General features: G+C 42.6%; 1 protein-coding gene and 1 long non-coding RNA gene across 2 annotated transcripts; one reads left to right on the forward strand and one right to left on the reverse strand.

The window, feature by feature from the left end:
* Positions 1–71184: 71184 nt before the first annotated feature.
* On the reverse strand, positions 71185–230463 carry EPAS1 (endothelial PAS domain protein 1). Its single transcript, XM_006125477.5, has 16 exons — positions 230021–230463; positions 146120–146310; positions 124190–124341; positions 122452–122536; positions 121610–121728; positions 121315–121517; positions 101144–101250; positions 87272–87419; positions 86332–86540; positions 85758–85948; positions 84372–84482; positions 79034–79521; positions 77630–77753; positions 77410–77527; positions 75802–75978; positions 71185–73915 (listed from the first exon to the last, which is right to left on the reverse strand). The coding sequence occupies exons 1-16, from the start codon at positions 230044–230046 to the stop codon at positions 73764–73766; spliced, it is 2601 nt and encodes an 866-aa protein (XP_006125539.1). The 5' UTR covers positions 230047–230463; the 3' UTR covers positions 71185–73763.
* Positions 96826–114918, forward strand: LOC142828041 (uncharacterized). Its single transcript, XR_012902963.2, has 2 exons — positions 96826–96961; positions 114047–114918. It is a non-coding gene; the product is annotated as an uncharacterized LOC142828041 (long non-coding RNA).
* Positions 230464–288035: the final 57572 nt, after the last annotated feature.

Genomic DNA, 288035 nt, shown 5'->3' on the forward strand with positions numbered 1-288035 from the left:
ACGAGTCTTAACAGTTGATTTTTCTACTAAAAAGTGATGTGACTGAATAAAAGCTGTCTGGAGTAGCCAGCTTCTACCGTGTAGTCACCACATGCTTCTCCATGGTCAAGGCATCTCTCACTCGTGTGTCCTTGTGCCACAGGGTGGATGCAAGAGCATCCCACCATGACTTTCTTCATCCAAAAGTTCTGCAGCCACTGCTTGTCATCCTGTGCTTGCATGACAATGTGATCCCATTGCTCAGTGCTTGTTTTCTGAATCCAAAAACAGTGTACCACTGTGGTCAGCATGGATGCCACAAGAAATCTAGTGTTGTACATATGCTTCATGGACTCCTTATTGTCACTTTGCTGATTCAGGAATAGCTCTACTGCCATTCGTGACGTATTAGTGAGACCTATCATCATCTTCTTCAACGGCTGGGGATCAATTCCTGCAGACCGGGGAGGCAGAGAGTGCAGCGCCAAAGCTGTTTAAACATGGAGCCAAATGCAGATGGAAGCACTGGGGTTCATAGTATCACAGAATCATCAGGTTGGAAGAGATATCAGGAGGTCATCGAGTCCAACCCCCTTCTAAAAGCAGGGCCAATCCCAATTAAAATCATCCCAGCCAGGACTTATTCAAACTGGGATTTAAAAACATCCAGGGATGGCAATTCTACCACCTCCCTAGATAATCTATTCCAATGCTTCATCACTCTCCTAGTGAAATAGCTTTTCCTAATATCCAACCTAGACCTACCCCATAGTAACCTGAGACCATTGCTCCTCGTTCTGTCACCTGTCACCACTGAGAGCAGCCTCTCTCCATCCTCTTTGGAACCCTCCTTCTGGTAGTTGAAAGCTGCTATCAAATCCCCCCTCACTGTTCTCTTCTGTAGATTAAATAAGCCCAAATCCCTCAACCTCTCCTAAGTCAAGTGCTTCAGCTCCCTAATCATTTTTGGTGCCCTCCACTGGACTTCCTTCAATGTCCACATCCTTTCTGTAATGAGGATCCCAGAATCAGATGCAATACTCCAGATGTGGCCTTACCAATGTCAAATAAAGGGGAATAATCACTTCCCTAGTTCTGCTGGCAATGCTTCTATTAATGCACCCCAATATGCTATTAGCCTTCTTGGCTACAAGGGCACACTGTTGACTTATATCCAGCTTTTTGTCCATTGTAAACCCCAGGTCCTTTTTTGATGAATTGCTGCGTAGCCAGTCAGGCCCCAGCCTGTTACAGTGCTTGGGATTCTTTTGTCCAAAGTTCAGGACTCTGCACTTGTCCTTGTTGAAACTCATCAGATTTCTTTTGGCCCAATCCTCCAATTTGTCTAGGTCACTCTGGGCCCTATCCCTACCCTCCAACGTATCTATCTCTCCCCCAGCTTAGTGTCTTCCGTGAACTTGCTGAGGGGCAATCCATCCCTTCATCCAGATCATTAATAAAGATGTTGAACAAAACCAGCCCCAGACCTGACCCCTTGGACACTCGGCTTGATACTGACCACCAATCAGACATTGAATCATTGATCACTACCCGTTGAGCCCCACAATCTAGCCAGCTTTCTATCCACCTTACACTTCATTTATCCAATTCATACTTCTTTTAACTTGCTTGCAAGAATACTGTGAGGGACCGTATCAAAAGCTTTGCTAAACTCAAGGTATATCACATCCACTGACTTCTCTATATCAACAGAGCCAGTTAGCTCGTCATAGAAGCTAATCAGGTTGGTGAGGCATAACTTGCCCTTGGTGAATCCATGTAGACTATTTGGCTACGTCTATACTGGTCCCTTTTCCGAAAGGGGCATGTTAATTTCACAGGTCGTAATAGGGAAATCCGCGGGGGATTTAAATATCCCCCGCGGCATTTAAATAAAAATGTCCGCCGCTTTTTTCCGGCTTTTAGAAAAGCCGGAAAAGAGCGTCTACACTGGCCCCGATCCTCTGGAAAAAAAGCCCTTTTCCGGAGGATCTTATTCAAAGTAGGAATAAGATCCTCCGGAAAAGGGCTTTTTTTCCGGAGGATCGGGGCCAGTGTAGACGCTCTTTTCCGGCTTTTCTAAAAGCCGGAAAAAAGCGGCGGACATTTTTATTTAAATGCCGCGGGGGATATTTAAATCCCCCGCGGATTTCCCTATTACGACCTGTGAAATTAACATGCCCCTTTCGGAAAAGGGGCCAGTGTAGACGAGCCCTTTCTGATCACATTCTCCTCTTCCAAGTGCTTCAAAATGGATTCCTTGAGGATCCCCTCCATGATTTTTCCGGGGACTGAGGTAAGGCTGACTGGTCTGTAGTTCCTTGGACTGTCCTTCTTCCCTTTTTTAAAAATGGGGACTACATTTACCTTTTTCCAATTATCCGGGATCTCTCCCTATCTCCCTATCTCCATGAGTTTTCAAAGATAATGGCCAAAGGATTTCATCCTTAACAACCAAATAAATTAAGAGAATGAGACACTGAAACAAAGTTTTAAAATCCTTTAGTAGGAAAGGCAACTTGTTCTAAAAAAAAACCCACACTGGAGATACGAAGATAGGTTTGTGCCATATATTGTTTTAATTAGTGAAATGCACATATTGTTACCAGCTGGAAGCAAAACCTTAGATCTGAACAATCCTCTCAATTTGGGAAGCTTGGATCTGGTGGCTGTCCCCTACTTCTACACTGTACTAAAATTCCAGACTAAGCTTCAGCTGAAATGCTAGGAAAATTTTGATTCTGATATAAATCTAAATTTTGAAGCTCAGGGGTGAGACTATGGGTATGTTTACACAGCAGTGGTTTGGAATAATGTCCGTTATTCCGAAATAACTATGCGAGCATCTACACAGCTAGTCTGTTTATTTCAAAATCATTTTTAAATAACAGGCGGTTTATTTCAGCATTTGTAAACCTCATTCCACGAGGAATAATGACTCTTCGGAAATAGTTATCTCGGAATAGCAGTACTGTGGATGCTCCACTGCTGCTATTTCAAAATAGCTCCTCCCCCAGGCCATTCAAAGTAATAACTCCCCAGTGACTCCTGGGGCTCTAAATGGAGGTAGAACATCCGCATTAGAGAAGCCTGACTCAGACTAATTTCCAGGCTTCTCTGTAGTGCAGATGCACTATTTAGAAATGAGCTATTTCAGAGAATTTCTTCCAGAATAGCTTATTCCAAAATAATCATGCAGTGTAGACCGAGCCTATATGTGCTATTTTTAAAATCTGTAGTAGGAATCTAGGCAGAAGGGAAATAGGGTAGGTTGTTGTTATTATTTACAATTTAGTTATTATTCAAGGCAGAAGTTTCATAGTAAACCAGAGCACAAATTAAGTGTCTAGCCTATTTGTGGATTAAAACGTGAGGGTGACTGCATGTGTGGATGTGAGGGATCTTATGTCTTCCTGGCTTTCTGCTGCAGAATGAATCCCAGCTGCTTGATCTCTTCAACCCTGGCAATCTGTTTACATAAGGTTTAATTCTGAAGTCACTCTATGCAAGGGAATGGTCTGGAAAGTTTTTTTTAATTATTACTAATTAAAGCTGAGCTGTTTCAAGCTCAAATTTACAAGGAGTTTGCCTGAGCTCTCTCCACTGGCACAGAGCATCCCATCCCCCTAAGCTACATGTTGAATTTAAGATGAACTGTTGTGCCTACAAGGTTTTCTGCAAAGCCCAGTCAATGTGATCCCATGTTGCAATCTTAATTCCAGTGGAATAAATTTTTTTCGGGGAGTGCCAGGATAAGTAAGTGAAAGGCAGGCTAAGAACAAAAGTGAAACCTCTCCATTATGTTTGTCCCAGTTGGGTGAAATAAAAAAGGCAAACAATGAGCATTAACAGTGGAAAGGAAGAAGATTTTTAAAAAAATCTTCTTTAGATAATGTAAATTTATTATACAAGAATTTTAAAAAACCACATAGGATGTTAATCTGACAGTATCTTCTCAAGTAGTTTCACTTTCTTGCTAGTCAGTTCCATGGGCTTGAAAAGCCATCAGGCTTCTGCCAGACTTAGCTATACCTCAGCAAGATCATGTGTAATCCTCTGACCCAGTGAATATCTCACAGGTCTGCATCATTTGATAATAGCATCATATATCTGACAAAGAGCTCCACCCCTTACCAGTGAGCAGCAGCAGCTTTTAGGGGAAGATAGAAGAGAGGCAACTGGGCATGTAAACTGGATGTAGAATAACAGCTGAAAGGAGGTTGCTGCCTGTCTTTGTTAGGGGAAAGAAGGGGAGACTTGCTACTACCTCTGTCTTGGGAGGCTTCAACAAGCTGATGAGGTAGGTAGTCTGATCCCCTATGCATGGGAGGGCAAGGGGAGAAAGAGGGAAAGCACTTAGCTTAGTAGCCTGGCGCATATTTATTGAATATATCACCCTTTATCCTAACTGTAGGTGCAGCTTCTGTTTGCTCTAGGGTGTTGTATATTTTAGCATCACCCTTACCTCCTATACCCCTTAGATTAAATGATCTGCAGGAGTAATAGGGCGTGGGGAACTATTTGCCTGCCTTTATTTGTGGGGTGTGTGTGACACTTGATTGTCTTTAATTTTAGGCTGAGTAATAGCATCTGGGCTGCTGATCTCTTTGTGTGCACAACAGATGTGAAGGGCTGGTGAGAGAGCAACAAAATAAAGATACAAATATTCTGCTCTTCTTGTTCTTACTTGCTATTTTAGCAAGCAGCCTGTGCTTTCAGACATATAGCAGGGAATAATCACTTGCAATTTTTCTGCTTAAATGCAGGGAGTACTAAAGCTATTGCTCTTATTAGTCCCGTGCACTGCAGTGTCTCAGTTGGATGTTTTCTTTCTGTCACCTGTTTAATAGTTCAAATGTCAGTACTGATGTCCTTAGCACATGTATGTGGATGTAATATTGTTGGTTGACTGTACAGGAACTTTACCATGCTCCAAGTGTACTGAATGGAAGAAGAGTTTTTAAACTATTTGGATTTATAAAAAATCATTAAATATAGTTGTGTTGCAGAATAATGGTTCTAGATCCCACCTTCTAGCCTAAATATCTGATTCCATTATGACTTGTGGTTCACATAATGTAACTGAAGCTACAGGAGTTTCTCTTGATTTACATCCATATAACTGAGAATAGAATTTGCCTGGTAGGGAGTCTCTCAGGGTACATCTACACAGCAACATTATTTCAAAACAACTAGCATTATTTTGAAATAACTTAGTCCTTGTCTACACAGTGGGCAGTTATTTTGAAATAATGTTGAAATAATGTCAAGCTGGAAGACTTCTTACTCTGACTCCTGTAACCCTCATTGTATGAGAAGTAAGGGAAATCGGAGGAAGAGTGCTCTTCCCAATTTCCAATAAGCTATTTCAAAATAAGCTATGCGGTTGACGTAGATCAATTTGCATAGCTTATTTCAAGTTAAGCTCTGCTGTGTAGACACACCTTCACTGTCTTTAAATGGACATTCAGGGCCTTGCTACTAGAAACATTAGGGCCTGGGGCTGCAAACACTTACACATGTGAGTGGTGAGCCTACCAGCAGACTTAGCCTCACAGTGAAGATGTCCCTCCATTTAAAGCCAGAGATATCCAAGTCTTTTCTCCAGTTAGAGTGAGTGTGTGTGTGCGTGTGCGCGTTAATCATAAATAATTTGTAAATGAATTGAAGTTCATAGAAAAGTTCTTGAATTATCATTTTCATGGTGCTGGTTGTCTATCTCATAAAGTTTTTGACCCAGACTGAGTGTTTAACAATCCTCTTCCTCCTGCACACTGCCAATAAATAAATCCATTTGGTAACAACTTTACAAAGGCAATTGCTGTATCCATGGCTTTTCTTTAAAAATCAACCCCTCACACACTGATTAGGTCAGGGGTGGCCAACCTGGAGCTACCTGTGGCTCTTCCGAAGTTAATATGCCGCTCCTTGCTCAGGCACCAACTCCGGGACTGCAGCTACAGGTGCCAACTTTCCAGTGCTCAACTCCTGGCTCCACCTCCTCCTCCAAGCGCATTGCACTCTTGCTCCTTCCTCCTCCCCCCAACCCGAGCCTCCTGAGTGCCATGAAGCAGCTGATTGCAGTGGGCAGGAGGCATGGGGAAGGAAGGAGAGGCATTGATCGGTGGGGCTGCTGGTGGACAAAAGATACTGGAGATGGGAGAGGAGGCACCTGATGGGGCCTGCTGATAAATTACTGTAGCTTTTTGGCTATGTACATTGGTAAACTGTGGCTCCTTCTCAGGCTCAGGTTGGCCACACCTGGATTAGGTAAAAATGGGCAGTGTCCCAGTTAGGATCATCCACCTGCCAGAAATATTTTTTTGTAATGGGCAGTTCCTTCATTCCTATTCTCTTCACACCTGAAGATTGCTGATTTCTCAGCATCTCTGTGCACCTAGTGATACACCGTGTCGGTTTAGTTTCTCAAGCCCTACATTTTCTGAGAAGGTACCAATGTGCTTTTCAGTGACAGGGATTTGGCTCCTTCTCCTAATGTACATAAGGCTTCTAGCACCTCTCTCTGGGCCTGATCCAACTCACACTATAGTCAGTGGGAATCTTTCTACTGACCTCAGCCCGTCTGAATCATGCTTGTTTCAATACTATAACAACATAAACAGAAACAAACTTCACTTCTACATCAACTGCCCTGCAGCCATATGCCTCCCAGACATTCTAGTGCAGTATTCCACTAGGCAAAGCTGCAATTAGAAAAGCACTTTGACCCAAGTTGTACAGCATAGTTTCAGAGTCCTCTCAGCAGCAGGGCATGAGGAGGGACAGAAGATGACGTTGTTATTGCCGTTATAAAAATCACAAAACAAGTAAGATTATTTTAGATTAAGGTGAGTCTGTTTTAAATGGGGGTGGGAGAAGGGGAGAGGTCCTATCTTTGCCTGGGGCACCCGCTGATGACGTCACCCCATTGACGGCCGTGCAGGTGGGGGCGCCGATCGCATGTTCCGCCTGGGGCGCCAGCTGCCACAGCCGGCCTCGGGCTGCTCCTGCCTGAGCCTTAACTCTGAGTGCCACTGAACTCAATGGAACTATACACCATCCCCCTGGCATCCCATGTGTAAGGATTAGATGGTCTCTAATTAGTAGCAGTCAGTGTGCTTCTGTGGGGCCCATCCATGTAGTCTATTTAAATCACTGAAATAACCCATGGGAGTAATTTCACTCACGTTCCTAATATTTACAAGAGAAAGCACTGGGTCTTCTGCCCAGTTTGACCAGGAGTTGTGGTTGGCAGCTGCAGAATCAAGACAATGATCTTCCCCTATATGCTACCCAGCATATTTGGAACTAGGACTAACTTTTCTATGGATTCTTTTGCTGGCTAGTCCAGATGGGCTGGTTGTGAGGGGATGACTTTGTTTTGGCACTCATTGATTCCTTTATGAACATAACAGTTCTTCTCTCTGCTTTATATCAACAGTAAATGCATGTGCTAGCTCCTTCAAATATGGGAACTATATAATCTATTACATTAATAAATAGAGATAATTTCATGGTATGATGCAGAAATTAGCATGCTCCTTTTAACTGATAGTAAAACATATTCTCAGGCTAATATTTTCACCCTTTTTAAAATAATTGATGTTTTTAAAAAATTAAATGAAAATGATGAAGTTGGTGGGGAAGGCGGTACCTGTTTGCCTTGGGCTTGGAGAGTGTTAAATACTCTGGGGCTTTAGGTTTATGTATGCTTGAAATGTAGCATGGGGACTTATAAATTTAAAAGGGAGCGAGAGGACTGGACTTGTAGAGGACACCACAGAAGAAAAGAGGGCCCCCCTCTAAGAGAGGGGTAATACGATGCAGGAGGACCACACTTCGCAGCAGAGAGGCACATTCCAGAATGAGGTGGAGGGATATGGGATGCTAGGGGGATGGTATATAGCACAGAGAGAAAAGAAAAGGCCATTCTTAGAAGTGGAGAAGGGAGAAGAAAAAGGAAGAGGTGCCTCCTACAGATGCTGGAAGAATAGCCCCTGATAGGGGAGTGGGATTACTATACATCCTACTCACACCACATGTGAATCAGGCTTCCCCAAACAAGAAGACATCAAGGTGGAGAAGGAATCAAGTCTTGCAGTGGTTAAGACATGCTTGTGGGCTGTTGGATCAAGGCACCTAGAGAGATGCCTATATCATATGTGCGGATAAGTATCCAATTGCTCAGATGCTAGGGTTGCCAGGTGTCTGGTATTGACCCAGACAGTCCAGTATTTTCGCCTCCTGTCCGGTAAAAAAAATCAGAAAATACCGGACACCTAAAATGTCCGATATTTTCTGATTTTTTTCCCTGCTAGGAGGCGAAAATACCAGACACCAGGCAACCCTACACACACTCAGCAACTGGGATCAGCCCCCGGATCCCTCCCGGATCCTTCCCCAGCCCCCTCGAGTTCTCCCTTCCCCCCACTAAAGGGGCTATGCTCAGTTTTTTGTTTTTTGTTTTTTGGCCCAACAACTTTGGTCTCCCCCTTTTTTTCACAACAGTGGGTTTTCTGGGGGGGGGGAGGTGTTCAGTTTTTTTGGTTAAACCATCTGGCAAGCTTTTCAGATGCTGTCTGAAATAATCTCATGTACCAACACCTTGGTTTTTGCATATATTGATTGATTGCTCATGAATGGCAGCATGCTTTCTTTTAATGCATTTTTGTCAGATTCCAACTCTGTAATGAAGCCTCACTGCCTCTGAACCCCTGCTGCACTGAGAGTCAAGTTCAGCTTTCACATTCTCATATTAAAGAGCCTACACACGTCACTCTAGCCCAGGGGTGTCCAAACTTTTTTCAAAGAGGGCCAGATTTGAAGAAGTGAACATGCGTGAGGGCCGTCCCCGCACTCTCAGCCCCAAGGCGGAGGGCCCGCGGGGTCAGAGGCGGGCGGAGAGTGCAGGGCACGCCGGCCTCATGGCGGCCTGGGGGCAGGGCAAACCCACAGCCGAGCGGGGGAGCGGGGCTGCGGACGTGCCCTACAGGGCAGGCTCTAGGACCGCGGAGGCCATGGGCGGCGGCGGCGCGGCCAGAAGCGGTGCGCTGAGCACACCAGTTCAAAAAAAGCGCCGGGGAGCCAGGAGAGGGGGAGGAAGCGGGGGCCGTATTAAACTGGAACACGGGCCGCAATTGGCCCGCGGGCCGGACTTTGGACATGCCTGCTCTAGCCCCTACTCTGCCTTGCTCACCTGTCAAAACAGACTGACCAATACTGCTTAGCTTGAAGATATCCTGACCAAATTCTCACCACTGCTTATCAGTAAGGACTCCCATTCAGACAGATACCATGCCAGATGCTGATTAGTCTGCAGACTTGCTATCTAAATATGACCTTCGGGTGCACAAGGTGTGAGTTAGTGGAAGCTGTTACTGCTTTCTAGCATTCTCCCCATTCACTGGTTAGAGCAAAGAATAGCTTGGGCTGAGCTTGAGCCCAAAGTTTAGCTATAATCTCTGTTAATATCAGGAACCTTAAGGAGAGATTTGAATCGGGGTGAGGAAGGACTTGTGATGACCAAGACAAGGGGTGTGGTTTTATCCATCCTGTGATTTATAGGGAAGAGTGTCTGCTTGGATGGAAATGAAAAAGGAGGGTTGTAAGGCCTAAGTGGCTTAATATTAGAAACCTTTTTAGAGTCTTGAAAAATATAACAAAGGTAATGATTCTCTTTAGTAGGAATCTGGTGTCTGGTCACACAGGACCAGAGCAGTTGCCTATGTCTCTAATTCTGCAAAAGACATAAGCAAGTGCTTAACTTTAAGACTAAGAGAAATCCCTTGGACTTCAGTAGGACTATTTGCATACTTAAACCTGTGCTCAAGTGCTCAAGGCTGGATCAAAGCCCCATGGCCTGGTGTGATGAACTCTGTCCTCGTGTTTCCTCATGTGAAAATTGGAGCTAATGCCTCCCTACCTCACAAGCATGACAAAGGTTAATTCATTAATGTTGATAAGCGATGCTGGGATACTCTTGCAAAGTCCTAGTCTAGTGTGAAGATGTACACAAATGTACAAAGTGGACTGGGGTGGGGCGGGGAACAATTGAAAGGCAGAGAGAATTACTAACCTTAGAATTGTCTCAGAGAGCCATCTTTTGGTGCTTCTAAATCACTGCAGTGGGTCCAGATTTATCTTCAAATCTTCTTCTCTTTTGCTAACAACATCTGCTCTCTGTAATTGAGGGCTTTAGTTTTAGATAATTTTTTTAAATGTGAGGGATATTTTTATTGTAATTAAATGTTAAATCAAAAGTGTAATCTGACATTGAGTATTTAGTGCAGCATTCACCTTAGTCCTTAATCCTGTGCTGCTTCTTGTGAGATTTCAACTAAGAGTGATATTTGACTGCTACACATAATTAGCTGTCAGCCTGATGTGGCAAAAGAAGCTCTATTTTGATATAAACAAGCACTTTGATTGTGATTTTGAGAGGATCCAAAGGAAGGTAGTAAGAACTAGGGGTCACCAAATGAAATTAATGGGTAGCAGGTTTAAAACAAACAAAAGGAAGTATTTCTTCTCACAATGCACAACTTGTAGAACTCCTTGACAAGAGGATGCTGTGAAGACCAGGACTTTAATGGGGTTCAAAAAAGAACTAGATGAATTCATGGAGGATTCATGGATTCATCAATGCTTATTAGCCAGGATGGGTAGGAATTAGAGATGTAAATGACTAGTTGACTAGTCCCTCAAATAGTCGCTTCCCCCACCTCATGCTTGCTGCCTCTGTCAGAGCAAGCAAGTGTGGAGAGCAGAAGTTGGTGATGGGAGGAGCTGCCTAAAAAGCCAGTTCCCCCCAGCACTGTCTCCACAGGGAGAAGGGGAGGCAGCGGGGTAACGGGGGCCAGGCATGAACTGGGAATCAGCTGATTCTCGGCTCGTGCCTAGTCCTAGATGCACCTTTGGTTTTAAAATGTATTAAGAGCCGATAGGTTCCCCCCCTTCTGTGCTTTAGCCTTTTAAATTGATTAAGAGCTCACAGGCTAGTCGATTAGTTGATTAAACTAAATTTAACATCCCTAGTAGGAATGGTGTCCCTAGCTGCTGTATGTCAAAAGCTGGGATGGGTACAGGTGAGGGCTCACTTGATGATTACCTGTTCTGTTAATGCCCTCTGTTGCACCTGGCATGGCCAATGTAAAAAGACAGGATACTGGTCTGAATGGACCTTTGGTCTGACCCAGTATGGCCATTTTCATGCGCCCAAATTTCATTACCATTTCAGTAAGATATGGGCATCTCACTTCCTTTTACACTTTGTCAGAAAAGGGCAAACTTTGACTCCTGCTTGGCTTTCAAACCAAAGGTCTCTAAAAATAAGATGGTTCATTGTCTAAGACAGATCATTTAGAAGATGGTTCCAGATGGTATGTTATCTAATAGGAGAGCAAGATGAGGTCTAGACAACAATTTGTCATGGCTTAAACCAAAGCTTCAAAAATTGTTATGGATATTTACCAGATGAAACATTTATCCTTCAAAATACATAATTTATCCTAGACACGAGGGTGAAGAGAAATTTGTGAGGTTGATTTACCCAATGGCTCCAGTCATACAAGGTTAAACATTTTTTGTCTGGCCTCTCATTAGCTTGAAATCTGTCTTGAAAGGATTAAGGGACAGTCCATTGTCTGTTGGAGAGAAAGAAGGATAGTTAAATATTTCTACCAACTCAGAGAAATTGTTCCATCTAATTTATATTGTGCAGAGTCCTTTCTTTTATATCCAACAGTGTTCTCCTGTATCCTCACTCTGGTTGATTCCATGCAACATTCTGGATTTGGAACTGAAGGCGACTGCCAAACACCTTCATTTCTGGAATCAGCTAACTTTTGAAGCAGGGATTATACGATGTGTATGGAATGCACCTAGCGGATGAAGAGAACCAAAGACAATACCAGGGCATCCAAAACAATGGGAGGAGAAGAGTCACTTCTGTTTATAATTACATGTCTATTCTGTTTGATCTTTGTTGGCCCATTGGATCTTTCTTTCTACTGCCTACCTGCTCATTCGCTTGCCCCAAACATGAACATGGCCCAGATCTAGTGGGAGTCCTTTCTCCTACTTTAACAGAAGTTTGATCAAGGGCTTCTATTTTCTAGTCTTACGCAGTGGAGGTATCATGAGGCTCCCCTCCTCCCATGATAGTAAAAGGCATAGCAATCAGAACAGAGACACACTGGCTCATCAAGGCCATAATAAACCAAATTTCATGGTTATGTTGTCCAGAATGAGACTGCCAGGCCACAATGAGAATTTGGGATCAGTTGAATCTGAAGATGATATTGCCCCGTGTAAGATTATGTTGTGGGCTCTTTCTGATTCTGTTCACATTAAAAGGGCAGCAGGGCCTCTTGTTATCCCAGCTTGGTTTTACTGTGGCAGCAGTAGTCTGTGGGACATATGATGATTAAAGAACTCTTTACCAGCCAGTGTTCCAAAGGCATTGCTCAGCTCAGTCAGCTGGTATGCATTGTCTCCTGTAGTTCCTTCAGAGGGATTAGAATGGCCATACTGGGTCAGACCAATGGTCCATCTAGCCCAGTACCCTGTCTTCCGACCGTGGCCAATGCCAAGTACTTCAGAGGGAATGAACAGAATAGGTAATCATCAAATGATCCATCCCCTATCACCCATTCCCAGCTTCTGGCAAACAGAGACTAGTGACACTTCAGAACATGGTTTGTTTGTTTTTCCCTGCCCATCCTGGCTAATATCCACCATATGTATAACTACGAAGTACCACAAAAATTTTAGACTATAACAAGGATATGGATATTCAGATTAACTAAATAAGTCAGTTATGCATCTTTATGTGCACAAAACTAACAAAGCATAAACTTTTCTTTTTTGAATCATGTTCAATCTTGACCTTCCCAACATCCTCTATCAAAGAATTCCACAGGTTGACTGTATGTTGACTGTATTCCTTCTTGCAGGAGGAATAACGGTAGTTCGAATTAGGATCCTTAATTCGTACTACCTAGTCTGTGCCGCATGTAGCCGCAGGCAGGTAGTTCGAACTACGGGGCATTTAAAAATGGCGGCACCCGGGAACATGCAAATGAAGCCCGGGATATTTAAATCCCGGGCTTCATTTGCAAGTTCAAATGCCTACATTAGCCACCCTAGTTGAAACTAGGGTGGCAGTGTAGACATACCCAAAGTGTTTCACGAATAATTTCCTTGCACAGATTTGATAGCACTTGCATCACATCAAAATCAAGAAAAAACATTCCCAGTACCCAGCTATTAAGAGTGAATGGAAAAAAGGAAATTCCTCTTCCTATCATAAACAGACAACATCATTAAGCCTGTCACCAGTTCCAACCAAGCAAGAATCATGCATAATAGCTAAAACCCCAATGTATGGAAATTCCGTGTTAATACAATTAATTTCAGACAAGAAAGCTAAGTGATTAACTTACTGAAGAAGAGTCCACACTTAAGAAAATGTTAATTGAAAATGTTAAAGAAAATTCCTGGGCAACATATAAATGCAGTGAAGAAGCTCATTAACTAGTGAACTCCCTGAGGGCCCTGACAATGCTGTAAGGACAATATCCAGACAAAGAAAGAAGACAAAGGAGATGCAGAGCTTCTGTATCAATTGAGGGGTGAAAAGTTATTTTCTATATTTTGCCTGGATGGCAAACACTTAGTCTTGATGGGTGTCCGAATAGCAGAAATGGAGACTGAGTTGGGGCTGGAAGTGACAAGCCTTTGTCCTCTTTGCTTACCAGCTCAAGACTTTGCAACATTGCATGTTATATAGTAAGTGTAAATTCTGCTGGCAGTGTGGAGGGGACATCATATAACACATTGTTTACATGCTATTAGATGGCCCATCTCTGCAACAGTGGCTATGAAAAGTGGTGTACAGGCTTCAGTTAGATGAAGATTGATGGTTAGAGTTAGTGTTTTGAATTGGTCCTGAAGAGCACAAAATTCCCATAAGACTCTGTCATAGTTTTAAACCCAAAATGGAAGAAATCTAGCTAGGTTAGTTATTCTCTGGATGTTTATTAAATTGAAACTGCAACACTGTCTTCTTTGATCTGGGTTCAGCATAGAACTAAAACTAAAAGAAAAGGTGTTGGGCTGGGTCTGAATCAAAACCTCACTCTCTTGACATTCTGAGGAGGCTGGAGTTGAAGTTCCACTTATGTGCATGTCATCAGCTGATCAGTGGTCCCATGGTTTGTAAAGATTAATAACTTCCTGTCAGTCACTGGACACAAAATATGAGGCAGAGAGATCTACTGGAAACCTTTGTGTATCCTTGCTATTCTCAAACACCAGGGCTACGTCTACACTGGCCCCTTTTCCAGAAGGGGCATGTTAATTTCAGAGATCGCAATAGGGAAATCCGTGGGGGATTTAAATATCCCCCGCGGCATTTAAATAAAAATGTCCGCCGCTTTTTTACGGCTTTTAGAAAAGCCGGAAAAGAGCGTCTACACTGGCCCCGATCCTTCGTAAAAAGCGCCCTTTTCCGGAGGATCTTATTCCTTCTTCGAAGGAGGAATAAGATCCTCCGGAAAAGGGCGCTTTTTACGAAGGATCGGGGCCAGTGTAGACGCTCTTTTCCGGCTTTTCTAAAAGCCAGAAAAAAAGCAGCGGACATTTTTATTTAAATGCCGCGGGGGATATTTAAATCCCCCGCGGATTTCCCTATTGCGATCTCTGAAATTAACATGCCCCTTCCGGAAAAGGGGCCAGTGTAGACGTAGCCCCCCAGGAGGGAGACTGGGAACTAGGATTTTCAATTGCAGAAGAATACCTCTCTCCCTTGACGATGGGAATAGCATCTAGAAGAAGATGACTACTCAGTCATTTTCTGTGGATGCAGAAGTGTCCTTAGAATTCACCTACAGGCTTTGTTAAAGAAGACTGTGAAGAATCATAGAATCATAGAACACTAGAACTGGAAGGGACCTCGAAAGATCATCGAGTCCAGCATCTAAACCATCCTTGATAGATATCTGTCTAACCTGCTCTTAAATATCTCCAGAAATAGAGATTCCACAACCTCTCTAGGCAACTTATTCCAGTGTTTAACCACCCTGACAGTTTGGAAAAACTTCCTATGTCCAACCTAAACCTCCCTTGCTGCAATTTAAGCCCATTGCTTCTTGTCCTATCCTCAGAGGCCAAGAAGAACAATTTTTCTCCCTCCTCCTTGTGACACCCTTTTAGATACCTGAAAACCACCATCATGTCTCCTCTCAGTCTTCTCATTGCTAAACTAAAAAGACCCAGTTCTTTCAGTCTTCCTTCATAGGTCATGTGGCAGGGAGTTGCCCTGTACTGACCCTTTAAGGGACTGAGACCTGGAGTCAGGAGGAAGCTCAGCTGAGGCAGTTAACAGGGCCCAGCTGGAGGCCATATAGAGCAGCTCCTGGGAGGAGGAGCGAAACCTGCCTGCAATGAGAGAGGCTTTGGCCTAGCAAACCCAGGCTACCCAGCCTGAGGCTCTGGGCTGCAAGGAGGCAGTCATAGAGGGCAGGGCTCGCATGGAGGCAGCTCTAAAAGGCTGGGCTGCAAGGAGGCAGCTGCGGTAGGCTGAGGGAGTTTGAGCCAGGGAAGCCCCAGGCCATAAATCCGCAAGGCAGGGTTGCAGGAGGCAACTGGACAGGCAGAGTGGGAGAAGAACTGGGGGATCCTAGGGAGGACTCTGGAGGAGGAGCGGAGGAAAAACAATGACTCTGCCCCCGCTTCTCCTGGAAGGGGGCGTGGACCAAGACTGGAGTGGACACTGACAGAGGGCAGTGCCCTGAAGAGTAACACCTCACCAAAAGGAGGTGTGTTGGCGTCGGAGCGGCCAGTTACTCCCCCAAAGCCACCCTGAGGGAAGAAGCTGTGTGGAAAGTGAGTGAACCCACTACAGTCATGTTCTCTAGACCCTTAATCATTCTTGTTCTCCTCTCTGAACCTTCTCCAATTTCTCCACATCTTTCTTGAAATGTGGTGCCCAGAACTGGACACAATACACCAATTTAGGCCTAACCAGCTCAGAGTAGAGTGGAAGAATGACTTCTCGTGTCTTGCTTACAACACACCTGTTAATGCATCCCAGAATCATGTTTGCTTTTTTTTTGCAGCAGCGCCACACTGACTCATATTTAGCTTGGGGTCTACTATGACCCCTAGATCTCTTTCTGCAATAATCCTTCCTAGACAATTGCTTCCCATTCTGTATGTGTGAGACTGATTGTTTCCTCCTATGTGGAGTACTTTGCATTTGTCCTTATTAAACTTCATCCTATTTATCTCAGAACATTTCTCCAGTTTATCCAGATCATTTTGAATTATGACCCTATCCTCCAAAGCAGTTGCAACCCCTCTCAGCTCCGTATCATCAGCAAACTTAATAAGCGTATTTTCTATGCCATCATCTGCATTGTTGAAGATATTGAAGAAAACTGGTTCCAAAACACCTCTGCGGAACCCCACTTTTTATGCCCTTTCAGCAGGATTGTGAACCATTAATAACTACTCTCTAAGAACGGTTATCCAACCAATTATGCACCCATCTGATAGTAGCCCCATCTAAGTTGTATTTGCCTAGTTTATTGATAAGAATATCATGCAAGACTGTATCAAATGCCTTACTAAAGTCTAGGTATATGACATCCACTGCTTTTCCCTTATCCACAAGACTCATTATCTTAGCTTTCTTTGATATCAGATTGGTTTGACATAATTTGTTCTTTACAAATCCATGCTGGCTGTTACCTATCAGCTTATTATCTTCCAGGTGTTTGCAGATTAATTCCTTAATTACCTGCTCCATTCTCTTTCCTGGCACTGAAGTTAAACTGACTGGTCTGTGGTTTCCTGGGTTATTCTTATTTCTCTTTTTATAGATGAGCACTATATTTGCCCCTTTCCAGTCTTCTGGAATCTCTCCTGTCTTCCATGATTTTTCGAAGATGATAGCTAAAGGCTCAGATATTTCCTCTATCTGCTCCTTGAGTATTCTAGGATGCATTTCATCAGACCCTGGTGACTTGCAGACATCTAACTTTTCTAAGTGATTTTTATTCTTTTTTTATTTTATCTTCTAAACCTACCCCATTCCCACTAGCATTCACTATGTTAGGCATTCCTTCATCATCAGACTTCTTGCTGAAGACTGAAACAAAAAAGTTATTAAGCACCTCTGCCATTTCCAAGTTTCCTGTTATTGTTTCTCCCTTCTCACTGAGCAATGGGCCTACCCTGTCCTTGGTCTTCCTCTTGCTTCTGATATATTTATAGAAAGTCTTCTTGTTTCCCTTTATGTCTGTAGCTAGTTTGAGCTTTTTGCCTTTCTAATCTTGCCCCTGCATAACTGTATTGTTTGCTTATATTCATCCTTTGTAATTTGACCTGGTTTCCACTTCTTCTGATGACTCTCTTTTGATTTTTAGATCATGCAAGATCTCCTGGTTAAGCCAAGGCAGTCTTTTGCCATACTTTCTATCTGTGCTATGCAATGGAATAGTTTGCTTTTGGACCCTTAATGTCCCTTTGAAAAACTGCCAGCTCTCTTCAGTTGTTTTTCCCCTTTGTCTTTCTTCCTGTGGGACCTTACCTACCAGCTCTCTGAGCTTACCAAATGTGCCTTCCTGAAATCCATTCCTGAGTCTGCCTGTCTGTCAGGTTTGAAAAAGAGTTTGGCTGACACATGACATCCCAGGCCCCTGTGAAGAGGTGGATCTTAAAGTAGTTTCTCTGGGCAGTCATGTAAGAGGCTTCTCTCATGGATGGGGGCCAAACTGTTCATTGATTGTCATAGGAGAAACAGATCAGCCAATAGCAGACCACAAAGGTGATGTAAAGGATGGGTACCTTGGTCTTTTATTGTTTTACCAAGTAAAACAGGAAGAAAGTCTGCTGTCAAAATTAAGACAAAGATCACTGCCACTAATTTCCATTATTGCCTGTTAATCTGAGGGTGAAAGAATAATCCATCTTCCCAGAGTGATGGATGTGGGAAGGAGAAATCACAGGGACAAGGGAAAAAGGAGCAATCACCCCAAGAAAGGAAAGAATGGCCGCATGAGTAAATCACTAAACTAACACTCAGGTGCTGGGGTGCAATTCCTGTCAAATCCTTGTATCCCTGTTTTTCAGAGGGGGAAATTATACATCCCTACTCCCCATGGGCGTTGTGGGGATAAATAATTAATATTAATGGGGTGATTCTACACATTGGTAATAGGGGCTATACAAACAGACAGATCTATAAAGTCACAAAACAACAGTGCTTCACCCTGCCAAAGCTCCTGGGCTACTGCACAGCTGAAGCAAACAAATGCAAACCATAACATGGAGCCCTAAACATACAAATGCATGGCAACAAACAGGGTTGCAATCTATGAAATGAAAGCAATATGAATAAAATTAATGGACGGGGACATCAATACTAGATCAGATTTCCAAGTGCTCAGCACCAGCAATGGGGGACAGATTTTCAAAAGAGCTCATCTCCATTTTAGTCAGCTAAACAAGGTTCAATGTTTTCATAGTGTCCAGCAGCTAACCGTTCTCATTGTGGTGCTTCTGGGCAGGTTTTTCAGAAGAGCTCAGCGCTCAGTATATTGAGCTCTTGTGAAATTTGGCAGTGTATTTACCTTTTTGGAAAATCTGACACACAGGGTATGTCTAGACTACATGGCTCCATCGACGGAGCCATGTAAACTAGTTTACCCGACATAGTCTATGAAGCGGGGATTTAAATAATCCCCGCTTCATTAAAATAAAAAAGGCCGCCGCGCTGTGTCGACAATCAGCTGATCTGGCACAGCGCGGCAGTCTAGACGCGGACCTGTCGACAAGGGAAGCCTTTGTTGACTGCTCCTGTAAACCTCGTTTCATGAGGCATAAGGGAGCAGTCGACAAAGGCTTCCGTTGTCGACCAATCCGCATCTAGACTGCTGCGCTGTGCCGGATCAGCTGATTGTTGGCACAGCGTGTCGGCTGTTTTTATTTTAATGAAGCGGGGATTATTTAAATCCCCGCTTCATTGACTATGTTGAATAACCTACTTTACATGGCTCCGTCGACGAAGCCATGTAGTCTAGACATACCCATACTGCCCTAACCTGATGGGCTCTGACTTACAAAGCTATTTCTAACAAGCTGTTTCCTTTTTCCCCCTCCCCTTATTTCCAGAAATTCATAACATGTTATTTTCTCATTCTCACTGTGGAATACTTGTTCTTGTAACAGTGTGTTTTCCTCTACTGGAAGTAGTAGAATAAAACCGTTCTAAGGTGTCAGCTGATTTGCAAAGCAACTATAAAAACCAAGACTGTAAACTTCCAGGAAAGGTGAAACTGCATCTTTTGTGATGCTCCAGAAGGTGGCAGTCTCAGCAAGTAGGACACTTGTTCTCCCACAGACATGCATTCTTTGTTAGGTTCATACCATTGTGGGGGTTTCCTCATAATCTTTATCTTTCAAAAAAGAGCAGCAGCCTGTGTGTTTGACAAATATTTGTTTAGTATTGTAAAGTCATATAGATTTCAAAATGACCTTTGAGTCAGAACCAGAGCAGATTCCCACACAAAAATGAATTGGGTTTTGTTACTACTTTTGTATACAAAATCTGTATAAACAGACGATACTAAAGTGCTTGCCCTAAATGCTTCACCTCCAAAATTGTGGTTGGAACAGCATAACTGAATGTTTTCTTTATCACAGCTCTTCAAATTTGCTGTCAAGAGCTTCTCCTTAAACAGGCAGAACTGCCACTGACTTCCTAAACCCTATAAACTGTAAATGATCTACAGAGGTGAAGGGGTATCCCTGTGCTTGGAGCAGGCGTTGAAGCCTTGATGTCCCTTCTTTATCAGTATCAGTTATCTTCCCTACATGGGGCTCAATCCTGCAAGACCCAATCCTGAGCAATTCTTGGCTGTATTAAGCATTCAGTGGGAGATGAGGACACTGAGAACTTCAAAGAGCCCCTCAGGCCCATGTAGGCTCAACCCCAGAATATCCATAGAGGCCCAATGGAGACTCATTGTGTGTAGTGCCACCACACCTGACATACCTCCCTGTGGGGCCCAGGAAATGGGATTGGAGTCTAACATCTGGCAACTGGCCATCTAGGAGGGAAAGAGGAGATCTGTGTGTAGTAGGTCAGTTTGAAATGAGGGTCTGTTTCCAAGATAGGACAATGTGTTATTGCTTAGCTAAGCTGACAAAGGAAACCTAAATATCTATTTTATTTATATATATATCTATATATTTGAGTGTCTGTCTGTGAGTCTGTTTGTTCAAGACTTCCTCCTGAACAGTAAGAGCTAGGACCACCAAATCTGGTATACAGTTTCCTCTTACCATAACTTAAAGCAAGGTAGGGGTTTGGGTGTGCTAGGACAATGGGGGTATGTCTAAACTACATGGCTCCGTCGACGGAGCCATGTAGATTTGTTTGTTCAGCAAACGGAAATGAAGCTGCGATTTAAATAATCATGGCTTCATTTAAATTTAAATGGCTGCACCACTCTGCCGAGCAGCTGTTTGTCGGCAGACCGGGCAGTCTGGATGCTCGATCAGCTGTTTGTCGGCAGATCAGGGCAGTCTGGACGCTCCCCTGCCGACATGAAAGGCCTTTATCGACCTCCCTGGTAAACCTCATCCTACGAGGCATAACGGGGAGGTCGATAAAGGGGCTTTCAGGTCGGCGCGGGAGCGTCCAGACTAGCGTGCTGAGCCGACAAACAGCTGATCAGCTGTTTGTCGGCTCAGCGTGGCAGACATTTAAATTTAAATGAAGCCGCGATTATTTAAGCCATCAATGGAGCCATGTAGTTCAGACACACCCTGGGATGTGCCTGGAATATGATTTTCTCATAAAACTTTAAGGAAGGGGTCTGCTAGCAGGCATAGTTGTACTGTATAATGACCACAGGGGCCATCAAGGAGCTAGAGATGGAGACTCCTTTGGGATAGTAGGGGGCAAGGGTGGAGAAAGGGACAACTAGCTACTATATATCTGGGGCTGTGTCTAGACTACATCCCTTTTTTCAAAAAAAGGGATGTAACTTAGACACTACAAAATTACAAATGAAGCTGGGATTTACATTTCCTGCGCTTCATTTGCATAATGGTGGCCGTTTTTTTTTTTCAAAACGGGGCTTTTTGATAGAAAAACAGCAGTTTAGAGGAGTACAGGATCTTTTTTTGAGGAATACAGGATCTTTCGAAAAAGGGTTTTATTTTCAAAAGATCCTCATCTAAATTGCCATTTTTCTATCAAAAAGCCCCATTTTGAAAAAAAAAAAACCGCAGCTGCCATCAAGCAAATGAAGTGTGGGAAATTTAAATCCCAGCTTCATTTGCAATTTTGAAGTGTCTAATTTTTATCCCTTTTTCGAGAAAAGGGATGTAGTCTACACACAGCGTGAGAGAGTTTGTCTGTGTGTTTGTGTGTGTTTCTGTCTGTTCCCCAGCCAAGGGACATGTAGCCCTCCCCTGGCTGTGCCCGCTGCAGCTGCAACAATCATGGACTGGTGTTTCTCACCTAGCCCCAAGCTGCTATGATGACAGAGGACTGGGCTTGTTCTCTCTCCCCAGGGAAGCCTGCATACTGAACTCCTCATCCCCAGTGCTATCCTAGAGCAATGATTTAAATGAAGAAAAACAAACAAATATTTCAGGTAAGGACTAGGTCAATGCTGAGTAAATCCTCCAATATAACAGTATAAATAAAAGGGAAATTATAATAAATACATAGGATCTTTTCTCATTTACATCATGAGGACCCTTGACACTGAAAGGGACTTGCAGCAATTGTAAATGTAATTTATGCCTGCTTTAATTCTCCTTTGTACTATCTGGATGATATAAAAGGACCTTAGTGTGACTGAAACTTAAGATTTATTTGAGGCTATTGGAAATTACTTACAACACGGCAGAAGTGCTTGAGTTGCTATTTTTGTTTCAGGGCTGTACATTTTTTTAAACAAACATATTAATTTCTTAATACATAGTTCCAAAAACTGGGATCTTAAAAGAGACTTTCTATGCTTTTGCTCTTTGAAAGTAACAATTTGCGTCTGACAACTTTTAGTTTTTCAGTGGAGTCCCTAGGAGACGATTTGGATCTCATGCTGATGTCACTCCATTGGTTTTGTTTGTTTATTGGAGTAAGTTTGATTTGACAATTGACACTGCTGTAACTAGGTCAGCATCTTGACTTACATGTGATATGACTCACTGGATCCATGTCTTTGATGCAAAGTTGAAAGCTGGATTTTTGTTTTTTGTTCACTAAGAGCATTAACAGTTGAATCACATGACGGTGGTGTTTCAAACTACCTACAGATCAATCAGGCACTGTGACGGGGTGTCTGCCCTGCACTGGCTCTTTAAGGGGTAAAAACCCAGCCCTGGGTGAGGGCTAGAGGGCTGGAGCTGCTGCAGATAGCAGCCAATTAGGGCCCAGCTGCGGGGAGTATAAATAAAGGCTCATGGAGTGGAAAGACTCATTCTTGCTCTGGCTGGGGAGCAGGAGGGACCTAGCTGTTAGAGGAGCTAGAGGCTTCCTGATTTACAGCAGGGCTTGGGGATGTCAGGTAGAGTTGTGGGAAGCTCTGGCCAGGCAAGCACCTGGGCTTCAGGACCTGAAGTAAGGCCTCAGGGTACTAGGGCTGTGGGGAGGCATCCAGGATAGGCAAAAGCAGCAGGTCCACAACCCCTTGCCAATGATGAGTGGCCATGTCAGACTGCAGTTTGCCCCTGTGGCAGAGGCTACATGTAGCTGGAAGTGGGTCACTGAGACAAGGTGGGCATAGGGGGATTGGGGATTCCCAGAGGGGAAGCACTCCAGAGTGTAGGGGCACTACAGCAGGGTAGTACCCAGGTAGAAAGGCACCAAGGTCTTGAAGAGATGTGGGCCCTGATATAGAGTGATGGAGAATAACAGTAATGGTGGGTGAGACACCAGACAGAAGGGGGTGCTTCAGCACCAAAAATGATAACCCGAGTGACCAGCAGGAGGTGCCCTTGGTGGTGTGGACTGCTATGTTACAGGCACAGTATATTAATCTGCAGATGGAAGGTTAGAAGCTTCAGCTGTTTTAGTTCAGAACTTCAATTTGGAAAAACAGAGCATATTTTCTCCAGAAAGACCACAGTGGTGCTCTGTTCCAGTGTGGTCAACTTGTGGAGGACTTGCATTAGGGGATAAACCACAAAGAAGCCAACAGGAAAGTGCTGGACAAAGGGTATGTTCTGTTTTGAAATGATCTAGTTAAAATAACTGCATTTTGAAGGGACTCCAAAATAGAGGGCTAGTTTGATATGTTACTCAATTGGCATAATTTCCAAGGCCTTTTAAGAGAGGCCTGGTTTGGGAAAGATTTTTTTTTATTTAAATGCAATGGACATAGACAAACATTCATTGGATAAATAATTCTCACTCTCCCCCTACCCTCAAGAGGTTCCTGTGATGTTGAGTTGCCCCACCCTATCAGAAGGCACTAGCAAGGGGAAGCTCAGCTCATCTCATCTACTCTGCAAAGTTTGTTTAAAATTGACATTTAAAAAAACAAACAAATCTACTTTGGAAAATTCCTGTTTTGCTCTTGTCTTGTTTGGGCTAAAAACTGACTTGTGAGTTTCATTTTCTGTGGCGGAAGTATAATGCTTCAGTATTTGGGTTGGAGACTCTAAAGGGGAATCTTTAAATGAGGGCAAATTGTCTGAACTGTCAGTGAAAACCATCACAAACACATTTCTATTCAGTTATGATGCTTCATTTTATTTATTTGTAACTAAATGTCATTATTTGTATTCCGATCAGTGGCACCTGGAGATGCTCCAGCCAGTGGCCAGAATCGCATTGACTCAGGCACTGTACAAACACAGAACAAAAAAATCTGTCCTTGTCCCTCCAAGGCTTCTGGGACTAAAATACCAGACAAAGTCCCTTTTTAGATATACACACACATCCAAATTGTAACTGAGAATTACTAAACAACAGAAACATGTGACATAAAAGAACATAAACATCATAAAATCTAAAACTATCCATTTGGAAATGGACAGAGAAGATAAGCAAGGTAAGCAATGGAATGCTAAATCTTATTCAAACACAGAAGTTTTGAAATAGACCTGGAGTCTTATTTGCTTTGAATCTCTGTCACAAAGATGTTGGATCAAAGCTTGTCCCTCTAATGAGAAATAAATTGTATTAGGTATAATTATGTGCCACTCACAAGGATTCAAAGACAGATCTCATCAGCCATACAAATATCTAGGTACGTGCATTACAGGTTTCTCATATGTTAGGGAAAGAATTAATTCAATTTAATAACTGTGTGTGTGTGTGTTTGGGGGGGGTGGAGGTTATGAAACTCAATTACCATCTGATAAGCAGTCTGATCTAAACCCTATACAAGTCAGTGGAAGTCTTTTTACTGACTACAGTGGACTATAGACCAGGCTCGAAATACACACATAGGAAATATAATAATGCATCTTCCATTTCCCATTCTATATATGGGAAAATCACACCTAATTTTGAGGTAGAGACTCTCTGCCATTATCAGAGGTTCACTAGTAATATGTTAATGAAGCAATGAGACATGATAGGTTGGGGGTTGCGTGCTATGGTCTAATACTATGCCTTGGAGGTTAATGGCACCCAGCCTGTCTCTTCATGTGCAAAGTAACTGTGAACACCTCACTGTCTAGGTATACTACTATTAGATCTAGATCTGCTCTGGCCTGTCTTCTTACAGTGATGGAAAATTCATGTCTCTGGTTAAAAAAGACCATGCAATCCCTTCACTTCTCAGCCTGGGTGCAAGGTCGTGTTTGAGGGGATTGATTACAAAGTGTTTGACTGAGGCAGTGTAAAAGCACACATTATCACATTTCAGAAGAACACTTTGAAAAATAAAAGGGGGTTTTGTTTTGTTTTCCCCTGAAAGAAGCAGATAAACAGCTGTTCTCCTAACTATGGATAAAAGGCCCAGGGAAAATGAGAGTCCTAGCTTTGTCCTATCCTAGGAAGAATGCAGGAAGTATGGCTGAGGAGGAGGCTGGTCACTGCATGCCCTCATCTGTTTTCCATGGCAACCAGCAGAAGTGATTGACTGCAGAAAGAAGCATAGGTTCCTTTCAGCTAAGAGATTATGCAGCGACCATGCAATCTGCCTTCGTAATAGGAGTCTGGGGAGGGTTTATGTAATCTGATAATCTCTGAATAAATTAGGTCTTCCAGATTGTGCTGCTTGCCATCATCAGATTGTGCTTAGTTCTAGCATACCTGAGCTAAGCAAAAACTGGGTGCCTGAAAAAAAGTTGTGTATGTGGTTTCCTTGGGTGACAGTTCAAAACCCCCTCAGAATTCTTGTACTGAAGCAGAGATGAAAAAGCTGAAGTGATCTGTTTCCTGCCACAACATTGGCCCTAACCCTGTTCTACATTAATATGAAATGAAGCTCTGCCTACACGTGTGGCTGCGGATGATTGAAACCCTACCCATGAATGAGGAACTGACCAGTGTTCCAGTCCAGTGAACTACTGAGCTTTATGGGTATTCAGCATCTTGCAGGAAAGGGCTGGGTCCTGTCCTCCTTAACTCATATTAATTCCAGGGAGCTTTACCAGAAAAAGAAGGGCCACTTCCTCCCCACCCCCGCCCCCAAATTGGCTAAAGTGCTTATCTGACTTTAAAAGCTTTAGATTTCTCTTACAATTAAATGTCAAGTGGCTGCTTCAGCAACTGACAAAACCTGGCTGCTTAACTGAGGAGGCCTTCCAATAAGAGAAGGAGTGGTCCGTGCCTAACTGGGATGGTCTCTTGTACAGTATTTTTCACTTAACACAACTGGAACATTGAAAGCCTCTTTCATAGCTGCCACAGTAAAGGACCCTTCCTGCAGAACGGATAATTGCAGCTTGTGTGTGTCTGTTACTTGCAACAGTGATAGCATCACACCGGGAAAGATGCAGTCACTTACATAAGTAGGTTATTTGAGGATTCATAGATCGAAACCAAGATCCTAAAGCCCATCCAGAATGTAATGGACAGTCAATTCACATCACAGAACTCTAGTATTTTGTGATGATGTGGTAGCTCCATAGGCAGCTGCTTTCTGCTCTAGCTTTAGTTCTTGAGTGGGTTAAAGGCACAAGCACTCTGGGCATGTTGAAGTAGGGTAATTTTGAGGTAACAATGACTCTGATGACTGGCACTATGTACATGTCTGATAGAGATGGGATGCAGTTCAGTGTGGTAGGTCAGAGTCAGGAAACTTGGAAAATGTCACTTCTCTTCTCGGGATGTCTGTTTCCTTTCCTTGCATGTAGAATGCAAGCTGTTCAGGCAAAGATTCTCTGGATGTGTGTGTGTGTGTATGGCTCAACAGAGCCCTGATCGTGATTGGGACCTCTAGGCATTATCATATACAAACTAAGGAGATTGGGGCTTTGGAGAGTCCATCTTGATTACTGATGGGACCCCTTCATCTAGAAGGAGTTGGTGAGCTAACTTGATGCACATGAATAGCAGACATGGGTCTGCTATAAAAGTAGTATTTTGCCAGACTCTTCAAGCTGCTTTTGCCAACCAAGTAGTCTTGAATGTAGGTCCAGAGATATATAGGTATAGTTATCACATTATACATATATCCAGAAAGAACACTGAATTATCATTTTAAAAGTGTAGTACTAGGTACAAGATGACATCCACAGAGACATGTACTTATCTATTTGTATATAGTCTCTGAAAATAAAGTACACTTAGTAAGTTACTGGATCAGTTGAATGGCCTGGCATATTGCCAACATTTTGTAGGCAATCAATATTTAATAAAACCAGTCAGGAGCATTTTGCTGCACTACATAATTAGCTGGGAAGTACTGAGTAAGCAGAGAAAATAAGCTCCCGAGGGGATGTTGTCTAATGCAAGAAGTACCAATAGAGTTACCAATACAAAGTAGCAGCTCATTGTACCATTCTTTTTTTAAGTTACTGTTCAAAATCCTAAATAGAAAATGTTAGTAGAAACTTAAGATATATTAAATTCACAAATAATGTGTAAGATCCACCAGGCAATCTAACCACATCCTACTTACTGCTCAGTTATCATTAACAAGAAATCCTGTGGCACCCTAGGATACGTCTAGATAGCAGAGCTGTTTCAGGATACCGGAAGTATCCTGAAATAGTGATTCTTTGTCTTTTACATGCGCCCATTTTTTTTTTAAATAACTAATGGGCGTGCTATTCCGGCATCCCTGTAACGTGTAACCCTCATTCCACAAGGGTTAAGAGATGTCTCGAAATAGCACATTATCTCAAAATTTGGCACTATGCACCAAATTTCAAAATAAGCTATTTCAAAATACATTCAAAATAAACTGCACAATTTGCATAGTGCAAATTGCGTAACTTATTCTGAGATAAGGGTGCAGGCTGGACACACCCTTAGGGTATGTCTACATTAGTCCCCTACATCGATCTAGGGAGGCTAATGAGGGCGACCGAAATTGCAAAGGAAGCGCGGGATTTAAATATCCCGTGCTTGATTTGTATGTTCCCGGCCGGTTGCCATTTTAGAAATTGACTAGCCTGAAGTAACTGCCCGCGTCTACACGCGGCAGTGAAATGGGATTCAAAAATAAAGCCCTAAATCGAATTAGCTGGTATTCCTCCTGGAATGAGGTTTACCAGCTAATTCAATTTAAGGCTTTATTTCGGAATCCCGTTTCTCTGCCGCGTGCAGATGTGGGCAGCTACTTCGGGCTAGTCAATTTCTAAAATGGCGACTGGCTGGGAACATGCAAATCAAGTGCGGGATATTTAAATCCCGTACTTCATTTGCAATTTCGGTCGCCCTCATTAGCCTCCCTAGATCCATCTAGGGGACTAGTGTAGACATACCCATAGATTCTAACAAATATTTACATATAGAAAGAATATCATGAGTACTCACAAGAGCTCATGATACTATATATTTGTTAGTCTCTAAGGTGCCACAGGACTACTTGTTATTTTTAATGTTACAGATTAACACAGCTCCCCCTCAGACTTAGTTATTCTGTAGGCAATAATGATTATTCAGAAACGTATTCTTGGAGTTTCAAAAGGAAGGGCAGATAGAAGTTGATGCTGGTGTTTGTGAAGGTTTTGGCCCCAAGTAAGCCAGGACATTATCCTACAAGACTTTTACAGGTATCAGAGATGTCCTAAATGACAGACTAATGGCTTCAAAAAGATGCCATGTACTGACAGCCTTCCATGCTACTTAATTTATTGGAGGAAGGCAACCTTTAAGCAATGATTGTAGCCTGTGACTTCAAACCAGCAAAAGCACAAAAATTCAGATTTACTGCTGACATCCCCTTAACCTCACATCCACTGTTACAGTTCCCACTAGAGTGCTACAAGATTAGGGCCAGCCTGAATGTCATTGCTTTCTGTGATCTAAACCATGCACATCACATTCTAGAGACTGAAGATAGTAAGGGTTTCTATAAAGCTATCAAAGTACCAAAAAAAAAAAAGTCTGATAACAATACCAATAGGTTAAATTATCTGTGTGACCTATCTCTAACCTGAACACTATGGTTAATAGGTTTCCTGTAGCCATCATGTGATTAGACAGTTCTTGCACCTGTTAACATATTTAAGCATATATTTTTGTGCTAACGGCCACTGCTTCTTTCTAAATAAACCACTGCTTCATCTTAAATTGCTAAAGTCAACTTCCTCAAGCAACCACAAAATGAGAGGTTCTCGTGGGAAAAAAAAGTACCAGGCTTCAGCTTTCAATTTAGACAATCACAGTGACAATTTCAAATTATTTCACTGGGGGGGGGGGAGGAAAAAATCAAACTAATCAAAAGTTCATAGTGAAATTAGATGTAACAACGAATAGTGTGGGTGAAGGGATGGAAAGAGACGCTAAAGACTTGTCTACACTTAAAAGCCTTGCCACTTTAACTATACCATGATTGTAAAAGTGGAAAATCAAAAAATGTGGCTATAGTATAAAAGTATTTATACCAGTATAGCTTAAGATTTCATTTTGTAGAAAAGAAAGAGCTATATTGATATAAAGCACCTTTATAGATATATAAAGTAAATCTCACCCTTTTTCAGCATAGTTACATCTGTAAAACTTTTAAGTTTAGCTAAGCCTTTAGCCTTGTTCCTCTCTTCTCTCCCATATTTCATAATAAAACAAGAATCTTTGTTCAATTTATTCTTCCAAATTATAATTCAGGGTGATATTCTGATATCCTTACTTGTGGTAGGAAGTGACTTACTCCATAAGGTGTTTTACATCTTTCTGTCAGGGAAAAGAGATCTTGAAGTGAGTGTAAATGTCTATTGCATGGAGACTACTCATATGGAGCAAGGCTTGGCCTACACATAATGTATGTCAATAACTATTTTGGGCAAGCAGTCTGATATATTACTGAAATAGTTATAAGCCCTAGTGGGGACGGAGTTGTGCCAATATAAAAGAGGCTGTTCCCAGAGAGTTTATTCCTTGTCCTGCCCAGATTTGCTCTGCTTGAGGAAAGTACCTTTGCACTGATGTGACTGAGTCCACACCAGTGGTTTGCACCCAAATAGTTAAGACAAGGCCTTGAGTATGATGCCATTAGAGTATCAGAATATTCTCCCTACTGAACGGATCTCTCTATGGCCATGATCATACATGAGGTGCATATGGACAGAGGCCTGCCCGCAGTCTCAGCTCAATGCAAAACGACATCATTCATTAGATAAGGCTACGTTATGCTAACTATACACACATCAAAAAGTCACAAAGGCTGTGTCTAGACTGGCAAGTTTTTCCACAAAATCATCTGCTTTTGCGGGAAAAACTTGCCAGCTGTCTACACTGGCCGCTTGAATTTCCGCAAAAGCACTGACGATCTCATGTAAGATTGTCAGTGCTTTTGCGGAAATACTATGCTGCTCCCATTCGGGCAAAAGTCTTTTTCCAAAAAACTTTTGCACAAAAGGGCCAGTGTAGACAGCAGAGATTTGTTTTCCGCAAAAAAGCCCCAATCGCGAAAATGGCGATCGGGGCTTTTTTTCAGAAAAGCGCGTCTAGATTGGCCATGGATGCTTTTCCGCAAAAAGTGCTTTTGCAGAAAAGCGTCCTGCCAATCTAGACGCGCTTTTCCGAAAATGCTTTTAACGGAAAACTTTTCCGTTAAAAGCATTTCCGGAAAATCATGCCAGTGTAGACTTAGCCAAAGTGATCCACTACATGCACCCTGCCCCTCCAACAATAACTTATTTTAAAAAGAAACAACTTTTGCAAATTCCAGAATGTAGGGCAAATACATTTATTTCAAATGAGATGTTCATTCAGGCTGCCGGACAAATTTGGTGGCTTGCAGCAAAATTTGATAGCTAGCAAGTAAAAGAAAGAATGAGACAAGAGAGAGAGAGAAAGTGAGAGAGAGACACCAAGAATCTTTTGCCTTAATAATTTAAATGGTTTAAGTTATTAATCAAGGCATATTCAGTCTGATTTTACACCCATTGTCTTCAGTAGGTGCCTTGGATTTTTGCATTAATTTCACAGTAACCTCTGTTTTCCCAGACAGCAAACAAAATCTCCACCTACTATTTCAGAATGCCAAGAAGGAGGCCAGCCTGACCCAGCAATCCCATAATTCTGATAAAGGGTGTGATTCCAATTTCAATACAGCAACATTGTATTAGTTTGTTAATAGGATCTATCTATCTATCTATCTATCTATCTATCTATCTATCTATCTATCTATCTATCTATCTATCTAACCTGATATAAATGAGGGTGTTCCTGTAGTTCACATAACTGCCTAATACTAGTTTTGAATCTTACTAAACTCTTTGTCTCAGCGGGGAATAATATTCCAGTGCTTATTTTGCTAATCTGAGATTTAAAAGACTGGGATTTTAGTCCTGTTCCATCACATGGTTCTTGCATTAGTTTGCAAGTAATTTAATCTCTTTCTCTCTTTGCTTCTAGTTTCCATCTGTAAAATAGGAATGATTGCACTTCCCTAACTTAGTGGGGTGTAAAGAGGAGAAATACATTAATGATTGTGAAGCTCTCCCATACTATGGTAATGGGGGCCATATAAATGCCACAGATATCACATCACAGCAAGTTCTGTATGTTCTTTTTTAAAATTACAATGCAAAAGTGTGTCCTTGTGGGAGGTTTTTTTTTACATTTTTGTAGCTTTTTGCTTTAACTGAATCCCCTTATCCTCTTATCTTATGAGAGAGTTAAAAAGGAGCAACAAGGTACCTTCTCTCAGTCATCCATTATTTTGTGTGTCTCTACCATGACACAGATTATTTATCTCAACTCTTAACTGATCAGTGTCAGTCTTTTTCAATCTTTGTGAATTTTTTATGCCTCAAAGAATTCTAAGAAATGAAAGTCATGCTCTTTGTCTCTACCTTATTATTGCATTCCTCTTGCATTTTCATAACTGTTTTAACAAACATTTCAATAGTGTATATGGTCTACCGGTCTGAAATACCTAGGATGGCTTCTAATAGCCTTCTTAAAGACAGTCATAACAAGTAAGCCCAAGGGATAAGGCATTTGTCTCCTAAATAATCAATCATCAGCTACAGTCACATCTGTCAGTGACGGAACGACGTTTTACCTCGATCTTATATAAAGAGTGAATGCTTTTCTAAAGGCTCTGCTCTAGAGATTAGTTTGGAAGTTCTATGGCCTATGTTATACAGGATGTCATGCTAAATGTTCACAATGGTCCCTTCTGGTCTTGGAATGTATGAAAAACTGCTACCCTCTAGTTCTCAAGTATACAAGTTGATTCTGATGAACAATTGCATATTTTTCTTAGCAGTACAGCCATTCCATCCTTATGTTCCTTTAAAACTCTTGGATGTACATACTCTGGGCCTAGTGCGGACTTGATGCTCTTAGGTTTTCAATTTATTCTAACACAGCCTTTATCCCTGGCAGGTGTGTTTTGAAAAAAGTAGGTCCAAGGTAGGAATCTCCCCAAAATCCTCTGGTTAAAATGGATGCAAAGTGTTTAGCTCCGTGTCTTTCTTTATATGGAGCTACAAAGTATTTTTTTATTCTCCCCCTCCCCCCCCATTTTTTTTACATGGTTCTAGGAGGGATCAGGATTATAACCTAGAGAGGAACTAACAGTGAGAACATTCTCTCTCTAAAGCACAAATCTTATGATCACATTTGAACCAGTTCAGTGCTTTATTTGAAAATATCATTGAGAAAACACTAGGGCTGTGTCTAGACTGGCAAGTTTTTCCGCAAAATCATCTGCTTTTGCGGAAAAACTTGCCAGCTGTCTACACTGGCCGCTTGAATTTCCGGAAAAGAACTGACGATCTACTGTAAAATCATCAGTGCTTTTCCGGAAAAACTATGCTGCTCCCATTCGGGCAAGAGTCTTTTTCCAAAAGACTTTTGCACGAAAGGGCCAGTGTAGACAGCATAGTTCTGTTTTCCAAAAAAAAGCCATGATCGCAAAAATGGCGATCGGGGCTTTTTTTGCGGAAAACAGCGTCTAGATTGGCCATGGATGCTTTTCTGCAAAAAGTGCTTTTGCAGAAAAGCATCCTGCCAATCTAGACGTGCTTTTCCGAAAATGCTTTTAATGGAAAACTTTTCCGTTAAAAGCATTTTCGGAAATTCATGCCAGTGCAGACGTAGCCTACAGGTTTAAATTGTAGCTAAATGCAGGAAGAAGATGTAATGTCTGGTTCACCTACTCTGAGGATGTCAGGGTTTTCTTGCCCATATTTTGTGTTTCACAAACTCCATTTTGTCAGAGTTCTGAGACTGAAGCAAAGGGGTCAGCAGATTCTGCCATTATTTTAGGCATGAAAATAAAGTGGACTGAAGGAAATAATATGTGGGAAGAATGTAATTTGTGCTCCAGAAGGTGTCCAAGATTTGCTTGCACTCAGTACAACATCAAATAAAGCAAATAGCAGAAACAAAGACATTCTGAAGCCAAAAACTTCAAAAATAAACTCAACATGAAATTGCTGACCTGGAATTCATATGCAAATTTGACACCATCAGAATGGGTTTGAATAGGGACTAGGAATGGCTCTCTCATTATAATTAGAAATTTTCTACTACTGGTATTTTCATCTTATACACATCCACCCTGATTGAATTAGCTCTGATGTAACATTCCCATCTCTGTATCTTTTCATCTGTTTCTTTTTCTTTAATTTCATACATATGACAAAGCAAGTTGCAACCCATGAAAGCTTAGGCCATAATAAAATTGTTAGTCTTTATAGTGCCACCAGACTCCTTGTTGTTTTTGCTTAAACAGACTAACATGGCCACCTCTCTGAAACAGTTGCTCATTTACACCAGGGGGTTTCAAACTCTAGGTCATGTCTTGTAAGGGAAGATGCTAGCTGACTGGAAGACACTTTGTTTATCTGCACCGCCACAGGTATGGGCGATCAGAGCTTCCATTGGCTGCAGATCGCCATTCCCAGCCAATAAGAGCTGCAAGAATTGGTGTCCCGGTCCTCACTGCTTCCTGCAGCTCCCATTGGTCAGGAAAGGCAATTGATGGCCAACAGGAGCTGTGATTGCCTGTACCTGTGGAGGCACAGGTACACAAAGTGTTTTGAAGCCAGCTAGTGGCTTGTCCTTGCAAGTTGCAACCCAAAGTTTGGGAACCCCTGATTTAGACTGTTCTTCTGAAAATTGTCTTACTCTGTGACCGAGGGAGAAAACGGTATGCCCCGATTAAAAAATAATTAAGCACATGCGTCGCTTCAACCATGTGTGGTTCTCTTAACACTGAGTATGTGGTTTGGCACCTTGCTGAATCAGAGCCTAAACGTCTAGAGGCAAGTGGGGGACAGGTGAAAGGTCTAGTTTCCTTGAGAAGACAATATGTGACCTCCTCTAACTAGTACAGTTGAGTGTCTACTCTCTCACAGTGCAACAACGAGGAATACTTCTGTTCCAAAGAAAAGTAATTTTAGTTTTGTTATGACTAAAATATCTGATTTCTATATGAGAGCTATATGCTTGAAATAATTACTAACAGCAATAAGCAGGCAGAGGGGACAGCCTTAAGGGACAGAACATTTTGAAATATTATGCTTATGAACTGGTCACATGGGACTTTTTATGAGTAGAAATGTGGGTGTGACCGTAATCTCAGTTTTACTACTCTGCTGTGTTTCTTTAATATGTGTACCAAAAGGCAGGGGCATTTTTTATGTGTATCAAAAGAAAATGGCCTTTAGAAGGACGACTTCTTCTAGTCTGACAGTTGTATAGCAGGAGCAGGGTTAACAATTGCAGACTTGAAAAGTGCAATGCCTTTACAAGTTATGGAGACTTACTGTGAATAATAAACAAGGTGAAAGCAAGGTTAACTTCAATTATAATACATACATACAAAGCCTTTCATCTGAGAATCTCCAAGCACTCTATACTAATTAATGACCAGGTATAAGTCAATACAGGCAGTCCCCGAGTTACGCGGATCCGACTTATGTCGGATCCGCAGTTACGAACGGGGATTTCTCGCCCCGGAGAACTAGAGCAGCGGGACGCCTGGTCCCGCCGCCCGCCTTCTCCGGGGCGAGAAAAGCTGCTCCCCGTCTCCCTGGTCTGCTGGCGGAGCCAGCAGACCAGGGAGACGGGAGCAAAGCGGCGGAGCACCGGGGGCCGGACCCGCGGCCGCTTCCAGATCAGCTGGAAGCGGCGCGGGTCCTGCCGGGTGCTCCGCCGCTTTGTTCAGCGTCTCCCTGGTCTGCAGAGCAGGGAGATGCTGAACAGAGCGGCGGAGCACCCGGGGCCGGACCCGCGCCGCTTCCAGCTGATCTGGAAGCGGCGCGGGTCCAGCCGGGTGCTCCGCCGCTTTGTTCAGCGTCTCCCTGGTCTGCAGACCAGGGAGACGCTGAGCAGAGCGGTGGAGGACCCGGGCCGGACCCGCAGCGCTTTCAGCTGATCTGGAAGCCGCGGGTCCGCCCGGGTCCTCCGCGGCTTTGTTCAGCGTCTCCCTGGTCTGCAGACCAGGGAGACGCTGAGCAAAGCCGCGGAGGACCCAGGCCGGACCGTGGCGCTGATCTGGAAGCGCCACGGTTCAGCCCGGGTCCTCCGCAGCTTTGCTCCACATCTCCCTGGTCTGCTGGGGAGGGGGGGGGGACGCAGCTAGTGCCCCCCCAGCAGACCAGGGAGACGTGGAGCAAAGCCGGGGGCCTGTGGTAGAGCAGGTGGGGCACTGCCGGTTGGTCCCGCAGCACCGCTCCTTGGCGCTACTGGACCAACCCGGCAGCACCCCAGCTGCTCTGCCCCAGGCGTCCCAAAGTCAGCCGCTGCTGAAACTGACCAGCGGCTGACTACAGGAAGCCCGAGGCAGAGTTGCTCTGCCCTGGGCTTCCTGGAATCAGCTGCTGATCAGTTTCAGCAGCAGCTGACTCGGGGACGCCTGGTGTTCTTACCTTGAATCTGTATGTAAGTGGAACTGGTGTCCAGATTCAGCGGCTGTTGAAACTGATCAGTTTCAGCAGCGGCTGATGCCAGTTCCAACTTACATACAGAGTCAACTTAAGAACAAACCTACAGTCCCTATCTTGTACGTAACCTGGGGACTTCCTGTATTACTTCCATTGTACAACTGGAGAAACTGAGGCATCTGAGGGTGCTGAGAGAGTTGGCTGATATGATTGCAGAGCCATTGGCCTTTCTCTCTGAAAACTCGTGGCGATCGGGGAAGGTCCCAGATAATTGGAAAGAGGCAAATGTAGTGCCCATCTTTAAAAAGGGAAGAAGGACAATCCAGGGAACTACAGACTGGTCAGCCTCATATCAGTCCCTGGAAAATCATGGAGGGGCTGCCCAAGGATTCCATTTTGGAGCACTTGGAAGAGCGGAAAGTGATCAGAAACAGTCAACATGGATTCGCCAAGGTCAAGTCATGGCTGAAGTGATTATTCCCCTTTATTTGACACTGCTGAGGCCACATCTGGAGTTTTACATCCAATTCTGGGCCCCCCATTACAGAAAGGATGTGGACGCATTGGAGAAAGTCTAGCGGAGGGCAACAAAAATGATTAGGGAGCTGGAGCACATGACTTACGAGGAAAGACTAAGGGATTTGGGCTTATTTAGTCCACAGAAAAGAGTGAGGCTACGTCTGGGAAAACAGTCACGAGGAGTAAGGGAAGCCAATGGGAGTGCTTGCTCCCATTAACAACCCACAGTGGGGATGGAGCCAAGCTTGGTTTAAGGTAAGCTGACTCCAGCTACATAGAATACATAGCTGGAGTTGAGTACCTTAAGCCAACCTTCCAGGTCTAATGTAGACCTGGCCTGGAACACTGCCTGTAGAGGAGATAAAAACTGGTAAAAAATATGGGAACTGCATGGCTGGAAAGAATCTGGCATAGCCAGCCATGGAGGAGGAGGAATAATTAAGGGCTGGAAGGTGGTGTATGTTTCTAGTACTTGCAGCTATGAACCAGATTCTATGTTGTTGCAACTCTGCTGAAATCAATGGTGTTTTACCAGTAGAGAGGGTTTGGTTCAACATGTCTAACCCAACCAGAGATTGTGTCCTGTAGGTGAAGGTTCACAGGAGAAACAAAATGAGTGCCTGCTAATAGACTAACTTCAGTGCCTCATGGTGGTTGTATTTGATAGCAAAGAGGTTTCACAGCTGTTACACTTTTGACCTAGTAGAGGATTTGTTTTACTTATAGTCCTGGTTTGCAACTAGGAACACATGTACAGTATGCTAAAAATGAAGGAGCACAGCCGGAGGTGAGACTCATGCCAATGTCCTAAGCCAGAAGCGAAGTGAGGAGGATGCAGGGGGGCAGTTGCCCCCAGCCACCACACTAGGGGGGCACCGGGCTGGGGTGGGAGTGCACAGCCCATCACATAACGGTGAGCCCTGCAGTGATGCCGCCGAGGCAGGGGCCGGTTGGTGGGAACGGGCACCTCAAAGGTAAGGTTACCTTACATCCGGTGCCTGGCTCTGGTGGAGTGGAAGGGGCATTGGGTTAGAGTGGGGAGGGAGGGAGTAACTGGGGGTGTCTGGCTATGGAGGAGGGGTGGGTGCATTGGGGTACTTATAATTTTTTTGAAAAGGGGGTACTTTATTTAAAAAAAGGTTGAGAAACACTGCTCTAAACCATTCCTTTTGGCCTCCCTGTTTCCTTTCTCCTTTGGCGAGTTGGGCAGGCAGCAGTTTTGGTAAAAATGTATCAGCCGTGCACACAGTTCTTGCTCTGCCTCAGCTGGATAATCAGGGCCTCAGTTCTAAAGGAATTGGCATTACTGAGGTGATTGACCCCCCAACATTTTGTTGCGGATTTTCCAAAGAAAAGGCTGGTGTTTTCTATAGGTCACTCACATCTCCAAATCATAGCAGAGACTTTGGATTAACATGGATTTCTCAACTAAAAGTCTTATACATATTTGAAGATTGTGATTGTGAATAACTGGCAAGGCAGTCTGCCAAAGGCAAGGCTGCCCTTGAATCTTGACATCTATGGCTTCAATTGAATGGCTTGTGTGAAATTTGGTAGAGCAGCTCAGACACACCTCTCTCCTTTACTGAAGGATAGAATCTCATGGCAGCCTGAAGGAAAAAGTCCTCATGGCAGACAGAAAGCCATGCTTGCAGTGTAACCTCAGCCGTAGAATCATAGAATCATAGAATAATAGGACTGGAAGGGACCTCGAGAGGTCATTGAGTCCAGCCCCCCGCCCTCAAGGCAGGACCAAGCTCCGTCTACACCATCCCTGACAGATGTCTATCTAACCTGTTCTTAAATATCTCCAGAGAGGGAGATTCCACCACCTCCCTTGGCAATTTATTCCAATATTTGACCACACTGACAGTTAGGAATTTTTTCCTAATGTCCAATCTAAACCTCCCCTGCTGCACTTTAAGCCCATTACTCCTAGTCCTGTCCTCAGTAACCAAGAGGAACAAATTTTCTCCTTCCTCCTTGTGACACCCTTTTAGACATTTGAAAACCGCTATCATGTCCCCCCTTAATCTTCTTTTTTCCAAACTAAACAAGCCCAGTTCATGAAGCCTGGCTTCATAGGTCATGTTCTCTAAACCTTTAATCATTCTTGTCACTCTTCTCTGTACCCTTTCCAATTTCTCCACATCTTTCTTGAAATGTGGCGCCCAGAACTGGACACAGTACTCCAGCTGAGGCCTAACTAGTGCAGAGTAGAGCGGCAGAATGACTTCACGAGTTTTGCTTACAACACACCTGTTGATACAACCTAGAATCATATTTGTTTTTTTTGCAACAGCATCACACTGTTGACTCATATTCAACTTGTGGTCCACTATGACCCCCAGATCCCTTTCCGCCATGCTCCTTCCTAGACAGTCACTTCCCATCTTGTATGTATGGAACTGATTGTTCCTTCCTAAGTGGAGCACTTTGCATTTCTCTTTATTAAACCTCATCCTGTTTACCTCTGACCATTTCTCTAACTTGCTAAGGTCATTTTGAATTATGTCCCTATCCTCCAAAGAAGTTGCAACCCCACCCAGTTTGGTATCATCTGCAAACTTAATAAGCGTACTCTCTATCCCAATATCTACATCATTGATGAAGATATTGAACAGTACGGGTCCCAAAACAGACCCTTGCGGAACTCCATTTGTTATCCCTTTCCTGCAGGATTTAGCACCGTTAACAACAACTCTCTGACTACGGTTATCCAGCCAATTATGCACCCACCTTGTCGTGGCCCTATCTAAGTTATATTTGCCTAGTTTATCAATAAGAATATCATGCGAGACCGTATCAAATGCCTTACTAAAGTCTAGGTATATGACATCCACCGCTTCTCCCTTGTCCACAAGGCTCGTTATCCTATCAAAGAAAGCTATCAGATTACTTTGGCATGACTTGTTCTTCACAAACCCTTGCTGGCTATTCCCTATCACTTTATAACCTTCCAAGTGTTTGCATATGATTTCCTTAATTACCTGTTCCATTATCTTCCCTAGGACAGACGTTAAACTGACCGGTCTGTAGTTTCCTGGGTTGTTCTTATTCCCCTTTTTATAGATGTAGGCCAGTTATTGTTTCAAGTGCCTTCAAGAAAGTGAGGGTGAGTCTCTTGTTGTGTGTTAGTTTTATTTAAAAAAGTTTCTGAGTGTTCTTTTAAAAGGTAAGTCAATCTCTTACATTCATAACTATTATGTAATTTATCGCTGTGCGATAGCATGAAAAACAACTAGGTTAACTAGGTAAGTAACTAGGCAGTTAGGAAGCATTTCAAATTGCTTACAATAAATTTGATATGCTCAATTTACCTTTTATTCATTAAAGCAACAAGTTACTCGTTTGCTATAACAGTGGTTTTAAATGCTTGATTGAAATACAGTGATGAAATTCATATTTAGGTTGTATATTTATTTCCCTTGTGTTTTATAAAACTTACACATTTTAAGCGTTTGACATTTTTTGTGTAAAGGACATGAACCTAATGAGAATGGGATACTAACAAATTAAAGAGAAAAAATTATTTAACAGAATATAAACCACAAAAACTATAATTTATATTTATCTGTAGTTACGATCTACTAACTGATCTATTAACTGATCCCAGTATCAGTGGATATTAGTAGTATTTGTTCTTTTTTTATATACGTTCTTATTTTTTGCTGACTTAGAAATAAATAACAGATACATAGTAACAAATGATTAGGGGGCGCAAATTTTGCCTTTTCCCCCGGGCGCATAACACCCTTGCTACGCCTCTGTCCCAAGCTGTTGTGAGTACTGCCTTTATGAAAGGGGGATAATTGTGTTCTTAGCAATAGTTTGAGGAGATATTCAATATTCTATTGATAGAAGTTGCTTCTATCAATCTGTTGGCAAAGATAGCTATTTTATAGCATTACCCAGTGATTGCTACACCTTTTTTTTTTGTGAGCAGTTAATCATATTCAAATACGATGCATCAGTCATCAAAGAGCAGCACAAGCTTGTCCTTAGAAGTTAAGGTTCTGAAGTGAGTGAAAAAATACCTTCTGGGTAATCCAAAGGGATTAACACTTGGCAGCAAAAGTTATTAAGAATGCTGAATCTGCCTCCAGATAGTTAATGCCCTGTGCAGATACAAAATGGGCCACAGATTTCCGCATCCATATCCGTGGCTACAGATACTCAAGATGCACAGCAGATATCCACAAATTTGCGGGGTTCTAGACACAAAATTCGTATCCACATCTGCAAAAGTAGTTGTGAATATCTGCATCCATATCTGTAGATGTGGATACCTATAGATATAAAATAGATATCCATGGATTTGCAGAACTCTGCAGATAGTCTTGGTCTGGTTCGTAGGAATTTATCCGAGAGAGTTTTCTCTTCCTCGTTGACAATCAGATTATGAGCACATTGGATCTGCTCACTAACGACTTTGGGGCTGAGTGTGCATGGGTGGGAGGAGAGAAGACCTTGTGACATTTTAGGGTGAGTATTTACAACAGGTAGAGGGGTAATGGAGTTGGTGTGGAAATGTAGGACAGAACACAGAAACTCACATGGGTCCATGATTTCTTGAGTCCCACTTCCTTAGAATAATTTTGGGTAAATAGAGATCCGGCCTGGGAAAACACATGAACTAGAGAGTTCAGGGTGCTTTGGCAGTATTGCTTTTGGAAATTTCCCATGAATTTCAATGTATCTCCTTGGGAGCATTTTTCAGAAGGCCTCTAGCCCTGTATTTGGACTGCCCTTGTACCCCAAGCTGGGATGACTTCAGAAGGCATCGTTGAAAAATTGGCTGATTTAAGATAGGAAGAGTTGAGTTGATGGAACTTTTTTCCTGATATGCTTGAAAACCCTCTCTGAAACATGTGTGTGTGTGTGTGTGTGTTTTGGGAGGCAGAGGGTGTGCACTGGATGCAGAAGTTGTGTGGTACAAGGAAAAATGAAATTATAAGTTCATGTTGTAGGGTTCCCCTTCCACCCATGTGATAAATAAAGTGAACACATTTTAGACTCTCATATATCCTTAATTAAAACACACCAAGAGGCAATTTACAATATTTACAAGACACTTCATTTTTCATACATAACACTGTGCATATGCATTTAGAAACCACATCAGGCATACATACACTGTCAGCTGATCACCATAAGAGCGTTGCAAATTCTAGCACCTATGGTTATTCAGTTCATGGTCTCATTTATACCAAGCCTTTATAGTTTCATTTAAATTACCTTCAAATCAGATTCAAAGTCTGTGCCTCGGGCGGGCATGTCCCTATTTGCACATAACTTTTCCTATATAAATAGGCATTTGCATGCCTTATCTCTTTTTCCATACCCAAATGCTTATGAAAACATATGTCCACCCAAATAAACTGACTCCTGGAACTGGTCTATTTCAGTAGTGGTGGGGGATTACGAAGAGCCCATTTGCACCAGGTTTATTGTCCTGCAAATTAATATTTCCAACTGATATCTGAAATGTTGAAGACATGTTACCTGATTCTTATCAGAGGTGACAAATAAAGAAAATTCCTGTCTTAGATTTATCATTTGGTGCTTGTTTTAATAGAGAAATTTATTTAGATGTAGCTAATTTTTTTGGTTTAAATTAAAAGCTTTCTGAGGCAAGGACAATGTTGGTGTTACCTAAATGTAAACAGTTCCTAGCACAATGGGTGCTTGATCACGGATCAAGGCCGCTAGGTATTAACAAACTTTTATAAATACATAATTTCTTTGCTCAAGGACACTTATTTTTTAAAAGTTATAACTACTGCAGAGAGAAATCAGAACTTTTGACCTATGAGAATTACTAATATTTTGACACTTGGGTTTTCTTTGTCCCAAATTGGGGTGAAATGTTAAAATAGTGAAACTTTTTTTCTGGAACAAAATGTTTGTAAACATTTCTGAACTGAATTTTGTTTAAATTTTCACTTGTTGAGTCAGATTATAATGTTCTGTTTCAAGTCAGTCAGAAATTAAACTACATCTGCCAAAGGTGCTGCAGTGCCCCCTATGAGCTGTAATACAGGTCCTTGGTGTCTTCATTCATAGCTATGGATTGAACTGTCTAACATACGATAGTCATACAAATCTCCTGATGCATAATTCAATTTCTTTAAAATGGACACTGCTTTTCACCATGGGAGATGAAGGTCAGCCCAAAGGAGAGAATGGAAACATGAAGCACCTCAAGTATCAGTCTCAAGAGACACCACAGCATCTTAGGCAGAAACAGTTCAATGTTGAACTGACTTAAAATTAAATGAAGGCACCGGTGGGAGGGGGCCAGCCAGAGGGTCCGCTGGCTAGAGGTGGTGCCCCAGTGGGTTGCAAGCAGCCCCTGGGTTGCAGGTTGCCCACAGCTGATCAAAGCTAATGATATAGTGCCTGAAATGTTTTGTTTAAAGAGGGAGGAGCATTTCCATTTCTAGGAGGCTTGAATTAATCTTTTACCTTAACTTACCTTGTTTAAATTCAGAATAGAAGGGGAAATTGAAGGGTCCTGCTTCTCTTAACTTTCAATGGGGATTCACATCTATCTTCTTTTGTGGCTTTTGAAAATCTCCCAACATTGAGTTACTGTTGGTCCCCCCCAAAAAACCCCCACTGAAATTTGAACATGTGAATGTGCATAACTGAAAAGTGCAAAAACTCTCCTTCCGTGAGGTGCTTGAGAATCTCTTGGATAGCGATTCTCTCTGTGGGGTTTTGAAAATTGCTTTAAAAAGAGGAGAGGAGTGGTGTTGTTTTTATTTATCTTTCTGGATAGAAAAGCAGTTGTAGGTCACTTACCTTCCCCAAGGATTCTGGGTTAAGTATTATTACTTCCTGATCTCAGTGCCATAAACATGCAAGGTGCCTTATAATACAACTGAAAATGATGACTATTTAATCTTATATTCAGGTCAGTTCAGTGGGTCCTTATTCCTAAGTGGTCTTATGTGGGGGGCAATTGCTCTGGGACCTGGTGATTTAAAAGGACCCAGGGCTTCGGTTTGCTACTATCACAGCTGTGGCTGGAGCCCCAAGCCCTTTAAATCACTGCCAGAGCCTACACAGCACAGTCCGGGAGGTACTTTTGGGCTGGCTGGGGGAGGCATGGTACAGTCCAGGCAGCACTGAGGGCAAGCTTCTCCTAGTCCCATCTATTTGTTCTGGGACCCCACCCCTTCCAGGGGCCCAGAGCTGAGCTTCCTCACATTGTCCAGGGCCCAGCGATGTATTTCACCAGCTCTGGTCTTCACATGGATTTGAACGCAGGAAGCAAGAATAAATGAAAAGCAGAGCAAACAGGATGCGATGGCAGTGCAGTGTGGGGTAAGCAAGGGGGAAGAACTTGTGAATTAGTTTTTGGTTTAAAACAGCCTTTATTTAAAACAACAATGCCATGGATCTCTTCTCCAGTGCTGCAATTGTGGGGGAGGAATTGTTTCTATATAAAAGATTTTCTCTGCCCAGCACAGCACCCAGGGTCCAATATATATGTTGTTTTTCTCCACTATATTGTGAGGTGAAAGAGCTGCCTCACTCAGTCAGGAGCACACCTACACACCACTACAGGCAACCAAGTAACTGGTTAACCATCTAAACTCAATGTGGGGAGCTGCTGAACTGGTAAATCACATCTCAGCTCATAGATCTTCAAGTGATAACCTGCTGGGAAGTGTTTTGTCAAGATCACTTCAATTAATTCAGAACCATTTTCCATGGAACCTGATGACTCAGGAGCTGGCATCTGGTCACTTGTAGAACACACCCAAATGGGAGCTGCAGCAAAGCCAAGACTGTAATGCAGGGGAAACAAACTAGGGGCTCGATCCTACAAGTCCTGAGAATTCTGGCCCTGATCCAGGAAAGCACTTAATAAGGTGCATTATTCAGAGTTGGTGAGGAGCCCTAAAGATGTCATCATTAAGCACATGCCTAAAGGCTTTGCTGAATCAGAGCCAGAGACTCAGCCTCAGTTAGGATTGAGGCCTAAGAACTGCATGTCGGAGAGCACAAATATACAGCTGGGGCTTCAAAACATTCAAGGCCAGAAGCTCAGATTTATATTGTTTTTCTTTCACTTGGCCCTTTTAATGGTTCCATGATGCTTCAAAATCAGGGAATCTAATTTCTCATCTTCTGAACTGAGTATCTGTTTTTGCTATTGCCACTGAGATTACACCGGGGGGTATGTGTTCACAGGCTTCCTTAACAATGTTTCGGTTTAGCAGCTTCTGTAGAATGTTAGAACTATGAACGCAATGACTGGCCTAGAACACAGTGTGACTACTACAAGAGGGGCATCAGGAAAGGTTCACCAGAGTTGAGACGTTTGCAGATGGAGCTTTGTGTCAGCCAGCCAGCCAAAAACTGTAGACCTATCCACAGTTCCCACTCTGAATATCCTCAGCTGACAGTGCAATGCAGATCCAAGGTTTTGATTCAGGATAACCTCTAGAAACCAACACTATTTCAAAGTTAATGCTTTGGATTTACATCTATTCCTCTGAGGGTTGGTCACGTTGCCAGAAATCAAAGCTGTATGCTATGCAGGGATTGCCAAGTGTCCCCATACATCCTCTCCATGGCTGGATTTCCCCATGCTGCAGAACTTCCTTGTCTCTCTAATCTTTCAGACTTATCAGGAGCTGGAGGATTTTCGCCTTGGGTAAGTAATACTTGTGCAATAGAACAGGAGTTCACCTTCTATGTGAGAAGAGCCTACCATACAAGTAATTTACATTTTAGACAAAAGAATGGGTCCTACTCCATCATCTGGAATTAATCTTAAGAAAATTAACCCCCTCCTGCTGCTAGTGTTTACAGTTGTGGTTTTGGTGACAGCTATTAGGCCCACAAGCAGGATAATGTTTAGAAATTAAACCGAAAGGGTTAGGAAGAGCATCTCTAAATGATTCTGAGTCCAATGACTTAGAACCAGACTGCTACATGTTTTGTATGGCATCTTACTGCACACATTTCCCATTGACTTCCACAATTCAAAGCATTTCATTCACATAATTAAAGCTCAGTTACACACTTGGGGTCAGATTTACAAGTGGCTAGCATCTAAATTTTATGGAGTATGCTTAAGCAAAAAAAAACCCCATAGAACCATAGAACACCAAAACTGGAAGGAACCTTGAGAGGGGAGGTCCAGTCCCCTGCCCTCATGGCAGGACTAAGCACCATCTAGATCATCCCTGACAGATGTCTGTGTAACCTGCTCTTAAATATCTCCAGTGATGGAGATTCCACAACCTCCCTAGGCAATTTATTCCAGTGTTTAACCACCCTGACAGGAAGTTTTTCCTAATGTCCAACCTAAACTTCCCTTGCTTCAATTGAAGCCCATTGCTTCTTGTCCTAGCCTCAGAAATCAAGGAGGATAATTTTTCTACCTCATCCTTGTAACAATCAGATGAGGCATATGCAGCACAGAGTACTATTTAATTTGGAGCACTGTGATGCCCCAAATTTAGTGGTGCCCTATGTAGCTGTGTATTCTGTGTATTCCCCAGGATGGCCCTGCCTCTCAGTTCTCTCTTTTCCAGACTAAATAAACCCCGTTCTATCAGTCTTCCCTCACAGGTCATGTTCCTAGACCTTTACTCATTTTTTATTGCTCTTCTCTGGATCTTCTCCAGGCACGGAGTCCGCACTAGCGGACATTTAAAAATGGCAGCGCCCAGCTTTATGCAAATGAAGCCCGGGAAATTCAAATCCCGGGCTTCATTTGCAACTCCGGTTGCCTACATTACCACCCTAGTTCGAACTAGGGTGGTAGTGTAGACATACCCTTAGTGTCTTACACAAGCACTGCTGAAAGAGAACACATTCCACTTTGTATGTGCAGCAGGTATAATGGGGCTTTGGTAATAATCTAGTTCCATAATTACCTCTCCCTCTATGCCAGAAATAATGTGGCCAAGCACTTTTTACTTCCTCCAGTATGTGGATGGCATTTCAAAATATGAAGCCTTTAGTAAAGTTAGTTGTTGATTTTTAACCACCTGTGTCTTTTTTTTGGGGGGGGGGGGGGAATCTGTTTTCTGGGAGGTACTTTGTGCTTTTATTCAGTCATTAGTCACACATCTCACTTACGCTTACTGACTCTGGCTCTGATTCTAGCACTTCTTGCCAAAGGTTTTAGAATGAAAATTGACTCCTGGATGCAGTTTTGTTTCCTAGGCACATTATCTTGCTTTTCCACTCTCAGTTGAGAAACAACCCTCCTGCCCTCAGATTTAAGTTCCTGATCAAAAATCTAAATAATAATCATAGTCATTTACCACATCCAAACCGGTCTTTCACTCTGGGATTTTTATGGTCTGAGTGGTAGGATGTTCATCCTCATCTCTCAGCATATGTGAAACCCCAGTCGCTCCACTGTACTGGGAGGAACCGTACACCTAATCGTGGCTTTTAGACCACATACATTACCATGGTACCTGCCCTGGCCTTGCATTGGGACATGCTTATAGTCTAGCCTGGGGCTATGTCTACACTCTCCTGTGGCCATAGGTCTGAAAGGGAAGGATTCCCCTGGATCTATTATACAAAACCCATTTATTAAATGCTTTGAATGGGGGCTGGAAAGCCATGTCTCTGTCTTCTGCAATGTGTTGATTCTGAAATCAGCCTGGCTAATGGAGACATTTTCCCACGGGCTCCACATCCATCCAAAGGTGTAGCCAACATATCATAGTAACTGTCAGCTACAGGGACAAGTTTATACGTATACTTTTCGGGAGTTTTAATGGTATCCATGGCAACAAAATGGGAGTGCTGGGGGACTTCCTCAGAACCCTATCATGTGCCTACATTCTGTTCCTCAGTTAACCCGAAAAGTATTTTATGTATATAGCGTGTAAAAAAAAAAAAAAAAAATTTAACAAACCCCTCTTCTAATTATCCTATACTAACTAAGGTTCTGCTTTGTAGCATACTTTACAACAAACATTTATGCAGAGAGAGAGAGCAATTTTAAGGAAAAGGATCTTTTATACTATAGGTGAGTCCAGATGAGCACAAATGGTTTTATATGATTTTAATTCTTTGAGTTCAAGTATATACGTGAGCTGTGGCAGTGTCAACACGATCAGACAGCTAACTTTAATTTATTTGTGTGCATTGCCTTCCCCAGCTGCCTCACCTGGCCCCGCCCATGCTCCACCGGAGTCTCCCAGACCCACTCTCCCAACCTGCTGTTGTGATGCCAGAGGTTCGGGGCTATGCTGCCTGTCCTCTGGGTGATGGGACCAGCGGCTGACTAGTCACCTCCTCCTGCTCCTCCTTCTCCATGTGCCCCTCTGCCACCCCGTTCTCCAGGCTACTGGGCTAGATGGACCTTTGGTCTGACCCAGGACGGCCATTGTAAGCTCAGGGCTCAGGGTTGGGGGTCTCAGTGGACCCCCTTGATTCTCTTGCACACCTGCTCCTGGGTGGCCAGGCTGGCAGCTCTCCTGCCCTAGCCGGCCACTTTCCTGTGCCTAGTGCGGAGATCATGGACGAGGTCCACGATGTCTGCACTAGCCCAGGCGGGTGCCCACCTCTTGCGGTCCCGGGCAAGCTCTCGGGAGCTGCCAGCCTCATCCTGGAAAGAGGGTTGTCGATTAATTGCAATTAACTCACACAAAAATTGTGATTAATCACAATTTTAATTGCACTGATAAACAATAGAATACCAGTTGAAATGATTTAAATATTTTTGGATATTATCCTACATTTTCAAATATTGTTTGATTTCAGTTACAACATAAAATACAAAGTATAGTGCTCACTTTATACTATTATTTTTATTACAAATGTTTGCACTGTAAAATTATAAAAAAACCCAGTATTTTTCAATTCACCTCATATAAGTACTGACATGCAATCTCTTTATCATGAAAGTGCAACTTACAAATGTAGATCTTTTTTGTTACACAACTGCATTCAAATACAAAACAATGTAAAACTTTAGCGCCTACAAGCTTACTCAATTCTACTTCTTCAATCAATTGCTAAGATAAACAAGTTTGTGCACATTTATGGGAGATAATACTGCCCGCTTCTTACTCACATCACTCTGCTGAAAGAGAACACACAGTTTTGTGGCCACATTACTAGGTATTTATATGCGATATATGCTAAACATATGTGTTCTCCTTCATTTGCCCACCATTCCTGAAGATGTGTTTCCAAGCCAATGATGCTTGCTAAAAAAAATTGAGTTCATTACGTTTATGACTGAACTCCTTGGGGGAGAGTTGTATGTCTCTTGCTCTGTTTTACCTACATTCTGCCTTATATTTTAGCAGTCTTGGATGATGATGACCCAGATGTCAGGGTTGTTCCAAGTGCAGAAGGTGGGGGCCCACAAGAGACCTTAAAAATACCTTGCCTCTATTGGCTTCAGCTTTAAAGCTCACCAAGGCCACAGATCCCCTGGCCTTGGGAAGTAGCTGGCACCACCAAGTGAAACAAAAGAAACCCCTTTCTTCTTGAACCTAGGAAGAATGCATTTGGGAAAAAAAGAGAAAATAAACTGCACTCTCTGGTAGCTGACCTCTCAGTCATGCATTCACATACAGACATCCTGTTTCTTTCCAGGACACAAGAATCAAATTGTCCCCTTAAAAAAGGTGATTTTCTTAACAAAACAAAAAGATATACATGATAAAGCATACCTGATTGCTAGATGTTATAGAGCAACTAAGTAGAGAACAGATCACAAACACAAAGAAGCATAGCTCTTTGGGCTGTAGCTTACTTAAATGGTGAGTGGGGGAGGGAAGGCATAGATTCACACAGAGAAGTTTAATCAAGCAACCAAAACAAAGAAAAATACCCTGATTGTGACTAAATACACATTTCCCCTTATCTTGTCATGATCCCTTCATGATTGAGTCCACTTCTGTACCCCTGAATTCCCTGGAAGCATGGTAGTCCTGCCTGGATTTAAATCATTTAGTCTCCCAACTCCTGGCTTAATTCACACACAAAGAAAACAGGCACAGTATCTATATATAATTCAGATTTCAGCACTGTATCCCATTGGTTCTTCTGGCTTTCTGCCAAAACCACCCGCTAGCTACCTGAGTTTAACTTTTTAGTCACCCGGTGCTGGCCAGCACTCCTCTTACCCATCACAATTACATTAATGACTGAACTCCTTGGGGAAGAATTGTATGTCTCCTGCTCTGTTTTACCTACATTCTGCCATATATTTCATTTTATAGCAGTCTCGGATGATGATGACCCAGCATATAATGTTCAGTTTAAGAATACTTTCACTGCAGACTTGACGAAACATAAAGAAGGTACCAATGTGAGAGTTACAGTACTTGACCTGAGATTTACAAATTGGAAGTGCTTTCCAAAATCTCAGAGAGACAAGTTGTGGAGCTTGCTCTCAGAAATTTGATGTGGAAACTATAAAACCAACAAACACCAACAAACTTCTGCTGGTGGCCTCTGACTCATAAATGAGCACTGAACTCTTTGCACCCTGTGTTAGAATTGAAATCCATATATTAAAAAATGTAGAACACATCAAAAAATATGCAAATATATGCCATTGTATTAGGGTACATCTACACTGCAGCACTATTTTGGAATAACTGATGTTATTCCGAAATAACATAGTGTGCGTCTTACACTAGAAGCCTTTATTTTGAAATAATGTCGAGCTGGAGGACTTCTTACTCTGACTCAGTAACTCTCATTTTACAAGGAGTAAGGGAAGTCAAAGGAAGAACACTCTTGGGGTACGTCTAGACTACATGCCTCTGGCGATAGAGGCATGTAGATTAGACTACCCGGCATAGGAAAATGAAGCGGCGATTTAAATAATCGCCGCTTCATTTAAATTTAAATTGCTGCCGCGCTGAGCCGATCTGCTGTTTGTCGGCTCAGCACGGTAGTTTGGATGATCCGCGGTTAACATCAAAGGCATCCTGGGATGAGGCATACCTGGGAGGTCGACAAATGCCTTTGATGTCGACCGCGGAGTGTCCAGACTACCGCGCTGAGCCGACAAACAGCTGATCGGCTCAGCATGGCAGCCATTTAAATTTAACACACTCCTACATCAACATACGATCACAGTGCTTGCAAATCCAATTTAAAACTTGTAATATATGTAGCTTCTTTCTTTAAAGTATAGGATATTATGTTTGTAGCAGTTTTGCTATTACTAGTAAATAAACTGAATAAGCAAGTGAAGACTATTATAAATCTGGTTTCATGGACAGTTTAGCTTGAAACAAAAGGATTTCTTCACACTGAGCCTCATTAGTCTGATTAATGGGTTGGTAAAATGAAGCATGAAAATGAAACATGACATTGACATGAATTGATTGTACTAAATCTCTAAACTGTGTTGCTTTGAAGTGAAAAACTTTGATAGCAGTATTCTCCAACCAATTTGAATTGTTAAGATTTAAGTGTAGCTGAGTTTTATCATCTTTAAACAGACCTGCTCTGATGCAGTATAGGAAGATGCTACAAGAGTCTTGGAGTCCATTGAATTTAATACAAGAGGACAGCATGTAGTTATCATGTGAAGGCAACATTGAATAGGAAAACATGATGGAATAATCGACTAAAATCTGTACTGATTAAACCCAATATAAACACGAGAAAATAGTGTTGTTGTTAAGTCAGGGCATAGAGGAGAACTCTCTTCCATCCTGCCCATTTATGTCTACAGATGTGCTTTATTGTACATTCTTGCTCATTTCAAAAAATACCCTGTTTTTAACTGAGTTTGAGAAGAGCTGAAATGTTCATCTTGATTGGAGGATCTTGATTTTTTACTCTTTGACTGGTAATGGTTCAGGAGATGCATTGCTTTTTTAGACTTTGTAACAGCTTTAAAGTTGCTGTATGCTTTTTTTTTCATGTTTGATTTTCTTGATAAAGTGGTGTCTAATGAAGCTTTATCTCTTTTGGCATGGATCTCCTTGAACTGGTAGCATCCCATACCAAAACTGTGCTTTGCTTGAGTGGTCTTTTGGGCAGGGAAAGAGTGTTTCAAATTCTTTTATTTTGTAGATAATTTTTTAAACTGAATTGAGAATTGAATTTATCTTCTGATGCAGAAACAAAGTCAGTTTCAAAATTGTGGAAGAACAGTATGAAATAAATCAGAACTCAACTGCGACTGTTACAGTTGTTAAATCCACATTAAAAAAAGCAGCTTGAAAATGGTTTCTAAACACCACTGAAAATTCAGAGAAGCCAATTTGTCCATATGAAGCAGGAATCTGAATCAAACATCCTAATAACTTAGAGACAAGGCTAGAGGTTTTAAAGTATTAAAAGATATTTTCATTATTATCCTATGATAATCACACAAGAGAGTAGTTGAAGAATATTTATAAAATACAAAAATGTGACAAACATCTCAGTAACTTTAGTTTAAATGCAATGTAGGATGTGCTGAAAAATACAGCTGTATAAATGTATTTGGATAGTGATAGAATATGGAAGGAAAATGTACTTTCCAGCAGATGGGCAGCTTACAGTAAGAACCTTTCTGCTGTATAAAGTAGATGTGTAATGTACACCTACAAGAATTATTCAGTGATCTGGGAAAGACTGTTTCCTTCCTTCTCCCACCCTACTGTTTTGAGTAGAGTAATATTCACATCACACAGGCAAAGCCTGAATAAATGAACTTCATGTGACCTATATTTGGGACAGAATTTACCTCCGGACTGGACACCCAGGCACTGCGGGGCTGGTAACAACCCTGCTAGTGCACAGCTGCTCCTGCAACCCACGGAGCCCCTGACAGTGGGATCTGTGGCCAGTGAATGAACATATTTAGTTAGCTCCAGTTGCTGCTTGCACACTAGACTCTCAGCTCCCCAGTGCAAGAACAGTCCACAGACTTGGTCCTGCCATGAGGGCAAGGGACTGGACTCGATGCCCTCTCGAGGTCCCTTCCAATTCTAGTATTCTATGATTCTATGACTTTCCATACTGCTGGGGTGAACTGCTGGAGAGCTGGGCACCATAGGCTTGCAGAGCTCCCTTAAATGGTCTCGCCACAGAAGAGGTTTTGTGGCTGCTCTGTATTTGTAGATCCACAGGATTTATTCTCTTGGCAAGAAAGAAGACAAGATTTTGCTCATGGGACTAAAAAATGTTGCTTGACAGAATCACTTCGTATACTTCTCACCGTCCTTCTCCCTGCATCTTCAAAATGCCTTCCCTTCCATTAATCAGGATATGGTGCACTGGAGAGCCATTTCTATGGCCCCAATCCTGCAAGTTGTTCTGTGGGGGCAGACTCCTGTGCATACCTAAGGTATGTCTACACTGCGGGCTAAACTCAAGTTAAGATAAGCAACTTCAGCTACGTTAATTGTGAATCTAAAGTAAAAGTACCTTAACTTGGCTTTTGACACTGTCTATACAGAAGGAAGTGGAAGGAAGAATACTCTCCCTTCGACTTCCCTTACTCCTCGTGAAATGAAGGTTAAGAAGCCTATTATTTTGAAAATAATTTTGAAATAATGGGCTTGCTGTATAGATGCGTACTCTGTTATTTTGAAATAACACAAGTTATTTCAAAATAAGCATTCAGTGTAGACATAGCCTTAGAGCCCAAGGGAATTCAAAGGGGCTCTTTAGCAGCTCTTAGACCCTGAACGTTACAAATTGTCTGCTTTATCATTCACTAGATGGACCTTTATTTTATAGCACCAAAGTATGAAATGTATGCACACAAGAGTCAGACAGAAAATATTTGGGGTGAAAATATCATTTTAATCCATATTTGAACATTTTTTTCAATAAAATCTTTGTACAAAGAAACTTTGCAATGAATAACTTGGTGACATAAAGGTGTATTTAATCTGCAATGAATCTGCATTTTTCAGCTGAAAAATTTCACCTAGCTCTGCCCAGAAGACAGACTCTAGACACCTTGAATGTGACATCCAGTCAGGTTCAAACCATGAATTCAAAGTGTTTCACGTGTCCTGAAATCCCCTGCCAATTACTTGAGATTTTACAGTCAATTTTTCCAATTTTTAAAAAAGTTTACTTCCTTCCTGTTGTGGGAGGAGTCAGTGGGGAGAAGAAAGTGACCCTCAAAATGAGGGAAATTAACTTAGCTGCTTATACAGAGACAACAGTGAAACTGACCCAATGCATGGGGAGGAATTCTGATGACCTTTCTCACACTGAGTGGTCAATCAGGAGGTCAGAATAAAGAGTAAAACAAACAGTTATAATAATAATCTTAGCTGTTACCTGTATAAATAACAGAATTTTCAGGCAGCTGATTGGAGAAAGGAGGGTTGGTTGGTGGATGTTTTATTTTTATTTTGTTTTAATTAAGGCTGCAGTAGATTGTGAGTTTGGTGTCCGTGTGTCTTTTTTTATCTTACCCTGTCTCCTGTAGATTTAAATCATGAATAGTCTGACTCTAAAAGTGCAGACACAACTTTCCCTAAAGCTCTTCAATAAATATTCAAAAGAAAAAATCACACACAACAAACTGCCTTACATAAATGTGCATGTTATTCTAGCTAACAAATGCAATTTAATGTGGTTAAGCAGGAAATGTACTGTACTATGGGTAGGCAGAGAAGGGCTTCATCTTAACACCTGTCATTGCATCTAAAATAGCCAAAGATGTGTGGCCTCTTTTCTGATCAACTCTGTATTTCTTTGTTTTTTGTTGTTTTGTTTCCTGTTGAGACATTAAAAATAGTATCTGACAGAACGCAAAGCTTGCAATCAGTGGCCATCAGCATTAGTAGTAAGGTGATACAATTAGTCTTCTGTGCTCTTCTGGTGGATGACTCATGTGACATATCCCAAAATGAACAGCTACTGCATCGTTTTATGCTTCACTGAATTGAGAATAATGAGTACTGTGTTGATTTTGTTTTGGGTTTGGTTTTTGTGTTTTTATAAAGAATGATGCACCCGCCAGATTGTATGATGCAACTTCATTCACAAATGATATAAACATCTAACTGACAAACAGGTTCCGGCTCAGAATGATGCCAATGAACTGGTGGCTTTCATTTGTGTTTTGGCACTTGCGGTGGTTTGAATTTGCTCTTGGCCAAACTGAATATAACTTGTCCTATAGGAGCATGTACAGAAACCAAGGAGAGACTGCCTTCTGCTCACTGGTATATCCTCCATGAAGTCAACAAGGGCAACTAGGAACAGAATTTGGCCCAGTATGTTTTACCCTACGGCTTTATGCTCTGAAAAGAGATTTCAGAGGATGTCTGTGTTAGTCTGTGTCAGCAAAAACAACAAGGAGTCTAGTGGCACTTTAAAGACTAATAAATTTATTAAGGGATTAGAGTATAAGATTTTGTGAGCAGAGATTGTGGCTTTGTGGGGCTCCCTGTTTAATATGTCTATTTGACGTCAACACAAACTGGGCTTAATTTAAAAGTAAAGTTGGGTTGGTTGTGTTTTTTGCGATGGTATCTGACAGGCTACTAGCTCTCTGATGCTGTCAGACCAACTCAGATTAGAGCAGTGGGGCAATTCACTTGTTTAACTATTAAAGAAATGCCAAATATAGTATGTGTATAAGCTAGTTCTCTCTATAGATCAAAAGGAAATAATAATGTTGTTATATCAACTTATGGTCTGTGACCCTATTGGCTGCTAATGCAATTGTAATATCTGTTTCCTGTGATTGCTATCTTTGTGCTTAATTGACCTCTCAAAACAGAGATGTGAATTTACTTAGTGTACTAAACATCATGAGTACTAATGAATGATATTTGTAATGTTTCCATTTATCCATCCCTATTGTAATGAATGCCTGGCAATTGTATTATGTAAATCATTGTAACTGGATTACTCATGTAGGCATAGGAACTAGAACATAAACTTATGTTTCTCCATGAGAAGTCTATAGACCTATGCTGTGCTGAAAACACTTGCTAGATTGTTTTCAATTAATAGAGGCAGGCCCACATGCAAGAATTTCTGTGGGGGTGTGGGAGCTTTTTTTGTAAATGTGGACTGCATTTTAATATATCTTTAATATAAAGGAAAAAAGAGTTCAAAATAGTCATGAAATGGGTGTGCATAAGAGAGGTTCAAGAAAAATTCGAGTGGAAACAGTGATTGGTAAAATGATTTTATTATAACATACTAAAAATGTATACAGTAATAAGGGTTTTATAGAAATTACCTTCTGGGATCATGGCAGGCAGCATGGCCGCCATGGTCCCCCACTCCCTCGGCCACCTCTGCCTGCTGGTGTTCTACCTGCTCAGCAAGGCCAGTGCTGGATGATTGAGGGTGGAGCTTCTAGCCAGTGGGGCCAGACCTAGGTTACTCTTCATGGGTGGGGTGCACCATTCCCCTGACCCTGTTGCTCTGCCACCAGCCCTGCCTGCCCTTCCTCCTGAAACACAGCACTCTCTCATCCCCCTAACACAGCGGTTCTCAAACTTTTTGTCCCATGGTCCACTTAGCTCAATGCAAACCTTTCTGTGGACTACCAGTTGCTAATGGAAACTCGCCGTTAATTATATAATTATACCCAAGCCATTTTGTGTGTGCTTCAGCCAGGGAGAATGGTTTAATTTGACCAGTAAGAAAGGAAATATTAATTTAATTGATTAAACAGACTGAGTGCTTTCACTTTCTTATGTTAGTTTATCAAACTTCATTTTAAATAAAGTAAAATATTAATTTATGCCCAACACAAAAGGTTCTCATGTTTTGTTTATTTATGGCGGGGGCCACTGACCAACAGAAAAATCAGTTGGGGACCACAGAAGTGAAAAGCAAAAAAAAAAAAAAAAAAGCACCCATCTCCCATACTTCAGCCAGCCCTGAGAGTTGGCAGGAGCATGCCACATGGTGCTTCAGTGGTGATTTAAAGGGCCCAGGGCACTGGTCACTGCTTGTGGCAGTTGCAATGGGGCCCATTTTAGAATCACCGGGCCCTGGGGCAACTGTCCCCTTCCTCCACCCTCCATTGACAGGCCTGGTCTTTGGTGAGATTTGAAGTACACCTTGACCAAGTAAGTGACTTGCTCTTTGAGGCTGGAAGAACTGAATGCCTGGTGAATATTGGCTCTAATAGCCTTTGATTATTAAGTCTAGCTTGTCTGAATGGTAAGTATGGCTGATGTGCCAAAGAGACTGTCTATGGCTCCTGTGGTATGACTAATATAGCAATCCAAGAGTGCTCATTTGTTACTGGCTTGGTGAAATCTAATTACAGAATATGTCACCAGTTGGGAGTTTCTGCCCTGGTTTCTGACAGTCTGACCTGAGCGTGGCCTCTCAGTTGTGAGCCACATACCAGGCACTGAACCACGTTGTATTTATTTTTCTGACTGATAGCTCTTCACAAGTCAGAAAAAGAGATTCTGCAGGTTGTATTTTGCCCTTTTTCACCATAATCTTCACTGGGATTGACTCTGTGGTGTCCAACACATTGGCTGACATACTGCTGAATGAACCAAGTTCCTCCAGAGCTAAGGGCATGAGTTACATAGGCATCTGTTAATAGCTGAAGTTGTAACAGATTTATATCGGGTGTGGATCAGAAACTGTGATGGTCTTGTAACATATACACTCCAGTGGATTACATAGCCATGTGGCTGAAGACTGACTTTGGTCCTGCAGATGGAACTTAGTTCACAATTCTGCTGTTGATGTGGGTGTCAGTAAAGAATTCAGCTACCTCTTTTACTGCTGTGTTGTCTCTGCAGCGTCAACAGGAGCAAAAGTACTCAAGTTATTGTTGCCATTAAGACAAGCAGCTATCATGGAATACACACCGGGAGCAAGGGTGATGAGTAAGACGTTGCCATTTTTACGTAGTCACTTTCATGCCAAAAATGTGTTTTAATGGCTTCTTTACTCACAGTCATCCTGAGAAATTGCACCCGAGTGACTGTCCACAGAATTGGGCATCTGTCACTAAAACACTCCTCCTTAAAAAAACACACCTAACAATCAAGGTTCTGTAGATATTAAACTTCCTATGTGCAAGATACAGTGTGTAGATACGGTACTAAAGATGTGCAAATCTTGTGACTACCAATTAACAGATGAAAAGGACAGATTGCAATGGGGCAGTGTATTAACACCGTTTTTGGTCTTGTTTGTTTCAGAAAAGTTGAGCCCCTCATGGAATGTCACTGAAATCCTCCCAATGTGCATCAGAACAAAATACTCTGCAAGTAAGAACATGTGCACATCATCAGCTTTGCATTTTGTTGATAGATCCATGATGCCAATGATTTGAGATACAAGCTAAAAACAACTCCAGTTTTGTGCAGTCAGAGTATTGAGGATAAAAGGCCAAAGATTTCTCCTTTCTGAGCGCCCCCACAACCTGCAGTAAACTCTACAGCCCACCTGCTCCAGTAAACTAAAAACCAGGGCTGGTATTAGGAGGTAGCAAGCAGGACTATTGCCTATGGTCCCATGAAGCTAAGTTGCTTGGGCTTCAGCATCTGCACAGCAGAGTTTGGGCTTTGGCTTTCTACCCTGGAACTCAGCTAGTGTAACACTGGTTCTGGTTTATTTTGGTGCATCCCTGAAACCTGCCCATGAACTTCCAGTTGAGAACCACTGTAATACTATAAATCCTAGAGTTCGTTGTTAACATGATCAATTGATTAATTCAAGAGTTTTGTCAAATGCTGAGTCATAAAAAAAAGGTTCTGTACGTTTCCGAAAGAAGTATGGTTTCCACATGGAATTAAATGTCACGTGTTTGAACGGATAAAGGACTGTGAGCTACAGAGCCTTAAAAATCTAGATTTCCCCCTGTTTGTATCAGATTGGCAGGTTGAACTCGATGACCTTCCAACCCTTTGATTCTATGTTTCTATCCTATGATTTTATGACTGTAACTAGTTTCCCTCTGATGCTGTGAGTGGCATAGTGGAATTGATGATTCATTCCACCACTTCACCTCTCAAACACTGCCATTAGTCACCGATAATAGATCAAGACAAATTGTTGAAGAGCACTAACCTTGCCACTGAACTTGCCTTTTCATTGTTGGATATGGTCCCTCCCTAGAACTCTTTCTGCCGCACACTGATGGGACAGCGTCCCTGTGTTGCATCTGTTCTGTGGAGAAACAGAGAACTTCAGTCACAAGACTGCCTCTCTGTTACTTTTTCATGCCTGATGTAGCTGATACCAACCATTCACAAATCAACAGTCAAGTCTGAAAAAATCATGTGATTGGTTTAAAAATCGTGAAATTCATGAAATAATAAATTCTCTTTATTTGCCTTCTGCTGGTTCATTTAGGTTCACATTTCTAAACTCTTCTTCACAACCATGAGAGCTAGAAACTCACTTTTACATATGAAAGCTGAGTCTTGAGTACTGACTTGACTCTATGAGCTAGGACTTTATGAAAATACCACCATATATCATGAGACCCATGATATTTGATAAAGCTGCAAATATGCTTTAACATGTTTAAAAATGTGTGTGGTCTCTCCCCGAAGCCCTATGCTATTGCTAAGAGTTATTTTCCTTTTAAAATAAAGCCATTTTGATGTGCTCATGCCATAATGGGTTGTGTGCCATTGGCTAGGGTTTCCTGTGGTGCTTTGTAGCTGTAGCTGAGTAAGAACCCATCCTATTTACAGAAAAGAAGAACAATGCACAAAGCCCAGGGTAACTGAAATACAGGACTGTGTTCCCTTGGAACGAGTAGACCCCTGCTGACATGGGTGATATCACAATGCTAACATACAAACACAGAAGTGAGCAAAAGGCAGCTGTAGTCCAGCATATTGGCTTCTTCAAGAGGAGAATACACTCAGAAGCATGAAATCATGTCATTTTCCCACTTGGAAATAATCTACTTTCCTTTTGGGGTGTTTCAAACAATCTCAAGCTCACAAAAATATTAAGGAAATGGGAATATGTTTATAAAAATGGTAAATAAATCTGCATTTTTATGTCAAATATCTGGGATGTATGAAATTAACATTTTCCCCTTTAAAAAGCTTCTAGAGGAAATAATCTAGATCTGACCTAAGCCACTCTCTAAGCAAGAAGGCTTGGGCATGAGTCTAAAATTCCATGCTTGTTCTTTTGTGTATTTCAAAAAATAAATGTCAAATTACCCACTGATCAGATCTCAGTAGTGGTTAGGAGCTGGATTAAGGATGGAGTTAGTCTTTACCCATGCAACAACGTGAAATTGAAGAAGATAAGGCGATGTTATAGATCTTGGAAGTTCATCTGCCAAGATGGTACCAATTCCGAGAAAATAAGAAATGAAAGGCTAATGCCGCATCTGTGGGATGCAAAAACATCTGGCAACTGAAAAACATTTTGCTCAAGACATAACTAAATGTATACAAAGCAATTGTTATTGCCATCACAATATATAGTAGCTAGACATAGCAATTTACCATGAAAGATACTCAAAAACTGCATATATTTCATCACGTCTGAGAATAATATTAGGAATAACATATAGAGATAAGAAGATTCATGAAGAAGTTAGAAATATTACTGGACAAGGCACCTCTCATAAATAGAAGACATCAGTTGTGGAGAATGGAAAAAGAACTCTATCAAATACCACCCTTGGATGGAAGCCAGAAAAGGCAAGAAGAAAGAGAGGAAGATTGCAAATAACTTGGAAACGGACTATTCTGAATGACAGCAAGCGCCTCAACACGAAATGGGAAGATTTGGAGAGAAGGGCAGCTGACATGCAAGGCTGGAAAATGTGAGTAGCCCCATGTGCCACAAAGCTCGGGATGGACTAATATTTCCATAATCCTTGTAATATCACGTGAGTTGCACTGGGAAGAGCCAACACCCCCTTGAGTGATTTAAAGTGCTTTTCTTCCTGAATAAGTCCATGCTATTACTTCACTATATCTATTTGTAATCACATTGCCTATCCCTCAAATGTAACCTCCTATGGGAAGCAAGACATGAAGGGACCTAAGGCTGGAACATATAACTTCACAGAGCAGTGCTAATTTAATATAGGCAGATCAGAGGAATATAGTATCCTATTGATACTGGAGGGAGGATTTAAGTAGGAGAAAAGAAGCATCCAGGTTAGAATTTGTCCATCCCTTCAAAAGCTGAGTAAAGCACTACGGAGTTTAAAAGCAGCCTGGATAGCTGTTTCCATTTCCTCTAACAGCTGAAGTCAATGGAAAAATTCCCTGGACACGTCTACGCTAGGAGATAAGATTGAATCTAATACAGTACATTTCCTACCACCTGATTTTGTGAAGTCAAAGGTCCATGTTCTCACGGTGGGGAAGAATTGAATGTAGCATGTCCCCAATAGGGAACCTACTGTTGACTCAGAGAGCGAGGCACCATGAGCAGTTTTGCATTCTGGGCTATGCTCATGGTGCCCTTTGAATTAAGTTCAAAACTCTACAGTGGGCGGTTACGGGCTCATGTCAACAGCATCCCATAAGGCACTCGTGCAGTCTCCTCCTCCTTGCATGAGATAAAGGGGAGGCAGTGTTCTCGAACCTTTTGGTGCTACGGTTGCCCATGTAGATGCCATAGCAGTGTGAGCAAGGAGCCCAGGTGCCAGGAAAGCATTGTCATGCTCATGGGTGTTGTGGTGCGCCTCATGGGCACTGTGCTTCGACAGCATACGCATGTTGCTCCACCAGGAAGAGGACGAGGATGAAATTTGGCATGGCATGGAGCCACTGCTCTAGCAAGGCCTGGTGCCCCTGCTAGCACACCTGCCAATCAATCCTCTGGATACAGTGCGATGAGCTCAGACTGGTCCACATTATTCTGCAGCTATGGGATGATCAACAGTGGCTGCAGAACTTCTGCATGTGAAAGGCCACATTCTTCACACTATGCGAATGGCTTTCCCCTGTCCAGATGCACTAGGATACCCACATGAGACCTTCTCTGACTGTGGAGAAGCGCATGGCAATTGCCCTATGGAAGCTTGCCACACCAGACAGCTACTGGTCAGTCAGGAATCAGTTCAGAGTGGGGAAATCTACAGTGTTGTCAGACAAGTAGGCAAGGCTATCAATAACATTCTGCTGTAGTGGACTGTGACTCTGTATTTCCCTTTAATCCCTCACCCCAGCTCTACAGTTCAAGGAGTAAAGAGACCATTGTTCAATGAGCATTAGGGTTTATAAAGGGAAACCTACAGGGAAATGAAAGTACTGGAGACAGGAAGGAGAGAGAGGGGCTCAGGAATGGGAGTAGGACTACCTTCTGCCTCCCTTGAGTTCCTCACCTTCTCAGAGGTGGAAGCCACAGGTTGGTGAAGGAGGGAATGGGGGTATCAATGGAACAGGTGGGGTTCTGAGAGGAGGCCCTCTCTAGACAGGGTGCCACACAGTCCATCACAGCGGTCAGTGAGGTGAACATGGTCTTGTGCTGTCTCGTAAGCTGTTCACTGGTGGCCCTCTGCACCTGCTGCTACAGTATCTGGTCCTGCTGCTCTGCCTAGATCTCTGCCATGAGGAAGTGCATGCAGTGCATTTGTTCTCAAAACATCTCCTCTCTCATGTGTTTTCACCAGCAGATCTGCACCAGGTGGGCAGATGCTTGAAGAGGGGGAGTTTGCACTGAGCTAATTTCTGGTCTAGCTGCAAAGAAAAGTTACAAGGACAGACTTTACAGCGGATATTTTACATTAAGCCTCATCTTAATATGCTGGCCTACACCAAAGGTCTCTGTAAAGACAAAGATGTGTTCTGTGCAAGGCTAAATGGTTGCCTTAAAGTGGGCACTTTACAGCAGGTACAGCAGATTTCTCAGGGGAGCATCGGGATGCATCAGTCTGGAGGCAGTCAAGCAAGGTAAGGGGCCAGCCAGGTCCAGAGCCTGCAGGTGTGGGAGGGAGATAGGAGAAGGCAGCTTCCCTCTGTGTCCGGCACGCACTGGGACCGGCACATGTGGCTTCCTGGGACAGTGCTACTTTCCCAGCCAGGGCAGGAGCCCACAGGTGGGGTGAGGGGAGGTGGCAGATGGCAGCTTGCCACTGTGTCTGGTTCCAGCCCACATGGCCTCCCGTGGATATTGCTTCCTTTCGTGTGTGTGTGTGTGTGTGTGTGTGTGTGTGTGTGTGTGTGTGTGTGTGTGAGAGAGAGAGAGAGAGAGGGTATGTCTACACTACAGCACTAATGGGAACTAACTTAATTCAAATTAGTTAGTTCGAATTAGCTTAGTTCGAATTAGTGCATCTAGACCTAAAAACTAGTTCGAATTAGCATTTTGTATGTCCACATTGAGTGGACCCTGAACCGAGGTTAAGGATGGCCGGAAGCAGTGCTGGCAGGGCATCAGATTAGGACTTAAAGCGTGGAGCTGCTGTCTCAGGCTAGCCGAGGGCTGTGCTTAAAGGGACCCGACCCCCACCCCAGACAGACAGTCCTCAGGGGTTCCCCGCTCGCTTGTCTAACTCAATGAGGGACAGCAAAGCAGTCCTGTCTTGGAGTCCCTGAATGCCCACACTTGGCACTTCATAGCACTCGGCCATCAGCCCAGCTGCACTTGCCGCAGGCTGCCATCCGGAGGGGGGGGTCAATCGGGGGGCTGCAGGAGAGCTTCCACCCCGAGGAGCCCACAGAGCCACCCCAGTCCTCCCCATCGGGGGCTCGTACCCCATTCCTCCCTCACCTCCTTCCACTTGCCCCTCTCTAGCCTCCCTTCCTGATGTACAAAATAAAGGACACGTGTGTTCAAAAATAGAAACTCTCTTTATTGAACAAAACTCGGGGAGACTGGGAAAAGGAGGTGGGAGAGGGGAAGAGAGAAGGTGGGAGAGGGGAGGAGGAAACCTGGGAGGAGGGAGCTGGAAGGGGGAAGCCAGGGGAAGAAGGAGGAGGGAAGTATCAGACTATGGTACACCATATCTTCAGTACTGTGTACAGATGTGATCTCCTCACCCCAGAAAAGATATTTTGGCCTTAGAAAAGGTTCAGAAAAGGGCAACTAAAATGATCAGGGGTTTGGAACAGGTCCCATATGAAGAGAGGCTAAAGAGACTGGGACTTTTCAGCTTAGAAAAGAGGAGACTGAGGGGGGATATGATAGAGGTCTATAAAAGCATGAGTGATGTGGAGAGGGTGCATATAGAAAAGTTCTTCATTAGTTCCCATAATAGAAGGACTAGAGGACACCAAATGAAATGAACGGGTAGCAGGCTTCAAACTAATAACAGAAAGTTCTTCTTCACAAAGCAAATAGTCAAGCTGTGGAACTCCTTGCTGCAGGAGGCTGTGAAGGCTAGAACTAGAACAGAGTTTAAAGAGAAGTTAGATAAAGTCATGGAGGTTGGGTCCATGGAGTGGTATTAGCCAGGGGGTAGAAATGGTGTCCTTGACCTCTGTTTGTAGAAGGCTGGAGATGGATGGCATGAGACAAATGGCTTGGTCATTGTCTTCGGTCCATCCCCTCCAGGGTACCTAGTGTTGGCCGCTGTTGGCAGACAGGCTACTGGGCTAGATGGACCTTTGGTCTGAACCAGTATGGCCATTCTTATGTTTTTATGTTCTAAGCTCAGGGCTCAGGGTCGGGGTCTCACTGGACCACCTTGATTTTCATGTAGACCTGCTCCTGGGTGGCCAGGCTGGCAGCTATCCTGCCCTAGACAGCCACTTTCCTGTGCCTAGTGCGGAGGTCGTGGACGTTGGAGGCTTCCCCCCAAACCTCAATGAGGTCCACGATGTCCGCATTAGACCAGGTGGGTGCCCGCCTCTTGCGGCCCCGGGCAGGCTCCTGGGAGCCACCAGCCTGGTCCCGGGAAGAGGCGGAGGACTGGGTGGCAGCGGGTGGCTGGCTCTTGCCATGCCAGGTGCAGGGTCTGCTGGCTGGGTGCTGGCAGGCTTGCACCTGGCACGGGCACTGTAGCCAGACCGTGCCCCTTTAAGGGCTCTGGGACCGGGAGGGGGGCAGATGAGTTTCCCTGCTGGTGCCCAGAGTGGCCACCAGGGGAAGCTGGGGAGGGCTAGCCTCCCACTAGTTTGAATTAAGTGGCTACACAGCCCTTAATTGGAACTACTTAATTCGAACTAGGCGTTAGTCCTCGTGGAATGAGGTTTACCTAGTTCGAATTAAGCGCTCCTCTAGCTTGCCTGTGTAGCGCCTATCAAAGTTAATTCGAACTAACGTCTGTTAGTTCGAATTAACTTGGTAGTGTAGACATACCCAGAGAGAGATACATGGACTCCCGAGGAGATTGCCCTTCTCCTTCATGTGGGTTGCCACGCAAAATATCAATCTTCTTTGAATCACACCGAGTGATTGGGAGCATATTCGAACTGAATGGGGCCATAAACCTGGGCCTTATGCTGAAATGCTTTGTGGTTCAGTGATGCCAAATCACTTACTGGTGGCTTGGTGTGGAAAGGTGTCCTACCGCAGAGGATGGCATAAGGCTGGCCTCCCCAAAAACCTTGTGAGAAGCATTAAAGCGTTCCTCTGTGAAGGGTTCAAGGAGCTGTATAAACAAGATGCCTGCTCCATCTGCAGACCCATTAACAAACTGTTCCAGGCCTTAGATGCTGTGTAGGCACAGAGCATGCTGTACCTCATATGCCATTGCCTTTACCTGCTTATAGTTAGACAAAGTTGTGAACTCACCAGAAATGCCCTTTCTGGGGTCGGTGCTGTACTGAGAGACATCCTGGAAGGAGGGGACTCGTTCCATTGTCAAGAACAGCTCCTGACTCTCAGGAATCACTGGCTGGCTAGTCGCCTCCTTCTGCCCTTCTGTCAATCCACTATCCTCCAGGCTGACATCAGGCGTGTCTTGGCTGGACTCCACACCATGCTGGGGATGCTGGCCACCCCCCTAAAATGGTGTCCAGCTGGTTGTAGAAGCAGCATGTGTGAAGTGCTGCACCAGACCATCCACTCTTCTCCTTTATTTTATGGTAGGACTGGCGTAGCTCCTTGATTTTCACTCAGCACTGCTCGGTGTCCCTGGAATAGCTTTTGGGCCCCATGCAGCTTGCGATCCTGCTGTTAATTTGGCATTCCTCTTGCTTGTTCAGAGCTCAGGGAGGATGGCTTCATCTCCCCACACTTCGATGAGGTCCAAGATCTCCTGGACACTCCCTGCTGGTGCTCTTCTGTGCCTCTGGGAACTGGAGCCCATGGGAGCAGAAGTCCTTGAAGTCATCGCACTGTTGGTCATTTCCATGTGTGCCATGGTATGCTGCTCACGCACGAATGGACTCTCAACGCTGGCCATACAGGAAAAGCCATTCTACTGTTCCTGTGGCTTTTGAGCTCAGTAGATGTGCAATTTCTGACCAGAGTGGGAAGCTGTAGGTGGCCTCCTGGAGGCCAATGGCATCAGCTTTCTGGCAAATTTGCATCTACACTACTGTAAATTCCACCGTGCAAGGTCCAGAATAGTTTTACTCCTGGTGAAAACAGGCGTACTTAAACTGACTTCCGCGGCCCTTAAGGTCGACATGATAGCCTTGGTAGTGTGGACGCATCACTTAGAAAATCGACAGTATGGGGCTGAAGTTGTTGTGAAGCCCTAGTATAAACTAGGCTCCAGTAATGTCAATGAGCTGTGGCCCAACTGAAGATGGTAAAGTGTATTGCAATAGTTATGCCTTATTGTTCAGTCTATTGACACACTGCACAGAAAATGGGAATTATTTCACATTGAAAATAACTTTCTTGAGGTGTTTGGATGGATTCCTTCATGCCTGATATTTTTTTCCAACATGGTAAATGAGCTTAGTTGATTAGCATTGGGCATACTCTAAGTAGCTTTTGCTATGGAACTTCAAAGTCATAGAAGGACCTACTAGATTCATTGCTATGCAACAATTGGAAAGTTTTAGCTGTTGTGTCAACTTTCTTAAAAATTACCCAAAGTAGAATCAAGAATTGAATTTATATAGAGAAGCCCAATACTGTACATCTATAGGTCAATGCCGATTACTCTTCTTAATCCCACAGACACATAGGCTACGTCTACACTGGCCCCTTTTCCGGAAGGGGCATGTAAATTTCACTAGTCGTCGTAGGGAAATCCGCGGGGGATTTAAATATCCCCCGCGGCATTTAAATAAAAATGTCCGCCGCTTTTTTCCGGCTTCAAAGTAGGAATAAGAGCCTCCGGAAAAGGGCACTTTTTCCGGAGGATCGGGGCCAGTCTAGACGCTCTTTTCCGGCTTTTTTAAAAGCCGGAAAAAAGCGGCGGACATTTTTATTTAAATGCCGCGGGGGATATTTAAATCCCCCGCGGATTTCCCTACGACGACTGCTGAAATTTACATGCCCCTTCCGGAAAAGGGGCCAGTGTAGACGTAGCCATAGTGTGTTCTGAAGCCTTAGAAAGGGATTCTGCTCTCAAATGCAGAATTTGGCCAAATGAACCTTCATATTAAATTTGCTCAGTTTCCAAGTTGACACAGGGACGTTTTAAACAACCAAATCTGCAATTCCTCTTGCTAGCTAAACTCTCTGTGTGCATAAGAGCAAAAGTTAAATCAATGTTAAGGTTTCAAAGATAAGGACTTAAAAGTTAGAAAAAGCCAAGTGCAAATGTATGTGCAAAGTTAAAAAGGGGGAAAACAATCCTTTTTCCTGACTTTCTTAGAAATGGCTGAAGTGTTTTATCTGAAACGTTTTTAGAAGTTCAGGCTGAGGCAGACCTCTTTGGCCAGGGACATTTTCAGCCCAATGGTTTCAGTCCAGCAAAGCTATGAGTAACTGGAAATGGGCTTACCCTGGATGATTTCAGACTATCTAAACTATGGGTATCACTACTAGCTCTATCAAGATTAATATGGATGTAGGCAACCTTAATTCTAGCATATCTGAAATTCTGAATGCTTAACTTTGCAACCTTAGTTTGTTTGTGCATGCACGTGCATGAATGTGCGTGTCTGGAGAGAGTGAGAGTGATGTACAGTGTAATCAACCATAATGGACAATGAAGCCTCTCTAATCAGAATGTAGCTGGTTTTAGTTTAGTCTGGCACAAGCATCAAATACAGTACTGTTTGCACTGGTCTTCTATAGCTTTATTAATTCTGCAATAAACACTTTTTGGCAGAAGACTAGGCAGCTGTGACTTAGCACATACACAAGTGGAATAACAAGGTGCTATGTTTAGTGATTTTTTTCTTCCTCATCCTAAGCACATTTTCATTCATCTAATGAGCTGGTATAATAAAAGTGATAATCATTGATTTTTTTGCAAATGTAGAACTTGAGGTTTTTCCAGTGGCTTTCTGCAGTAGTCCAGTGACTTTCCCCTTCTTGATGTGTTTATCATTTCCCACTGTAAAGATGTTAGCATGCTCAGCCCTGCTCACCCAGCATAATCAAGCTGTTTTTTTGTTGAGTGAGCAGGGCTGAGCATGCTAACAGCATCTTTATAGTGAGAAATGATAGAAATCTTACGTTGTTTTTTATTTTAAATCTCCTTTGTTGATCATTATAAAAGACAGGCGAGTCACTTTGGTGCCCAGACTCATATAGTTCTGTAATAATGTTGCAAGATTGCTTTGCCAGTCCTGTCTGTTTAAAATGAGTGGCCAGAAAAAGAATGAAACTGTATAAACATTAAAAGCATCACCTTTTGTGTAATTCACCCTACATTGCCTCAAGCCAACAAAACACTCAAGCACAAAAGGAGGCCTATTGATTGACAGTGTATTAAAAAGAAATAATTTGTCTAGAAATAAATACATCAGATTAAAAAAAAATCTAAACTCTAGAGCCGCTGAAAAACAGAGCATCGAATAGCCTTCACTACAACTGACCTTGGCTCGTTCCCAAGTGTGAGCCAGTTTTCAACTGGTGATCTAGAAGCAAAAGCTTCCGTCTTCTCCAACCCTGCTACATCCTCACAAATGAAAATCTGTATCCATGAATATCTGTGAATAAAGAGATGCTTTGAGCCAGTTCTTTCAAGTATTCAGGGAAGTGATAGACTGAACAAAATTTGGAGCCCTTGCCTAATACTGGAAAAAGCTAGCATTTTGCCACTGTAATGTGACAGAGCAATGACAAGAATATTTCAATCCAGTGCAATGTATCTTCAAAGGCAGATGTCTACAAACTTAGATGTGCAAGGGTGCTGGTCACTTGTGGCTGTGATGTAATTGTAGAGGCAACTACAGACCTAGGCTGCCACTCTCCTTTTGCCATCTCACCCCCATCCCTGTGCAAGTTCATATAGCAAAGTGAGGGTGTGTATATTGTCATAATGGGCAATTTTTTTAAACGCTAGGGTTGTGGGGATGTGGTCCAGGAACATCGGAACTATGTGACTGGGGATTACTGTCGCCTCATGTATTGGCACCCTTCTGTTTAATGGGTGCCTCAGGCATCTATGGCTCATTGCTGTTGTTGTGTATTGGGTTGTAGATATAGATCTTGTTGTTATAATAACTGAGTTAGGTCACTAGGGGTCAGGCCAGCTGGTTTGGGCAGGTGCTAGTTAGTTTTGTGTTATGAAATAAAATGGACACTTGCAACTACTCAAGCTCTCTGTGTTTCCGGTGATCTCTTCCTAAACTGTGGAACTTCAAATGATATAACAGCTATTCCACTTTGCTTCTAAAAACTCAAGCATTTAGCCCTTCCAAAAACTTATCCTTAGGAGTGACATCAGGTCTAGCACTGATTTGTTATACTGGATATTGCAGGAGTATAGTTTCAATGTTTGCAAAGCCTCAAACAAGATCTTTCAAGAAATAGCTGTTTGTCAGAGGAAGCTTTAAAAGAATACAACTTTAAATTATTTATAATGTGCAAGATCTGCAATGCCTTTGGCTGGGTAACCATATGATGGTAGGTCTTCTTAGGTCTCTCTCACTCACTTGGTTCAATGTATCTGTAATGAGATTGTAAACTCTGCCAAGAAGGAACCATGTCTACATATGGCTTTGTGCAGCTCCAATGAAGCCTCCACCAGGATTGAAAGCTATGGGCATTTCCAGAGTATAAATCATGGTAAAAGAATAGTGAATGGTATTGCTAGTGCTACTGACTCAGGTGCTAGCGTAACAATTGAATGAGTTTTACTGTTGCAGGAGCAGTAGCTGCCTACTTGAAGCAGACACAATTGGCCAAAGAAATAAAAATGGTTGTATGCTGGAGAGATGTAGTGAACTGATTTTGACTTAGGCCAGCTCATTCTAGCAACACTCTGCTGCCATAGCTAACCGCTGGCAAAGCACTCCTAATGTGACACAGTTCATATGGGCAAGCTTGTGTTCACACTGGGGAAATAGAGGGGACCTGTGTTTACATTAGGGCACATTACATCCCTGACTAACATAGCTATGCTGTTAGCAGTTTGTAGTCGAGAGCTGGCCATTAGCGAGACGCAACACAGTATTATTTCCAGAACGTTCATAAGCAAGAAAAGGCAGTGGTGGCCTGGGAGACCTCAGTGCAGTGACACAGTTCGTAAGTCCATTGTTTGGTGGTGTCTTAAACATGGGAGACTGAGCTTTTGTGGTTAGTTTCTTCCACATGTGCACATGCATAACAACAGCCATCAGTGGCTTTGTGGGGAGGACATGCCAAACCTGGCCCTCATTTCAGAAGGCATTTTTTGAAAAGCTTTGTTTGTTCCTGCAGCTTCCCTGTCTAGAGTCAGCATGGGTGGTCCTGGCTGCCTTCTCAAGCTACCAGTTAGGAAAAGCTGGTATCTGGCTTTTGTTTGTTTAGTGAACAAACTAAACAAGGTGGTATCTGGATTTGTTAGTGAACTCCTTGGTTGACTGTACATTTGTAAATACTTCCCCAGTTATTAGATTTATTGATTAAACTCGCTTTTCCACTTTTCCCAGTCTGGGTTTGTGCTGTTGATGTTTGCAGTAAGACCAATTAAATGGAGAAGGAAGCAGTCTCAATACGATGGTCCTTAATGTGCTACTTGATCAGCTAAGCAATCAGTGAGGCAATCCTTACTCATCTATAAACACACACAGTTAATTTGAGAGCAGCCAGTTTCTTTTTTCAAATTAGCCTTAATTAGAAGCCCTTAGCTTCTCTTGTTGTGGCTTGCTTCTGGGTCCATAGGCTGTTGGTGTCATTATTTATATATACACACTATGAATTGCTTTTGGGTGGTGTTTTGAATGCACATTGTGGATTATGGACGCAAAGTCAGATATCTGAGTGACTTTATTTCTCCCAATACAGTAGCAAAGTCCAATCGTTCAGTAAGTGACAGAAGTAGGAAAAGCTGACGGATGCTTTGTTTTAAGAGAAAGTCAGAGCTCTTTAAAGAAGGGGAGAGGTAGAATGAGAAATGGCCTGGGGTCAGAGGAAGGGGATGGCTAGGCAAGAACAGTTTCTAACAGTGATTATGTGAGGGCAAGTCATTGCACCACTCTGGCTGATTCCCCATCCGAAAATGGAGTCAATAATATCTCCCTATCCTAAAGGCTGCTATTATGGTTTGCAGTACAGTTGGCTTGACTACTGTGGCTGCCACAAAACAAAGGTAAAAGTGAATAAAAGCAAATACAGGCAGTTAGTGTCTATGGTATCTATTAAATTAAACACAGTGTGTATATTGCACATACTCTGGCACATTTCTATTGTTTTACGGCTGTTTTTTTAAATTCAGAGGGCCATAATGTACCATAAGTTTTAAAACAAAAGTCCCTATTGAAATAAAAGTCAGATTCAATGGCATGGTATGTTTGAAATGATCGATATACATTAATGGCTGGTCCAGGGTGCATTGAAATGGAAAGGGTGATCATCTACAGCAGTGTTTCTCAACCTTTTTTTTATAAAGTACCCCTTTAAAAAAATTATCAGTGCAGCCAGTACCTACAATTTTCAGACACACAAAAAATGTTTCTACCATTGCAACACATTTGTTTAAACAACTTAATCGTAGCCGGGCAGATGATGAAATTTTTGGGTGTAAAAAGTACAAAAATAATAAAGCGCTGTAAAACTTAAAACAAAAATTCAGTTTTCTCCAAATTTCACTTGTGTTGACGTACCCCCGAGACTTCTCTCGAGTACCCCAAGGGTACCTGTACCACTGATTGAGAAACACTGATCTACAGTGTTGATGTTTCTGTGATATCCAATTTTAGTTTTTAAATATAAGGTTTTTGTTCTTCTTTTACGCTTTTAAAGATCAATGCAAACCTTCATTTTCTACAAATAATTTAATAAATAGTTTGTTTTACAATAATACATCAAGTGACAAATTCATAGCAAACAAGAGACATAAGAAACTTAGGATCAGTATACTTTAATAAGGTATCAATGTCAAAATACATATATTTTTCAAGTTAAAGTTTCCATACAATGGTTATAATGTCAATAAGAATTGAAATATAGATAATAAAATAATGATGCTACATTTGGTTAATATTAAGCATGGAATATTTGAGTGTCTAGTAAACTGTTAGGGTATACCATCTTTAATGCTGAAACTACACAAACAGAAAATAAAAGCCCAACATATGTCATTAACCCTTCAAGCACTCAAGTCATTACCACTGCAGAGCTGTCAAAGCTGTTTTGCTAAGTATCATTAGCCGCTTACACGAGTAGATGTGGGTTTTTCCCACTTAGGTATTTTTGGTAAAAAGTTCTCTAAGATACTGAGGGGCACTAATATTTTTTTAATGCACCAACAACAGAAAAGATTTTCAATTCTTTTTTCAGTGTATAAACCCATAAGGTTCAGTATCACTTAAACACAATAAGCTCTGAAGTGCTCGATGAATGTAATGCTCCTTACCTGCGAATGTAGTGCTTGGAAATCTGAACAGAATGACTTTGAGTTTAGGGGCAACTTTATGGGCCAGATTTTCAGCTGGTGTAACCTGGCACTTGATTTACCTCCGTGGAGGATCTGTTAACTTAGGGGTAAGAGGATATAGTTTGTCTTATGTGATCCTCACATGTCTGCTATGGTTCATTTATTCCTTGCTTTCATTTCTTGGTTTTCCACTGAACATCTAGACTTTACTGAATAATAATATTATACTTATTTTCTAGCAAAGGCAAAGAGGATTACAGGAACCAAACTGAATCGTTGCCCTTTAGATAAATTCATGATAACAGGAGTTGTTTTTATGATGGCTCTGAAGATGTCAGATTGCCTTATAATGACATAATGTAAGATTATGTGCACTTTAAAGGCTATCAACAATACAAGGAAAGCTAAAATAATAAGAAAACCCTCCTAACCCAACACTCTTAACATCTTATTTTCACTAGCATAACTCAGTAATAAGTTTAAAGGGAAATACTGTTTAACTTTTACTTTTAGTCTGTGACTACATTGGCAAAATTTTGCACAAAAGCACTTGCTTTTACGCAAAAACTTGCTGCTTGTCTACACTGGTTGCAAGTTCTTGCACAAGAACACTGATGTTCTAATGTAAGAAATCAGTGCTTCTTGCGCAAGAACTATGACACTTCCGCTCAGGAGTAAGCCCTCTTGCACAAGTGTTCTTGCGCAAGAGGCCAGTGTAGACAGGCAACATGAATTTCTTGTGCAAGAAAGCCCGATGGCTAAAATGGCCATCGGAGCTTTCTTGCGCAAGAGAGCATCTACACTGGCACGGATGCTTTTGCGCAAAAGCACATCTCTTGCGCAAAAGCACATACCAGTGTAGACGCTCTCTTGTGCAAACACTTTAACGCAAAAACTCTTGCATTAAAAGTATTTGCGCAAAATCTTGCCAATGTAGACGTAGCCTTAATGTTTCATTACTGTGATTATGTAGCTATCTAGCATGTAAAATGGAAAACAAAGGCCAACTTAATTGGTAACTAGCAGTGTTATTACTAGCCTTTGGAAAGATTCTTACAGTCCTGCAGTCTTGGCACCACCATAATGCAATCTACCAGCTCTAGCCAAAAACAGTTCTTGAAAACTGAGACTTAGTTCTGGTTCTATGTCTTAGCTAGAATAAAAATACCAATATATAAAAACCCAGACAGAAATTTCAAAATTTCAGTTACATTTTGTGTAAAATAATAAGGAAAGAAAAGAAATATCCCCTCCCAAACAATGAAACCTTATCACAAATGAAAAGATAGGTGCAGAGCTTCTGCTAGCATATATCAACATAGCGCCTGTTCAGCAACAGAGCAACACCAATTTCAGTATCTAAGGATCTAGCCCACAAACATGTTATGAACAAAACTACACTGTGCAACTTTCAGAGACACCCACAAACTTTGCACTTCACCCTTGATGTTTCTTTCAGCAATTAGTATGTGATTTAGGGGGAGAAAGTCAGAAAGTTGTGGTATGAGCTTTTTAATTTTTTCCCTCCAAAAGGTGTTAAATTTACATTATGATTAGTGCTGGGAAACAGACACTACAAATACAATAGGGGCAGAGAGAATTTTAATTTAGAAAGTGAACACAAACTGTGATCAGAGAGCAGATTTCTTTTTTGTTTTAATTTATCTTTGGCAATAAAAACAATCAAACTTAGCAGTACAGGAGCCAAAGTATTAGAGAGACATTTACACCACAGTTTTGTCAGCATGACTACCAAAGAAAATGTCAGAGAATATAAATTACAAGTGAGGCAGGAGGGGAAATCATACACATTTTCTAAAGAACACTTTTATTGAAATAGAGAAAAATACAGTAGATGTATATTTTTAGTAAGAATAATAAAGCAAGTAACTTCAAAAAGGCCACTATTGGTAACATGGACAAGTTCAATATATAAGTAAAATCTTGTAAAGGTGTATTGGGTATTAGAAATTGTCTACTTGAAAAAATAGATTTAAAAACTGAAGCTGTTTTGAACAGTACAGGCCAAGGAATATTGCAGGGCTACTCAGGTCGCCTGGTCAAGAGCTCTGAGCAAATCACTTCCTTGCAGAAGTGTAGAACTGCCCAAAACAGGGACATTCACCTCACAGTCATATCTGGTCAATTCAGGCAACAAATAGGGTTCATAAGATTGCCCAAGCAGACGACTTGTCACACCTGAAATAGAGTGTTAAAGAAAAAGTATAAAATCATGAATGATGCCTATCTAAACACAGGGTGGGGAAATGTTAACCCCACCCCTCTTTTATCGTTGTTATTCTATTACATTTGGATACCTGAAAACAGCATTTCATCGTTCAGTTCAAACCTATATATGCCAAACAACATTTAAAACTGAGTATAATCTCTCATATGAATTTTTAGCTAGAAGTGAAACATGTTTTCTTTTCCTCATCACTTAGATTTTTTAAAGGGGAAATTATTCTAGTTCAAAACAGGAAACTTGTAGTAAACCACATAGTTTTCTGAATTAACACCCATTGCAGTCATGTACCTCTCTTCTAATTATTTTATGGTCCCTTTTAAAAAAGTCAAACCTACATTTGCTAAACTGTGACTCACTTCTGTGATTGTGGTGGTGTTGCAGTGAGCTGTTTGTTCACACTTTCAGTTGAAGGGGAAAATGTATGCACAAGCTGCCAAACATAAAATCACTTTGATGTTACACAGTTGCTACAAAAGAACTGCAATAATCATATTTAACATTATGCTATGTCATTTCAACTTTTATTCACCAAGATTGATGGTAGGCATCAGATTTTGTTGAGATTAATGTTGCAAAGTCCAAGTATATGGTGGAAAGGACAATAAAAATGGAGAGAATTTACATATAATTTAATAACGAGAGGACAACAATAGCACTGAACTGGGTGCTGGGAAAAAGGAATAGCGGACAAGTTTTTTCCACTCACTGTTGAATTTTTTTTAAGTTCTTGTTTTGTTTAGGAAGATTTTCACTACAGTCAGAAAAGTGAACTGTCATGTAATTTGCCTGTTGAACAGTGAAGTATTCATTAACAAGGCATATATATCAGCTAAAATTACAGCCTTGCATTTGCTAAACACTGAGCATACTTATTAATGGAAAAATGGCTCTGATGTTAGTGCGGTAGAATTTTAGGGAAATGAGTGAGAGGCTTACTTACCACCCCCTTTGCCTAAATCTATAAAGGTATCCACTGACATATATGCTTTTGGACACTTATTATGAAGAGTATCCACTTACGGGTTCTCAAGGGTGCAGATGTCAATGCATGGCCATTTATATTTTCAACTCTGGATTTTTTAAATTAATGCTTTTCAAGGGGCAGAGCCTTCTCTTCTGCTTCTCTGGAGCTGGAATCTCTACATTCAGCAAAACCACCATGGATCCACTGCACAAGGGCTTACATAGTAGCCACACAGAAGAGGTATAAGGAAAAGGCTAGCTGGGGAGAGCTAGTGCATGACTAGTGGACCTGCAGCAATGTGCATACACTAACTAAAATCAGGTCTGGTTGATGCATTCCAGACATGGCTATTTTGGCAGCTGCTATGCTACATTTTGATGGGAGGATTCTGAGCTGCCAGTTCATACACAGTTGTCTGGTGAAATCTCCATTTAATGTAAGCTTCACACAGGGAGCAAAGCTGTTGTCTTGAATCACATCTAATTCATTGTCTGGGAGAAAGAATTTAACATTCCACGAGGAATAACAGTTAACTCGAACTAAGAACTTAGATCGAGTTAACTTTTGACAGTCACGTGTAGTCGTGGGCAGTCAGTTCGGGTTAAGGGGGATTTAAAAATGGCGCCCGCATGGGAAGATGCAAATAAAACCCGGGATATTTAAATCCCGGGCTTCATTTGCAAGTTCGAATGCCTACATTAGCCTCCCTCGTTCAGATTAAGGGGCTAATGTAGACATACCCTGAGACTTTTATACAGATTTGCATTGAAGTTTATTATCCTCTATTTCCCCTGTATAAGACATCAGTACCCATATCTGTATTGAAAAAAAAGAACAAAATTATTTTCTCATTTGCCTGTGATAGTCCCTTACCTGACTTTTTATGAATTGGTTGAACATTAAAGTTTTGGTAATGGGAACTGTAAAACTGAGGAGAGAATGCTGCTTTCTGATTTTCACCAGGGCTTCCACAAGAGGGTTGCTGCTGTCGTTGCTGCAGCTGGTTCATTGGTTGGCTCAGACCCCTTTGTGAGTTACGAATAAACTCATCTAAAATAAAATGCAACAACTGGTTTTTAAAATGATCTCTGTGTCACAATCTGCCAACATATCTTCTGTGCGCGCAAGAGTCCTTGATTATAGTAATGAAAGTGTAACTTAACCACACTGCTCCAAATCTATGGCAGGACACCTTCTCTGGGTAGTCAAGTCACTGCCCCCCGAAGCAGAGACTATGTCATTATTTGAAATGAGTGTGATCATTTTCTGTGACAGTTTAAAATCAAGAAGCTAGATTCTATTTTTTTTCACTTAAAGGATTACGGTGCTCATTGAATTATTTATACACATAGGGCAAGTGAGATTGTGTGTCTCTTCCTCAGAATTCTTTCAGAAATCTACAGAAGGCTTAGCTAACCACCTTATTTTGATCACTATCGTTATCAGTACTTGAGGGTTTCTTTCTTCAGAACCATTGATTGTCTAAATATATGCCTAACCTAGTTGTGAACAAATGATGCTGCATATAATGGGATGGGTTACAGAACAAAGGCAACTATTGTACTGAGCAGGAGCAGCCCAAGGCCGGCTGCGGCAGCTGGCACCCTAGGCGGAAGGCGCGATCGGCGCCCCCACCTGCACGGCCGTCAATGGCCGTGACATCATCATCGGGTGCCCAGGCCGGCGGCGCCCTAGGCAACTGTCTAGTTTGCCTAGGCTCACGGGCCACCCCTGGTACTGAGACTGTCCAAAGAGGAGTGGAGAAGAATTGGAATATTTGAACCCAGATTTAAATACTTCAAACTAGGGATATAAAATTCCATTTAATTGATTAACCAGTTAAACATATCATTTAAGCAATTAACTGATTAAAGGGGAGGGTGGACAGGGGGAGGTCACTCCAGCCCAGCTGGAGTCGCCCTTCCACCTGCTGCTGGGTTGGCCCATCCCCCTCATTGCAGGCCATTGCCCAGGCCCCCGACAGGCAGAGGCTGCTCCTGCCTGGCCTGAGCAGCCCATGTCCATGGTGGGAAGCTGCTCCAGTCCCCACCAGTTAACTGGTTAAACATTCACATCCCTTCTTCAACTTAAATTGATGGCTTGCCACAGAAATCACACTTTAGGCTGCCTTCCTGGGGCCTCAGGCCTACTGCAGGGTAGTGAAAATTCTGATGCTGCCGAGATGACTGGAAATATTAAAAGGCCACAGTGACCATAAATCTGAGCTGTAGTGTGGAATTATCACATCAGGCTCCCAGGAGACAGAATCCCAGAACAATGTATAACCTTTCATTTATGGGACAATCCCACTGAAAAACCTGATGAGAGTTGAGTTGGTCTATGTTTGGTTGATGGCAGTTCTGCTTTTGGCATGAATGTGGCAAACATTATGATAATTCCTGCACAGAGTCTTTGTTTCTAGTGAAACTATACTAAAATAATATCTAAAAATGAACACGACACAATTAATGTATGTCTTACCAGTAAGGACACTTGTGCTGAGGGACTTCTTTTCAGTAACCAATGAACAATTTTCACCTTTGAGAATTTTCATCCTTTTCCACATTAAATGAGACGGGTTAATCGTTGACAAATCTGCCTATAGTTGATAAAGGAACCAGAACCAGACATAAGTAATCAAATGAAAAACCTCTGTAACAGTTGTCTTTTGAATTGTCTAAATTTTCTTGTAACAAATTACCCCCGTCCGTTGTTGAAATATTTGTTCCTCATAATCCATCTGTCGCTTCAGTTTCAAACTGTTGGCGAGAGCAGTTCTTGCAGGGTTTATATCTATGCCATGTTGCTCAAAACTGTCCAGTGACCTGACAAGAAAATACCTTTCCTTGAGTTTGCAAATAAATAAGACTATTTGTGTCCGAGTGGAACAGGCTGGACGGCAACTGCAAAATTTTTCTTGTACACTTAACTCAGTTGTCACCACCCTGGTTGTCATAATGTTTAGAAACTTTCAATAACAAGTATTAATAAAAGTCTGTTAATTCAGCACTTCATAGTCTAACATTAATTTGTGAATCAAAATATTGTATAAATTAGTAGGTCAAATTTTTATCAGGGGTTAACCTGCTCTCCATTTTTGCAGGCACAATTATGGGTAAACATGTTAGTTTTGCTGGACAAACATTTAACTCTGTGATCACATAGACAAAAAGGTTGGCAACTGCATACAATTAATCGATCCTGCAGATATAAAACTGTATGTGCACACTCTCCTGAGATAGTTACAATTTTTTAAAAATTAAAACACACCATTTTTGTATATCTATAAAAGTATTAACAACAACCCTGAAGCGCTTGGATGACTCATCATCTGAGTCCCAAAGAGCTTTACAAAGTTCAGCCAGTGTTTTGATTTCCATGTTATGGTAGGGGAATCTGAGGCATGACATGACTGCTCTGGACCACTGTGCTTCTATCCTGGTTCTACCCTATGCTCATCATGGTAGTAATACATGTTCCTAAGCTGTATTTACAATCTGAAATGTAAGGATGATTTCTGTTAAACAGCACGCTTAAGATTATAATGAAGCTATTTATCTACAGTATATATGCAGCTCCCAATCACTGCAGTCTCTGAGTACATCAGTCTTTAATGTATTTGCCCTCCCACCACCTCTATGAGATAAGGAAGTGCTATTATCTCCATTTTACAGATGGGGAATGGAGGCTCAAGAGTCTTGCCCAATGTCTCTACGGCAAAGCAGGGAACTGAATCCAGCCCTCTGGCTACCCTAAAACCACTGGGCCATCCTTCTCCTTGTCCTCCCAAGTCTGTTCCTGACACTGTGTACAGTAATGCATCTATGCAAAACTGTGCTCTGGTTTGGTGATAGACATGTAAGTTTGCACAAAAACACACAAATGCACTGATGATGATGGTGGTGGAAAAGCAGCCCAATCCTACTCCCCTTCAAGTCAATGGAAGAGCAAAACTGTTGACTTCAAAGGACAGCAGAATTGGGTTCCTAATATTCCATTCATTTGTTGAAACAAATTATTCCAGCAGAGCGAGCAAACAGACCTTTTCAGGGTTTGCAGCACGCGCTCTCAACGAGAGGTACAATAATACCTTGCACAGATTTACCTTTTCTTATATAAGGACACGTTGGGAGAGTGAACTGGTGGCCCCGATGAGGAACTTGCTAAGGACCCATAGTATTTATCCATGAGTCTCCACTTAGTAGGAACATACTGTAATGGTGGATCAGGTGGCCACTGGGTGCCTGGTCTTCCAACCATTGAAGCCAGTGGAGTGCTGCCTCGCACATGGTATGGTGGCAGTGATGACTTGCTATTACTACTGTTGAAGAACACAGATGACAGAGGTCCATGATTAGGATTTGTGTTTTTATTTGAAATCTGTTGGCAGTATTTCTCCAAGAGGAACTCATTCTGAGAGATAGGAGCAAGGGGCTGGAAAATGGCACTCATGCTTCTTAAACTCTGCTGGGTGTTCGGCGCATTTTCAGGGAGAGGGCGCTCTTCTTGGCAGATTGGGCTCAGCTGGAAATCTTCACCATCCATGGGAATGTAAGGAGCCAGGGTTTCAAGGTCCAGCTCATTGAAATCAGTCTGTACAAATTAATAATAATAAAAAAGCCCAGAGGTTATTAAGATGCTAATAACATGTCAGTGAATGTGTATATTGAATATAAAATTTCAGTGAATGCAAGAGTGAAGAATCATTATACCTGCTGTATAGCTAAGAGTTACATGAATTTACTTAAATGAAATTCTGAAAGTGGCAGACACCTATTTAAAGATGCATGTCATTCCCATATTGAAATGCCTCTTTCCATGAATTCTACACTTGTTTCCAATACTGTTGGAGATAAGGCTGCAGGGCAGATGAGAAACAGGCAGGAGGACTGAAAATTGTGATATGCACACCAGCAAACACTCCCTTATGCACAGCACTTTCTGAAGGCTGATGTCCAAATGCAACATGAGCAGATGTTCCACTGGACTTTGAATAACTTTGTCACTTTAAGTGCATGGCGTACAATTCAACTTCAAATCACTCCTGACTAATGGAAAATAAGTTATTCTGAATCTAATTGCACAGAAAATGTATATCAAAACCACAAAAGAAAAGACATTAAACTGTTTGCAGGACAATGGCTCTTTCATTTCTGTATTTTTCAGTGGGGGGTGTTTATTGCACTTAAATGCTGCATCTTCCATGTGAAAGAAACTGAACCTAGAAGCAGGAAGCAAGCACACTTCCCATCCACCCAGAGCAGCAAATCACTCTCCTTCTATTTCAATCAAAGCAGCAGTCCCAGATTTAGCCCTTAGAGGCCCCAGGTCCACAGGGAGGATTCAGATGACCAGCAGCTACCGGAACTGCAAGCAAGGCAGAAAGGTTTCATGCACCCTTGAAGTCATCTGAGCAAGCTTACGTTCAATTGATGCTGGTAAAAAAATCTTGCTATGGTGCTTACACAGGCAGCGTCTGCAGTCACAAGTTGCTAACAAAAGCATAGAGAAATTTATTCTGAAGAGGTCTCAGATCTTTTATTTGGAAAGCCATTTTCACTCAGTTTCTATGTCTTTTTTATAGTTATGAACCCAGAAAGGAAGAAGGCAAGTAGAATGAAAACACAAATAATGCCATGGAGGAGGGGAGAAGCGTGTTACACGTGATATGTGCACTTTCCTGTCCCCTCCTTGTTACTTGAGCATGTCACCTTTGTGTATTTCCCTGTTGCTCTGGAAAGCATGTTTCCTGGTTGCCTATCAGGCCAGCTGGAATTGTTTATTATTATTGTTGCTCTATCTAGTCTAAGTCAGTATTCAGTGTTCTGAAAAGCCATTTTTCACTGTTTAATTGAATGGTATAGCCCAGTGTTTCTCAACCAGTGGTATAAGTACCCTTAGGGGTACTCAAGAGACGTCTGGAGGGTATGTCAACACAACTGAAATGTGGAGAAAACGGAATTTTTGTTTTAAGTTTTACAGCGCTATATTATTTTTGTACTTTTTACACCCAAAAATTTAATCGCCCACCTGACTACGATTAAGTTGTTTAAACAAGTGTGTTGCAATGGTAGAAAAAATGCTGTATGTACACTGAAATGTACACTGAAAACTGTAGGTATTGGGGGATACTTATAATTTTTTTTAAAAGGGGTACTTTATAAAAAAAGTTTGAGAAACACTGGTGTAGCCCTAGGCCAAAAGGGCTGCCAAATGGCAAGGGCCAGTTGTCCCAGGGCCTGATGATTGCTCCAGGCCTTTTACATTGCCACTGGAGCCCTGCACAGTGCTGGCTGGATGTGCTGAGGGCTCAGTGGGGGAGGCACGGTACAACCGGCTCGTAGGTTTACCCTTTTGACTGCTCCAACAGCAGGAGTTTGGATCACTTCTGCTGTGCCTATCTCAGTTTGTTTAGCCCTCAAGTGTTAACCTAGATTTTAAGCAGTAGCTGAAAGAGGGTATGTCTACACTACAAAGTTAATTCAAACTAACAGACGTTAGTTCGAATTAACTTTAATAGGCGCTACACATACAAACTGCTAGTTCGAACTTAATTCAAACTAGCAGTGCGCTTAATTCGAACTAGGTAAACCTCATTCCACGAGGACTAACGCCTAGTTCGAATTAGCTAGTTCGAATTAAGGGCTGTATAGCCACTTTATTCGAACTAGTGGGAGGCTAGCCCTCCCCAGCTTGCCCTGGTGGCCACTCTGGGCACCACCAGGGAAACTCTTCTGCCCTCCTCCCAGCCCCGGAGCCCTTAAAGGGGCACGGGCTGGCTACGGTGTCCGTGCCAGGTGCAAGCCTGCCAGCACCCAGCCAGCAGACCCTGCACCTGGCACGGCACGAACCAGCCACCCGCTGCCACCCAGCCCTCCGCCTCTACCCGGGACCAGGCAAGTGGCTCCCAGGAGCCTGCCAAGGGCTGCAAGAGGTGGGCGCCTGCCTGGTCTAGTGCTGAGATCGTGGACCTCATCCACGACCTCCGCACTAGGCACAAGAAAGTGGCCGTCTAGGGCAGGATAGCTGCCAGCCTGGCCACCCAGGAGCAGGTTTGCATGAAAATCAAGATGGTCCACTGAGACCCCCGACTCTGAGCCCTGAGCTTAGAACGGCCGTACTGGGTCAGACCAAAGGTCCATCTAGCCCAGTAGCCTGTCTGCCGACAGCGGCCAACACCAGCTACCCTGGAGGGAATGGACCGAAGACAATGACCAAGCCATTTGTCTCGTGCCATCCATCTCCAGCCTTCCAAAACAGAGGCCAGGGACACCATTTCTACCCCGTGGCTAATAGCACTCGATGGACCCAGCCCCCATGAATTTATCTAACTTATCTTTAAACTCTGTTATAGTTCTAGCCTTCACAGCAAGGAGTTCCATAGGTTTACTATTTGCGTTGCGAAGAAGAACTTTCTTTTATTAGTTTGAAGCCTGCTACCCATTCATTTCATTTGGTGTCCTCTAGTCCTTCTATTATGGGAACTAATGAAGAACTTTTCTTTATGCACCCTCTCCACACCACTCATGCTTTTATAGACCTCTATCATATCCCCCCTCAGTCTCCTCTTTTCTAAGCTGAAAAGTCCCAGTCTCTTTAGCCTCTCTTCATATGGGACCTGTTCCAAGCCCCTTATCATTTTAGTTGCCCTCCCCTATCCCACCCTCTCTCTTCCCCTCTCCCACCTCCTTTTCCCAGTCTCCCTGAGTTTTGTTCAATAAAGAAAGTTTCTATTTTTGAACACGTGTCCTTTATTTTGTACATCAGGAAGGAGGGCTAGGGAGGGGGAAGTGGAAGGGGGTGAGGGAGGAATGGGGTACGAGCCCCTGATGGGGAGGACTGGGGTGGCTCTGCGGGCTCCTCGGGGTGGAAGATCTCCTGCAGCCCTCCGATTGACCCCCCCCCCAGATGGCAGCTTGCGGCAAGTGCAGCCAGGCTGATGGCCGAGTGCTGTGATGTGCCGAGTGTGGGCATTCCAAGCCAGGACTGCTTTGCTGTCCCTCATCGAGTTAGACAAGCGAGCGGGGAACCCTGAGAACGGTCTGTCCGGGGTGGGGGTCGGGTCCCTTTAACCACAGCCCTCAGCGAGCCTGAGACAGCAGCTCCACGCTCTAAGTCCTAATCTGATGCCCTGCCGGCACTGCTTCCGGCCAGCCTTAACCTCAGTTCAGGGTCCACTCAATGTGGGCATGCTAGTTCGAATTAGCAAAACGCTAATTCGAACTAGTTTTTAGGTCTAGATGCACTAGTTCGAATTAGCTTAGTTCGAATTAACTAATTCGAATTAAGTTAGTTCGAATTACTGCTGTAGTGTAGACATACCCAGAATGACAGATTATTATAGCACTTACATTATATAACAGGAGTGGGGTACCTTTTTTGGGTTGGGGGCTGCTGACCCACAGAAACATCAGTCGATGGCTGCACACAAGTGACAAGCAAAGTGAGAAGTCCCTGAGGGTATGTCTACACTACCCCCCTAGTTCGAACTAGGGGGGTAATGTATGCATACCGAACTTGCTAATGAAGCCCGGGATTTTAATTTCCCGGGCTTCATTAGCATAAAGCCGGTGCCGCCATTTTTAAAAGCCGGCTAGTGCGAACCCCGTGCCGCGCGGCTACACGCGGCACGGGCTAGATAGTTCGGACTAGCAAGCCATTCCGAACTATCTGTACGCCTCGTAGCCATTCGTAGTTTGTGGAACAAGGAGTACAGATAGCCATTCGTGGAACGAGGCGTACAGATAGTTCGGAATGGCTTGCTAGTCCGAACTATCTAGCCCGTGCCGTGTGTAGCCGCGCGGCACAGGGTTCGCACTAGCCAGCTTTTAAAAATGGCGGCGCCGGCTTTATGCTAATGAAGCCCGGGAAATTAAAATCCCGGGCTTCATTAGCAAGTTCGGTATGCATACATTACCCCCCTAGTTCGAACTAGGGGGGTAGTGTAGACATACCCCGACTGAGAAGACACTTCCCTCACATTCCCCTTGCACAGCTGGGGGGGGGGGGGCTGGGCCAGTAGATTTTGTGTGCTCTAGCCATGTGGGTGGGTGGCAGAGGGCTGGAATGCCAGTGTGGGCTCCCCAATGTCGGGGAGGGAGAAATCCCTGAGCCTCAGGGGCTGGATCCAGGCAAGCTGGGGTCGGATGCTACCCCTGTTATGTAACTTCCTCTAGCAATGTTGAATTCCAGATGGAGCCCTGCACGCACAGGATCTGAAGGAGATGCAGTAAATCAGCCAGCTTTGCAGCACAGCCCCTTTCCATTCATCTCCATACTCTTTCTGGGCTACACTGGCCCTCTCTGGATCTTCTTGAGGAATGGGGATGGTGAGCAGCACTGAGAACTAAGTGCCATATTACAATAGAATTGTCATCCATAGTAATGGTTATGGTGGAACTGCTTCACAGCTGGTGGGCAAGAAAATACCATTGTTCTCTCACCTGGGAGTTGCACTGGTTCTTTGACTCAGTGTCCATAGCAAAGAGCTTCTCAATCATCTCAATCTTAAGATCTTCATCTAAGGAGCTGTAACAGTCTCCTGGGCTGCTTGGCTGCACAGGAATAAAAAAAGAACTGCTTTAAGAAGCAGCTAGATACTCATAGCACTGGCTTCTGAGCTGATGCTCTCAGTGCATGGTGCTGTACAGTAATGAACATCAGCTATGCAAAACAAACAAAACTGAATCTACAGCATCCCTGCAAAGCAAACATTTTACATGCTAATAAACACATGCTATTCACCCACTGAATACTACTTGCATCACTAAAAATGGTGAAAAGTGTTGCATGCAATAATGACAGAAATCATCTGCCTTATGGATATAGAGTTACTACTTCTGATACATTGCAAAAATAACTTGAGATATCCTCTGTTAACTCTCTCTGAGGAGGAAAGGGGTAAGCATGGGCTCAAGCTTTCCTCTTCCAGGGTATACGAATTAAATGAGGCATCCTCCAGGAATGGCCCGTCGGCTATGCTAAGCCAGCTCTTTCCAATGTCTAGGGCTAATTATGCAAGTTTAATCATGTGTTTCAGTCAGTGCATCATCCTGCTTAGTTCAGAAAAAACCAAGTTTTTGGTTAGTGACTATACAAATGAACAAATAGCAAACAGCAGCAGTTCACTGAGGCCCAGCACAGAAAATCATAGAATCATAGACTCCTAGAGTTCAAAGAGACCTCAGGAGGTCATCAAGTCCAGCCCAAAGCAGGACCAACCCCAACTAAATCCTCCCAGACAGGGCTTTGTCAAGCCAGGACTTAAAAACCTCTATGGATGGAGATTCCACCACCTCCCTAGGTAACCCATTCCAGTGCTTCACCACCCTCCTAGTGAAATTCTGTCATTTTGTTCTGTCATTTGGGAGGGAGAGGAAATCCATGGTATCAGTCTCTGAAGTCTGATGTGCCAGGACCGGTATATGTGCCAGTAATTGGGAACCATTGAAATATGGCCACAGCTTCTACCTAATGAACAAATGAAGATGCTATGCCAGGATTTTGTTAGAGATATAAATAATGGCTGCACTATCTTATGGCAGCCTTTTATTGGCCAATCTACCTAGAAGTAGTGGTGGCTTGATCTAGGTGCTATAAGTAAGGCTTGGTATTGGGAGTAAGCCCCCATTTATTATCCTCATTATGTTATTCAATGTGTATTCAGTACAATGCATGTATAGTTGCCTTGGTCAGTTCATAAATATGAAGATTACACCACTATTACACACATATTGATAGGAGCCACATACAAAACATCACACCCCATTTATTTATCTTGCAGTTTGTAGATTAGATAATTTAACTTTCAATTCAAAGGCCTTTCTTACCGTTGAACAACTGCTGTTACTACTTGCACTTGGAGTGCTGCTGCCTGGTGCAACTTGGGGCATTGTAAATGATGGCATGGTCATCGTTTCACTTTGGGAAGTATGGGACTTCACTTCCCCTGGCCACTGTTTGTTTAGAGTCAAAACAGCAGCTTTGTTGTAGATAGAAGCTTCCTCAAACTTCTGTGTCCCTGAACAGACAAGATTGACAAGTTCTTTCAACCTGACCATTGTGTTGTGCTATGACACAATACAGCTATTTACAGAAAGAAAGAAAGAAAGAAAGAAAGAAAGAAAGAAAAGAGCCCTCCCCCCCCAATCGCCATGGCAATACAACTGTGCATGTTTCACATTTTAAGGTTTTAGTTAAATCGGGGAAAAAACAGGCCTGATTGTCATCTGGCTCACAGAAATTGTACATTGGTGTGAGTTCTGACTTCTGTAGAGTCACACCTGATTTGCTCAAGTGAAAGGGAGGGCAAGATCAGTCCCACAGAGATTCTTTGCATTTGTTAAAGCAAGAAATATCTTGTGGTTATTTTTAGTGCATGCTGCTTGATGCTACAACACTAACCAAAATCCAATGAAATAATGGCATCGCCAGGTGTGGGTGCCAATTGAGCAAGCTCCTCAGGTTCTTCCTTCAGTTTTGTGAACAAGAAGTCACTCTTCTCAGTCACTGGGACCCCATTATCAAAAATAGTGTTCATTGTCAGCAGGTGAGGCTTAAAAAGTGATTCCGTCTGGTCCATTGAGAACACAATGTCATTCTTCTCAATTTCACTAACAAAACAGTAGCTCTGTTAGATATTTTGCACTCTAAAACAAAGTCAGCATATAAACAGTTAACAAACTGTTGCAACTTTAAACACCAAGGCCAGCATTGTCAAAACTCCCACTAATTTTGGGTGCCTACCATCAGACAACTGGGCCTGATTTCCAGAGTTGCTGAGCACCCACAACTTAATGTAAAACAAAGCGAAGCTGCAGTTGCAATTTTGGGGGATAATTAACCACTGTCACACCCATTTTATAAGAGTGTAATTAATACAGTAATGACCCAGCCCTGTTTCACTCAACAGGATTGCAGATTTTGGTGGAAATCTATGACCACAATATTTAATTTTGCCAAAAGAAGATCACTTGCTGGTCTTGCTGAGGAAAACTGGTTCTTCCTGGTGCTATTTATAAGAGATTATACTTAAAATGTTTTTCTCCACCTGGTAACAAGCAATTAAGTCCAAATCTTCCATGCATGTTTTATATCTGGCCCTGTCAACAGATTAGAAAGTCTACTGCATGCAAATAAAAGCCTTCTGCAGGCATAGGTCAATAGGTTTTGTATCAGATAGACATTATTAAAAGAAAATATCCAACAATTGTGTTTGATCTATCTTGCTTGGCAAAGTTGGTTTCAGAATATCAGAGTAAAATACATCTTACAAAAATTCAACAAAGTGCCTTTGTTTATAGCACAGATTTCATAAACACGTCTGGGGTTCTATATAACTTACCTTAGAACATAGTTGACACAGACAATGCACTGAGGTTGTAGGTTCCGTGTATTATAAATGACAGTTCCTTGAGTCTCCAGCCATACATATCCACCATGCTTTGCAAGCATTCGGTACTGGCCAGTTACTATTTGACCTTTGGCACACACTATCAAATGGAACACAATATAAACAATGTAGCAGCATTTATAAGAATGCAAGATATAAATGTAGCACTCTGCTTAAACCTGTAAAACTATGCTTGAATTCTAGTAATGTAAAATGACAGTGCTGTAAATAAAGGCATTTAATGATAAACATCTGATTATCTTATTTTTTAAGTGTAAATGTTAAGGTCAAAATTTTCAACAGTGGCCACTGCTTCCGGGAACTCAACATGCAAGGGCTCAAATTAGGTGCCCAAAATCAGTGGCTACTAATTGCATTGGTATTTATAGACTAGTCCATAGCTAAGAACAGGTGCCTAAACTTAGGCTCCTCTGACCATACTTAAGCATATAAAGAAGTGAACTGATTTTCAAAAGAGCTGAACATCAATCAGGTGTCTATGGGTATGTCTACACTTGCACCCTAGTTCGAACTAGGGATGCAAATGCAGGCATTCAAAATTGCTAATGAAGTGGGGATTAAAATATCCCGCACTTCATTAGCATGATTTCGCTGGCGCGCTAGTTCAAGTCACAACCAAAGCCCTTGGTTCGAACTAACGTTACTCCTCAAAAAATGAACCAAGAGGGTTGGTTCGAACTACCGCCTCCCGGCACACGCTTTCTGGTTCGGGTCAGCTGTGATTAAATCCCCACTTCATTAGCAATTTCAAATGCCTGCATTTGCATCCCTAGTTCGAACTAGGGTAAAAGTGTAGACATACCCTATGAAAGGAACCCAACATTAGGCTACCCTTTTAAAAAACTGTTAGAGAAAAGAAACTGCTCCCTCAGTAAAAAAAGTTTGGCCAGGCCGCTCTTGCTATAGTGGGCTGCAGTACTCCTTGGGAGAAACCGGCCGCACCCTTCCTGCATACCATTGCCTTTGAAAAAGGGAAGGTGTGAAAAGGGGAATATAGCCTCAGACTCTCCCACCCGTCACCTTGGCGTGAGAACTGCGGGGCTTACCTGGTCGCATGAAACCTGCACAGTTTTGACCCAACCCCTGGGACACAGACCCCCCACTTGGTGACCATTGGGCCATATATGGTAATATGCAAGCGCAGGAAAGTGATGTGCAGATTTGGGGATAAATACCCATCGCACAGTTCGCTCTAGGAGGTCTTCGCAACACACGTACCACTGTGCGTGTGCCTTCTCGTATACTTCAAAGTGCTGCCGGTCTGATCAACCGACCAGCCACCTCCCCTGACTCTTGGGCATAACCAAGGCCTTCGCAACCAAACCGATATCTGTGAAATGTTCCGTGTGCTGTGTAAGTTGGTATGTATGATTTGATTTTTTCTTGTTGTATAAGCTTAGTGTTGTAGTTGTTTTGGGTAGTACATAGAGTTTGTAGTTATCACAGTTATTTAATTAGTGTAGCTGGATATTGTTAGAATAGAGACTATTCCCCTTGCCATTCCCATCCTTATATTTCTTACACGTTTAACTAGAAATCGTAAAATAAATATAATAAATACTGTACATTCATTATTAACACAGTCTATTAAAAATCTTAGAATAAATACTATAAATTTGTCCACCTGGTTCTGTCCTTCCCCCCTTGGGTATGCACCATCGGACCTGTGATTCTTGCGACAAAAACCTTAGCCAAACTTTTATATATATTTTCTTTCCTCGTTGCCTGGGAATCTATGATATCAGCTCCAGATATACATTCCTGATCTATGTTCTTACTGCTGCAAACAAGGAGGCATGGTGTTACTATGCTGACACTGATCTTACAGCAAAAATCTGTTCCCTCTAAGCTAAGCAACATCACAGTTTCACAGGTGATTAATGAGCAGCATCCAGTGGGAGCCATGAGCCTCTGACTGTATGGGCCTGATTAATCATCTGTGAAATTTTGCTGCTGCTCAGCTTTAGAGGGAATACTGATGAGTAGTACTGTTGTGTTCAATAGAGAGAATGAAGCATTGAATTGTTCTGCCTTTTTTGGCTGTTTGAGCTGTGTAACTGTTATTATTGGGGGGATAGCTCAGTGGTTTGAGCATTAGCTTGCTAAATCCAGGGTTGTGAGTTCAATCCTTAAAGAGGCATATGAGGCAAAAATCTGTCAGGGATGGTACTTGGTCTTGCTATGAAGGCAGGGGACTAGACTTGATCACTTTTCAAGGTTAGTTCTATGAGATAGGCAGGCTCCATTATTTCTTTGTAATATTTCCTTTTAACCTGCCAGTCTCCAGCTAAGACTTAGTTGAAGGTCAAACAATACTGACTGGACAATGTAATATGTTCATGTAACACTTGGGGTTACACAGAAGCTAGAATCGATCTTTGTGCAGCAGCAATTTGGACAGAAAAAGTACAGTTCAGATTTAAGTTTGATTTGGATATTGTACAGATAAGTTTTAGTTATCTCCTAAATACGATAGATAAATAGCACTCAGAGATAAGCAAGATGTTTCAGTGTAGTATTCTTGGCATTTGAGAATTTAAGGTTTTAGGATGCTTTATTAAATTATCAACTTTCCATTTTCCTCAAAGCAGCTAATATGGACTGTATTTCCCATTCAAGTAATAGCCTTTCTCCCAGCTGACATTAACTTTCTATTTATGTTAATGTTAATTATAATGTAATCCATAGTAGCACATAAGCACTTACAGTGGGAGTAAAGTTTGCACAATCAGGCTCTTTTGGCAAAATTTCCCCTTTTAAGAAGCTTTTAATTTTAAACATTTTTATTGCAATTAAACTAATGTATTAAAGACCAGTTTTAGTTGGACACGATTCTACAGTCTTTGCATAAGAAAGATTCCATGTACATGGCCATTGTAGCACAAGTCTCATTAAGTTTATAAAATAAAACAAGGGTGACATTCAGGTGTATAATCTGTTTGATTTCATTGAATGATAAGCACATAAGTGCCTTTGTGAATCCCACTCTAAGGGTATGTCTACACTACAAAGTTAATTTGAAATAACAGCCATTATTTCAAATTACTTTAATAGCGTCTACACAGGCAAATCACTATTTCGAATTTAATTCGAACTAGTGGAGCCCTTAATTTGAATTTGGTAAACCTCATTCTACGATGAGTAACATCAAATTTGAAATAGCTATTTCGAATTAAGTGCTCTGTAGACACTTAATTCGAAATAGGGGACCTCTAGCCCTTCCCAAGGAGCTCTAGTGGCCACTCTGGGCACAACCAGAAAAACTTATTCTCCTCTCCCCCAGCCCTGGAGCCATTAAAGGGATAGACCCTGGACACAGTGCCTGTGCCACCTCCAAGCCTGCCAGCCCAGAGCCAGCAGTGGCCACCGGGGCCCCTGACCCCGTGGACCAAAACATGAGCCAGCAAGCCACTGACAGCCAGCCCTCCACCACTCCCCAGGAGCAGTCTGTCAGCTCCCAGGAACCTGACAGGGGCTGGAGAAGGCGGGCACCTTCCTGGTCCATGGTGGAGATCATGGACCTTATTCAGGTTTGGGGAGGATGCCCCCAATGTCTATGATCTCCATATGTGAACCCAGGAGCAGGTTAGCATGAAAGTCAAGTTGTTCCAGTAAGACCCCCAACTCTGATCCTTGAGCTTCCCCTCCCTCTTCTTCCCCTTGCTTCCCCCTTCCAGCTCCCTCTTCCCAGGTTTCTCCCTCCCCTCTCTCACCCTCTCTTTTCCCCCCTCCCACCTCCTTTTCCCAGTCTCCCCAGAGGTTCATTCCCCCCCCCCAGTTTTGTTCAATAAACCCAGTTTCTATTTTTGAACATACGTGTATTTTCTTTGACATCAGGAAGGGGGGCTAGGGAGGGGTAAGTGGAAGGACGTGAGGGAGGAATGGGGCACAAGCCCCCAGTGGGGAGGACCGGGGAGGCTCTGAGGGGTCCTCGGGGTAGACACTCTCCTTCAGTGCCTTCTGGATCCTGACAGCCCCCCGATGTACCCTCTGGATGGCAGCCTGCAGCAAGTGCTGCCGAGCTGATGGCAACAACCCCACGAGACGTACCGGTGTGCCCAGGGGCAGCTCTGGCTCCATGTGGCCGAGTGCTGTGGTGTCCCAAGTGCAGGCACTCAGGGCACTCCAAGACAGGACTGCTTTGCTGTCCTTCATCGAGGTAGACAAGCAAGTGGGGAACCCTGAGAACTGTCTGTTTGGGGTGGGGGTAGGGTCCGTTTAAGCGCAGAGTTCAGTTAACCTCAGGCAGCAGCCCCACACACTAAGTCCTAAATTGATGCCCTGCTGGCACTGGTTCCGGCCAGCCTTAACTTCGGTTCAGGGTCCACTCAGTGTGGACGTGCTATTTTGAAATAGCAAAATGCTATTTCAAAATAGTTTTTGTGTATAGATGCGTTATTTTGAATTAGCTCAATTCAAATTAACTATTTTGAATTAAGTTAATTCGAAATAGTACTGTAGTGTAGACATACCCTAAGTGTTTGTAGTGTTTTTCTTGCTGTCGCTAAAGTTTCTTTCCTAGGAATATCTCATCATCCTTCAATTAATTTATTCAGATTTTTTAAAATTTAGATAAAATATTAGATTGGTTTTGATTAAATGTGTGGAACAAAAATCCAAAGGTTTTGACTTTAGTACGTTTTAGTGACTGTTGTGCTCTGCTTGTGAAGCATAATTACATTGGCTTCCTAATCATCAGCTCTTCTAAGTGTGCCTGTTACATTACAGGAAAGCTTTTTATTGCTTTCATCTTCTTCCTCCCCCCTACAAAGAACATCATGTTCTGATGCAAAGAGTGACAGAATGTTTTCTTAGGAGAAATACTGTATATTACTAATGCACTTGAATTTTGTCTTTTAGTTATCTAGCCATATGCTTTCAGTTAGTCTTTCAAGTTCTTAGCACGCTAAAAGTTTTGCATATTTTATTTAAATACATTACTAAAATATCACATCTCTATTTGGGTATGTCTACACTGCAAAGTTAATTCGAAATAACAGCCATTATTTCAAATGAACTTTAATAGCGTCTATACATGCAAACCACTATTTCGAATTTAATTCGAACTAATGGAGCCCTTAATTCGAATTTGGTAAACCTCATTCTACGAGGAGTAACACCAAATTCAAAATAGCTATTTCGAATTAAGTGCTGTGTAGACACTTAATTCGAGAAAGGGGGCCTCCAGCCCTTCCCAGGGAGCCCTGGTGGCCACTCTGGGCACAACCAGAAAAACTTACTCTCCTCTTCTCCAGCCCTGGAGCCATTAAAGGGGTAGACCCTGGACACAGTGCCTGTGCCAGCTCCGAGCCTGCCAGCCCAGAGCCAACAGTGGCCACCAGGGCCCCTGACCCAGTGGCCCCAAAATGTGAGCCAGCAAGCCACTGGCAGACAGCCCACCACCGCTCCCCAGGAGCAGTCTGCTAGCTCCTAGGAGCCTGACAGGGGCTGGAGAAGGCGGGCACCTTCCTGGTCCATGGTGCAGATCATGGACCTTATTCAGGTTTGGGGGGATGCCAATGTCCATGATCTCCGCACTAGACGGAGGAACGCGGCCGTCTATGGTAGGATAGCTGCCAGCCTGGCCACCAAAGGCCACATGCAAACCCAGGAGCAGGTTAGCATGAAAATCAAGTTGTTCCAGTAAGACCCCCAGCCCTGAGCCCTGAGCTTCCCCTCCCTCTTCTTCCCCTTGCTTCCCCCTTCCAGCTCCCTCCTCCCACGTTTCCCCCTTCCCTCTCGCACCCTCTCTCTTCCCCTCTCCTATCTCCTTTTCCCAGTCTCCCCAGATAAATAGTTTGTGTATATAGATGTGTTATTTCAAATTAGCTTAATTCGAATGAACCATTTCAAATTAAGTTAATTTGAAATAGCGCTGTAGACATACCCTTTCATGCTCCATTAATAAGATCATCACACTGAAAAAAAACCCAACCATCTTATCTTCAGTTACTTTTTGTTGCCTTTAATGTTTTCCAAAGCGTTTTTTTATTTGCTGTCATACATTTGAAATAGATGAAAAGTATGATATAGTTGGCTTGGCTTGTCAAACTTCTGTGTACTTCCCATTGACATGTCCCAGATGGCCAGACCCAGTTCCCCAGGGAGGTCAATGGCAAAATTCCCATTGTCTTTAATGGGAACAAGATCTGGCCCTAAATAAAAATAGGTATTGAATACCAATGGCTTGGCTGAAAAATATAGCTCTGTAGAAAATCTTTTATGCAAAGACAAAGATTTTCATCTTTGTTTGTCTGGGCAGGTTGTGAAATCTCCATCTCTGGAGATATTTAAGAGCAGGTTAGATAGACATCTATCAGGGATGGTCTATCTAGATGGTGCTTGGTCCTGCTGTGAGGGCAGGAGACTGGACTCGATGACCTCTCGAGGTCCCTTCCAGTTCTAGTGTTCTATGATTCTATGATCTCTTTCTTACATAACTGGTAAGAGAGTGGGCATGTTAAACCCTACCAAATTAAATTCTAATCTTGCATTTGATGACAACTAATTTTAAGTCTTATACTGGGTATGAAGTCATCTTTGTAGGTAAGTACACAAACAATACTATGGTTTGTTTCAGCACAGGGTTGTTACCTCATCTAAAGACAACATTACTGTATGGAAAACTTATATCTGCAGTGTTGTTCATTGACCAGTAAATCAGGGGAGTAGTTCCATTTCTATCTTAAAGGATCATTTTAGGTTTCCTCATTCAACCTTCTATACCGTAGTAGTGGGTTGCCTTCTTGTAGTGAAAAATAAACCCTGCTCTAGAATTTGATTCTTTTCATTTTTGATAATGTTACATTATTATTGTCACTGATATATGCAAAATCAATGAGTATAAAAAAAGCATAGAGCAGGGACGAACAACCAGGAAGAGTGGGTGGGCCGCATGAGTGGCCCTCCTTCACCTCAGTGGGCTGCAGCAGCCCACAGCCCACTGGGGTTCCACCTGTGGCCCCAAGGCTTCCCTGTCTGTCCCACTCCCCGATGTGTCTCTTGTGCACTGGGGCACCAGAGCCCTGCACTTACCTGCTCTTCCCCCTCCCAGCACTTTCAGAGCATGTGAATCACCTGATTTGCGCTCTGTCCCCGCTCCTCCCATCCTTCTCAGACCTAGAACACTGAAAATAGCTGATTTGCAGTATACCAGCTCTTGGAGGGCGGGGGAAGAGCAGGGACGGAGTGTGAATCAGGCAATTCACGGCTCCTATGAAAGTGCTGGGAGGGCGAGGAGGTATAGAAGTGCGGAGCTTTGGTGCCCCTGAGCATGAGAGATGTGTGGGGGAGAAGGGCAGCCAGGGGGTACATGGGCTGCAGGTCAATGTTCTCTCTAAGTTTTTCTATCCATGAGCAGAGTGAGTTTTGTGATAAGCACTGAGATTGAGGTCATGTGTGCCTGTGTGTAAGTGTGCCACCGCGGTGTCTGCCAGTTACTAACAAAAATCCGAAATATAATCTGTATATTTTTAAAATGCTATGGAAGAAAGAATGTGAAATACGGGATAATTAGCAAGGTGCATGAATTTAAACATTTATTTAATATGAAATCATACAAAAGAAAATGAATACTGCAACATTTTCAGTAGCCACGTGGTATCTTATTAAAAAGGTGTCTGCTCTTGTTTTCTTTGCCAGGAAAGTAGAGTGAAAGTAGAGTTGAATGCATTGGGGCCTGAACTGCCAGAGACTGGGTGGGCTGTTGGGATAGATATTTTAAATAGGGTTGCCAGGTGTCTGGTTTTCTACCAGACAGTCCGGTATCTGTCCGGTAGAAAAATTCAGAAAATACCAGACATGTGGGAGCCGCTCCCCCCGCCCGGCTTCTGCACGTGACCAGAGGCTCCCAGTGCCAATCTCAGCCCCACCTCTCAGCGAACAGCCTCTGGTTGCATGCAGAAACCGGGCGGGGGGAGCGGCTCCCAGCCCTGCCCCTGCCCGGCTTCTGCTCGCACCTAAAGGCGAAGGACTCCGGCTGTGGCCAATGGCTGCGCCCCCCTCCCATGGCCAGGTCTGCTTCCTGTCCCCCTTCCTCTGGGCCCCCCTCTCCTCCCATCCAGCCCTGCAGCCCCCCCCAACTCTGCTTCCCGGCCCCCCCCCTTCCTCCCATCTAGCCCCTCGGCCCCCGACCCTCCTCCCGCCAGGTCTGCTTCCTGCCCCCCTTCCTCCGAGCCCCTTTCTCCTCCCGTTCAGCCCCACTGCCCCTGACCCCCCCCAGCTCTGCTTCCCGGCCCCCCCTCCTCCCGGCCAGCTCCGCGGCCCCTGGACACTCCCCTGCCAGCTCTGCTTCCCGCCCCCCCTCCTCCTGTCCAACGCCGTGGCCTCCGGACCCCCCCTCCACCAGTTCTGCTTCCTGCCCAGCCCACCTCCCAGCCAGCCACACCCCCTTCCAGCCGGGTGCCCTCCGCCCCCGATCAAGTGTGTCCATTTTTTTGGCGAGCTCTAACTGGCAACCCTAATTTTAAATGGTTTAAAATTTAAAATGGTTTTCAACTACTGGCAAAATGTCAATTAGTGGGCTCACTTCTGAACAACTTTTGTGCATGTGTTGCTCCTTGTTACCCAAGAAACAGGATTTTTAAAAATAGTTCGGTTCTGTTTACATATCTCAAGTCTTTCAGACAATTCACTTTGCAGTCACCAAAGCTGGTGGGATTCAGCTCTGGGGAAAGATTGAGGAATGAAATCCTTCTGCATATTTTATTCATTTATTTTTATTTCTGTACCTAAGGAATGGGTGGACAGCAAGCTTCAGCATTTTAGCACCAAGTTAGCAGAGTCTCATTCTCAGATCTGGATTGCTCTCTCTCTTTTATGGGTGCTTCCTCCCTTGGACTCTGATCAACAGCCAAGCAGCTGGAGTTACCTAGGGGAAGGGGAAGGAGTGAAGGGGACAGGGAGGTGGCACTTTTCTCAAAGCAGCCTCGCATCTGGGAGGGCTTCTGGACGGGAGGGTAAAGGGGACAGGGAGCTTCCCCAGCTTTTTCCAAAGCAGCCCAGCACATGGCATTGCCTGGGAGGCAGTGAGCAGGAGCAGATGCTTTTATTCAAAAGCAGCCCAGCATATGGAACTGCTAGAGGGGAGTGGGCAGAGGGGACAGGGAGCTGCACCTGCTCAAAAGGAAAACAGACCATCACCTGGGGCTGCCTGGGAGAGGCAGGAGAGGAGGGGTGCTGCTTCTGTTTGCAGGCTCAGTCATTGACAGCAGCTGGGGCGGGCTGAGAAGGAGGAGGTGCCTTCTACAGGCAGTCAGTAATCACAGCTAGAGCTGCCTGAGAGAGAATTAGATTCCCAGAGTCACTCTCCCTTTGCCTCCTGACCCCCAAGCCCATGTACCCTAATTCCCTCACCAAGCCCACCAGCTTACCTTTTTCCACCTCCTCCATCTCCAGGATCAGGCCTCAGGAGGAGGTGGCTAATTGGTGCAGGCATGCTGCACTGCTCTACTAATGAGGTGGGTGGGCCTGTGCAGTTGCTCAGTCGTGTGCTTTACAGGGGACTATGCTGCAGGTGGATCCCCAGTGGGCCACATGTGGCCCACCACAGGCATAGAATTTTTAGGTTTGTTCTGCATTTTGAATTATTACTTTGCAGCCCTTCCAGGAGAAGGACAACAGGTAGGCATTTCTCCAGAACTAATTGTATCTTGTTTAAGCTTAATTACCTTTCTAAAAAGTACAAATATGTGTAATTTTATAGCTGAGCTAGTAACATTAGATTACTCACTGTGTGTTAAAAGTCACTGAACATAACTCAGGAGTATCTGCCCAGTTTCTCAAAAGGGCTTCCTCCTTCAATGAGGGCTTGCTGGTGCCCAGTTGACTGATCATTCATGGCTTGCTATATTCATATGCTCCCAGCCATAGGGATTTTGTTAGGCTTGTAAGCAGTTCCTGGAGGCGTTTGCATCAATAAGATGCAATCTGCCATATTTTCTGATAATGTAAAATGAAATAGCTATTGTTGAGGTTACTGGAGTTGCACTAACATACATTGCCACAGAATTTGGGCTGATGCCCAACCTTAGAAAGGTTGAATGAATCAGCTATGTTACCGTGGGACTAGATAAAAGCGTGTACATTTCCCCATACACCTTCAGAGGTTGCAGTGCTTTCTGAGTATTTATAGGGCCTGGCCCTACACAGTTGTTACTGGATGCTGTGTGTAACCCTACAGGGCTTGCAGTGGGATTATTTGTGTTAGTAATCCTTTCTGGGTCTTCCCACTAACTTCAACATGCCTCTGGATCAGGCCATAAATTGAGTACTTCAGTGATGCACAAGCATTGTGCTGGATCATCATGTGCATGGAGTTGATTAACTTCCTTAGAGCAAAGAGCAGCCCTCCATTGGCAGCATATTTTATTTCCTCTCTGGGGTGTGATTTCAAAAGTAAGTACACAATTAATATTGTTGAGCTATGGGATTTTAAAACAACTTAAGGTAGCATAGCCACCAGTTGTTCAGGATGCCTCCTAATCAGATATTGCAGCATACATAGCTTGTTTGTGAAGAGACAATATAATTAATTGCTCACCACTGTAAAAGGCTTAATTTGTTTTGAGGAATTCAAAATTTGTAAAAAAGACAAACTGGTCTGACAGCAGCAGGCTAATAAAGAACAAATATAACTGCTTCCTCAAGGCATTCTGATTAAAACTTGCATTGTTCTGCAACACAGATGAGTATCTTTGCTGTCATGCATTCTTATTAATAAACATCTGAGTACTTTACTTATTGGGAATGGCGAGGTCTAGAACCCCTGCTGTAAGGGCCCTTCCTGTTATACAATTGCCTGCTGAGGCCGATTATTATGTTCTTAAAACAAGCTAAAGTCACTCTGAAAGGGAGCTGGGGAAGATGATACTTGTCTAATACTGCATGCCCCGACATGACTGAGCCTTTCATTGCAAATGTATTTGGTAGACACATGTAGAACCTTCATTACATTGCTATGAAAGGTCTGGTCCAATGCACAGTCACAAAAAAATGTAAATCTGTATATTAGCTGAAAGCCTAGTCTCTGGGAGATTAGTATTAACGGTCATCCTGAACAGAGGAAAATAGAGTTAGAAATTTAAAGTAAGTGCACAGAGCTACAGAATCATCAGACTGGAAGGGACTTGGAGAGATCAGCTAGTCCAGTTCCTTGCACTCAAGGAAAGGCTAATCATAGAATCACAGAACACTAGAACTGGAAGGGACCTTGGGAGGTCACTGAGTCCAGTTCTCTGCCCTCACAGCAGGACCCAATACCGTAAACCATCCCAGAGAGATGTCTATCTAACCTGCTCTTAAATATTTCCAGAGTTGGAGATTTCACAACCTCCCTAGGCAATTTATTCCAGTTTTTAACCACCCTGACAGTTAGGAAGTTTTTCCTAATGTCCAACCTAAACCTCCCTTGCGGCAGTTTAAGCCTATTGCTGCTTGTCCTATCCTCAGAGGCCAAGGAGAACAATTTTTCTCCCTCCTCCTTGTGACACCCTTTTAGATATCTGAAAACCGCTATCATGTCTCAGTCTTCTCCTTTCCAAACTAAACAAACCCAATTCTTTCAGTCTTCCTTCATAGTCATGTTCTCTAGACCTTTAATCATTCTTGTATTGAGTGTTATACGAAGTATTATATGAAGAAATTGTCATTAATTTCATGTCCCAAGAGCTTGATTTATATTACAATGGCAGCAATTATGACTTTCAAAAAACAACTGAAAGTTTTATATACTAATTTGATTAAAACTATACATATTTCTGGTTATTAGTATTATTTTCCTTGGGGAAACTATAAACTATGATTGAATGCATTTTGGAACACTAAATTTAATGTGGTTAAATTACAAGACACCCTCCTCAAACAGCTCATGGCATTTTTAATTTTTATATGGAGCCATTAGCAGTAGCATGTTGGATAGTCTTAGTAAAGTTATCTAGTGTTTGTGTCAGATCCTATGAACAGGGTTAGATTGGCGTAGAACTGGATCAAAACTTTGTGAAAATGACAATGATGGGGGGAAAAAAACCAAGCAATTCACCTCACTTACACAGAAGATAACACAACTGAACTGATAAATGGCTCAACTAGTTTGGAATCCTGTTTGTCAGAGAGGCCATATGCAGGAGTCGCTGACCAATTATATCAGCTTAGTAGGGTTTTTTCATGGCTCCCAGATGGTGTAAACTGTTGTATATCCTCAAGCATGAGAGTCTGGCACCTTTATGTTTTTCTAACCTAGCTAATGTAATTATATTATTTTAATTATATTAGCAGCTAGAAGCCATGGTCAGAATTCAGGCACCTTGGAATTAAGCACTGCACAAACAGAGTGAAAAGGAAACAACCCCTGCTCTGAAGATCTTAGCATTGAATTTAAGGCAAAAAGTAATAAAAAATAAGGCAGGTGCAGAGGAAGGAAAATGAGAGAACTGGTACTCAGAACATGCAGATAGTTATTTTTTAATTTTACTAAGCCATGTGTCTTAATAGTATCTTCCATCAGCATGGCCACTGCTTAATTTTGTCATATACAATTGTTTCTTTTTCTCTTGTTTGTTTGTTTTGCTTGTTTCAATGAAAGCTCCCTTGATAGGATAGGACAAACAAAAGTGGAGAACTGCAGTCTTGTTTTACAGATCTCTAGCATTTTTCCATTCACTTCAGTTTCTCATCTATATAATTGTTGTTTTAAAAATTATCTTCCTGTGGAATTCTCTTCTTCCCAATCAGTGCTTCTTCATCTGCTGTGACCTCTAGTGATCATATTAGAAATGAAATCAGGTGATGATAAGCAGGGCTCGACAATTTAGGTAACCTACTTGCCACGGTCCTTTTTGTTTTAGGTAGGGGAAAGAAATAAAATGATGGGGGCAGAAGGAAAAAGAGAAAGAAAAATCTATATGTTATCTTGTTTTCATTGTCTAAGTCCTAATTTCTATATTATTGGACATCAGTATCTAATTCTGATTGCTCTAGTATGCCATTATTTCTTACCATGCTTGAAATTGACCATTTATTATTATCGCTTCCCATCTCTTATCCACTTTTTCAGCCTCTCAGCTGAGTCCAGTATCGAGTTGACTTAGGAAAAAAAAGAAGGGTGTGTCCTAGAATCAATATCCTACACATGGAATTAGTTTCTATAATTTAGAGTGAAACTAATCTAAAATGACAGCTATAGGGCTTCAGGGGCACTTAGCACTTTTAAGTCCCCATGAGACCCTTCTTAATTTTTCTCATAGGGTATGTCTATACTTGCTCCCTAGTTCGAGCTAGGGATGCAAATGTAGCTGACCAAAACTGCTAATGAAGTGGGGATTTAAATAACCCATGCTTCATTAGCATAATCTCGCCCATGTGCTATTCCGCTTGCTAGCTGATTCGAACCAGGAAGCGTGCTCCGGGACACGTTGGTTCTAATCAAACCCCTTGGTTCGAACTAACGTTACTCATTTTTTGAGGAGTAACATTGGTTCGAACCAAGGAGTTTGATTCGAACTAACGTGTCCCGAAGCGCACTTCCTGGTTCGAATCAGCTGTTGAGCGGAATAGCGCGTGGGTGAGATGATGCTAATGAAGCACGGGATATTTAAATCCCCACTTAGCAATTTCGGTTGGCTACATTTGTATCCCTAGCTTGAGCTAGGGAGAAAGTATAGACGTACCCATACAGAATAAACGCGAGATGCATACCCAAGAATGCAACAACACTCCAATGTGCATTTATGTTTGTAGCTTGTTAGTCAGTTGCATGCATACTGTATTTTAGGTACAAACAATGAAGGACATATCAAAATAACTTACAGTTCTGATGGCTTTTAGTCATATTCTCTGAATCTAAGGCATGATAGAATTCATATGCAGAACGGCCCAGTAGCTCTTCTGGGTGGTATCCAATCAATTCAGTAATTCTTGACCAAGAAAAACAAGATTTTATTAGTTTCTCCTACTCTGTAATGTCATGTTACACATGTGTGTACACTCTCTCTCACACACACACACACACACACACTAGATAATATGGTATTCAGAATAATTTGCTATTACCATACGCTGGGGGTGCGTCTAGACTGTCAAGATTTTGTGCAAAAGCAGCTGCTTTTGCGCAAAAACTTGCCAGCTGTCTACACTGGCTGCTTGAATTTGCGCAAGAGCACTGACTTTGTAATGTACAAAATCAGTGCTTCTTGCGCAAATACTTTCACGCTCCCGCTCGGGAAAAAGCCCTCTTGCGCAAGAATGCTTGCTCAAGAGGGCCAGTGTAGACAGGGAAGAACTGTTTTGTGCAAAAAAGCCCCGATGGCTAAAATGGCGATCGGGGCTTTCTTGCGCAAAATCGCGTCTAGACTGGCCACGGATGCTTTTACGCAAAAGCATCCATGCCAATCTAGACGCGCTTTTGTGGAAATACTTTTAACCCAAAAACTTTTCCGTTAAAAGTATTTCCGCAAAATCATGCCAGTCTAGGCGCAGCCACGATGTCTGAACTGTCATAACCCACAGAACAGTCACTATTGGCCCCAATCAACTGACTTAGCTCATGAGTCTCAGGTTAGGGGGATGTAAAACTGCAGTGTAGCTGTTCTGGCTCAGACCTTGCCTCTGAAACCCTCTCCCCTCATGAGGTGTCAGAGCCTTGGCTCTAGTGCCAGGAGCCTAAGTCAGCTGATGAGGGCTCTGAAATGCAATGCCATATTGTTTGGTTTTTTTAAATCACATTGTAATCATACCCTTAGAATACTTTCACCATTCATTTCTATACAGGCAGTCCCCGGGTTACATACAAGATAGGGACTGTAGGTTTGTTCTTAAGTTGAATTTGTATGTAAGTCGGAACTGGTACATATTGTAGGGGAAACTCTAGCCAAACATTTCTCCAGAGCTCAGTTTTATTCTCCCACACCTCACTTCCCTCAGTCCTTTATTATCAAGCTGAGGTGTCTGCTGAGAAAAGCTGCTCCGCGTCTCCCTGGTCTGCTGGGGGGGGGGGGGGGGGCAGCTAGTGCGGGGTTGCCTCACCCCATTTGTAAGTAGGGATCCGATGTAAGTCGGATCCATGTAACCTGGGGACTGCCTGTACTTGAGATTATTAAGGAAGTCATTAAAAACGCTATTTTCTCTCCACTACAGGTTGAACCTCTCTAGTCCATAACTATCTGCTCCAGAAACTTCCATTGTCTGGAATGATTTTAGTTAGTCGGAGGTCCACTTTTCATGGGTGTGACTAAGTTTCCTGTGATCCCATAAAGTTTGTTTACAGCCACCAGTCCCACCTCTCAGTGTTTTTTTTTTTTTTTTCAGCTCTAATTTACCCCTAAATGTCTTCTAACAGGCCAGTAAGCAGTGGAAGTATTGGTAATGCTGCTAGAAAATATTGAGCCCCCTTTGTCCGGAAAATTATCTAGTTCAGAACTGGTCAGGTCCCAAGGGTGACGAACTAGAGAGGTTCAACCTGTAGTTCCATAGCAGTGAAAAAACCAACTACAGGCAAATAATTGCTTACAAGTTGTCAACAGTGTCTATTACTCCTGATGGGCCTGATCCTCCACTCCTTGAGCACCCGAAATTCCCACTGACTTCACCGAGAGCAATGTGTGCAAAGGATAGAAGGTTCTGCCTTCTATCTGCTCTTGCTTATATAATTCTTATGGCTTTGACTTTAAAAACAACTGTAACAGGATTAGTTCATTGCTTTGGGTATTTCATTTATCAAAATAAGGTACAAAGTAAACTAATGCTAGGAGAAATATTAAGTTTTTTTTTTTTTAAAAAAAAAAACAGCTGCTCTGCTTCTGCAGTAAAGTTTCTCAACAAAAATTCCATGAGGACTTTTGGATTGTACTACTTGGATCAGGAATCGGCAAACTAAGCAGGGTTTACACAGGGAGACTGGTCTGATCTCAAAAGCTCAGAAATTTCTTAGAGGACCTAAATAATTATTTAGGACCATGAAGGATTTAGCTAGAGATATCAGGCAAAAACAGGAAAGGAGAGTTCATTTTAATTCAGTGTTTCCTAAATTAAATTTGAAATGCATGTAACTGACCCATGAAAAATGTTTAGAAATTCATCTGTTAAAAACTGGAAAAAAGGAGACCTCAGTTAATGAAAAAACCCTTATGCATCCAACAGCAAAGCCGTCATATCTATTGCACAGATTCTTTAACAAAAAAACATTGGTCTGTATTGTTTCATTCATAATACTCTTGGGTGACTTCTTCTATTCTTTAAACAAACTGCAGTAAAAACTTGGAAATTAACAAAAAACAAAAAACAATTGACTAACTCCTAGGTTGTCATAAACATTACAAAGCCAGGAAATTCAGACTTCAATGAATGCTCTGTCTCCACTCTCTTCTCGCACGTAACTGCCATTAACATTAATGTGATCAAATGCTCAGCCCCATAAACTGCTTTGGGAGGAAGAGATTCTCCTCTGAATTGCTCCTATTAAAGTCCAGTGGATTTACACAGGCCTAGAAGCAGCACAACAGAGTGCAGACTCAAACTCTCGGTTTTGTAAACCTGTGCTTAGGAGGGGTTGCTATTGATCTAGGTGTTTTTTCAACGCTCTAGGGGAAAGTATGGCCCAAGCCATAAACATCTATAAAAAAATAGGTATACATAAATACTACAAAAGCCAAGTCAATGCATGTGGCAGCCACCTCCATGGCCTCTTGCCCTCCCCCAAGCTAGGATTACAAATAAACTGTTTATTAGTACATAGTTTGATAGCTGACACTGCTGAGTCAGGTACTTTATGCTGAAACATGTGGCCCACAATCCCTGGGACCCCAGAAAAATACATGTACCAAAGTTTTATTTCAGTTGAGATCACCCTTGATTTATATTGGATTAATTAGGATCACATCTGGCTCCTTTGTGGGGAGTCTACAGAGCTGTTTATCCACAGTTCTGGGGGATCCATAGTTGGGATAGATAGCTTGCACTCTCCTTGCTGATCATGGAAATGCTGGCAAGTGCATATGGAGGGTGTTCTATCAGAATTTGGCCCTCTAGTTGACAACCCATACACAGGATAGGAATGAATCCTGTTCTGTTAATGCACGAACAGCCATGCATCAATTCTCCTTCCTCTAAATCAGTGTTTCTGAAAGTGTACCGCAGAAACACTTTCAGAAACACTTTAACTGGCCGTCCCGGTTTATGTTCCTTTCGTCCTTTGCAGCCAAAGGGAGCTGGCCCACGCCACTTCCCATGGCTCTCCTTGGCTCCGTGAGGCTCCGGGGCTGTGGGGCCGGTACACAAACAAACTGGGGCGGCCAGTTAAAGTGTTTCTGAAAGTGTTTCTGTGGTACACTTTCAGAAACACTGCTCTAAATCACACTTCCTCAAACATGTCAGAACGATGTGGGTTTAAAACACAATTATTTTCTATTATTTCATTTAGTCAGTGAACAAATACAGCATCACAAACTCCAGCATTAAAAATCAGGGTTCCCCAAGAGTATGAGATCATCTTAAGAATAAGATTACTTTAAAATAAATTTGGGGTTCTTTTTATTTGCCTTCTGGTTTCTTAGTTTTTAAGGTGCGTTTGGGTTGTGTTTTCAAGCTTTCCTCTGCAACCAGGAATGCTGAAATTTTCAAAGGACTCAGGGCTTTAAGTAAAATATGAAATCTCAGGAAATTCACAATATTACCGTGAATGCTGCCAATGGTTACATAAATAAAGACAATAGTCAAAACCTGCTCTCTCTTCTTCAATGGAAATGCGCCGATATAGCTGGCCACAGTAATTTGGGCAATGGAACTAATTTCAACATGTAAATTTTTTGAGCCACCGGCACAGAATCAGCAAATAACGTAAGGGGGATTGCTACCGCACCACCTCAGGCAAGTTTTTACAATTCAGAAAGTTTGGGATCTAATACTAGCCCTCAAATATGGAAGTAGAGACAGGAGGGGAAAGAAATAAAGTTTAACAATAAAGCAAGGAGCAGACACTAATTTCAATAATGCCAGTGTAAATACAAAATTACTCCATCATCTTGAGTTATACCAGTGAAATTGATATGAGAGTCCCTGGTTCTATAGTAATGCACAATTTTGTCTGAAATTCAAAGATGGCATTTTTAGACAGCTGCCTGCTAGTGCTGTGGATTTTAATCCCTTAACTCCTCTTTCAGTCTGTTCCTAGCTAACTTCCTCATTATATACATACCCTTATTATAGTTCCATGTTACAGCATTGCCTCTTGTAGTATGATCCTCAATTGAGTATGACAAATTGAATTAAATCAAATGTAATCTTTAAACTGTTGTGTCTCTAGCAAGGGGCATGTCAAATTTTCTTTTGATAAGATTAGCTAAAATGTACAAACAACATATTTTTAAAAAAAGCTCTCGAGGTTGGGTGTCAGAAAACTGCAGTCATGCCGTAAAAGAATAAATATTGAATAGATAGAAACTCTAAACCCATCCTAAATCACAGTGAAATACTACTTAAGTATGAAAATTTTAAAATAGCTATTTTTAAAAACTAGCTAAATCAACTGAATGCCCTTCTTAACTAATCTGTTAACAGTCCTAGGCTTCATTACATTTCTCTTTTTACATTATCAACTCTAGTGTAACTATGTTTAATTTAAAAAAAATTGAAGAGATTTTTATTTTTTCTCTCCTAAGAAAACTAAAATATGCTAAAGTGCTTCATGGATAGCTCTTTAAGTACAATAATAAGCACTACAGAAAAACTGTACCTTCTAGTTGTTACAGGAGTAAACTTTAAAGTTAGAGACTCATGTAATGCACTTTGGGGGTAGAGGAGAAGAGTTGATGCTGATAATTTTCAAAATTTTAAAAGCTCACAGGCTGCAGTCTTTGCAGAGATGGAAATTAGATTAGCCAATTCCATGCCACATTATGCACCAGATGTGATGCTAAATGTATCATCAGTGCTACATCACAGATAGCACCTAAGTCCATTTTCAGTTTTGTGAAAGAACATTGCATGCAGCAAATAGGTTGAATATGTGTGTCAAAAACACTACTGAATAGCTGCTTTAGTTTTGTTTTTGAGACAAATCCTCCAGTAGCTCTGAGTAGGTTCCACAGGAATCTCCTGATTGTACAGAATCTCAGATGAACATACAGAGCATAATAAATTGTACCATATCTTGATCCAACTAATTGTAAAGGAGGAAAGCATTTTTCTAGGAGTGTGATGTAGGAAGGAGGGAGGGGAGAGAAAAACAGAAGGAGAATCTATACTGTGTATATATGTGTATATATAAGACTAATCAACCTTTATACAATAACTAAGAAGTCCTTATTACTTTGGGTTTGAACATTAGGCAGAAAATTGATTCTCGTACAAGCTACAGGATGACTAAATAACACATTTTATTTTAGTGAAACTTTCATCTTTGAGATGAAAAGCAGAGTGAAGCAAGGATGTGTTCTTGCCCCCAAACTCTGGCTATGTCTAGACTATGGAGGAACACATCTAGGGAACACATCTGCTCTTCTGACATTTTTTTTCAGAAGAGCAGACGTGTTGTTTCAGAAGCCCTGTATTCCTCATTTTATGAGGAATAAGGGCTCTTCTGAAAAACTTTGTTTTTTTGAAAGAGGCTTTTCCAAAATTTGGCCAAATTTTGGAAAAGCCTCTTTCAAAAAACAATCAGAAAAAGGTATGCAAATTGTGGAGCGCAATTTGCGTACCTTTTTCCAAAAAAAAGGGGCAGTCTAGACGTAGCCTCATTGTCATCATCTTTTTGGTACTCGTGAACTTTGCATTTAAGAATGTGAGAGAGGGGGTGCATCTCCACACGAAACTGGATATGAAACTCTTCAACCTGTCATAACTTAAGTCAAAGACCAAAGTAAAAAAGCTGCTAATCTGGGAACTACTATTCACTGATGATCCTGCCCTCAAAGCTCATGATGAAAATCTACTACAATCAACTCACAGATCACCTTTTAGGTGCCTGTCAGACATTTGTGCTCACCATCAGTACACATTGCAGTTGTCTTAGGACAGGGATTCCACAAAATTCTTCAGTCACCTTAAATGCAAACTAACCAGAAATAGTGCAACAGTTCAGCTTCTGAAATTCTACAGTGACCTCTCACCTCTCACTGAGTGAAGACCTAGATGTTCATGTTGGAAAGGCTTCCACTACCTCTAGCAGAGTAACCAACAGAGCATAGAACTAAAAGCTTACCATTAAGACCACGATACTAGTATACCAAGCACTTTCCTCAGCACGCTTATGAATGGTGAGAAAACATAGATAATTTATGCTCATCAGGAAAAAAAGATTGAACAGTTTCCACCTATGCTGTTTATGTTGCATACTTAAAACCAAATGGCAAGATAAAATCACTAATGCAGATGCTCTTCAAAAGGCAAATTTACCAAGTGTGACAAGAGCACTCAAGCAAAGATGATTGCACTTACTGGGCTGGATGAGTAGGTTGGAAGATGGACGCACACCCAAGGATGTGCTATATGGGCAGCTATCAGAGGGAACAAGAACAACAGGATGTCCCACGGTTTCACTATAAAGACACATGCAAGCAAAATATGAAGGAATTTGGAATTGATCCAGACCAATGGAAAATCTTGGCAACAAACTGTATCAAAATGGAGCCATTATCTCCATCAGGGTATCAAAGTCCATGGCGAAAGCTGGTTCCTACAGCTTGAAGAGAAAAGAGCCTGCAGGAAGCGAGCAGCTCCCAAACAAGATACATACACTTGCAATAACAGCCAAAGATCATGTAAATCTCAGACTGGACTAATCAATCGCATGAAACATTGCAAACCAACTATATCATAGGCTACAATTTCCATTGACTCTTGCAGACAAAAGGATGACAATACAAAAAATTTGGACAGAACTGTTGATACGTGCTTTGTGTTCTTAGTTAACATTTTTATTTCAAAGATTATATGGCTGCTAATTAGAGGAAGAGTAGTAACTTTAGTTGAGAAATTTGGAAAGCACTTTGCTATCCCTTCTACCTTTCTTTTTTAATGTCAATACATATGGAATTTTTCTTTTAATGAACTGCCTGTTGTGTTTTATTACATGAAACACAGTTACATGCAGAGGGCCAATTTCTGAACTCAGTTATTCTGGAAATAACATATATTGGAATCCACTAAAACATCAAAAAGACATGCACTGGTCTGCAAGAGCAGAAATCAGGCCCAATTTCTACTTTATCAATGTATTTTTTAGAGCTGTTCTACTCCTTTCTTTGGAGCACTAATTTTTAATTGTAGTCAAAACATTGTGGGATATTAGTGAAGGAAGGATGCTTTTGTGGTTAAGGCACAATGCTAGGAATCAGATGATTTGGAGTCTGCTCCAATGTTCCCTCTAATCTTTTCCATACATGTGTAGAATACATTTTTATGTGCACTGAGGCATATGCAAATATGCGCCACCAACAGAAACAAAAAACCTAGCTGTGGGCACTCTGCTAATCCACTGGGTGGCATCTGAATTTCTCCTCGGTGGTCGCATAAGCACACAGAGAACACTGAACTCTGCTCCTAAATCTGTCGCAGACTTCTGTGACACCTTAGATAAGTCACTTCACCACTTTGCCATTTAGTAAAATGCACGCATGGAAAATTCCCTATATCAAAGGCTGTTGTGTGGCTAAGTTCATTAAAGGTGAACTGTTTTTACTGAATGAGGCTTGCACTCTGTTTTGCTTCTTTGCAATATACCAAGACACAGCTTTTTTGATACTTCCCCCAATTTTATTTTAGAAATATTATGAATTTAAAATATGACTGTTGGAGAAACACTATGCTGGTTATATTTCTTGTGAGATAGAAGTGATATGTTTGTAATACCTTGATTTCAAGGTGACAGCTCACTTTAAATGATCTCGGCCAAAGGAAGCAAAACTGAACAACAATACGTATGTCCCTTTTACAAGGCAGCAATGCAACATCAATTCATAAGGAGGAAATCTCAGGAACTTGGTCCTGAGCTGCTAAATTTGAAAGTCCACACACCAAGTCTCTAGGCCTGGTCCGGATAGTCCCGTGACAGAAAGCACACCCATTGCAGTTTGTATGGCTTCTGATCAACACTTTCCTGCTCAGCTTCCTCCTCCTGTTTAAACAGCCCAGTCCCAGAGCGGGGAAGGGGTTCTCTTTGGATTCAAATCCAGCTGTCTTGGTTGCTGGCTATCTCAAACTCAATTTACTTTAGGGCCAGTTCCAGTGCTCAAATTCTCATAGTGGGCCAGCAGGCACTGCCCTCTAGCAGGGCTCAGGACAAGTGTCATCTCTGCATGTTTCCCTCCTATGCAGCTACCGGCTCACACCCCAAGCCTATGTGGCTCCCCAGTTCCGCCTACCACCCTAGGGTGACTTAACACCCCCCCTCCCCATGCCACCACCGTCAGCACAGCCGGGCTAGAGCAGCTTCCAGCTGCTAGCTTAGTGCCACTGCCAACATGTTCCTGTGGCCCGGAGGAGATGTGTGTGCAGAGCCATCTTGTCCATAGATTGATTTGGCACAGCTGCCCTCGGACCTCATTTTGGGGGCCCTCCAGCAGCTGCCCTAACTGTCCTATGTCCAGGATGGTCCTCCATACTCAGGATAGCCCATGGGCCCTGAGTGGGCTGAGGCTCGTAGCAGGCTTCTCCTTCCCCCCCCCCCCCACTTACTGCAGACACGGGATCTGGAGGGGAAGTGAAGCTATGCAGCAGTCTGCTCCGCTCTGCCACCATCTCCCAAGCCAGCCTACACTGGGGCTGGTGCGATCTACTTTCTGCTGCCATAGTGAAGCAGAGCAACTGGGCTGGTTTGGGGAGATGGCAATGGAGCTGAGAAGGGGCTGCTGCGTCACTCCGTTTCCCTGCAGCTCCTGCCACAATGGTGACTGCAGCTCCTGCCACCATGGTGACCCCTGCTGCACCCTGTGCCAGGCCCACAGGTAATCCCTGAGGCCACATTCCTTGGAGGAGGGAGATTGAGGGAAGGAATGCAATAGAGATGAGGGGAGGCAGAGGAGCAAGGAGAAAGAGGCAGGGCAGGGGTGAAGCAGAGGCTGGACTTGGGGAAAGGTACAGACACCCCACTAGGGCTGCAGTGACTGACATGCCAGCAGCTGTGTGCAGGCCAGATTATGAAAATGTTTGGGCCAGATGGCCTGTGAGTCTGAGACCTCTGTCATAGTGGATCACAAGCTAAATATGAGTCAACAGGCAAACAGGGTGGTAGTAGCAGGAGTGTTGTCAGACACATGAAGTAATTCTTCCAATCTACTCTACACTATTAGGCTTCAACTGGAGTATTGTGTCCAGTTCCAGGAGCCACATTATAGGAAATATGTGGACAAATTAGACAAAGTCCAAGAGTAGAACAACAAAAGATTGGAAACACTAGGTTTATTTAGTCTGGAGAAGACTCAGAGGGGACAATAGTAACAGTTTTCAAATACATATAAAAGGCTGATACAAACAGGAGGGAAACATTCTTCTTATCCTCTAGGATAGAGCAAGAAGCAATGGGTTTAAATTTCAACAAGGACAGTTTAGGTTGGATATTAGGAAAATCTTCCAGCCAGTGTGGCTAAGCAGTGCAATAAATTGTCAGGAGAGGTTGTGTAATCTCCATCATTGGGAGATTTTTTTAAGCGTAGATTAGACAAACACCAGTCAGGAATGGTCTAGATAATCCCTAGTCCTGCTTTAGGTGCAGGGGACTGGACTAGAAGCTCTCTCAAAGTTCCTTCTGGTCCTATGATTCTGTAAAATCTCCCACTGACTTCAACAAGTTTACATTTCATCCTGTAATACAAGTGTGCATTGAACTAGCCTGCCAATGTACATTTTTTTTGTTGTTTTATTCCTGGTTAGTCTTATTACAGAATCATAAGTGTTAAAGATGGAAAAGATTTCCTACATGATTCATTTGGTCATATATCTTGTGTCTTTTCTGACCAGGTGAGGGACTGTGTTTAAGGTTTATTCACCACAGAGGTCAAAACAGAAAATTATATAGGCATATTAAAATAGTTTCAGAAAACATACCAAGACCATGTGCCCTCTCCTACTAGTTTTATATGACAAGACAAATTTGTTGTATTATGAAAAAGAAAACGTGCCATATATGCACCAGTTTCTCATTAAGCTGAGCTAGAATCAATTTGTTTAAATATTATATTATTTATATTTTTAAACTAACAATTGGTCTCAGTCTAAGGGTTGGGTGTGGGGAAGCCACTTTCATTTCTTTATTTGCATTCTTATCTAAAATAAAATTTATACTACAAAATTTGTCAGTCTATGAAAAATAGACTTTAAATCCCCATTTGGTACCCTCTATTGATTGCATACATAAAGTTACACGTCTAATTTACCCAGTGTAAGTGAAAGCAGAATAAACCTCAGGTTTTCTTGTCTTGGGTATCCATCAGGCTATTTCTTAGTTACAGGAGTATATATGCCTCTCCCCTAACTGGTACTAACATTATCCGAAGTTCATGTTTCTTTTAGAACACCAGACTTATAATAATTCAAAATTTATCCTAAAATAGATTATCTACTACATGTTGTCTTCCCAAAGAATCGTTCCTTCCTATCAGCTTCCTCCAGCCCAAGATTATCAACTCAAGTTTACAGTCATTATGAAGTTACAAAAGCTTCAGAGGGGTAGCCGAGTTAGTCTGTAACTGGAAAAACTTAAAAACCAGCGAACAGTCTAGCAGCACCAAAGACTAACAAAACATGCAGACGGTATCATGAGTTTTCGTGGGCACAATCCACTTCTTCAGATGAAGTTATACATTCAAAGACATGCTCTGAGCCTGTTATTTCAGTAGGTCACTGCTTGGAAACCTGTATCTCACCTGACCTTCCAAATCACGCCATGCAGGCCCAATCTGCTCCAAGGGTTTGGAATAAATACCTTTGATAAGTTTTATTCTTGTCACATATGGTGAAAAAACAAGAAAGCGGCTTCTCTTTTATTTTTTTTTCCCCCCCTCCCTCATGCCAGAAGAATGAGGTATCTAAAGATAATGTCAAGTTTGAAATACACTATTCTCTCATGTTTGGAGAGTACTGGTCCAGAGTATGGTTTTCCTTTGTTTAGCATGAAATATACAGGTGCAAGATTGTATATTTTGTTGCCATGGCCAACAAAGAAATTTGGTGGGATTATGAAACTCTAATCACAAATAATTTTCTTATGGTTCTTTCCATCAAGGAACATGTACATCATGATATTTCTGTGTATGCATCTTCCTAATGGCTCCACATCTGAAGAGGCTAATGAGCATCAGTAATTTCACTCAAGTGGAAAAATAAATTATTCCCCAAATTGGCCTTTGTTGGACTAGAGAACTTTCCCAATGCAAAAGCATTATGCAGCTGAAGTAATTCCTTACTTAAATTAATGAAGTGTCTAGCTGATCAGTACTTCTAAATTACAGCTAAAATACTCCTTCCTCTAAACTTCTGTGCTAAGTGACATAATCAGTCATTTAACTGACATAGAATTTGAATTCTGTTTTTTATTTTCATATTTTTTAGGTCAAATGTTTATTTCCAAGTCTATCGCTTCTTTGAAGCTATTACCAAGGTCCCCCCATACACTTCCATAGACATTCATTCATGTACATAAAGATGCACGTGCCTTTCTAAGAGCAATTTACAAACTAGGTATATCATAATTTTTATTGCAAAAGAGATAAGGGCAGGCCTAATCTATTCCAATCTACAGTACATAGGGTTTATACAACATCTACCGCTGTGCCATCAAGAGTAAAACACAAAACAAACAAGACGACTTATATTAAATGAGTTTCTGCACCAGTCTCGCAAGCTATGGATAATAAGCTACCTAATACTCCATTTATCAACAATTTTATACTTAAGTGCTGTTAGTCACCACACTGTTAGGTTGTGTGTTGCTTTGTGAGAAAGCAAGATTGGAAGAGTGAGTTTAGCTGAAAGTTGTGGGATGTCTGGTCATTCATCGTTTCTGTTGGGGTGAATTTCAATCAGTTGCTGAAACAGCCCTGTCTCTTTCCTATATGAACTTCACCCTTCAGGTAAACACTTCCATTCTTCCTAAAGGAGCAGAGTTGCCTAAAGTAGTTGGGCTGGTCCTGTAGGCATCTAACTAATTGAATGATTTGAAATTAAAGTCTTTAAACTTAACCTTTTGTTCAGTGGAGAACTTTTACTGGAGTAACCATCGTATAGCAGGGATGTGCCCTCATGAGTTGTACTTCTGAGGAGGCAAGCTGCTATATTCTGTGCCTCTTAGAAGCTTTTTCGAGGTTTATGCCTTGAAAAAGACATAATTCCAGTCATCCAATCTGAAGATAGTGAGGATATGTGATTGAGACCAGGTCATACTGGTAACAGATAAGATACAGTTTCCTAGCTTGCCACAGATAGTGATTTTCGTGGCTGATGATATGAGAAAGTCTATATAAGTGTAGAAGGACTCCTATACTACAAATTGTTAAAATAATCTGCAGACAAATATGCTCCATTAGATAATAAATGTCCCATTGTAATCTCCATTTTATTTAGAGTTAGCGCCAGTCAACAACTTCTCATCTATGTGCTGATACTGGCCAGATTTTGGGACAGGTGATGGTGGTGGTGTGTGTGATGCAAAAGATAAATAGAATCAATTGCTGTTTGCTCATAACTTCTGTTTATAGCATTAAGTCTCACAATTTATCCCTGCAGGTAAAGGAAGATACTGAATAGTTCACAAGAGAGGAATGATTTTTTTACAGTACTGCAGAGATGTCCTATCAGTACAGGAGTGGCTGTCAATCAGTATCCTACAGGCCTCAAGAAAAATTCAGTCAATTTCAATGGTTTTCTTTGATTCCTACCAAATGGCTTACCCAATTATGGGATGTCTCTCTTCTGCCTATGTCAAAAGCTACCGAGAAGCCTAGGAGCAAGATGACTACAGAGATTTCCCCCTTAGCTACTGATAAGAGGAGACAATCCTTCGCCTGTCAAAACCAGATTTGCAAAGAGTTCTTTAAGTATCATTCATTAAACAGTTTTTTTGTTTTAAATATTTTCACAGCTGCAAGTCAGCCAATCCTGGCATGCTTTTTGAGATATAGTGGTATCTACTGGTTTTTGTATTGCATCTGTACAAAGACTAAAAGAGAAGAGTCAAATTCTCCTATTTCAATAAGAGCATGATCATCTCTGTTAAGACAACAAGAAAAAACTGTTTTAACATGCCTTCATGTTGGATGCCTTCTGATGTTCTGGTATCATCACCCAAAGAAGTGGCAATTCAAGTCATTACAAGCTGATGTTGCATCAACCCCTCATATATTTTATGTTTCGGATGCTTTTAATGACTTATAAGTCATGACTAGCCTTTGAAAAACAGGCTGAATGGCTACATTATTTTTGCCTGAACTAAAACATGAGCAAGAATTTTTGTTTTAAGAACTATCATAATGCATCCAACTCAGATCAAAACGTTCCATTTACAAAAAACTCTGTTCATAATGCGTGTTTATTTTCAGATACTTTTCCTTCCTTGGTTTGTAATTCCAAGAGTCATTAAAAATGCAGTGACCTCTCAAGTCTAGTCTAGGGGCTAATAATAATATGACGTCTCCCCACCACCAATATTTCTAGTAGGTTGAATGTTATTGGTAGGGTACACAAATGCCACTTAAAATCCACATACAATCAGACATAATCATTCATATATGTTAAGGTTAGGGAGAACCCTTGTGATCATCAGATATTCTGTACAGCAGTGGTTCCCAACCACCAGGCCACGGACCAGCACTGAGCTGCAAACTGCTGGCGGCCGGGCCACGGCATATTAGCAGGCCCGGCCATGCTCTGAGGATTGGCTCGGCAGGAATCTAAGTTCCCTGTAAGTTGTGCAACAATGCAGTCGCACAGCTGCTAACTGAGTCCAGCCCAGAGGTCTAGGGCTCCCACACAGAGAGCTTCCTGGCTGGAGAGGCGCACTCCACAAGCAGCAGAAACTCCCTGCTTCAGACAATGAGCATGCTGGTAGGGAAGGAGACATAAGGAGGGAGGAGGGAAAGAGGGAGTAAGTACGTGGCAAGGACAGGAGGGCCAGAGGGGAGGGGAGTTTGGAGTGTGCAGTCAGTACGGGAGAGGAGAGGTTGCTCCTCTAGCTTTCTGGTTTGTGGGGAGAGACAGCGGACTGCATGGGGCAGGTGGGGGAAATGGGAAGGGTGGTGCTGGCATCCTTGCGGTAAGTTAGAGAGAGAGCAGTTTGGGGTGTCTTAACTTGTTTCCCTCTGGGCTACAGGCAGCAAGAATCAAACCATCTGTCTCAGCACAGCAGCTCTACCTGGACTGCAGAGCCAGGACTCTCTTTTCGGCTGGGCTATAGGGGAACAGATTGCATAGGGGAAAAGAGGACATGGGTGGGTGCTGGTGTCTGTGCAGTGAGGTGCGGACAAGGGGGAGTTTGTTTGGGGTGTCTTAACATGCCCCTATCTGGACTGCAGGCAGCAAGAACAAGACTCTGTCTCAGCACAGCAGCCTGGGCTGCTGACATAGGACTCTCTCTTGGGTTGAGGCAGGTTGTATGGGGTGATGCCAAAATTTCAGGTGGGTTAAAAGCTTTTAGACTGCTTTTGAATACTGGAACAAAAAGCCTAGCTCGACATTTGCATGAGTACATTTCAAACAAAGTTTACATAGGTGGGAAGGCTTAAGATAAGAAAGGAAAGGATTCTTTTAACAGATTTTTTTAGTGTTGTAGATATCTGCAAATTCTGATCCATTACAACAACATGTATGGTGTGTGTACAGGTAGGATGTAAAATAATACATGACCTTTAAGGAAGAAGACCTCAATCTTGATTTAAAGACCTCTAAGTAGTGAAGAATACACCACAACACTAGGTAAACTGCTCCTGTGGTTAATTACTCTGACTTAAAACGGGCATCTTATTTCTTAGTGAATTTTTCTACCTTCAACTCCCAACTACGGGCTCTGACTTTCTCTGCTAGATTAACAAGCCTTCTCCTTGTGTATGATCCTACAGACCACAATCAAGTCATCTCTCTCAAATATCAAACATTCTGTGCAACAGAGTCTCAAGAACTCCTTATGCCTGCTTGTCTCTCTTAAGAATGTTTGTAAACTTCAACTATAAGAAAGCACATCAGCAGGACCCTACAATAAGACCACAACCAAATTCAAGAAACACCCATCAAATTGTTCTATCTTGTGAGGTTTCTCACTTCTCCTTTTCTGTGCTGACATTTCACATTTCTAATAGTTTATATTATCACCTCAATACCAGAGGAACACCACAGACAAAATAACCCTCCACTAATATGTGTAGTCTTAAGCCCCAGTCTTCAGGGAAACTAGTATTTCTTGTGAGGTATTCTGAGGAAAAAACAGTGAAGAGGAGACAGCGTACCAGTGCTCTGAGCACCTGCTACTGTGTTACTAAGGCAGTGCAACAAAAATCTGCCCTGAAAAGCAACTCCTATTATATCAGGAAGGGCTGAATTCTATGTTTGTAGGGATGTAAAAGATTAACCGGTTTACCTGGTAAGCATTAGCCTTACTGACATGCTTATACCTGGTAACCGGTTAATCGGAGGAGCAGCTCCTCCCCCTCATAGTGCAGCAGGACCCCGGCCAACCCATTAACCAGTTAAACGCTCAAAATTATATTGTTTAACCAGTTAACTTTTTTAATTGATATTTACATCCCTAATATATAGCTTTGTTTTGAAGACAGTGAAACTATGAAGGGCAAGAATCAACAGTCTCATTATATATATAAAAAATAAAATACAAAATAAAATCTGGGAGAGACTAATGGATGCTATAACATAATGGAGATGATGTATCTGTAATTTTATATTTGCAGCTTTGGGTTGCACCCATTGCTGACACTTCAGGTACAACAATAAAAGAGGCCACAGTGCAGATGGCCCATCAGCAAGAGACCGGGAACTGTAAAAGAGCTTAACCTTCCTGGGGACATGGGGATCAGTCAGTGAAAAATGGCTACACAGACATGTGACTGTGTCACCTGATTCTGCAACCCATCTTCATAGCCGTAATTTTTCATGAGAAGCTGGGAGGGGTCCAACTATGAAACAAAAGACTCCCACCACATGCAAATGTTATTTAAGGGAGGGAAGTGAGGTAATCTTGGTTGTCAGTTCTCTCTGACCACCCCACCCAAGATGATTCCTGGAAACACTAAGACTCAACTGGGGGGAGGAGCTGAGCCCAGGCTAGCAGTGTGTCTTGCCTGTGAAGAAGATTATTAGCACCACATTTAAGATGACAGCTTTGCTTAGCTTGCATGTTTGTTTTTGCCCAGTTACCTACTTTGTCTGCTACCTCTTATGACCACTTGAATCTTATCTTTTTATCCTTCATAAGATCACTTTTGTTTTGTAATAAACCCAGTGGAAGTAATTACTATTTTGAGAAGCAAGGAATCTGTGCATCTCTCTCTCTATTTTGAGAAAGAGCAAATTTCATGAGCATACTGGGAATAGATCTCTCTATAGAGCTTAAAAATGATTTATATAGGATTCAGTTCCCAGAGGGACTGTGTACTTGAGTGCAGTGAACAGATCTCACACCGTACTGCTTTTAATCTGTGTCTACAGCCTTAGCTCAACAAGAGAGGGTTACAGTATGCCCAGGCTGTCAGGGGAAGCAGGCTCAGTGGTGTCTCAGCACATCAGATGACATTCTAAAGAGGGTCCCAAGCTGCCACCATGTGCTTCACATTCAGTCTGATATCCTGCCTCCCTTCAGGGAAGAGCATTAGTCCCAGGTCTTGCATTCATTCTCTGGGAATTCTAATGTATTTTTAAAAAACAAAAGAAAAGGAGGCAGCTACTACCTATTACACTACTGCTTTCTCCTTGTTCAAGCAGAGTAGACTCATGTTGCAATCTTCAGAGTATATTTCTAATAACTATATGTGTGCTACCAAATCTGAAGGAGGCAATGATCTCAGTCACAAGTTGCTTTTATCCAGTCATATGGTATATTTCTAACCTTTCTTCCATTCATAGCTGCCAAAATTACTAACTTCCATGACTGCTCCACAACATTATGCAAAGTAATAAAATTTTTACTTGCAACCATTTAAAAGTCTTCAAAGCACCAAAGAAATTAGCGAACTAAATCCTCAATGCTGCACACACTTATGCACGTGCTTAACATTAAGCCTGGGTAAAGTCCCAGTGACAAATATGCTGACTTCAATGACATGGCTCCTGTGTTGCATGCATACGTACAAGTATTTGCAAAGCTGGGCCCAGCACAGTCAGTAGCTATGTTTAGACTACAGGCTTCTTGCGCAAGAAGCTTTTTGCGGAAGAGATCTTCCGCAGAAACGTCTTGCGCAAGAGAGCATCCATACTTCAAAAGCGCATCAAAAAAGCGATGAACTTTTGTGCAAGAGAGCATCCACACGCTCTCACAAAAGAAAGCACTGATAGCTATCAACAGAATGGCCACCACGGTACCTGTGCTTTTTCCTCCTTCCTGTTTTTGTGCAAAAAATCCCTGTTGCCCGTTCACATACACCTTTTTGCTCAAGAACTCTTGCTCAAAAAGGAGTTATTCATTGTAGAAAGAGGAATAACTATTGAGCAAAAACTCCTCTGTTCTTTTGATTTTTTTGTGCAAAAACACTCTTGAGGTATGGATGCTCCATGAGTTTTTGCGCAAAAACGGATGTTTTTGTGCAAAAACTCTGTAGTGTAGACATAGCCAACTGGAACATAATACCGCACACACAACACTGATATGTACAGGACAATCTGGTATCAGAGTTGGTAAATATTGAACCAAAAGTTGCAAGCTTGAGACAAGACTTTTGGTCCTGAGTCATTGAGTCAGAATCATCAGGAAAGTGATTCTTGAAAAATTAAAAGGGGGGGAATAAACATTTAATTGCCTTTCACCTGGCAAAAGAAATATATTTCTGCTTTGTAGTTGGATCAAACCTACTACAGTACCCTTACAAATTCTCTATTGGCAAATGCCTACTGGGTTAGTTAGCTGATAACATACTGACCAAAAAACAGCACTTAAATTGTATCCACAAAATATGGGAAAACACATGAGTAAGGGATGTAGGAACAAGCCCACATATTAATTCACTTTTTAAAAGCAATAACAATGGATTTATGTTACTATTGGCTCTTAAGAATTAAAGGACTAATGCTTCTACCATTAAGCTTGCAATAGTCTGCTTGCTAAAGAATAATCTATATTTATTCTATAAGTGATAGTAAAAATCTCATTTTTCTGCTTCTCATCAATTATCCTGGTACAGGTCCCGGGAGTAGATTTTGATCCCAATTCAAAGGGCAGCACAAGTCAGCCCAGTAGGGTTGCCAGGCATCCAGTTTTGAACTGGAAAAGGGACCTTAGCAGCTCTGTTCAGCACCAGTGATTGGGCTGTTAAAAATCTCGTTGGTGGTGCAGTAGAGCCAAGGCAGGCTCCCACCCTGCAGCTCCCAGAAGCTGCCAGCATATCCCTGTGGACCAGATGCTCAGAGGCAGCCAGGGAGGCTCACCACAGCAGCAACCACAGCCAGTGGGAACTGTGGGGATGGCATCTGTGGAAGGGGTAAGTGTGTAGAGCTTCCTGGCAGTGCATCTGCTTAGGGGTTCATAGGGAAATGCCAGCCACTTCCAGGAGTCACCTGAAGTAAGCACACTTACTGCTTGGAGACCACATATTGAACTCCCTCCTGTGCCCCCACCTCCTGCCCCAGCCTGCACTCCTCACTTCTTCTGTACCCTGCACCCCTCATTTCTGGAATTTGCATCTCCAGAAGGAGCCCTCACCCTCTCCCACACCCTGCCCCAGCTTGCAGTCCCCTCCCATACTCTAAACCCCTCACTCCAGCATCTCCCCAGAGCCCACATCTCCAGCCAGGGCCCTCACCATTTCCACACCTCAAGGGAGTAAGTTTGGGGGAAAGTGAGGGTACATCTAGACTACAGAGCTTTTCTGGGATACCAGAGGTATCGGGGAAAAGCTCTCCCATGTCCAAGGAACACGTCTGCTTTTCTGAAAAAAATTTCGGAAAAGCAGATGTGTTTTTTCGGCATCCCAGTAAACCTCGTTTAATGAGAAAGAAGGGATGTTTCAAAAGAGGGTTTTCCCACAACATTTGGCCCCGTGTAGCCTGGTGTTCAGGGTGGGTTGAAGAACTATGGCATAGGTTCGCAATTTATGTATCTTTTTCCGACTTTTCTTTGTAGTGTAGACACAGCCTGAGTGACGGAGGGAGGGGGGATATCTAGGGCTGGGCAAGGATGTTCAGTTTTCTGCTAGTAACCCTGGAGCAAAGAGGACATTTATATTTGTATATGTTATGCCTTCCTCCAGTCCTTCCTGATCACATATATAACACCAGTGTACATTCACTCTAGACTCGCCTCCATCATCTCACACACATTAGCCATCACGGATTGAACAATCTCTCCCTTGTGCATCATGTCCTAATTTGACCTTCTCTGCCGAGACTGGTAAATCTGAACGACAGTTTTCCAAGGCTGTTTGGAGACTGCAGTCGCCATAGATCGGAAAAAAAGGGAACAGCCTCAGCCCCAGAGCATTGTCCCCGACTCTGAGAACTTATAGAAACTCCTCTCCTAGCATTCAGGGTGGATTGGAGAACTATGGCATAGGAATCTAGCCACCCACTGACGGAATCACACCCTGCTCAACCTGTGGATTCCAAATTAGACATCCAAATGGCTACTGACATTGGTCAAAACTGTTCCTCTCCAGAACTGCAGGAACAGCCAATGGAAGAATATTACCCTTGTTAGTGTGAAACAATTTAACCTGTTCAAATACAAAGAACACTATGAAGAAAGATTCTGGTTTCCTATTTATTGGGGGTGCGGGGAAGGAGGTTTAAGTAAAGAAAAATCAGAAATCTCCTAGGCAAGGAACAGTCAGTAAATGCTATACCTGTCATCACAGTAGGTAAATTTCATGTCCATGCTATGGCGGCTCAAGAATGTCTTGCTGTCCAGTGGAATATCCATATTTGAAGGGTGCTGAATGGGTTCACACATTATTATAAGGCAGGTGAGGAGAGGCTCCTTATACCCACACAGGCTGTGCGAAGGGCAAGAGTTATACACCTTAACTTGCCCAGTGCAATGCAAGACCTGAAACAAATAATGATTTTATAATAGTAAGTTTAAAAGGTACTTTCATCTGACTTTTATCAATAACACTTAAGATGGCTACAGTGTGATACCTTCCATGTGGCAGATTTGAGGTTTACAGTTCTGCCTCTGTTAGTAACAGTGCATTTCATTCTCATGAAGAAGTCACGGTCTGTGGACATCTCCTTGTTTTTCTTTCCAAATCCTGGACCTAAGATGAGAAAAAAAGAAAATTCTTGGCTAATATTTTGTTCCAGAAAGAGGGGAATGGTTGCATTGCTTTTTAGAACTCGCTTTTGTTTTGTAGAGAACAGATTATTTGATTCTCACATTATTCCCTTCCACATCAACTCTTGTGCCTTGCACCCTCTTGGTTTAAATAATATTTAACACTAGTGTGAAAAATAAATCCCCCCCTCTAAAAAAATACTGGACCTTTCCACCACTTTAGTTCCATTTAAACCCCTTGCTAAATCCCCAATTGCGCAAGCTACATATGGACAGACTCCTGTGCCCACACACAGCTTGAGAGAGTCAAGCAGAGCTCTCTACAAGTGAAATGGTCCACCAATGCATAGCAGTTTGTACAAGTTCGGGGTGTAGAGATATAAATAGTAGAGGAGCCCTGTTCATTTTAACATGTGGTCATTTAACATTTTAGCTTGTGGTCCATAAATCTTTATTAACTATTGCAAGTGAAGATGCTGCACCTTTCTTTAGGTTGAAACAAGAAAGTAACAAAACACATGGTTCTCAGTGTTGTTATATTTAACCAAAAAGCTTTAAAAATAGTGGAAATGTTTTTGACACCAAATACTATTCCCTTTTGCCCAGTATGGTCACTATCTAACTTCTGCTATCTGTTAGTTACTTTATTGGAGTGTTTAAAGGATAAAAAAGAAAAATTCATCAAAGATTTTAACTTTTTTCTTACCAGTTTTCAAACTCAGATTCTCTCGAATTTCCTCATGGTCACATGGGTGAGTGAAATCAAATATGCTGTGTCCAGTTAATTCCACCTGTTCAGAAAACAATACATATATTTAGCCAAGAGTAAGCATAAATAAAATTTAATAAGGGAGAAAACTATTTTGGAACACTGATTCATTCAATGGGACCACAGAAAGCGCAAAAGCAATACAATATGCTTGATCTTTTCTTGATAATTTCAGTTCCTTACATTCTTTACCTGCTTCCCTAAAGGTATAATTTCTCTAGGGAATTCTTGAGGATATTGTGGTTAACAACAAAATCATTCTTAAGCTTAGAAGTATACTCTAGATGTCCTCAACAAACTAATCAGTCAATGAAACTGAGTCCAGTTACACTAACTGAAGATTTGGCCCTTACTAAAAACAGAAATGATAGGCAGCCTATTGGAGGCATAATATGCCATATTCAACTCTGGCATGTACCGCTTTCACAGTGTGCATTATATCAGCAATTATTTTAGCCCATACTCCTTTAACAGCTATTATTTGGATTCTATACCCTGTAGACCCATTTGGGCATTTTGATTTAACCCTTAAACTGATGGATCACTGACTTCACCAATGAAAAGAGACTGATATAAAGTTCATGAAATATCTTCATTGACTTCAATAGCTTTTGGAGCCAACTGACAACAGCCAAATAATCAGACTGAATGTGGGAGAAAAAGGTACCACACATGCCTTCCCACTCAAGCTGCAGGTCCTGAATGTCATGTGCAAAGTATGTCAGGGCCATTGGAATAGAGCAAGATAGAACCTTAGCTTTGTTAGTCCCTTCTCATAGTCTTTGCAGGGCCACTCATCTACCTTGGGGTACATGTGGAGTTGAGCAGCCCCTCCACAGTTTCTCCACCCACTGGCACCCCTGAAAGTCAATGGCTTTCCATGCCACAATTAAATCTTAGCAGAGGCAGTGCCTCAGGCCATCCTCTTCTCTCTGTTTGGCACAGAATAGTTTAGTCTCCTGCAGAGTACAATATTTTGGTCTAATTTCAGCTGCTGGGTTTTGTGTGGGGGTGCTGTTGGTGACCTGTAAAGTACAGAAGGTCAGATTAGATGATCTGGTGATCCTTTCTGGCCTTAAACTTTACAACTCTCTGAAATTAAAAAGACCTCTCTTAACTCCAAACAAGCCAATGTTCCCTCTATTTTTTTTCTATTCATGTATGGAATAAATTTTATGTGCACCATGGAATGTGCAGATGTGCACCACCAGCAGAAACACATGCTGCCAGCTGTGGCCACTCTGCTAATGAGTTGGGCAGCATTTGAATCTCGCCTGGGTGGCCGCTCAAGCGCACAGCTTACAGGAAACACCGAAACAAACCACTTCCTATCAACACATTTTGGAAACGTAGGCCAGTCTTTTGGCCTCCAAATCTGGGGCCTAACAGGCCAAATGGGAAATGGTGTTTCAGAGCTGAAAACCCTTTACGGAGAATATTCTGCAGCCAACACTTCAGTTTTAAACAAAGAGGCTGACAAATCAAGGTACTAATTCAGAGTGCTGCAGTGTGCCACACAGGGGCTTCATTTGCTCATTTTCTCTTTCACAGAATAAGATCACAGCTTTATTGAGTGGAATTTGAATTAGAAGCTCAGTGGAGACAGAGAAACTATGTCAATGTTTTTGGAATCATGTTAAAGACAGCTTTTTGAAAACAGTACGGAACAAGTTACCTGTGTGAGGCCCATGTATTTGTTGATGTTCTCTGACAAAAAGATCATGTCTCCATCCTGTGTCACTACAGCAATAAATCCCTCCAAAGCTTTCAGATACAAGTTGTCTATCTGTTGGTCTATGTCCAAGTCACTCTCATTGTCAACACATACTAAAATGAAAAGAAAGTAGACAAAACTAATCAGTTTTCAGAGCCATCATTTTTCTGCTTGCTTTCTAATCATACCATATAGCAAAATGCTTTTCTGATGCCAGAATTCTGGTTATAGAAAACCTCTCTTTGTACACAGTCTTGAGGAGGACAAGAGATGAGCCATTTGCACGGGGTCTGAAGGGGACAAGCTAATTATTAAGAAGAGAGAAGACATCTTTTTTAAAGGTGAAGAAACACTTACCTTGTCACTTAACTTATAGTTCTTTGAGATGTTTTATCCACAATAAATAGTCCACTGTTGGTGCACATACATCCACTGCCTTCGTATTCAGATTCTTTTAGTTAGCAGTGTCCTTTTGGGGCCATACTTGTTCTCATGCCTCCAACTGAGGACATGAAGGGTGGGACCAGGGCCGGCCTTAGGCCGATTTGACCGATTCAGTTGAATTGGGCCCCGTGCCTAAGGGGACCCCATGCCCCTGAACACGGAAGTGCAGGTCAGCAAGTTACAGAGCCGGGGCACTGGCCTGCTCCACTAATGGAGCTGTATCTCTCACCTGGCATTGGGGGCTGGAGGGGGAGGTGCTGGGAGAAGGCTTGAAAGAAGGAGTGGGTATGAGAAAGGTGGGGATGGAGCAAGGCATGTGTGAGGGCACAGAGGGGCAGGAGGGGAATGGGACAAAGAGTGGTGAGGGGGTGAGCATCAGGAAAAAAGAGGGCAAAAGGGGCAGGGGCAGTAAGGGAAGGGGGAGGCACCAGGAGGGTGCAGGGCTAAGGGAAGGTGCAGGTGCCAGGTGATTTTTGGGGTGAAGCAGAAGGGCAGACACCTGCAGGGGAGGGACCAGCACCAGAGGAGAGAGGCAGGGCAGGTGTGTAGAGTGAGGTGTTAGGAGAGGGGATGAGGAGGGGTAGCTCACTTGATCAGAGTGGGGCTACTGGAGGAGTGGGCACATGTGTGGCAACATGGGCTAGTTGCCTGAGTATAGACCAAAGGAATGGGGTGGGCTTGTACTCAAGGGGCTAACCAACACTGCTGCCAGTGCTGCAACAGCCACTCTATTTTAGTGCCCTAGTTCGGCCAGAGCTAGCACATTTGTTTATCGGGCTGGAAGATGCTCCCAAATGCAGTGCAGACATATCCTCAGAGCACAGGCAGAGTGCCCGATTGATATGGCTGACCAAAGGAATCTGAACTGTAGTGGACTGGGTGCAGGGCAGGCCCACAACATTTTGGCACCTGAGGCGGGGAGCTCAAATGACGCCCCCATGTCTCCTTGCTTGGGCCAAAACTTTGAAAGGTCTCAATTCTGCCTTCTTCCTGTTCTGCTCCTCTCATCGTACTGCTCTGCTACCTACCCCAATAAAGGAAAACTAACAACTTAAAATGCCTTGTTCAAAAATTTTAAGTGACACTTAATTTTCAAATGTCTGAACAGCAAATGTAACTTTTCTTGTCTGCATAGTAAACACTGGCATTTTTATTTGTTTGAATAATCCAAGTGGTGCTTTCCGTGCCTTCTTGGTTGCAAAGATCTGAACTGCTTCCTGAAGGTCCACAGTCTGGGCCAGCTTATGCTCTATTGAGATGGTTGCAAGGCTAACCAGCCTCTCCTGTGTCATTGTGGAGCATAGATGTGTTTTTATTAACTTCAGCTTGGAGAAGCTGCGTTCTCACTGGCAACTGTTACAGGAAGTGTTAGAAGTATGCGCAAGAGCAACAAAAGCATTTGGAAAGTGGGTGGTCATCTTATTTGTGCACATATATTCCAGAACAGCCTTTGGAGTTGATCCTGCTGAAATGTATCTTGAAAGGGCTTTCAGTTCATCACCTAAATCACTCGCATTAATATCGCGCATGTCATCATGTGTCAACCTGCATTGCTGGTATAGGTCTTCTTCAGGTGTAGTGAGAAGTTTTGGAATATCATACAACATCCCAAATATACTGCTGTGTTCCTTGAGGTGCATGAAACGTTCTTCAACTGACTGTATTGCACAATCTAGCTCTTGGTTTAAGAATTCAACTTTGAATTGTTGTTTGGGGTCTCTTATGGGATTATCCCGTGCCTCGTAATTAAAATTCCTTCTTCTTCGATAACTCTTGTATTCTTGAATAGGTGGGAAAATAGCTTTAGTGTGAAGTTCCTTTGCCAACTTCTGTGCACTCTTCAGAACATTTTGAAATCCCTCATTTGATCAGTAAGACTGTAGGTATGACTTTGCTTTGTTCAGTTGTTCCATTGCTCCAGATATATCAAGGTCAACACCTTGGAGTCTCCTGCTTACAACATTTATTCAAACAGTATGCCATGACACAACACTAAGCCACAAAGAAATCTGAAGTTATGTATGTTTCTGGTGATTCCATTTTCCTCTGCCACTGTTCTCCCACAAACAGTTCCTGTCATAGCATTATCCTCCATAATGGCAACTATGGCATCATCTATCTTCCCAATTTGGTGTTTGATAAGCTTTATCACCTCCACTCAACTTTCCCATCGTGTGGCACTCCGTGGTTTCAGTGTCAGAAAGGATGTTCCCAGATTTTGCTTCAAAATTTGCCATCGATGAGTTGATGCAGAGAAAAATACACAGATTATTTGAATTACATTAAAAAATTCAGCAGCCTCACTAGAAGCTGATGCTGCATCACTGACCACCAAGTTCAATGAATGAGAACTGCATGGGACAAAAAAAACTCAAGGGTTTAATTCTCGGATCCATGTCTGTACTCCTCTGTTCTTTCCTCTCATGTTGGCACCATTATCGTAGTTCTGACCTCTCATGTCAGCTATCATAATTCCTGTATCTTCCAACTTTTTAAGAAGCACGTTTGTCATACCAGCTCCTGTAGTATCATCAATGTCAATAAATTCTAGAAAATGCTCACTGGCAGTCACCATTCCAGGGACATTTTCACTAGGTTCTGTTCTTGTTACAAAATGCACCATTAAAGTCATTTGTTCTGTATGGCTGATGTCAGGTATGCAGTCCTGAATAACAGAGTAAACTTGCTGACTTCAGATCTGCCACAATCTTCTGTTTGACTTTTGTTGCCAATAACTGTATGATCTCATTTTAAATTGTTTTTCCACGGTAGTGGTGTGTGTACATTTCTTGGGTGGTGACTCTTAGATGCTCCTGGAGTACAGCATCAAACTCAACCATCAGATCCACAATTTTAAGGAAGTTTCCATTGTTTGGAACATACAGCTAATCTGAAGTGCCACATAGTGCTAGGTTTTGGGTAGCAAGCATTCTCACAAAGGCAATGAGCCTTTTCAGAACATTTTGCCAGTAGAGAGACTCTGACGCAATCATCTCTTGATGTTGATTATCTATGGTGCCTTTAACCTTAGTCTCATCTCAACCTCTTTCTACCTATGGAATGCCCTCTGGTGATTTGTTGCCTTCTCATGGCATGCCATACTTCAAGCCAGATTTTTCCAGTCTTTTGTTCCTGTAGAACCCAATGTGGCTGGAACATTAGACTGGAAGAGTTTGTCGCAAAAACAGTATGCAGCATTCTGGGTTTTTGAGTACCTAAGCCACGACCTCTCCACATTGTCACCATTGGGGATTTCATGCCAGTAATGTATTGGATGGAAACGTCTATTTTCATTGTCTTTGGGGAACATGAAGTTTTTCACATGCTGTGGCCCATGCAGTACAAGGAAGCTCCTCAGGCTACTGCTCAAGTGAGTCCACAGTCCTGGATCATCTACACTTATGGAACTAAACTCAGCAGCAGCTGTTTCTTGTGCCTCCACCACACTCTTCTCTGATCTACACTTTTCTTCAGGAATGTGCATGGTTACATCCATTTGAGATGGAGATATGGACGCTGCAGTAGCTGCCAGGTCACCTGCACTCTGACTAACTGGAAGATCAGGCATCTCCTCACCACTCACATTCTCACTGGGGGCGGAAGGCTCACCATGAACATTTGTGTCTATGTATCTCAGGAGAGCTCCTTCCTGCTTAGATAGAAAAGTTTCCTTTGCTTTCTTTCTTTTTCTGAATGCTGCCCCAGAGGGGCGTTTTCTTCTTTCACTCATGACTGCTGTTCTGTGCCAGCTATAGTGGCTCTCAACACTCAATTGAAGGGGACAAATAAGCAGGCTGGTAGCAGGGCCGGAGTGAGGGAAGATATCAGCATCTTAAGGGCCTAACTGGCTCCTACTACTTCAGTTGATTGCCTGTTCTCTTCAAGTGGGTTCAGGGAAGCAGCAGGAAACGGGAAGCTCCCTAAGGAGGTGGTATTAATCAGTCCAGACTCCTAGGGGTGCTAGAGAGCTACATTAGAGGCTCCTCCTCCTCTCTCTCCCTGCAGCGCCTGCTGCTTTCTGTTATTCCCTCTCACCTTTTCTTCTGCCTGCCTGTTATATCTCTTGTGCCCTCCTTCCTCCAGCACAGCCCTTCACCATCTCTGTGCATCTAGAGCAGAGAGAATATATATACACTGGGGCTACGTCTAGACTGGCATGATTTTCCAAAAGTTTTCCGTTAAAAGCATTTTTGTAACAGAGCGTCTAGATTGGCACGTACGCTTTTCTGCAAAACACTTTTTGCGGAAAAGCGTCCGTGCCAATCCAGACGCGCTTTTCCGCAAAAAAGCCCTGATCGCCATTTTCGTGATCGGGGCTTTTTTGCGGAAAACAAATCTGAGCTGTCTACACTGGCCCGAACGGGAGCAGCATAGTATTTCCGCAAGAATACTGACAATCTTACATGAGATCGTCAGTGCTTTTGCGGAAATTCAAGCGGCCAGTATAGACAGCTGGCAAGTTTTTCCAGAAAAGTGCCTGATTTTCTGGAAAAACTGGCCAGTCTAGACTCAACCTAGGAGCAGACACAACTTTCTACCCTCTAGGACCTAGTGGCACCCCCGCCTTCCCCCCACAGTCTGGCATCTGAGGTACCCAGCCACTTCAGTTCACCTCAAAGTAAGGCCAGTCCTGACTGCATGCACGCCCCACAATAGTGGAATGTACATGAACAAGCACTCAAAAAAGAACGTAATTATTTCCTTTACTGTTGTTTAAAATTACTATTTCAACATACAGGGTCTATTCTCCAGTCAATGAGTCTATGTAATGCATATTCATACTAAGGACATTTAGGGCCTTTATTTGCAGATATCAGATTTACACCTGCAATTATTGAACCTGCACGTAATGGAAGAAAGAAATGTGCCTGAAATGTGCACCCAAGTATTAATTTACACAAGCAGATTAGTGCATGCACAGATTTTGTGAATCTCTCTCCCTACATTCAAATAGTGAAGCCAGTCTTAAGCGACCAGTCAAGAGACAGATAAAAATTATTTCCTTAAAGTAGATATTCATCTAATGAACAAACTTATTCAATATGTTTGTGACTAGTTTACATCAGTGTCTTAAGACGAAAGTTGCAAGGTTACAGAAGCCTCCTGTACGAGTTTCACAGTATTTCAGGAAGATCCCAACTCCTATGCTTTGCTTATCCAGTGCAGAAGAAACACATATTCAAGGAATTTGAATGTATCCTTTTCCCCGCACTCTTGTACTGATGGATTCAGTTAATCTTTTCCCCCAAGAGGAGGCATTAAGATGTAGTAATATAAGTGACCAAAATATTTAGGAAGGTGTGCTAACAGCTGGCCACATCATACCTTCAGAAAGGTAGTTTGTTGGTTACATCAAAGCATTCTTGCTGGAACATTTGACTGTGGTCAAATAACAGATGGTCAACTGACAGGCCAACTGACATTATTTGATGAGTCAATTGACCAGCTAAGCATAAAAAAAAAGGCTTTTTGAAATTTCATTGGGTGAGGCATGGGGATTCACTGAGAAGTGTGGATAGGGGAAATTCAGTAGATAATACACTGAAGCTCCTGCACACTGTAACTGACTATACTTCATAGCCAGCAGACCATATACCTTAAGTACCCAGTACCTAGGAACATAAGAACAGCCAGACTGGGTCAGCCCAAAGGTCCATCTAGCCCAATATCCTGTCTGCTGACAGTGGCCAGTGCCAAGTGCCCCAGAGGGGGTGAACTGAAGACAATGATCAAGCAATTTGTCTCCTGCCATCCTTCTCCAGCCTTTGACAAACAGAGACCAAGGGCACCATTCCTTACCACCTGGCTAATAGCCTTTTATGGACCTAACCTCCATGAATTTATCTAGCTCTTTTTTTAAACTCTGTTATAGTCCTAGCCTTCACAGCCTCCTTTGGCAAGGAGTTCCATAGGTTGACTGTGCGCTGTGTGAAGAACTTTCTTTTATTAGTTTTAAACCTGCTACCCATTAATTTCATTTGGTGTCCTCTAGTTCTTATATTATGGGAACAAGTAAATAACTTTTCTTTATTAACCCTCTCCACACCACTCATGATTTTATAGACCTCTATCATATCCCCCCTCAGTCTCCTCTTTTCTAAACTGAAAAGTCTCAGTCTCTTTAGCCTCTCCTCATATGGGACCCTTTCCAAACCCTTAATCATTTTAATTGCTCTTTTCTGAACCTTTTCTAATGCCAAAATATCTTTTTTGAGGTGAGGAGACCACATCTGTATGCAGTATTCAAGATGTGGGCATACTATAGTTTTATATAGGGGCAGTAAGATATTCTTCATCTTATTTTCTATTCCTTTAAAAATAATTCTTAGCATCCTATTTACTTTTTTGACTGTTGCTGCACACTGCATGGACCTTTTCAGAGAACTATCCACGATAACTCCAAGATATCTTTCCTGATCAATTACAGCTAAATTAGCCCCCATCATATTGAATGTATAGTTAGAGTTATTTTTTCCAGTGTGCATTACTTTACACTTAGCCACATTAAATTTCATTTGCCATTTTATTGCCCAATCACTAAGTTTGGCGAGATCTTTTTGAAGTTCTTCATAGTCTGCTTTGGTGTTGACTATCTTGAACAGTTTAGTATCATCCACAAACTTTGCCACCTCACTGCTTACCCCTTTCTCTAGATCGTTTATGAATCAGTTGAATAGGATTGGTCCTAGGACTGGCCCTTGGGGAACACCATTAATTACACCTCTCCATTCTGAAAATTTACCATTTATTCCTACCCTTTGTTTCCTGTCTTTTAACCAGTTCTCAGTCCATGAAAGGACCTTCCCTCTTATCCCATGACAACCTAATTTACACACAAGCCTTTGGTGATGAACCTTGTCAACGGCTTTCTGGAAATCTAAGTATACTGTATCTATTGGATCCCCCTTGTCCACATATTTGTTAACCCCTTCAAAGATCTCTAAGGGTATGTCTACACTACCCCGCTAGTTCGAACTAGCGGGGTAATGTATGCATACCGCGCTTGCTAATGAAGCCCGGGATTTGAATTTCCCGGGCTTCATTAGCATAAGCGGGGAGCTGCCATTTTTAAATCCCCGCTGCTTCGAACCCCGTGCAGCGCGGCTACACGGGGCTCGAACTAGGTAGTTCGGACTAGGGTGCCTATTCCGAACTACCGGTACACCTCGTTTCACGAGGAGTAACGGTAGTTCGGAATAGGAACCTAGTCCGAACTACCTAGTTCGAGCCCCGTGTAGCCGCGCTGCACGGGGTTCGAAGCAGCGGGGATTAAAAAATGGCGGCTCCCCCGCTTATGCTAATGAAGCCCGGGAAATTCAAATCCCGGGCTTCATTAGCAAGTGCGGTATGCATACATTACCCCGCTAGTTCGAACTAGCGGGGTAGTGTAGACATACCCTAATGGATTAGTAAGGAATGATTTTCCTTAATAGAAACCATGTTGACTTTTGCCCAACAAATTATGTTCTTCTACGTGTTTGTCAATTTTATTCTTTACTATTGTTTCAACTAATTTGCCCGGTACTGACATTACATTTACTGGTCTATAATTGCCAGGGTCGCCTCTAGAGCCCCTTTTAAATATTGGCGTTATGTTAGCTGTCTTCCAGTCCTTGGGTAGAGAAGCTGATTTAAAGGATAGGTTACAAACCACAGTTAATATTTCCGCAATTTCACATTTGAGTTCTTTCAGAACCCTTGGGTGAATGCCATCTGGTCCTGGTGATTTCTTACTGTTAAGAACACACTCAGGCCAAATTCTAGAGCTCCCTGGAGAACTTATTTAGGCATCATGCCCTGATGTTGTATGGGTGTGCCGGGAGGTGAAGGAGTGGAGCCAGTATGCACCACTTCTCAGGAAAGGACAGGCTTGTGCTCTACTGAGTGAAAAGCCTCACAGGAGTAGCTGCTGTATTACTTTGTATCTGGGAAAACAACGAGGAGTCCTGTGGCACCTTAGAGACTAATAGATTAGGTCTTATGCATAAGCCCTAATAAATCTGTTAGTCTAAGGTGCTACAGGACCCCTCAGTGTTTTTGCTCCAGTGCGTGAATGCCGTTTCATTTGTGTATAACAGTTTTGACAAAACAAACGTGTAGAGCCTAATTCCTTCTTTGTGCAACTCCACTGGCTTCAGTAGAATTCAGGGTTGGAATTGATACATAGAAAATATATAATAAATCTGAATAATAGTCACTTTGACCAAATGCCTTGTCAAAATAAGCAGGGAATGTCTACACTGCATGGCTATTTCGGGTATCCCAGAGGTATCCCAAAATAGCTACCCTGCGTCTACACAAGCCTCCTGTTATTTCGAAATATTTTTCAGAATAATGGGTGTACTATTTCAGCATTCCAGTAAACCTCGTTGCACGAGGGATAAGGAATGGCTTGAAATTGCATGGTATATCGAGTTTAGGGCGTTGTGTAGACATACCCCTAATGTAAGTGGACATCTGCCTTCCAAGTGCAATTATGCTGCTTGCAAAATGTCAAGACTACTCTTCTGGCAGCAAACTGTTTAGTCAGCAGGGGCCATGGCTATAACCCAAAACAAACTGCACCACCTGAGTTCACAGCAAACCTCATCTTCTTGACTCCCTGGCTCTAACCGAAGCCTCTCTTTTCTATTTTTTCCATTAGATTTGCATCAGCAAAACATTACCATCCAATTGCAGGAAGACTATTTTGTATTCCAAAGTACTCAGTATGACCAATGGTAAAAGGCAAATGCTTTACTTGAAGTATCAGACGATTACATTACTTTCCCATATGTATTATGTCTCAGTTGCACAATCAAGCTCTAGGGCCTCAATTTAGCAGTTCTCTTAAGTACATGTTTAAATTTAAGCACACGCTTAAACTTTTTGTTGCACTGGACCTGTCCATTTTTTAAAGTTATTTTAATATAGAAAAAATGGCCCAACCCTGCATAAAACTGGCCAGCCATAACATCAGTAGTCAATGGGAACCCTCATCTGTAATCAAATAGCACCCTGTAGGTCCTTCTAGCTCACATCCAAGTCTTGGTCTACACACATTTTTGTACTGTTATAAGCATGATGATTTCTGGCAAATAATGTTTTCTTAGTACAACTTTTAGTATGGATATATTTATGGATAATCCATACCTGTGTAAAAGGGACACTTTATATAAGTACAGCTCATTCCCTTTCCTGTATGGGGCATAGTAAAACTATCCCAGTATAAAGCATCTTTAGACCAGGTTACCAGTCCAGACTAGGGAGGTTGCATGATTTTAACCAGACTGGTATAGCTAATGTGATATAACATTTGTATAAAGTCCTAAAACAAAAACCTTGATTCACTTCAATAGAAACACTATTTGGCAGACAGATGGAAAGATAAACAGAGAGACTTTATAATTCAAGCATGTCTCAAAAATGACTCCTTTCTTTTGTTTTAAATTTTCTTAGGCAATTTACCAGTGGACTGCACTGGCCCATAAGCATGAGCCAATTCAGCCCCAGAGGAAAATGTTTGAGCAAGTTGGGAGGGAATAAAAATACCGACAGAAACAGAATTACTTTTTAAAATGTATTTTACAGTAGCTGTGATGTCACCTACTTTGGCAGAGGTAACCTGGCATCTCCTCTCTAGCTTTTTCAGGGGGTTATGAATGCAATTATTGACTCAAACTATGTTCAAAAATTACTAGTTACATTTTGAAACAAGCATGAAATGTATTTTCCCCTTTGCAGAATCTTACAAACAAATGCTTCATTTTAACAGATCCTTTTTCATTTCCTCTTTAATGACAATTGTGGCATGATTATAGTACCTTGATAAAAAAAGTTTGGGACTGGAACCCAAAAATCCATATTACTCATCGGTCTCCTTAAATTCACATTAATTCTCATACCACTTTACAACGTATGCTTGTACTTAGGCATCCCAACCAACACTGGAGCTGCATGGTGCTAGACACTGTACAACCCACTGCTCCATAGAAGTTAAGAGTCTAAATTAGACGAGGCACAGGGTGGGAAGGGATACAGAAGCACAAAGAAGTGAAGTGATCTCCCCAAAGTTATACACACCGGTTCTATGTTAGACCCCAGGAATAAAACCCAGGTGCCCAAATCCAAATCCAGTGCCTTAGCTATTGGATCAAGCTATCTCCTGAAACAATATTTCCTAGTTGGGGTAAAATCTACATCTCTGACAGCTTTTTAATCAATTGTCCTCTGCCCACAGAAAGGTACAAACAATCAATCACCCAGTAAGTCTGAACTGTTATGGCAAGTCCTTGTTGTAATGTTTATAGTAATCTTCTTTTATGCTAAAAATAGCTCTCATAAACAAGCTCTGATTAATTCCCACTGTCAGGATGTGCGCTGTTCCCGAGATTTAGAACACTTTTTCCATAGATGCTTGCTCATTTCCTTAAGTCCAACGTCTTGGAGCAAATTTAATGCTAAAAGTCAGATTTCTCTTGAACGATACAACTGCTCAGGTGTAAATAATATGCCATCTGAGAAAAGGTCTTTATTCCTTCAGACATCTTTTATGTTGCTCAGATGTGACTTTTTTAAAATTTAAAGATGTATCAAGTGCAGATGTGGTCTATTAGACATTGTCTGCGCTGGCATGATCTAAGAGTCAGTCCTCCCCTGGGCCAGAAGAGACTCAGAAAGTTGTTTGGATGCCATGTTATTAGATGAAATCACATGGTGCCCAACAATAATAATTACTGCTCTGCCATCCCCCAAAAAGCTGACAGGTTTTTATTTGATGTGGATGGGGATAAAGAGTGATGGTTCTTTGTAAGGATACATGTATGCTGTTTCTGTAAAACGGTGGTAGGATGGCAGATAGGAGAAGGGTTAAGGCAAGTTCTAGGAAGAACTCTACAGCACTGATTCACAATTAGGGTACACATAGCTTTGGGGGTACACAGAGGTTTCCCAAGAAGTACATCGACTCATCTAGATTATTTCCCTAGTTTTACAACAAGCTTCATAAAAAGCATGAGTGAGGTTAATACAAACTGAAATTCCATACAGACAATGCCTTGTTTGTGCTTTTCTACACACTATGCACTGAAATGTAAGTACAACATTTACATTGCAGTTGATTTATTTTATAATTACGTGGTAAAGGTAAGAAGTTAAGTATTTTTTCAAACATATTGTGACAATTCTGTATTTTTTGTCTTATTTGTAAGCAAGTTGTTTTTAAGTGAGGCAAAACTTGGGGACATAAAAGACAAATAAGCCTCTGGAGAGGGGCACAATAATCTGGAAAGACTGAGAACCACAGCTCTGCAGTGAATCGCAGAGAAATAAACAATTCCATTTGTAAAGATGTTCTGTCTTATTCTAGTAAAGCTTCTTGTCCAGTACCACAGGAAATTTACTCTTTCTGTGATCCCTTGTCCAGACACAACAATCCTCATGTCTGAGAAGATATTCTCAATTTGTTCAATAAAAGCTGCAATTGAGATGCATCAGCAAAATAACAATAGAAAATTTCCCAGTTTCCTAAAGGGCTCATTTAGGTCATTTCTACATTATGCAGAAGATCGATGATGCCACAGTCAATCTTCCAGGGTTCAAATTAACAGTTCTCGTGAAGACCCACTAATTCTGAGAGGGCGCCAATGTTGGCGCCAGTAGCCCTGCTCATGAGAAGTAAGGGAAATCGATGGGAGCGCTTGCTCCCGTCGACCTCCCACTGTGTGGACAGCCCCAAAACACAATTTAAGATACGTCAACTCCAGCTACGTACTTAACATAGCTGGAGTTGCGTAGTTGATTTTCCACTTTAGTATAGACTAGGCTGTAGAGACCCGCATGTCAACAACTTCTGGAAAATATATGCTTTCTTACTCTTTAGTAACTTTATTACAAAGCATTCAGACTGAGTCAGGGCCAGCCAGCACCATGTAGGATCAGGCCCTTAGCTGGAGTAAGTCAGATATATCAAGAGAGATACCACTGCAGGCAATGGAACATTCAACACACTCTCCCACTCTCACTGATGGGGCTGATATAATCCCTCAAAGTAACCTGGGTTGACACAGGGAATTATTTTTCCAATGAAGCAAAGCAAATAAACAAGCTATTTTTTAAGTAATGTTTTGTCACAATGGTTTCAGATTGTTCATATGTGCTAACCAATAGTCAAACCAAGGCTCTATGGAGTTTATGCTATCCCTTAAAATCATACAGAACAGCTATTTTTTCCCTTCTGCTCCCTGCTGGCTTTCCGGCTTTGTCGTCTCCCTCCCTTGAAACAACTTCACACTGACTTCCTTGCTACCTCCCTTCTCTGAAACAACTTCCTGTCTGCTTCCCCGCTCCCTCTCCATTTCTTCTCTCTTCACAGAAACAATTCCCAACACCCAACTTCCTCTGTGGGATTTCTACATAGAAAAGTGTCCTAGGTGTCTGTACAATTAGAATGAGAGGGAAAGCTGACAAAACAATCTTGGCTTGATTAGCCCCATGAAAGTATCTGGCACAATGTGGACCATATTACATAGTCCTGAAGCACATAACTGAACTGGTATCAAGAGTGTTCAGGTGTGCAAGGCATTGGCCTCAACTATGCTTCCTTTTTCATGAATGTTGTCATAGTTGCCATTTAGTTGCAAAACTTATATTTAAGTAGACTGCCTCAAAGTGACTCTATTCTGCTACTGTCTGTGAACATTGGGAAGATGTTGATCCTTCTTTTTTTCCTTTTATGCCACTTTTCCTGGTGAGGGTCACAGCATCAGCATGCATAGTAGGGAGGACCAGACCCTTCCTTTTCTTTACAACAGGTTCCAGCTCCTCATAGGGGATTCCCAAGTCTTCCCAGGCCAGCTGGGAGACAAATTCCCTCAGTGTGTCCTTGGTCAGCCTCTGGGCCTCTTCCCAGTGGGGCATGCCCAGCAGAGTTCTAAAGGGAGCCTCTCATGGGGTATCTTTATCAGATGCCCGAACCATCCCAGCTGGCTCCTCTTGATCCAGAGGAACAATGACTCTACTCCAAATAGCTGAACCCCTCACCCTGTTTTAGGGTACGTCTACACTTGCACCCTACTTCGAACTAGGGATGCAAATGTAGGCGACCGAAATTGCTAATGAAGCGGGGATTTAAATACTCCATGCTTCATTAGCATAATCTCACCCGCGCGCTATTCCGATCGCCAGGTGATTCGAACCAGGAAGTGCGCTCCAGGCCGCGTTAATTCAATTCAAACCCCTTGGTTCGAACTATCATTACTTTTTTGAGGAGTAATGTTAGTTTGAACCAAGGGGTTTGAATCAAACTAACGTGGCCTGGAGCGCACTTCCTGGTTCGAATCAGCTGGCAATTAGAATAACGCGCGGGCGAGATTATGCTAATGAAGCATGGGATATTTAAATCCCCGCTTCATTAGCAATTTTGGTTGCCTACATTTCCATCCCTAGTTTGAAGTAGGGTACAAGTGTAGATGTACCCTTAGAGAGTAAGCCACAGCACATGGATATATATCCTAGTGTCAATCAATAAAAATTCTAAGGAACCTGATTCTGCAAACTCTTACTCTTCTTTGGACTTCGACTGAGCTACTCAGACTAGTAAAATTTATGCAAGATCAAAATCCCAATTTGGAACAGACAAGATATATTCTAAAACAATCACATTCATTTTCTAATATAAAGATGACAATATTTATCATGTCAATATAATTAGAAGATATCTTGAAAAGTCTGTGATCATATTTAAACAACATTTCTACTAAGTTCCAGTTATATCGTGTACTATTCTGTCTGTGCACAACATAGAAATAATTGTAAAACTATTGTTTCAGTTTGCTTCCTGTGATATTGATCTCAATCATGCTGTCAGACCTACAGCTTGTATTTTTAAATGTTAAAGACTTCCTTTTCAACATTTCCCACACTGAATTGCCTGCTGTGAAAATCAAAGGGAAATGTGTTACTAAGTAAAGAACAACTTTTATAAAAGCAAAACCTGGCATTTCTACCCTTTTGAACTTTGAGATATTCGGCCAGCTATTTCCTATTATGATAGGACACAAAGGGCCAAATTCAGATATGTCAGTGATTTCAATAGAGCTGCAAGATCTTACACAGACACAGGTATTTTCAGAGGCCCTTAATGGAAAAGGTAGTGCGGATAGAGCATTCGTATGGGACTCAGGATCAGTGTTCCTTCTAATTTTTTCCACACTGAACAGAATGAATTTTGTTATGTGCACCAATGTGGAGGTGATGTGTAACACCTCACCTTCATATTGGTGCATATAACAAAATTCATGTGGCAGGAGTGGGGCTGAGGAGTTCCGAGTATGGGAGGAGGCTTAGTCCTGGGACAGAGGATTGGCATACAGGAGTGTGAGGGCTCTGGCTGAGGAGTGTGGGCTCTGGGCTGGGGATGAGGGATTTGAGGTACAGAAGGGGATTCCAGGCTTGGGGGTAGGGCCATGGGATTTAGACATTTAAGGTATGTCTAGACTACAGGGTTTTGTCGACAAAAGTGGACTTTAGTTGACAAAACTATACCTACACTGCCGCTGAGCTCTGTCAACATACCATCGACAGAACTCAGCAGTTTTGTCAACGGCAGTGAACCACATTCTACAAGGAATAACACCTTTTGTCGACAGAGTTCTATTGACAGAAGGCGTTATTGCATCTACACTGTCCTTTGCGTCTACACTGTCATGTAGACAAAACGGTTTGCTTTGTCGACAGAACTGGATGTAGTCTAGATGCTCTTTGTCAACAGAAGCTTTGTCGACAGTATCTGATACTGTCGACAAAACTTCTGTCGACAAATGCCTGTAGTCGAGATGTACCCAGAGGAGGGGGCTGAGGGTTGGTGCAGGAGGGAATGAAGGCTCTGGGGTGAGCCTGGGGATGAGGGATTTGGGATTCAAGAGGGGGCTCCAGCTTTGGGAAGGGGCTCTAGGCTGGGAAGAGGGTGCAGAAAGGGATACAGACTGAGCTGGGGCTGGGGATGAGGGGCTTAGAGTGCAGACGGTGGTTCTGGGTTGAGAGGCTCCGGGTGGGAAGGGGCTTGGGCTTACCTAAGTGGCTCCTGGTCAATGGCTTTAAGACAGGCTGCCTGGTGCCTGCCTGTACTGGGGCACTGTCACGGCCACTCCATGCTAGGGCTCATGGGGCTCATCTCTCTTCCCCAGCCACCGTAGCTCTGTGCTTGAGCCGGCAGGAAGAGGCACTTCCCCACCAGGCATGGTGGTTTTGGATCTTGAAGAAAGGCATTTCCCCCCCTGCAGCCCTGAGCCCTTGTGTGGGTCTTAATGGGAAGCTGTGCAGTTGTATGGCCACGCATCTTAGAGGCAACTTAGTTCAGGAGACCTAAATGTTATTCCTGACTCTCTCACTGATCTGCTGGGTGACAATGGGCAAGTCACCTGAACTCTTTGTGCCTCATTTTACCTATCTGTAAAATGGAGGTGATGATACTTACAGCCAATGTAAAAGCTTTTGAGTTTATTATTAAGCATTTATTATTTTTTATTATTATTGTTAATGATAGTGTTAGACACCCATTGACTTTCAGTAAGAGTTGGTTAGCTAATTTCTTTAGGCCATTGGAAATTCCTGTTACAGCAGGAATGAAGGATTCAGTAGGGTACTCAGAACCCTCAATTCTCACCAATGCGAGTGATAATTAAAGAGGTTTCCCCCTTGCAGAATCAGGGCCACAGAACACATTGCAAATACTTTAATATCGAAATGTTTTTTTCTTAAATGACTAGCTTTTGGTAAAAACAATCAAGGCTTGAATCATGACAAAACCCACTAAGGAAGCAATATTTTGTACTGGATTCCCCTTGAAGCATTTTTTAAAACCTGAACTGGCAACTTGTTTTACTGGATACATAAATGCAACACATATTTTTACAGTTTCAAACAATTATAAAATAATTATCCTCACATCCAGTTTATACAAAATGTCTAGTGTGTTCAAAAACACAAGATAAAAAGAAAAGAAGAAGCCTGGGTTGAGGTGATCGGCTGTATTTCATGAAGTGATCAACTGTATTTCTGTTCAATATCTTCATCAACGACTTAGATATTGGTATGGAAACTACGCTTATTAACATAAGAACATAAGAACGGCCGTACTGGGTCAGACCAAAGGTCATTCTAGCCCCGTATCCTGTCTGCCGACAGTGGCCAACACCAGGTGCCCCAGAGAGGGTGGACCAAAGACAATGATCAAGCGATTTGTCTCCTGCCATCTCTCTCCAGCCTCTGACAAACAGAGGCCAAGGACACCATTTTATCTCCTGGCTAATAGCCTTTTATGGACCTAACCTCCATGAAATTATCTAGCTTCTCTTTAAACTCTATTATAGAGGTTGCGATTAATCTGGAGGATAGGGTCACAATTCAAAATGACCTGGACAAATTGGGGAAATGGTCTGAGGTAAATAGGATGAAGTTTAATAAAGACAAATGCAAAGTGCTCCACTTAGGAAGGAACAATCAGTTTCATACATACAGAATGGGAAGCGGCTGTCTGGGAAGGAGTACAGCAGAAAGGGATCTAGGGGTCATAGTGGACCACAAGCTGAATATGAATCAGCAGTGTGATGCTGTTGCAAAGAAAGCAAACATGATTCTGGAATGCATTAACAGGTGTGTTGTGAGCAAGACACGAGAAGTCATTCTTTCGCTCTACTCTGCACTGGTTAGGCCTCAATTGGAGTATTGTGTTCAGTTCTGGGCACTGCATTTCAAGAAAGATGTGGAGAAATTGGAGAGGGTCCAGAGAAGAGCAACAAGAATGATTAAAGGTCTTGAGAACATGATCTATGAGGGAAGGCTGAAGGAATTGGGTTTGTTTAGTTTCGAAAAGAGAAGATTCAGGGGAGACATGATAGCATTTTTCAGATATCTAAAAGGGTGTCATAAAGAGGAGGGAGAAAACTTGTTCATTTTGGTCTCAAAGAAGCAATGGGCTTAAACTGCAGCAAGAGAGGTTCAGTGCTGATGTGTTCTAAAATAAATAACATTTTAAACTATTTATTTAAAATATTCAGGGCCAAATTCATGTCTACTTGGTGAACTCAAATATGTTTGCATCTGAGATGAACAAGGTTTTGGGCCAAGATTTTCAGAAGTGACCAGTTTCGGACACCTGAGAGGGTTCTGATTTTTGGGGAGCAGTAAGAGAGCAGGTGTAAAGCACTTTCTGAAAATCAGGCTTCTTTAAGGTGTCCAAGGTGGACACCCAAAAGTGCAGAGACCAAAATAACTTCTGAAAGTTTTCTATGTCCAAAAGTGCATTCAGTGTAGTAACAACGTAGATGCTGGTTACACAATAGAACTATACTTGCTGTACAAACAGAGACCAACATCTGCCTTGCTCTGGATTTATGGTTAAATCTATACCCAGCTTGGAAGATAAAATTATTAAAACAAAGTCAGTCACAGTTGTGACCAATGACTTATTTGCAGGTTCATTTAGCTACTGGGTAGTGGCGTATTCCAAGCAAAGTGATTCAGCTGCATTCACCACACTTTCGTTTTAAAACCTGATTTAATATTATACACAAATTGTGCCAGTAAAAGATCTTGAAACTATCAAACAATATAAACTTAAGTTATACATTTTTTAGTCTGGTAAGAAGTATAGATTTCTTTCTTTTTGAGAGTTCACTTTGCTTTAGTAATTGCCAGATGAATCTGGTGTCCTAGGGTAATGATAAGAACAACGAATTGGAAATTACTTAATTTTAACTTTCAAAGACATCCTAGTAATATAATAATGTTGTCAGCTTGTCTTCAGGGGTAAAATTAATTTGTTTTCTCACTCTCTACACCGATCAATAGCACTTAATCTGTACATGTAAAAAAGGTCTGCAATTTTTAAAACTGGTTAAAAAAGTAACTAGATTGCGTGGCATATAGTCTTTTTAATTGGAAGAAAGTTTATTTTATGCAATTTGTTTGAGTATGGCATATTACTGACGAAACCATAAAAGACATGCAAGAGAGTTTTCTGCAGATCCCTTTGTTGTATTTCTCATTACAATAGGCGCAGAGAATAATTGGTTGAAAAAAGGCAGTTACCAGCTTTCTCGTAACTGGTATTCTTCGAGATTTGTTGTTCACCTCCACATCAATCAGGTGTGAGTGCATCGGAGACCTTTTTCCCTAGCAGCTCCCATCCAATTGGCTGTGGAGCCCTCGAGTGGCACCGCTATAGCAGACCTTATATACCACTGCTGACCCGACCCCACGTTTGGTTTCTTCTTGCCGGCTAGTCTGACAGAGGGCAAGGAGAGTGGATACTGGAATGGATGTGAATAACACATCTTAAAGAATGCCTTTCTGGGAGTGATTACATCTCCCAGAAGGGTTCTGAACAAAGAACACTCTCCTTAGAGCCCCCATATACCATTTTTCATAAGGATAAGATGCAGCTTAGACCATATCCAACTTTCCTACCAAAGATTGTTTCTCAGTTCCATCTCAGACAGGATATTTTCCTCCCAGTGTTTTACCCAAAATCACATATGAATGCCAGACAGCAGGCACTATACACGCTAGACTTGCATGTGGCCCTTTCCTTCTATAGTGAGCACGCAAGTCCCTTTAGGAAGCCTACCCATCTATTTGTGGCAATAGTGGATCATATGAAAGTTGTCCAGCTCAACCTAACACATATCCTCATGGATAGTGGACTGCACATGTACCTGCTATGATCTGGTGGGAGTTACGCTGTCTTTAGTGATGGCCTACTCTACCAGAGCCCAGGCTTCTTCCACGGCATTTTTGGCACAAGTTCCCATTAAATCTGTAGGGCAGCAACATAGTCTTCAGTATACAAAGTACACAGCTTGCTATGCCATTGGCAAGCAGTTGAGGGCTGATGCAGCAGTTGGTAGAGCCAAACTCCAATCAGTGATTCCTAACTCCAACCCACCTCCGGGGTGCAGCGGCTTGGGAGTCACCTGATTGGAATCGATGTAAACAAGCACTCAAAGAAGAAAAGACAGTTATAAGAAAGCATCTAAGAAAGACTATCTTTCTCAGAACTGGAGGTGGAAAGGCAGCACAGTAAACATACAGACACCTCATAATCACCTAGGCTACGTCTACTCTGCACAGTTATTTTGGAATAAGCTATTCCAGAATAGTTATTCCAAAATACCATGTCTACGCTGTAGAGAAGCCTCAAAATTAGTCTGAGGCAGGCTTCCCTAATGTAGATGTGCTATCTCAATTTAGAGCCCCAGGAGGAATAACTTAGAATGGCCCTGGTGACGGGCTATTTCGAAATAGCAGAAGTGTAGTGTCTACACACATCTTATATCGAAATAACTATTTTGGAATAGGCATTATTCTTCATAGAATGAGGTTTACAGAAGTCGGAATAAGCTGTCCGTTATTTCAAAATTATTTTGAAATTACGGAATTGTTGTGTAGACGCTCGCATAGTTATTTCAGAATAACTGAAGTCATTCCAAAATAACTTTGCTGTGTAGAAACACCCCTACAAACAGAAGTGGATGAATTTGACTTAATCTGACTAGACCTGTTGAATAGCCACAATTAGCATGTGATTTAGTGATTAGACTCTATTATAAAATAGACCATCAGCAAGTAACAGAAAATATAAGATGCTTTCTAATAGCATTTATTTGATATCCTATTTGTCTGCTTAAAGACTGTGGGTAAGACCTTGACTCTGTTGAAGTCAATGGAAGTCTTTCCATTGGCTTACCTGGGAACAGCATTTCACCTATACAATTTCATTTTTAAGTCAGGCATTGCATACGTTAATGTTAATATAGTAGTTTCAGTGTTTTAAGAAGTCATTGTAAGAAAAATAACCCTAGAAAGACATGACTAGTGAAATGCAAATCTCAAAAAACATGGTTAACTTTCAAGAACTTGCGAAGATTCAGGTCCGTTTTTATTTTATTCAAACAATTTTACCATTAATAGATCTTGCAGTGTTTTGTCCAAAGAACCAACCCCTTTAATTTCAGATGTTGTAATTACTCTTTACACATCCAACTGTAGGTAATGAGTAATGACATGCTTCAAACATCAAGGGATTAACTCTTTAACATTTCACATCCCTGGTTTTTACTATCACAAAACTAAATACAAGTATTATTCCTTGACACAATTCAGAAGAATGGAAATTGTTATTACATTTGCTTTCATTGATCTTACAGGTTGCAGAGGCTACAAATGTCTGCTAAAGTGACTTTTCAGAACAGTGATTAAAACATTTTGAAATATATTTCACAACTTACACATGCTGAGAGATCTCAACCTCCATCTAGCTCTGATATGATAAAAATTGAGTGGTTTCTATTTTAACAGAATCTCTCCCTCCAAGTCAAATATTATAAGGTTGTGTTTCATCGATTTAGCACATTGTGCCTCAGATCCACCAGAATACCATGTATTATCTATCTACTATCACCATATAGTACAATTAATCATTTTAAACCATTTTTTTTGGATATTCAAAATGTAAGATCTGCCTTCTAAATACTTTAGTGTAAATGGCTTTTCCAGGCCAAATAAGGAATTACTTGGCTTAGCATGGAAAAGCAATTTATAATCTAGGTATTTTGATTATTATATTTAGAAAATACAGATTGAACCTCTCTAGTTTGGCACTCTCTGGTCTGGCATGATTTTAATTAGCTGCATGGCCACTTATCATAGGTGTGGCCAAGTTTCCTGTGGTCCAATAAAGTTTGTGTACAAACACCAGTCCTGCTCTCAGTGCTCTGTGCTGTGATTTAGCTCTAATTTATTCCTAAATGTCTTCTAAGAGCCCAGTAAGCAGTGCACGTGTTGGTAATGCTGCTAGACAATACTGACCTCCCATGGTTCAGCAAATTCTCTAGTTCAGCACAGGTCAGGGTGCTAGAGAAGTTCAATCTGTAATAAGCATACCTATGGCATTCTGATATAAACTAACACTGACCTCTTGCCAAAGGTGAAAGTAAGCTGAAATGCAGGGTGCAGCACTAGGAGACTGGCCCGCAACAGGCAGGATTCCAGATGCTACCTGTACCCTGGGTAGCATGGCCACAGTGCACACAGGCTCCAGCCTCTCTGCTCAGGCAGCACAGTCCCCGCTACCCTGGCCAATCCCGGGGCCTCGGCCAAACCTGGTCCCTGCCCTGAGTTCTCCACACAAACCTCCAGTCCCCTGCTCTAAATGACCGCACAACCTCCTTCCCTGACTCCTGCACCCCTCACAGCCCAACCCTCTGTGAAGACTTCTGCACCCCTCTCCATGCCCCCAGTCCTCTGCCTTGAGCCCCCCACATGCCATCCCACACATACATTTCTTACAGATACTGTCATATTCCAACCCCCTTCCCTAGTCCCCCCCAAGGGGAGGTTACAATAAGACAGTACCTATAAGAAATTTAAGTTATTTTCATCCCTGCCCTTCTCTTATATGGGCCTTACCTGAAGACAACAGTTTGTGAGTGCGTAAGAAACTGATTGCCAGACGCATTATGGATGCCTTGTCCAGATGCGAACTAACATTGTGGGGCAAGGGCAGTTCATGGGCTAATTCATAGAATACTTCAGTCTCCTTGCTTCTTCTGCACCTTGCTGCATCTCTGGATTTCTCCTTCCTCCTTTCTGAGCTGCTCCTATAAGTAAGCAAAAAAGACAGCTCCTGAGAAGCAATTCATATCTTGAGAGATATTAATGATCAAAGAATATAATCTTCTCATCGGTGAGTCACCTGAGCCATTTGGCTTAAAATAATAGATATGATTAGCATTTTGATTCTTTATAAAGCCCTTGGAAAATGACAACCACAATAAAAAAAATGTTTACATTTTATTCAGGTTAACATTTGGTCCTAATGAATTTCCACTGACTTCAAATGGAAGCAAAACATGGCCTTTAGTGATCAGACTTAAAAGATACAGAAAATCAGAGGTGCTGCAATCATTCTATTTAAATGTGATTAATTAAAAGACTTTATTTTCTGGAGGGTTTAAAATTGTTTGGATTTTTCAAACAAGTTGAATTCAAGTATTTGCAATGGTTTAGGAGACATAAATATCCTTCATAGCACCTTGTAAAGAAACTGACATTCTGACCCCATTTAAGTCAATGGCAAAACTCCTACCGTTTTCACAAGGGTAAGGATTACAGCCACAAATTCTTAATTTCCATAACTGCATGAAATAAAGTATATAGTGATACTATTATCATGGAAAGCCGTTCAGTTAATTTTGCCTTCAGTGCAAAGAACTTCTACAGTGCTGTCATATGGAATGGATCTTAAAGAAAAAAACACCTTAATAATGTTAATTTTACTACTGACCACAGATGACTCACAAAGGATCCTATCCTGCCAGGAACAAAGCGCAGTGCACAAGGGTGATGGGTGCACAGCACTTGTTTCACAGTTGGAGTTATTTCAGAGAGTGTAGCACTATTCCTAGATAAAGTGAATTGCAAAGGCCATTCCTTGCATTTCAGTGAAAGGAAGCAGCGGTCTACCAAGCTGTGCTGATCTACTTAAAATGTTCCAGTTCTAAATCCGATGGTACACATAAAAAAGAATCCTTTCTTTCCTATGAAAAGAGAGTGACCATGAAATATAGTAAACAGAAAACTATGGTACCATAAAATAAAGCCAAATCTTGACAAAATGGCTGTGTCTACAATGGCATCCCTTTTCCGGAAAAGGGATGCTAATGAGACACTTCAGAATTGCAAATCCGCGGGGGATTTAAATATCCCCCGCGGCATTTGCATTTACATGGCTGCCACTTTTTTCCGGCTCGGGGTTTTTGCCGGAGAAAAGCGCCAGTGTAGACGCGATTCTCCGGAAAATAAGCCCTTTTCCGGAGGATCCCTATTTGCACTTGAAAGTAGGAATAAGGGATCTTCCGGAAAAGGGCTTATTTTCCGGAGAATTGCGTCTACACTGGCGCTTTTCTCCGGCAAAAACCCCGAGCCGGAAAAAAGCGGCAGCCATGTAAATGCAAATGCCGCGGGGGATATTTAAATCCCCCGCGGATTTGCAATTCCGAAGTTTCTCATTAGCATCCCTTTTCCGGAAAGGGATGCCAATGTAGACACAGCCAATATGTTTTAGTAAAAAGTCGTCTTCTCTCTCCTGTTTGTTCCTCCAGTGAAATAAAGACAACCAATAGAACCAGTCTCCTCCACATTCCAAGGAGAACAAAAATAATGACGGTCAAAGATATTTTACAAGGGGGAGTGGACAAAATTAATCGACCGGGAAGCACAATGCTAAATTTAAAGAAGCAATAAACATAAGCACATTTGTTACAAGTTTGGGGTGGGCTAATCTGTTGAGAGAAAACATCATTAATTCCTATGCAGTAATTTATAAATAGTCCGGGAAGGATTAGAGTTTTATTAGTAAATGTTGATACAATTAAACCAAAATTATCCATCAGAATTATTTTTTTAAACCAAATTCTGGCAAGCCTATTTATAAAATGTATTTATACCAAAGAACACAGGGTACATCTACCCCAAAAGGAAATAAAAAATGAAAAGGTGTTTAAAAATCTTCAGTTAATATAAATCAGTGTAGTTCCATTGACTTGAGTAGAATTTCATCAGTTTACAACAGCTAATGGCTTTGCATCCACCCTCTGGATTTTACAGTGTCTAGTGAAATCTATTGCTCCATTTTCCTGGTCAGAAAAGTATAACAGCAGTCATTTTAAAAGGCCTGGCTTGGATGAGCACAGAATGATCAGCCTCTCGGTTTCAGAAGCCGTAATTTTTTAGCATGTAATGTCACCCAAGCAGGCTCTCATTTTGAGGGTAAGAGCTAAGGTGTGTGTGACCTAGAGGCAGATTATAGCATATTTGAGTGGGAGGGGCTGGTGGATGGATAGGCTGGACATGCTTGCCAACAGGGGAAATCACAGATGGCTTTGTCATGTTAGCTACAGTAGGGCAGGCGGGCAGGCTCCATGCCTGGCTCCGCCAGGCTCCTGGAAGCAGCCACCATGTCTGCCTCATAGGCAAAGGGACAGCCAGGGGGGCTCTGTACGCTGCCTCTGCCTGCTGCTGCCCCAAGAACCAGCTCTCATTGCCTCTGGGGCACTCCTCCGCCTCAGAGTCAGAGGGACATACCACTGCTTCCCAGGAGCCAGGCAGACTTCCTCCCACCTGAGGTCAGTGCTGCCCAGAGCCTGCACCCCAAACCTCTTCCCACTCCCCAAACACCTACCTCAGTTCCTTCCTGCACCCCAAACTCCTCATCCCCAGCCTCATCCCAAAGCCCTACACCCCAATCCCCAGTCCCAGCATGGAGCCCCTCCCACAACCAGAATACTTCATTTCTGGCTCCCCACCCCAAAGCCCACGGCCCCTCCCAAACTCCAACCCGTTTGCCCCAGCCTGGAGTCCCCTCCTGCACTTCAAACCTTGCCCCAGCTACATCCCAGAGCCTGCACCCCAACCATAACCCTCACCTCCTCCTGCATCCCAACCTGCTGCTCCTGCCCAGAACTTCCTCTCACACTCCAAATCCCTTCCCCCATCCCAGAGCTTCTTCCTGAACTCCAAAACCCTCTTCCCTGGCCCCACCCCACAGCCCGCACTCCTGACCTGCACTCCCAGGCTAGACTACAAGCTTCTTTCAAAAAAGCTTCTTTCGAAAGCGTCTAGACAGCAACCAGTATTTTCAAAAAAGAGAGCCGCTTTTTTGAAAGAGAGCACCCAGACAGTCTAGATGTTCTCTTTCGAAAAAGCACTGTTTGTGTTCAAAAATGCCTTTTTTTGAAAGAGCACTTTTGAAAAAAGGTGTTATTCCTCGTAAAACGCGGTTTTCCACAGTCAAAAAAACTGCTGCATTCTTTCAATTTAATTTTGAAAGAACACAGCAGCAGTCTAGACACAGGTGAAGTTTTTTTTAATAAAGGCCACTTTTTTCGAAAAAACCTTGCAGTCTAGTGATAGAAATGTAGCCGTGTTAGTCTGGTGTAGCTGAAACAAAATACAGAACGATGTAGCACTTTAAAGGCTAACAAGATGGTTTATTAGATGATGAGCTTTCGTGGGCCAGACCCACTTCCTCAGATCCTTTCTGATCTGGGGTCTGACCCACGAAAGCTCATCATCTAATAAACCATCTTGTTAGTCTTTAAAGTGCTACATAGTCCTGTATTTTGTTTCTTGCACCACTTGTGTCTAGACACACCCCTAGCTGGGGCAGTGCTTTGGAGAAGAGGCAGGAACAGGGACTCAGAGTCTATGTCTACACTATAGCCTCTTGTGCAAAGAATATACAAATGAGGCTGTGTGTGGAATATCGCCACACCTCATTTGCATAATAAATGAGGCTCCTTTTTATGCAAAAGCCCCCTCTTGCACAAGAGCCGTTCTTCCGCATTTTTTTTCAGGAAGAACGGCTCTTGCGCTAAAGCCTGTTGTGAAAAAACAGAGCCTCATTAATTATGCAAATGAGGTATGGCGATATTCCAAGGTTAGCCTCATCTGCATATTTTTTGCACAAAACGGGCGCAGTCTAGACATAGCCAGAGTGTTTGGTTTTCTGCATTTAGAAAGTTGGCAACAGTAGTCTATATGGCTGAGGTTGCAAATGTGTGCTGATGGGTATGTCACCAGAGAAAGAAGTCTTAGAAATGTATCTTTTAATCCTGTAATAAATTCTAAAATGTTGGCAGAGATATATTATGAGAGTTATCTATGAGATGCTCAAACATGGAAATTGTAGTTGCATAGAAATTTGATAGTTCCTTCAAAGAGCCTGCTTAGGTGAGTAAAGGTCACAAGAGGACACTTTTTTTTTTTTTTAACTTTGGTTGTAGTTTATGTTTCATGGGACTATGGTAATTTAGCAAAGACAAAGTTAATTAAAATAGTATCTTGGCTTTAGGCCAGAGTGCACAGTTAAATAAATATAAAAGAAATTTAAAAAAAATCAAAATCAACACAGCTCAATAAAATAACTTTTTAGATGCAAAAGATAACATCAACCTGTCTCCCAAAATCAAATATAGTTTGAAAATCACAACCCATAAACCAAAATTAAAATAAGGGTTGGAAATAAATTTGTTCATTTAGGTCAGTAGGAATCTACCTTTCACATACTTTTTTCTGGTCTTTGTGACTCGCCTGGCAAGTAGGGACAGCCCATGCAACAGAAACATTTTCCGTACACAACAAATATATTAGTTTTTGAGCTGGTATAGCAGAAGGCATATGAGAAAAGAATTAGATTGAAAGAAATGTAATAGTGATCTAATAAATAAGAGTGAGATTATTTGGTCAAATAAAGTCCCTCCACCCAGATTTCTGCACCACTTGTGTGCAGGAGAGTCAGTTTACCTCCTTTGTCCTCCTTCTCTGGGTCACAGGAAAAGCAGAACCATGTGGGTATTTTTACACCAAAGTTTTCCCAGGGAAATTATGTTTTTTAAATGCCACTTCTATCTAAAGCAAACCTATGCTTTGCCTAAAATGACTGATTTATAGGAGCAAGCCCACCAGTCGAATAAAGATTACAAATAGAACAAAAACAAAACAGAAAACCCCTTGCTGCAATATTTATGAGAATTTCCTATTGTGTTTTGGAGAATGTAACTCAAACCACAAATGTTCAATTCTGAATGTAGAGACCACGATTTTCAAATTGGTTTCTAAATTAAACAAAACACCCAACAATGTAGGAAGTAGAGTCCCTACTAAAAAAATCTCCTTTCATTTCAATTCTGAACTAAGCACATACAAAGGACAAGCCATTTGACATTTACAAATTAAAGACTGGTTATCTCTTGATGCCGTTCAAACCACAAAGAAAACTATTTTTGTCAGGCTCAGTAAATGTAATATAGAAATGTGGCTGAAGCAAACTGATTTCATTAACTGTGGTTGCCCAAGATTTTTAATACCTTATGGTGTTTATAGATTGTCATTGGTTCAAACTGTATTACATTATCCTTCTACAATGCTTTTGATCAGTCATTATTTTTGCAACTTACATTTGTTAAAAGTTATTACACACTGCACCCATAGATCTTTATACTCTGAGAATCCTGCAGAAAAGCAACCTCTCTACCTTTCAAAGAATTAATTTGCTCAACCAGTTTTGATTGATAGATAGGTAGACAGAGCTATCTGAATGCAAGCACTTCTGCTTGAAATCCTCCCCCCCCTTCTCTTGCCTGTCACCTCCTGCATAACTGTTTTCTTCTTTCCTCTCTCTAACACAGCACACTGAACCTGCATCATTACTGCAACCAGACCTTCAACACACACAGATGCGGGTGCAACACAAGCCCGTTTTAGTGACACAGAGAATCTCAATAGCAAGACAAAGCTCTGTCTAACCTTTATCTGCCTGCCAAGGACAACTCTTTCAAAGAATGTCAATCAATGCTTGGTCCTCATGACTGTGAGGTTTCAAAAAATTACTTCTGCACATTTGTTGGGGTTCCCTCCCTTCCCAAGAAACATACTGCACAGGCAATGGTATAACAGTCAGGAATAACAGAGACTTCACTAATATGTGGTGTTTTCATTGTTTTCCTTTGCACATTGGAGGCCAAAGCTGGCTGCAGCTACACCTACTGACTTTAGTGAAGGAGCATTTTACCTAGTTCCATGGCTTGATTTGCCCATGTCAGGAGAATGAAAGCATAACCACTCAACAACTAGGTTGTACTGCGCCCTGAATGAGCACTAACATTGAATCGTATTCCTACCTCATTGTGGTAAAAGAATGGATCAGGGAGAAGGCAGAGCTTGACAAATGTCTGAACTACTCCTTGCAGCAAATTTTAGTAAGGCTCACACCCATTTTTGTGGTGAAAAAGAAAGCGTTGTTTGGCCCAAGTGTATGACATTCCCTGGAGAAAGTGACTCAAAAAGCCTGGTTCTAGCTCACCCGGGGGGGCTGACAGAATTACTGAGCCCCTGATCAAGGTGTGTGGGGGAGTGGCCTCACAATCCTGGAAGGAGTGGGGCCTTGGGCAAAAAAGTTGTGGCTACGAGCAGCCAGCCCTCAGCACTACCTGGACCACACCATGCCCCCCCAGCCAGGCCTTAGCACCACCAGGACTGTGCTGCTTGGGGCTCTGGCAGCAAACTGAAGGGCCTGGGCTCCACTTCACTACCACTGCTACTGCGTTGGTGGCCTGGAGCTCCAAATCCTTCTGAATTGCCAGTCCCTGGGGCAGCTGCCCCTTCTCCCCTCCCTCCCCCACCCACAGGCCTGAGCTCACCCAAACCTCTGTAGAACTTTCAAGGGACACACACCTCCAACACACAAACACAGAGCTTACCAGACACTGAGGGCCTGCTGTGAATCACCTCAAAGCTAGGGTTGCCAATTTTCCACTTGCACAGAACTGAATACCTCTGCCCGTCTCCTACCCCATCTATCCTCTGTTACCATGCCCTCTACTGTGCCTCTTCTCTGAGGCCCTACCCCCTGCTCACTTCATTCCCCCCTCCCTCATTTACTCACTCTCCCCACCCTCATTCGTTTGCTCATTTGCATCGGGCTGGGGGTTGGGTACAGGGGTTGTAAGGCTGTGGCTGGAAATGCCTTCTCTGATGTAGGGCTGGAGATAAGGGATTAGATGTGCATGAAGGTGCTCTAGGCTAGGATTGAGGGGTTTGGAAGGCAGGAGTGGAACCATGGGTGAGGCAGAGGGTTGGGGTCTAAGCAGGAGTTAGGAATGCAGGCTCTGGGCATTGCTTATCTCAAGCAGCTCCTGGAAGCAGTGGTGTGTCCTCCCTGCGGCTCCTAGGTGCAGGTGCAGCCAGGTGGTTCTGTGCGCTGCCCCATCTGCAAGCACCGCCCCTGCAGCTATGATTCCCAGCCAATGGAAGCCAGAGAGCTGGCGCTGGGGGTGGCATCAGTGTGCAAAGCCCCCTGGCTGCCCCTATGCCTAGGCTTGCATCCTAGTAAAAAACAGTTAATTCTGCAGAAAGTTATAATTCCGTAATACAATTAGACTGTGTTGTTCTAGAGCTCTAAAGTTTCATGACCTCTGCCATCAGTACCCAAAGAGCTGAGATAAGTTGCTATGGAAGTTAATGCAACATCTACTGTGCTGTGAATTTATGAAATGTTTAGAATTACATAGCTTCACACTGGCTTACATTCGTTTACTTAATTAGTTTTGTATCTCTGGACTTTGTTTGAAATTGCTGTGTAAGTAAACCTCTTGATCTTATCAAATAAACAAGCATATTACTCTATATTGCAAGGCTCATTATTAAGCTCTTGTAGTTCAGACACTATTAAATATCAAGAATCCACAGTTTATAAAACTGTTGCACAAAATATTTACACAGGTTGAAACTCTCTAAACTGGGTCTCTCTGATCCAACAATATCCATGGTCTGGCAGGCTGTTGTGGCAGGGATTGCTGGTCCACCATCTCTGGGTCGGCCATGGCAGGGAACCACTGTGGCAGGACCGTGAGCTGCTGCAGCCAGCTGGTAGGGCCGTCCTAGTACCATAGCAAGCAGCTGGCAGGCAGCACAGGACCGGTGGCAGGGGGGCAGCCAAAGGGGAAACTGTCTGCTAAGCCAGGAGAAGCCAGGCTGGGGGGGAGCCAGAAATGACCTCCCTTGGTCTGGCAAAATCCCTTATCCAGGACCAGTCAGGTCCCAAGGGTCCCGGACCAGGGAGGTCCAACCTGTAGTAATTCACGCTGGCTTCAAAGTTTAGTCAAAGCTTCAGGTAAAGCTTGCAGAAGCTCGAGTCTGTAACTCAATTAAGGTTTGTTTCTTTTATATAAAAGAGAAATGTATTTCCTTTTTAAATGATTGTATTTTTCAAAAATGCAGTGTTATTTTATGCAGTTAATTTTTAATTTCTGATTTATTAAAAATTATTTTTTTCCTTTTTTTAGTAATTTGTTAAAATAGGAATTCCATTAAGTGTATTTTTTCTTCTTCCCTATAAACTCTTATCATTCACTATTATCTTAATAAACAAGAGCTATTGTCAATTTGGTTTTCAATAATATTTTCTTCTAGTTTTCAAACCTTAACCACTGATTTAGCTATGCCAAAACAGAGCTCTACTCCAAATTTCTCCATTTTATCTCATTTCTATAAGGCTTATTGAGAAGCAATTCTATTCTAGGTTCATTCTATGTTTCCACCTATTCTTGGTTCAGTCTCTTTCAACACTTGCTCCATTATGTCAGTTTTAAGGACTGCATTTGCTTTGGCGACTCTCTCTTTTCTATATGGCTTTATGAGAAGCAATCCCAATCCAGACACATCGGCTACGTCTACACTGGCACCCTTTTCCGGAAATGCTTAAAATGGAACAGTTTTCCGTTATAAGTATTTCCGGAAAAAGCGCGTCTACATTGGCAGGATGCTTTTCCGGAAAAGCACTTTTTCCAGAAAAGCGTCCGTGGCCAATGTAGACGCACTTTTCTGGAAAAAAGCCCCGATCGTCATTTTCGCAATCGGGGCTTTTTTGCGGAAAAGACTACTGTGCTGTCTACATTGGCCCTTTTCCGGAACAGTTTTTCCGGAAAAGGACTTTTGCCCGAACGGGAGCAGCATAGTTTTTCCGGAAAAACACTGACAATTTTACAGTAGATTGTCATTGCTTTTCCCGAAAAGCAAGCGGCCAGTGTAGACAGCTGGCAAGTTATTCTGGAAAAGCGCCTGCTTTTCCGGAATAAGTGGCCCAGTGTAGACACAGCCACCCTGTTTTCCTGGCACAATCAAACTCTGATCTTGCTTTAAGTTATGTTAAAAGGAAGATGTTTATTGAATTTGCTCATCCTCGTTCTTATTATATAAGAGGAGTTCTTGATCAGACAAGCTCTCTAAAATATAGAGTAGATTTACTGTACACACAGAATGGCTGACCAAACTGATTAGACCTCATTAAGAATAGTAAGAATTTAAAGGAATATTTTTAGAATAAAAATCATATGAATCTGAAAATACTTAACTATCTAGTTAATATATTTTGCATTTCACTATGTTTAGACAATACATCCCAAATATTCAGCTGCTATAAACTGGCATAGAATCTAGCCCTGAAATAATAAACTAGCCAGTTTCTCTTCTGTTTACAGTCATGTTCACTTTCTGATTCTACAGTAACTCAATGCTGCAGTGTTTGGGTCCAGATCCAGAGACAAATATTTATGTGACTGTCTTTCTCATTTTGTTTTTAAACTTCATTGAAATATGGAGTTTGTAACAACTTTATCCATCTTATGTTCAAAAATAACCTTCATTCTGGACATCACAGTGTTCAGGTGTCCCTTTAAATTAAGAAAATCTGCATGATAAACAGCAGATGACACACTCATCAGGAACAAAGGCAAAAAATATGGATGTTTGAGAATAATTCCTGTAGATAAGATTGTCCCAGGCAAAACCAAGGTAGGACTTTTGCAGAGGTGGCCAAATAGTGGCACATGAGTTGAATGTGGCTCTTTACAGTTAAAGAGTGACTTGCAGTTCCCTCCATTCTTTGCCTACCAGGCTGGCGGTGGGGGAGAACTCGGGGCTTCTGCCCAGTAGGGGAGTGGTGGCGCTAGCAGCTTCTGCCAAAGATGACTGGTGCCTATGAGACGGGCTCAATTTAAAGGTTTGTCTCCCCCAAAAACTTGAGTCATGCCCCCACCAAACATGTCCGTCTCTTACCTTCAGCAGCCCCTCCTAAAAATGTTCAGGTATTAGCTCCCTGTGGGAGAGACAGTGGCAAACAGCTGGGACCTGCAAAGAGGGGCCACTGCTTTAGCTCTGTGGGGAGAGGCAGCAGCAAAAGCAGTGACTCTCTCAGGAGCTGCTGCTTCTCCTTACTTCTGCATCTCCCAGCTTGCCAGCTGCAGCAGCTGCCATGCAGAGAGGGCACCTGGCATCACCATCTGACTGAGTGGAGCCAGCAAACTCTGGCAAACATTGCGGGAGAGAGTCAATGATCCCCTAGAGCGCCCCCCCCCCCTCCCATCACCTCTGGTGTCTGCCCAGCAGGGATAGGGATTTGGGGGCTTCAGCCTCATTTGAGGCACATGCAAGCCCTCATGGCTTCAGTAGGAACAGGACTGAAGCTGAAGCCTCAGCAGATGCCTCCCAGCAGGGCTGGAGCCACAAATTCCTCCCTCCCCACTGGCTGGAGCTCTGGAAGGTGTGCCCTAACTCTTGCACTTCTGAAGATTGTCATATGCAGTGCAGAACCTCGGTAAGTTTGGCCACTCCTATTCTAAAGGCTGAAGCAAACTCAAGTGCCCAAATTCAGCTTAGTCATAAATGACCAAGTTTAAGTTATATGCCAGGTGTTAAATGGTTTGAAATCAAGCGTATGCATAGTAAGTGGTACGGTGGTGTAACTTGAAATGATTTGGCATCCACTGGGTGTGCAAAAAAAGTGCAAGGTCCACACCCACAGGGGGTTAATTAGCATATGGAGAGAGTGGAAGTGTGGGTATAGCAAGAAAAGTCACTAATAGGAGGGTGAAAGAGAAACTGGTATATATTAACTTATGTCTTTTTTTAAGGTTGCTTCTTCCTGCTGTGCCTTGTCACTCTGCCCTTCTAACTGCTACATTAGTTTTGCACACTCAAGAAAAATCAGCCATTTTTCTGATTCATTTGTACGCCCAAAGTTTAATTTAAAACAAGATTTTCAGGGAGATGATCCTGCCTATAGTAGGTCTGGCCTTTGGTCTCTTTATGTAAGTAGGTGTGGGAGTGAATTTGAACTGAATTTGAATTTGAGATACACATGAAGTCTTGGGTAGGAAGCAGAGGTCAAAACATGCTGTTGCTATGCTTTTTTCAGCTAGCTGTAATCATAAGGCTTTCTAAAAGGTGCCTAGCACCCCAGTTTGAGACAATGCAATTTGAACTTGTGGAAAAAGGAGAAGTAAGCCTTCTGGAGAGTATAGTTGGGAACACGCCAAATAAACTTAAGCACTTTTATAATACATTAAGTATAGTCACCATTACAATCTTCATGACCCAGACTAGCACAACATAAAGTAAGTGCACTTCCACGGCTGTGCTGATTTCAAAATGAACAGATCAACTGTGGGGAGTCAGATTTGTAATCTTTTGCACAGTTTTAAATTGCAGAAGGGATAGAACCTCTCTCATGTGTGAAGCACTAATATATTATTACACCTGTAATTTAATGTAATTTTAAATGAAAATACCTGGCAGGTATTTTTGAAAGAAGTTCCCACAAACAAAAAGTCTAACACCACCTACTTTTTAAAAGTTTACAGTCCTGACATCTTATTTTATATGCAGTTATGCAGATACATCTCGTTACATCAAAAACTGAAGAGATCACAAACGATATAAAAAGGATTTAAAAGCACTTTTGATCATGACCTTTAGCTACAGGAGCAGTCAATTACTGTGGGTATGTCTACACTACCCCGCTAGTGCGAACCCTGTTCCACGAGGCGTACAGATAGTTCGGAATAGCTTGCTAGTGTACCCCGTTCCACGAGGCGTACAGATAGTTCGGAATAGCTTGCTAGTCCGAACTATCTAGCCTGTGCCGCGTGTAGCCGCGCGGCACGGGGTTCGAACAAGCCGGCATTTAAAAGTGGCGCCGGCCAGCTTATGCAAATAAAGCCCAGGAAATTCAAATCCCGGGCTTCATTTGCACGTTCGGTATGCATACATTACCCCGCTAGTTCGCACTAGCGGGGTAGTGTAGACATACCCTTTAATATCTATGTTCATAGTATGTTGCCACATTCTGATAATTTGGATATACAGTCTAACAATAACCAAAATAATGTCAATACAAATCTATTTTATTCATGTGGTATAACTTGAAATACAAATAGTTAAAGTTAGAATTTTAGCAACTGCAAATTCAGACCCGAATTCTTTAAGAGACCTTAAAGCCAGTATAGCTGCTCTCAGAAGAATTGCTCCAACACTGGGGCAAACTCCAGTGGTGTAGTCTTGGATCCTATGCCATCTCCACTCACTGTGGCCAGAATATGGGGTATAGCTACTGGTAAATGGGATATGACGAGGGCTTCACAGAATCACAGGGTTGGAAGAAACCTCAGGAGGTCATCGAGTCCAAGTTCTGGCTAAAAGCAGGACCATTCCCAACTAAATCATCCCAGCCAGGGCTCTGTCAAGCCACGACTTAAAAACCTCCAGGGATGGAGATTCCACCACCTCCCTAGGTAACCCATTCCAGTGCTTCACCACCCTTCCAGTGAAATAGTTTTTCCTAATATCCAACCTAGACCTCCCCCACTGGAACTTGAGACCATTGCTCCTCATTCTGTCCTTTGTCACCATTGAAAGCCTCTCTTGATCCTCTTTGGAACCCCCTTTCAGGTAGCTGAAGACTGCTATCAAATCCCTCCTCACTCTTCTCTTCTGAAGACTAAATAAGCCCAAATCCATCAGCCTTTCCTCGTAAGACATGTGCTCCAGCCCCCTAATCATTTTTGTTGCCCTCCGCTGGACCCTCTCCAATTCGTCCACATCCTTCCATCCTAACGGGGAACCCAGAATTAGATGCAATATTCCAAATGTGACTTCACCAATGCCAAATGAAGGGGAATAATCACTTCCCTAGATCTGCTGGCAATACTCCTACTAATGCACTTCAATATGCTGTTAGCCTTCCTGGCTACAAGGGCACATGGTTGACTCATACATAGTTACTTATCTACCGTAATCTCCAGGTCCTTTTCTGCCGAACTGCTGCTTAGCCAGTTGATCCCCAGCCTGTAGCAGCATTTGGGATTCTTCCGTTCCAAGTTTAGGACTCTGCACTTGTCCTTATTGAACCTCATCAGATTTCTTTTGGCACAATCCTCCACTTTGTCTAGGTTACTCTGGGCCTTATCCCTACAGTCCAGTGTATCTACCTCTCCCCCTAGCTTAGTGTCATCTGTGCCGTAATGAACCCTGACTACCGTAATGGCTCTTGAGGCCATTTTCAATCGAGGTACTTTAGAATAGTCCACAAACTGCTCTAATTTCTATGAGTGGCTGGAAGGTAGAATAAGCCTAGCACACAGCCACCCCTGGGTCAGAGAGGTACAAAGCCATCTTTTAAACTCTCTCAGGAAGAGTGATGCTATCAATAACTGTTAAAAAAAATGAGTCTAGCCAGGACAGTTTCAATGCAAGTTGACCTTGAAAACAGGCAATTGCACTACCCACCTTTTAAATATACTTTTCCAAGCAACAAAATGTTTTTCTGTGATATTGTTTTCCTTTACAACCTCTACTTTTAAATCTATGTTAATTGTAATACAATAGGAACTGGAATCATACTATAGAGTGGAGGATAGTGGTTGTACAGCCGCTCCCTGAGTTGCGAACGGTTGCACTTACGACCAAAGCTCCCATGGAGCGGTCGTAAAGACGGTCCCCGAGTTACAAACACGACCCGCGCTTACGAACAGCATGGTCGCGTGTAACTCCAAGTGTTTGGTCCATAACTCATTCGTAAATCGGAGAGAGGCTGTAGTTTGTCAATATACCTTTATTAATTATCTGTATTCAGAAAGATTAAAGATCACAATGTCACAGCAGTCCTTTGTTGTAGCAATCAGTCAATTTTGACAGGTCTGTACACATCAAGCTCAGCTCAACAAGTATTGTGAAGAAGCTCAGAAAGTATTGTTAAGATCTGCTTTCAGATAAATCAACTATTTACCAAAGCAGAAAACACGTACCTAAGATGTGCTTTTTTCTCTGGGGTAGAAGGAAAGGATGGGGAGAACAAAGTGCAGCCCACAGGCCAGTGTGGCCCAAAAATTGTGCTCTGTAGCTCCCAGCCACAATCATTTTTCAGAGGAAGGCACAGTCCATATTCTGGCATGTGATAGGCCTTCTTGAGCCAAGGTCAGCTCAAAATGGAGCATTTCATGTTGGGATCCACAGACCTGCAGGTAAATCAGCATGTCACCTTTTAATTCAGACAACTATTTTAAGGCTAAAGGTTAAATTCTGCCATCAGATTACCTCAGCGTAAGATCTCTGCACAAACAAATCCAAGGGCAAAATTTTGCCCTAAAGACCACCAGATTTTAAATGCCTGGAAAACATTGCTTCAGTCTGCTCGCACATTCTGGATGTACACGTCCTACAGTTGGGCAATACCAGCTGAGGTTTGTGGGATCTGTGGTTAAAATCACTAGTACTCCTCTGTAAGTAGGCCCAACTTACAGCCACAATACCAGCTCTTATCTGATACCACTGGCATACAGTTATGTTTAAAATTTCACTCCGGATGTCTTTGTGGAGAGAAACAATCAGAGAGCTACTTGCAGAATGGGTGTGGACCACCAGGGATTTTTTAAAAAAAAAAAACCATTGAAAGAAACAGGTTTCAAAAACACTTATAAGTCCCCACATCCTGCTGTTTCCACCATAATATCACCACTTCATAAACAATATGGTATCAACAGCCAGTCCTACAAGGTGCTGGTGTCTCTTAAACCCCATTTCACCATGAGTGAAACCATCCCCGTTGAAGTCAATGACAAAACTCTCACTGTCTTCAATGAGCCAGGACCTCACCCTGTGACTAGTCCACGTAATAGGTGGGACTATTCACAGCATAAAAACAGAGAGGCTGTTTTGGTGGCCAGAAATGTCCCCAGAGTAACTTAAAAAGCATACTATATTGTCTGTATTAAAACAGCTTCCCCAGGGTTGCCGGATGGGCTTTAGTATTGTTAAAAATTCCTGCAGTGCTGTCTGCTGTAGCCCAGTCCAACACACCCCAACAGCACCTGTCCCTGTGCCCGGTATGTCCCCTGCTCCAGGCTTGAAAAGGGGGGTCATTCAGAAAAGTCCTTATGGGTATTTTTCTTCCTGAACAGAGCTGCTCTTAAGGCCCTTATATAGCATTCCATCCCCCTTTACTTGGGATAAAGAGACTGGAGCAGGGGTGCAGATCTCATCCACAGTGTATTCAGCTAAGCACATTCTGCAGATGTTTGCAGGATTAGCACCCTGATTTGTAGTGTGTTTTCTCTGCATGTTACAGCAGCAGGTAAAACCCTGAACATAAAAGTGAAATGATTGAAAATGAGATTCTATACTATGAAGCGCTCAAATTCTGGAAATAAGAATTTGATTATTTCTTCAAATGTTTTAGATTTCCATGGATACCGATTTCAAATGAATTGTGAAATGAACCCTTGATGAATAATTGAGGATGAACTCGAAAGAAAATAGGATTCCTTTTTTACACACATCCATTTACTCATATATTCACAAAAGGAAACACAACCATGGTTCTCATTCAGACTCTTTGTTTCAAAGCTCATGTCTGTGTGTGTGTCTGCTGATCTCTCTTTAGATCATGAGATTCCAGTCAGCACAGACCGACGGGTGGTACAGTGGAGCTAAGGCAGGCTCCTTGCCAGCCCTGGCTCCACACAGTTCCTGGAAAGCAGGTAATTTTTGATGGGGGGCCACTCCAAGATTTTGGTGTGGTCAAGGGCCGCACTTTTCTATGGAGGGCATGTGGGGTCTGGGATGGAGGTTGGATGCAGAAGGGAACTCAGGGTAGGGAACGGGGTGCAGAAGGTGTGGGGTCTGAGTTTGGGTGAAGAAGGGGGTTGTGATCTTGGTCAGGAGATTGGGGTGCAGGGTCTGGGAGGGGGTATGGGTGCAGAAGAGGATTCTAGCCTGGGGGAGGGATGTAGGAGTGGGTGCAGGATCTGGGAGAGAATTGTGACCTGTGACATGGGGAGGAAAGTTCAGACGATTTGAGTGGTGACCTGGGATATGGGTTTAGGATGCAGGGTATGGGAGGGTGCATGGGTGCAAGAGAGGATTCTGGCCTGGGGAAGGGTGTCAGAGGGGATGCAGGGTTTGGGAATGAGTGGGGTGCAGGACAAGGTGAAGTGCAAGAGGCAGACTCTGGCTGGATGGTGCTTACCTAAGCAGCTCTTGGCCACCAGCACTCTCAAGCAGGCTTCCCTGTCTGGCAGCAGCCCCCCAGCTGGATGTTTCATGTGACTCTCTGCGCTGCAGTTTCTGGCCAATAAGAGCTGAGAGATTTTGCTGGGAGGAGGAATGCAGCATATGAAGCCTCTCCTCTCACCCCCGCAGTGCAGAAAGCCACATGGAACAGTTAGCCACTTTCAGCTGCAGGGGAAGGCTGCAGCCTGGATTAAAAAGCTTGGCTCCTACACACTCTAGTTCCTAGGCCAGGTCTGGGCAAAATATGGTCTGCAAGTTGGCTGTGGCCCACCAAGCCACTGGGTCCGGCCCACAAGAGCCTCAGCTTGCTCCCTGCCTGCCCCACCCCTGCTCAACACTCAGTAGAGCCAACTGCAGGGCCATGTGTGCATCTCTGAGTGCTGAGAGTTGGGGAGAGGGTGAGAGGCTTTCCATGTTGCTCCCACCCCCAGTAGCTCCCATTGGCTGGCTTCCGGCCAATAGAAGCTGCCTGTTTGCACCACAAGCAGCATGTGAAGTGCCTTCCTCATCCCCCAGGCTCACAGGGTCGACGCAACCGTCGACGGAGCCATGTAAAGTAGGTTATTCAACATAGTCAATGAAGCGGGGATTTAAATAATCCCCGCTTCATTAAAATAAAAATGGCCGTCGCACTGTGCCGACAATCAGCTGATCTGGCACAGCGCAGCAGTCTAGACGCGGATCGGTCAACAAGGGAAGCCTTTGTCGACCACTCCTGTAAGCCTCGTGAACCCTCATTTCCTCTTGCACACTGCCTCCACATCAGCTCCACAGCTCCCATTCACTGTGCTTCCGGGGAGCTGCACAAAGCCATGGAGGCAGGGAGCCAATTGGAAGGTAAGCACAGCCCGGCTATAGCCCACACCCCAACCTCTTGCCCCAGGCTGGAACTTCCTTCTGCACCCAGACTCCCTCCTGAAGCCTGAACCATGCACCCCCTCCTTTGTCCCGGCCTGGAGCACCCACCTGACCCTGAACGTCTTCTCATTTGTGGCCACACTCCAGATCCCTCAGCTGGAACCCTCATTTCCTCCTGCACCCCAACTCCCTGCCCCAGCCTGGTGAAAGTGTATGAGGATGGGGGACAGCAAGTGACAAGGGGGGGTGGCATGAACAGAGATGGAGCCTTGGTTAAGGGGCAAGTCTGGGGCGCAGCCTTGGGGAACCTTTATAGTGTGAAATTCTAATCCAGCAACATCTGAGGTCCAGCATCCCCGAAGATACTCTTGTGCTGGAGCACACCTGGGGAAAAGCTGGGCCCCATCCTCCCAGAGTTTCTGGAATGCTGCAAATAGCTCATTTGTGGCATTCAAGCTCTGGAAAGAGGAGGAGTGGGGACGGGGGCGGGGCAGGAGACAACTGGGGGAAGAGGCAGAGTGGCTGCAGAGCCCCTGCAGCGGGGGGGCAGAAGCGCAGCCCTGTAGCTGGTGGTGGGGACCTGGGTGCAGCTTGACAACCACGGGGCTCGATGCACTCCTGCGGGTCTGCATGCCTGGCCTCCATAACTACTCTGCCTCTCCCCCTGAGCACCCTTCACTCATCCCCGCTTGATCAATGCTGGTCCATCTGCTACCACTATAGCAAAGCCCTGCAGCCAGCCAGATTTCCTGGTTCGGGATTGGGCAGGTCTCAAGGGTGCCAAGGCCAGGGAGGTACAACCTGTAGTAGTGCTTAGCTCATTACACCAGACTGATTTGTTTCTCTATGTTTTTTTCATGAGTTTCTGGAGTGCTGCAAATAGCTCATTTGCAGCAGTCAAGCTCTGGGAGGTAGGAGGAGGAGCGAGGGTGGGGAAACAACTGGGGGAAGAAGCAAAGTGGCTGCAGAACCTTGCAGTCAGGCTCTACAGCCACTAATAAGATTAGATCACGAATATTTTGGGATCACAATTATAGAAATGTACAAAACTTATTCTGTCATTTAGTCTCTCTCCCGGATGCTGGTGAGAGTCACACAGGCCGTCCTCACTGTAAGTCCAATATACAATTAAAAAAACTTGGACTTACAGGAAAACAACTTAAACGGAGAATTATTTTTTCCTCGTGGCTGACTTGCACAAATTGGGATTGGTGGATTTTTTTGCACCACTTAAGAGCGGGGAATGGGAGGACTTATAACACATAAGTTCCTATAAGCATCAGTGACTTTACTGCGGAAAGGAAGTATACCGGGGCGACTTATAATGGGGCCACCCTGTAATTTCTAGAATAATAATGTATCCATTCTAACTTTAAATATCCCAAGTAATGTGGTTTTCTCTACTTCCCTTAAGAATCAGCCTCAGGAAGTATGTCCAGACAACAAACCTAAAATTTCTGTTAATTCCTTCCCATGATTCTTATTTTTTAGGATGAAAGTTTTTCCTGAGCAAAGACTGCTGAACAATGGTGTCTAGGGTCTTTCCATCACACTCTTGTTCCATATGGCTATGGTTTCATATTATATTTCTCTAGTGGTCAGTCCCAGTCTAAATTAAACCATCAGGAAACTGAGGGGAAAGTCATTACTGGTTTACCCTTATCTTAGTAGGTACTGATGTGAGATTGAAACAATACGTCTGCCACTACTTTCTGTTCAGAGAGCAGAAGAAATGCATTCTGTACAGTAGTTTGGGGAGGTATGGAGAAGTAAATGACCACTCAGAGAGGAAAGCTATGCACATAAGAATATTACCTATCTCAGTGTTTCTCATAGTGCCCGTGGTCCCCTCTGAGAAAGCTGTTAATGGGCTGCTCCAGTTTGTTTACTTACCAGCTCCGCAGCCACAGAACCTCACAGCTCCTATTGGCTCCGGTTTGCCATTTTCAGCCAAGAGGAGCTGCGGGAATGGCATGGCCTAAGCCACTGCTTCCCCCAGCTCCCCTTGGCTACAATCTGCGAACTGCAGCCAATGGGAGCTCTGAAGCTCCGTGGCTGCAAAGTTGGTAAGTAAGGGTATGTCTACACTACCACCCTAGTTCGAACTAGGGTGGTAATGTAGGCATACCGCACTTGCAAATGAAGCCCGGGATTTGAATTTCCCAGGCTTCATTTGCATAAGCCGGCCGGCGCCATTTTTAAATGCCGGCTTGTTCGAACCCCGTGCCGCGCGGCTACACGCGGCACGGGCTAGATAGTTCGAACTAGCAAGCCATTCCGAACTATCTGTACGCCTCGTGAGATGGCTTGCTAGTTCGAACTATCTAGCCCGTGCCGCGTGTAGCCGCGCGGCACGGGGTTCGAACAAGCCGGCATTTAAAAATGGCGCCGGCCGGTTTATGCAAATGAAGCCCGGGAAATTCAAATCCCGGGCTTCATTTGCAAGTGCGGTATGCCTACATTACTCCGCTAGTTCGAACTAGCAGGGTAGTGTAGACATACCCTAAGAAACTGGAACGGCCCATTAGCAGCTTTCTCAGAGTGGGGCCAGTGCCCACTTTGTGAAACACTGCCCTAGCTCAATTACGCTGAGACTTAAATACTAGCCCCACCGTGGCTGACTGCTGCCCCGCCACTGGGGCTGGCAGACCGCTGCCCCGCTGGAGCCTGCTGGCACCCTGCTGCCGGCTCAGCCAGACTTTTGCAGCAGGGTTCCTGGCAGCCGGCCCCCCTTCAGCCAGCCCAGCTGGGCTCCCGGCCTCTAGCTCTCTACTGGGACTCCCTGGACCAGCAACTATCATACCATATGAGGGAGTCCCAGTTTAGAGAGTTTCAACTTGTAATTCGATTACATTACCGTGTTACAGAATGACTGACTGTGATACCACATATTCAGCATTGTGATTACTGCAGAATCAAGAAGTAGGAAAAAACTGCTTTCTAAGGCCAGATCTCCACTTATTGGAGGATTGACTGGCTATCCATCTTCTGGGGTTTGATTTAGCAGGGCTAGCAAAGATCTGCTAAATTGAATGCTGAGGCCACCTCTGTCAACAAGGAGTAAGGGAAGTTGACGGGAGCATTTCTCCCATCGACCTTTCGCTATGGAGATGGTTCCAAGCTTAACTAAAGGTACATTATTTACACAGCTGGAGTTGCGTACTTTAAGCTGATCTTCTGGGTGTAGTGTAGACCTGGCCTAAGGGAAAAAAGCTTCACTGGAAATATAAAGAGCCACGCTCATTGCGAGTGTGTGTGGATGCAACTTCACTTACAATACTACAAGTGCCCCTAAGTATATCAGATAGTTTAATAACAAAGTCATCAGTAGAAATTCTGAAAAACATTTTGAATGAAAGAAAATTATGATTCAGTCTGATCTATTTACAAGCTTTACTAATACTTAATTCTCTCTCTCCCTCACTCATTATTTTCTGTTCCACAAGGTTCAATTTTAAAAAACCAAAAACCTAGGACTCTTGTGCAAAATTTGTAACAAGTAACTCTTCCAACCCTTTTCAGTAGATAGCTTAATGCTACTTGCCAGCAGCGGGTCAATGAATGTTTGCAACAGTACATGAAAAAAATTGACTACGGAACTTTTTTTATATATATATTATTCATTCAGACACAAAGTTAGAACTTGTCTCTCTCTCTCTCTGAAGGAATTCTTTTTAGGGGGAAAGCCCCTGAAAAAATTACACAGGTAAGACATATTGTATTATGTAAAAAAAAACCAAGCAAATGTTTCTAATTGCACACTATTAAATTCAGAGGGTCAAATTCTGTCCACACTTACGTCCATGTGTAACTCACACACCTCTGAGTGTGGTTCACTGTTCCATGTAGTGGCACTTAGACCACTTACAGAGAGAGATAAGAATGAGTCTGCTCTACAGCCTTAGCTGAGCGCTATCTTGCTTTATAGCTCAAGCTGTAGAGGCTAATGCACTAAGCTCCAGAGATCCCAGGTTTAGTTCTGCCTCTTGGTGGTACACATGCATACCTACTGAAATCAATCCGTAGTAATGAGTTCAGTATAAACATACAGGTAGAAATAGCTTGGTGCATGTTACACAAGTACATGCAATGGTGATATAGATCAAATAGTGATATCAGAAGCAAAACATTTTAGATCCAACAAAACTGAAATAAGAAGTGGCTATAAGCTCAACATTTGCCAGTTTCCAGGGACAGAACCTATTCGGAGAGTAGGAAAATACAGGGGATGTGTCAGATAACACTGTAAGGTAACTGACAGACTAACTCCATTGACTTCTACTGACATTTCCAGAGGCTCTTCAGTCACCAGAGACTACACTAGGAACTTACATCAGCAGAACGAAGTCTCTCAGGAGCATGAGAAACCCATACCCAAAGAGATAAAGCTAAGTCAACCTATCACCCAGTATAAACAGCACTAGGCAGATGGATGAATTCTTGTGATCACCTCTAAGGGAGCTAGACTACCAACACCCAGTGGGAGAATCCCTCCTGTCTGTGTAGGTCAGTGGTCTCCAACCTTTTTATACCCAAGATCACTTTCTAAATGACAGACCAAGCCAAGATCTACTGCCCTGCCCCTTCCTTGAAGCCCCGCCCTCTCTATTCTCCTCCTCTCCATCACTTGCTATCCCCAATCCTTATACTGCTGCTTGCTTTTTTTATTATTATTATTCTGTAGGAAGAGGTTTTTCCAACATTTGGCCTGTCTACACTGGACCAAATGTCAGAAAAAAAACCTTATTCCTTGTGGAAAGAGGAATATGGGGTGACCAAAAGAGCCTGTTTGCTCTTCCACTAAAAAAGCGGAAGAAAAAACGCAACCCTGGATGCAGAAGAGTTTTTCTGGGATATCTCCAGAATCCTGAAAAACTCCTGCAGTCTAGCTGGACCCTTGCTGTGTTGAGACAGGATGTGTAGGCTCTGGGGTGGGAATGAGGGATTTGGGTGTGGGAAGGGGTGAGAGGTGCAAGCTCTGGGAGGAAATCTGGATGCAGGAGGAGGTGGAGAAGGGGACACTGGCTCGGGGAGGGGGCTCCAGGCTGGGCAGTGTTGGGATACTAAGCAAGCCACAGGCTTGCGGATGTGAGGGTACAGGAATTTGGGTTGGGGTATGTGAGGGGCTGAGGGCATGAGGTTCCAGTGTTTGATAGGCTCAGATCTAGGGTCTGGGGAAGGGGGAGTGCAGGAGTGGTTGTGGCCAGATGGGGGCTTGGCCCCAACTGGGGGTTTGTTGGCCAGGCTTCATTTTTAAATAGAATACTATGTTAAACACAAAAAGTTTCTGCATTGTCTTTATTTATGAGAATGGCAGGGAACCTGCCTTGAGTCAGGGGTCACTGACCCATAGAAAAGTCATTTGGGAGCAGGGGACACAGTACTGGGGAGGAGTGCTAGTGGGTTCTGGAGCAGGGAACAGGGTGCCAGTGGGGGCAGGGGAGAGGGGGCAGGGTGCCATAACAGGTTTCTGTAGCAGGGGACAGGGTGCTGGAGGGGACAGGTTTCTGCAGAGGGGAGCAGGGGACAGGTTTCTGTAGTAGGAGACAGGGTGCCAGAAGGAACTGGTTTCTGCAGGGGGGGCAGGGTGCTGGGGGACAACTTTCTGTGGGGGGGGGCAGGTTTCTGCAGCGGGGTCGGGGGGCAAGGGAGAGGGAACAGGGGGCCAGGAGGGCGGGGGACAAGTTTGGGGCAGAGGAGAGGGAACAAGGTTGGGGGCAGGGAGTTCCCTACACGAGCCACGGAGGGAAGCCTCCGACCCGCGCTCCCTCCGGACTGACTGAAGGGCAGCCGGGCTGGAGCGAAGAAAAGCGGCTGCCCGGCCAGCTGGCCATGGTGCTCAGCCAGGGTGCCACCAAGCTCCACGTGGGCAGGCGCAGAGGGGAAGCCGCCCAATCAGCTGGAGCGCGGTTCAGCCTCCTCTGGGCTGAACACCACAGCCAGCAGGCTAGGCAGCTTCTCTGCGCCAGCCCACGTGCAGCGTGGTGCACCCTGGCTGAGCGCCATGGCCAGCTGGCCAGGCAGCTGCTTCTCTTCCCTCCAGCCCAGCTGCCCTGCGCTCAGCCCAGGGAGGCTGCGCCTAGCTCCAGCTGTGAAAGCCACAGTCAGCTGGCTGGGGTGTTTCAGCCCTCCCGACCTCCCAGCTCCCACCATTTCTCGCAGCTACTCACCTATGTTGTTGCTCAGTGAGTAGCTGCTCCTCAAATGAGGAAATCTAATGTAAATGTACTGCGCAGTTCAGAGAGGGCTCAAGAGCTACTCTTAGAGCCCCTGAGATCTACCGGTAGCTCACGATCTACTGGTTGGTGACCACGGGTATAGGTAGTGCCTACACTGAAGCACTACAGCAGAACCACTGTAGCTGTGTAGGTATAGACATACCCTGAGAACACCACTTTCCCCACTCTCCAGCTCCTGACACCATTGTACCACTTGCCCTTTAGACAGGAGAGACTGCAATCTTCTTTGGAGCTTCTAAAGCCACTCCAATCAACTGGTGGCCAGCAGCAACAGAGACACTTTGCTTTGGCACTTCCTCCTCCTCTCTCTTTCTCTCTCTCCCCTGCAGACCCAGCATGTTGCATAACTTGGGGTACGTCTAAACTACATGGCTCCGTCGACGGAGCAATGTAGATTTGTTTGTTCAGCAAAGGGAAATGAAGCCACAATTTAAATAATCGCAGCTTCATTTAAATTTAAATGGCTGCCACCCAGAGCCGACAAACAGCTGATCAGCTGTGCAGGTTAAATGACTCAGTGCCTCTCCTGCCATGCAGTAACTGGTGTCAGATCTGTACATCTTTTCAACCTGACTTTCTAGTGGAAAACCAGGCACCTGACTGCCCTACCTGCAGAGGAACATAACAATAGAAACATGTACGGACAAAAGACTTTACACACACCATTGGCCTACTTGTAATTTAAATCCAATTTGAGATCTCTTTAAACTTCCACAATGCTGTAAATGGGCCTTAGTGTAAAGAAGAGTCAGGGTCTAAATATGCGCTCTGTGGTTTATTTAGCAATAATAAATGAAAGCTCAAAATGAAATGGTTGCAAATTATTAACCCCTACTCAGTATTGCATGCAACTGAAACAAATGAAATACAACTCTCCCATCTCTGACAAAATGGTATGACAGCCATGCTGCTCTGTAGAAGGATGGCAACCCTATCTGCAAGGGTAGCAGGAGGGAATCTTTATTCAAACCATGTGAAAATACACAATAAATAATTAAACATGAAATTAATTAGTCAAATAATGCTGTTCTAGATCCTGATCCTACAGTGAGTGACAAATTAATTAACATATACATCATGTTTGAGATGCTGTACAAAATTTAGAATCAGAGGATGGTGGGGAGTATAGAAATAATGGCCTAGAAGAGCTTCAGCTGGGGTAATTCTGCATATCCATTCCTTTTTGCACTTGGTGGGCAGCCAGCCCTGGTTTCAGATTATTTCAGTTCTCATCTGCATAACTACCAAGCTTAAAACAGGAAGCCTGAGATCCATACACAGAAAGTTGCACACAATTGCACATCTACACACAGACTCAGAAACACACAGGAGTTATACATCCAGAACAGAAGACTATTCCAAGAAAAGGACCAATATGTGTGTTATTATAGAGACAGTATATGCAGTTTTTCCTCTTGGGCCTACTTTCCTTTGGCAGCCATAGTCTTGATAGGAAATCAATATTTATATTATTTCTCTTGTTCTTTGAGAAATTAAATCATCTGGCCTGAATGGTTGTTCCAAAAACTACTGCTCCTCAAGAGAAGCAGCAAGGAAAAAAGAAAAATAATAATGTTAGAGGAAGTACATTGTTTTATCATGAGGAGTCTGCGCTGAGGATATACTGGGAAATAACTGGGAAATAACAGCACCACAGCTCCTATTCAAAATGGAAGTGCAAAGGAATTTTCAACTTCATGCATATAAAGAACATATTGTGCATATTGTGAGACAAGCTAAATCCAAAAGTAACATTGCTGGGACTGATGTAATCTTATTGAATTATATTCAAATAATGGCGTAGTTAACTATGGTGTACAGAACAGGCTGCAGCTGCACTTACAAAACACTGTATTTTTATAGCTTATAAACAGAAACATAATAAAAATCTCTCTTTAGTTGAAGAAATATTTAAGTCCTTCAACACTGGCACATATACCAATAGAGAAAGAGATGGAATTTTGAGTGATCTGATTTTTAGAAATCTAATTTGCATTATTTAATGTGTTTCAGTAACAATATAAAAAATTATCAAACACGGTTAGTCAATTCTGCTTAATTTATGCACAAACACCACTTTTCTCAAGAAGCTTAAAATGCAACTCTCACTAAATGAATATTTAATTGATAAAACACCTCAGAAAAAATATTAAGAAGTTCCATCCCTGCATTTAATCTATTTTTCATCATTATTACTCTACATGAAAGGCACAAATAATTGTACATTCATCTTTTCTTAAGCATTTTCTCCTTATGTCGAACTTTTATATTGGCTTTTCACACAGAAATTATATAACAATGCATTTTAAGATGATCACCAGAGATTTTAAAGAAATAACAGAAGACTTGATAACAGAACTGGCTCTCTACCTGAGGGGTGGGGAACCTAAGGCCCAGGGGCCGCATTGGGCTTTCCTGCATCCAGCCCTGGAGGTTCACGGCTCCCCCTCCCAGCATTGGGGAGCCCATGCTGACGCTCCAGCCCCTTGCCTTCCTGTGGAGCTGGAGCACACAAAATCTACTAGCCTGAGCCCCACTAGGCTCTGGTGTGTGAGGGGAATGTGGGGAGTGTCTTTCTCCTTCTCAGTCAGGGGTCACAACAGTGAGGTTTGGGGTTTTTTTTGTTTTATGTTTGCTTCTTACTTGTGTGCGGCCCCTGACTGTGTCAGCAGCCCCCGGCCCAAAAAAAGATTCACTATTCCTGATTGATCTAAACATTTTCCCAACAATACCTATTTAAAAGAGGTCAAGTATTTAAAGTCTTTTCTCATTTTAACAGCCTTTTTCAAACATCCATAAGAATTCCTGCCAGAAGTGTAAAAAATATAGCACCTTTTATAGTGCATCTAAACATTGAAGAGACTCACAGATTGCCTCAATAAACTGTTAAATTCATATCCTTAAGGGTGCAAAAAAATGTTTTGGAAAGCACATTGGCTGAACTTCATCCCTTTGCAAAGGGACAACAAAGCTCAATGCTATTACATTTTCAATTAAGACCCCAAAACATCACATACATGTGCACAAGCCTTGTGCTAGGGCTCTGTATAGGAATGAATTTCACTCATTATGACCACAGAATGATTTATTTAAAACAAAAAACGAACAAACAAAACTAGGACACCCTTACTTAGTAACTCTGGGCTAATGACAGCTTTTTTAGAAGAATGAATCACAGAATGTCAGGTCTGCTTAGCAGACTCTTTATTTTTCCTCTTGCTTATCAAACCAGAATTTTTCTTTGCCAAAGTTCCTTAAGATTTAGCATTTTCCTTTATTTTTAATATACTGGTACTTCACCCCTTACCATCTTTTTAATGCTCCCAGAAATTGGAGTGGGGGAGAGGGGAAACACAAAGTTTCTTTAACACAATCAAATATTGCACTGCAATGTATGATGCCCAGTGTCATAAAGTGTCCATATTTGATTCTGGTCAGACTCCTAGTCAGTGGGGATTTCCATTCAAATGCTATCATGTCAATGGGCCAATTTAAAATGATAATTTAAAAGCACGAACTCCAGGTTACATAGAAAAGGACGGCAGGATTACAAACCAGAATGCAATTTGAACTCCAAACAAAGGACAAAAAGAAGATAATACACTTTAAGATAATAAAAGTGACTTAAAATGGTCTAACCCAATGAAAGAAGAAATGTCAATTCATCTTTGAAAATCAGCGTATGTCCACACTGCAAACCAGATGGAGAAGGAAATTCCGTCTCCTTCCTCCACACATGTGGCTGCAACCACCGACTGTTGCTTAAAATTTTGGCACGCTCAGATTTACACCATTCACTCATACTCACTACCATGGTAACTCTGAAGAAAACATTTCTACAGACAAGTTATTCTCAGTAGGAAAGGATAGTAGTGAATCAATCCAGCCCATGTTAGTAGTGACTGAAAAGCCTGTTTTCTGGCATCTTTTTAGTGCTTTGTGTGTCCTCTCACAAAGTAACCACCACCAGCACTCCACTGGCTGTCTGGAGAGGCCAAGGGTTGAAATGTCATGAAATATGCACTAGCAGTCCCCTACAGTTCAGGATGGAAGCACACTGGCAGGGTACATTGGCACTTCCACTGCCCTGGCGGTGCTTTTCCTCTGGACCCCAGTCTCTACAACAGTGGTCCCCAACACGGTGCCCGCGGGCGCTATGGCGCCCGCGCGGGCATTTATGTACGCCCGCCAAGTGGTTGGGACTGGTCTGGCCCCGGGCATGTAGTGCATGCATGGTGCGGGAGCCGGACCGGGCGCATGGCGCAAGGTGAGCACCGGCCTCTGGAGTGCCGCAGATTGGCTGCCCGTGCTCTGGGCGTGGTGCATGGGGGGAGCTCCGGCCCCGGGTGCGTGGCGCTTTGGGGTGGGGGGTGCACCGGCCCCGGGCGTGCGGCCCTTGGAAGGGGCACCGGCCCTGGGCGCACGGCGCTTGGAGGGGGCACCGGCCCCGAGCAAGCGGCTATGGGGGGGGGGCCCTGCCCCCGGGCACGCGGCTATGGGGGCTATGAGGGGGGCTCCGCCCCTGGGCGCGCAAGTGTTCCCGTCCTCTGGTGCCCGGTGGGCGAATGGCCACGGCCCCTGGCTCCCGGCTACCTCTAATGATTGGAGACCGCTGCTCTACAGTCATCCACGTGAAAATCTCACTTGATTTTTCTTAACATGTTTAATTTATAAACTAGTACACCTCAAAAAGAGAAAAGCTGGGAGAAAGCTTATTCTTGAAGTTAAACTCAGGATGTATTGCTTATGCCTACACCTCTAGACACCAGAACAATCAGTCCAAACTAAATACTCATGGTCTCGCCCAACAAGGAACAGAAGAAGCAAAAGAGAGCAAACACAAAATTGGAAACTTAAGCAGGCATTATAATACCAGGGGCCTCTTGTCTAATGGCCAAGTAAGAGAACATGAAAGAATCCAGGTAGGATGGTCAGACAAAGTTCCTTAAAGCAAGCCTCCCCCGCTCTGGGACTCTAAGAAAATGTAACAATCATGGCTGAGTGATCTCAGATAGCCACATAATATCTTCCACTGAATAGGATTTGGTGCCAATTTTTAAGTATTTGCTCTGGCTTTAGACTAGTGTAACTCCACTGACTTCAGCGGAGTTACTCCTAATTCACTGGTGTAAATGGATTTAGAATCAGGCCATTTATGTTAAATATAATTTCCTAACCCACCAAATTAGAGTGTTTTTACAATACTTTTTTTCCTCTCTTGTGCCCTTTCCTTCTCATAAAACAAATAATGTATCAGTCTGTTCCTATAGTCAGACCTTCATAGTTTCTGTATCATAGTTTCAGACAGATCTTCATTGTTTCTGTATCAATTCTGTCCCAGAGGCCAGGACACAGGTTTAAAGAGTACCATCCTTAGCACCATCTTTCTATGGAATTCCCCCAAATAGGGATCTGAAAGACAAGTGGCAAGTTCTAGAAGTCAAGGGATATGTCCAGTAAAAAATAAAACTATTACAATTTCAAAGATTTTTGAAGGCCAATATACGAAAGATTTGATTGCTCCTATAGGAGAATACATAAACTTGATGCAATAATACTCAATTGGAGACAGAAAAGGACTCCTAGCAAGAGTTGTGAAGGATGATATTTAAGGAATGTAACAAGGAATAACAACTAAGGCCATGTCTCCACTGCGAGATAAGGTCAAATTTATTAAGGTTGGCTTTTTAGCACCCGATTTTGTAAAGCTGAAGGTGCATCTCCCCACTGTGCACTAGAATTCAACGCAGTTCAAAGTAGCGTGTCCCCAGTAGGATGGCTACTGTCAGCTTTGAAAGTGATGCACCGTCTAGCTATCCCACAGTTCCTGTGCCCCTTTGCATTCTGGGTTATGCTCCCAGTGCACACTAGGGCCAAAACTGTGTGGCACGTGGTTCTGGATACATGCCATCAGTGTCTCATAATGCACTCATCTCCTATCCCACCCCTGCTTTAAACCAATGGCAAACAGTCTCTTTGCACCCTTTTTCCCCTTGCCTATCCACACAGACACCACAGCAGAATGAGCATGGAACCCATCGTGGATCCTGTTGAGCATCAAAGCATTCTGACAATCATATTAGCCATGGTGAGCTTTTTGCTGAAGTATATCTAGAGCATATCCACAGTTTTTTGGAATGAGGAAGAACCTTGGGAGGCCTTGAACATACTCTTCTGTGAAGCACTTGGGTTGAGTGACTGGCAAATGCTGCCGGCATTCAGTCCTCTGGACACAGTGGAATGCTGGTTCTGGTGTCATCGAACAAGCACCAAATGTTGAGACCATGTAGTTATGCAGCTATGGGACAATCAACAATGGCTGCAAAACTTTTGCATGTGTACAGCCACTTTCATGGAAGTTTGCGAATTGCTTTCCCCTGCCCTAAAGCACAAGAATACCAGAATGAGACCAACTCTGACACGATCCACACATCTTTAGGAACGCCTATCTCTACAGAAAGCTGCAAGATGGAACTTTTGTCCCAGACCAGAAAACTACCATCTGAGGCTCTGAAATGACTATAGTGGTCCTTGGCAACTCAGCCTACCCCTTGTTCCCATAGCTCATGAAGCTGTACACAGGTGGTTTGCACCACAGAAAGGAGCAGTTAAATTACAGCCTAAGCAAGTGCAAAAGGCCGGTAGAATGTGCTTTTGGACATTTAAAAGGAAGGTTCTGCAGTCTACGGACAAATTGTATCTCAGCGAATGCAACATTACCATTGTGGTGGCAGCCTGCTGTGTGCTCCATAATATTTGTGACAGCAAGGGAAAAAGTTATATGGCAGGATGGGAGAGGGGCAAAATACAGCATTTAGCCAGTGATTATGAGTAGCCAGACACCAGGGTTAGAAGGGGAGTGCTGGAGCCTGTGCATGAAGCTGTCCTGGAAGGCTGCCATGTGGTTCATAACTCTCTCCTGTACACTGTCAGCTCCCTGTAGACTGTGCTCTCATCCCCAGCAGCAGCATATTCCTACACGTGCTTAAGCATTCTGTGTCTAACTGGGCAATTGCCTTTGCTCCTTGAACATGTCATTCCTGCTCCATTTTTGCCTGCAGATTTGTGCCAGTCAGACAACTGGCAGAGCCAGGGGAGTGTGCAGCATGCTTGCTGCTATTCCTGCTGTAATGGAAAGCAAAAAGCAGACTTTACAGGAGATACATAGAGCATAAAACCTAATCTGTCAGCAAAAAAAGAAAAGTCTGTCTAAAGACAAGAGATGTGTTATGTACAAGGCCACTGTTAAGCTTTTAAGCAGCCACTGTGCAGCATATATACCACAGAGTTGTTAGTGAGCAGCTGGACTTGGTTGGGTGGCAGGCATGGTAGGGGACAGGCTGGTAGCTTCAGTCTGTGGGGAAAGGGGTCTGGACATGGAGGCAGGGCAGTGGCTCATGTGTCACCTGTGTGTCTGGCATCTCCCCCATTTGCAGGAGAGAGCAATTTTCCCTTCTCGCAGGACCATGCGGGTGTAGGTGTGGCAGCAGGGCAAAGGCACCTGTGCATTCAGCAGCCCCCGTTTACCAAGGGACTACAATTTTCCCTTCCCACAGGACAATGCAGATGGGAGTGGGCCCAGCTCTGGTGGCAGGGCAGAGCAGGGACTCAAACCATGCTTCCTTAGGGATGAGCAAATGCAGTTTAACTGAAGAGGCATGAGCTAATAACTTCCCCTGCTTCATCCAGGTTGCCATGTGAGATATTGGTCCTCTCCAAATCACACATAATGAGAGGGAACAGATGCTGACTGACTGTGAAAAAAAACCTGGACCTTATGCTGCAATGCTTTTTGTTGCAATGGTGCCAGACCACTTACTGCTAGTTTAGCGTGGAAAGTTGTCCCGCCATGGAGGACAGAATAAGGCCAACCTCCCCAGAAATCTTGTGAGGAGGATTAATAAGTTCCTTTATGACAGCTTTATGGAGCTGTTCAGGAGGATTCCTGCTCCGTCTCCAGATATGTTGACAAGCTGTTCCGGGGACACCCACTGTGTAGGCAGAGTAGCCGTCACAAATCACACCCAACTACCTTAACCTGACAGGAGCATGATGAAAAATGTTAACTCACCAGAAGTGCCCTCCCTGGGATCAGTACCTGGCTGTGAGACATCCTGGGAGGAGGGGATTGTCTCTAAAGTTATGAAAAGGTCCTGGCTGTTGGTGACATCGGTTTCCCCACTCACCTGCTGAACGCTCTTCTCTTCCTCTTCTTCCTCCTCCACACTATTCTCCATGCTGCTGTCTGAGGCTGCCAAAGGAGTATTTTGGGAGGAATCCATGGACTGACTAGGGAAGCAGGTCGGGTCTCCTCCCCACTCCCATAAAAGAGTGTATGCAGCTTCTCATAAAAAGCAGCATGTTTATGGTGATGATCCAGACCATCTGTTTGCCTCCTTTGTCTTCTGGTATGACCACCTCAGCTCCTTTATTTTCACGCAGCACTGCTGGGCAGCCCTGGCATATCCTTTCTCCCCCATGCCCTTTGCAATCTTGGCATAGATATCTGCATTCCTTTGGCTGGTTTGTAGTTCTGCAAGAGCAGATTCCTCTCCGCGCACAGCAGTGAAGTCTAGGAAATGAAGGCCACATAGGAAATGAAATTCAAATTTTGCCAGGGCTTCTCCTGTCCAGATGGAAAGCAGAAAAATTGAAATTCCTGGCCAGAGTGGTGTCTGTGGGGCACTGTGGGATACCGCCCAGAAGTCAAGAACTTCAACCTTCCCAGAGCACCATCTGCACTACCATAAAGTTGACCATATAAGGTCCCATTTAGCATTATTCCTCATGAAAAACAGGAGTACTGCAATTGGCTTTAACGGCCCTTAAAGTCGAAGGAATGGGCTTTGTGGTGTGGACTCAGCATTAGGTCTAATTTCTAAACTATACGTTCATCCTAAACTCCCAGTATAGACCAGGCCTAACGTTACTGTGCCCTAAACCACACTTTGGCCTGAACCATGGAGACAAGAACTGGAAATGAGATCCCTATTAACCCCCTTCTCAAAGAAGTAGCTAACACTAGTCAGAAAATAGGGAAGTGAAAGAAATGGGAACATTTTTCAGAAGTTTTTTTGGAATTTTTTTTTTAATTGAAAGAGTTTTGAAAATATTGACTTTTTCTGACCAGATTTTGAAGTAGAAAAATGGGTGAAAGTGGGAGCACTGTCCATTCTGAGCCCTTTACTTCATACCAGGAGGAGAGCTTTCTACATGTACAATGGTGTGACAGAAACAGAAAAACACAATTTTGTTCAGTTACTTGTGGGAAAGATCAAACTGCCTTACTGCTCTAATTTGGCTTTGAGAGGAGCCTGAAGGATTCTGTTCCCTGATACGGAATATTAAAAACTGAACATTAAATTCTGGTATCTACCAGGCTGCAAATCAGTACAATGTGACTAGAATGAACTGAGTTTTGTCTTTTCTTATTTTCCAGAGGGTCTTGTAACAAAGTGGCATACGATGAGGGTATACTACTTAAGAACCTGTCCTGGGGATTAAAAAACACAGCCACAAATGATACCTTCCCTCCATGCTGGGTGTTGGTTTCAGTAAATTGGAGTAAATTAACTTCTGCAGAGGCAAAATATCTATGTTCCAAGTGGAAATGTGAATGGTTAATTGGTAAGCCTCACCCTTAACCGGAACCGGTCAGATTCATCCATTAACCGGTGCGGGCTGAGGCACGGGGCCCATCACATGCAGGGCCACTTCCAGCCAGCTCCTAGGTTCCTGCACTTCCCTGCCCTGCAATAAACCCTGTTGCCAATTCTGTCCACACATCTACACAAGCAACACCATCACAGGATTTAAACTACATAAGTCACAACGTCAGGGGCTCTTACAACTGCACATCCTCTCATGTGATTTGTGCCATCAAGTGCCAGCAATGTCCCCCTGCCATGTATATTGGTCAGACTCTATAACAAAGGATAAATAGACACAAGTCAGCTATCAGAAATGATAACACAGATAAACCTGAAGGGGAACATTTTAACCTGCCTGAGCACTCATGAATGAATTTAAAAGTAGCCATTCTTCTACAAAGGAATTTCACAAAACAATTGCAAAGAAGAGTGCAGAATTGACCTTCATATGCAAATTTGACACTGCTTCCCTGGTCTTGGACAAAGAAATTAATGGGATGTTCCATATATTTAACATCTCATGTATCTGGAAAGCTTAGTATGGGACACTTCCAGACCACTCAATTAGCCTCATTAGCACTAGCACTAGCACTACGATTGACAGGTACTTTTTTTTTCTCTCTCCTTTCTTTTTCTGTTATAAATTCTGCGTTCCTGTTTTTTCCACTCCAGCTCACCTGAAGAAGTGGGTTTTGCCCATGAAAGCTCATGATACTATATATATTTTTGTTAGTGTCTAAGATGCCACAGGACTACTTGTTTTCAAAGTTAGGGCATATCTACACAGCAGTATTATTTCAGAATAACTGACATTATTCTGAAATAACATAGTGTGCGTGTACACCAGTGTTTCTCAACCCATGGTATGAGTACACTTAGAGGTACTTTAGAGAAGTCTGAGGGAGTACATCAACACAACTGAAATTTGGAAAAAACTGAATTTTTGTTTTAAGTTTTACAGCACTTTATTATTTTTGTGCTTTTTACACCCCAATATTTCATCGCCCGCCTGGCTATGATTAAGTTGTTTAAACAAATGTGTTGCAATGGTAGAAAAAAAATGGTGTGTGTGAAAACTGTAGGTATTGGGGGGGGTTAAGTGGTAGTTTATAAAAAAAAGTTGAGAAACTCTCGTCTACACTATAAGCCTTTATTTTGAAATAATGGCAAGCTGGAGGACTTCTTACTCTGATTCATGGTAACCCTCATTTCACAAGCAGTAAGAGAAGTCAAAGGAAACGTATTCTTCCTTCAACTTCCTGTTGTGTAGACATCAACAAAAGCCGAATTAAGCTATTGCAACTTCAGCTACGCAATTAAAATAGATGAAGTTGCAAAGCTCAATTTGACTTTAGCCCTCCTGTATAGATGTACCTTTAGAGACTAACACAGTTTACCCCTCTGAGACTTAGTTTTCAATAATTTTAGCTGAAATTTTTCAGTTTTCAGGTTTTTGGCAGAAAGTCAGCATTTTTCTATACACAATTAAAAATAAACATTTTCCAGAAGACAATTCTAATTTATATTTTTACACACACACACACACACACACTCTCTCTCTAGCTGCTGCTATTCTTATCCATTGTAATCCGGATTTTATTTTTTGACCTTTGTTTCTAAATCCATTTAGCTCTTTGGTAACATCCATTCCTCTATAAATAGTGTGTCAGTGTATCAGAACAACCACCAACCTATGTAGTTATATAGCTTTAACTTTGTTTTTGGTAAGAAAACCCTAAATCTATTCAGAGACAAAATGAGCCTGTGGAGATAACCTGAGATTGGGGTGAAAGAAATCTAGTTGCTGACATATCATAGAAACTATCAGAGGGGTAGCCGTGTTAGTCTGAATCTGCAAAAGCGACGAAGAGTCCTGTGGCACCTTATAGACTAACTGAAGTGTAGGAGCATAAGCTTTCGTGGGCAAAGACCCACTTCGTCAGATGCATGACCCTGTTCATATCATAGAAACTGTACATTGGCTTCTAATTATAAACAGACAGGGTTGTGTATAAGCTGATTATTCAAGCACAGGTTTAAGCTGCCATGAAAACAGTGTGGTAAGAACAAATCCAAACACAGAGCACACTGTTGGTGCTAAACAAGTAGATAGCTGTATCTACTAATCATTAATAATGATCTGCAATTATTTATTTGCACTCTATTTAAAACAGAGCCAAATGGATTCTATGAAGATGATCTACATGCAAAAAGTGCCAACTTCCCTGAAACAGAGTAGGTTGCGCCACAGAGCCAGCACAGGTGGAGAGCCAGCTTAAGCTGTGTATATCTGTGCATATCAGCTCCAGCTTGCTCCCCTTCCCTGCACTGCTGCCTCTGATACAAAGGTGGGGGGAAGGGGTCGTGCATGTAGTGATTACAATTAACCAATAACCCCAGGCTTATCAGTTAATCGTATACATGACTACATGTGGACTTCCCTAGTCAAAAGAGCAGTGGTGCCAACTCTAAATGGTTCCCTCAGGACCTAACCAGTCTCAGACAAGGGAGTTTGCCGAACCAGGGAAGGTCTGGGAGAGTGAGGCCATAGCCTCTTCACTGAGCTCCTCTCGCTGGGTACCTTGCACCACTGCCCTCGGCCCCCTGGCTGCAGCAGCCTAGCGAGTTCCGCAGCCTTGCAAGTTCCAGCAGCCTCACCCACACCAGTTGTGGCCCTGCAGGCACTCACAGCTCTCCTAGCTATAGGCTCTGCACCCCGCTCCCTCTTATTCTGGTCCCACCAACTGCAGGTTTCACACCCCTTCTACCCCATGAACTCCCGCAGCCCCACCAGCTTCCCAGCTCCACCGTGGACTCCACTGCCCTGCTGGCCCTGCCAGCTAGCTCTGTTCCCAGCCACCAGCAACCGGTGTGCTGGAGCTCTCTAATACACCAACAACCGTGGTTCAGTCTGACTATGGACCACAGAGGTTCAACCTATATTAAAAATCATGTGTCATGCTCAGCAAAATAATTAAATTCATTTAAAAACATGAGATTTTTTTTACAAGATTATATATATATATATATATAAATTTGTCTTCTGGTTTGTGAGCCATGAGGGTGCACTCAGGTCACATTTTAATGCATTTCTTTGCAACCATGAGGATTTTTAAAATGAAAGTTGAGATTCCCATTTAATCACAATAGTTCAGCGTACCAAATATTGCACCACACATAAGATCACAAGATTTGACATCATTGCAACAGAGTAAATCATTTCAAGTCCCTTGTGTCAAAACTTCTTGTATCACAACAGACACATTCCTTAAGTAGAATAGCTGGTGTTAATACAAATTATGGTTTACTAATTGTATTAAAATCGTCCACGCCCTTTGACAGTAAAATATCATATAAAGATAAAACTACAAAAGGACAATAATAGTACTGAAAGACAGGAAGTTTGCTTTGGGATTTTAGAATAGATAATGTCTTACTTCCCTATGCTTATCCTGAAAAAAGCCTCTACCAAGTAAAAACAGGACAGGAGTGGGCTATAGTCACTCTGAAGAGATTATCTGTTTAAACTGGTAATGGCAAGCTCTGCTGTTTATATTTGTATTATTGTTTTTCTGCAAATTACTTTTATCAGTGATAATTTAGCTTTTTATCTCATTATCTAGCACAGCAGACAAAAGGAAAACAGGTTTGTTTTACTGCAGCTCCAGCACTTATTCTGTCTATTAACATTGACAGATGAAGGCAAATTAAAGCTCTTAGGCCACATTTTCAACACACATTGTAGCAAGTATTCTGTCTCTAACTAGCTTAGGCTGCACAGAGCACAAACTACACTTTTTAAAAATATGTACTTAAAGGGGAAAATCTTTTTTTTTTTTCATTTTTCATTTTTAGCTGTCTACTGAGAACTGTTGCATATCATCTAAGCATAAGCAGGGAGCACCAATTTTTGTAATTCTTTGTGAGAAACAGTCATTAGTGATGAGTCATCTGAAGATTAAAAGTTCATTTCCTCCCACTCTCCTTTTCTTTTTTTTCTAAACTAAAACTCTATAAAACCACAAAGAAGGAGTTAGGTTTTATTAACAGATTAGCCATTACATGGAGAAACCTAACTCAAAGATTGTTACATTATATTTATACTTTATTTTACACTTGTTTTAAGCTATGTGGATTTCTAAATCTTGATCCAAAAATTGTATCAGGCAACATTTCCTGTATAAATCTCATATATTTAAATAACCTTGAAAAGGATAAAGCTTGAAAAGATCACACACGGTTTTAATTTCATTCTATGTAGCTTACTTATAATGCTTTAAAGATTTAAACCTGTAAACCAGTAACTACCTTTTTTAGCTTGTCAAATATAAGGGGCTAGAGTTGGATCTCAGTAACACTGATGCACATATAAAATAACAGAGTTAAATGGCATCATTCCAGATTTACATTTGTGACTGAGATCAGAATCTGACTATTTTGAATATGTTAAAAAGTACTTTTTTCAGTTGAGAGGAGAAATATGTTACTTATAAATAATACCTGAAAGAAACTCATTTTTGAAATTAACAGCTGATTAGCAAAACAACTGTTCTACTCAAAAAGATTATCTTTCCCATTAAAGGAACAGCAGAGTGGCTTTGAATCCCAGCAATTTTAGGGTAAACAGCTATTGTTCTATAAATCTACAGAAGCTGATTTATATTGTGTTGAAAACACAGGAAAAAAATGTATACAAGTCATTTTCTCAAGTGCCAAAGCCATTTCCATTTCATGGATGTATCTGACTAAATACTTTACAAATCCATCTCTCTAATGGAATAAAATGTCAAGAATTTGTGATTTGACAATAATTAAGATGTTAAGTTACCTTGAAGATCATCTAATCAGTTACTAAAATGACTAATCCTTCAATCATATGTACTGAGGGTAGTTTGCTACTTTTGTCATATAAAGACTACTAAAACAATTCTCCAGGACAACATATTTTGATCAGATTGTTGACTTTGATGTTGCCACTGTAACCCAAGCATAACATTATTCTATCATATAAAGCACACTTAAAGTCAATGATACATTATTTTAAAAGCAAGACCTACCTGACAGGAAAATCTTTACAAAGAGAGACAAGCAGAATATCGAGTATTGACCCCATCATTTTTAAATGATGAGTTGATACTGAAATATTCTAATTAATTGTAATTAAATAATACCAGTGCCATTTCATCTTCTAACTGACACTGGTAATTGTTCTCTAAATAAAAACTGTGAAATATTTACATTCGATTAAAGTTATTTAGCTTTAAGTCACTTCCCTACTCATTATTAGAAAACTGATCTATAGGCAATTTATTTTTGTTTAGGAAAATAAGTGGACATTATCTTAAAAGTTGCTGAAAATGCATTGAAATCCAGAAAAGTGAGAGAAAGATTTCTTTAGATTCCTCACCAAAAAGCAAACAGCAAAATTTTTTCTTAGAACAGACTTTGCAGGGTTCTCAAAGTAATAATAAAAGTGAAGTTACAAATGATGTACTGTACACTAGCATTCTTATAAGATGGCCCTTGTTAAGAGAAAAAGAATATGCTATTGAAATATGTTTAATCGGCAGAAGGGTCTAAATCAGGCTCTTATGATTTCCCTTCTTCCCCCTGTCCTCCATGATCCACTACAAAGTTCAAAGGTCAGAGTTTTCCCAGAGGTTCACTATGCACAATGCAAATGTTATACACTGAAAAGTTCCTGAAGGCTGGACTCACTTATGTCTCTGGGACTGAACTAGTAAGGCTGAATTTGTCTAAAAAAATCTTCCAATTTTCAATTAAAGTTCTTTCAGTTGCACCTACAGGGATTATATTGTTTCCTTTTCATCCTGTAAAAGTGTGAACTAAGGGCACCATTTATGGGGAGCTAAGGAAGGCAGAAGCCCCCTTAAAGTTTGAATCTCAGGATTTCATACTTGTGGTCTTCTTAAAAAGCACATGCCCTGGCAGGTAGTTCTTACAGGCAACAGAGGATGAGCTGCTTGCACAGCTTGAATGCCATATGCAGATGTACTTCCCCATCTAAAAAGGAAATATTGGATTTGGAAAAGATACTGAAGCTGACCCAATTAAATGTATAGGCAGCAGATTTAAAACAAACAAAATAAATTATTTTTTCACAGTCAGCTTGTGGAACTCTATGCCAGGAGATGGTGAAAAGGCCCAAACTATAACAGGGATACAATAAGAAAAAAATAAGTTCAAGGAGGATAGGTCCATCAACAGCTACTAGCCAGAATGGGCAGGAATGGCGTCCCTAGCTTCTGTTTGCCAGAAGCTAGGAATGGGCGACAGGGGATGGATCATGATGACTGCCTCTTCTGTTTATTTCTTCTGAAGCACCTGGCATTGGCCACTGTTGGACGACAGGCTATTGGGCTAGTGGACCATTGGTCTGACTCAGTATGGCTATTCTGATGTTCTCATATAAAACCTAAATATATCTGTCACCTGCTATAACCCACTAGACCTCACTCCCCTTCCAAGATAGAGCCCAGGAGTCCTGACAGTGTCTCTTTCTCTCTGCAGACTTGGTAACAAAGTAAATGTCCCTTAAGTGACTTGCCACAAGATGTCAGAATATGTTAGAGCTGAATGGATCTAATATTTATTTAATATTATTTCATTTATATAGGAATTAGTTACAGTGCTCCTGTCAACTAATTGCTATATTATCTGCCAAAAAAAAAAAAAAAACAAAAAAAAAAAAAACACAAACCCTGATAGTTTCTCAGTGTCTTAGTAGCCCTTGGAAAGAGGTGATGCATGTGTGAGGGGAAAGGACGGAAGGGATCCGTCCCTCCCAATTTGCTACTTGGCTTGTACTGAGCATTCTCAGTAACACTGCTGAAGCCTCTTTTCTCATTCTGCTCCCCCATGCTCTTACTCTCTTTCTCACCTCCATCACACATGCACGGGTTGCCCCTCCTCCCTTCCCCTGAAATGATGTCCCTGCTGTGAACGTATGGTGAGAGAGTGCTGGTTATGTTCCTAAAGTCAAGATATACCACATTTACCACTGCCCCTGTCCACAGGCCTATTAACTTGTCAAATAAAGTTACTAGGTTGGTTTGTATCTTCTAGGTGTTTGCAAATTGATTGCTTCATTTTCTCTCCATTATCTTTACAGAAAATGGCTGGTGTATGTGTAATTCACGGGGGGGGGGGGGGGGGCTTGTATCCTTTTTTTTTTAATAGACGAGTAATATATTTGCCCTTTTCTAGTTCTCTGGAATCTCTCATCTTCCATGAGTTTTGGAAGATACTTACTAATGGCTCAGCAATCTCCTCAATCAGCTCCTTGAATATTTTAGGATGCATTTCATCAGTCCCTGAGGACTTGGAAGAACTTGTAACTTATAACATGTTTTTTCCCTATATTAGGCACTGCGCCTACCTAATTTTCACTGGCAATCCTATGTTAGATGTCCAATCGTTACTAAGCTTTTTAGTGAAAACTGAACCAAAAGTCACTCAGCACTCTTGCTATTTCCAGATTTTCTGTTATTGTTCTTCCCCTGTGCCATTAAGTAATGGGCCTACCCTGTCCTTGGTCTTCCTTTTGCTTCTAATGTATTTGTAAGAATTTTTTTGTTATCCTTTATGTCTCTAGCTAGTTTAATCTCATTTTGGTGTCCTGGCCTTTCTAATTTTGTTCCTACATACTTGTACTATTTGTTTATATTCATTCTTCAGAAATTGACTTAGCTTCCTTCCACTTTTTATGGAACTCTTTTTTAAGTCCATCTTAGGTGGGGTAGATGACTTGTATGGATAGAAAAATTGTACTTAACTCAAATCCAAAATACTCATGCAAAGCAGACTCATCACATCTAGATTTTCTTATACACACTAGCGCAACAGAGTATTCTAATAGACTGAATGAAGGGCTAACAGTCAAACACTCCATAATTTGAAACCTCCTCTCTCTTTTAGGGTTGCCAGATGGTTTCAACAAAAATATCGGACACACTTGACATTACATCACAATCTACGTTATATCGTATTTAGAAATTACCAGACATTTATATTTTCTCAATTTGTTTACCGAATAGAAAGCTCAAACACAGGACTGTCCGGTTCAAAACCGGACATCTGGCAACCCTACTCTTAATGCTTTGCAGTGTGGCATTCTTGAGTTACTTAGCCTATCTGATTATGTCTATACATCAAATCATAATACCCATGCTAATTTTAATCTAGCTAGCATGGGGTACTACTACTGCAGTGAAGTTGTGGCAACACCTGACTTCAACTAGCAACCCAAGTACAAGCTCACAAGGGACCTTGAGTGTGTATGGTGGTTACAGACTTGCATGGAAATCCATGCTGCCATAGCTTCACTACCATCATTATCCGTGCCAGTAAATTAAAGTTAATGCAGATATGCCTCCCTGTGCTATAAATATACCTTCATTTTCTCTGTAGTCATAACCTCTTTAATCATTCTTACAGTGCTGCATGTTGGAAATACTAATGAGTCAGTATTTATACAGCACTTTGAACATGTAAATATTAAGTATTATTAACCATGGAGGGAGTTACCTGTCCTATTTTCCAGATGTAGTAATAACAGTAACTAGATATAATTCAAGCTTGTGTGGGTACGTCAAGGAATGTGGTACAAAGACAGAGTGAAGATACTGTATAGAAAAAATAACTTCTCTAAGCTTTGAAAATGCTCAACTGTAGCCCCTGAAAAAAAAAAAGACCTTAGCTGAAGAATCAATAGTCTAAGTTCAATTTTTTTAAAGGATATCTAATTTTGGATACACAATTAAATATGCATATGATTATCACAAGAGTGGTGCATCTACAGTTCCTTTTCTGGGAAATCTTGGCCCTATTGAAGTGAGTGCAAGTTGTCATTCAAATAAAGTTCAGATCAACTGAATTATGCTGATATGCATTAGTTGAACATCTGGTCCAGTGCTCTACAAAGAGTTGTAGAGTTGCACAAAATCACTATCCTATCAAATAGGTACACATGACCAGAATAAATCTTAATGGGGGATTGTTAAGCAAGTGTTTTAAGGCATTCTAGGAAACTATCAGTATAACAAGTTAGGCTCAATCCTCTTATTTCCTCAAAATTTTATTTTAGCTAGCTTGTTACTACATGCTAATAGTGTAGCTCGTTAACCAGTTTTGTTTAAAAAAATCCATTCCCTCGGGTCTTGGGTACAATATTATTCTACATACAGCTACCACTTTAACATAGCTACTAATGTTCCTTTCCCAAATTTTTGCACATATTACTTCTGAGAGTTTCAACATACATTCTGTATTCACCCAAACTACATTTTGTCATCAAGCAATAAAAATCAACATGTGAGTCATGGCCTGAAAATGTTGGCCTTGAAATTGAATTGGCCTCATGCTTGAAATAATTAAGAAACACAAAGCATTAAATCATTTAAAAGGTTTGCAATCTGGGATTATCTCTAAAATATTTTTTTTGTAAATGTCTTGTCCAACTTTTTCTTGGGCAACCCATCACTAAAGCAGTGTATCAGAAAAAGAATCAAAACATCATCACTGCAGGGAATTCAAGGGAACTGAGGGTCAACTGAATATGATTCTCCAGTACAATGCTGTTGCTAAAAGGGCAAATATGATTGTTGGCTGTATTTTCAGGAGACTATTTAGTAGAAGTAGGAAGGCGATATTATCTCTGCATAAGGCACTAGTCAAATAATTACTGAAATAGGGTATGTCTACACTACTCCGCTAGTTTGAACTAGCGGGGTAATGTATGCATACCGAACGTGCAAATGAAGCCCGGGATTTGAATTTCCCGGGCTTTATTTGCATAAACCGGCCGGCGCCATTTTTAAATGCCGGCTTGTTCGAACCCCGTGCCGCGCGGCTACACGTGGCAAGGGCTAGATAGTTCGTTACTAGCTAGCCCGTGCCGCGTGTAGCCGCGCGGCACGAGGTTCGAACAAGCCGGCATTTAAAAATGGCGCCGGCCGGCTTATGCAAATAAAGCCCGGGAAATTCAAATCCCGGGCTTCATTTGCACGTTCAGTATGCATACATTACCCCGCTAGTTCGAACTAGTGGGGTAGTGTAGACATACCCATACTGTGTAACACTTCAAAAAGGGTGCTGATATGTTTGAAATAGTTCAGAAAATAGCAACAAATCTAATTGTGATCTGAAAAACAGGTCTTTCACTCAGACTAAAAAGAACCATAAGTGAAGGTGAATTGATCATAGTAGATGATTCTTTAATTGAGCAGAAAAACAAAAATGTCTGAAAGCTAGATAAAGGAAGGCAAAAATAAGGTGTAATTTTTTAACAGAGAAGTAATTAACAATTAGATAAATTTCTAAAGGAATGTGGTGGATTCTCTACAGCCCTGCTGATGAGGGTATAGGGGGTGTTTGCCCTAGGGCCTGGTGATTTTGAAGGCAGAGACCCCAACTGTTTAAATCATCGCTGGAGGCTCTAAGAGCTGGGGATGGGCAGTGTGGCATGCTCTGGGTGTGCTGAGGACTTGCTGCCATGTGCCCGGCCAAAGGCCCAGCCTCTTCTGAGAGACTGGAGCAGCCCCCTCCACCTTGCTCAGGTGCCCAACATGGCTGCCAGCTCCTGATTCTCTGTCACCTGAAGCCTTTAAGTAATGACTAGATATCCTCCTAACATATATGCTATGTTCAAACAGAAGTCCTGGGCTTCTTGCAGAAACAAGTGGATAAGGTTCTATGGCCTGCCAGGTTCTAATGTGGGAGATCAGATCAGAGGATCACAATGATTCCTTCTGGCCTTATCATCTATGAAGGAGCCACTCCAATGATAAACGAAAAGGAACAGCCCACGAGGTATTTTTGGATGGGAGTGAAAATATTTGCTTTTACAGTACTTTTTAAGATCATTTTATAATTATCTTGAAAACTCTATAAAAATAAAAGGGCACCAAAAGTTATCAAGCCTCATCTAGGGATGCTTTAGTGCAGCCTTATGCTCCAAAGCACACACAGAGGATTTCCCATGCCAAGGCAGCTACAATGGAAGTTGAGCTACTGCAATGGCTCTAGAGCTCTCCATCTCCTTGTGAAAGGCAGAAGGGGCAGAGTGAATTAGAAGTGGTGACCAGATGGATTCTTTGGAGCACATCTGCCTGAGCACTTCCTTGGAAACATTGGCAATCAGCACCACTTAATCCTCTAACTTGAGTAACTAGGGCACTGGTCTATTGCAACTGGCTTAGTATCAAAGGGGTGAAAAAAGGACTTACAGACATATGCGCTCCACACACAGCTGTGTTGGATAAGTCCTATGGGGCTGGAGATTGTGGGTATACAGTCCAGCTCACACTTTTACAGGGTCACCCACTTCCTGTTCCATCTTCCCCTTCCCCCCCCCCCCCCACACACACTTGTGGGGAGCTCTGTAACAGTGCAGTCCTAGGGAAGGATTGCTACAGAGGTAGCTGATATGTCCTGGAAGGATAAGACACCAGGGACACAAAGTTTGGACCATGGTTTTTAATATTTCAAAGCCAAATGGAAATTAATGCAACTCCATTTGTCAATCATATAACTAAAAGTCCTTTTCATCTGAGCCTCTAGCTGTTGGAAAATCATGGGAGACAGGAGAGATTCCAGAAGACTGGAAAAGGGCAAATATAGTGCCCATTTATAAAAAGGGAAATAAGAACAACCCAGGAAACTACAGACCAGTTAGTTTAACTTCTGTGCCAGGGAAGATAATGGAGCAAGTAATTAAGGAAATCATCTGTAAACACTTGGAAGGTGGCAAGATGATAGGGAACAGCCAGCATGGATTTGTAAAGAATAAATCATGTCAAACCAATCTGATAGCTTTCTTTGATAGGATACGAGTCTTGTGGATAAGGGAGAAGTGGTGGATGTGGTATACCTAGACTTAGGTAAGGCATTTGATACAGTCTTGCATGATATTCTTATTAATGAACTAGGCAAATACAACTTAGATGGGGCTACTATAAGGTGGGTGCATAACTGGCTGGATAACCGTACTCAGAGAGTAGTTATTAATGTCAAGTATCAGAGGGGTAGCCGTGTTAGTCTGAATCTGGAAAAGCGACGAGGAGTCCTGTGGCACCTTATAGACTAGCTGAAGTGTAAGAGCATAAGCTTTCGTGGGCAAAGACCCACTTCGTCAGATGCATGTGACGAAGTGGGTCTTTGCCCACGAAAGCTTATGCTCTTACACTTCAGTTAGTCTATAAGGTGCCACAGGACTCCTTGTAGTTATTAATGGTTCACAATCCCGCTGGAAAGGTATAACTAGCGGAGTTCCGCAGGGGTCTGTTTTGGGACCGCCTCTGTTCAATATCTGCATCCACGATTTAGATATTGGCATAGAAAGTACACTTATTAAGTTTGCAGAGGATACCAAGCTGGGAGGGGTTGCGACTAATCTGGAGGATAGGGTCATAATTCAAAATGATCTGGACCAATTGGAGAAATGGTCTGAGGTAAACAGGATGAACTTTAATAATGACAAATGCAAAGTGCTCCACTTGGGAAGGAACAATCAGTTCATGCATACAAAATGGGAAGCGACTGTCTAGGAAGGAGTACGGCAGAAAGGAATCTAGGGGTTATAGTGGACCACAAGCTGAATATGAGTTAGTAGTGTGATGCTGTTGCAAAAAAAGCAAACATGATTCTGGGATGCATTAACAGGTGTGTTGTGAGCAAGACATGAGAAATCATTCTTCTGCTCTACTCTGCGCTAGTTAGGCCTCAGTTGGAGTATTGTGTCCAGTTCTGCGCACCGCATTTCAAGAAGGATGTAGAGAAATTGGACAGGGTCCAGAGAAGAGCAACAAGAATGATTAAAGGTCTAGAGAACATGAACTATGAAAGAAGACTGAAAGAATTGGGTCTGTTTAGTTTAGAAAAGAGAAGATTGAGGGGGGACATGATAGCATTTTTTAGATATCTAAAAGGGTGTCATAAGGAGGAGGGAGAAAACTTGTTCATCTTGGCCTCTGAGGATAGAACAAGAAGCAATGGGCTTAAACTGCAGCAAGGGAGGTTTAGGTTGGACAATAGGAAAAAGTTCCTAACTGTCAGGGTGGTCAAACACTGGAATAAATTGCCCAGGGAGGTTGTGGAATCCCCACCTCTGGAGATATTTAAGAGTAGATTAGATAAATGTCTATCAGGGATGGACTAGACAGTATTTGGTCCTGCCATGGGGGTAGGGGACTGGACTTGATGACCTCTCGAGGTCCCTTCCAGTCCTAGGATTCTACGATTCTATGATTCTATAACTACTTTCTACGATTCCTAAAATATACTGTGTTTTTGACACAGAATGCTCTTCCAGACAAGAACTTACAATCATAATCAGCAATAATAGCAACTGACTTTGCATATGATTTTACTATAGTACATAATATCTCCCTGTTAAAACAGCAATGGAGGCATTTCTTTGCAGGTGAATTATTTTATAGTGCCATAAAACTCTGATGAACCTACAATCTTTTTTGCATCTGTTGCAGCTTCTAAAATCAACCGTCTCATATGAAAGGTGAAAAATTGCTCTTTCTTTCATAAACACAGTACATTTCTATCCTCAAATGGAATGCTGTTTGTCCATTTCTTGCAGAATATACCTTTCAGAGAGACACATTAAATATTTCACATCTCCTGGAGGAATTGCTCATGAGATTCTGACCAATATCAAATTCACACAAGGTGTGCACCATCATGCCTTTCACACTCCAAGAACATATAAAAGGGTCAGGCCTGCAAAGTGCTGAATGCCTTCCTTGAATGCCTTCAATTCTTACTCATTCAATGAACTCACCTTCCTGAAACAAGTCCAAAATGCAATCTACAAAAAACGTACTTGATCCTATTGTTTCCAATGTTAACTGTGCTTGAATTAAAAATATTGCCCCCTTAAATATTTCATTGAATTGTCTCAACAATAATGAACAAGCAGGGGTGGGGATGTTTAAGTGGTAGGAAACTTAAGATGAATACAAAGGTTAATCCTGGACAATCACCAAACTTGCAAACATTTGCTCATTCAAGGTCTTTTTTTCAGCAACCATGATGATTTTTTTTCCACTCAAGGAGGGAAGAAGAAAACATTTAGGGCTCTTCAGGCTATAATCCTGTCCACTCCACTCAAATATTGCCCCTGCTTATCACAAGATGATACTGGCCATGGCTGATATCTCACCTCTATAATCCTTTGCGGTTAGATGGAGCCAAAATTATGGTTGTAATAATTCTAGTGCTGTTAGAAAAGATTTTTTTTCCTGTGAAGAAACACATACTTGTGGAACAGAAGGAATGACCACACTTGCTAATGGAAAAATGTTTATTTTCCTTTGAAAAGCAAAGTACACCAACAAAAATAATGGTTTCTTTAGAGCCCTTACTAATCATTAGCCTGTGAATGGAACCGCACACACATAAATAGTAGGTGCATAATGATGGAATTCTGCACATGAAGCATTTAGAGCCAAATTTTGTTTCCACTGAAAACAGAGGAGTTTGGTTATTGGTTTCAAGAGTCAAGATTCAGCCCCTAGATTAAAGCTCACAGAAAATTCTATGCCCTACTTATCACTCTATTATTGACTCAACCCAGGCCATAAGAGTTTAACTATTTAAATGGTTAACCAATAAGCATCAACTTTATCGGTTTCTGTTACCTTTAAAAATTCTTCCCTTCTGGCACACTCTGGCTCCTGGCTGCCAACCCTGCTCACGAGGAGCTACTGCATGCCAGGAGCCAGCTTTTAAGAAGCCCATCATCACATGGGGTGGCCAAGCGGAAATCCGACCCCAGTCACACAGGACAGGAAGGTGGAAGCCCCAGCTGTACCCTGACCCAGGACAGTCCAACTCCTCTCAGGTAGACCAGCAAGATCCATCCCTCCCCAGCCATTACAATTTCAGTTGCTTAACTGGTTAAATATTAATTATATCCCTAGTCAATAAAGGCCTACATTCTGAACAGGCCTTGTACCTATACTTGTGAGAAGTTAGAGCCTCAGGGCTAGATTCTACCATGCCATTACTGGGTCTGAGGGATAGAGGAAAGGTGTTTAAATCTTCCTCCTGCTCAGCATAGTCCATATAAGGCTTAAAGAAATTCCAGTTTGTGTGCCCATAAAAATCCAGATTTGGCTCCCTCTCTTCTCCTTGGCTGAGTACAGTGCCCTAAAGGGGTGGGAAGGGATGAAGAGAAACAAGAGACATAGATCCACCCATCCTTGTCCTGATCAGCGCACGCACTCCCCATGGGATGTGTGCATCACTGCATGACCCCTTCAGAAAGGCTGTGCCAAACTGGCACAAATGTGTATTATCTTTATGAGCAAGTCTATAAAGATCCCTTGTAAGTAATGGCAAATCAATTTTTTATTAAAACTATTAACAGGCCAGGCTGTAATTCAGCTGGGCTGAGATTGGTATTCAGCAGTCCTAGCTGCTAGGAGTGATTCTGCGAACCCTCAACCAACTGGTGCTGTCCCTATTCCACAAACAGTCTCGCTGAGTAAAATACACACCAGTGTAGAAGGTCCCACAATCTCTATTCCTCAACTTACATCCCCCCTGAGCCCTATTTTAAGGAACCTAGAGTGATTCCTAGGCATCCTAGGCCCTGTGTGCAGGCAAATTTCCCCCAATGCAAGTGAGAATGTTAAAACCAAGCTCTAAGGGTATGTCTACACTACAAAGTTAATTCGAACTAACAGACGTTAGTTCGAATTAACTTTGATAGGCGCTACACTAGCAAACCGCTAGTTCGAACTTAATTCGAACTAGCGGAGCGCTTAATTCGAACTAGGTAAACCTCATTCTTTGAGGACTAACGCCTAGTTCGAATTAACTAGTTCGAATTAAGGGCTGTGTAGCCACTTAATTCGAACTAGTGGGGGACTAGCCCTCCCCAGCTTTCCCTGGTGGCCACTCTGGCCAACACCAGGGAAACTCTTCTGCCCCCCTCTCGGCCCCGGAGCCCTTACAGGGGCACGGGCTGGCTACGATGCCCGTGCCAGGTGCAAGCCTGCCAGCACCCAGCCAGCAGACCCTGCACCTGACACAGCTCGAGCCAGCCACCCGCTGCCACCCAGCACTCCGTCTCTTCCCAGGACCAGGCTGGCGGCTCCCGGGAGCCTGCCCAGATCCGCAAGAGGCGGGCGCCCACCTGGTCTACTGCAGACATCATGGACCTCATCCACGACCCCCGCACTAGGCACAGGAAAGTGGCCATCTAGGGCAGGATAGCTGCCAGCCTGGCCACCCAGGAGCAGGTTTGCATGAAAATCAAGGTGGTTCAGTGAGACCCCCGACCCTGAGCCCTGAGCTTAGAATGGCCGTACTGGGTCAGACCAAAGGTCCATCTAGCCCAGTAGCCTGTCTGCCGACAGCGGCCAGCACTAGGGACCCTGGAGGGGATGGACTGAAGACAATGACCAAGCCATTTGTCTCGTGCCATCCATCTCCAGCCTTTCACAAACAGAGGCCAGGGACACCATTTCTACGCCCTGGCTAATACCACTCCATGGACCCAACCTCCATGACTTTATCTCACTTCTCTTTAAACTCTGTTCTAGTTCTAGCCTTCACAGCCTCCTGCAGCAAGGAGTTCCACAGGTTGACTATTTGCTTTGTGAAGAAGAACTTTCTGTTATTAGTTTGAAGCCTGCTACCCATTCATTTCATTGGGTGTCCTCTAGTCCTTCTATTATGGGAACTAATGAAGAACTTTTCTTTATGCATCCTCTCCACACCACTCGTGCTTTTATAGACCTCTATCATATCCCCCCTCAGTCTCCTCTTTTGTAAGCAGAAAAGTCCCAGTCTCTTTAGCCTCTCTTCATATGGGACCTGTTCCAAACCCCTGATCATTTTAGTAGCCCTCTCCTCTCCCACCCTCTCTCTTCCCCTCTCCCACCTCCTTTTCCCAGTCTCCCCCAGTTTTGTTCAATAAAGAGAGTTTCTATTTTTGAACACACGTGTCCTTTATTTTGTACATCAGGAAGGTGGGCTAGGGAGGGGTAAGTGGAAGGAGGTGAGGGAGGAATGGGGTACGAGCCCCCAAAGAGGAGGACTGGGGTGGCTCTGCGGGCTCCTTGGGGTGGAAGCTCTCCTGCAGCCCCCCGATTGACCACCCCCCCCCGGATGGCAGCCTGCGGCGAGTGCAGCCGGTCTGATGGCCGAGTGCTGTGATGTGCCGAGTGTGGGCACTCAGGGCACTCCAAGCCAGGACTGCTTTGCAAGCGGGGCACCCCTGAGAACTGTCTGTCTGGGGTGGGGGTCGGGTCCCTTTAACCACAGCCCTCGGCTAGCCTGAGACAGCAGCTCCACGCTCTAAATCCTAATCTGATGCCCTGCCGGCATTGCTTCCGGCAATCCTTAACCTCGGTTCAGGGTCCACTCAGTGTGGACATGCTAGTTCGAATTAGCAAAACACTAATTTGAACTAGTTTTTAAGTCTGGATGTGCTAATTCGAATTAGCTTAGTTCGAATTAGCGCTGTAGTGTAGACATACCCTAATATGTTATCTCTCTTGCACCTTTGTTAAATTTACATTGGCCGTTACTCTTTGGTACAAAACCCTATTTGATTTAATTTACTTTTTCATTATGATGTTTAAAGAAGAATGATGGCTGTTTCTGTAAGGTGGGGAAATTGAACTATGCAAAAATGTGACCATTTCTTTGTTTCCATAATTGGATCTTTGGTTTGGAGTTTCAGCAAGAGCCTGTCCACTTGCACTTCAGGGTTTGATTTGGATCTTTGTGAGGAAAACATGTTTTTTAGTAATCGTGTAGCCACAACAATTTTTTAATGGTTACACAGTTACTAAAATAGTCCCCAGAGCCAGGACCAGCAGCTAGTGCGTTTCAGGCTCCTGGTCCCATTCCCAAGGAGCCCCCTGCTACCATGTGCTACTCCACAACAGCAGCCCATGTCCACAGAGGGCCCAATCTCTCCGCAAACAGAGGCTGCTTTGACATCCCACAGAGCAGCCTCTGCGGCAGCCTCCCCCTGCTCTTTTCTCCCCCTTCCTACGTGCTGCTGCCTCTGATATAGAGGCAGCGGCGCAGGGGTGGAGGGGAGGGCAGGGGAGGCTGCCGTGGAGCCGGTGCTCATGGGGACCCAGATTCTGTGTATGATGAGAAAAATTTAATCAATATCTGTACAGCTGATGTAACCCACACAGCTGCTGGGTGTGATATACTACCCCATGTAGTGGCACTGAGACCACTTACAGAGGGAAAATAATGAGCCTGCTCTACAGCCTTAGATAATAGGCAGCTGGCTTTTAGTTCATGTGATTGAGGCTCATACACTAAGCTCTAGAGGTCCCAGCTTAAATTTTACCTGCAGATGACTGGGGTCTGTTGGCATCACACTGACACTTAAAAAAACTAAATATACATACTCCCCTTCATCCTAATGGATCCCTACCTGATTACACTGCCTAAGCTGCAGTATTGTGTAACACAAGATGCTTCTCAGTGTATGGCAAGTTCTATTTTTATTTGAAATATGCCACTATTTGAAAAACCAACAACTTGGCATGTGTTTCATTTCACTTACACACATGCCACATATAACAAAATATATGCAATCACAATTGCAATAGAGAACTTGCTTTTACTATGTGTCTGAAAAAGGCTTAATTATGTTGTTTAGCACATTCTTTGCATAGGCTATTCTTGCACATGAAACATGCTTTACTATTTTATGCACCACAGAGTATCGTGGTCCAAATCCTAGAATTCTGAATGAGTTTTCATTTGTCTTTTCACAGACAAAGCTGCCATTTGTTTCAATAGAAGTTTGGCCAAGTTAAAAATTGAGAAAGGAATTCAGCATTGTGAGCAACTAGTGCGTGCTATTCAAAACATCCTGTCTTAGTCAGACTACTCCCCTTTCTCTTATCTTTGAGCACAGGCACCTTAAACGTACGTATCTGCCCTTCCATGTCTTTTGGAAGAGAGCAGTATGTCACTATGCCAACAGTTGAGTGACGTATGCTACTATCCCGTTTAAAGATATCTATCATTCCATTAAACTACTAGACATGTGTGGCTTGGAGATCACAGTCCCTTACAAGAATCTGAATAGAATTCAAAGTGGGTATATAAACTCACTTACATTAGTCACAAAGGGTGTTTCCACAAGTCCAAAAGTAGTTTGGTCTGTACAGCTACGTGCACATCAAAATATGGCACTTAGTCAACTTGTGAAGAAGCCAAGAGATCCGTCTTTTTTAAAACCTCTCCGAAAAATTTTACAATGCAGAAAGCAACATTCAGAAAGGAAAAAGTTGATATTTGTGCTCTAAAGTATGTTCTCATTTTGTATTGAATTTAAAGAAAACTTTGTTTTAGCTGCTTGTGGGCCCCGTTCTCTACTCTGGCTGAACTCTGTTCAGCCCAAAACTGGAGGCGAAAAAGGGCTTTAAAGTATTGCCTTTATCCTCTGGACATTCTGGCTTTAATTTCCTTCCAACACTAATGTCTATCTTATGCTTTCTTCTCACAGTCCCAAATTGTAGCTACGGTAAGAGATCAGCTGAGTGAACCTGGCTATATCTTTGTCCCCTTCTTCAGCAGGGGGAGGTGGTGACTATGTCTACACTACAGAGGCTATGTCTACACTACCGAGACTATACCAGCATGTTCCATAAGTACAGATATGCCAACATAGCCCTGTTGTATAGATGCAGCCTATATGCACAGAAAGGCTGTGTCTACATTGGCACTCTTTTCCGGAAAAGGGATGCTAATGAGACCAGTCGGAATTGCAAATGCCGCGGGGGATTTAAATATCCCCCGCAGCATTTGCATGAACATGGCTGCCGCTTTTTTCCGGCTCGGGGCTTTGCCGGAGAAAAGCGCCAGCCTAGATGGGATCTTTTGGAAAATAAAGCCTTTTCCAGAAGATCCCTTATTCCTGATTTTAATGTAGACATAGCCAAAAGGTTTTTCTGTCATATAGGCTGCATCCCAGTACCAGGAGCTGCTTCCCAATCTGCCCAACCCCATGCATTCATACACACCCATACTGAACTTCATCCTCCCACAAACTCATAACTCCCACCAGCAACGAACCCCATTTCTACTGGTCTTAGATCACCCCAATGCGCCCCACATGCCCAATTCCCAAACCCACCGACTCCAACCAGCTGCACATGCATCCTCATCCCACCGAGCCCTATTCCCCTAGCATCTGGGACTCCTACTGAACCCCTCCCACACAAATCCCCCTGTCAAGCTCTATTCTGCCCACACCCAGAGCCCCCCACTGAGCCCCAGCCACATTCACATGAGCCCCTGGCAGAGTCCCATTACCATAGCACACAGAAACCCCCAGCAAGCACCTGTGCATTCAGATCGCCCTTGCACCCAGACCCCCCACTGAGCTGCCCACACCCAGACAGTCCCCGACAGAATCCACTCAGTGCACACCTCTATCCCCACCACCATCACCTGGTGGGCCTTGCCGAAGGAGCAAGGCCCGAGAGTATTTTTGAGACAGGCCTGGTCTTTGCACTGTGTCAGGGTTGGGTGCAGCCTCATTGCTGAGTCTGTGTCCTGGGGGGCTGCAGGGTGATCTCCCACCTCTGTGCAGCCAGCAGCCTGTGCTCCCCAATGCTATGCCTGAACCTCCACATGTATTGGACAAGTACAATTTGGAGAATTTTGCAATACTGTGTGCAGGATTTTTAGTTTTTGGCACAGAATGCCCTCAGAAGTCAAGCATTAAGCAGGCCTGAGCCTCCTCCTGAAGAAAGTGCCTGGATAAGCCAGGTTTATGGATCATTCGTACTGCCTGAGTGGTGCAGTGGGGGTGCTCTGGAGCATTTGGCTCTGCACGCAGCCATCAATAGTGCAGAAAAATTACTTTAAAAAAGTAGCAAACCATAGGCTTGCATGGAAACCACTTTAAAATATCATAGCAGATGTGGCCAAAACTCGTGTTGCCAGGTGTCCAGTTTTCACCCGGACAGTCCTGTATTTGTGGCCCCTGTCTGGTAAATAAAAACCAGAAAATACCAGACATGTAAAATGTCCGGTATTTTCTATTTTTCTTGGACGAAAGGCTGGCAGGGAAGAGCGGGGATTTAAAGGCGCAGTGACTTTTTTTTTTAAGTATCTGGCAACCCTAGCCAAAACCCTAGCCAGAATAATACTTCTGTTAAGCCTCTGTGACACTTTCCAAAATATTACTGACGACACCGGGACTCTAAACAAAATAGCATGACTCTCTAGTTTGAAATCCTTGAATTCAAAAGATCAGTCATTTTAAATGACTTTAGGTAGATATTCATGAAGAGCTGCCTGGTTCTCATATTAATCTGTAAAATATACTAGTTATTTAAAATTAATATGGCTAACCCAGAGTGCTGCAAGACGTCATCTATAAACAGAGTGTGCTTATCGATGGCAATGATACCATAACAACTGGATAAACTCTGGAGTCCCCACCAACACACACATTTAGATTGTGCTAATACTTCCTGGCTTAGAAGTCCAAACTCACATGAATGTATGCAGAATCAGGCCTTTCAAATGAACTGGGCAGTGACCAGACCAAGTGCAGTTACGCAAGAAGCAAGGAAATATTATGCAAGACCACAGGAAGTTAGAGGAGACAGTATTCTGGGCAGATCTGGCAAGAAGTCTGTGTGAACTTTAGCTAACAAGCAAAGTTCAGTCACTGACGCCAAATTCAGCAGAGAGCATTCCCAAAGCTGCAAAGGATAACACTGGACATGTTTTTGCCAGTGGGCGACACTCCAGGACATCATGTACCTGATGGGACACACAAACTCAGGTTTGTGGGTTTTTTGCTAAGTCTCTGCTTATTTTTAAAATTTGAAGAGTATTTTCATTCAATATTTGATAGAAATAGCAAAAGGCTTGTTTTTATGGCTGTCCCAACAGACTTTTGCTACCTATAAACTTAGCACCAATAAGTGGCATACAAAGAAAACCTTTTGGCGATAGCTCCCTTTCTTCACCTCCACATCTCTCTCTAGCTAGACCAGAGCAGGGCAAAATGCGTCCCACCAAACCACCAGATTGGGCCAATGGATGCACTGAGGAGCCTCCGACAGGCTCCCTTCCTGCCCCTATATGCTGAGAAAAGCAGCTGCTGCAGGGCCCTGTTTGAACAGCTGAACATCTGCAAGCCCGGGGGAGGAGGAAGAGGCTTTATACACTGCCGCCACCCTCAGCACAATCCTATTGGCCTGTTTCCAGCCAATGAGAGCTGTCTGTTGTCAACAGACAGCTTGCAAATCACTCTTCCCTAGCCTACCTTTAGGCTCATAGCTATTCAAAGATCACGTGGCCCCTGCAGCCTGTGCAGGGGCAGGCCAGGCAGAAAGTCTGCCCAAGGAGGCTGCAGGCTGGGAGTCAAGTAGGTAAGTTTCCAAGCCAGAGACTGCCTCTGGCACTCCGATCCTCAGCCCCCCATCCCACATAACCCAAAACTTCTACCTCCTGCACCCATATCCCCTCATAGATCCTGCACTCTAATCCCCTGCCTCAGGTTACAACCCAAAGCCCTGTACCCCCTCCTGCACATTAGTCTCCAGGCCCAGATCACAATGCCCTCCTGCCCTAGGTCACAGCCCAAAACCCTTCACCCCAGTCTCCTGCCCCAGGTCACAACCACCTCTTTCACTCAAACTCCATCCCAGATGCCACACTCTCTTTTGCACCCCAATCCCTTACCACGAGCTCCCTTCTGCACCCAAACTCAATCCCAGATCCGATACCTCCTCCATTAATATTATGGATGTGTGTGGCCCTTGACCACTTTCTAAATTCTTGGCATGGCCCCCCAATAAAAATTATTGCCCACCCGTGAGGTATAGTTTAAGATTTTCTGCCAAAGTGATACTTGCATCCTTATTTCTCCAGCAATTTGGAAAAGCCATTTCAGGTAGATGTTTCATTGAGTAAAATATAACCCCCTTACCCAATTATACCAAATCCTCTAGCCCTTACTCAGGAAAAACACCAAATGAAGTCCATGTGAGTTTTGCTTAAATAAGGACAGCAGCATTCAGTCTAATACTGCAAATGTTGATTACCTGATAGTATAATGAAGGACAAATATTTTCACCTCTGTTAATGGTTTCTCTTTGAAGCCCTGATGACAAAGTGTTTGAGGGGGGACGCTCCACTTTTATTTTTCAAATAAAGAACACTACATTCTAAAGCATCACACAGCACAAAAAAAATTTAGACATGCACAGTCTTAGAATTGTCAAGAGACTCCATTTTATATTTCAAACTAATATCTAAAAACAACACTCTCTCCCTCTAGCAAATACACCATGAAATACAAATAACAGCACTGCCATGAAGAGGGTGGGGAGGAGAAAATCATTCTGAGAAATATGTTACTTGAATAGTAGATTTGGATTGCCAAGCTTACGCAAAGTTGGCAAAAAGTGTTTCTATCATGATCATGATCATGATAATTATTTAAATAAAGTAAATATCAAACATACACCTATGGATTGCCATCTTCCCTGTAGTACACTCATAAAAAGGGTCCCATAACCAACTGTTTTTGCAAACTCAATTAGGCCAGCAATATAGAAAAGAGAAAATGACATTGCTCTCAATGGCTACATTGTTACACTGGTGTAATAATAACCAATATGAATTATGCACGTGACCACTAATGAATACAACTGGACCGTCCCAACCAAAAATAGCCCTCTCTAAACAAAGATAGATTTGTACAAGGAATCAGATTCCCCTGAGGCCATCTGCACGAGTGACAGCGGAACTTCTGGATCCACAACTACAGTTGTTGAGAAGTTAATTTCTTATTCCAGATGAAGGCCACAATTCCATTTATAAATGATGACTCTTAGCTTTAATGGGGCTACCTATGTCTTAAAGTTAAGCACGTACTGCAGAGCTTGATCATGGTCACAGTGCTGAACACATTCCAGGATTCAGTCTTAATATTCCAGCTAAGTAGACTAATTAGTTTCCATCTATACATGATGGCCATGCTGTTCTCTCTTATTAGGAATAACCTTTCACTCAGAAAAATAACAATCACACAAGAGAGTAAGCAGGGATGCTTCCAGATTCAAATGTCTTCTCCATTTGTTCGAAAGATCAAAGCCCAAAAACAAGGAAAATTATTTTACCTGCATCCACTTCTAGCAGATTATAAATGCAAGATATACTGAGTACTCAATGACGATAAAATCACTGTTGTATAAAGACCAAAATGGAAATGCATGGATGGCTGCTCAATCTTCTATTAAAATGAGGATTTTTTTTAAAAATCATTGACAGACTGTTAAGTGTCAAGCCAGCTCAAATCATTGTAGAATCATAATTTATATGGTTCATTCTTACTATGATTTGGTACAAACTAAAGTACATCTGCAACAAACTAGAGTGCATCTGCAACCAAAACTCTTTACTTAATCCGTGAGGAGAATTCACCTTATTTTTTCCAAAATACTCAAGTTTATATCACTTAAGCACCAGCCTTTTGTTTCTTCTTCAAATACTATCATCCTATTCAGTAGCTGCATCGTTAATACTGCAGCAATTCTTGGCACTGGAGCAAGTGAAATGCTTTTCTTTTAAAGCCACATATGACGCATTAAAACACTATTTGTCCACAAAGTGTTTTCTCCTTAAGCTTTGGTAAAGTAAAACCTATTTCCTGTACAAGTAACAATATAAAAACAGATTTTTGCTCAGTATTACTCATGTCTTACACAACACCTAACAATTTTGTTTGCTTAAACCACTAGTAAATAGTAGGCTGAACACAAGTGAAATCATTGCTAAATTACTGTTGGAGAGGGATAAATTATACTTAATCTAAATTTACATGGGACATTCTTTTGTACTGCATCTATTATTTAGGCCCCAATCTTACACGCAGTTATGCAACTGTTTAACTTTACATATTAATTCAGTTGACTACACTGGAAATATTCACCTGGCTAAAGTTAAGCAGATGAGAAATGGTCTGTAGGACTGAAGTAGTTACTCTGTAAACTTTTGGGCCAGGAACCAACTTTCTGTTGTACGTCTGTGATTTAACTGCTCAGTTGCTCCCAAGTAACTCCTACATCCCACTCAGCAATGGGAACTGTTGTGCAGATTAACCTAATGCAGCTTCACATGCTGGGAAGGTGCTTCTTATTCCCCTGACCCACGTCTGCACCTAACTCCCCTGTTAAATCTAGTTAAAATCTAACTCCATATGGCCAGTTTCCAGTCCCTCCTTTACTGCTGAAGAGAGGTCATGTATATGAGAGCTTTGCTTCTTTTCTTTGTCTACACCTGTTGAGGGGATGAAAATGAAAAGAATGAGCAAAGATAAGAATCTTGATACCATTTTTGATCAGGTCTTTTCATAAAAAGCTCTATGCATTCAAACATGGTATGAAATATTTTTTCTGTTGAACAATTCACTAGAGATTTTCATACTAATTATTATTTGAACTGCTATGCTATGTACACATAAAAAGAAAACAGATCTTTGTGGGAGAGGCTAATTTATATTGGGTCAGACCAATGGTCCACATTACCAAGGATCCATTGTCCATAGCCAAGCCTACAACCACATTTGCTCCAACCCCTCAGACAAAAGACAAAACACGTACAGGATCTCTACCAAGTATTTTTAAAACTACAATGCCTACCTGGGGAAGTGAAAAAACAGACTGACACAGACAGGTGGGTACCCAGAAGTCACCTATTAAAGGATAGAGCCAACAAAGAAAGCAACAGAATGCCACTGGCCATTACTACGGCCCCCAGCTAAAACCTCTCCAACATGTCTACAACATATCCTAGATGACAATCCCTAACTCACAGATATCTTGGAAGGCAGGCCAAGTCTCGTTTATAGATCGCCGTCCCCCCCCCCCGAAATATTCACCACCATCTACACACTACACAACAGAAACATTATTCCAGAACCATTCCCTGCAAAGAAACCCCATTGTTAACATAGCTGCACAAGTGACACTATTATATAACCTAAACATGTCAGCCACACCTTCAGTGGCTCATTCACCTGCACATCCACTAGCGTGACATATGCCATCATGTGCCAGCAATGCCCCTCTGCCATATGTTTTGGCCAAACCAGACAGTCTCTACACAAAAGAATAAATGGATACAAAGCAGACATCAGAAGTGGGAACACTGAAAAAAATCAGTAGGAAAGCACTCCCTGGACACTCAGTAGCAGATTTAAAAGTTGCCATACTTCAGCAAAAAAACCCAACCCTTCAGAATTCAGAAGTTACACAGTTACACGTGGGGCGGTAGTTGACTCCCCGGGAACTGTTGCACTTAGGGAACCAGCTTTTTAAGCAGGCTCCCTGCAAGCGCTGGCTCCCGCCTGTCCATCCCCACTGGCTCTGATACAGAGGCAGCAGCACAAGGGGGGCATGAAGCTCTGCAGAAGCCAGTACATGCAGGGTGCCGGCTTGAAAGCCGGGTCTTCACACATACAAGCTCCCACCTGCTCCTCTTCCCCTTTGCTGCTGCCTAGTAAAAACTAGGAAAATATCTAGATGAGTTGATGTACCCCTGGAAGACCTCCGCATCCCCTGCAGGGGCACATACCTGTGGTTGAGAATCACTAATTCAGAAGGAATGAACAGAATAGGTAATCATCAAGTGATCCATTCCCTGTTTCCTAGTCTGAGCTTCTGGCAAACAGAGGCGAAGGACACCAGAGCATGATTTTGTTTTCCTGCACAACCTGGCCAATAACCATTAAGAGACCTATCCTCTCTGCACTTATCGAGTTCTTTTTTTGAAGCCTGTTATGGTTTTTGCCCTCCAAGAACTCTGACAAAGAGTTCCAAATTGACTCTGCATTTTGTACTTCCTTTTGTTTATTTTCAACTTGCTGCCTATTAATTTCATTTAGTGACTTCTAGTTCTTGTGTTATGAGTGAATAACTCTTCCTTATTTATTTTCTCCATACCACTCATGATTTTATAGACCTCTATCATATCTCCACCCTTAGCTGTCTCTTTTCTAAGAAGAAAAGTCCCAGTCTTATTAATGAAAACTATTCCCCATCTCCGATCATTTTTGTTTCCCTTTTCTGTACTTCATCTCTCATGATAACTATTCCCCATCTCCGATCATTTTTGTTGCCCTTTTCTGTACTTTTTCCAGTTCCAACATGTTTTTGAGATGGGGAGATTAAATCTGCACACAGAATTCAAAATGTGGATGTACCATGGATTTATAGAGGCAATATGATATTTTCTTATTATTTGTCCCTCTCACAGGGTATGTCTACACTACCCCCCTAGTTCGAACTAGGGGGGATAATGTAGTCAGACGGAGTTGCAAATGAAGCCCAGGATTTGAATTTCCCGGGCTTCATTTGCATTAAGCCGGCCGGCGCCATTTTTAAATGCCGGCTAGGTCGGACCCCGTGCCGCGCGGCTACACGCGGCACGGACTAGCTAGTTCAGATTAGGCTTGTTTTCAGGGAGATATCTATAATGACACCAAGATCTCTTTCTTGATTGAAAACAGCTAATGTAAATAAGAGTTGAGATTCTGTTTTCTAATGGGCATTACTTTACATTTATCAGCACTGAATTTCAAATGGCATTTTGTTGCCCTGTCACCCAGTTTTGTGAAATCTCTTTGTAACTCTTCAAAGTCTGTTTGGGACTTAGCTACCTTCAGTATTTTTATATCATCTGCAAATTTTGCCATCTCATAATTCACCACTTTTTCCAGATCATTTATGAATATGTTGATCTGTACTAATCCCAGGACCAACCCCTGAAGGACACCACTATCTACTTCTCTTTATTCTGAAAACTAATAATTTATTTCCATCCTTTGTTTCCTATCTTTTAACCATGAGAGAACCTTTTTCTTATTGCATTACAGCTTGCTTTGGTTGAGGGTTCTTGTTCTGAAAATCTAAGTGCAATATATCCACTGAATCACTCTTGTCCACATGCTTGTTGACTTCAATTAAAGAATTCTAGTAGACTAATGAGGCATGATTTTCCTTTACAAAACCATGTTGACTTCCCCTACAAATCATGTTCACCTATGCATCTGATAATTCTGTTCTTTACTATAGTTTCTACCAATTTTCCAGCACTGAATTAGGCACTGGAGACTTTTTTTAAAAAATTGGCATCGAATTAGCTATCCTCCAGCCATTTAGTATAGAGGTTGTTTTAAATGATAGATTGTATATCAGAATCAGTAGTTCGGCAATTTCACATTTGAGTTCCTTCAGAGTTCTTGATCTGGTTCTGGTGACTTACTACTATGTAATTTATCGATTTGCTCCAGAACATCCTCTAACTCTAGAACAGTTCCTCAGAGTTCTCATCCAAATAGATTGGCTCATGTTTAGAAATGTCCCTGACATCCTCACCATGGCACCTCGAGGCCTCAATTAAAACACCTTGAAACCGAATGATACCTTTTGCACAGCTATTTAAACCCACCCTGACCTTCTCATGTATTATTCCCTAGGTTTAGTTCAACATCCAAATCCCTCTCTTTGCCTCAGGTACATTTGGGGCGGCCCAGATAACTGTCCTGTGATGAAATGCTATAGAATAACAATGGGTTTGCCATCTCAAAGATACATTCATTGTCTTCCGATCCCTTGCTGTTTCCCTCACCAGATGTCTCTTGAATTGTTGAAGGTATCCAATATGCACATTGATCTTACAACATAAGGATCAAATTCATAGGTGATGCAAATGGCGATGTAAATTACTTATAAGTAGGTGTAATGTGTGTCTCGAGTGATAGCAGGAAGTGGTATAGCAGAAAAAACAGTTAACATGACAGCATAAGAAGGCAGAAGGGAAATATAGGCCTCACCAGTTTATTTATTTTCTTGTGAACTATGCTTATTTAATGACAGGTTTCAGAGGTAGCTGTATTAGTTTGTTTAAGCAAAAACAACGAGTCTGGTGTTAAATTAAAAACTAACAGTTTTACAATGGCATAAGCTTTTGTGAACTGCAACTCTGTCAGATGCATGAAGTGAAAGACAAAATAAACAAATAGTAGAGACACAGAAATGGGAATGTTACATCAGAGCTAATTCAGTCAGGGTGGATGTGGATTAGGTGAAAATATCCAAAGTGGAAAATTAAAATTATTAGTCTTTAAAGGGCCACTAGAGTCCTTGTTTATTCTTATTTAGAAGTTCCAACCAAGGTTGGGATTGCATTGGGCTGAGCAGACAGAGTCACTATTCTAAATATATTAATAATTTAAATAGACAAGACAAAGGATGGAAGTGAGACTGTATTGCTACCTCTTTTTGCAGATGAGAGAACTGAGGCACAATAATTAACTGACTTTCCAAAGATCACACATGAAGTTTGTGGCAGCAACAGAAATTATACTGGGATCTCTATCCAGACCCTTAATCAGGAATCTTCCTCTCTACTAAAGTTTAGTTGCTTTCCTGCCATATTCACTCTCTTTTAATCCGTCAACAAGTAGCTTACACCCTACTGAGATGCATGCAGGAGCGGCCCGGGGCCGGCTACGGCAATTGGCGCCCCAGGCAGGCAGCATAATTGGCGCCCCCGCTTGAATGGCCGTCAATGGGCGTGATGTCATCATTGGGCGCCCGGGCCAGCGGCACTCTAGGCAACTGCCTAGTTAGCCTAGGCTCATGGGCTGCCCCTTGATGCATGCAATTTACACCAGAAGTTACATCATCTCTGAACTTGGCACCTGAGTGTTTAAATCTTTGTATATATTATATTTGAAATACTCAATCAACTGACTGTAATTTAAGAAAGTTCAATGGATGATGCCTGTTCTTGATAAGGGATACTTTTTGCTCTAGAAAGTGCAGACCCACCCTAGTTTCATTTGCTCCAAACCCCCCACTCCGCATAAAGATCTTTCCTGAAGAACCATCCTTCTGGCTGTGGTAAATGTGGCAGTTTCTGGAGTCTGTCAGGGTTTATCTTGTAACTGTCAAAGGGGTTGCCAGAAACAGACACTGACATCCATTCGTAGTGCTTTCAGCACTGAGCTGGTGTCAGAGCAAAGAACTGAGTTCAGAGTTCAGAATTCACAAAATGACACCCTCAGCTTGCAGATCCTCATTTTGAGTAGGCTCTGGGTTGGCTGGTTATATAGTTAATAAACATTTTTCTATGGGTAATAATGAGTGTTTTTAAGTTATTAAATTTTCCTGCAAAAATGCACCTGCTTATATTCCACCCTCAGGTCATTATGTCCCTATGTGCATAAGCGACTAGTCAAGTCACATAAGCGACTAGTCAAGAGATCTAAGTGACTAGTCAAGTCACTACTCGACTAGTCGCTCCTCCCACTACCACCCCCCACCCCCCATGCTGCCTCTGTATCAGACTTTGCAACTTTGAGTTAGAATTTTCAGAGCACAGGTTTAATTGTCAAGATCATAGTCAGGTGAGAATGATGCTGTGTCAAAACCAAACACCGATATATTCTTAACTGCAGGAACCACATGTCCCAGTAATAGGCAGATAGTGCCTTCAACATCCACAAAAAGAGGATCTCTTCCATTCATGGGCTCACCCATATTATGTGGAGGAGTTGACTGCCTCCACTGACTTTCCCCAGACTGCAATTAATTGGAATTGGCTTAAGAGAAGGGTGGGCTGGGTTAGGCCAACTGGAGATTCCTTAGGAAAAGCAGCAGAGCCCCAGGACCTTTTCCCATGGATCCTCCTTTTGGCAGGGTTCCTTATTAAAAGGGGGAACCCTAAGGGCAGCCAAAACCAGAGGTGATCAGGGCACAACACCTTCAGGCTGATGACTCTCCAATCCTGGGAATTTGAGGGGCTTGACTCTCCAATCCTGGGAATTTGAGGGGCTTAAGTGACAGGCTGTACAGTTCATTCCTGTTAGGTCGGAAGGGATGGGGATGAGAGAGGAAACCACACCATCCCAACAGAACAAAGAGGATTCTAGCAGAGTTTTGCTCCTCCACAACCACCACAAGAGGGACAATTTACCCTTTAGTAAAGTCCATGAGTCATTTAAATACTCTGGCCATAGTTGTCTATTTTTTCAATTCCATAAAAGTACTGCTAAAAAACTCATGGCACAATATAGCTTCAGGTCCAAGTCCTGGAATCCATTACTCAGAACTTACCCAAGCGAAGCTTCCATTACCCAAATAAGTTTGAATTCAGGACTTCACCCTACAGTTCTGTGTATCATTTTACTAATAAAAAGCGTATTTACAAACCCCTTCTTGCCCCTGTTGAATTCAAAGGGAGCAGCAATAGGATGTACTCTATGTAGTTATTTTGTGGGCTGCAGTAAGTGGAACTATAGAATCATAAGGCTGGAATAGATCTCAGGAAGTCATTGAGTCCAATCCCCTGCTAAAAGCAGGACCAACCCCAGCTAAATCATCCCAGCCAGGACTTTGTCAAGCCACGACTTAAAAACCTCTAGGGATGGAGATTCCACCACCTCTCTAGGTAACCCATTCCAGTGCTTCACCACCCTCCTAGTGAAATACTTTTTTCCTAATATCCAACCTAGACCTCCCACACTAATTTGAGACCATTGCTCCTTGTTCGGCTATCTGTCACTACTATGAACAGCCTCTCTCCATCCTCTTTGGAATCCCCCTTCAGAAAGTTAAAGAATGCTATAAAATCACCACTTGTTTTTCTCTTCTGTAGACTAAATAAGCCCAAATCGCTTGGCGTCTCCTCATAAATCATGTGTACCAGCTCCCTAATCATTTTTTTGCCCGCCACTGGACTTTCTCCAATGGGTCCACATCTTTTCTGTAATGGGAGACCCAGAATTGGATGCCATACTTGAGCTGTGACCTCACCAGTGTCCATTAAAGGGGAATAATCACTTCCCTAGATCTGCAGACAATGCTCCTACTAATGCACCTCAGTATGCTGTTAGTCTTCCTGGGTACAAGGAAACACTGTTGACTCATATCCAGTTTCTCATCCACTGTAATCTGCAGGTCCTTTCCTGTAGAACTGCTGCTTAGCCAGTCAGTCCCCAGCCTGTAGCAGTCCTTGGGTTTTTTCTGTCCTAACTGCACTTGTCATTGTTGAACCTCATCAGATTTCTTTTCACCCAATCTTCCAATTTGTCCAGGACACTTCGGACCCTAGCCCTACCCTCCAGTATATCTACCTCTCCCCCTAGCTTAGTGTCATCTGCGAATTTGCTGAGGATGCAATCCATCCCCTCATCCAGGTAATTTAATAAAGATGTTGACCACGGGGTACTCTGCTTGATACCGACAACCAACCAGACATTAAGCCATTGATCACTATCCACTGAGCCAGATGATCTAGCCAGCTTTATATCCACCTTACAGTCCATTTGTCCAATCGGTGCTTCTTTAATTTGCTGGCAATAATACTGTGGGAGACAATATCAAAAGTTTTGCTAAAGTCCAGGTATATTACATCCACCACCTTCCCCATATCCACAGAGCTAGTTACCACATCGTAGAAGGCAATCAGGTTGGTCAGGCATGCCTTGTCTATGGTGAATCAATGTTGACTTTTCCTGATCACTTATATCCCCTGTATGAGACTGACAATCATCAAGAACACTACTGTACAGTAATAGCCTATAAAATCTAACCAGACATAGCAGCTTCATATGTTGTGCTTTAGAGTGTGGAGCAAGTTTCAGTTAGAATTAAAATTATTGTGATTAAATTTGATCTATAGGCAATAGCACATTTTCCATTAAATACAATGCCAGTCAAATTACTGTATTTTAATGTCACAAAAATCTTCAAAGTACTGTGACAATAAGCAGAGTTGATAAATATCAAGAATTCACTCATGCAGAGGGTAATATAATTGTGAATGCACAGGCCTTGGAGATTCTCTGATAATAACTGGAGGGTTATAATAAGAGTGATATTTAAAGGATTGGTCTGTGGTTTTTCATACAAATACATTGTTAAAAGCAAGTGAAAATCAACTGTGTGTTACTCAGGGTATGTCTAGACTGCACTCCTCTGCCAGCAGAAGGATGCAGAGTAGTCAGGTCAAAATTGCTAATGAAGTGGGGATTTAAATATCCCACGCTTCATTAGCATAAAAATGGCCACCTTTTTTTTCCGCATGGAGCTTTGTCGGAGAAAAGCGGCAGTCTAGAGGCTGATCTTTCGCTAAAGAAAGCCTTTTCTGATAGATCCTGTATACCTCGAGGCATAAGGGATCTATCAGAAAAGGCTTTCTTTAGCGAAAGATCGGCTGTAGACTGCCGCTTTTCTCCAACAAAGTTCCGTGTCGAAAAAAAGCGGTGGCCATTTTTACGCTAACGAAGTGCAGGATATTTAAATCCTTGCTTCATTAGCAATTTCGATACATCTAATTTATATTCCTTTTCCGAACAAGGGATGTAATCTAGACATACCCTCAGAAATTAAGTGCAGTGAATATGCTACCATTTATTGGGGGCCATTATGTACTTTGGTGAAATAAAATTCAAGGAATCTTGTTTCAATACATTTTTAAAAGCTCCTTCATAACCATTAACATGTGACCTTTATGCTTCTCTATCTTAATATTAAGCAAACATTTATTGTGCAAATTCACAAATGTGTATTCTAAAGGTGAACTACAATATATCTATTATTGGAGTGCTACTAAAGACATTCATATCAAAATGCTCATGACGATCAAGTGATTTTTCTTTGTGTACACACAAAATTAATTAATAAGGGCTCCAAGAATTTAAAATTGCAAAATCTTTGTGCTACAGGAAAATGAACTCAATAATGCACATTTATTTTCATTAAATAGTGTAGATTATTTCAAGTAGACCGTAGCTATTTTGTAAATTACAGTGGTAGAAGGAAACCTATATTAGGGGGGGGACTGACTACTTAAGAAAATGGTCTCCTAAATAATAAGCGAACTAAGTATGTTTATGGATTATATTGTACCAGATCTCCTATGTCAGTCACTTATTTACTAAAGGGTGTCATTTGTATGTATTGTATGAAGTAGTTTTGTTTACTTGCTTGCTTGCATTCCTAGAAACAGACTAATAATTCTAGATTCAATCTTTTAATCATTTAGAAATGTTGTGATCTTTCTCCATTAATTTTGCCACATTTTTGTTCATCTTGCATGTTACAAGATTCAGAAACAATGTTTAGTAGCAAATGATCTTCATTTATCTTTAGTGCTATGCTTACAATTAGGGATATTAGATATGGTTTATTTTAGTTATCGTGTACCTGCAACAATTTTTAGTGGTTACACAATTAATAAAATGCTCCCTGCTGGGACGAGGATGGCAGTCAGAGCACTCCCGACTCCTGGCCCCACTCCTGGGGAGTTGCCTGCCACCCTGCACTGCTGCCTCTGTATCAGAGACAGCAGTGTGGGGTGGTAGGTGGAGCCGGTCCACAAGAGAAGCCAATTTAAAAACTGGGTCCCCACACAGACTGGCTCTTGATTGCCAACCCTGTCTGCAGGGGGCCCCAGCTCCCCATGGACAGAAGCTGCAACAGCACCCCCCCCCCCCACAATCCTGCTGCCTAATACAGAGGCAACAGTGTGGGGGTGGGGGAGCAGGCGGCTCCATGAAACACGGTGCTTGTGGGGAGTCAGTTCTGTGGAAGGCAGCTGGGGGGTAATGGAGGGAAACACGCAGCTCCATGGGAACCAACATGCGCAGGGAGCTGGCTGAAAAGCTGACTCCCCACGGGCACTAGTTCCTGCCACCCCCCTTGCTGCCTATGATAACAAAATGTTTTTTAAGTACATTAGAAGCAGGAAGCCTGCTAAAAAACCTGTGGGTCCCCTAGATGATCGAGCTATAAAAGGAGCAATCAAGGACGATAAAGCCATTGCGGAGAAACTAAATGATTTCTTTGCTTCAGTCTTCACGGCTGAGGACGTTGGGGAGATTCCTGAATCTGCACCATCCTTTGTGGGTGATAAATCTGAGGAACTGTCCCGGATTGAAGTGTCATTAGAGGAGGTTTTGGAACAAATAGAAAAACTTAATGTTAACAAGTCTCTGGGACCGGATGGCATTCATCCAAGGGTTCTAAAAGAACTCAAATGGGAAATTGCTGAGCTATTATCTGTGGTTTATAACCTATCCTTTAAATCGGCTTCTGTACCTATTGACTGGAAAGTAGCCAATGTGACACCAATATTTAAAAAGGGCTCTAGAGGTGATCCTGGCAATTACAGACCGGTAAGTCTAACTTCAGTACCGGGCAAATTAGTCAAAACAATAGTAAAGAATAAAATTGTGAAGCATGTACAAGACATAATTTGTTGGACAAAAGTCAACATGGTTTCTGTAAAGGGAAATCCTGTCTTACTAATCTGTTAGAGTTCTTTGAAGGGGTTAACAAACATGCGGACAAGGGGAATCCAGTAGATATAGTATACTTGGATTTTCAGAAAGCCTTTGACAAGGTCCCTCACCAAAGGCTCTTGTGTAAATTACATGGCCATGGGATAAGAGGGAAGGTCCTTTCTTGGATTGAGAACTGGGTAAAAGACAGGAAACAAAGGGTAGGAATAAATGGTAAATTTTCAGATTGGAGAGGGGTAACTAGTGGTGTACTCCAAGGGTCAGTCCTGGGACCAATCCTTTTCAACTTATTCATAAATGATCTGGAGAAAGGGGTAAGCAGTGAGGTAGTAAAGTTTGCAGATGATACCAAACTGTTTAGGATAGTCAAGACAGAAGCAGACTGTGAGGGACTCCAAGAAGATCTCACCAAACTGAGTGATTGGGCAACAAAATGGCAAATGAAATTTAATGTGGATAAGTGTAAAGTAATGCACATCGGGAAAAATAACCCCAACTATACGTACAGTATGATGGGGGCTAATTTGGCTATGACAAAGCAGGAAAGAGATCTTGGAGTTATCGTGGACAGTTCTCTGAAAACTTCCACAGTGTGCAGCGGCAGTCAAAAAGGCAAATAGGATGCTAGGAATTATTAGGAAAGGGATAGAAAATAAGACCCAGAATATCTTAATGCCCCTGTATAAAACTATGGTATGCCCACATCTCGAATACTGTGTACAGATGTGGTCTCCTCACCTAAAAAAGATGTTCTGGCCTTGGAGAGGGTTCGGAAAAGGGCAACTGAAGCTATTGGGGGTTTGGAGCAGGTCCCATGTGAGGAGAGGTTGAAGCAACTGGGACTTTTCAGTTTGGAAGGAAGGAGACTGAGGGGGGATGTGATGGAGGTGTATAGAATCATGAGTGATGTGGAGAGGGCCGATAAAGAAAAGTTATTTATTAGTTCCCTAAATAGAAGAACTAGAGGACACCAAGTGAAATTGATGGGGAGCAGGTTTAAAACTAGTAAAAGAAAGTTCTTCTTCACACAGCGTGTAGTCAACCTGTGGAACTCCTTGCCAGAGGAGGCTGTGAAGGCTAGGACTATAATAGAGTTTAAAGAGAAGCTAGATAATTTCATAGAGGTTAGGTCCATAAAAGGCTATTAGCCAGGGGATAAAATGGTGTCCTTGGCCTCGGTTTGTCAGAGGCTGGAGAGGTATGGCAGGAGACAAATTGCTTGATAATTGTCTTCGGTCCACCCTCTCTGGGGCACCTGGTGCTGGCCACTGTCAGTAGACAGGATACTGGGCTAGATGGACCTTTGGTCTGACCCAGTACGGCCGTTCTTATGTTCTTATTTAATAATAATGAAAATATTCATATATTTTAAGGGGTGAAGGGACCATAGTAATCATTTAGACTGACCTCCTACATAACACTGTCCAAAGATGCTCATCCTGTAATTTCTGCATCAAACCTCCAGTCTTTTGTTTGATCTATTACATACCTTTTAGGGTATGTAGTCATTCGAACTTGCAAATGAAGTCCAGGATTTAAATATGCTGAGCTTTATTTGCATGTTCCCGAGCGCCGCCATTTTAAAATGCCCTGTAGTTTGAACTGCCTGCCCACAGCTACACGCAGCACAGGCTAGGTAGTTCGAATTAAAGCTCCTAATTCGAACTACCGTTACTCCTTCTGCAATGAGGAAACATTCAAATAAAGCCCAGGATATTTAAATCACAGGCTTCATTTGCAAGTTCGAATGACTACATTAGCCACCCTAGTTCAAATTAGAGTGGCTAGTGTAGACATACCCTTAGAAAGTATTCAAAACTCATTCAAAACTGCAAATGGAGATTCCACCATACCGTACCTAAGTTAGTTGCTTTAATGATTAATTAGCATGTATATCACAGATGTGTGCCTTATTTTTAATCTGAATTTGTCTACCTTCAGCCTCCACATGTTTTCAGACTAAGATAATAAGATGCTTAAATATTTACAATAGATATTAACATTTTAGTGGGTATATAGAAGTTTCTAATGATTTTGCTAATTTTATTACACATATAACTTCAGACTGCCTTGATTAAAAATCTTCATGCATAGACATTTATCTTTTCCCTAGACAATAAAATTTTATTTTCCAAAATGAGAAGGGAAACTGTTAAGGAAAGGGCTTTTAAAAGAAATGTCAATTAAATATGTGCAACTGACACATCTTACAATGTATTAAAATGATGCGGTATTCTAGCTTCTGATCCTGCCACAGGCTGCACAACAGGAAGAAAAGAACAGGAAAGGAGTCAATGGAGAGTCATTGAAGTAAGAGTGGGAGGCGAAGGTGCTGAATAATTTAGAAAGGTGCACAACATTTCACATCAGTAGGTACCTAATGCAGACTTGAAAAATAATTATAAAGACCCAGTAGCAAAAAGACTGTGAAAAAGATCATTGACTAATTTATACAACATTTCTGATGAATATTAGTATACTACAGAATATTTATATGAGGATGCGAACTATGCATGGGGTAGCAGCTATTCTACACCCCCAAAGTCACACAACTTCATCTGCTCATAATGATCATCTTGGCTACGTCTACACTGCACAGTTATTTCAGAATAAGCTATCCCGGAATAGTTATTCCAAAATAGCTTATTTCGAAATAGAACAGTTACACTGCAGCGAAGCCTCAAAATTAGTCTGAGGCAGGCTTTCCTAATGTAGATGTGCTATCTCGATTTAGAGCCTCAGGAGGAATAACTTAGAATGCCCTTGGTGAGGGGCTATTTCAAAATAGCAGAAGTGGAGCATCTACACATGCCTTATTTTAAAATAGCTATTTCAGAATAGGCATTATCCTTCATAGAATGAGGTTTACAGAAGTCAGAATAAGCCGTCCATTATTTTGAAATTATTTCAAAATAACGGAATTCCTGTGTAGACGCTCACATAGTTATTTCGGAATAGCGTCCGTTATTCCAAAATATCTTTGCTGTGTAGACACACCCCTAGCTGTGTTCCTGTCAAGCTGGGAGCACAGACATCCAGCTGTCTTTGGAATCAATAGGCTTCAGAGTCTTCATCTGCTGGAGGTGATACATGGAAAAAATTGAAATACTACTCATAATCTGAAATCTTCATGTAACATGTAAATTGAGCATCAAAGCAACACCTCAGCAATAAAAAAGAAAAAACAATACTTATATTGCTCATTTATTAAAATGAAAGCATATAGAAATGTAAATCAATACTATAATAATCAGTTAAAGCAGGCTCCTTTCTATTCCTTAAGTCCAAAGACCCACTTCATCTAGCACTTAGTTTAGCTTCCTAGCATCTATGGATTTGATACACTACTGTTTTTGTCTTAAGATTTTGTCTTAAAGATACTTGATGTAATAAAGATTCAGCTCACTAAGGGTACGGCTAGACTGCGGGAGGATTTCGGGATACCAGAGGTATCCCAAAAACACTCCGCCTCATCCAGGGAATGCGTTTGCTCTTCCGCTTTTTTTTGGTGGAAGAGCAAATGCGCTGTTTCGGAAGCCCCTGTATTCCTCGTTCTACTGGCTTCCAAAAGAGGAAGAAGGGGGCTTCCAAAAGGGTTTTTTTTTTTCTGACAGTTGGCCCAGTCTAGACAGGCCAAATGTCGGAAAGCCTCTTCTGACGAAAGAATTGGAAAAAGGTACGCAAAATGCGGAGCACATTTTGCGTACCTTTTTCTGACAAGAACTTGTAGTCTAGTTGTACCCTAAGCCTTTATTCAGCTATGTGTTTGTAATTATTGCAATTAATACAATTATACTTTTTAGTTAGGGGAACTGTTAAAAATGCCATAATCATCTTTCCTCTATATATACTGTGCATTCACAGAATGGTAAGAGAGTTATGAATTGCCCCTCACTTATCTCAATGACAAGTATTGACTGTTAAGCTTGTTGATACTACTCCAATGTCTTTCACAGAACTAAGACAATGTATACCAGCTTGAACTGAATCTGGCCACAGATTTTTTAAGTCATTTAGGTACACAATTCCATATATGGCCCTGATATTTCAAAATCAACCTAGGTATTTTTAAACTCAACTATTAAGAAGTGCAATTTGGCCAGCTTCCTAGACAGAATTTGACATCCTTGATGTTGATATTTTCCTTCTTTCAGAATTAGTTAACTAATATCTACTTCACATATAACACTACTTTTATAGGTGACACAAAATTTAATTCTGACATTTTCACATTTTGCTCCTTGATAATGGAGAGGGTCACAGGTGCTGAGGTCTATTTTTTTAAAGTTTGATTTTATTTATAAATTACTGAAGACTTTTAGAAAATAGAGTGTATTTATGTTTCAACTATGTGAATTCCTAAAATGTTTGAAAGCAAATGTTAAATTTGAGATTGGAAAAAGTAAAAACTGTCTCCTTTGCTTCCAATTGACTTGCAATGTAAATAAATACAGCATAGAGTCAAGATACTGGTCATTATTATTGCTGTCATATAAAGCAGAGTATGTTTGCCTACTTTTTAGCTGTATTGAAACAGAAAAAAGCAAAAAAACCCTATAGAAACCATCTCGTGTCGCCCTTATAAAACCAATACAAACCAAACATGCATCTGCCCAATGCACAGACTTGATACTAATCTGATATTAATCACTCAACCACAGGCTAAAATAGAACATAGGCAAAGTTTTATAAATCTTTCTGATTGAATCTTATAGAGAAAACAATGTAAATATTCCCTTAATCAAGGAAAACTGCTGACTACACATAATCATGAGCACAGGGTCAAGATTAGGGCACCTCTTTGACTGAAGATCAGACACAAAAATTCAACTAAAGCAACTTTGCTTCTTGTTAAACAAAACATTTAACAAGCTTCTATAGGATGGAATATTGAATATTAGCTGTACCATGTAATGCAATGAACAGTGGAGCACGATGGGTGTTTTATCCCACCTCAAACTCTTTATAAAATAAAACAGCCTAAAATTAAGTTAGAAATCTAATTGTTAAGAACTGTATCACAAACAGTCCTTTGCAAATTCTGTGTGCTAATTTAGATAGTAAAACAATTAAAAAATGTCTAGAGCTAAATACAATCATGCAGACAAAAGAGCTAAAATCATAATTACATATGGACTGCATCTAGACTGGCAAGTTTTTCCGCAAAAGTACTCACTTTTGTGCAAAAACTTGCTAGCTGTCTACACTGACTGCTTGATTTTGCGCAAAAGCACTGACGTTCTACTGTCCGAAATCAGTGCTTCTTGCACAAATGCTTTGACGTTCCCGTTCAGGCAAAAGCCCTTTTCTGGAAATGTTTTTGCGCAAGAGGGCCAGTGTAGACAGCTAAAAACTGTTTGCACAAAAAAGCCCCAATGGCAAAAATGGCGATCGAGGATTTCTTGCGCAAAACCGTGTCTAGATTGTCACGGACGCTTTTCCGCAAAAAGTGCTTTTGCGGAAAAGCGTCCGTGCCAATCTAGATGCTCTTTTCCGTAAATGCTTTTAATGGATAAACTTTTCCGTTAAAAGCATTTGCGGAAAATCATGCCAGTCTAGACGTAGCCTTAGGGTGGCTAAAACACTAAAAAGCATAATTAAATTTGGCCAATTTGGGATGCTAGCTATTATCAGCCAAGGTCTACTGTACATCTTAAATCAAATACTGTATTCTACACTGCTTTTGGAAAGCAGCATTATACAGTTTCACATATTTTTTGTTTCCCATAGAAAGCAAACTTTTTAGTTGTGAACAATCTTTCAAGTCTAATGAAAAGAACCAGCTAGTTAAAACACTTTGCTCCAACAAATGTTTAAGGAGGTACTGAACACAGCACAAGACTGACAGATAACAAACTTTATCTCAAGGAAGTAACATTAAAAAATTGCACCTGCATATTGTAATATATTTGCATTTTGTTTTAATCTACAGTGGTGTGTCCTGGCTAATGGCATACAATTCATGCCCTACACTATGCCACAAAATGAAATGCCCACACACAGTTTTCTTCCAGTATGTACTTAAGATGTATAAGCAAGCACTCTAGTACAGGCAGTCCCCAGGTTACGTACAAGATAGGGACTGTAGGTTTGTTCTTAAGTTGAATTTGTATGTAAGTCGGAACTGGTACATATTGTAGGGGAAACTCTAGCCAAACATTTCTCCAGAGCTCAGTTTTATTCTCCACCTCACTTCCGTCAGTCCTTTATTCTCAAGCTGAGGTGTCTGCTGAGAAAAGCCGCTCCACGTTTCCCTGGTCTGCTGGGGGGAAGCAGCTAGTGCGGGGTTGCCTCACCCCGTTTGTAAGTAGGGATCCGATGTAAGTCGGATTCATGTAACCCGGGGACTGCCTGTATTGAAAAGAATACCCCTATTCACCATGCTTCATTATTACCAGATCTAAACAAAAAAAAAATACATGTCTGTGTATAGAATTATTTGTCTTACTGTAGCAATATTGTTACAATGTGTTACTGTAGCAATATTGGTCTCGGGACATTAGGGAGACAAGGCGGGCGATATGTCTTTTATTGGACCAACTTCTGTAGATAAAAGAGACAAGCCTTCAAGTTGACACAGAGCTCTTGTTTGGGAAAGTACTCAATGACACAACTAGATACAAATTGGAACAGACTGTTTAGCATAAGGGGTTAACATGCTGTAAAAGACCATTCAAGGTGAAGTGGATAGTTATCACCTCTCCAGTTGCAGGGACATGTCTACATAGCAGGGCAAAAGTCAAATTAAGCTACACAACTCCAGCTACATCAACTGTGTAGGTGAAGTCGAAATAGCTTACCTCAGCTTTCGGCACTGTCTACACAGCAGGAAGTCAAAGGAAGAACACTCTTCCTTTGACTTCCCTTATACCTTGTGAAATGAAGGTTACAGGAGTTGAAGTAAGAAGTCCTCCCACTTGCCATTATTTCAAAATAATGGCTTGCTGTGTAGAGGTGCTCTTTGTTATTTCAGAATAACGTCATTTATTATGAAATAACGCTGCTGTGTAGACATAGCCCGGAGGATTGGTGGGTTATAAATTGTTGCAATAACTTATAAATCCAATGTCATTAATATACTATTAAGTCCATAATGTTTAGTGTCTAACAAGAAGTTATTAATGCCGATCATTTGAAGGTGTAGTGCTTGTTTCCTTTGAGGGTAAGTATTGAGAGGTCAAATATGCAGTGAGCATTTTGTGAATAATGTTCACCCTTGGGTAATATGTTTTTGTCTTGTCTATGTGAGTTCATTCAAGAGCATAGTGATTGTCTTGTTTCACCTGCATAATTCTTAGTAGTGCATTTGGTGTAGCAGGTGAGGAATATACACCACATGTGGTGACATATGTAGGACCTATGGATCTTGAAAGGTGTGTTGTGAGGCATATTGATCCTCTTACCAGTGGAGATATGTCTGTAGGTTTCTCATCTGTTGCAAAATGATGGGGTCCTTTGTCTTCCTATTGCAGAGATGTTAAATGTTCACTTTATCTGCAATGGGTTTCTTACAACTGGTTCTAACCGGGGCGTACCTATACCTCTGAGGGTACTCAGATGTCTGCTAGGAGGCAGCATCAAGCTCATATAGATGGGGGAAAGGAGAAGGCTGCTGCAGTGGCAGAGTCCTGGACCCCTTTCAGTCACTGCTGGAGCACTGTGCGGTGCACTCTGGGCAGCACTAAGTGCTGAAGAGGGGGAAGGGCCCCACATTCTGGGCAGCACGGAGGGCTGTCTGGGGACCAGCATGGTGCACTCCGAGCAGCACTGAGGACTAGTTGCACTTGACCCTGCCCCTTCCACCCTCTGTTCCGCTCCTTCCAGGCGCTCAAAGCCACTGTATCTCCCCCCTTTCCCTGGAGCCCATGGAGGCTGTCAGTTCCCCTGGCACTATCCAAATCAGTACAAATTAAAATGTCATATAGTGAATTATTTATACTGCTACACTACACTGAAATGTAAGTACAATATTTATGTTCTAATTTATTTATTTTATCATATGATAAAAATGAGAATTCAACCAATTTTTCAGTAATAGTGTGCTATGACACTTGCATATTTCTATGTCTGATTTTATTTACGAGCGGTTTTTAAGCAAGTATCTTGGGGGAATGCAAAACAGATCAGATTATTGAAAGAGGTACAGAAAATTGGAAAGGTTGAAAGCTATTGTCTTACAACATGTTAACTCTCATGATAAACCTGTTCCACTTTAGATATAGCTGTGACACTTGGGTGTCTCTATAGTGCAATAAAATACTTGTGACATGCCCACCTTAGCAATAGGAGCTGTAAAACTGCAGCAGATAGTCGGGTTTGGGCTGGAGCTCAGGATCCGAGATCCAGTGAGTGGGGAGGGTGCCAGAACCCAGGATCCAGCCTAACACCAAACACACCATCACAGCCCTGTGAGTCTGAGTCAGCTGACATAGCCTAGCCCCAATGTTATATTACAGTGTAGAGTAAACATACCCTTTGAGTACCTTTCCCAGACTTGAAGAGCTCTGTGTGAGCTTGAAAAGAGATATAACCTCACCCACCTTTCCATGATAGCATTTACAATGTAAAATAATATACCCTACTGTGCCTCATTGGCCATCAATATCTTCACTGTGATATTCACAACAAGAAAGGGGGTGAAATGAATCAGCATGAAATTTCTTTTCTCCGCGAGGTTGTTTTTTTCATGTCTTGTAGCAAGATGCATAAATGTAAAGAAAGCAATTATAATGAGTTTCAGCCTAGACTGGAGCTTGAGCATTGTTTTTCCAACCATATGTTTGGAAACACTACAACTGAGCAAGAGGTATAATTCTATGGTCACATTTGAAATATGAATTGCAATTCATTATACAACTTCTTTTCATTCCTTGCAAATCAGGCTACTATGCTAGTAACAAAAAGCCCAATCCTTCAATGCTTACTCATACAAATACTATAATTCTGTTGATTTCAATGGAACTACCCACATGAGTAAGATCTCCTTCCATGAATACAGGTTGTAGTAACTGGTTCTACATTAGTTGAATTTCAAAGGCAATACTCGGGGGGAGGGGATGTTCCTTGCCTCTCTGCATAGGTTGTAAAACTCTTTAAAGGTAGGGAAATAAAATTTTGTTCACTGGAAGCTTGTAATTATTTTTAGATAATTCAAATGTTGACGTTTAGAAGAAGTACTTAAAAACACAGGCTATGTCTAGACTACAGAGTTTTGTTGGAAAAACAAAACTTGAACCTGTTTTTCTGACAAATTTGAGTTACATCTCAACTGTAAGCGCGTTCTTTCAACAGTAAATCGAAAGAAGAGGGCTTTTTGTGCCATTGGTAATCCTCATTCTACGAGGAAGAAGCCTCTTTGTGAAAGAGCTCTTTCGCAAAAAGGCGTTTGTGGACGGGAAAGAGGGAGTTTTTTCAGAAGAAGAGGGAAGAGGAAAAATCACAGGTGCCCTGGTGTCCATTTTGTCCATAGCAATCACTGCTTACATGCGAGATAGTTTCCAGCCAGTGTGGAAAAAAGCACGTAGCTTTTTCAATGCACTTTTGCAGTGTGGACACTCTCTTGCACAAGACGTTTTTTAGAAAATCTCTTCTGAAAAAAGCTTCTTGCGCACTAAGCTTGTAGTCTAGATGTAGCCACAGAGTTTCACAGTGCCCAGCAAACCTTGTTCTGAAATTTATATATTTGAATGTTTAAGTGTGAGAATGCTGCACTGTAAAATTAGATGTGTGGTAGAATGCAAGAAGAAAGATTCAGTAGATTTACAGTAAGGTAGGTCCCTAAATATAATGAATCTCATAATAACAGAATTCCAGTACTCAGGCCCTTCATACTATCCAAATAGGGTGAATATATGATAACTGAAGATAAGAACAGGTTACTAGAAAATGCAGTATTATTTAACAGAAAATCAGTATGTAGTACTCCACTCAAAGATGCCATTCAACTTGTATAAAATCCAAATATTTGTGAGTGGAATGAAAGGTGACAGAGGAACTGAAATCCACCCTTGTACTTCGATGCATGTGCCACTGAAGTCCATGGAAATCGGTTTTTAACAATTGGATTAGTTCTTTTGTGAGTAAGGATGTGTAAGCTTCTGTTGATGGTAATGCTCTTAGTACCAATCTTTCTCCGATTAAAGTAAATGAAAATTCTCATTCACCTTGGTTATGCAAAATCAGTCCTTTGAGGCAACAGGTCAATGGGAGTTGAGGCACAAAGTATCTCAAAAGAGTTTCTTAGCATCTAGAAGTACCAAGCTTTAAATATTAACAAAGGCATTCATAGCCATAACTAAACAGGGATATTTAAGCATCAGATGTTTGGTCTTTTAGTCAATTTTTTTACACTCCTGTCCCCTCTCTCCCAGCATCACACAGCATCTATAAATTTGCCCAGCTTACAAAAAAAATTGGTCTGACTTCAGTATAACGTCATTAACAATCACCAGGAAACTTTTCTGGTGACATAGATCATGAAATAATCTTACAAAAGTTCACTTAAAAATCACTGCAGTCATATTCTCACTCAGCAGTGAAACATACATATTTCTCATAGTATGAGTTCATTTTCTTGACTGGAAAGTCTCTAATAGATTTTTTTCCAGCAATATGTGTTCTGAATGAATTTATCAGGAAACACCAAACAAGCATTAACAATGGTAGCAAAACAGCAACTTTGACAGTGTTTGCACTCATTTGCTTTACGCTGAAGACTCTTCCACATGGAACACTAAATCTTATGTTCTTGATAGACACAGAACAAAGTCGTCTTGACCCTGCAATGTTTCTTGAATTAAAAAAAAGGAATTATAAGAAAATAACCAATTGCAAACAAAAAAAAATCATGATTAAATAAAAAAACAAAGACATTTCAAATAGCTGAAAAAGAAGCTGTCAGAATACTGAAATATCATTTGAGAAAAACCTTTATGATCAGTTTGCATATGATCATGTTTGGAATATGAAGATTAAACGTATACAGTATTGATTACTCTAAGTTTATATAATCTTACAAACAAAATTTATTTTATTCTTTTAATGATTTTTTTAAATTAGTATTCTAAGAAGTATTTAAATTTTTGTTTAAGAATATAAAATGCCTATAAAGAAGTTTGCTGCTGATTAATTTAAAGTAGTGAGTCTATTCATTTTCCATCAGTTTGTGGTAGATTATTCGGATCAGATTTTTAGACATTATAATTCAGTGCGACAACATGACTGTTTTATATAAAATGTTACTCAGATCTCTTTCACTTGTCCTGAAATTCCCTTGTGAGAATCTGAGAATGATCTTTGATTTGAATGGAGCACAATGTAAAATGTCATGGATTATCTTTCATGGACTGCCTCTGAATTATGATGACAGAACTGTTCCTCAAGGCTCATGACTCAAGACTTACAAAACAGATTTTTATTACCATCATCATTTTTCCTCAGTAAAATTGATTATAAATTGTGCTAGTAAATGACCTAAGTTAGAGTTTCCAGCTATATATCTGAGTAGAAATCAAGTTAATACCGCAATAACTGACGAGCTAAAGGCAATAAATCATTATTATAAAAATGACAAATTTAAATAAAATATTTTCAGTTTCAGTTAGCTATGCAAACATTAAAAGCTCACCTTTATTAATACAGCCTATGAGAGAGTTAAATATTATTAACCCAATTCTGAGAGAAGGAAATTGGCACAGGAATGTCAAGTGATTTACTTAAGGGCCAGTAATATTAAAACTCAGAACTTAAGCATAGCCAGTAGATTAGAACTCAGATCACCTTACATTTCCATTTTGTGCTTTATCGAAAGTTTCTAAGGCACTTTAGATAAACAAACGCAAAGAGAGAAAAGAAGAAAATTCAGAAAGCCTCCAGAGCCAGCAGTGGTTTCATCTTCTACCCACAAGCCTTAAACCTGCACACCCTGTGGCAAGGACCACTCCTTAAGAAATGAACTTTTTAGCCATTCATTCTAAGTGCTGCAGGATGACAAAGAGTAACTGAACTACTTTGACAGTTACACTGTTGTCATGATTCAGTTGCCATTGATGGGCACAGTCCACACTACAAAACACCCATGGTTGGCCCCTGAGCTTCAGACTTGAGCTGCAGGAATGTAAAACTTCAGTGTAGAAATTTGGGGGTCTGTCTCCAGCTGAGTCCAAACATTTACACTGCAATATTACAGTACCACAATTGCAGTGTAGTCACATTGTATGATCTGGTCAGCTTCAAATTATTCTGAGCATTAGACAGTGCTCATATATAGTTTAGGTGTTTTAGGTGGGGGGAGGGGGTTCTGTTAAAGCTGTCTTTCATTAAAATTGATTTTTTAGTCTGAAAATTATGTTTATTAAACATACTATATAATTTTATAAATGCACCTTACTGTATGAATTTTTTTCATTCTTTTCTTCAAAACAGATTTGAGGCTACATAATATTATCCCGTACTTCATTCTTTGCATAGAGAGTTAACTAACATTTAGAACAAATACAGAGGTAAGTGATTAAAATGATTTAACCCTAATAAATTAATGTCTCATATGCTGATGTTTTAAAAAATACAATTTACCCAAAACCTCAGCGGGGTAGCCGAGTTAGTCTGTAACAGGAAAAACTTAAAAAACAACAAATAATCTTTAAGGTTCCACTTGACTAACAAAATATGTAGAAGGTATCATGAGCTTTCGTGGGCAAAACCCACTTTCTTCAGACCCTGTAACCCTATACTCCGGTCATCTGAAGAAGTGGGTTTTGCCCATGAAAGCTCATGATACCATCTACATGTTTTGTTAGTCTTTAAGGTGCTACTAGACTATTTGCTGTTTTTTAAGTTTTTCAATTTACCTAAAGTTATCCTATCTCTCATAGTGTATCTCAGTCCATTCATAGTGTAGCTCAGTCAATGATTTAGAACTAGCGCACAAATTAAAATAGAAATATTAAATACAATTTGTAAAAGCTTAGCATATATCAGTAAATGAAACTACTATATATGAAGATATTTCCTTCATAAAGTACAGCTTTTATTTATATGTCTGTATTCAATGACAAAAGCCAATCTTGCAAACATTGATAGTATAAAATAGCTTAAATATCTCAACACAGAGGTCAAGCATGCAATTTGTAATTATTTGGACAGTATTTACTCATGCAAGTACTCTCGTTGATTTCATGAGTTAATTGTCTGCGGGAGTTTTGGACTATAGTTCATGACTTCTTTCCTTTTGTTTCCACCAAAAACTTTGTATGAAGATTCAGTAGGGAAATTATTCTGAGTCGTAATTACGGAGGTTGAATACCTTGATTTCTGTTTTCTTTGGATATATGTATTTACTAAGATACAATTCAATCCCTACTTTACATCCCTTCTTGCAACAAAAATAAACATAAGAGTAAGATATACCCACCTAGCCCATAACTGTGCTCAAAACACTTCCAGAGCCCTCAACTCTTAAGTAAAACAAATGACAGTTTAAAAAAGACTCCATGTCCTTCACATCTAATATTACATTCTAGTATTTCATCAGATCCTCAAAATTATGATGCTGCCTTATAGACCCCTCAATAGGTTGAAATTTATCAGCAATATGCAATAAATAAATGTTAACATAGTTTTCATGTTGTCCATGTAATTGTAATTATTTGTTTTGTTTAATTATTTCCCTCTAAAACACCATCTTCACCTGAAATATAATAACCTAACTGACATTAAAGATAATAAATCTTCATGTAAATTGCATTTGCCTAATCCCCTACTAATAAACTAACCAAGAATTGGCAAGACTGGAGAACTAGTATACAGACCACAGTCAACAACAAGTATGTGCATGATTTGAATTTCAAATGACCAGCTATGGGAGCAGTTATGTATTTCCAATTATACTGTACATTCTTCTTTGTATGAGGATGATTGATTCCCCACCAGAAAACAAAGCTTTCCCATTTTGTAGAAGTTAGGGTTCTTTCCAAGGGAGAAGAAAGTGGGAGTAAATATAACAGAGGTGAGGGAAGAGCCTTCGCCTATGGGTGTCAGAGACCTCTTCAATACAGCCGACCAGAAAAGAGAGACCTGAATGTTTCCCAGTGCATCTCTTCAGAGCGCCGCTTCCAGGACACTCACTTCAAATGCAACTGAAGTGCAGACTCTCAAAACAAGAAAGAGTCTGACTCCACTAGGAGCTCAACTCCCTCGAACAGCAGCTGCCGCAGAGACTAGTCGGCGTTCCAGTCAATGCTTGGGCTAAATGTTAGATTAGATTTAAACCGACGTCACAAAAACGGAGAGTTGCACTTTTTGCCTATACACCGGATTCACAACAACTAGACTAAGTAACTGACATTAGCCGACGGCCCCTGCGCTAGCCGAAAGTCCACAGGGAAGATAGCACACGGTATTTTGATACACTGAGACGGTGGATGGGGCTGGATTAACGTGGAATCTACTCTGGTATCGAGCATACCCAGCGGACACTTAAGTGGGGAAGCGGCGGCGGCGGGGTTTCTATAGTGTGTAGGCTGCATGTTTCCTTGAAGCTCCCATGGGCGCATGAGGGAACAGGACTGGATCCACACTACTGCATAGGCTACGTTTCCCTATCATGTATATGACATCACCAGGAGCTTCTGAAACCACCTATTTGGGATCACTCCTTCGTGCTGGGGAATTCCTTCTGCCCTAGTCAGCCCCCTGCTGTGTGAACCCCCGCTATGTTGCGTGTAACCCTTCCCCTCCCGGCTCTTCTCGAACTCCAGTCACCTTTGCGAGAGCCGCCACAGACTGGGAAAGGAAGGAGCTGGGCTCCTCCACATTTGCTAAAAAGTCTTATGTGTGTCGCTGGGAGCGGTTTTCGGTGTGGGAAAGTGATCTGCGCTGTTTCGTCGAAGTGACCTCTGCCCCCGCGTCTGCGGCGATCAGCCAAGACAATTCACTGCGAAGAGACATTTTTTCCTGCCGCTACTCCTCTCGAGGCCCGATCCCGCAGGCAGGCAGCGGAATGCCCTGCCGTGAACTTCAAGAGAAGGCGGCTCGGGCTCCTCACGACAGTAGCTGCTGCGGGATCCCCAAGCGCCCGCTTGCAGCCCCAGCCGCTAGGGCCTGGAGCGAATGCAACAGCCTCACACTCGGAGAAGCAATAGAAGTCACCCAGGTGTCCTTGGGATGATGGTAATTTAGCGGAGTCCCACTAACCATGCACCCCCCGGGCACCACTGCTGCAGTGACAGTTCCCATTTTAATTGCACCTTCGTATCCCCTCCCCCGACTCTGTCCGCCCCCAGTCTCCCCTCCCGCTTACCTTTTCTTTTCCTTGTCAGCGGTCATTATCGCTGCCCTTCGTGCTGCTTAAACCAACTCGGGCTGCCAACGAGGGCTCCTCAGTCACTGCTGCGAGTCTCCTATTGCCTCCCCCCGACAGAAAACCGCCCGGCAGCTTAGAGATCACAGGCTTGGGAGCAGGAAGAGAGGCGCCGGGAGGGCTCGCCGAGCTGACAGCAAGGCTGGTGCACTAATTGTCCTCTAGGAAAAGGCTGCGGCTGTCCTGGCCAGGTCGCCCCTGAGCTGACCATACAGTCTCAGGACACTGCCGAGGATTGTACAGCCTGCCCAGGGGGGGAAGGGGAAGGGAGAGACCGGGTTCGCCCTGGAATCTGAAGCTCTGCCAGAAGAAAGTTCTCACTTTAAAACTTAAAGCTTCCCTGGGCTCCTGGGGGCAGGTTCAGCCTCTTTAGCCCAGTCACCCACTCCAGCTGGAGCTGTCGGCAGCTCGTTCTCCAATGGGGACGGGAGCTGCAGGAGCCCTCCTCCTGCCCCGCCCCGCCCCCGGCCACCACGGCTCCAGCAGCACTTGCCGAGACCAGGTCAACGCCGCGAGGGGCTGCGAGCGCCTGGGCGGGTGCAGGCCAGCAGGAGAACCCCGAAGAGCGCGGGGGAGGAGGCGGCGCCCCAGCCTCGGGGCTGCAGTGGCACGTTCTGCCCGGCGGGCCGCGGGAAGTTGGGAGTCTCTCCTGGCGCTGTAGGACTCGCAATAGCTCTGCCCACGCTGGGGAGAAGGGGCTGGGAGCAATTCCCTCCCCTCGGCAGCCCCTGCTCCCGGCCCGGGGGCCGGATTTCTCCCTCTCGCCCCCCTCCCCCTCTTTGCCTTGTGGCCGCAGCGAGCTGGGTGCTCCCCGGGCCCGCCAGCGCTTTCCCAGCAAAGCAGCGCGGGGAGACGGGGCGAGATGGCCGGGAATGGCAGGGGAAAGTGGCCGCCGGGAGCACCTGTCAGGCCTGGCTGGTCAGGCAGAAACGTGACTGGGGCTGTAAACATTGGCTTTTGGATGGCTTAATGGCCCAGGTTTCTCCCCCACCCCCTCCCGCCGCTGCTTTCCTCCCGCGTTTCTGTGGGAGGGCGGGTGTATTTTGTATTAATGGCGTTTCTGGATGCACTTGGTCAAGAGGAGTCATCCTTCAGACACGAAAATCAAGCCGCAAGCCTCATTTGTGAATGGATGCAGGAGATGCCTCTCTCTTCCACCTTTAGCTGACTGGTTGGATAAGGCTTCTCCTCAGACCGGGAGCCTGCTGAGGTGATGATGCCTCTCTTTGGGAACAGCTATCTTGAGGAAGAGCCACCAAGGCATTCGGTGGAAGTTAGAGCTACACAGGCTCCTGAGCCTTTGATATTAAGATTAAGACATTAGATACTATGATGATGTGGGGTCATAGTTAAGTGATTGCTTGCCTTACCCCTAAGTGTGCTTGGTAAAATGAAGTCTTGTCCCGACTCCTCACTCCCAGCCTACAGAACTTGAAATCCAGGACTTTCTCACAAAGTATTGCTCTGGTTGGATTTATGCCGCATACAAAAAGCTAATGCTCTAAGCACTTTCACAAAATGCATCTGTCATATCAATAGCCACAAATCCAGTAGCTATTCCTCAAGCTCAAAACCCAAATTACTCAACCACAGGTTGATTAAAAAAATACCCTTCTCACAACTAATTCCCGGTGCTCATGATACCATCCACATTTTTCATTAGTCTCTAAGGTGTTGCAAGACTATTAGTTTAAGTTTTTCCAGTTACAGACTAACACAGCTACCCCTCTGAAACTTTTAAACCGCAGTGCTCAGTTAAGCTTCTAAATACTAGAAGTGCTCAAAATAAGGAAGGTAAAGGCAACTTGCTCCAATGGAGAGCACATCTGTACATAAGTGCACAGTAGAGGATACCATAGATGCTGGAACTAGGGGTGTATGAGGTGCTGCCATACTGTCCATAGTTATCATATACATGGTTTACAGTTTGATGTAATGGCTGTCAGCACCCACACTGTAAAAATTGTTTCACATCCTGGTGAATACTGGAGCATAAAACTGCAAGGCCCTCATTTTACTGATTTTCCTTTCTTTGGGCTTCTACATTTTGTTTCTTTCTTCTCTTTTTTTAAAAAGCCATTGTATATTTATTGACTTGTTCAAATAAAAACAGCAATAAACTTTAAAATTAAGCTTGCTGATATTGTCTTCTTGGGAAATAAAGTACTAAGGCTTATCTCTGGTGAACTTCTTTGGAATATTTTACCTTGTTTTCAGAATTAATTGTACAAACTCTGCTGTGTCAAACAAATTCGTTCCTTGTACCACAACCTATTTAATTATTTTAGTTTAATTGCATTCATAGTCTCTACATTTGTCAGTAGAATTTTTTGTTAAGACAACTAAAACCCAAAACATTTTTTCCTCAGAATAAGTCACTAGTTTTCCTACACTTCAAACTAATGGAAGCAATTTAGCATTTTGCCTGTAAAAACGATTTCTCTATTATTTAAATTTTAGCAGTCTCCTCCTGCCATATTCATATGCCACTTCAAGAAAGTTTGGCCAGAGAAGTATTTTTTTATGGAATATGTGTTTCCCTATTAGTAATAAATTCTGCTTTCATCTGAGGAGCGTTACCTGCACTTGTATAACAGCAATATGATTAGATGGTAACAGTTTCTTATACAACAGAATCTACACAAAAGAAAAGCACAAATATTTAAAACCTAAGTAAACTTGGTTAAACAGAATTTGTTTAGCCTTCAAGTGACTGAAGAATGCAGTAGGATCAAAGAACCAGTCATTCATTCTCTAGATTAAGTTGAGATCTTAGTCCTTCACTGATTTTTGTTGATGTCACTACTACTCTCTGTATCTGAAGATTCTTTACCTGGCTAAACAACTTGATTTGAGTCAGACAAGCAAAGAATTTAAAATGGTTGTATTTCAGATGCACAGTAAAATTCAGATATTTCAGGTCTTGCCCATTGGCCTAGTCCTAGTGACACTGTTCTAGATGCCACATTTATTGTTCTTTTGACTAGCAGGGGTTGAAAGTACAGGTGCAGCAACAAACTGCTCAACTGTGACTCCCCAACGTGACTTAGAAATGCTGATGGACTCCAAAATATACCCTATCTTCATGGTAGTGATGATGTTGCATTATCACAGAGATAAGGAAAAACAAAGGATTTTCAGGGTTGTCAGCCATGCGTAAATTCTCAGAATCAACAGGGAGATCCTGGCATCATGGAAATTTTGCCACTAATTCCAGAGGCAGCAGGATTTCAGCAATAATTTCCTATAAAATGGTTCTCAGGGTGCCAAAAATGACAGTATAAACAATTAGTTCTCAATACTGGCAAATGAAAGAGGGAACAGATGCTCCACATTTGATGAGATTGTTCCAATTTTCAGCAAACCCAAACAGTCAACTGTCGTAGGAGCCAAATATACTTTTCAGCACTGCTTATACGATTCACAATGGGAAAGTAAGGCACTCTTCAGTACACGTATATAAAGCAGTAAATTTCCACCAGACAAAATCCTTGCTGGAGGCTGGAATTTAGATCCAGAAATACGAAATTTTATTCACGATGCCTCGTTACTCTTTTATATTTTTGGCATTATTAGAAGTTTAAAAGGCCACATTTGCTAACAGCAATATCTAAAAAGATACCATTTCCCTGAACTTAAAATAGGAAATACTGCCATATTTCAAGTGTACCACTGACTGTTTTACGCAACAACCACAGTTGCTGTGTAGAAATTAAGAAATGTGGTATGCCGTGCAACAACGTGCAGCAATAAAACAAAAAGACCAAATATTAAAAACATATAAAAGTCAGAAGAACCAATGTTTTGGTTCGGTAATAGCAGCTGGACCTTTTTGCATAGATGGCATTTGCATTACTCTATAAGCTTTTATGATGTCACATATAGGTGCAGTATAGTCAGATTAGGAGTAGCTGGATCAACGGCTGGGGAAACATCCAGGAGAGAGGATCTTCCATAAAGTGACCTTTGTGGAGCTTTGTCAGTGCACTCTCTTTAAACAGACAGCAAATAATAGCCTGCTGTGTAGATGCGGACTCATCTTTTCTTTCTCTCCCCCTTGCCCAACCCACCCTGTGGCTGGAAGCACTTTGTCCCTTCAAAGGGTATGTCTGCATAGCAGTGTTATTTCAGAATACCTGACATTATTCCGAAATAACATAGTCCCAAATCTACGCAGCATGCCACTATTTTGACATAATATGAAAATAATGTCTAGCTGGAGGACTTATTACTCCAACTCCTGTAACCCTCATTTTACGAAGAGTAAGGGAAGTCAGAGGAAAAGTGCTCTTTCTCGGACTTCCTGCTGCATAGACAAGTGCCAAAAGCCAAAATAAACTACGTACCTCAAGTTGCGTAGCTTATTTCAGCTTTAGCCCTGCTGTGAAAATGTTATAAAAAGGGGTGGAAGAGTTGAAATAAATGGCGTACTGAAATAAAAAGAAAGCCATGGAAGTCTAACTTGTTTTTAAACAATCCACAATGAAATAGACAAATTTGAAATTCCTATGGGTTCCTAGATACTAGTTAATCCCAGCATACCAAAGTAAGGTAAATACATACTTTGAGAACACAATTTTATGTAACCAGTCTAATCAATGTATGCAATGTGTTTATTTTAACAAACTAGTCTCTGAAATACATTTTATTTACAGCATTCCAGAGATAATACATGCTAACACAGTGTATGTATTTGCTTAAAATGCTATGGAAAGTCATATCTACACATTATTTTCAAACATGTAATGATTCTGGGCCACTACTATAGAATGTTGAAGCCCCGATCCTTGAAGGTATTTTGCCTCCTAACTCTATAGAAGTTAGAAACCCAAGTATTTTTGAGGATTTTGTCCTAGTGCCCCCATGGAGAGCTCAGCACCCACAATTTCCACAAAGTAAGTGAGGTTTTAGGACACACAGTGCTTTGTAAGATGAGCCCCTTCAGCCTCTTCTTAAAAAAAAAGTTCTAAACCACAGTTTTTTAAAAAACATATCCACTGCACATTTTTCACATGGGCTTACATCCATGAAAAGCTTGTTTTGGCTTGTTTATTTGTGTTTGTTTGTTTGTTTGTTTTTAAAGACATTTGCATTAGTCAAGTTCCAAACCATGTAGAAAACTTCTCAATGTCTTAAAATGAATTGTGAATCACAACTTTACTGCCAGGAGCACCAGGGCTGTGCCCTGAAATCCCCACACATGCTTTCATTTTTAATTTAACTGATTCTGAGTGGCTTAGGGAGATGAATGCTTCTTGGATTAATTTATTTTTGTCCCTCCATGCATGCCTTTTCTCACCTCATCACTATCAAACAATGCAACACTGTATCACAACATAATGTTGACATCTGAAGTGCCAACCATAACCCAATGAGCTTTTCTCTGTTTTTACTGCTTGTGGCAAAGACAAGTTTTTGATTAGGTTTTATCCCGTTAGCTCTGCAGAGCCAATTCCTTGAGAGCAAGTGGGAGGCAGCATGGCACAGAGGTAGGCCTGAGATTTGGACTACCTGACTTCTATGCTTTGTCCACATGTTCAAGTTCTCCCAGTGGTCTAGGAAAGCCACCTCTATGAGAGGAGTATATAAGGCTATGTCCAGACAACAGGCTTCTTTCAAAATAAGGGTTTTTTGGAAGAGATCTTCTGAAAAAACTTCTTTTGAAAGAGTGTGTCCATACACAAAAGCACATTGAAAAAGCGATCTGCTTTTTCGAAAGAAAGCATCAAGACTGATTGGATACTATCTTGCATAAAAGGCCACCCAGAACCAATTCAGGCAGGGCATTAGGTCAGCAGTTGCTTTCAGGTGCTGTTGCCTAAGGCTATCTGAGATGCGTGCTTAAAGAGACCCCCCTAGACAGCAGCTTCTCTGCTTCTGCTGCATGCTTGCCAACCTCTCTGAGGGACAGTAAAGCTTTTGCAGTGCCTGCTTTGGTTGCCCAACTTTTTGACACCTCTGGGCATGCAATGGCCCCATGTTACCGTGCTGCAGGTTCTACAGAAGTTTGTGCAGACCGTCTTGACAGTCTTGCCCCACCCAGCTCGACGCCAGGCTCATTTGAGAGTCCCTCTACCTGTATGCAGGAGCAAGGCCCTTGCACCCGCACCCCAGCGTAGAGAGATGGTCATGCACTTGAAGATCTCGGTGTTGCGGTGCTTGGATCTGAGGTCCTGAAATGTCTCCTCCTCACCCCACAGCTCCAGGTGGGACAGGATCTCTGCTCAGGACCAGGAGGATGCCTGACTCTTGGTCCCCTGGACTGGGTCTTTGGACCCCTGGGACTGCTTCCTGCAAGAACCAGAGGGGGGCTTGTGGCTCCATCGTGGGTGGCAAGGCCTATGACAGGGAGAGCCGCGTGGTCAGGGTGCTGCTTTCAGTCTGGCTTCCTGCCACAAGGCTTGTCCAGGGTGCCTGCAGCTTTACGACCTGGCAGGAGACAGGAACTATAGAGTTGTGATTAGTATGGACAGAGTGTCCACCAGGGCACCTGTGTTATTTCCTGGAGGCCTCTTCTTTTGAAAGAAAACCCTACTCCCCATCCACACATGCCTTTTTCCAAAAGAGCTCTTTCGGAAAAGGCATTCTTCCTTGTAGAAAGAGGAGTACCGCTGTCAGAAAACCCCCTCTGTTCTTTCAATTTACTTTTGAAAGAACGTGATGGCAGTGTGGATAACTCAAGTTTTGTTGGAAAGATGGCCATTTTTCTGACAAAACTCTGTAGTGTAGACATACCCTAACAGCGCTGGGAGCCTTTTTACACTAATGTGTTACAGCAATGTAACTTGCCGCACTCGGAGTGGGGGGACAACTCATACCTTTGAGATGAAAAGTTACAGAGCATTTACTTGCCAGTTTAGACAAACCCCTAGTGCCACCTCTGCCACTGGCCTGCTGGGTGTCTATATCAGTTCACGTCCCTGTGCCACAGTTTCCCCATTTATAATGGAGGATAATGATACTAACATCCTTTGAGATCTAAAATTCAAGATCTATTCTTTTCTGGCTCATGGCACAATTAACTGAGGTATAGCTGCAGAATATTTATTATTGGTGATAAAGAAAAAGCAAAGCTCATACTTTAGATCCCATGTTTAGTTAGGAGGGTTGGCAGCTAATTAAGACAGTCTTTATAAATTGGGCAAGCCTGATATGAAATTCAGTGACACAGATACGGGATGCCATTTTGACCATCATGTTTCAGACTATGGGTCAAACTTTCAGCTGGCATAGATCAGCATCACTCCACTGAGTTCTCTGCACATTCTATAAACTACTCTAAGAAAATCTTTTAAATTGGCCGACTTCTGTAGTTTTCATAGAAACAGAGCGCCTGTTGAAAGCACTCCACAATCAAGCATGAAAATAGTATTTCAGAGGAGTGGTGTTTTTTTTTTTTTTTTGAAACTTCAAGATACTGAACACACACCTTCAAGACATTTTTTAACAGATAAGCTCAGTCATTTTGAGGCATTGATTACTTACAGGCACATTCCTGACGTTTCAGCCATCACACACCCTTGAGAAAGGCCTAATGGCCAAAATGCTGGGAATGTACCTGTAGATATTAAAAGGCTTAAAATTACTGAGCTTATCGCTTCACCTTTTTTGGAAGGTGTATCCTTAGTCTATGATGAACAATTCACAATATTACAATGGCTCACTTCAATAATGCATACTGATGATGTTTTATTGCTAGAAGAAAGATAAAGTATTTAAACTTGCCACCAACAGTCTCATATAACTAGTTGCTTCTTCTGTGATAATCAACAATTTGTCTTTTAGAAGTTCATTGCATTGGGATCTATTTAAAAAGAAAAGTGGTGACTAATGAATATTGAAACAATCCCCACAAGGTTTTGGCAAAGCTTATCTGCTAGAAGACGAGAAATTGGAACAGCATGTATGAAATTTACATATTTTATTGAAAGAAGGGTTTATTCTCCTTTTTTCCTCCAGTTTATTATCTAGCTGTTTTTCACCTTACTGGCTAGCATTATCTGAGGGTATGTCTACACTACAGAGGTTTTTTTGAGAAAAATGGCTGTTTTTCCGAAAAAACTTCAATTACATCCACACTGCAATCGCGTTCTTTCAAAAGAAAATCGAAAGAACAGAGGGGTTTTTCTGACATTGGTAAACCTCTTTCTATGAGGAAGAAGCCTTTTTCCAAAACAGTTCTTTCAGAAAAAGTTGTGTGTGGACGGGGAAGAGAGAGTTGTTTCACAAGAAGAGAAAAGAGGAAAAAGCGCAAGTGCCCTGGTGGCCATTCCGCCCATAGTAATCACAGCTTACATGCGAGATCCATTCAGTATGGATGCTATCTTTTGAAAAAGCAGATCGCTTTTTCGATGTGCTTTGGCAGTGTGGACGCTCTCTTTTGGAAGAAGTTTTTTTTCAGAAGATCTCTTCCAGAAAAGCTTCTTCTGAAAGAAGCCTGCAGTCTTAACATCTTTGAAGATTATAGGATAAATGCTTTTTGGAAAGAAGGAACATAAGCCACCAACACATTTAAGCACATGCCTAACTTTAAGGATTGAGTAATTCTATTTTTTCTGGGACTATTTACATGCTTAAAAGTTTAAGCATGCTGAATCAATCTGTTCTTAAAGCACCATTTAAAAGGAACCAGTTACATAATTTCCAAAATACATTTTCCTCAAATGTTATCATATTATACCACATTCATATTTAATGCAGTCAAAAGAAGCTACATTTCTTCCACACTGTAACCTTTACTTGCTGAAATGCTTGGTGATCCTTCTAAAGGAAAGGCACCATACAAGTGTAACATTCATATTTCATATGAATTGCTTCATATTTCACTTTGAACCAGTCATCACAGTAAATATTATCCTAGCTCTCAGTGCACGAGCATGTTGTTGATGCAGCTTCCGTCTGCCTCTTTATGAGAGCTCCACTGAAGGACACATAGGTGTTGTGCTTAAAAGAAGCACCCGGAATCTTTTTCAGGGGGATAAGGCAACATGACACATTTATTGAACATACATAGATCAATCAAACTTCATCATATGCATATGATACATTGCACTCATACACACACAGACAAGCATACTCTGTCTTGTTGTTACCAATAGTTGCTCCCCCTAACTACACTGGCCAGGTGAGTTAGATGGGGGAGGAGTGGAGCTGGGCTTCTGCTGGTCTGGATCGATGCTCCAATATTGACAAGACGAAAACCCGGGGTCACTCTGCAAGATGCCTCATAATTATCCCTCTCATGCAGCCAGTTAGTCATCATTTACATACGCATTGTAACACCTTTTTTAATGCTACTTCAAAGAGGGTCCTTCAGACACTTGCTTCTTGACTCCCAAGGCCGTTTATATGTCCAATCTTCTTTTCAATGAACTCACTTCACAAGTCTTATTGTCTTTGGATCTGGCTCCCAGCCCCTCTCTACCCTGGCAACTGCTGCTGGAGGTGCTCATCTTTCAAGGCTTCTCCATTCACACCTCATTAATTTCAACAGGACAATTCATGAAAGGGGAGAGATCTATTCTACTCCTAGAAAAAGACATTTTTCTTTACCTTAACTGTTCCTAAGACCTATAACATAAAGGGCTTGATACAAAGTTTCTATGGAAAAGACTGGATACAAGGTTTCTTTTAATACAAGGGATTCTATAAGAAAGCTTAACATAAAGATATATCTAAAAGGACAAGATCTCTCTCTCTCTCTCTCTCTCTCTCTCTCTCTCTCTCTCTCTCTCTCTCTCTCTGGGTGTGTCTAAACTACACCCCTCTGCCAACAGAGGGATGTAGATTAGGCACATCGCTATTGCAAACGAAGCGGGATTTATATATCCCACGCTTCATTTGAATAAAAATGACCGCCTCTTTTTGCCGACACGGCACTTTGCCAGCAAAAAGCAGCCGTCTAGATGGGGATCGGTCAAGGAAGAAAGCCTTTTCTGACTGATCCCTTATGCCTCATGCAACAAGATTTACAGGATCGGTCGGAAAAGGCTTTCCTCCTCGACCGATCCCTGTGTAGACTACCGCTTTTTGCCAGAAAAGTGCCACATCAGCAAAAAGCAGCGGCCATTTTAATTCAAATGAAGCGCGGGATATTTAAATCCCTGCTTCATTTGCAATAGCGATGTGCCTAATCTACATCCCTCTGTCAGCAGAGGGGTGTAGTTAAGACACACCCTATATATATACATATATATATATATACACATAAAAGGACTTACAACGTTTCTCTTAATACAAAGATATATGAGAATGATACATGGTTATATGGAAATGTTACAGCGATTTATCCACATAGGCAAAGTCTACACTACAGCTTTTTCTGATTTTTATTTCAGAAGAGGCGTTTCTGAAATTTGGGCTGTCTACACTGAGCCAAATTTCGGAAAATCCCCCTCTTTCAAAAGATCCCTTCTTCCTCATGGAATAAGGAAAACAGGGCTTCTGAAAGAGCATATTAGCACGTCCGCTAAAAAAAAAAAAAAAAAAGCAGAAGAGCAATCGTGTTCCCTGGATGCAGCAGAGTTTTTCTGGGATACTTCTGGTATCCCAGAAAAACCTCAGTGTAGACGTACACATACATGTAAGTATTTTTATAGCACTGCAAGTTTTTTGTGAAGCAAAAAAACCCCAGTGATTTCCAACTAATAGTGAATACAATTCCCTTTATGATTAATTTAAAAAAAACCCTTACAAGTAGTGTTCAGACATGAGTCACTTGATACTTCAGCAGTGTTTGGAGATAGTCACACCCAGCCCCCTCCTCAATCTCCAAGAACAGTGTCCTTGCAAGAACAAGTAGAGCAATAGTGATATGGTGATTCCACCACCACTGCAAGAGCAGTGCAACCTGTACCGGTGTTCACTGCAATATGAGGTGGCAATGAAGGCTTAATCTAGTAACAAAACGGATGCATAGCCCTGCAGCATTTACTCATGTGAGCTATTTTTAGTCACAGTACGTGAAAAATCACTCCTATGAAGAACACTAGAGTTTCAAATGTGCCAAAGAATTCTATTGTCAATGGCATGTGTGCTCCTAAATACCAGCCGTGCTTTCTGAAGGCTGCAGTGATTCATAGGCCTGCCCTGGCCCTTTGCACAAGGCTGAATTTCACCATTAAGTAGACCAATAAATTGTAGGGACAAATGGGGACAGGAGCAAAGAACGCTATCACTATATTTCTAATGCGGAGGGTAGGTTCCTAATAATAAGTGTAAATACAGTCAGGTGGCTTGTATTCTTCAGTGGTGCTAATTTAGCATAATTAAGAGTCTAACTAATGTAGTTTTAAAATTAAGTAGTGTTTAAATTACAGTAGTTTAACAAGCCCTCAAACTGTCAACTATGCTTTTATTTTGTGAATATGAAAGTGACCAATTTTAAATGTAAAAGGCACAAAAAACTTCAGAGACTCAGATGCCGAGCCTGATCCTTGACCACAAAAGCTTGAAACCTTCCCAATAATGACACTCCTTGTCACTGGATTATAATTTTGTCTTTGAAATGTTCCTGCAGTGCTATTGGAACTCCAGCCATTTATTTCAATACTGCATCTGAAAATAAAAGGGGCCAATGCCCTTTACAGATTTTGAAAACTGTACTCTTGCTTTACTCAGGGAATAATGCTAATTTCGAAATTGTTATTTTGAAATAGTGTTAGTGTGGATGCTCCGCTGCTGTTAATTCAAAATAATTCACTCCAGGATGTCTGTCACAGCTGCAGTTCTGACTGCTCTGGCCACACCTGGCATCTCCACTGCTCCCCTTCTCCTGCAGAGCTTAAAACTCCAGGCAGTAGGAAAAGGGCTTCTTGCATGTTGGAGAGCAATAGGAGTCCAATACAAGACAGCAGCAAGCAAGGGAGCCATAACAAACCCCAGCACTCCCTCAGAGCCTCCCACAGCTCCCAGCACTCCTGCTGTACCCTCCTCTGCCACTGGCTTGGGATGCAGGAAAGCTCCACCCTGGAGTGGTGTGGGGATCGTAGAACTCATCAAACCCTGGACCACGTATGCATGAGGATTAAGGAGCTATGGCAGGCTTACTTCACGGCCAGGGAACAGAGCAGATGCTCTAGGGTGGCACCACACAGTCGCCTCTACTTCAACCAGCTAGATGCCATCCTGGGAGAGGGGCCAGTCACCTCTTCCCCCATTGTCGTGGAGTCAAACTAGGACACGCCCAGTGTCAGCCTCCAGGAGGGCAGGATGGTGGATGAGGCCGACAATGAGGAGGAGGAAGCCAACCAGGCGATCATGCCCGCCTGCCAAGACCTACTTCTCACCCTGGAGCCAGTCGTTTCCCCCTCCCTCCCCATATGTCTCCCAGGCTTTGGACGAACCCAGGGAAGGCACTTCAGATCATTTCTAGATTTCCCTATCTACACGCAGGAGCAATGAGGTGTAACAGTTAATCCGAACTAAGGATTTAGTTCGGATTAACTTCTGACTGCCGCGTGTAGCCACAGGTAGTCATTTCGAACGAAGGGGATTTAAAAATGGCACCCGCCCGGGAACATGCAAATGAAGCCCGGGATATTTAAATTCCGGGCTTCATTTGCAAGTTCTAATGCCTACATTAGCCACCCTAGTTCAAAGTAGGGGGCTAGTGTAGACATACTCTCAGAGCTTAGGGCAAGGCTTCATATACAGTGTCTCGTGGGATGATTATCTTTATAACTTTTCTTCACAGCTGGGTCAGTTGTGAGCTTGGCACATCCCCCACCTCCCACGCCATCTACCTGACTCTGCGGGCTCTTAAGCACAGAAGGAAATAGTGATATTTGCAGTATTGATTGTAAATTAGTTACATGGAGATAGGATGATCAAGATGGCCCTGAAAGTAGATGTGTTTCTTGAACCTATATATTCTTCTCCTCTACTTGGGTATACTGCATTTTTTGGAACGATGGACATATTATCAAAACAGAAACCGTTTCTCTGCACCAAATGACACATTTTTCTTTATTAAATTCAGTTACATTGTGCAGCTTACAATAACATGTGATTACATGACAAAATGGTAGATTTTGTAAGGCTATGTCTACACTGGTATTTGATGACAAAACTTTTGTTGTTCAGAGATACTAACCCAACTCTCCTCTCAAAGACAAATTTTGCTGTGGCAAGTGCACTGTGAACAGCACATTGTTGGCAGGTGCACTCTCCTGCTAATGATGCGAACGTTGCTCCATTGGGGTTGCAAGTATTTTGTTGGCCAAAGACAGACAAACAATGGCTACTGAACCCGACTTTTAGCAACACCCTTCTATTGACATAGCCCTGTCGCTAAAAGCTGTGTGGTGTAGAAAGCATAAAATAGGATGAGAGACAGCTCGAACCAACGTGCAGTCATCCACTCTTTTGGGATAAGAATGAATAAGGATTTCCATAAGGAGGTGAAAAATAAACACAGCATCATTTATCTAGGATTATTTTAAATTAATTTACATTGTAGAGTTGGTTTGGTTAAGGAAAACAGGATGTTCTAACCTGTGTGATGACTTTTAAGTCTAGAGTTTCACCACCTCTAATGCGGTGTGACTTACCACCAGGGCACCTCCTGCTGGTCACTCTGGGGATTAGCTCTTTGGTACTGGAACACCCCCTCTGGCTGGTGTCTCCCCGTGTCTCTGCACTCTGGGGTCCTCCTCCTCTGGGAACCCTCAGCCCCCTAGGTCCTCCTTGCTTCAGTGACCCACTGCTAAACTTCATCTAGCCCCTTACCTCAGGGGCAAATTGCAATCTGAAATGGCCATTCATCATTGGCAAGGGGGTGTGGACCTTCTATCTTTGCCTGCCCTTGTTGCTTCTCTGCAGTCTTAGTGCACTTAGGCCTTGTTTCAGGCCCTTGGCTGGCCAGAGCTTCCCCAGTTCTGCTTGCCTTTCCTCAGAACTGCTCTGTCCCAGGAAGCCTCTAGCTTCTCTGGCAGCCAGGTTCCTCCTTCTCCCCAGCTAGAACAAGAGTGTGTCTGTCTCCACCCTTCCAGGAGGCTTTATTTTTATAGTGCTCAGCTGGGCCCTAATTGGCTCATACTGGCCACAGCTGCTGGCTCCATAGCTCCAGCACTCTCTCAGGGATGGGGTTTAACCCTTAAAGGGCCAGTGCTGTGTAGATGCCCATCACACCACCCTAAAAATAAAATAACTTAATCTCTTAGCGTATGTCCGCACTAGCCCCCTAGTTCGAACTAGGGAGGCTAATGTAGGCATTCGAAGTTGCAAATGAAGCCCGGGATTTAAATATCCCGGGCTTTATTTGTGAGTTCCCGTCCGGTCGCCATTTTTAAATTCCACTAGTCCGAAGTAACTGCCCATGGCTACACACGGCAGTGAAAAGGTAATTCAAACTAAGCCCTTAGTTCGAATTAACTGTTACTCCTCATGGAATAACATGGAATGAGGTGTAACAGTTAATTCGAACTAAGGACTTAGTTCAAATTACCGTTTCACTGCCGCGTGTAGCCACGGGCTGTTACTTCGGACTAGTGGAATTTAAAAATGGCGACCGGACGGGAACATGCAAATAAAGCCCAGGATATTTAAATCCCAGGCTTCATTTGCAACTTCGAATGCCTACATTAGCCTCCCTAGTTCGAACTAGGGGGCTAGTGTAGACATACCCTTAGTATAAATGGACTTTAACTGGAGCTATACCAATTTAAACCTGGAGAGAATCCATTTTAAGTGATTCCTTTGTCTCTCTGTTGCACTTCATTGCAATCTTAATAGGAATTAATCATAGACATTAACAAAGGCAAAGGCCCTAATTCTGATCCCCAAACAGTTTTAATACTGTAATCGTTGACTTCAGAGTTGCTTGTTATTGACACCAGTCTGAAATACAATCAAAATCAGATTTCAAATATTTTAAAATGCCATTTAAGAACTATTGTGCAATCTCACCAAACATTGTCTACTGTCATTATTTCTTTGTGTTAGGTCCAAAACAATGAAGAGTGCAGTTAGGTAAGGGTTTCCCATTGACTTAGGCAAAGTCTACACTGCATCCAAAGGTCAGCTTAAGGTATGCAATTCCAGCAGAGTTAAAAACATAGCTGGAGTCAATGTATTTTACGCTGAGCTTTGGCACTGTCCTCACAGCAGGAGATCAATGGGAGAAATGCTTCCACCGACTTCCTTTACTCCTCATGAGGAGTAGGAGTTCTGATGTTGATTGGAGCTCTGTCACTGTTCAATTTAGCAGGTGTTTACTAGACCCACTAAATCAAATGCAGAAGATCGACTTCCACAGCGTCAATCTTTTCCATGGCCTTAGATGGACTTTGGAGCGGGCACTGAAGGTGTTACACATTTTGGATATACCCATTGATTATCCACCTAGGTCAATCCTACTGTTAACTTTCAGAATGCATTTACTTTGATAGTGATGGTTTACAGAACTATAAAGACCGTTCATTTTCAGCATGGAAATGTATTTATGTTAACCTTTTTAAAAAATACAGTGAGAAGGATGGGGTGAGGGAAGGTTTGCTCTTTTTTTTCTTTTTCTTTTTTTGGTAGACAGGGAGGCTTCAGGCACCTACTTAAAACCTCCAATTACATTTTTCAAATAGTGAAGCTAGTTAGACCTGTATGGCCCCAAAACCTTGGCAAGCCTGACAGGCTTGGCAGGTTTTTCCTTCTAACTGTGCCACAGAGCCTGAGGCAAATAGATTTCCAGATTTGCCCAGTTTCAGAACTCAACAACAAAGAGCAAATAAGTATACCTACAATCAAGTTTTCAAAGCCATGTATTTGGATTTAGCCATAGGAGTTCCACAAGTATCAATAGAAGTTGTGTGGCCTAAAACCTCCATGTGCTATTTTGAAAAATGTAAGAATAACTTAGCAGAGCTATATTGTACCAGCATTCTTAGCAGAATTCTTCATCAAGCCAGAGCAAGATTCCATTTGAGAACTGAGGGCACAATATTGCGTATATTTAGCAAAAACACCTAGGCTACATCTAGACTGGCATGATTTTCCGCAAATGCTTTTAACAGAAAAGTTTTTCCGTTAAAAGCATTTGCGGAAAAGAGCATCTAGATTGGCACGGACGCTTTTCTGCAAAAGCACTTTTTGTGGAAAAACGTCTGTGCCAATCTAGACGCGGTTTTGCACAAGAAAGCCCCGATTGCCAGTTTCGCGATCGGGGCTTTTTTGCGCAAAACAATACCGCGTTGTCTACACTGGCCCTCTTGTGCAAAAGCATTTGCGCAAGAGGGCTTTTGCCCGAACGGGAGAAGCATAGTATTTCCGCAAGAAGCACTGACAATCTTACATGAGATCGTTAGTGTTCTTGCAGAAATTCAAGTGGCCAGTGTAGACAGCTGGCAAGTTTTTCCACAAAAGCAGCTGCCCTAGAGTGGGATTGCTACAAATACTCATTGAGGACCGACTCTCAATGAGAGCAGGGTTAGGTCAATGCTTTTGGAAAATGCCACCATAAGTGTAACACTTGCTGGCTTTGGGATCATTGATATAAAGTTTCTCTGGGGGTGGTGGAGTCTCCATTATCAAAAGGTGCCTGCACTGATTATCCAGCTTTGTTCGGTCCTACTTACCATCTGATTATGATATCATAATACAGCATAGCTCACTCCCCAAAACAGTATTGGAAAGATTGCAAGGTTGTAAAATGATGAGTAGGCTAAAAGAGCACTTTCAGCAGTATCAAAATGCAAGCAATAAGGGCAAATGTACATCTGTCTGAAACCAAGATCCCTTCAATGGCTCCACTTGAGCACAATCAAAGAGGCTACTTTTGATCTATTTAATTGACTAAGTGTGCATATTATGTGACTTGTTGGTTATGACATATTTCCATGGTTTTAGGCACATATTATCCACTAAAATAATTTATCTATAAGCTTAATTCTCAATGTTAACAGTAACAAGATTTGTTTGCTTCTTGATTTTCATTTCCCTATGTTCTATATCTCTACTTACTAAAAGTCTATTGATGAGAGGAAACTGCTAGTGAGTGTTCTTGCTTTCAGATCGTCATATTTGTTTGAAAGAAAACACAGAAATTGAGGTCCAAGTTGTATGTGTTGATTAATATTAGAAACGCTAGCTTACAAAGTACAGTGTAAAAGAGATATTTGACTGCAGACTATCCCTGTCCTGTAATTAAAGAAACAAGAAAATTTTTCAGTCAGGTTCATAAACTGGATTATCCCATTTTTAATTATGCTAGAGGATTTTCATTTACTCTTTGGTACAGTGTTCCATATTTTAAGATCATTTAAGAGGCTGAAGTTAATGGTATTCAGCACCTGGGAGCATTAGGCCCTACTTTACATATCTATTGATAAACTTGTATTATGCTGAAGCTAACTTTGGGCTCACTTCTGTGGAGTTGTTTGGCACCTGCAGCTCCTGTTAAATTCATTGTTGACTGAAGGCACATCTACGCTATGAGATAAGGTCAAATATGATATCTGGGCACCTGATTTTGAGAAGTTGAAGGACCATTTCCTCCTTGCGGGGAAGAATTGCAAGTAGCACATCTCTATTAGGGAGTCAACTGTCAACTCAGAAAGCAAGGCACCCTGGGCAGCTTTGTAGCCTGGGCTATGCTTCCGGTGCCCACCGGTTCCAAAATTCTGCTGCAGCTGGTTAGAGGGGCTCATATCAGCTACATCCCATAAGGCACTGCTCTCGTCCCTTCCCCCTCATGTGAGATAAAGGGCGCAGTGTGATCACACCTTTTTGTGCCCTGGTTGCCTGTGTGGATGCCACAGCACTGTAAGCCTAGAGGCCAGGTGCACTTCATAGCACTGTACTTTGAGAATGTTTGCATGTTGCTACACTAGGAAGAGGACAAAGATGAAGTTCAGTGTAGCACAGAGGTGCTGCTCAGGCAAGGCCCGGAGCTCACCATTCAATCCTCTGGACTCAGTGGACTGCCGATTCTGGGGCCATGAGATGAGCTCATACGAGAGGGACTGCATCATGGTGCAGACATGGGACAATCAGCAGTGGCTGCAGAAATTCTGCATGAGGAAGGCCATGTTCCTGAAACTCTGTGAATGGCTTTCCCGTGCCCCGAGGCAACAAAATACCTGCAGGAGACCTTGACAGTGGAGAAGCACGTGGCAATTGCCCTATGGACGCTTGCTACGCCAGACAGCTACCAGTCAGTGGGGAATCAGTTTGAGGTGGGAAAATCTATGGTCAGGGCTGTTCTCATACAAGTAGACAATGCCATCAATAACATTCAGCTATGGAGGCTTGTTATTCTGGGAAACACGGACACCATCGTGGTGGGCTTTGCTGCCATGAGCTTCCCTAACTTCAGTGGCACCATACACAGCGTGCATATCCCCATCTTGGCCCCACTATACCTCGGAGCATAATCGGCCACAAGGGGTATTTTTCCACTGTGCTGCAGGTGCTTGTGAATCACAAAGGCCGCTTCACCAACATCAAAGTGGGATGGCAGGGGAAAGTGCATGACACGTGCATCTTTCGGAACTCCTGCCACTTCCTAAAGATGCATGCCTTAACTTTTTTCCCTGACCAGAACATGAGAGTCAGAGAAGTGGAAGTGCCAATACTGTAGTGATCTTAGGCAACCCAGCCTACCCCTTGCTCCAATGGCTCATGAAGCTGAACAGGGCACCCTGGATCCCAGCAAGGAACAGTTCGATAACAGGCTGAGCAGGTGCAGAATGGTGGTGGAATGTGTGTTTGGACATTTAAAGGGGAGGTTTAGGAGTCTCCTGACTCTTGCTTGGACTTCAGTGAACGCAACATTCCCTTTGTGGTGGCGGGCTGTTGTGTGCTCTATAACCTGTGCAGGAACAAGGGGAAACTTTTCTGGCAGGGTGGGGGGATGAGGCAGAGTGCCTGGCCTGAGAGTTTGAACAGCTGGACACCATAAGGAGAGCACAGCAAGGGGCAATGCAAATGAGAGATACCTGGAAGGACAGTTTTATACAAGGCCTCTTTAGAGGCTCTTGTTTGTGGCTCTCCACAGGTTGCCCCTGCATTCCCTGTGTTTCCCTTCAGTCTCCCACCCTTCCTCTGTAGTTCAATCAATAAAGAGTCCATGTTTTACTGAACATGAGAGTGTTTATTAGGGGAAAGCAATAGAGAACGGACAGAACTAGGAACCGGAGGAGAGGCTCAGGAATGGGAGAGGGACTACCTTCTACCTTCCCAAGAGCCTGGAGGAGCCAGCTTGCCTTGAGTCCCCTCCCGTCCCCCGCCCACCATGTCATGGGGCCCTGGTGGTTCATGGGGATCCTGGGGGTGAAAGCCATGGGGCTGGTGGAGGATGGATTGGGGGTGTCATCAGGGTGGGAGGGGTTCTAGGAGGTGGCCTGTTTGAGGCAGATCACCACACGTTCTATGACAGTGGTCAGAGTGGAGAACATTGTCTCGTGCTGCCACGCAAGCTGCTCCCTGGTGGCCCTCCTCTTCTGCCACTCAGCAACCCACTCTGCCATGAGGGTGTGCGTGCAGTACATCTGCTCTCCTTCTTTGGGTCTTTGTACCTGTGCATCAGAGCCAGGTGTGCAGATGCAGTAGGAAGTGGAAGTTTCTAGCCCTAAGAGTTGCAAAGAAAAGCTAGAAAAAAAGCTTAAAAGCTAAAAAAATCCTATTAGGCAAATAAAACAGAACTCAAAGTGCTATTTTAAGTCACCTGCGATTTAGGAGTGCATAGGTTAACAACACAGTAAAGGGTAATTTCCTTTTTAAAAAGGAAACATGTGGTACTCTCATGTATAAGAGAAAGAACCAGGGATACTGCCACATTAAGTCAAGAAAGTTACCATCATTATCAGCTACTTTTAGAATTTTATTGAATCAGTGTCTTGGTTGGAACGGAGACTACATGAGAATCCCAGTTTTCATTTTTTTAAAAATAGGCGAAAGTAAGTTTAACCTTCATGGCTGTAAAGGATAGCTTGAAAATATGATTTGAGTGTTCCCTAAGGGCTCAGACATCAGCAGGCACATAAAAAACACAGTTGATTACAGGATTGCATCTTTTTGAATGCTTGAAGTTGGCAATGCTGGCACCAGATCAGAATCAGGTCAGGTTTCATTTGAAGAAAAAAAAAACCCCGTCCATGTACTAGTATGGAAAACTGACTCACCATCAGGCATGGCATAACTGCTTTTTATCTTTATTGCCCCTTTCCAGAAATTGCTGTGATTTTATAGTAATTATCTCCATCTCATAAATCAGCTCTCTTGCTAGGTCATGTTAATTAGGACAGTTTAGACACCCCCAATTCACTGCTGTCATATGTAATGAGTGTGCCAGGCATGATATGAGTTACAGTATGGTGGGCCCTCTGCCATCTGGCATCGCTGGGTTCCCACAATCACAATCCTCCAACTTTGCATGGAGCAAGGCAGGTGCCCAGCTCATTCTCACAAGACATGACTTGGGTGCCTACACCCCTGACTCCAAGAGATGGGCTCCCAGCTGATGTTTGTAAGCAAATATGGGCGCATCTCTAAGGGAGAGGTGGGGCTTAGGACACACCCCTGTCATCATCATCTCCCATTGGCTAGATTAGCCAAGAAATCACTTTGTGTGCTGGCTTGTGTGTATCACATTCTGAGACACCTGGCTCTCTCTATTTAACCATAGGGCTGTGTCTAGACTTGCAAGTTTTTCCGCAAAATCAGCTGCTTTTGCGGAAAAACTTGGCAACTGTCTACACTGGCCGCTTGAATTTCCGCAAGAACACTGACTTCCTACTGTAAGAAATCAGTGCTTCTTGCAGAAATACTATGCTGCTCCCGTTCGGGCAAAAGCCCTTTTGTGCAAATCATTTGCGCAAGAGGGCCAGTGTAGACGGCACAGTACTGTTTTGCGCAAAAAAGCCCCGATGACTAAAATGGCGATCGGGGCTTTTTTGCGCAAAAGCACGTCTAGATTGGCACGGACGCTTTTCCGCAAAAAATGCTTTGCGGAAAAGCGTCCGTGCCAATCTAGACGCGCTTTTCCGCAAATGCTTTTAACGGAAAACTTTTCTGTTAAAAGCATTTGCGGAAAATCATGCCAGTCTAGACGTAGCCTAGGTGTATAGTAACCCTAGGCGTCTAACTGAGCCTTTGTGGAGCCTTAAGTTGATGCAATGATTTCCTACATTCCTGAAAGCCTAAGTCCCTTTGTGGATCTGAGCCACAGTCAAGTCCATGACGCGTTCATAAAATCAGATGGACTGAGCAGTGACTGAGGACAAGATTCAAGGAATTTGTGGCTTACACTCCAAGGCTGAGGAGTATTCGGCAAATTTGTAAGTTAATGAATTTCCCCATTTTTAGGTGAACGATTTATTCTCTGAACTCAGTATTCAATAAGCACCAGAACACTAGCTACCATATTGCATCAGCTTTCCAAATGTATGCTAAAATAGGTAATTGCTGATCACATTCACTTTTTTTGGTAATCTTGAACATTTTAAAGTGGTAAGCCTAATGTAATTAAACCATGGAAACATTAATATAGGTTGAACCTCTCTAGTCCAGCACCCTTGGAACCTGATCAGTGCTGAACCAGAGAGTTTGCTGAACCATGGGAGGTCAATATTGTCTAGCAGCATTACCGACACTTCTACTGCTTACTGGGCTCTTAGAAGACATTTAGGTGTAAATTAGAGCTAAATAGCAGCACACAACACCAAAAGCCAGGACTGGTGGCTGTAAACAAACTTTATGGGACTGCAGAAAACTAAAAATCATGCCAGACCAGAAAGTCCCGACTAAAGAGGTTCAATCTGTACATTGAATCACAAGGCAAACTGCTTAAGCAGTAAATACCCGAGGGTATGTCTACACTACCACCCTAGTTCGAACTAGGGTGGTAATGTAGGCAACCAGAGTTGCAAATGAAGCCCGGGATTTGAATTTCCCGGGCTTCATTTGCATCTCGCCGGGCGCCGCCATTTTTAACGTGAAACGAGGAGTAACGGTAGTTTGGAATAGGAAGCCTAGTCCGAACTACCTAGTCCGTGCCGCGTGTAGCCACGCAGCACGGAGTCCGCACTAGCGGACATTTAAAAATGGCGGCACCCGGCAAGATGCAAATGAAGCCCGGGAAATTCAAATCCCGGGCTTCATTTGCAACGCCGGTTGCCTACATTACCACCCTAGTTCGAACTAGGGTGGTAGTGTAGACATACCCCTAGTCATAAGATCTGTTGGCATTCTGAGAATGCAAGTGTTATTTACACATGAAGAGTGAATGTGCAATTACTGTGGGCAGGGTTTTGGCAAATTTTAGAGTATGCAGTTTTTTTTGTATTCTATTTTGAATATTAAGAGCCCATATACCATCACCTTTCATGCATGGAACTCTGAGAAGTCATTAATTCCTGACATGGTTGATTGATTAATTAATATTGGTAAAGTTCTGGCAGCTTCTCAGGCTAAATGCAAGTGGAAAATAATGTATTATCCATTACCATTATTGAATTATACATTATTATAATTATTTATAATGACCACCAAAAGGAAATTTTTCATAAAAGGGATGACAAGAAGGATGGGCCCTAATTGATTTGTGAAATTATGACAACCTAAATTAGAATAATTTTGTCCATTTGAAAAGAGCCCCTGAAATAGGTACCAGCACTTTAACCTACATCTTTGTTCATCTTGTTCAGGGTATTAGGGTTGCCAGATGGTTTAACCAAAAATACTCAATGCTCCCCCCCCCAAAAAAAAACACCAGGGAAAAAATTCTGGTGGGGGGGGTTGTAGGGAGACCAAAGTTGTTGAGAAAAAAAAAAAAGGACCCAGAGAGTTTTTAAGCAAAATAAATAAATAAATAAACAAAACAGCATGGCCCCTTTAAGTGTGTGTAGAGGAGACTTTGAGCACTAAGACCCAGGGAAGGCATTGCTTCCCCTTGCTCAGGTCTTTGGCTTTTTGCTGGTGGCCATCTTGTTGTCTTGGTCGAGCCAAAAGGGAGCTTCCCTGCGGAACCAGGTAAGCAGGAAGTCTGGGGGCAGAGGTCCGGGGACCCGGGGGGGGGGGGGGGGGAGAAGGGGAGAGCGGGGCCCAGTTGCTGAGTGTGTCATAGGGTTGCCAGGTGTCCGGTATTTTTGCCTCCTGGCAGGGAAAAAAACAGAAAATACTGGACATTTTAGGTGAATTTTTTTTACCGGACAGAAAGCAAAAATATCGGACTGTCCGAGTCAATACCGGACACCTGGCAACCCTACAAGGTATAATATTGAAAAATGAATGTTCAGGGAAAGCACTTTTTGCTGATGGAATAGTACAACTAAACCCAATATTGAACGTATATTGAAATTAAACTACTGAAATTATATTGTTTCAGAGGGAGACTATTTCAGTTACTGAGACCTCAAACCTATTTTCAGATTTCCTTAGTGACAAAGCACTAGGTTATGGTGTGAATACTTCTGTTACTAGCAATTGCATTGGGTAACAGCAAGGCCCAAATTCTGTTTTCAATTTCACCAGCCTAACTACAAGTGATTTTTTTAAAGCAAAACCTAAATTGCCAGAGAAAGCTGCATTGACAATGTTTCTTTAATAACTTTGTTTTATACCTTTATATATTTACATATAAATGTTCAGCAGATTTTGCAAAGTCAAAATAGGTTTAATAAACAACAAGATTCACACTCTGCCTAGAACTTCATATTGAAGGATCTGAGCCAGACCAGAAGGAAGCTTGAACTGAGAAGCTTGAACTGAGAAATTCCAACTGAGGGGAAAATTTGACTAGTATTTTCCTAAAAGGATTGTTCCAAGCATAAGAATTTTTTAAAACGCTCTCTCTAGTTAGTAAAAGATATTCTCAGAAGCAGGAGTTTAAATGGCCTTCTCTGAAATAGCAGTCTTATCTCTTGTTTACAGTACATTCTGATACTGTCTTATTAGCATTGAAACAGATGGACATCTGAATGTGTGTTACTCAGTTTTCTGAGATGATAGATTATTAAGCATTTCTCCCTGCTATATGTTGTATGAAGTTTTCTTTATAAACATTAATTGTCTTCATCAAGGCAGATATTATACTGAAATGTTTGTGTCTATATATGATTTTAACTAATTAATAGTTCTGACAAGAGGAAATTGTGGATCAGATCTTTGGTAAAACTACAGTTGTTTTTATCAGATGCATCTAGAACTGTGGTGTTTAATATCTCCAAATCCTCACGTTCTAAAACAGCTTTACTTAACAGTTCCATTTATTTGTGCATAGTTTTCTGTTTAGAGATCTTTTTAGAGATTATTTTCAAAAATATAAATCTTATAAAAGCTACTGAACTATAATATAAGTCTCTTTGTTGTTTAGATTTGCTAACTATTCAAACACTTAATATTAAGCATGCTCTTGAATACCTTTTTGGATCAGGGCCTATACGTGCCTACAAATCCCCAGCATACATGCATTCTTCATATTTTTCATGTAGAACCTGGACATATGGGCTACATCTACACTGGCATGATTTTCCGAAAATGCTTTTAACGGAAAAGTTTTCCGTTAAAAGCATTTTTGGAAAAGCGCGTCTAGATTGGCAGGATGCTTTTCCGCAAAAGCACTTTTTGCGGAAAAGCATCCATGGCCAATGTAGATGCAGTTTTCTGCAAAAAAGCCCCGATCGCATTTTTGTGATCGGGGCTTTTTTGCGGAAAACAGTACTGTGTTGTTTACACTGGCCCTCTTGCGCAAATGATTTGCGCAAGAGGGCTTTTGCCCGAACGGGAGCAGCACAGTATTTCCGCAAGAACACTGGCGATCTTACATGAGATTGTCAGTGTTCTTGCGGAAATTCAAACGGCCAGTGTAGACAGCTGGCAAGTTTTTCTGCAAAATCATCTGATTTTGCAGAAAAACTTGCCAGTTTAGACACAGCCATGAAGTCTTAGAAATGTAGGCCACAGGCATTCAGCAAATATTTAAAATCTCCCATTACCAAAAAAGTATGTGCAATAACTGATAACTGCCTGGAAGGAAAATAATGGACAGCATCAACATGTGCTGGAGATATTGTCACCTGCAAATTTCTTTCAAGCAAACAATTATGAAACAGAGCCTTATTTTCATAATGTGCTTTATAATAGCACATAAGAGTACCCAATCTTCAGACATTGTACAAACTGCTAAAAGATCGTTCTTTTACTTCTTAATACTTTCTCTGCTGCAACCCCTTTTTTCTCCACAACCCATTAAAAATAGAATGAGGAAAAGAACACATAAGCTCCAGCTTTTGGGGAGAGTACGGAAAATGTCATATTATTCACATCATTTTTATACTAATATATTGGGCAAACGGGGTGTACTTCTGGTACAAAAAGTAATAAAATTATGCAAGTATTTAGAATGTTTACAGGATTTACTGTAGATAAGTGCATATTTAGTGATCAAATAAAAGTCACGGGGAGTTTTTTTTCTTTTGGAATACAAACAGATTGCAGTCACAATCTTTAAGTTATTCATCAACATTTATGGAGACTGATTGCTTATCAGGCACCAAAATGGGAATTCTGTTTCAAAGCGGTCAAGAGAATAGGTTTGATACCTCTGATGTGTAACCGCTGTGGCTAGATAAAGGTACATAGCTGCTGTCAATGATTCACTGTGTGTCATTTCACATAGATGTTTCTTAAGTCTGTGGGCAACTAGCAGTCCAGGAATCTCTGTAACAAGGCTAACATTGTACATTTACTTTCAAAGTAGTAACATCTAACAGAAGCAGAGAATTGGGAACACAGTCGCGTTCATGCATAGGAAAGAAATGCTGGAGCTCTTTGTGTCAGAGATGTCATTTCTTCTCACACAAAAAATAGTTGGGGATTTTCCATTCTTTACTCTGTACTGAGAGTGAGGCAGAGCAGCAACTGTTGTCTGTGGAGTGCAGTTCAAATGAGGAAGAAAAAGAATAATTTTTCCCCTTCTATCACTATTAGTATGAATGCACCGCTTATCAATCACTCAAAGTGCGTGTTTTTGTTTGTTTCTTTTTGATGAGCATGAATGAGGCTCGGTAAAGTATTAGTCATTTTGAATCATTGTCCTGCACTTTGGGAGATGAGATTGCTGATGAGGCAAATATAAGGAAGGATGTCTCCACTAGCTGAGCTATTTGAAAGCAGTAAATTCCTTGCAATTCTTTTGACTCAGTCTCTGTTTGTTTTCAGCCAGCTCATTAGCCAGAGAGATGAGCAAGTAATCCCTTCTCTTAACCCTTGTGCAGGGAAAGCAACAGAAAGAGCAAATTAAGTGTATTACACTTTGAGGGAGACCATGTCTCCTGTCCAGAGATTGAAAGACTGATTGAGACTGATCCCCAGGTCAACCATGTCCAGAAACAAATGTTTGTGGGATATCTGAATCGGCATGTGCAGTCCTGTTTAGTTAACTAAAGTTAACTGGTAATTAACTCATTGCAGCAGGACAAAAAATGCTCATCTAGATGAGGCAAGTCACTTAGGCCTTGATCCAGCAAAGCATTTAATTGCTGTGAGATCCTCAGATCAAAAGGTACAAAGTTAATGATGATGATGATGAAGAAAGTAGTGTCAGATGGTTTTTCTTATGTAGCAAAAAGACAGGGTATTGTCTCATTCTATTGATTCATTATAAATTACATTGTGCTATGTATATCATTTTAATGTAAATTTCAAAGTTGTGCACTCTTTTGTGATCTTAGCACATATAACATTATTGCCAAAAAAATAAAGTATGTCTCATTGTACACAGTCAGACAAAATAAATTAGATGCTGGATTTATATGGAAAAAATCAGATGAAATCACACACAAATATTTCTCCTTTGAACATGGCCTAATTTAGAAATTGGAATTGTTATATATTCACAGAATTTTAACTAATATTTTGAGTTCTCGAACAAATTACTTGTATTCAAGCAAGTGCAACAGCAATAAGAAGTATTCAGTACTATTCAAATTATCAAGTTGACCGAGGTTCCATTAAAAGAAATACTGAATAGCTGGATTATTTTTATTTACCTTTTTACCCTTAAGGCTTTAGGGTTCACACAGGGAGGGGTGAGACACACACGATACCCCCCATGTGCACACATTGGGAGAAGTGATACATACATACTTATACACCTGTCTGAAATGGGAGTAGGTGACCAATTGACCCAACCTTTCCTGCCTGGCCCTCTTCACCTACCATGCCTGACTGGACCCCTAGGATGGACTCCTTCCCTATTACCACATCTTTCTGAGGCAATGCATGGGTGGAGGACACACGGGGTCACATTCTCCCCCTCCCAGATTACTGCCAGGGGTCACACCAGAAAGTGGCCAATAGCAGCATTTTGGCACGGTGCAGGGACAGGAGCTGTTTCCAGCTGGAGGGAAGGGTGAGGCAGAGGGATGGCCCATATCTTTGCAGAGCTCATCTCTTCTTTCTCTCCCCCTTGCCCAACCCACCCGGTGGCTGGAAGCAGTTTGCCCCCTCACAGGGTACGTCCACACAACAGCGTTATTTCAGCATAACTGTCGTTATTCTGAAATAACATAGTCCGCGTCTATGCTACAAGCAGTTATTAAAACATAATGTCGAAATAATGTTGAGCTGGAGGACTTCTTACGCTGACTCCTGTAACCGTCATTGTCTGAGGATTAAGAGGAAGAGTGCTGTAACTTGGACTTCCTGCTGTGTACACAGCGCCAAAAGTCTGTACACAGCTTTAGCTACACAACTGACATAGCTCAAGTTGCATAGCTGATTTTGGTTTTAGCCCTGCTGTGTAGACATACCACAGTGTCGAAAGACAACTAACACCTGCAGGCAGTTGCTGGCCACCCACATAACCCAGCCACTGTCCAATTCCACAACATACACACTACAGTGCAGGCAGGAAGGGGTTAACCCCTAAGAATGCAGTGTGCCACAAGGCCTGGGGAACCTGACTACAGGGACTTCAGCAAAACCTGCAAGACAGGTGGTTCATCAGGGGAGAATGAATGAGGCAGCCCTGTGTTCTCTTGGAGGCAGGACCTAGGGCCAGGCAGTGGGTGAAGTGGGTGCTAAGCCCCTTCTTTGGGGGCTGCTGTGGAGCCCACAGAGTTGGGACAGGAACAGGCTGAGAATTGCTTCCTCCCTGCCACTCCAGAGCCTAGCTAAGGGGCAGAGAGGCTTCCCTCGACCAGTGCTGTGCAGAGTTTTGACACATGGAGGGCTCAGCTCCTCCTGTCTAGTGTCCTGGGCTCTCTTGGGTCGCCAGCCCAGCCAGAGGCAATGGGAGAAAGAAGGGGCCAACTGGTGATGCTGTTGGTGAGCTGAATGCTCTGACTGAGGGAGTAGGGGGCTGTTTCTCCTCACAGTGCTGGGAACAGGATGTGCCCAATAGTAGGAATATGGAGGAGCAGTGGGGCTGGAGGAGGTGAAGGGGCAAAGGAGGGAGAGAATGGGTGTGTGTATATGTAAATAGCGTTTGCATGGACAGCAGAAGAGAAACTTGGTTGCTGACTGCGTGCACTCACCAGCCACCACAGCTAAAAGCATGCAGCCAGTGCCAGCCAGAAAGTGGATGGGGTGCAGGGCCCTGCTGACTGAGAGCCCACATACAGCAGGGACTGCACTGGCAGACCAGCAGGTGGACTTCCCAGGTTTGCCCTGCCACCAGCCTTGCACACCCACGCCCATCTTTGGCCACTGGAAACCCTCCCTCCATTCACCACTGATGGGCAGGCTGCTTGGTGAACAGGAATCCTGCTAGCACTTGGACCTGCAAATACTTATGTAGTCATGGGGGGTGAGCATGAGAGGAAAATATGGGACAATTTGCCCTTTAACAAAACAACAACAACAACAAAATCAGGTCACCTTCAGGATGGCTTGACTATGGGGCTGACCCTTTAAAAACAGGGCATCTGGTCACCCAAGCTGAAACTACTAGTGCTACAAATGTTTCAGAGCCTCTACTAGGTCCAGAACATTCCCTTACCACAGGAAAAGCATGGGGAGAAGGAATCTGGGATGAGAAAGTTGCCACAAAGATCTCAAGTGACATGTTGCCCTGTACCTCATTACGTCAAGGGATCTTGTGTTTGCTGGGTTTGATTGGCTTTGATACAGGGGGAGGATTTCAACATTTTTTCAAAGTATGTGTTTGAAGAATCACTTCTGAGCATACTTAGTTGACAACTGCTAAGATCTTTAGTGGAGGAATTCATGTTCACTTTGGCTACATCTACACTGCAACACTATTTTGAAATAACTAGCACTATTCCAAAATAACTTAGGCTAGGACTACACTGCAATGTTACTTCGGGAAAAAAATATTTTTCTGATATAATTTCAAGTCTCTTTCGAAATTTGGCACATCTACACGGTACCAAATGTCAAAAGAACGTGCTCTTTCTACACATCCCTTGTTCCTTGTAGAATGAGGTTTACAGTTTTGAAATAAGCTATTTCGATATAAGATACGCAATTGACGTAGCTCAATTTGCATAGCTTATTTTCAAGCTAAGCCCTGACATGTAGATGCATCTTTTTGCCAGTCTGATGCACCCAAGAAACTGCTGCTTTCGGGCTGCTGCTGGAACAGTTTGAAAATGGGAAATTGCAAATGCATTGGAGGACATTTATAAAATATTGCACCAAAACAAGCAACCAGGCACTAATGTCAAATAGAAGAGAAAATTGCAAATGTGAAAAAAAATCTTTGATTTTTGGGGTGTCATCACAAATGTAACAATATTCTGCAAATCCTAAATTTTCATGTTTTAAAAATGTTTCTCTCTCATTAGAAAGATAAGTCAAAATATACACTTAGGTGTTATTGCTTTGTTACTACAGCCTTGAAGAAAATGTTTGCTAGCTAATTAAGAATAGTAGCAAAGATAAGACTCCTCCCTTCTCACATTGCATTTGCCTCACTGACCTAAGGGGGTCTCTGGGTACATCTACACAATAGCGCGAACCTCAAAATAAGCTACACAATTTGAGCTACGCAAATTGTGTAGCTTATTTCAAAATAGATTTTTTTTAAATTTGGCGCTGTCTACACAGTGTTTGTTTCAAAATAAATCACTATACCACTGACTTCCTTAATCCTTGTACAACAAGGTTTACAGGACATCAGAGTAAGAAGCCCTTTATTTTGAATTTATTTTGACATAACGGGCTTCTTGTATAGACAGCGCATAATGTTATTTGGGAATAACGGATTTTATTCCAAACTAACTCTGCTGTGTTGACGTTCTCTTAATGACCATTTAACTACTAAAAAATATTAAGTACAAGACATTTTTCAATTTAAGGAGAACAAGGAGATTAAATGAGGAAAAACTAATTTAACCATTGCCCAAACCTCCTCCGCCGCCCCCCAAAAATCTAAGCTAGGAAATGTAAGAGTTAAACTTCAATGGTCTTTCTGCTATAACTATGTATTGTTATTTTTGAAGACTTGCCCATGCAAAATGCATTATACAGAAAACTATTGAACCCACTGAAGTCTATGAGGATCCAGTGGGGGACCGTCAAAACAGGTGAACTAGGCGGTTGCCTAGGGTGCCAAGATAAACGGCCATTGAAGGCTTTGGAGGAGGGGGCACTGATTGCGCGCCAATCGCGTGTTTCGCCTAGGGTGCCAGTTGCTGGCAGCTCGTCTAGGGCTGCTCCTATGAGGATCTGCCAAGGTCTAGCAATCCACTTGGACATTTCACCTCACCACAAGTTGCAGGATCAGGGCCTCTAGGGGCATATGTACACAGCGGTGTTATTTCAGAATAACTGATGTTATTCCAAAATAACATAGTCCACATCTACACTACAAGCAGTAATTTCAACTTAATGTCAAAATAATGTTGCACTGGACAACTTCTTACTCCGACTCCTGTAATCTTCATTTTACGAGGAGTAAGGGAAGTTGGAGGAGTGCTCTTCCTCTGACTTTCTGCTGTGTAGACAGTGCCAAAAGCCAAAATAAGGTATTTTGACTTAAGCTACTCAACTGATGTAGCTCAAGTTGCGTAGCTTATTTTGGCTTTAGCCCTGCTGTGTAGGCGTGCCCTAACTGAACCATGAAGCTGTTTACATATCCAAACTTCATGATCATGTGACAGTCCTAATGTAATCTTTGTCTTTCCTTTCATCACCTCCTCCCTAATGTTTATTGCCCTCAGCCATCATCTAATACTAGGTTGTAAATTACTGCAAGTGTAGATCACTTGTTTCCATTTTGCCTACCACACTTGGGTGTTTTAAAAATAGATAATAATAAACTCCTACTGACTTCCTTGTGCAGGATTAAAATGCAGAGCAATTTGCTAGTGTTTTCAAAGTATCTGCATAAAATAAAGACTTTGTTAAAATTGCTTTTTGGAATCTTAATTTTGCAGTGTCTGACATTACCATTTTTATCTGCGTCACTTTAACACCGTTTTAATCTAAATTTGTGCTTTCTGTATACATACTTGGCAATAGGCTACATGGATCTAACTAGTCCGTACTTTGTAAAGCACTTTCGAGTTCCCTTCAGGATGAGAAGTGTTATATTAATGTAATGGATGGATAGGGGCAATTAAAGTCCCCTTTTTGGGAATATGTTTAGTTCAATATATTACAAAGTTTCTGTTAGCAATGATTGTTACAGTTATGTCAGCACTTCCATAATAACCATTTTTCTTCATGAATTTATATTATTCAAAAAAGTAGTTCATTATAGGCTGAAAGCTGGCAGGATAATTTTTTAAAAAGAAGTTTACAAATAGATTTAGCTATTTTTAAAAACTTAGACTGGAAAAATATAACAGTTTTTGCCACTCCAAACTGACTGCTCAATCTGTTAATTAACCATACTATAATGGCTATGAATATTATGAAAACCAGATTTTTAAATCAGTAAGGATTGTAGAGTTGAAGTGTTTAATGCATCTATTTTTCCCCAAATGAATGTTCATAATACTTATTTCTTTGGTAGCAAAAAAACAAAACAAAAAATACCACAATATCCCCATGTGACGGGGTACCTCCGCCCTGCACTGGAACCCTCCCTGCCCCTGAACGCCAAAGCGGGGAGGCGGGAGGAGGTTGCGGGGCAGGGACAGAAAGCCACGGGGTCTCCCGTTCGGTCTCCCGACGTCATCCCCAAGAGCCAGGAGGGGACGCATGGAGATGATGTTATTGGGGACGTCATCCCAAGGAGCCAAGAGGGAACGCATGGGGATGACGTCATTGGGGACGTCATCACAAAGAGCCAGGAGGGGAATTTAAAAAGGGCCTCTGGAAGCCTGACGGGGGGTGGGGAAGACGTAGGAGTGGAGTTCAGGCGGCTGAAGACTAGAGGAGACACCCTGGGTGAGCTTTAACCTGGGTCCACTGGGTAGCCATGGACGCAACCCTGGGGAAGAAGTGGCCCAGGGCAGGGGAGTGGACCCCGTGAGCGGGGAAGTTTAGGGGTTACAACCCCCTCCACTGGGTAGGGACTTGGGTCCCTACCTTAGGGCCCTGGGCCGGGGTTCGGAGAGAGGGCAGGCCCGAACACCCTTTCCTGGCTGCCCGAGATCTAAACCGGCCTTGTGAGGGCAGATCTTCGCTCGGGGTGGCCCATGAATTGCAAAATTAAATAAACCATGTAACTAGTACTGAGCACGAAGGAGGTAAATTTGGGTGCAGACGCGAACCCCGCGGGGGAATTCATAACACCCCATTTTACAATAAGATAAAAAGGGATAAAGAGACTTGCTCCAGTCAGTGACAGAGCCAGAAATAGAATCCAGATCCTGCTAAACCCCAGTTCAGTGCTGTGGCCACAGGGACACTATGTATCCTAGCAAAGTTGTCTAGGACAGTGTTTCCCAATTTTATTTGGCCATGGAACGCTTTTAAACTTGAAAGAATTTTGCCAAACCCCTAATAAGTGTCTTCTATATGGAGCTGAAAAAGTAGACCACAAATAAGTAAGGATAATAATAAACAAATGCTAAACAAGGTCATGAGATCAACATTTAGTTTAATTGCACATATTTAATACAAAAATCACATTTACTGTGTACAAAAAATAAAGCTCCATTTGTCATGGTTAAATTTTTAAATACAAGAAATCATGTGACTATTCTGAAGTAAAGTATTCGTGAGAGCACGGCCTGCGCACTCCCATACAAGCAACTGATTTGACAGATTAAGCTTTGACTTTGTCCGACATGGTGTATATTCGTATTCAGTCACCCACATGATCCACACTCCTTGAGAGTCAGTATGTGGATTTATGGTGGTATTTAACAGGTGGTCGCACCACTGACTGACTGCATGCGCAGCTCTGAGTAGTGACCCACTCTCTGGCTAAGCTGTTATTACACAGGGACACTTATCATGGCAAACGCAAATGAAAATTGTTTTCAATAAAATTCATAAATGCTTAAATAGAATTTTTTAAAATCATAAAACGTTATTGTAATGTAATTTTCTTGCGGAACTTTTATTTTCACTCTGTGGAACCCCGGGGTTCTGCGGAACACCATCTGTTCTAGGATATGAAGCCCCCAAGCCTGCAAACACTAATGAAGCTAGACACATGGTATCAAGTTAAGCACACTTAAGTATTTACAGAATTAAGGTGAAACTGTTTCTGCTCTGAGATCCCTGCAGTAGATTTGTGTGTCATATGGCAAGCGAGGTATTGGAAAGAATAACAGTTCAATAGTATCATGCTATTCTCAAAGTAGCATGTTTTGAAGATTCAAATGTCTTCAGTATTTAAAACAACAAATCTTTAAAATGAGCCTGCTGGATCCTGAGAGAAGTAAGATCCATCTAGATACCATAGTGGGAGTATGAAATATATAATAAAATACAGTGAAGAAAAGCATACTTTCTGATAAGGTTAGTAAATATTTGTAGAATGCTTTGAAGATATCAAGTGCAATACCCATGTTGAATTATTATTCACGTGTTTGCCTCTGTAGTACTATATATATATATATATATATATATATTCATGCATGTCCATAGAAAGATCTAAAATCCGCATAAAACTTACCCTGAAAATAAGATGCATGTGTTTCTACAAAAATGGCCTATATTGAAAATCCTTCCTCTTCACTGGCCAAGATTTTTAAGAATGACGTGATGTTGAGGGACCTAATTTTCAGAAAATGCTGAACATCATTCTCAGAAAAATCAGGCCCCTCTTCGGTATCTCAGAATTATAGTCCGCACTCAAAATTAATAGTTAATTTAAAAATGTTGGTTCTTGACTTCCTTGGGATTACTTGGGTGAATAAGGGTTTCTGGTTCAAACCATCCAGCCATGTAAAATTAGTATTGTAGAAATCAGGGAGGTGTGAGGCATGCTCATATATCCTCTGGAGAGATTAACCACTTGCAGATTAGGGAAGTAAAATCCCAGTTAACCGGTTAAACATTATGTTTTACGGGTTAACAGATTGAACGGTGGTGGGGACTGTGTCAGCCAGGCTGGGCCCACTATGGATGAGGGCTGCTCTGGTCAGGCTGGAATGATCAGGCTCTAGAGCAGGCAGGAGGCTGCTCTATTCCATCTGTTAACTGTATCTGGGAAGCATAACCTGGTAATAATAATGCTTACTGGTTAACCATTCACATCCCTATTGCAGATACTAAACCAGCATCTAATGCTGGGATCTGCATCAGGTATGGGGCTGGGAATCAGGGAACTGATTATGACTCCCTAATACCATGATCCAGTCTACCACAGCCCTAGCCCCTAAATAGGTTAGAACAGCCTTTTGGTTCAAAGGACCATATGCCAACTGAGAATTATTGGAAAATTCTGTGGTCTGACTTTGATCCGCTGTGCTTGGAGGGTTAGGAAAGGCTGTTGTACTGGATGAACCCCAAATTGGAAGACACGGTGTCTTTTTGCTCCCTTTGAGCCACAGAAGCAGGCCAAAGAGAAGAAAGTCATGTAACACAATCTATTGTGTTGGTAACAATGTGACTGCATTACTAGACAAACTAGCATTGCAGCAACTATAGCAGGTGACTGTTGTGCATAGAAATATGCAGTAAGCTTCTCCAAAGTTTCTTGTAGCCTGTGATGAAGGCCTAATGCCCCCGGCATCTGCAAATGGCCTTTTTAATGCATATAGTTTATATAGCCGCTGAAACATCCTGGCTACGTCTACACTGGCCCCTTTTCCGGAAGGGGCATGTAAATTTCACCAGTCGTCGTAGGGAAATCCGCGGGGGATTTAGATATCCCCCGCGGCATTTAAATAAAAATGTCCGCCGCTTTTTTCCGGCTTTTAAAAAAGCCGGAAAAGAGCGTCTAGACTGGCCCCGATCCTCCGGAAAAAGTGCCCTTTTCCAGAGGGTCTTATTCCTACTTCAAAGTAGGAATAAGACCCTCCGGAAAAGGGCACTTTTTCCGGAGGATCGGGGCCAGTCTAGACGCTCTTTTCCGGCTTTTTTAAAAGCCGGAAAAAAGCGGCGGACATTTTTATTTAAATGTCGCGGGGGATATCTAAATCCCCCGCGGATTTCCCTACGACGACTGGTGAAATTTACATGCCCCTTCCGGAAGAGGGGCCAGTGTAGACGTAGCCTCATATTTTGGCCACACTAGGTACAGACTTCAGCTGATGGCAAATTGATGATGCACAAATTAGTGGTAAGATGCTATTAGTTTTCTGTAGTAACTTAAATGGTTAAAAAGATTCTTTGGGTTTTGCCTGGATTCTTCACATATTTTGCCAGGCTACTTTATTTCTGGAGAGTGCAGACTGTGCATATTAAGAGAGCTTAGCACCAGGCAGATGTTTTTCCTTCTGTATCTCATGACAAATTTCTAATGAATAACTAGAAAAGCTACTAAGTAGCTTTTTGGTGTGCCAGTACCTGGCTCATAGTAAATTTTCAACATCTGGACAGAAAATCTTATTCTTGGCAGAAATTGGCACTTCCAGGGTACATCTACACTGCAACACTATTTTGAAATAACTTAGTCCACATCTACATAGTAGGCAGTTATTTTCAAATAATGTCAAAATACTGTCAAGCTGGAGGACTTCTTATTCTGACACCAGTAACCCTCGGAAAAGGGATGCAAATTAGACGTATCGCAATTGCTAATGATGCGGGGATTTAAATCTCCCTCTTAAAATAAGGGATAAGGGATCTTTCGGAAAAGGCTTTATTTTCTGAAAGATCTGCATCTAGACTGGCGCTTTTTTCCGGCAAAGCTCCGTGCCGAAAAAAAGCGGCAGCCATTTTTATGCTAATGAAGTGGGGGAGATTTAAATCCCCACTTCATTAGCAATTGTGATACGTCTAATTTGCATCCCTTTTCTGAAAAAGGGATGCAATCTAGACGTAGCCTCATTGTATGAGGAATAAGGAAAGCTGAAGGAAGAGTACTCTATTTTGAAAAAAGGGCCGTATAGCCACTCCCAATGACTGTAATAATGCAGTCAACTGCATCTTGCCCTAACAAGTATCTCTAGTGTTTGGCTCTTGCTAGTGTTTGTTCTAGTCATGCCAAGTGCTGGTTCCTATAATGTTTTTCTCCTGACCAGCTAGCTTGCTAGGTAACGTGGTCAGCCATTTTTATAGTAGATTCTTGAAGCCCCATTTTCACACTTTGCCTTTTTTGCACTTCTACTACAAAGAGAGAATACATGGCCATGAGTGACTATACTGCAAGCTAAAACTCCACTTAGATAGGTTTAAAGGACTCAGTCATGACAAAAGTCATATTGAGAAATGTTATTGCTTATTTTGTTATAAAAGTTGAAATAATTTAAGAAACATGATTCACCTTTAACTATGTATAGCATGTTGTATATTTACAGTTTACATTTCCTTCAGGTCCAGATTCAGCAAGGTTATTAAGCACATGCCTAACTTTCAGCATGTACATGATCCCACTCATGCATGTGCTTATAATCAGGTATTAAGTACCTTGCTGAATTAGGGCCTTATCTTGGACAATGAAACATTTCCTTGCCTGTTCCATTTTTTTATTGCAACATGACAACACATTTAGGTCAATGATGAAAGTGAGAAAGTGTGGTGTTCCAAAGGCATCACAAGAGCAATTACACTGGTCTACAATTTTTAGAAGTCGTCTGCTTCAGAGATAAAATGTGCTATTTATTATGTATTTTGATGTGCTGAATTCAAATATGACAATTAAAACAACTGATTGGCTACTGTTTCCAAGATACTTACATTTTTACATTTTACGTCTATGTATATCGTGTAGATAGTAGAGTTTTAATCATAAATTGTAAACCTAGGTCTTTTCATGTGTTTATGGTTGCTTTACATGATAATATTTCACCTGTCCTGTTTATGTAACACTTTAAAAATCAGCAAAAGCGTTATATAAATAAAATTTATTATGAAACAAAAGGCAAAAAACTATTATGTACATAGCGTAGTCCTATTCAGTGTCTACTCGGCGCCTCTTGGCTTGTCTCTTGTATTCATTAAATGGAGCATCTCTTGTCACTGTCCAGCAATAGTCTGCAAGCATTGTTGGGCTCCATTTGTCCTGATAGCGTTTCTCCATTGTTGCAATGTCCTGGTTAAATCGCTCGCCATGCTCGTCGCTCACTGCTCCACAGTTTGGTGGAAAAAAATCTAGGTGAGAGTGCAAAAAATGTATCTTTAGTGACATGTTGCAACCAAGGCTTTTGTATGCCTTGAGGAGGTTTTCCACCAACAACCTATAGTTGTCTGCCTTGTTGTTTCCGAGAAAATTTATTGCCACTAGCTGGAAGGCTTTCCATGCCGTCTTTTCCTTGCCACGCAGCGCGTGGTCAAATGCATCATCTCGAAGAAGTTCACGAATCTGAGGACTAACAAAAGATACCTTTCTTTATCTTAGCTTCACTTAACCTTGGAAATTTTCCAAGGAGGTACTTGAAAGCTGCTTGTGTTTTGTCCATGGCCTTGACAAAGTTCTTCATCAGACCCAGCTTGATGTGTAAGGGTGGTAACAAATTCTTCCTTGATTCAACAAGTGGTGGATGCTGAACACTTTTCCTCCCAGGCTCCAATGACTGTCGGAGTGGCCAATCTATCTTGATGTAATGGGAATCTCTTGCACGACTATCCCATTCGCAGAGAAAACAGCAGTACTTTGTGTATCCAGTCTGCAGACCAAGCAAGAGAGCAACAACCTTCAAATCTCCACAAAGCTGCCACTGATGTTCGTCATAGTTTATGCACCTCAAAAGTTGTTTCATGTTGTCATAGGTTTCCTTCATATGGACTGCATGACCAACTGGAATTGATGGCAAAACATTGCCATTATGCAGCAAAACATCCATGACTTCTAGGAATAACATGATGTAATTCATATCATGTATGACTCAATACCAGCTTCAGATTGCATCATTCATTGTTTTGCCTAAAAAGCAAGTAGTGTCCAAACCCAGTCATAGATTTATTAATAGATCCAGTCAAAGATGTATTTTAGTCATTTCTGGTTTAAATTGAAATCCCTTTCCTTTATAACTCACTTATCCTCCGCCATTTGCAAGTCAAGGGTCGTATATACTGACCCAATAGCATAGCTTGAAAACTAGAGCCAATCAACAATTTTAAGCATCATTTTCGTTCTCAGTGACCCAGAATTAGTAAAGTTAGACTACATTTATTTCAGAAGCATTTTGGCTGTAGAGCAGTGTTATAGATACTGCAGAAGAGCCTCAGCTGGTATAAATCCCAGAAAGTTGGGTTGACTTCAATGTGAAGTTACACCAGGCTTAGACTAGGAAGTGCCTGAAAATAAGAAGGAATTAAAATATGTGTTTGAAGGCTCTGTGCATTTATGATCCATTGCTGGCAAAGAGGCGTAGAGCTCCAGAGGGTATAAAGACCTCTGGGAAAGATGCAAACAATGAAGTTTTGGAGGAAAGCTAGAAAAACAGCTATAGTTCCTTGTACCGTATTTTCCGGCGTATAGGGCGACTGGGCGTATAAGACGACCCCCTATCTTTTTAATTAAAAGATAGGGTTTCATCTTATACCCCAGCGCCCCTCCGCCTCCTTTGCTCCTGGTGTCCCTGGTCTGCTGGAGATGGTCCCCAGCAGACCAGAGGCACCGGGAGCAAAGCCGCCAGGAGCGCCTGGGCTCCCCCCCCCGCCGGAGCCCCTCCGCGGCTTTGAAAGCCTCGGGGGAAGCCGGGCATCCCAGGCGCGCATGGGCTGCCCCCCCGCCGGAGCCCCTCCGCGGCTTTGAAAGCCTCGGGGGAAGCGGGCGGGGGGGCATCCCAGGCGCGCATGGGCTGCCCCCCCGCCGGAGCCCCTCCGCGGCTTTGAAAGCCTCGGGGGAAGCCGGCAGGGGGGGGCATCCCAGGCGCGCATGGGCTGCCCCCCCGCCGGAGCCCCTCCGCGGCTTTGAAAGCCTCGGGGGAAGCCGGCGGCGGGGCATCCCAGGCGCGCATGGGCTGCCCCCCCTCCGGAGCCCCTCCGCGCCGCCGCGGAGGGGCTCCGGAGGGGGGGCAGCCCATGCGCGCCTGGGATGCCCCGCCGCCGGCTTCCCCCGAGGCTTTCAAAGCCGCGGAGGGGCTCCGGCGGGGGGGCAGCCCATGCGCGCCTGGGATGCCCCGCCGCCGGCTTCCCCCGAGGCTTTCAAAGCCGCGGAGGGGCTCCGGCGGCGGGGCATCCGGCGTACAAGACGACCCCCGATTTTTGGGGGATGTTTTTTAACTTCAGAGGTCGTCTTGTACGCCGGAATATACGGTACTTAAAATGACAGAAAACAAGAAGGTAGCCAGTTCGGTATTGTTTGTTGATCTCTGTGTAAGACTGAGCGCCATTACTAATAACAAGATGGATTAGAGGTATGGTAGGGTGAACTCTGTACAGTTCACATGAAGAGTAGCAGACATTGGTGTTCCCAGAGGAAATCTGGGAAACAGAAATACCTTTATGCCAACAGATTCCAACAACTGAACACACCAGTAACATGCTGTTAAGTGTGCCTGCAACACACTTAACAGCAGAAAAAGTAGATCTGAGATGTTTGAAATGTCCCATTCATTTAGTATGTGCTCAGAAACCCAGTGAAAATGTCATTGTTAACTCACGGGGCATGTGTACACTGGGGAGTCATTTCGAAATAACTCCTCTTCTTCCGAAATAACAAGACAAGCATCCACACTACCAAGCCTGTTATTTCAAAATAATTCCTGCTTGTGAAGAGGAATGAGCTTATTTCAAAATATTTATTTCAAAATAGACTGTTAATGTAAACATAGCCACAAATGAAAGTTTTTGTCAACTCACAGCCAAGAAGGAGCTCAGCCAAGTCCAAGGAACCTGCCAGAGATCAGGAGCCTCCTTCTCAGTTAGGCTTGCCACCAGCCTGGCGCTGTGTCTACACTACAAAGTAAAGGCGGGAAAAGATACATAAATTGTGAACACCAATTTGTGTATCTGTTGTTCCACTTTTATTTCAGAAGATGCTTTTCCAAAATTTGGTGCATCTACACGGCACCAAATTTCAGAAAAACCTCCCATTTCGGCATATCCCTTCTTCCTTGTACACTGAGGTTTACAGGGATGGTGAAAGAACATGTCCATTTTTCTGAATTTTTTTCAGAAAAGTGGATGCGTTCCTTGGACTTGGCATAGCTTTTCTGGGATATCTCTATATCCCGGAAAAGAGCTGCAGTGTAGGCATAGCCTAAGTTTTACAGAATCCAAAATCCGGAATGTCTGGATGCCAATAGAACCAAGCTCAGACAGCCCAGTGGAGGAGATCTGACCCTCAGTGAGAGAAGGCATCCCCAAAGACCCCAGCAGAACCCATAAGTATATTGAGGCTTCACTGAGAAATTCGAGCCAAGAGAGTATGCACGACCACATGTGAATATTTATACAATTTACTGTACATAGAAGTGACTCGTGGGTGGAGCTTGACAGAACTCAGAAGACTACCACTGTCACCTCCCCGCCCCACCCCCCCTCTACCTAATCTGACCTACAGCGATATAAAAAGGCTTGGTGTTAGGTCTGACCCTAGTTAGGGTACTAATTACCTGTAAGTGAGTGTTAGTAATATGGGCAGAAAATGGAATGGAGATGTAATTTAGAAAACAAATGAATATAGCATATCTGGAGAGAAATAACCTAAAATACAAATATTTTCTGAAAGGTAGAAACCTGGAAAACAGTGTAGTAAGATGAAGGCCTAAAACAAAAGCCCTGTGGGCCTTCATCTTACTATAAACAATAATATCTAAATCAGGGCCAGATTCATTTATGGTCCCTCCCCTGTTCCCAACAAAATCCAGTCCCTGCCCATCCTATCACCAACATAAAGGTCCTAGTCCAACTATAATGAAAATGTCTTAGACAACCATTTTAGATAAACACAATCTGTATTTTATTTTGTTTTAACATTGTTCTAACACTGTCCTAATACACCACTGCAGTGCACTTTAACATGTCCCAAGGTGAATAACCCCCCAAACACAGCAAATTAAATATTTCAATTGATAAGGCAGTATAAAGACTAGCCAGGCTGGTTAAAAACTGGCTGGATGGCAACCCTAAATTCATCCCTTCTGTAACTGTGACAATCAATTATATTTCTGCATGGACAAATATGGGCCCTATGTTGATAGTGGACAGGTAGCAAATGTGTGAGGAGACAAAATGGTCAACGTAATTTTAAACATCAAAGGATATAGAGCAGATAGGGCATAGTCCTTCTCTGCAAAGATTTGGTATGGATACAGAAACTATTTTTCAAATATTTTGATTTGATTTCCTCCAAAGGGCTGGCAGATACCAAGCATTCTGCCGTGCTAGCCCTTAAGCATTTAATACCCTGTTGAAATTATCTTAACCCTGGTTTGCTCTCTATTGATAAGCAAAAAAGCATTGTCAGAATGTGTCAACTTTAAAAACAACCCTGTTTTTTCCAGAGGTCATGTCCATATCTCAGAAACTCTTAGTCAAATAGCTCACAATTTGGATCACTGCCCCCTGCAGGTGCCACCAGGCAAATCAGAAGTCTTAACTTTATCTATAGTAGAGCAGTCATTCTGCTATAATGTAATCTATATATACTTTAGAATATGCCTGTATGTGTGCTTGTCTGTGAGTCCATTTGTACAAGAACTCCTCATAAACAGTAAGGGTATGTCTACACTGCCACCCTAGTTCAAACTAGGGTGGCTAATGTAGGCATTCGAAGTTGCAAATGAAGCCCGGGATATAAATATCCCGGGCTTCATTGCATCTTGCCGGGCGCCGCCATTTTTAAATCCCCGTTAGTGCGGACTCTGAGGTGTACCGGTAGTTCGAATTAGAGAGCCTAATTCGAACTACCTACTCCGTGCCACGTGTAGCCGCGGGCACGGAGTCCGCACAAATGGGGATTTAAAAATGGCGGCGCCCGGCAAGATGCAAATGAAGCCCAGGATATTTAAATCCCGAGCTTCATTTCCAACTTCGAATGCCTACATTAGCCACCCTAGTTCGAACTAGGGTGGCAGTGTAGACATACCCTAAGAGCGACGGTCACCAAATTTGATATGCAGCTTCCTCTTCTCCTAACTTAAAGGAAGGTCAGGCTTTGGTTAGGGATGTGAACGACTAGTCGACTATCTGATAAGAAAAATGCATTTTACTTATTGGACAGTCAACAGGGTAGTCGACTAGTCGCTTCCCCCCCTTGCTGCCTCTATCAGAAAGAGGCAGCAGGCAGCGGGGAGATGAGGATCTGCTTCAAAGCAGCAGTGCCAGATAGAGCCTGGGGCCAGACCCCGGATTCCACACAGAGGTGCCATGTTGAAATGCTGTGTGCTGGCCCAGCTAGCCTGGGCTGCACGTGGTATTTCAAAGAGGCAGTGCTGTGTGGAGCCTAGGGTCAGGTGACTCCCCCGCTGACCCTGGGCTCCACATGGCGCTGCCACTTTGAAATGCAGTGGGGAGCACGGGGCAGCTGGGAACTGCTTGAGCTCCCTGCTGGACCCATGTTCCTCACAGTGCTTTCTGCGGGGTCAACTTTGTGGCCAAGTTTCCTGCAGTCCCATAGAATTTGTTTACAGCCACCAGTCCTGACTTTCAGTCTTCTTGTGCTGTTATTTAGATCTGATTTACCCCAGGTGTCTTCTAAGAGCACAGTAAGCAGTGGAAATTTGAATAATGCTGCTAGACGATATTGACCTCCCATGGTTGAGCAAATTCTCTGGTTCAGCAGTGGTCAGGTCCAGAGGGTGCTGGACTAGAGAGGTTCAACCTCTAGTTTATTCAACTGCATCACAATGGAGGGCGTGGGTTGAGGGGAGAGGTAATTTCCACTTACAACACAAGATGTAAGAAGGGGGAGAATAAAGCATGGCTCCATCCCCTAATACTCATATAACTCAGTTAATTATATCATGGTCTTATCCGTTTACTACGCTAGACTCCATCAGTGTACAAAGAATGGCTGAAGCAATTGTCAAACAGAGCTGTAATGTAATGTTACATAAGTGACAAAATGAGCAAAAATGCAGTTTAATTTGGTGTCACACAGAAGCATTAATGCAGTTGTGACAATGATGCATGTAATATGTTCTATTTTGCAGTTTTTAGATTACAGTTGTAACTAATACACATTGAGCATCATAGATTTGAATAGAGCTTTACTTGAAACTAAATTTAAAAAACCAAAAAATGGCAAAAATACATCTTTATATTTGCATTCTTATGTCCTATTGTCAATAACATTGACTGCTGTATTAATTTAATACCTTGATTTTTTCAAATGTTTGTTTTTATGTTATTTTTGAAAAAATATTACTAAATCATTTGTAAATAAACTGAGGAATTTATTGGCAAATAGCCTATAAGGAGCATTGACAAGAGAGATGGACTAAGTGGTCTAATAAATAGTTTCCAGCTTATTTCTATGGAACATGGCAATCTTTCCTTCACTTTTACTTCAGTTTAAAATAAGCTGTTCTTGTGTCTTGTCTAAAATTTGGCATGTAACAAGTTTATAGCACATAGATACATAAATATAGTAACTCTCATTTTATGCATATTATATCCTGCCATTTATGATGTCTGTGGGAATAGCTCTTCATCAGACTTGCCTCCAGCTCTTTTCATTGGCACCCACTTGCATATAAGTTTTATGTCCTCATCTGTTTTTCTTTTTTTACTATATTTTTTCTTACTCCTTTTCCTTCAGGAACAGGTAATAGTTACAATATCATGGGCATAAATATAAATATTTGTCTAGATCTGTTAGTTTCTTCTTTGACAATTAAGTGGTATATACTGTTTGGGGAATGTATTATATAAACATGCAGCCACATACCTAGAATACGGCATCTTAATCTGTGCATTTCAGTTGCTTTGCTAAGGCCCTTTCATTTTAACCCTAAATCCACTTGGCTGCACTAAGACACTTGTTTCCTAGAGCAATGAAAAAAAATTGAATCCAGCAATTTTTTTCCTCAGGATGTTATTTTCTCATCCATTCAGTTTCCATGAACTAGCTCATTGCTGTTGTGTTTGGATTCACTACACTGAAGAAAAATATTTAAAGCGTTTAAAATGTTTGACTAGAAAAAAACTCTTCATATTGGGGAAAATCTTTAGACTCTGATTATATTTTTACTCAGGCAAATTTCCACTGGTTTCACTGGGCATTTGAGTAAAAATGAGAGTCACCTTAGTGACATTAAAGTTGCAACTTATCTTTAGAAAAAAAATGAGGAAAAATGGCTCTTGCGCAAGAGGGTTTTTTTGTGTAAAAAGGAGCTGTATAGACGGCTCCTTTTTGCACAAAAGCCTTTTGCGCAAAACGGTCCAACTTAATTAGGCAAATGAAGTGTGGCAATATGCTAATCTGCACTTCATTTGCATAGGCTTTTGCCCAAGAAGGATGCAATGCAGACGCACCCATATTTCATAAAGCTTGGGGAGGAGAGGAGTCTGTCACACCACAATGTCCTGCACCTTTCCCAGAGTCACTACCCTCCATAGCAGAAGTGTATTGATCGTCTTGGCTATTTGGATCACAGCAGCTCCCCTTGTAGCTTCACCCATTCTAAACTGATTTCCCACAGCTGTCTGGCATTGCAAGTTTCCACAGGGTATTGCCACTCACTTCCCAACTGTCAGAGCGGATCTCAGTCTGGTATTGCTGCATTTCAGGGGAAAAGCAATTGATAGACTTCTATGAGACTGGCCTTATACATGTGAAAGTTGTTCAGCCACTTCTAATTGTCTAATGGCTGCATAACTATGCGGTCCCACCATTCTGTGCTTGTTTCCCAGAACCAGAACCAGCATTCCACTGTGTCAACAGGATCACATTTTGCCAATGTCTGCCAATAGCTCATCTCAAGTGCTTCACATAAAAGTCTGTTCTGGCCTCCTCAGATTCTTTCTCGTTCCAGCAGGCCCTGTGATTAGGTTCAGAACATACTGCAGCATAAGGTGCAAAATGTTTGCTATGATTGCCATAGCTGAATGGGTTCTATACTTACCCTGTTAGGGCATCTGCATAGATAACCAGGGCAAAAAGGGCATGAAAATATTGTTTGCTGTTGCTTCAAGTGGGGGGGCGGGGGGGGAGGAATGAGTGCATTATAGGATGCCAATGACATGTATCCAGAACCAACTGCTGCATTGTTATGGTCCCATCAAGCACTGGGACCATAACCCAGAATGCAAAGGGGCAGCAGGAACTGTGGGATAGCTACTCCCAGTGCATTGCTGACAAAGTTGACAGTAGCCATGCTATTGAGGACGCACTGCATCTCATTCTTGCTTACAGCAGGGATATGCACCTTCGACTTTACAAAATCAGGTGCTAAAAAATTGACCTGAATACATTCTACCTTATCTCATAGCATAGACAAAGCATTTGTATAGCCAGCTACCTGGTTTCTACACATATTTTAGCTAAACCAGAGCTTCAGATGTGAAAACTAGCATATCAGGGGCCTATTTCTTTTCAGGATAGGAGCTATGACCAGAAGTTGTTTCTATACTCTGGTGGAAATATCGAGCCTACCGGGGGCTTGATATTTTTTTCCCCATAAATGATCATTAGCAACTGAAGTTAGTGAACTCCAAGCACTTCTGAAAGTTAAGCGTGGATGGGTCACGCTCCTGAAAGTCTATGAACACCAGACAGCATAATAGAATAAAACAAACTGATTAAACAAAAGATGGGAGGGGGTTATTGTACTTTATGGAATGTTGCTTACCTCTCAGTTCAGGGCATGATATATGTTAGGAACAATAATGAAAAAAAGCTTTCTGCAACACAACCTGTGTACTGATCTGATATATTCATTTTGCATAGGTTGGTACAATTCTTCAGACTGCAGGGTCTGTTGTCAGCCCTCGAATGTTGCACTTATTGCAGTACTGTGCACAATGCACAGCTGAGGCCATGATTTTGGCCGAATTATCTGCAATATAACCACATTTTTGTAAACATTTCACCCCACCCTGAGCTAGCTCACTTGCAAAAATCTGAGAAATCAAGTTGGAACTGCCCTTGAGGCAGGAAGGTGAGTAGCTCCAAAAATGGACGAGTGTTGAAAGAATAGCATAGTAATGATTTAATAAAAGACAGTATATAGACTGTGTTACAGAAAGGGGTTTTTTTTGTGTGTGTTATTGCTATTGTTAAAGCCCCCGATGCATTTCTGCTTCCCTCTATCTCACCTGTATTTTGCCGTTTTAATTCTGAAGTCTATAGTGTAGAGAGAAATAAAATGGAGAAGGCACCCAGGAAATCTTAAGAGCCAGACTGTAACACACAGATGAGTAATTTACTCCTGAAGTTCTATTTAAATCAATGTGATTGCACAAGGAGTAAGGTACTTTTCATGTGATTACAAGTATTACTGTTTGGCCCTTAATGGAGTTAGGATATATTAAGCAAAGAGAATGTTGCTAACAGTTGGTATGAGACAGTGGAGAGATAGGGATTCACAAACAGAGAGATCAAAGCGCCTCAGTCTTATGGAAATGAGAGCAGTGAAACTATCCCAACACTGGTACAAAGGGAAGCACTAGTTGATAATATGACAATGTCAGGCAAACAACTAGTTTCTTACCTAAACAAACAAGGGGACAGAAAAAAATAGGACTACTCAGGGAAGCAATAAAAATGTTTAATAGTCAAATATTCCATGAGTTGAAAACCTGCATTTCAAAGGCTGGCTCAACTGCAGAGAAGACTGTCTTAGCAGGAAACAATCAGATTTGGGCATGGAGCCTTCAAAAACAGCTTCCCTAGCCAATGGCTGCCAAGCACAGACAATGGAGAGTAATGTTTCTGTAGTGAGCTTGAACTAGGAAGTATCCAGATATTGTATTGCATAAAACTGAAGGATCAAGCAGCAAATTCAGCAGCCTAGCCCTAATCTGTAAGCCAACACCAAAGGTCTCGATTCAGAAGATGGCAGTGTCCTTCGAGCAAGGCCAACTATTGCCTAGACAGCAGGCACTTTCCAGCAGGAGCACAGAAATCTGAGGGGAGCATTGCTACAACCATGGCCGGAGGACAAGCAGTCATGGGAATATGTTGGCCATGCCTGCGGATGGGAGGGGGCGGACAGGGCAGCTTAGCTTCCTTGTGTGTCCTGCACATGCTGGGTCCGGCACTGGTGGTGTCCCACAGGGAGAGAACTTCTATCCCTGTCTGCTGCAGGATGAAATAAGGCAGGCCTCTCCAGGAACCTTGTGAGAAGGATGAGGGGTTCCTGTGTGAGGGCATCATGGAGCTGAGTGTTCCAGACTGGTGCTGCATGTGTACCCACATGCACAGGCTGTTGTGCAATTCCCAGGCTGAGTTGGCTGAGCAAGGAGTACACAGTCCCTTGTAGCCCATCACCTGACCCTGTGTGCATATAGGGAAAGTTATAGAATTCACCTGAAGTGCCTTCCCCAGGTTCATCCAAAGCGTGGGAGACATACTGGGAGGGGGGGACTGGAGGGTCCTGGAGGGTGAGGAGCAATATGGTCACCTGGCTGGTCTCCTTCTCCTCCTCTGCAACCCCACCCTCCTGCAGGCTAACGCTGGATGTGTCCTGGCTAGACTCCATGATGACAGGGGGTGGGGAAGAGGGATGTGATTGGCACCCCTCCCAAGATGGCATCCAGCTGCTCGACGTAGCAGCAGGCGTGCAGTGCTACCCCGGAGTGTCCGCTCTGCTCCTTGGTCTTGTGGTAGGCTTGCCAGAGCTCCTTGACCCTCATCTGGACCTGGTCCAGGGTTTGGCTGTGGCCTTTGTCAACCAGGCTGGTGGCAATCTGGCCATAGACATCTGCATTTTTCTTCCTGCTATGCAGATCCTGGAGGTTGGTCTCCTCCTCTCAGACTTTGATGAGGTCCAGGATCTTCACACCAGCCCAGGCCAGAGCTCTCCTGCATCCCTGGCAACTGGCAACCAAGAGAGCACCAGGAGTGCTGGCAGCTGTGGGAGGCGTTGAGGCAAGTGCTAAGGGTCACTCATGGCTCCCTTGGGTGCTGCTGTGTTGCACATGGCTTTCACAGCTCAAAATTAGCATTGCTTGGGGTTGGTAATGAGGATGCTTCACTTATTATTTCAACCTAAGGGTGGATATTTTGAAATAACCTAGTGTAGACCAGTTTGAATAGGTTTCCCAGGGAGGCTGTGGAATCCCCAGCACTGAAAGGTTTAATAACAACCATGAGGGTTAGTTTAGGTTTATTTGGTCCTACTTGAGCTCAGGGGGATGGACTTGTAACTTCTAGAGCAATGGTTTTCAATCTTTTTTATTTCAGAACCCATTTGTAAATGTTTATGGTCTGCCCCAATCCAGTAAATAGGTGGCCTGTCCCAATCCAGTAAAATGGGGCAGTTGGATTCTGCCTCGCACTCACCTCAAAGCGGTAGTTCCTTCAGCTCCTATTCTGTGCGGCTGGCTGGGTTTGGTTCTAAGTGTTGCAACCTCTGGCTTTTGGGAATGCAGTGACACTCACTCAAATTTGGCCTTCCCAGACTCCTCTCATCAAGCCTAACCCTGAGTGGCGCCAGGACCCCAGGAGTCGCAGTTCCTGGTGCAGGGTGGCAAGCCCAGCGAGCCCCTGGGATAGGAGCTGACATGTGACCTTTCAAAACTGTCTGCCAACTTAATTTTGGGACCCGAATCACAATTGAAAAACCTTGTTCTAGAGGTCCCTGTAGCCCTACATTTCTATGATTCTACGGGACCATTTTTGCTGACCATATTTTATGCAAGCCTGGGAAAGGGTATCAGGGAGATACTGAAATATGCCAACTTGTTGGGACCAGAGGTATTTAAATAGCTTTCTAAAGTTTTACAAATGTAAACAGCCTTTACACTTGCAAAACTGGCTTGATAGCCTTTCAGTCTGATGAAGATCTGCTCTGGTGATGCACATACTTCCCATACTGAAAGTGCCACATTGTTTACTACAGGTGGAACTTTCCCCCATAATTCATTAAACTTCATTCAGACATAGTCAAGGTGAATAATTTTACTTTATTATCTACTGATTTAAAGCTGACATTTGACAGCTGAGGCCATAACACAGAGGTGATCTCTCTCTGCTTACTTTCTGTCATATGTTTGGACACTAATCCATTTCGTTCTGACCAGAGACCTTGTTTTCTGCTTTGTTATATGTACACTGAATATTATAAAATATTGCATGCCTCTGCAGCATGCTATAAATCAGTAGTAGCTCTATTTGAGTAAAGTCTGTGGGATGTGGTCTGTATAACCTTAAATAATCCTTAAAGGAGACAGCTAAATATTTATATTCCATTTTATTTTAATCAATCACAAGGCATACCTTTAAATAGTGAAATGATAACATCCTCTAATGAAAATTTGGAATGATTTTTCCAGAGCATCTATATGTCTGAGGAGCACAAACTCTATTGAAAGTCCCTGGAAGTATGGTGTTACTTTCATGGGGCTTTGGAAAAGCCCACCCTCAGCTTTCAAGGTTTCAAATAATGCACCTTGGGATTTGCAAAGATCCCTAAATTAATTCCCAACTGCCACTGAAAGTCAATGGGATTTGGTCTCCAAATGGCCTTAGATTACGTTGAACATCCCAGCTATACGGATGTTGGGGAGGAGGAAGAAAGGTTTGGCTAGTGTGAAATGTTCAGTCTTTCTGCTGCTCCATTAGACTTTTTTGCAAACAATCAAATTCTGCAATTGGCCATGTATCTTGTGCTACCCCGTTGAGCAGTGTGGGATTACAGACAGTGGGGATGGTTCTGGTTCCATAACATTAAAAAAAAAAAGACTCGAAAAATATTTAAAGTGTACTGAGGTGAGATGTACAGATAACTATGAAGGAAGATATAACAAAAAAACCCAACAGCTCTCTCCTTTATCTTGTTTCATGAGTCCAAAGGCAATGTTCAGTTAGATTAATGACCAGTATATTAAAGACCAAAGGAAATGTTATTTTACCCAGTGTGGCCAGATTCTCAAGAGAGCCAGATAACGTATGACCATTAATAACATCGGTAGCTTAGTGTACTAAGATAAAGACGATCAAACATTATGATCTTGGACATGAATGCATTGCCAGTGGGCAGCGGTGGATATAGGGCAGAATGAGCAGGGTGGCTGCCCTGGGCCCCGTGCTTCAATAGGCCCTGTGCATGCACTACTACCTGTTGGCTGTGGTCGTGGCGCATGTGCGAAATTGTGCTACCCCAGGCCCCGCGCTTCAATAGGCCCTGCGCCCTGGGCCCTGCAAAACTATCATCCGCCCCTGCCAGTGGGTATCAAGAAAGAACCACAGATTCTTCTTTGCCTCTCTGTCCTGGACATGCAATGGAGTGGTATGTGAGGATAAATGTACTTACACTTCCTCCACAGAGCTCCGTTCTTCCTCCACACAGCCCTCTGCTGTCCACTTCAGATAACTGACTTGCCTCCTGACTTTTAAAGCTGGCCAAAACCACAATTCAATTTAAAGAAAAATGTTGAGGTTTCATAATCTGGTTTTGTTCCACAATGGACCCAAAAGACCCTTTGGAATTTTTCATGAAAAAATACATGAAACCATGCCTAGTGTCCCAATGACAAGGTACTCTTGTGGGAGACCTAGATTCAAGTCCTGGCTCTGAATTAGACAGAGCACGAGCTTTGAAGCAGGAGCACCAAGATCCCAGGTGAGCACCCTAAGCTCTAGGCTACTGGCTACACAGGAGATGTGTCTATAATTTTGACCAGAAATTCCATCCTGATCTAGAGAAACCTTCCTGAAAAAATCAGCAGCAGCACTGATATACTTTTTTAAAGTTTTTTGGTTCAATGTATTAGCATGCTTTGATGTGAAGACCTTTTATTTGAAATGTTTTGACTCAGCTCTGTTTGCTTCTCCTTGAGCCCTGACCTCTGCTGCTACAAGTCGAATGGCAGAGTGGGGCGGGGCAGAGTAGGTGGTGAGTACAGTGTCATTAAGCTCTTTAAGATCTCAGCTTCTTACTTATACTCACCAATTGCTCCCTGTCACTGCTGATCTGCTCTGTACTCCCTGCACCACAAGGAGCCACAAAGAGAAAGGAATATGTTTAATTAAGAAGCTAAGCTCTGAACCGCACTGTAGTCACCCCTTGGCTATTCCACCCTTCCCTCCCTGCCCTCACCCCACTCTGTGGTGCTGTTTGGCTTGTGGGGCTGGAGGATGTGGAAAGGGGAAGGAACAGAGCAGCAAGGAGAGGGTAACAAACAATCAGGGATTAAGGCCCCAATTCAGGAAAGTACTTCAGCACATACAATATACACTCCTACAAGAAAAAAAGAAAGAGCAGCAGTGACGCACTGTCAATCCCAGTTCCAAAATTATGAGCCAGGACCTCTCAAACCTTCAGACTGGCTTAAAAAAACCAGGATTTTTTAAATTATATTTTTGGGGTCTTTGCCATTAAATAGGGATTAGCATAGTGTAATTTTCATTAGTGTGACATTCTGTTGGTATGAAAAACAAATAAAACTTTGTGCTATGGAATAGAATAAAATGGGAAGAGGGTGGAAAGAAGGAACAAAGTGTGAAAAACAACCAGCTTAGGATATTTCTAGAATGAGAGCCAGTACCCAGGCAAAATTCCTACTGGAAGCAATGGGAGGTTTGCCTGATTTAGGACTACAGCATTTGACCCATGTCAATAATGGTTCATTTACTGTGGCATTTCTAGCCTACTACTTCAGAGACAATAAGAAGATTCATCATATCAATAGTTGAATAATACTTAATATATTGTCATATTCTAGGTGGCTCTTATACTAACTAAATTTCTGAATCAAACCATAATCAAACTGATGCTCACTTTGCAATTCCTAGTTATTATATAGCACTTGGGACAAGAGAAGACAATAACAACAAATGCTTTCTTAAAACTTATTGCCATTCCAGATGTCTACCACCCTTTTTCAATATATTTATGCACTTTAAAGTGCAACCATCTGTCACTGCAGTTACAGGAAGAGAGTCACACATTTTCATCAAGCTACAAGGACACTTGATAGATGTGGGAAAATGTAAACTGGCAAGTCAAAGGGGAAGGTCATGTACATGCAGAGTCTTGTAAAGTTCCCCTTCTCTGCCTGAGACATATATTCCAGACATCTGAGGAAAACAAAGGACAGAGCTGGGCCACAAACAATTCAGTCTCTGGCCATTCACCCTCGCATGCAAAACAGCATTTCTCTGCTCATGGATGGCATCAAAGTCAGGCTTTGGTGAGCCACATACCAAGAGAGCATTGCTGTGTTATCATTACTTATTACAATTGTGCTTGGAGAGTCCAACTAAGATCAAGGTCCCATTTTGCCACATACTGTCCTTACAGTATGAACCAGGAAGGGGATAGATGCTCAACTGAACACACAGCTTCAGTGAGGCTGCAGGTGGCTCCATGCCACCATGTGCGGGCAGGCACCACTTCCCCCACTGCTCCCATAGGCCAGGATTCTTGGCCAATGAAGTGATGGGAGTGGAGCCTGCGAGCAACTCAGGGATGGAATTTCCCTGCACAGCCATTTCTGGTGCATAGCTGCTTCCTCCCTCTGCCAGGCAGAGCCTGCAGGCTGGAAGCTGATTGAGGCTTTTCTTGATCTTGTGAGGCTCGGGGCTCCCCTCCAGTAGCTGGCTGGAGCACCAGTCTGGCTTGTCCTGCTGTGGAGTGGGGGAGCCCTGAGCCTTATGGACTGGGTCAAGGCAAGCTGCAAGCTGGATGCAGCCTGCTGGCAGTAGGTTCCCTACCACTGCTCTAAACCATGAGCTTGAGATAATCACAGGGGTTTATTGATCTACTTGTGACACTGGGAGATCAGGTGCCAGCTCACACCAAGGCCCCTAGATCCAATGAACACTGTCAAACACATAGCTGGAAACCAGGGTGGCTCACCTGTGTGCTAGCATGGTTAAACAGGTGTTAGATTTATGGAGATGTGCTTAATGTTTGAACTTAATGAAATGCTTGCAAGTTGCTGCATATGTCAATCTCAATTGTAATCTCTGTATCCCAAACCCTGTATCCTGTGGTCAAACTGACTCTGAGGCAAATATAATTATCTTCAGAAGTTCAAGAGGCACAAGACCCTGACATCCTGCCCTGTCAGGGCTCAGGGCTTCATTTGTGTGCAGTGTGTCTGCTGGGATGTGGAGCACTCCTGCCACAGGGGATACCTGGCTGAAACCTTGAGCCTCAGCACCTCACCTCCACAGGACTAGTGCCCTGAGGCTTCCCTCCCTGCAGGGTAAAAGCCCCTAGCCCCACCATGCAGTAAAAGCACCTAGCCCCACCATCCAGCTCCCTTCCCCCAAACTAACAGGCAGAGAATGAGGGTAGCATTGGGGGCTTCATGAGGCACATTTTAACTGTAAAAAAAGTCACATTGATGCACATGCCACAGTGTGGCCACTCCTGCTATATGGTAACATTGAAAAGTTTGCTTTGTAACTATAAACTATGCAACTATAATATTTGTGTTTGCTATGAAACTGGAAACCCTCACAATCAGAAGAGAAGAATTTCCAAGTACAAAATACTAGTTTACCACGAATCATGTCATTTCCTGCCCAACAAAAGAAGGCCTCTTTCTTTAAGGATCCCCAAAAGCTCTTATTTTAAGGATGCCCAAAGGAAGTTATGGACAGATAGTTAGGCCTAATATCTGACACACTGATTTTGGTTCACTGATTTCTGGTTCAAATCAGTATTTGTTTATGAGGCATAATCTCACTTGTTCTACTGACACCAGATGAACCATTGTAATCCGAACTACCTACTCTGCGCCGTGTGTAGCCGTGGGCACGGAGTCTGAACTACCGGGGCTTTAAAAATGGCGGTGCCCGGTAAGATGCAAATGAAGCCCGAGATATTTAAATCCCGGGCTTCATTTGCAACTTCGGTTGCCTACATTAACCACCCTAGTTCAAACTAGGGTGGTAGTGTAGACATACCCATATAGAGCCTGCACATTACAACAGCTTTTGTTAGGTTCCAAAAAATAAGTAAGATTGTAACTCGTGTGTGTGTATGTGTTTACTTACCTGCTTTAACCTGGTAGTTAACTTTCATTTAGTTTTCCTAGTTAACATCTCTCTAGTTAATGTATTGAAGAATTGGCTCCAAGCATTGTCTTTGGTGAAAAATCTAAGGTATAATTGACACTGGGTAAGTGACTGGTCCTTTGGGACCAGGATAACCTGTGCTTTTGAGTTTGGCAAAACCCACTTCTTCAAGTGGAGGTAATTTTGAGTAGAGGTCCACTTAAGGTCATCTGAAGAAGTGGGTTTTGCCCCCAAAAGCTCATGCTACTATATGTATATTTTTGCTAGTTTTTAAAGTGCCATAGGACTACTCATTTTTAAAGTTACAGACTAACATGGCCCCTCTGAGACTGAATATTGTTGTGATTTTTGGAGTACGCAGCCATCTGTCAACAAAGGCAGACATCCCAGGTGGCAAGAGAGACGGGAGTGCCCTAGAGGACTGCATGATTCCACTCTAAGGCAGTTCTAGTGCTTGAGAAGTTCACACTTTGGGATTTGTGCCATGGCTTGTAACAATCTGCTCTGCTGTTGGCACCCACATTCATGAACCACTCCAGGCAGCTTGATACTACTGTTATAAAAACACGCACCAGATGGCATAATCTGGCCTGTTCTTTCATTAAATATGGAACAGCAGCATTACAGGTCAAAATTCCAGTAATGTGGCTTTTCACTGGAATCTCAGAATCAATGTGGATTTCTTCACTTGAAATTAGGTTTGAAAGGCCAATTCATCAGCCCTTCTTCATTATGTAATCCAGCTATACTTCCAGCCTCCAGAAAATAGTGAAGGCCTGTTCAGTCATCACGACAGCTACCGGCAAAGACTCAAGTATTTGAAGTCATGCTTGTTTTGTTGTAGTTTTTTTCTGTTTGGATAGATCCTCTCTGAACAAGATTTAAAAGATTCAGGTAGTGTTTGGCCATTAGGCACCTGTGACAGAAGAGGACTGGCTGAATCAGTGCTTCCTTTCACTCAAAACAAATCATTGTGGAGACTGAATAGCAGTTACACGAAGGTGTATGGCCACTGCTATTGCATATGGAAACTAGCCATCAAAGCAAACTGAAGGACAAATGTTGAAGCTTAGAACACCCATTAGCAGCCTGATCAAATCTCTCTTTCATATCCAAAGTGTCATGTTCCAAGTGTACATGCAATACACAACAGTTCTGTAATAACTTGCTGAGTCACATCCAGGATTGTTGTTTTGGTAAATCTGCTTCCTGTTAGTGTCATCAATCCTTTTTTTTTTTTTTTTTTTTGGCAGGGGGATGTGTGACAAACCAGCCTTTTTTCAGTCGGCATTTGTACCTCGTGAAACATTTTGCAAAATGAATGAGCTGGATTACTTTGCTGTCTTGGAGAGTGGTGCGCTCTTTTCACTAATAAAGAGGCTGGAAATAAGTGGGCATCGCTTCACAGGCTATTAGAGCTGTAATTCACAAGCTGGGGTTCAGAAGGAACAGGTGGTTCAGAAGGAATTGTTGGATCACAAATTGCTGCTACTCTCAGTGCCCCACATAGGCTGTCTGCCTTCTTCCCTCATCCCCTGCCCCAACCCAGGAAGCACTTCGACAGATAGAGATGTCATTGTACATACACTTACCTACCCTGCCCTACATTTTGGCTATCACACAGTGTCGGGGGGGGGGGGGTGTTCTATAGTTGTTCTGTGTTCTGGCAATGAGGTGCTTTCTCCTACTGTCAATGACACTGGAACAGAAAAAGAAAATCAAAATTACTGAGTTTTCCAAGAATTGCAAAAATCCAGTTCTCTCACAGCTCTGGTTCTTGGGACCTTCATTTTATATCTCATTTGAATGGCACCCTCTAATCCAGGGGTGGGCAATAAGCCAGAGGTAGTTTGCCAGGGTTAGACCCTGGTGGGCTGCCAACCCTTTGTTTGCCTCTGTGTCCACAGGTATGGCTGCTTGCAGCTCCTGTTGGCTGTGAATCATCGTTCCTGGGCAATTGGAGCTGCGGGAAGTGGCATAGACCAGGCTGCTGTTTCCTGCCACTCCCATTGGCTAGTAACGGCAATGTGATACATGCCATCAAGTGCCAGCAATGCCCCTCGACCACGTGTATTGGCCAACCCAAATACTCTCTACCACAAAGAATATATGGACACAAATCAGACATCAGAAATGGTAACGCACAAAAACCTGTAGGGCAGGGGTCAGCAACCTTTCTGAAGTGGTGTGCCAAGATTTTACCCTCCTGGGTTGCGCCGCTCTTCTGGGAGATGGGGAGACCACGTGCCCCACTTGGTCCCCTGCCCATGGCTCCACTCTGGCTTTTCCTGTGGGGTGGGGAGGAGCAGTGCACACATGCTTCCCTGGAAGCCGGATGCAGTGCGGAGCCTCTGGGTTCACCCCTTCCCCCGCCTTGGGGCTCCAATCTCGTGGGGGGCATGATGGTGGATCACCAACATGGGCTGGGGTCACAGTGGTTTGTGGGGAAATGGGTGAGACAGGGATGGATGGGTGAGTGACCCCAGGGTGTCCAGCTGTGCTGGGGGTAGGGACCCATGGGGGTCCAGTCCATGGTGCCCGTGCCTTCCTGCCAGGGTATAGGAGAAAGCTGTGGGTGAGGGGGTCTTGGTGGGGAGGGGAAGGGAGTGACGGGGATTGGGGTGCAGGGGTTTGGGCATGAAGGGGGACACTTACCTAGCTTTGTGCCCCTGTTGCTCCCGTTGGCCAGCCAATGGCAGCAGGGGGAAAGACTTCGGTCAGCTTGTCACTGCACTGCGGTTCCCCTCTTAGGGTGAGGAAAAGGGGTTGGTGAAGAAACCGCCGACCTGCCCCACCAGACTGGCTCATGGAGAGAGGCAGAGCACGTGGCTCCATGCTAGGGGAACAGTGCATGGAGTTGCTTGCTCTGCCTCTCTCCGTGAGCTGGGTGCGGACACCTCAGGCATAACAGGGACCAGCCAGAACCAGGCGCTCCCAACCATGTGCCGGTGTCATTCGCCCTACCCCATCCCTCGGGGTGTTGAACCAGTGATGATGCAGGGGGCGCTCCCTGCATCCTGGGACGAGCACAACTCTGTGCCCCACTGCCCAGGCAGGTGCAGGGGAGTCAGTGGCCCTCCCTCCCCCGTGCATTGAAGTTCTGAGCAGGCTGTCCCACACCTCCTCCCTCCCCTCAGGTGCGCAGCGAGTGCTGACATGAAGGGAAGGGGCAATGAGAGCAGCCTGTAGAGCGTGAAAGTCACTCACGGAGCTGCCGTAAACAAGTGCTGGTAACTGACTCTTGCAGCAGGGGAGGGGGGAGGTGAGGAGTGTGGCTTGAGCCCTCTCCGTGGTTGTACCTCCAGCTCCTGTGACTGGCCAGACACCGTGCCTCAGCTGAGTGCAGTTGCTCAGGACGTTTGAAAGGGCCCAACTCACAGGAGCCAGAACTGGTTTTTGCGTCTCGCGGGTGCGCGGTGACTGCCAGGCTGGCACAGCAGCTTGAGTTCCCCACTGCATGATGGA

Source organism: Pelodiscus sinensis, chromosome 3 (assembly GCF_052426305.1).
Source record: "Pelodiscus sinensis isolate ZL-2025 chromosome 3, ASM5242630v1, whole genome shotgun sequence".
Classification (NCBI taxonomy): domain Eukaryota; kingdom Metazoa; phylum Chordata; order Testudines; family Trionychidae; genus Pelodiscus; species Pelodiscus sinensis.

Bases quoted from the DNA above. Each gene is read 5' to 3' on its own strand.
- EPAS1 (XM_006125477.5), bottom strand. From the start codon at position 230,046: ATGACCGCTGACAAGGAAAAGAAAAG. The intron at 146,311-230,020 runs GTAAGCGGGAGG...GCTTACTTATAG, and splicing joins GCTGACAAGGAAAAGAAAAG to GAGCAGCTCAGAAAGGAGGA. The intron at 77,528-77,629 runs GTAATTTGTTAC...TATCAACTATAG, and splicing joins TATTTCAACAACGGACGGGG to GCAGATTTGTCAACGATTAA.